This window comes from Trichosurus vulpecula, chromosome 6 (assembly GCF_011100635.1).
Source record: "Trichosurus vulpecula isolate mTriVul1 chromosome 6, mTriVul1.pri, whole genome shotgun sequence".
NCBI classification, from domain to species: Eukaryota; Metazoa; Chordata; class Mammalia; order Diprotodontia; family Phalangeridae; genus Trichosurus; species Trichosurus vulpecula.
In genome coordinates, this window is record NC_050578.1 from 53009078 (window position 1) to 53297435 (window position 288358).

The window sequence follows — 288358 nt, forward strand, 5'->3', positions numbered from 1 at the left end:
TACATAAGTTTATAAGAGCTGAGAAATAAGGAAAGATCAATTCTTTCTTTCTCTTTTGCATAGCTTCTAACCCTGGCAAGTATTTACTCAATGTTAAATACTAATTATTATCATGTTAGCTGCAGATTGAATTTAAGAACACTTCTCAGAAACATTAGTTTCCTTTGATAGTTTAAAAAGTTGATGTGCAGGAACAAATGTGCCAAGGCTGACCACATTTGTGGTGGTTCATTTAAAGAAGGAGTGGGATCAAGGAATCTGTTCATTTTATTATTTCTCTTTTTACCTACATCTAAAGTTATGAAATGCTGGGGGAGAGGGTGAAGGTATTACAAACTAACCCTCAATCCTCCTAAACTCTATTCTTAAAATAAAATCAATGACAGCAGAGTGAGTGTGGGGGGGAAGGAAGGGGGGAGAGAGAGAGAGAGAGAAGAGAGAGAGAGAGAGAGAGAGAGAGAGAGCAGGGAGGGGGAGAGAGAGAAAAGAGAAGAGAAAAATGCTTCCATGATGGATTTACCAAAAATTATTGCTCATTCATATGGCACAGAGGAATTTCTCAAATTCTTGCTCATTCCTATGATAGAAGAATTTCTTAAAGTCCTTTTCAAGAAACAAACAAAAAATTCCTCATAAAACTGTCCTGTCAAGAATATGATTCAGTTGGTCCAAGAGTCATTATGACCTCTATTCTAACCTTTTTGTTTAGGGAGATGTTTTTTATTTACTTGTAATATTTAAATGCTGAGAGTCAGCTGTGACACTACAAATGGAGTCAGAAACTTTGTTCTTTGGAATAGACAAGAAAAATCTAGAACACAAAACTGAAGAGAATTTAGTGATGGTTTACAAGGTAGGCACTTCTAAAGTACACAGCTGAGGGAAACTTAATGGTCTAGTGAGCAGAGAGGTAGCCTCCCTGTCATATCATGAATGATCAAGGTTTAAGTCTTTCCTGTGATATATAATGGTATGTGACCCCAGACCAATCACTTATCCTCTCATTACATGCCCCCCAGTCCAACCTGGGCAACTCTTTATTACCTGAAGGAGATTCTCCCTACATTTATTTATATCTCTTGTACCTGGCACATAGTAGGCACTTAAGAAACTTAGTTGAGCTACTTAGTGCTTAGTGCTTGCCAACATAAAACATAGGATCATACATTTAGAATACATTTAGAATTGGAAGAGATCATTTAGAGGTTATTAAGTCCAAAGCCCTTGCCATTTTACAGATGAATTCACAAAAAGTTTTTTAACATTTGCAATATATACACTTCGAAAAATCTTTAATATTTAAGGCAAATGCTAATTTAATTTTTCCACCAAAATTGACTTCAGTGTCACTTTAGTGATGTTTCACCCATCCCCCAAGTAAAAGTCCTTCCAAAAGTTTCCTCAATTGGTTTCTCAGGTAAATCAGTGTTAGTTGAGAGCACTTATTTCATACCAATATGTGGGAAGGTTATATTACAACACAGTCTGAGAACACAGCCAAGCAGTCTCTTTGGGAATCTTGAAGGATTTTTATACTGTAATCTGTATTCCCCAACAAAACAGAAATGGATGCCTATCACCCCTTTATATATTTTCTTTATAGATTTGGGTTAGGTCAGCAAACAATAAACAACATTTCTTTTATCTCTCAGATTCACTGACGTTCAGATGACATTTAATTCCTTTGGGGTGCTCTTTTTTCCCCTTCTTCACCTTTCCCCCTCTTCTTTGCCCATCTTTCTGCACAGATTCCTAAATCGTCTCCCTTGCTTATATTTCCTTTCTGAACTCTTTTCCTGAGTTCTCTAATATACCCCCTGCTGCATCTTTTCCTTAGGCCATTTCTTTTTTTCTTGTATTGGTGACTCATTTGTCACATGTATTCTCCCATCAATGCAGGGAAGATTAACAAATAGAACTTCCATTAGTGTTAATGAGAACTACCTATCCAAATTCTTCCATGCATGGAATAATAGAGTTGCTTCCATTGCAGAGGTAATACATGCTGGTGTTCAGCTCTGCAGTGTAGACCACTTGCAAAAATTCTCATTAATAAAATCTTATTCCTTTTTTAACAGATTTTTATTTTTTACAATCCTTCCTTTAAGTGGTTAAATAATTCAAAGTAGCCATCTAGTTTTCCTCAGCTTCACAACTCCCCCTACTTTTGTCCTAGATGTAACATTCAGTTTTATCCATCAGGGGATGAGACCTTGCTTGACAATAGTCTTTTTGCATAAAGGGATATCATGTAAATTGCATCCTGTCTTTCTTTTCCCAACCAGATCCAACTACCACCTTGCCAGAAGAACAAAATTCAAAGCTCCTTCCTCTGTATCTTACTTTGAAACACATTTATCAATGAATATTCCTTCCTGAGTTGTCTTCCTACTGTCACAATAAACCATCAACAATTCCAAAGAATGCTGCAATTAAAATCTTCAAGGAATGGTGGTTGTTATGGATACTGCTAAGTACTCTGCAAGGAAGATTGGTGGCTTACTGAGAACAAATACATCCAACGTTTATCAATCCTTGACCCTATTAAGGTCCTGGGAGGGGCAAAAAAACAGTACCTATGCAGATGTGTGGGCACATGCACATGCACATGTACATGCACACAAACACACACACACAAAATGCAGTTTCCTAGCTATGCATTTCATTCTGGGTTGCACAAACCTGGCTTTTTCTAAAATCCATTTAATGTGAGTTTATTTTCTAAAGAAATTGCTTTGTAACTGCACTCCCAGACAGGCACTTTTTGGTCATTTGCAGTGGTTGTAGAATCATTGTAGAGGATGCTGGCCTTTCCGGGAGGTGAAACTATTTCTTCCGACATGAAAAATCATGGGGCCAGAGAACTAGGGTCAAGAATAAAAGGACTGAGTAATAAAATAAGTATAATAATAAAATAATAAATGATAAAATAAGGGATACTCAGAAGCTTAATTTTCAGGGCATGCATTTCACCTAAGGGATTTTGTTATTTAACTGTTTTATGAGTAGTAGAAAATACTTGCCCCACCCCCCAAATTAGAAATTCTGAAAAATTTGTAATTTTAGGATTCTAACTTTGAGATTCTTGATAGAATGATGTTATTTCCTCCTCCATATATTTTACTAGAGGCACCATGGCTATCCATGGAGCCATCCTCAGATTCAGGAGGACCTATTTTCAAGTTCAGCCTCTGACATAATCTAGCTTCATAACCCTAGACAAGTCACTTAATTTTTGAGTTCCTCAGTGTCAAAATCATTAAGTTGAAGGATCATAGTTTGAGAGCTAGAAGGGACCTTCCAGAAATGTAGGTCCAATTGTCTTATTTCACAGATGAAGAAATTGATGCTCCAAGAGGAAATTATTTGAGCAGGGTCACCTGGCTCCAAGGTTTTCTTCATGCTAAGTCCAATGTTCTATCCACTTACTCCACATTGACTTAGTAGAGAGAGTTTCCTCATCATTAATTTTATTATGCTGTAAGGTGAAAATCAAAGATTTAGCCCTTTCTGTCTCTCCCTTCACAGAAAGTCTTCTTATGACCTGAGAACTCGTATGCTCCTAATGAAGAAAACAGGTGTATTCACCAGGAGATATGTATAGCTAAAACTTGTACAGGAGGTTGAAAAAGTCAAATGGAGAAATGTGGTCTGTATGAACTCAAACACTGGTCTTTTGTACTTTTTCATGACTAGAGGCTATGGTTATCTGGTTTGGCCATCAGATCCTGATTTCCCTGCTTTGCTAGTTTGTCTCCCTCTCATAGACATTGTATTCAATATTTATTGCTATCCCTACTCTGCTTTTCTACCTGCTGACAACTGACCTTAACTATCCCTGTTTACTTTTAGTCAGTTATACTTTCTGGTCAGCTCTGCTCCTTATTCTGTCACCAGGAAAAGTCAAGGAAAATCCTACCATCCATGCACAATGAGAAGTTTTGTAATAATCTAGAGAGATTGTAATGCATAATTGTCTGCCTAGAATTGTAGCTTGACTGAAAATTGATAAATGTACTGTGACCTTTAGGTCATAGAAGGAAAATGGTAACTGATGCCAAGAAGAAAGAAAAGGAAAGGTACTCAACTTCTGTACTGCTTTTTTCTTCTCACAAGGAACAATGAGTTGCCAGGAGGAGATAGTTCACTCATCAAGGGATATCAGGTCCAATCATGCAAGTTTATTCATTGACAAAGAGAAGTGAAAAAGGCTAGGATATGACATTCCATTTTAAAAGTTCACAATGTATGAAAAGGCTTGGTTATGATTCAATGTTTATACACTGTAAGAGGAAGACATGATAATTATCCCTTAGAAGTCCCATCATTTTAAAGGTCATTGATGAAATGAAGAGAAAACAGCTAATTGCTCTTTCCATGAAAGGTGAGCAAACACAAAGATCCTAAAGGAAGGATGTAGAAGGAGAAGGGAATGTAATATCTATTTAAAAACAAAGAATCAGAGCGATTCCAGGAAAGAAGAATTCCTAAACCTAGATAAGTGGTATGTAATTAATTTTATATCAGTAAAAATAGAATCAAGCATATAGGTCTGGGTAGGACACTGGAGGACCTAAGGTTAAAAGCAGGGATTATCTTTCCTTAAATTAAAAAAACTAAATTGCAAAAACCTAGCTTTTTGTGGTAAAAATTTTTATGTGATTTCTATGTGACAAAATTTGATGGAAGGAAAATAAACTTAACAGTTGTAATTTTAAATGTTAATGGACTAAATTTGCCCATGAATTGAAGAAAATTAAAGAATGCATTAAAAAAGAGAACACAACAATTATCACATACTTAAAACATCGTGATACAGAGGTCAATGCAGAGCTAGAATAAAATAGCATATTCTTCATCTGAGTTAAAATAGGAGTTACAATCATGATTTTAGGTAAGGCAACAGTAAAAAAAAATAAGATCAAGAAAGGAAAATAGAGAAATGATATTGTGCTTAAATGCTACACAGATTATGATTTTTGGAAAGCTGGATTAGAATCTGACTTCATTGATAGAGGAAAGTTTTGGTAAAGAAACTGTCTCTTGCCAATGCAAATCAACAACTGTTAGTCTTGGAAAAGTTGTTAGGACATCAGGAAGTAAAGTGGCTTCCCCAGATTTGACAACTCAAAGGCCAGCACTCTAATTAACACTAAGTACTTTTAACCTTGTGAATTTTTATGTTTGGTATATACCCATTTGGCAATTCACTGAAGCCTATATATATTTTTTTTAGTGAACAAAATAAAACATTACAGGGCCAGTGCTCTACTCACTGTGCCACCTAGCTGCCCCAAGAATAATTACATTTATATACTCATGCAGTTAATTCCTCTCTTCTCCTCTGGAATCTTGAAAAGACCTATAGTAAGACAAAATTTAGAGGTGACTATAAAGTACCTTTTCATACTCTCATAAATCAGAAATACAAAATAAAAGATGAACAATTCAGATCTGAATAGATCATTGGGGAAAACAGATTGAATAGACCTATTCTCATTGTTGAATGGGAATATTATTGGATAACAATTTTATTAAGTTATTGGATATTATTGAATAGTGGCATTCTTGTTTTTCAGTATCATATGATACTTTTATAAGAAATGATCATGTCCTAGGACATAAATAAAATAAATAAATGCAGAAAGGCAAAAACAATTAATGCATCCTTTATAGAGCAAAAGAAATATTAAAAGTATAACAAACAAGGGAAATATGAATAAAAGATGCAGATTTAAATAGAATCTAAATGACAGACTCTTCAATAATAAGATAATCAAAGACAAAATCATATAAATTTAAATAATTATTACAATGATAAAATATAATTGATATGTAGGATGCAAATATAACAACCCATTAGAAGAAAATTTGTTTCACTGAACACATTAACAAAATATAGAAAGAATAATTAAATGGGATTAAAAAATAGGAAACCAATAAATCAATAATCTGCGAAGGCTCAAAAGTAGATATTTTAAAATTACAAGAAAAATAAATGGAATTTAAAACAAAAAGATTATTGAGCTCATCAAGCTATGAGGTTTTTGTTTTTTCAGATCAATAAACTTTTAGCTAATTTAAAGGGAAAGAAAATGAAATTAAAAGGAAACAAAAAATAAAATTATCAGAAATAAAATAATCAGAAACCTCTGTACCCAGTTATATTACAAGACTGAAATTAACAAAAGAAAAAATATCAAACTAGTGACAGAAAAATTAAAAAATATATATTATCAGTGGGAAAAATTCTGTTACAAATGTATTTCCAAGTGTGTCATGGTAGATTGAAATTAGATTTGGATTCAGAGGACCTGGGTTCACAACTTAATTTAGGCACTTATATTAAGACCTTCACTGGTCACTTTACAAGTCTGGACCTCAATCTTCTCATCTGTAAAAGAAGGAGGCTGGAGTCCTTCAAACTCTAAGTGCATGATCCTATGATTCCATTAAATATTTGAAAAATAAATCATTCCTTTACTGTGTGTACTGTTCTAAAATAGAGAAAGCAATTACATCGTTTAACTCCTACTAAGAGACAAAGATGGTCTTGAGAACCACATGGTGGAGAGAAAGAAAAAGAGAAAGAAATATCACCAAAGTATATGGATGTAAAAATACATTATTTGACACATTTTTCATACTCATATTTCTGATGCAGAAATTTTTGATGCAGAATTTAAAAAATATAAACTAAATTCCCCCACTGTTATTAAGTGACATGAATATTAATATAAAGTATGCATTATGGATAGGTACATGTGGTTGGACTGAGGAGTGTGGAGGAAATGAAGGGGGTGGTGAGTAGACACTTGCCTTGTTCTCTGTTGTGTCAATTTATGTGCTATATGGCAGGGAAGTCTGGGACATGAACACATGTGATCAGTCATGCAGAGAAATTCTCAATATATAACAGAAAGTTTTATCAGCCACGTGCAGGCTATCATTTTTTATTTATTTATCCATTTATTTATTTATTTATTTATTTGCTTTTTGGCAGGGCAGTTGGGGTTAAGTGACTTGCCCAAGGTCACACAGCTAGTACAAGTGTCAAGTGTCTGAGGCCGGATTTGAACTCAGGTCCTCCTGACTCCAGGGCCGGTGCTCTACTCACTGCGCCACCTAGCTGCCCCTCTATCATTTGTTTAAAAAATTTTAATTCTGTTTTTATCTTTAGTACTCTACAGTTATTGGTGTGTGTCACTTAAATTGTCAACAATCTGAGGTGAGCCCATCTTCTGAAGTTTATGTCATATATTCTATTATGCTGTTTACTCCCTACAAACATTCTCATTTCTCTACCATCCTCAAAACATTCTCACTGCTCTCTCTGTCTCCAGTAGCTATCATCACATATCTATCCTCCTTTTTGTGGCTAAATTCTTTGAAAAGGCCTAAAAGTTGGTGCCTCCCTTTCCTTTCTTCTCACTCTCTTCATAAGTCTCTACAGTTTGACTTGAGACATACACCATCATTGAACTGAATCCGCTCTCTCCAAAATTACCATTGATAGCTTAAAAACCCTCAAATCTAATGCCCTTTTCTTTTATGTATATATATATATATACATATATATATACATACATATATATATATATACATACATATATATGTACATATATATATGTATATATATATATATTTTATTTTTAGTTTACAACACTTAGTTTCAAGTTTTTGAGTTCCAAATTTTCTCCCCCTCCCTCCTCCCAGAGGGCATGGAATCCAATATAGGTTCAATATATACCTTCACATTAAACTTATTTTCACAATAGTTAAGTTGTAAAGAAGAAATATGACCAATGGAGTGAGCCTTGAGAAAAAAAGAAACAAAACCAAAAAAGGAAAAAGAGAGAGAGAGAGAGAGAGAGAGAGAGCAAATAGTTTGCCTCAATCTGCATTCAGACTCCTTAATTCTTTCTCTGGATGTGGATAGCTTTTTCCCTCATGAGTCTTTTGAAGCTGTCTTAGAATCTTGCATTGCTGAGAAGAGCCAAGTCTATCGAAATTAGACATCACAGATACCATGTGTCTGTAATTGTGTATAATGTTCTCCTGGTTCTGCTCCCCTCACTTAATGTCAGATCATGTATGTCTTTCCAGGTTATTATGAAGTCTGTCTGCTCCTCAGTTTTTATAGAACAATAGTGTTCCATTACATTCATATACCACACTTTGTTTAGCCATTCCCCAATTGATGAGCATCCCCTTGGTTTCCCTTTCTTTGCCACCACAAAAAGAGCTGCTATAAATATTTTTGTACATATGGGTCCTTTTCCCACTTGTGTGATCTCTTTAGGATACAGCCCTAGAAGTGGTATTGCTGGGTTAATGCCCTTTTCTCAATACTTTAATACTTTAAAACTTTCAGACTTCTCCTTGAGATTTTCTCTTCTCTTGGTTTCTATGATTTACTTTTTCCTATTTCACTTCCTTGTCTTTCTGCACTGATCTTTCCTTCTCCTTCTCCTCTGTTGGATCTTCATCCAGGTCACACATATTAATCATGTATATCTCCAAGGTTTTGTCCTGGGCCCTCTTCTCTTCTCTGTATTCATTCTATCACTTGATGATCTCATCTGCTCCTATGGATTCAATTATCATTTCTATGCTGATAATTCTCAGATCCAATTATCTAGTCCTAATCTATCTTCTAACTTCCAGACTCTTCACCTGCCAATCAGACATCTTGAACTGGATGTTCCATAGACATCTTGAACTCACCAGGACACAAATGGAATTCATCTTTCTTTGGCAACCCTATTCTCACTGGTTTTCTTCCACTCCCTCTTACCGCCCCCCCCCATTTGTTATTCCTTCCCTAGTTCTGGAGTTGTACTCATTATTTCCTTTTTATTTCTTGCTTTTATTTAATTATTTAATTCCTTGTCTCTTCCTTCCCACCCACCCCCCCTCAGTAAAGTAGCCAAGTAAAATGACCATTTCCTTCCTTCTCTTTAGCTTCTTTTGTATATTACGTATTTTAAATTACATTTTTTGTGCTTTTTTCCAAAAAAATAATTTCCTTCCCTAATTTTCTTCATTATTTATCTTCTTTTTCTATCCGTTTTGGTCTTTTATTCTTTGATTTATGACTTCTATAACTTTTTGAGTTCTTTATTCTCTGTGTTCCTAATGGAATTAAAACTTTTGAGATATATTAGGTTTTGCATTCTTTCATCTAAATAGTTTGTTATTGCTTTGAAAATATTGCCTCATGCCTGCCTCCCCCTCCTTTTTTGCAGTGCCTCATTCCTAGGTATAGAGCACATATTGTCCCATGGTAGGTAATACCCTAATAGTGCAGTCCATTATTGGTATTTTCCTTCCCTTTAACTCATTTTTTTCACATTTACCTCAAAATTTCTTCCCTACCTCCTTGCCCTCCCACTCCTGTGAGTGTCATTTGCCTTCAGGAGCTATGATCCTCCTGAGGCAAGATGATTAGTATCTCTAATCTTTAAGTTGACAAGAGTCTTCAAAATCACTGCTCTGCATGTATGGAGATCATGCTTTCTTTTAATGTTATTACTTTTTGCTTCTCTTCTGCACAATTGCCCTTCACTTCTATGTATTTGCATGCCCAATCAGTTATGTGCTCTGTTTCTTTGGTAAGATACCACTATGATCCATTTTTCCCCTTCCCAATTATTTCTTCTGTGTAGGACACAAATTCTTTCACTCTTCTTATTTCTCTTTTAAACCACTGAGGAACATGTGGAATCCACAAGTTTCTTTGTCTCATTGGCTATTGATTCATTTTCTTTTGTCTTGATATCAGATGCCTGGCCCCTTTTATCTCTTATGTAAGCCATATTTCCTTTTGCTATTAACATCTTCACTCTGCTTATACTCAAATCTTTGAATTATCTTCCCCCTGAGATCTTTGAAAATTTTAGTTGTTTCTTTGTCCTTAACTTCTCCTATTTCTCTTTTTTTTTTGTCTCTCAAGCATTTGATGGCAGTTTCTCTGGGTCCTGGATGCCAAAAAGTCATCCTCCTCCCATGCTAGGCAATTCACAGTTCACCAGTCTCAGTATCTATCCCGAGTAATTTCTAGAATTTGCCCTAGGTAGATTCTGGGCACTTTCCCTCAGGCTTAGTTGAATGCTGCACATGTGCCCCAACCCCAATATATGTGCCCTCCCTTTGTTTCTTGTTTCTTTGGCTGAACAACACAGAGCACTGTCATGCTGCTACCGTAGCATAAGCAAATTTCTTCCATTTGGAGTTTAGATCTCCTTGACACTAAAAGAAGGTGTGTGTGTGTGTGTGTGTAGAGTTGAGTTCTGTTGCAAGTGTGTGGCTTAGTTTGTGCAGCTGTGCTACCAGAAGGATGGTGGGTGGTGAGTGAGGGGTACTGAGTGAGCACTTAGAAATTAGGGATTATTTTTGCTATTAGTTCATTTATTTTTTAACTTGTTTGGGCTCTTGAGGTCCTACAAGGGGTGGGGAATCTGCAGCCTCAAGGCCACATGTGGCCCTCTAGGTCCTCAAGTGTGGTCCTTTGCCCCAGTCCAGGTTTTACCGAACAAATCCTTTTATTGAGTTTGGATTACATTTCAAATATACTGAAGTTTGGATTCAGTCAAAGGGGTACACTTGAGGACCTAGAAGGCCACATGTGACCTCAAGGCTGCAGTTTCTCTACTCCTTTGTGAAGACAGCTGAAATCACTTTATCGCTGTCATATAATCCTCTTCTATCTGCTTTCAACATAGCCACTCTAGTGTTCATGAGGTGAGAGGTGATGAGGACATGAACTAGTGCTGTTGTGTTACAAGGGGGAGAGAAGGGATTGTATATGAGAGATGTGGAGATAGAAAGACAAAATTTGAAAACAGGCTACCAAGGTGCCACCAAAAAGAATGAAGAGTACAAGATAGTACTGAGTTTGACTGAGAATGGGAGGAGAGATATAGCATACTGCCTTGTGAGGATGGTAGGACCTAGTTAGGATTTGTTAAAAGATAGAGAGCTTATGGGGCAGCTAGGTGGCGCAGTGAGTAGAGCACTGGCCCTGGAGTCAGGAGGAGCTGAGTTCAAATCTGACCTCAGACACTTGACACACTAGCTGTGTGATCTTGGGCAAGTCACTTAACTCCAATTGCCCTGCCTTCCACCCTCAAAAAAAAAGATAAGGAGCTTAGCATATATTCTGAGATATCAAGGAAGGAACTAGCAGGAAAAAAGATAAGGAGCTTAGTATATATTCTGAGATATCAAGGAAGGAACTAGCAGGTAGAGAAAGATTTATGATTAGAGAAAGATAAGGGGTCATAATGAGAACAGTCTCCTGGAGGAAAGGGGAAGAGTTGGTATCAAATGTACATGTAGAGGGGTTGGCTTTTTTTTAGGAAAAGTACAATCTCTTTATCAGGGACTGGAGCAAAGGAATAAGTAGTGAAAGGTCTTACAAGGTTGTAAAATAAGAGGGGTCATTAGGATAAAGCCTGGACTCCTCATTGGTGCCATTATTTAAAGAGAACAAAGGGACCATGCAACAGATTATCATTTTTGCTTAATAAATATATGGAGGATTGGGGCAGCTAGGTGGCGCAGTGAGTAGAGCACTGGCCCTGGAGTCAGGAGGACCTGAGTTCAAATCCGGCCTCAGACACTTGACACATGTACTAGCTGTATGACCTTGGGCAAGTCACTTAACCCCCAATTGCCCTGCCAAAAAAAAAAAGCAAAAAAAAATAAAATAAAATAAAAAAATAAATATATGGAGGATTGCCTCTAAATTTACTGTACAGTTTTGACCATAATAATCATAATATATTATCTATCCAAAAGTAATTAATTAATTATATAATAATATTTGTTTTACCCAGTGAAGAACTACTTGTACTGAAAGCACTAAAAACTTGAAATTTGGATGAAGAAAGTGAACCTCATGATCCAGATGGTAATGGTGAGGTTCAGTATGACAAGGGGAGAGATTCAAAAAGGGTTGACTCCTCTTTTGAAGTAACTTTTTTGTTCTAAGACTGTCATTTAATAACTCAAACATACCTAAATGACTCTATTCATGATCTTAGCATCCAAAATTCAAACTGAACTTTTACCTTTTAGGAAAAAAGGATGGGATCCTTTACAAAAGGGCACCAAAATACATTCAAAACATGAAACTTCTCTTAAAAAAGCAGTGTCCAAAAAAGCATTCTTTATGTATCCATGGAGACTAGCTTAAAAGGAAAGAAAAGAAAAGGAAAGGAAAGGAAAGGAAAGGAAAGGAAAGGAAAGGAAAGAAAAGAAAAGAAAAGAAAAGAAAAGAAAAGAAAAGAAAAGAAAAGAAAAGAAAAGAAAAGAAAAGAAAAGAAAAGAAAAAAGAAAAAAGGAAAGGAAAGAAAAGGAAAGAAAAAGGAAAGAAAAGAAAAGAAAAGAAAAGAAAAAAGAAGGAAAGAAGGAAAGGAAAGGAAAGAAAGGAAAGGAAAGGAATGAAGAAAGGAAGGAAAGGAAGGAAAGGAAAGGAAAGGAAAGGAAAGGAAAGGAAAGGAAAGGAAAGGAAAGGAAAGGAAAGGAAGGAAAGGAAAGAAAAGAAAAAAGAAAAAAAGGAAAGGAAAGGAAAGGAAAGGAAAGGAAAGGAAAGGAAAGGAAAGGAAAGGAAAGGAAAGGAAAGGAAAGGAAAGGAAAGGAAAGTAAAGGAAAGGAAAGAAAGAAAAGAAAAAAGAAAAGGAAAGGAAAGGAAGGAAAGGAAAGGAAAGGAAAAAGGAAAGGAAAGAGAGAAGAAGGGGAAAGGAAAGGAAAGGAAAGGAAAGGGGAAAGGAGAGGAAAAGGAAAGGAAAGGAAAGGGAATGAAAGGAAAGGAAAGGAAAGGAAAGGAAAGGAAAGGAAAGGAAAGGAAAGGAAAGGAAGGAAAGGAAAGGAAAGGAAAAAGGGAAGGAAAGGAAAGGAAGGAAAGGAAAGAAAAGGAAAGAAAAGAAAAGAAAAGAACAGAAAAGAAAAAAGAAAAAAGGAAAGGAAGGAAAGGAAAGGAAAGGAAAGGAAAGGAAAGGAAAGGAGAGGAAAGGAAAGGAAAGGAGAGGAAAGGAAAGGAAAGGAAAGGAAAGGAAAGGAAAGGAAAGGAAAGGAAAGGAAAGGAAAGGAAAGGAAATGAAAGGAGAAAGGAAAGGAAAGGAAAGGAGAGAGGAAAGGAAAGGAAAGGAGAAAGGAAAGGAAAGGAAAGGAGAAAGGAAAGGAAAGGAAAGGAGAAAGGAAAGGAAAGGAAAGGAAAGGAAAGGAAAGGAGAAAGGAAAGGAAAGAAAAAAGAAAAAGGAAAGTAAAGGAAAGGAAAGGAAAGGAAAGGAAAGGAAAGGAAAGGAAAGGAAAGGAAAGGAAAGGAAAAGGAAAGGAAAGGAAGAAAAGAAAAAGGAAAGGAAGGAAAGGAAAGGAAAGAAAAGGAAAGGAAAGGAAGGAAAGAAAAGGAAGGAAAGGAAAGGAAAGGAAAGGAAAGGAAAGAAAGGAAAGGAAAGGAAAGGAAAGGAAAGGAAAGGAAAGGAAAGGAAAGGAAAGGAAAGGAAAGGAAAGGAAAGGAAGGAAAAGGAAGGAAAAGAAAAAAGAAAAAAGAAAAAAGGAAAGGAAAGGAAAGAAAAGAAAAAGAAAAAAGGAAAGGAACGAAAGGAAAGGAAGGAAAGGAAAAGGAAAGGAAAGGAACGGAAGGAAAGAAAAAAAGGAAAGGAAAGGAAGGAAAGAAAAAAAAAAAGGAAAGGAAAGGAAGGAGGACGGAAAGGAAAGGAAAGGAAAGGAAAGGAAAGGAAAGGAAAGGAAAGGAAAGGAAAGGAAAGGAAAGGAAAGGAAAGGAAAGGAAAGGAAAGGAAAGGAAAGGAAAGGAAAGGAAAGGAAAGGAAAGGAAAGGAAAGGAAAGGAAAGGAAAGGAAAGGAAAGGAAAGGAAAGGAAGGAAAGGAAAGGAAAGGAAAGGAAAGGAAAGGAAAGGAAAGGAAAGGAAAGGAAAGGAAAGGAAAGGAAAGGAAAGGAAAAAAGAAAAGAGGGAAAGGAAAGATAAGGAAGGGAAGGGAAAGGAAGACTAGAATTATAACTATGCTCAACCAAATACTACTGCATTATTTCTAAATGAAATACCAAAGGCAGAAAAAAATCTCTACGTGAATCAATCAATCATTAACCATTTTTAAAGCATCTTTAGTAACTGTTGCTTTCACCCAAGGGTTCCTTTCAATGTCTAATAGTCTGTACCTACTCTGCCATTAAAGTCAGATGTTCCAGCTTGTCCTCTCTCAGCACATTGGTGATGAGGGTCTCTGGATCTTCATAAAATTTTTCTTTGACCTCATCAAGGTTCATTATGGTGGGAACATATCCCCTGATGATGGTGGTGTGGCTCTTTCCAGCAAGTGGCAATTGCATTGTCATGAACCTGTCATTCATTTTTGGGGGTGAGCCATACAAGTTTGTTGACTAGATTAGACCTGATGGTGAAACCTATTTATGACACTCCCCATCACTGTGGCCACTTCAGAAAAAAAAAAAAAACAAATACAAAAACATGTATCTAGCCCTGACTTTGTAAACTGACCTTCATTTCCTATCTTTGTTTCACTCAGGGCTGCTACATGGATGTGATACTTGCTGAGTTCTCTCACAACAAGAGCTATTTGTCTTTCAGACTACTGGATTTCATGTCGTCCATAAGGATGGACACATTTCATGTACCAATGGTGAGTTGAGTCATCTTCAGAAAAGTTTTTGTACTTTTTTTGTGTGTGTTTCAACTGTAAGTTAGGATCCCTGCCTTCTGTGGTAAGCAGGCTTGGTTAGGTTAGGAGAAGGAGATGATTTTTAGGGCACCTTTTCTAGTCCTTTCCTTCTTCCCAGCAGGAGGTTGAGTAGTGTAGTCCTTAAGAAAGGTTGCTTAGACAGCCAGGGTGCTGCCCCTGACTGCTCCATTCCAAGGAGAAGATGACTTTATGGACTGGCCACCTGTGTGCAGGGTTGGGACTACAGCTCCTAGTATTTCCACACCTGCTGCTTCATCCCTTTCCTGTCACCACAGGACTTCAATGTAGGTAAAAAATACCAGTGCCTTGGCAGGAAATTTGCTTCCATCTGAATTGTCTTAGGAAGATTCTGAAGATTACCTGGCAAGTCAAGGTACTAGACACTGAATTCCTTTCTCTAGCTGAGCTGCCAAGCATTCAAACTCGACTGCAGAGAACACGACTCTGATGGGCTGGCCAGATGCCAAACATATGTTTGCTTAAAAGATTATTTTATGAAGAAATCACACAAAGCAAGTGCTCAAGTAGAGGCCCCAAGAAGCAAAAAAGGACACTCCCAAGGTCTCTCTGAAGAACTTTGGAACAGATTGTGAGAAATGGGAGACATGGACAGGACCACCCAGCATAGCATGCCCACATGAGCTAAGTAGAATCACGGTAGCACAAAGGAAAGATGAGATACACAAATCTAGAAGACATTTCTATCCCACATGTTCATATGGACTATTTGTGCCCGACCTGCGGTAGAGTCTTTCAAGTTTGTATTGGTCTGATCAGCCACAATGGGATACACTGTACACTGACCCAGATAGAATGATTTAATTTTGGTCATTTTTGATTATGAAGGACAACAACCAAACATTTTTAAAGCATCTACTATGTGCTAGACACTGTACTAAGTGCTGGTGATACAAATATGAAAAGAAAGACAGTCTCTGATCTCAGGGAGCTTAAAATCTAATAAAAGAAGACAATACACAAAATTAGACCGAAAGGTTGGGGGAGGGGAGGGAGAGGGTTATGGTAGTGAGGGCAGGGAGGAGAAGGTATTCCCCATAGGAGTGCAGTGGAGAAGTCAGAGAAATCCCAAAGCAGTATAGCCATATGAGAAATGAAATGCCTGAGCTAAGCTTCTCCTTAAATAGAGGTTTGGAGCTCATGGCTTTACCCTCTAATCAGACAGGCAGAGGGCAGTGATGAGGTGGAGTACCAAGACTGATGACGTCTTACAGACTGAAGAAGTTATTTCAGTAATGAGCTTCCTGGCACATGGTGGAGAAATCAGTCAGAAAAGTAGTATAAAGTAGTAAAGGCAGGTGAGAAATAATGGCCTTAAAGCAAATAATATATTCAATGAACAACAAAACAAAACAAAACAATAAAACCAAAAAATACTGTTATTAACATAACAGTTGGTTAGTTCTAAAAAAAGTTTTCTTACTATTATTCCACCTTAAGCGCAGTTTACTTAAATCTGTTATCAGGATGATGTATCAAAAAAGTGCATTTTTTAAATCTGAAGAATATATTTATAAACTTCAAAGGCATGGTTGAACCCAAAAGAAGAAAAAAAATAAAAAACCACAAAGGAAACTAAGATTGGCCAATATTTATTGATGTGAAAGGATAAGATTTATTTTGATGGTGTTATCCAGTGATATATAAGATCAAAGACTGGAAATTTGTAGATTTTCAAATAAGTGAACATATGAAAGAGGAACACTTTAGAGAATAGTTGACTGTAGTTGAATTTGATGCATGGAAATCATTTCTAAAAATGATTAAAAATTGGGAAAGTACAATCCAAAAAATTGTCAAGATAGTATCAATGATCTCATATACCATAAAATTATGGGAAATAACATGTCACTCCAGCTCTATTTCTTGGATTCACATTTGGATTTCTTCCTGGAAAATCTCAAAGCTATTAGATATAATAATAGCTAATAATAGCTAGCATTTTAAAGGACTTTACAAATACCACTTATTTGATCTTCACAACCACCCTGGAACATAGGTGTTATTATTCCCATTTTATAGTTCAGGAAACTGAGGCAGAAGTTAAGTGACTTGTCAAAGGTCACAGCTACAAAGTGTATGAGCAAAGTCTTTTTTGACTCTAGGTCCAGTGTTCTATGCATGTACTAGCTAAGTACAGAGAGAATAGCTCATTCAAGAAATCACCACGGAATGAAAACAGTATCAGGGCGAGTAGTATCCAATCATGCTGACTACTGGGAAAGTGCATAGGACTAAGGCCTTAGCTGTGTTATTAAATATTCAGAAATAATATTATGACAATGTCCATGTCTGAAGTTCTTGGACTCATTTGCATCAAATGCCTCATTGGTTTTTCTTGAATAGACTATAATCATTATAAAAGAGAGATTTCAATTCCCTGAAAGTAAGAGATTTAGTCTTCTTTATAGTGACCAAATCAAGAATGCAAATATCTTTAATTTGAATAAGAGCATGTCCTTGTTCACCTTTGACCTCACTGAAAAGGATATTGTTAAAGATGAAGTGTAAATACATTTAATGTATTTATGTATGTACTGGAGTCTCATCCCTCTGGTGAGGAAATTAATAATGAGTGAATGTAAAATATAAGACACTGGGTTCTGATGTGAATTTCTTAAACAGAACAATTGGTCAAGGCTCCAATTTTGAATTTGTAAAATGATCAGGGTTATAAGGATTAGAAATGGTAACTTAAAATTGTGCTAAGATTACTCTTGTAGGAGAATGGACAGAAAGCTGGTTCCTGCAAGAAGAGAAGAAGAAGAAGCCTCTGTGCTGGAGATGACTGGAACAGATACCAAGAACCAGAAGATTTGCTTAACGATGTCCTCTGCCAGACAGCTGCATACGAAAAGAACTTTTTGAATCTTAAAGAGACAATTACATTTTTATTTCTTTTTGAGTCTATGTATCTATATTCACAAAGGGGACTGCCCCCTTTGATTTGTCAATGCTTCGATCAATCTTTCCCATGTTTACTTACAAGGGGATAGTTAAAGGAAAAAATTTGGATGTACCTATAGTGGTGAGGTGTCTGCAAAAAAACAAAAAGGGGGAGTCATTGAGTGGAATACTGATTGGGCGGAATATTGATAGTTTAGCAAAACAATTACTGATTATTGATCTTTTCAAAAAATTATTGATATTTTCAAAACATTTACCCATTTTCTAATGTATTCTTGACTATTTTCCATACAGTACCTTATGTTCTTTATTTGGTCATAATAAGTTTTTGTCTACCTTGTGTCCTTGGGGTGGTGAATGCGATGTTTAAGCCTTATTTCATAATCAGAACATTATAGCAGAAATTACCCAGGTGTTACGATTGGCCACTGAGGAAGGAGGGGCAGCACATGAGAACTTACAACCTGACAGTGTTATAGACGACTTTAACGCCCAATTGGCTTAGTCATGTTTTAGAAACTGTGGCCATTGTGGGGGCCTTGCCTTTTTTGCTATGTTGTTGTACTCCTTTAGTGCTGAGGATGTTTTTTGGGGCCCTGTATACGGCCATTGAGTCAGTACCCGTTGACTCTTGGCACAAAAACAAAAAGGGGGAGTTGTTACGGGGCGAGTTAGAGCCGAGCCCTGCCCTCCTCGGACCTCCAAGTCCAGGGCCTGCTGAGATAAACTCAGGGCTCTGAGATATGGGTGGAGCCAGGAGGAGGGGTCTCGCTCTTGTTGCCTCTGTAGCAATTCTAGGTCTTTGCCCCGACCTGCTTGACCACATGGCACTTCCGGCTCTCTGTCTGGGCTTGCCAGAGCACATGGAACTTCCGGTTCTTTGCCTGGACTGCCTGACCGCAGGGAGCTTCGGGTTAGCGCGGGAAGAGAAGCGGAGGAGAGTAGGCAGAACCAGGGCGGCCCTAATGCCTAGGTAAACAAAGATATAAAAATGCTGCTTGCTGAAACAATAAACAGAGTCACTGAAAAAAAAAAGATGAAGTGTTTGATATCAGAAACTTATTTCCTCCAAGACTGATTTGGCTTTCACCTTGGTATCATTCTATTGGATCACTCAAAAGCCCTAAACTTAAACTATATATCTTGGTTTTACTTCACTGTGGACTTTAATGTACTAACGGACTAAAATGTAAGTGGTAATAAGAGAAAGAGAATTCCATTTAGGAAGGGGAAAACTTTATTTGGACCTCTTTCCAGGCAGGAACGCTCGTATGTTAATAGGTTGTCTGTGGGAGGCTTTGGCCAAAATTCAGAATTAAGAGTTTTTCTTCCACACTACTATTGAACACTGAAAAGATATTTTCCATAGGTAAAATACAAGAGAAACCATCTGTAGCCACATTTTAGATGGGTTAAATGAGCACAATTTGGTTTAGTAATTTAAAAAATACAAAACTGCGATTCCTGAGAAAATGGTAAAATTTTCGCAGATAAAAGTTAAAACCATTTTTTGAACACAAGGAAAAAAGGGAAAAGAGAACAAAAGAATTATCTAAAGTTCACCTCTATTTATAAGTGTAAAAATAAAGCTATTTTTGATGAAATTGTTCAATGACATGGTATATCCAATATTAGATTGCTTCTTGATCTCCCTGTGAAGGCTTGCCTTGTGTGAATTCTTCCTAAAAGAGTCTTTTAGGCAAACACATGTTTGGCATTCAAACAATGTGGCCAGCCCATCAGAGTTGTGCTCTGCATAGGAGTTTGAATGCTTGGCAATACAGCTTGAGAAATGAAGTCAGTTCTGGGTACCTTATTGTGCCAGGTGATCTTCAGAATTTTCCTAAGACGCTTTAATTGGAACGAGTTCAGTTTCCTTGCATGGAGCTGGTATACTGTCCAGATTTCACAGGCATACAATGAGGTCAGCACAACAGCTCTATAGACCTTCAGTTTGGTAGCCTAACACCTAATACCTCTTTCATCCCAAACTTTCCTTCAGAGCCTCCCAAACAATGAGTTAATTCCGGCAATGCATGTATCAACCTCATCATCTATTTGGGTATCTCTCCAAAGCATACTGCCAAGGTAAGTGAACTTACCCATAGCATTCAAAATTTCTCCATTTTGGTATAAACAGTGTTCCCACATATGGCTGGTGCAGTGCTGGCTGGTGGAGAATCTCTATTTTTTTCAGTGCTAATTGTCAGGTTAAAATTAGCAAAATGGCAGAGAATTGATCCATATGCCATTGCATCTCAGTCTCCTTGGCTGCCCTGAGTCACGATCATCCGTGAACCACTCACCAATTCTCCCTCCACTTTAGTCTTGGCTTGTAGCCTTTCCAAGTTAAATAATCTACCATCAATGATCTTGATGCCATTTTTGTCCTCCATGAAGGTGTCTGACAACATTGCTGAAAACGTCATGCTAAAAAGCATGGGAGAAAGCACACAGCCCTGCTTCACTCCATTAGTGACTGGGAAAGTGCAAGATCATCATCCATTATCTAGGATTTGTGCAAACATGCTGGTGTACAAAACTGATGGACTTCTCCAGGCAACCAAATTTTGCCATGATCTTCAACAAATTCTAATGACAGTATCAAAGGCGTTAGTCAGATCACTGAATGTTGTGTGCAGACCTCTGTTCTGCTCTGCTGGAATCTCTGTTGGAGTTGCCTATTAAGAAGGACTCTGGCAAGAATCTTGCCAGCAAGAGAGAGACTACCCTGTGATCATCATAGGACAACCTATTTATGTTTCCTTTATAGAGATGGAAAATGGAGGCAACTTTGAACTCCTGGGGGATAACCTTCTCTTGCCATGTAACCCAGAAGATTTCCATCAATTTTTGTGTGAGCAGTGGACCCATCTGTGTTTTAAATCTCAGCTGGAATAGAATCATCACCAGGCACTACACCACATGAGAGGAACCTAATGGTATTTAAAATCTCTTCTTAAGTTGGAAGTTTGCTAGAGAGGGATTTACTTCACCCTAAGATATATAGTCAATGACTTCAGCTTTGGTTGATGACAATATGTTGTGAACACTATGGAAGTGTTCAGCTCATTTCTCTAGGATCACATTCTTATCACTAATCAATGTGGCTCCATCAGGCTGAGTAGTTAAGAAGTACCATAGGTCTTTGGCCCAAGAATAGCCTTCAGGGCATGGTAAAAATGTTTTGGATTGTTACTATCATCATAAAACTGAATTTCATCTGCTTTCTTACTGAGTCAAGGCTCCTGCATCTCTAAGCTTCACTTTCACTTTACTTTTAATGAAGTTAAGGTCTGCCTTCTTAAAGATGGCTGAACCATCCTGCTGGTAAACTCTGTGCATTTCTCATTTTTCATTTAGCAGCTTCTGAATTTCCCCATAATTTTTGTGAAACCAGAATTGATGTTTGCGAGTGTTCTGGCCCAGATGAGTTAATGTGGTCCTGCACACCAGATCTCTGAAAGCTTCCCACTCCTTTTCTCTTCCACTGTTGCCAACTATAGGTTGGACCAGCTTTCCCTCCGAGCCAGCAACAACTCTTTACAAACAGAAAAGCACTCTAATCTCTTAACATTAAGTCTTCTGTAGTCATCCTGCCTTGGGGCTACCACTTTTATTGAATATGAATGTTTAACTTGGAGAAGATAAGTCTATGATTGGTCTAGCACTCTGCACCATAAATGTATGTCTCTCCTTGAAATGATACAGTTTATTAAATGCCAATGTTTTCTGTGATCATGTATCCATGAAGTTTTATTGCATTTAGCTAAATAGAAGGCAGTGATGATGAGAAGGTCATTAGATGCATAAATCTTCAGTATTAAGTGACCATCGCTGTTGCTGTTTCTGATGCCATTCTTCTCAAGGATTCCCTGCCATGTCTGATAATCTGTTCGTTTTCTCACTTTAAAATCACCTTGAACTATAGGCTTATCTTCTTTTGGCACATTGGCACAGGTCTTCATAAAATTTTTTCTTTGACTTCATTAGTGTTTGTCATGGTGGGAGCATAATTAATGATGATTGTGCTATGGTGCTTTCCTGCAAGGAACAAAAGCATTGTCATGAGACCATCATTCACTTCTTTTGGGAGAGTTAAAGCTTGTTTACCAGATCAATTTGGATTGCAAAACCTATGCCAGATTCACAGCCCTCCTCTTCGCTGTGGCCACTCCAAAAAAAGAGTATCCAACTGCAACTTCAGTAAGCTGTTCTTCATTTTCCAGCCTTGTTTCACCGAGGGCTAGTATTAGGATGTAATAGCTGCTGATTTCTCTCACAACAAGAGCTGTTTGTCTTTCAGCTCTACTGTACTTCATGCTGTCCGTAAGCATGTACACATTCCATGTACCAATGGCAAGTGATCATTTTTGCAAATTTTTTTGTACATTTTTTTGTGTGTTTTGCCTGTGGGGTGGGATTTCCACCTGTCACAGTAAGCAGGCAAGGGTTAGATGAAGCAGAAAATTGTTAGGGCACCATTTTTGACCCTTGCTTATGCCAGGAGGTGAGCAGTTCGGTCCTTAAAAATAGGCTGCTTAAACACTCAGCAGGCTACCGACTTCCACTGCAGCTTCAGTCCAGTGACAACATAACTTTATGGCCTGGGCCACCTACGTGCAGGGTTGTGACTATAGCTCCCATTATATCCACACCTGTTGTTTTGTCACTTGCTTGTCACCTCAGGACTTTGAGGTAGATAAAAGTGATAAATTGGTATGGGCAATGTCTTTAGACTAATAAGCCTCACTTTCTCTTTCAGAGTCATCAGAGTCCAGTGGCAAGACAAAAGTCAAGATGACTGGTTATGGCTTAGGATGCAGTGGATGACATTGGAGTCTTCGATGTCTAACCAAGCTCTAAGCATTCCACAGTGTCTGCTTCAGCCACCTTCATGGTCTGTTGAAAGAAATCATTCATATCTACCTAGTCCACCAAGGAAGTCTTCACATGCTTGGGGGCAGACATCCCCTTAACTCACCAATAGGTTTGAGGCCTGCCAATTACTTTTAACTTGGTTTAGACCATCTGACAAAATGATTTACCAGCGTGTGGCCACTGTGCATGCTACAGCTTCTTGGAGCCACAGGTTAGAGTTGGGTGGCAGGTGGACACCAAAGATGGAAAGCAGTCTGAAGGAAAGCTCAGCACGCTCATTCCAGAGGTACAAGGCTTCACTGAACACCCAAACACCCAAACACCCAGGTTTCATAAAGTAACAAGATATAAATTACATGCATTAAACAATCAGCAGGATTTATGTATATTGCTAACAAAAAGTAGGAGGAAGAGATAGGAAATGAAATTCCATTTAAAATGCATTAAATGTCTGGGAGCTAGCATACTGAGATACACAGAGTAGTTATTTAATGTAAACTAAAAACAATTTTTATAGATATTACAGAGCCCCAAATCAAGAGTGATATAATCAACGTAAATGCCTGGGCTTTACCAACATAGTAATGATAATATATTCCAAATTACTCTTTAGGTTTGGTGTGATACTAATTAAATTACCCAAGGGAATACTTTATAAAATTAGACCAAACAATTTTAAGGACTACAGTGAAGTAAAAAAAAAAAGTTCAAGAGTATCAAAGGAAATATTTTTAAAGTTAAAATTAAATGTCACCAAATTTCAAGTTTAACAAATAATTATCAGAATAATGTGATAATAGATTAAAAATAAGATTAGATTAATCAATAGTCTATAGGATGAGATAGAATCAAATATTTAGAGTTCTTATATTTAAGAAACTCAAGAACATTAACAACTGAGTAAGGTACTCTTTATCTGACAATAGAAGCCGAGAAAACTGAAAATTGCATCGTTGGAAAATAGGTTAATTTCAGCGTTTAGAGAAATAAATTCCAATAGTTAATCTGAATTCAAAAAGTCATACTATAAAAAATAGAGAAAAAGGAGGGTTCTTTTCCTTTAAGTAGGGAAATAATAACCAAACATTATAAGAGATTATGAAAGACAAAACAAAAATTCTCAATTGTGGAAAACTAAAAACATTCTTGCAACAAATATTTAACTGGAATTGGAATAAAAAATACAGAATGGGGAAACTTCTTTGCATTACACGTATCTAATAAAAAACCTGGTATTTAAAATATATAGCAAATCGACATAGATCTATAAATTAAAAGCCATTCCCTTATAAACACTGACCACAAATAGTTTTTAAATATAAAAGTAAAACATAAGTAACTATCTGAAATTTTTTTTCAGAATCAACCAATAATCAGAGAAATACAAATCAATTAAAACAATTCTGAGGCAAAGTCATGTGCCTGACAAATTAGTTAAGATTATAAATATATAGCAAAAATTAATAGTTGAAAAGGTGTGAGAAGAAAGACGTACTAATTCACTGAAACTCAATCTCTGAATTGTTCCTAGAAATATGCTCTGGAAAAAAGTTAAAATTATGAAAGACACATTATTAAAATTGTTCATATCCTTTGAGCAATAAATTTTGCTGTTAAGTTCTTACCCCAAGAAGGTTAATGATGGTAGGAAAAGATCCATATGCATTTTATACACACACATATACACACATGTGTATATGGATATGTGTATGTGTATACATACATACACATATACAGATAGAGACATATGTGTATATACACACACATAAATATATACACATTTTATAAACACACATACATATATACAAGTACATACACACACATATATATATATATATATATATACACATACATACATATATACATATGCACATGTACACACACACCTGTGTGTGTGTGTGTGTGTATATATATATATATATATATATATATATATACATACATATATATATACACATATTTGTTCTTGATCAGTCATTTCAGTCATGTCCAACTCTTTGTGACCCCATTTGGGGTTTTCTTGGCAAAGATACTTCTCCAGCTCATTTTACAGTTGAGGAAACTGAGGCAAACAGGGTTAAGTGACTTGCCCAGGGTCACACAGCTAATAAGTGTCTGAGGCTGGATTTGAACTCAAGAAGGTGAGTCTCTCTGACTCCAGGCCTGGCACTCTATCCACTTTGCCACCTATCTGCCTCCAACATACACGTCAGCATTTTTTATAACCAAAAACTTGAAATAAACTATTGCTCATTGATTAGGGAATTATCATGTAATGACATACTATGTGGTACAATGATGAATTCAGAAAAAAAAAACACATGGGAAGACAGAGTGAAGAAAGCAGAGCCAGAATACCCAATAACTATAGCAATGTAAATAAAGACTACATTCAAAAATGACAAAACTCACATTAACTATAATGGACCATGTTAGCACCAAACGATCGAAGCCCTTTCTGTTGATAATCAACAGTAAAAAAGGAAAAAGTGACGTACACTATTGTCACCATCACACTATTCTATGGTTTTGCTTGACTGATTTCAGTAATAGTGCTTTGCCTGAGGGAGGGTATATTTGGGAGACATTTGTTGGGGAGCATCTATTGTATTAAAAATAGAAATAGTGTATGATGCTGGCCTGGAAACAGGTAGGCATTGTTCCAATTTTTTTAAAGAAATGGTAGAGGGACGAGTTTTCAAAGTAAGCTGTCAGGGAGATGAAGGAAAGATTCTTATTTGGCTATGGACTGGGAAATGACCTCTGAAATCCCTTCCAACTCTGAGATTACATAACTGGCGATATTTAACCTAGAGAAAAGAATACTTAAAAGGGACATGATCTCTGTCATCAAATATTTGTAGTGTTGTCATGAATTTTACAAAAAAATAGTCTTTTCTTAGTCTAGACTGAATATGGAGAAGCTACATGGAAGCAGATTTAAATGAAGATAAGGAGGATTTTCTAAGAAGAAGAGCTATCCAGAATTAAAATAGACTGTCCTGGAAGAGTGTGTTCCATGCCACAGAGGTTTTCAAATGAAAGGTTGATTTTGTTGAGAACGTTAGAAACGGGTTTCACTCTTAAGGTAATGGGCTGTACTAGATGATATCTGAAATTCTTGTCAATGTTGAGGTTTAAACCTCCTGCATACAATTTTACATTTCTGTGAGATCTATTTCATTTCTTTATTAACTAAATTTCAGTATTTTGTTCTGAATAGGCTGTTTTTTTTAACATCCTGTCACCTTAGCTTCTGAAATATTTTGGATATCTCTCCTCCCACTATCCCACACACCCTCCTTGATTCCTTGATTCATATGTAGAATCAATTTATTTTGCATATGCAAAGAAAAGGACTGTCTTTGGGCCCGACTAAAGTAAAGGTTGACATCATTCCTATGAATGCACATGCTGTTGAATGCAAATTGCTAGGCATTGCTGCATGAATAATAAAAAAAAATTGGCTTGATTTTCCAATAAATGATTTATAATTGAGCCTTTGATATACCTTTTGTTCCCCCTAAGAAATACAATGAGACAGCCAATATGGTGGTCTTGTAGAACACAGATTCGGTAGTAGAAAACGTCATCAGCATTATTATCTCTGCTGCCATTATTAAAATTATACCATGCTTTGAGTCCACGATCATAAAAAGTTATGACAGAAAATAAATTGGTGGCCACATATGAACAACAGTCATGAATTGATATGAAGTGACTTTTATGGATTTATGTATGTGAAACTTCTCTTTCAGTCAGCCAACACCTAGCCATCTTGGTAGAAAATACAACATTTTGTTTAGAATTCTCCTCAACATGTTAAAATAGTACTGTTTGGCTTTATATCTGTAACAGGGTTTGTTATTCAAATACATTATAGTGGCTTCTCATTCTCCCTCATACAATATAGCTAATCATTTAACAAATAAATTTTCCTGCTACAAGTGTCTCTCCAGGCCAGTCCATCCTACACAATACAGCTAAAATTAACTTCTTTAAGTAGAGACCTGACCATGTGACTCCCCTCCTTCATCAACTTTGATGACTTCCTACAATCTTTATAGCAAAACACAAAATCCTCTATTTAACTTTAAAGTCTTATGCAACCTGTCCCATACTTATACTTCTAGCCTCACCAGACATTGCTCTCCCTCCCACACTCTGTGATCCATCCTACTGACCTTCTGGCCATTCCTCACTTCTCATCTCCAGGAATTTGTACTTTCTGTCTCATTTGCCTGTAATGTATTCCCTTATCTGAATCTCATAGAGTCCTTCTCTTGCTTTAAAACATAGTTCAATTTATTCAATTGTCTTTCTTTATTCCTCTTCCTCTAGTGCCTTTCCTCTTCAACTGCATTGTATTTGTCCCCTTTGTAAAAATTGGTATTTATCACCTATATGTTCTCCTTCTATTTCTATGTATTTGCTAGCTCCCTCACTAGAATGTGAGCTCCTTGAGAACAGAGATCATTTCATTCTTTGACTTGTATCCCTAAAGTCTAGTATAGTATCTGTCAAATATGAAGTTTTTGTCATGTTTATTGATTGATTGATTTGTTTATTTCTATGCACCATATGTTGGTCTGATATTTTGAGTTACCCTGACCCACAAAACAAAGAGATGAAAAGCTGAAAACCACCGAAGGGGCTAGGGTGGAAATGATGGGAGAGATGGGCCAGTGTGGACTTTTGAAGAGTCAGGATTCAAGGTCAAGAGGGAGAAGGAGTTTCTCTCCAAGTCTGACTTCTTCATAACTATTAAGATAGTCAGAGTTCTAGCTAGTACAGCCAGTGAATAGAAGCACTAAGAAGGAGCTGGAAAGTAAAATTAGAGATTGCTGCCAGCAACACTATAAGCAGAAAAGTAGTAGAATTGAGAGCTCATTCCTGAGTCCTCTAAATAACTTGACTATTACTCTCTGAGAGGTTGGGCATAGGAGACAATTAGAGGACTCTTAGTTCATTGGCAGAAAAGCTTCAGGTACTTTTGATAAATACAACATTTGGAATGCTCCCATTAGAAGCAGTTGGACTTAGGTATTTGAACTTTGTCTGGAATCTTCTGCATCTGGGATGTTCCCATAGGCTGGTTGTAGGCATCTTAGCCTGGTAGCTGCCCGGTAGCTTTTTTCAATATTTTGTTATCATCTTCTTTTTTCTTCTTGGGTAAACACCAAATATAATTAAGACATACCATGTAGTTAACTCCATTATGACATTTTTATGAGATTTGGGTTCATTTAAGAAGAGGAGACTAAGGAGGAAACTAGAGTGTTCTAGCGGATTATATAAGCCAAGATTCTAATTGGATAAAGCCATACTGACCAGACTATAAGGAGGTGAATAGCTGTCATCCACAAGCCTCTAGGGGATAGAGGTAGTACTCTTTGAGAACCATAGATAAATTGGCATTCAACCTGGGAATCTACTGGTGTTAGATGAGGTATACATCTGAGATGAGGTTACCATGGAGTGAACATGATACAGGAGAAAGGGCCTGGGAGTTGGAGAGGTGGGTTCAAATTCCACCTTCTATTAGAAGGCAAATACCCCTGGGAGAAATAACACATCAAATTTTAACTTTCATTCCATCAAATTCACATTAGCATCAATGAATTTATTAAATTATTTTTCCCTAATGATTTTTTTGGGGGGAGGAAATGTAGAAAAGATAAGGGCAATAGAAACCCAGGTGAGTGCGTGGGAGTAGGAGGGTTCCTAAGTGAAGAAAGAGCTAGAAAAGGAAGGCCAGTGATGGTACATACAAATTTTATCCGTGGTTTTGTTTTTGAATGTTGTTGCATTCAAATGGCAATCTTTGACTGACATGCTACATGTATGATGGCAGTAGCAGCAGCAGCCCCAAGATGAATTTTGACTACAGCTCCCATATACAATGCCTAGAGTTTTCTGGGCTGAGACTTCTTCCATTCATTATCTACCTTTGCTTGAAAAACCCTCCATGTCTGAGATATATAAAGGGTTGTCTGGCTGTGGTTGCTGTTTCCCCTAGAAGATCCGTAGAGCTTGTTGTTGCTGAATCCCCTATGGAGCTTCATGGCAATGGGAAAAATTGAGTGGTTCATATTTATAACCTAAAGTGAATTATGCTTTACATTACAGAAAAAAGAATCAGTTTTTTTTACAAGTTTTCTTTTAATGGAAAAGGTGATTTATAGTTCTGATACTGTTCTACAATTCTCACTGTTCGTGCCAACAGTATCACTCTTGGGTGGTTTTCAGCCTAGTGAAATTTTTAAGGGTTGATTTAGAAAAAGGAAGAAAAAACTTATTTGCAAGTCTCTATTAAAATAAATGTGAATTTCAAAATAATACCTATTCAGAATAACACTTCAACTGTAATTAAAATCCTGCTTGAGAGAGGAGCAAATCACCAGCTTATTTAAGTACTTTTTATTAATATGCTCCATTGAACTAGAAAGCAGTTCAAAGTGTGTGTTAGTGTCGTCCTTCATTTCCAAAGAGGGCATTGCAGACAGAGGACTACTTCAGGCACTTGAACAAAATGATGAAGCCGGGATGGCCTGGGATGTGCCCTTCCACCCTTGTCTCCTTCCCTGGTCCCTGTGCATTCTCATAGAACACACTGGTTTCTTCTTTTTCAAGATGTTATAGAAGCTACTGCCTGCACCATCCATTTGGACACCTGGCTGTTTTCAATTTAGTATTGTTTCTGTGTGGCTTGGAATTTGCTTTTCAGTTGTTTGATGGTCTCACTCCCCAACAAGTTTTGAAGTTCCTCGAAGTCTAAGATCATGAATGTCACCCCCTTCTTTTGTATGACAGTGCTAAGAAATAGCACTTGGAACTGAAATTGATATCAGGGTTAGAGGTCAGAAGTGGAGTGGGACTTCAGGAAAGTCACTTGATGTCCCTGGGACTTGGTTTCCTTAGCTGTAAAATGAAATTGGTCAGGCCAAATGATCTCTAAGATCCCTTCCAGCTCTAGGTCTATGAACTTATACATTCAAGCTGCTGCTTCATTTAAAAAGTGAATTATGATACTATGAAATGATATTGGGAAAACATCCCAAGGAGTTAGGTGTTTTCAGGCATGATTGAAATGAAATAAATTATTTGTAAATAACTTCTTAGACCCAAGTAGTAAGTTCCTTGCTTTTTTGTCCTCTCCCCTCCTCTCCCTTCCTCTCCCTCATTCTTCCTTCCCCTTCCCTTCTTTTCCCTTCCCTTTCCCTCCTCTCCCCTCCTCTCCCTTCCTCTCCCTCATTCTTCCTTCCCCTTCCCTTCTTTACCCTTCCCTTTCCCTATCTGTTTCTCTGTCTCTCTCTCTGTCTGCCCCTCCCTTTCTCTCCTCTCTGTCTCTGTCTCTCTTTCTGTTTCTGTCTCTCTCTCTGACTGAAAGTACAGTAGGCACTCCTAAGTCTGATCTCATTGCAAATTGCACAGAAACTTTGACTTGCTCTGTTACCGATGTAGATTACTTCTCTCTCCCTTAGGTGGCCTGGTGGTCCTCTCCTTCCAGGATGTTCACCATATTGCTGCCCAATTCAGTACAGGGACCCAATTGCCTTTAGTCCTATGACAGCTCAGAAGTCCTGAGCTGAAGAGATTAATGGGCCACAGCTTTCCTATTAGGAGGGATCACAGGCATGCACTATTGCTCCAGAATGCATTTGCTATTGTTTTTGCTTCCCTCTCTCTCCATTACCATACTCCCCTTGACTAGTATGGAGATGGCCTTATTAATTCCTTTGTTTAGGAATTAATGACCAAACAAAGATTTTCCAAAAACTTTGTTTCTGTTTTTTCAAAGGATGAACAATTCAAGTAAAATGCTTTTTCATACTGAGAGCTCAAAGTAGCCTTTCATTATACATTTGAGGTCTGTTGACTTGGTGGTCTTTATTGATTGGGAGTTCTTTGTTCTTTGATTTTTATCTCCAGCTCTCTCCTGTGAGCTTTCATTAGTTGTATACTTTTTTCAACTTGGCCTTGGGAGATTTAAGTTTAAAGTCTGGAGTTAGTATAGAAGCAACAGGGCAACCTGGCCTGGATTAGCTATTGCTGGGCAATGGGATGTTGAAAGAGAGAGCTCATTAACCTCTTTCATGCTATTCCAAGTCTATTAACAGTTCAATGGATTTTCAGAGGATAGTCACCTCCCATCTTATACTGTTAATCTTGATTGGACCAGATTGTGTAGATGGTTCTCATTTGTATGGCACTGAGGAAGGCTATTTTCTTCAAAATCCCTTTTTCTCATTCTGATGCCGCCTTCAACATGTGCCTCAAATGTGCCTCCTTCCTAAAGCCTTCCTAGTCTCCCAGGCAGAACTAGTTTCTCCCTCCTCTGAAATAGCATAGTACTTGGTAACCTATTATTACACTTTTGCATCCTCTGTGGTATATATTTATATGTTGTTATTGTTGAGTAGTTTCAGTCATGCCCAACTCTTGGTGACCCCATTTGGGCTTTTCATGGTAAAGACTTCTCCAGCTTATTTTACAGATGAAGAACTGAAGCAAATAGGGGTTAAGTGACTTGCCCAGGGTTACACAGCTACTAAGTATCTGAAGTTGATGATGTTTGAGAGGTTCCGTGACCCTTAAGGAGCAGAGTGCAGGACAGGGTCATCTGGAATGACTTCATGCACTCAAGCATCCTTTAAGTCAAGTTGGCAAAGATTTATTTTTACTCTTTTCAGTGGGCAAAAGTTCTTAAGGAACCTGCAACCTTAGAGGAGTACAGTTAAAGTGTATATAGGATAAACTATAGTAAAACATGTACCAAATATGCTAAGTAGGTGATTCAGGGTGGGATTAGGGAGTAGTTAAGGAGTGGTCAGTTTTTAAAGGAACTTGTACTTTTTGTATCCACTGAGCAGGTGTTTTACCCAGAGTTCAGCAGGAAAAGCCCAAGTTGGAGGGGGCACAGGGAGGTGCCGTTTTTAAGTCTGCTATGTCACTAAGTTAACTAGCAGTCAGAACTATCTGAGGATTGCCCAGTCTGCAACCCATCAAAGTCTTGTTTGACAAGATAGATCTAGGGAATATACATATGTCTAAAGTCTAGGATACACATAATGAGGAGTCCAGGATGCATATTAAGAGGTAGGGAGCTGGTATAGACAGTCCAGTGGGTACTGAATATCTTTATGAACCAGTAAAAAGCCAGTTCAAACTAATAATTTCTACAGGTGCAGTTTGTTATGATATCAGGAAGAGAGATAAGTGTTTTGCTGGGGCCCACTCATGAGCAATTGCTAGGCATAGTGTCCTTGGGCTACGAGAAGCTGCCAGGGATAATGTTTTGAGGTTAGAGAGAAATGTGATCTTGAAATCGGGGTCTGATCACAGGCACCGAAGCACTCCATCAAGGTGGAATTGGAACTGCAGTCCTCCTCACTCCATGGCAGGCACTCTATCCATTGTACCACCTAGCTATATATTTGTGTATCTCCATCTTAACCAGAGTTTAGCCTGTGTGTGTATGTATGTGTGTGTGTGTTTGTGTGTGTGTGTGTGTGTGTGTGTGTGTGAGAGAGAGAGAGAGAGAGAGAGAGAGAGAGAGAGAGAGAGAAAGAGAGAGATATGAATCCCATTGGCAGTCTGCCAAAGGCTAAGGCCCTCTTTAATCAATCAATCAATGTACGTTTTTAAGTGCCTACTATGTGTCAGGCATGGTGCTAAGTGCTTTCTTCTCAAAATGATGTTCTTAAACACATAAAATAAATATGTCGAATTTTAAAGGAAACTCATATTGAATGAAAGTTATCAAAATACTTTTTCCAAAAGTTCATGGACTACAGGTCATGAAGCCCTGATTTAACCTGTAAAGCTCATGAAGGGAAGTTCTGTATCCTTCTCTATTTTGTGCCCTTAAGCTTACATCCTCCGCCTAGTGCAAGCCTTGCTAACAATAGACGGTTAACATATTTATTGAGTCAAAGAATGCATATATGTAGACATTTAATAAATACATTATGAGTATTTGGAATAGAATTTTGGCTTGCTTAGAACTTATATCCCTTGTAAACTTAGGTTCTGTGATAGGCTGAACTGTCTCTATTAGATTTCCTTATGAAAAAAATCAGAACCAGCATATACCATGGTCAAATGTACTCCAAAGGCCCTTTAGTCCAGAGGTTCTTAGCCCAGCATGGAAGGGGAAGTGAAAGAAATAAGCATTGACTTTCCATGTGCCAGCTACTGTTCTAAGTGTTTTTACAGGTATTATCTCTTTTGATCTCATAACAACCCTGAGGGATAGATGCTATTATTATCCCCATTTTACAGTTGAGGACATCGAGGTTAAGTGCCTTAACCAGGATCATAAAAGTACTCAGATTTGAGTTCAAGTCTAACGGATTCTAGGCTCAGCACTCCATCCATTGTACCACCTAGCTGCCTCTGGGGTTAAGATAGGAGTCTATGAATGACTTTTAGGGGGGCAATGGATGAGAAAAAAATGCACCTTTATTTCTACTACCCTCTAATTGAAATTTAGCTTTCCCTTCATTTATGATTTAAATAAAAATAATTTTGAAGAAGGGTGAATCCATAGATATTAAACTTGACACTTGGGCACTTTGAATCTGGTTGATAAAAATGAAACAAAGTAGTAATTCTATGCCCTGGCACATCTTCGGGTGGGTACAAGGGCATGTCTGATGCATCAGACAATGGGTCTATACAATGTCAAAACCACCCATCACAGTGATTGGTTCAGCCAATAGCTTAGAAACTCTTTGGGAAGAAAAATTCACCCAGTTGATTAATTACACTTTTCTTTTGAATAGCCACTGACTTCCTTGCTGTTGCAAATGAGACCCCATTTCTCAGTTCTAGGCATTTTTCTCTCACTGTTTCCCATGCCTAGAATGTTTTCTCACCTTATCCTTGCTTACTGTAAGACCCAACTAAAATCTCATCTTCTGTAAAGTAAGCCTTTCCTAATTCTGCTTAATTCTAGTGATCTAATGCTCTTTTAGTTCTTTACTATTTATCCTATTTATAGCTTATTTGCAAATATTTGCTTGTTATCTTCTCCATTTGATTGTGAGCTCCCTGAGGGCAGGAACTATTTTTTGTTCCTTTTTGTACCCCTAATGCTTAGAACAATGTTTGGCACATACTAGGTGCTTTGTTGCTGTTTTTCAATTGTTCACTCATATCCAACTGCTTGTGACCTTGTGGACCAAAGTACACCAATGATGTTCATGGGATTTTCTTGGCAAAGATATTAGAGTGGGTTGCCTTTTCCTTTTGCAGTGGATTAAGACAAACAGAGGTTAAATGACTTGCCCAGGGTCACACAGCTAATAAATATCTGAGACTGGATCTGAACTGAGGTCTTCTTGACTCCAGGCCCAGTGCTCTATCCACTGAGCCACCTAGCTGCCTCAAAACCTAAGCTACAAAGCATCTAACCTAAAATTCCCTGTGATTACTCAAATTTAGAAGAAAAGAGGAAAAAAACACAGGAGAAGAAGGTGGTCAGCAAAGTAGGGGCTTAAAAATGTTTATTGACTGACAGACAATCAAAAGCGTACCTCGATGATTTTTTCAAATGACTTTTCAGGGTCATTTGTACAGAATGCCTTTAATTACCTTGAAAAAAAGTTGCTTCTCTCAGGAATTAGGAAAACACAAAGAAGGAATAGTACTATTGTGAGTCTTTATTCATAGGGAAAAGTGAGAAGGAAAGTTTCTTTTCTGTGTTTTTATGTATAAATGAGTACATAACACTCAAGAAATAAGGAGCCCCAAACTTCCCTGCAGATCAGAGAAAGCACCAGAGATGTACTCTCTTGGTCTGGGGGAGGGGTGAGAAGACATCTACTTTTTTTCCTTCATTCATACTTTTCTCTGGGAATTATTTCCTATAGTTCGTAGTTTCCCTTCATAACTACTATGTATAGTATATTAGGCTATCCAATATGCTATACTATGCATAATCATTACCACTGTACTTGCACCTCCAGATACAATGCTTTCTGCTCAAAGGTTATCTTGTATCTTCTTTGCATACATGGTAGCCTTTAGTGCTCCATAACTCTCCCTTCCTTCCAGGTTAGGCTTCAGTTCAAATGGGATTCCATTTCATTGGCTACTGTGGATTCTAGGGCTTCTTCGCTTTCACCTATTCAATATAAACTCCTGGAGGGTAGGAACTGTTTCACTTTTGTCTTTGTATTCCTAGAGTCTAGCACAGTGTCTGGCACATAATAGATGTCTCAAGGCAGCAAGGCTGTATAGTGGAGAAAGCATTGGACTTCGAGTAAGGAAGACCTGAGTTCAAATATTGCCTCTTTCTGGCAGTGTGACCCTTGGGGTGTCATTTAATCTTGGTCACCCTCAACTTTGTCATCTTTAAAATGAAGATAATAATAGCATCTACTACACAGGGTTGTTGCATGTAAGGGCAAGTAAAGTGGGATTTTTTCCTGTTTTTCTTTTGGAGTTAAGTTTCTGTAACACATTAAGTGCTTAATGTAAGGTTAATTTAATTAAACTTCTCAGCACTAAGGCAATCAAGTGCCTTGATTGAGTCTTGGCTTTGATCGAATTGGGTCTTTGGTGGAAAACTGTATATACTGCTTGGAAGGAGAGGTGTGGATAGAGAGAGAGAAGCAGAGCTGAAAGTGAAGAGAGAAGCAGAGCTGAGAGAGAGAAGCATGTGTGAGCAGCTAGGGGAACTTGATTGTGTGGAGGCCTAACAGAAAGAATGTTCGTGATGCTGGCACTTTGTCTTCTGGTGTGTGCTAATTTCTCAGACAGAAGTCCTGTCTGTTGGTCGGTGTTAGTTATGGTGCTGGTAATGTGTATAAATATTGTTGTAGGACTGTTAAGCTTTGCTTTTCTAGGAAAAGAAACTTCAGCCAGGAGCCCCTGGAGCCTGCTGTCAGGCAGGAGCAGGAGGAACTTGGAGTGGAGCAGTCCCTGTGAGCTGAGACAAGGAGCAGGACTGGAGTCTGCATGTGAACCCAGGCAAGAGCTGGGAGCAGTCAGCCCATGGAAGAAGAACTGTGGGAGTCAGCTTGGAGTCAAGATAAAAGAGTACTTTACTTGGACATTGTGTTGACTGAGGAGATTGTAACTTGCTGTGACCTGGGGGTGGATGGTGTTTGTATTTTCTGCTACCCCTTAAGGATGATACGTTGTGTTAGGAAGACCCTGGCCTGGGACCTCTTGTTTGTGTAAACAAGTATTTTGGGGAGTGCTATTAAAAGCAATGATATATGCTGTGTGGGTATTCTGAGAAATGCTGTAAGATATACTGAATGATATATTTTATTTAAGACTATGTGGCCACCTTAGTAATAAGTTATTATGTTATATTATTGTGAATGTTATGCTTTAGTTCCCTCAACAATGTTTAGTTCTGAATAAATAGAGAGTTCATTATGCTATGCAATTAGACCCTTAAAGTTATTCCCAGCAGCACTCCTCAGGTGTGCTGCCATGATTGGCTTTACATGGCAAAACTCAAAATAAATATCTTAAGAGTTTTATAAACCTTAAAATACTTTGTAAATATCCACTTATTATTTACTTAATAGGTGCTTGCTTGCTATCTTGAGTATTAGACCATGATTTTGTCTATGCTATTATAAAAGACAATCAACCTCTAATGAGGACTGGAACATCAGGCAGCATGGGAGTAGGGGAATTGTCACTGGATTTGATGAATGATCACTTGGGATTGGAATATAGAATCACAAAATTTCAAAGTAGAAAAGAGTTTCAGTGGCCTTGTAGTCTAAACTGTACCTAAAAAAATTCCTCTGTAACATGCATTACTATTGATCATCAAAGCCTGGATGGAAGACCTCCAATGAGGAGAGATTTGTTGTTGGCTCAAAAAACCCATGTGTTCCATTTATCCTAAATCTGGCCTCTTGAATTTTGTTTTGCCCTCTGGGGCCAAGGAGAAAAAGAAAAAAAATATCTAATCATCTACGTGATAGCCCTTCAAATATGTAAAGAGAGCTAAAAGCCATTATGCTCAAACCACCACCACCCCATCTTCAAAACATCCTCCAATCAAAATGTTCCTTTAGATGATGACATGTGGTTTACATTTTAGGGTGAAAAAGCCTAAAGATGCATAAAATATAGACAAAAATCTAAGTTCATGATAGGAAGTATCCATAAGAGTGAAAAAATATCACACTGGGATATTTTCCTTTCTGTGGGTGCATGAATTCATTGAAGAAACTGAGAGAATCATAAAATTCTAAGAACTCATAGATACCTTTTTGGCCTAATGATGGGGTTGTGGATAGAGCACTGGGCTTTCAAGAAGACCTGAGTTCAAATCCAGCCTCAGATACTTACTAGCTATGTGACCCTGGGCAAATCACTTAACCTCTAATTGCCCCAACTGTAAAATGGGGATATTAATAGCATCGACCTTGCAAGGTTGTTGTGAGCATAAAACAAAATAATAATTTTAAAATTCTTAGCACAGAATTCAGCACATAGTAGGTCCTCTATAAATGTGTGTTTCTTCCCCTTCACTCACCTTAATGGCTAGATGATGTAATCTATCCCATGAATTTTACATATGAGGAGTTCCACAGAGGTTAAATGCCTTGCCCACGGTCATATGATGAGCTAGTGTCAAAGCCAAATCTATTTCTCCGTCTGGATTTCTAATGAAGTACTCTATTCCTCTTACTGTCTCAAGCTACCTCTTTGGTCCCACAGAGCATTCACATTAAAGGTCAAAATCGGTCTCACTCTATATTTGCAGTTGCCTAAGTGGAGCAACCAGTACTACTTGGTCCCTGCCAGCCACAGCTCCTTATATCTAGATTTTACTTCAAATGGAAACCTTGGTCCAAATATTCTGGCATCAATCATGGATCCACAAATTAAGATAGTTCAAAATACATCAGAGAATAAATGCATTTTAGCACATGGTTATATATAAGAAAAACGAAGGAAACGGAGGTAGCCAGTAAGAGTCAACAACGGCAGGTATGGCCACCTGTCCAAGCACTAACCAGACCCAAATCTAGTCAAGCTTTAAAACTTAGATAAGACCAGGCCTATAGAATTTTCTATGTATATCTTCCTTAAATATTCAAGCCTTGGACCTTTAATAGCAGCTGACTTTGTCTTCATTATTTATTCATCCCAGGATGCACTTATAAATATGAAATATCATTATTTGAGTTTGTTGTACCATTAGCTTTAAAATTTTATAAACTATTGAACAGGTGACAAATTGAAGAAATTAAAGAGGGTTATTGTAGGAAAAGTGTATTAGTAGGAAACATTCAATCCTAAGCAAAGAAAACTATTTCAAAACCATTTAAAAATTTGCTAGATGAACCCAAAGAAAATTATACTTTTCAATCTTTCAAAAATACTTAAATTTTCTTTAAATACTTTCATGAAGGACAGTGTCACATAGTCCATAAAGATATGGCCTTGGCATTGGGAAGATCTGGGTTCAAGTTTTTGTTCTGACATAGCCATGTGACCAAAGGCAAGATACTTAACTTCAAATTATCATAGGCAACTATCTAAGACTGTATGTTGCTGATCAGTTAACAATATGCATCAGTGGAGAATATTTTCACACACTGGGATTTCCCTACACTGAAGAAATCCCAGGTATAGGCCAAAAATAATTAAAAAGAAAACAAATTGAGTATCCAAAAACTAGGAAAATTCTAAGTTTCAGTGTTTAGCCAAAACAATCACTACAGGTTATCAAATGAGATAATTTTAAAGCACTTTACAAACTTAAAACATTATGCACATGCTAGTTGTTTCTCTTTATTAAAATCTGTGGAAAACAAAGAAAAGGATTTTAAAGATGTAAGAAGGTGAAAGATGGGCAAATGTCACTGCAATAAAAAAACACACAATTAACAATATAGGTTCTAAAAACTAGAAATATAATGGAAAACCATTTGGAATGGAGTAGAAATCATTTATCAAGGCAGTTAGCTAATGAGATGGATAGAGTGTCAGGTGTGGAGTGAGGAAGACTTACCTTCTGGAGTTTAAATCAGGCCTCAGACACTTTCTAGATGTCTGATTCTATGCAAGTCACTTAACCTTTTTGCCTCAGTTCCCTTATATGTAAAATGAGTTAGGAAAGGAAATGGGAAATCACTCCAGTAGTTTTGCTAAGGAAACCCCAAATGGGGTCAAGAAAAGTCAGATATAACTGAAGTGACTGAACAAGAAATCACTCATCAAGCCTTTGCTGTGTGTCAGGCACTTTGATAAGTACTGGGGAATATGAAGTACAGGCAAGTAATATGACCCAAAGGAGCCTACAATTTAATTCTGTAAAATAATCCTTAGAGAGGACCTTGGTAGTGGTCATTTGTTTCTTGTTCTTAGAGCTAGGGTGGGAAGGAGCGTATGGAGAATATGCACAGAGCATAGAATAAACATAGGCAGTAGTCTGGTGGGTCTAGACCCAAGCTGCATTTGATGGAAGCTGACCAATCACAAAGAAGTCCAGGGTTTTAGAGCAGGAGCTTGTAGTGCCTAGGTGAAGATGGAGGCTGGAATGCAAGGGTGTGGCAGCATGAAGTGGAGATGAGTATTGAGATGGATCTGGGCCTAGGCTAACCATGGTAGTCTTGACATGGGTTGCCCCTCTAGAATGGATTGCTGAACAGGAGCTTTGTGAGCACTTACAAAAGAAAGGGGGTCACTAATAATTTATATGAGTACAAAATAAGTATCATACCAAAATAACTTTCTTTCCTGTCTTGATGGGAATACTTGGCTATTAGGAGATTGTCATGGGTATAGTATACCTTGACCTCATCAAAATATTTGACAAGGTCTCTCAAGATATCATTCCTCAACCTGTGCTAAGCAACTACAAAGAGTTAGGTAGTCAAGGAAACACGAAGATAAAGATGTAGTGTCTGCCCTCAAGGAGATTATAATCAAATAGATTGCTTACAAATCTTAAAGACAAGATAGACCAATAGGAATTGAATGACCACCCATCTAGGTGTGATTAAGAGCCTACTGCCATTTGCACCCTCAAACTTATCCTAAATGAACAATTAATAAATGCCAAATGAGAGGAAAGTCATTGGTGGCAGACCAAGAATGTCTGTCTCTGGTCTTGCCCTGCTCAACCTTTTTATCAGTCACCTAGTTGAAGATGTAGAAAACATAATTGTCAAATTAATGATTATACAAGGCTGAAAAGGGATAGCTTATACCTCAGACTGAATAAAAGAGGATTCACAGAAGATCATGACAGAGTGTTCTACTAGGTAGAGCCTAATGAGATGGCAGGCATTTAATAGGGATATATGTATTTAATACACTTGATTAAAAAAATCAATTGTATAAATACAGGCATGTGGGCAGGCATAGATACCTGGTCTGACAATATGTTATATGAAAATACCTTGGGGAGTTTACTTGACAACTAAGTCAATATGAATTGGTATGTTGTTGCTGTTGCTTAGTCATTTTCAGTTGTGTCTGACTTTGCGATCCCAAATGGAGTTTTCTTGGCAGAGGTGCAGGAGTGGTTTGCTATTTCTTTCTCCGGATTATTTTACAGATGAGGAAACTGAGGCAAAGAGGGTTAAGTGATTTGCTGTAACAGCAAGCACCCTAGCCCATCCAGAATGGCCTCCCAGCACAGGTTCTTCGATCTGATTTTCTTAAAGGAAAGGCAATTTTAAAGGGTCAACAATCTTACTTTAATTACATTGACTAGTTTAAGAGAAAGGTCAGTACCCTGAACATGGAGAAAATACAAGTAGGGAAATTAGCACAAAGATCAACAGACAGGGCTCCAACTGTCTGATCAAAGTAATACAACTACCTATATACACCACCAGATCGGGGGAGCACCACTACATCTGAGTAGTCGGGGGGCTCTTAACAAATGGCTATTCAGAGTCCTGCCCAGGGAATCAAAAGGTACTGCTCATGAGCGTCTTCCTGACTCCAGGCCTGGCACTCTAACCACTGTGCCACCTAGCTACCCACAAAGTGGTATTGTGGCACAGATTTAAAACAAACAAAAAGGATGATTGTTATTTTAACCTACAGTTGTAAAAGTATAACATGCAGACGTTAGATTTTGAGAATACCAAGACAAAGGTGCAAGAGTTCACACACTCAAGGAGCTTCTGATAGCAAAGAGAGAGGTGACAAACATGTGTATACACACATCTACATAGGCATGCATGTAATTATATACATATACACATGCTTAAGTATGAATATATGTGTAAATATTTATAAGCATGTATAAATATATGGGTGTATATTTGTATGTATAAATATATATTTGTATATATGTATAAATATATGGGTATATATTTGAATCTAGATGTGTGTATTTATTTTTGGTGCATCTATGCAATTTATAAGTATGTATTTATGTATCTGTACATATTTACTTTTAAATTTTTAAAATTAATTTTGTCTAATATAGATATAGAGCTATAGTACATATAGTATATACTACATAGATAAATCCACCTATTTGATAAAGGGTAATTTGTAGGAAGATGGCATTAACAACTGGAGGGGTTAAGAAAAACCTCACGTAGGATGTGGGGTTTGAGCTGGGTCATGGAGGAAACGATGGATTCTAAGAGGTACAGAGAAGGAGTGAGTACATTTTATGTATGGTAGTACAAAAGTATAGTGATGGGAGATGATTTGTGAAGGATAATTCATGTAAGAAGTCCAGTTTCGTTGGACCATAAATTATATGAAGGGGATTAATAAGTAACATGACTGGAAAGGTAAGTTGTATTTAGGTTGGAAAGAGCTTTGAATCCCAAAGAAAAGAGTTTGTGCTTGGTCCTTGAGAGGATACATGAGCCAATGTACTTCACTGAATAGGGAAGTGACGTGGTCACATCTGAACTTTTGGAAAATCGCTTTGGCAGTTGTGAGAGGGATATATTGACATATGGAAGGCTTTGAAACTGGGAAACCACTTGGGGGGGCAGACAAAAGGTAATGAGGACTTGAGCCAAGGTGGGTCACAGTAGGCATGGAGAGAAAGGAGATATGAGAAATATTAACCAAGATAGAACCAACAGGATTTGGTAAATGAATAGGGGTGTGTGTGTGTGTGTGTGTGTGTGTGTGTGTGTGTGTGTGTGTGTGAAGCAGATGGGTAAGAGAAGACAGTCCAGGCTGATTCTAAGATTTTGAGCCTAGGTAATTCGAGAACAGTGGTACCATCAAGAGAAACAGGGAAAATAGGAGAAGGAACAAGGTTAGGAGGAAGAATGATAAGTTCAAATTTGCATGCTGCGCATCATAACCATCTTCCAATATTCAAGCGGCTGAAGAATGAAGTAGACTTTTTTGTGTAGTTCCCGGGGGAAGAAATGGAATCTATGGGTGGAAGTTACAAGAAGATAGATTTAAGATCAATATAAAAGAGCTTTCTGACAATGAGTCATCCCAAAGCGGAACGGCTGCTTCATGAAGTGGTGAACACCATGTCATGAGAAGCATTCAGGCAGAAATTGAAGGGCCATCCATTAGAAATAGAAACGGTTGTAGGGTTTATGTTAGTACAGCACTTTGTCAAGCATTAAGTGCTATAGAAATGTGAGTTTTTATTATTATTTTTATACTGAGAAGAAGGCTATACTAGATAGATGACTCCTAAAATTCTTTCCATCTGGAGGATTCTATGATATTTTGCTACCATCCATCCTACCAAATTGAACAATCTATAAGAGGTGGGTTGTAGGCCAGTCTGCTTGTAACTTGTTACTTTCTATAAAAAAAATAAGCATCTAATCGAGCATATTAGAATTCTCCAAAGCATTAAGCACAGAGATGAGCACATAAATTGATATTCTACAAATAGTCAAAGGATTCATTGAATTCTGAAGCAGTATTTTAAGATATTTACCATTTTCTTTACCTCATTTATATAACATTTTAAGATATATGAAATTTCTTCATAGCTAGACTGAGTAAAACAGGGTAAATGTTATTATCCCCATTTTAGAGGTGAAGAAACAGGCCCAGAAAGGTTAAATTACTGTCCAGGGTCATGTAGTTAGCAAAGTTAAGAGACTAGATTTGAATCCAAGTTCTCTGATTCCAAAACCACTGTACTTTCTACTACTGTATGTAGCCTCAAATTGAATCACCCTATTGGTCAAACAAACTAATAGTCATTATTTATTTTAAAAAGTGTCACCCAAACATCATGTTGGAAGAGATCATCTTGTTATCTCAAATCAGAAATGTTGCTCTAGAATGGAGTACTAATCTGTATTCCACTCTGTAGAATGGAGAGCTAATGTTCTATTTCTATAATGACTCTCACAGTGATGCTCTCTTTGCTTTCCACACTACTCCCATTCTAATTGAACATTTCATTTCCAGTTGTTTGAATTATTTTACTATACTGTGCAATATCTGATCCATGAAGCCTTCCCAAACTTTCCTAGATAGAAATGATCTCTTCTACAAATTTCATAGAACCTCATTTTTGTCTCAGTAATCTATGTTATATTATACTTTAAAAAATCATATTTCTTATGAGACTGTAGACTTCTTGAGGTCAAGAACTAGGTCTTATGATTTTGGGGATGTAATTATTCTGCCCAGTGGTATAGGTAATAATCCCTCCATGATTTAGTAGACCTTCTTTGTGTGCAGCTAACATTAAAAAAATGTCCATGTAGTTGTTAACTTTCTGGTGGTGAGTTTTAGCTTGGTTAGTTGTCAGATGACATTGCTTGGCCTTACCTAAAGCCTTTCCATCTTCATGGGACCTGATTGAGCTTATTTTCTCTTGGTACTGTCTTTGAGAACCTGAGGTGACTTTCATGCTTCAATACGTCATTCAAGTAGGACTTCAATGGAGACCTTGAACAAGTTGGTACTTGATAGATTTTTATCGAAATGACAAATAGTTTAATGAATCAATCAATAATTATTTGTCAAATGTTTGCCTGCTGTGTGCTCAGCCATATGCTAGATGCTTGTTCTTTGGCAGAATGGAGATATAACCAACAAGAAGTTCAATTAAGTTCAAATTGGAATTGCTTCTCTATTGTTAGAGAAGGAGCATGATGTAGTGAATGCAGGGCTGGCCTCAGTGTTGCATCAAACCTAAGTTCAAGTTCAGCCTCTGAGACATATTGGCTGTATATTCTGGGCAAGTCACTTAATCTCTCAGTGCTTCAGCCTGATCTCTAAGAATTGCAGAATCAATGCAAATCTGCATTAGGGGAGGAATTTCATCTTTTTTTCCTTCCTTCCTTCCTTCCCTCCTTCTTTCTTTCCTTCCCTCCTTCTTTCCTTCTTTCCTTCTTTCCTTCCTTCCTTCCTTCCTTCCTTCCTTCCTTCCTTCCTTCCTTCCTTCCTTCCTTCCTTCTTTCTTTTTTCTTTATCTCTTTTTTCTTTCTTCCTTCCTTCCTTTCTTTCTTTCTTTCTTCCCTTCTTTCTTTCTTTATCTCTCTCTTTCTTCTTTCCTTCAAGTTTCCCTTATTAACTAAATCTCAGGTTATTCCATCACACAAACAAATAAACTCCCTTTTAACCAGGCCTTTACTCAATGCTAAATGCAACCTGTTTACCACTTATAATGAATTCAAAACGTGATCCAGATCCTTACCATAAAGGCTTTACAGCACACTCCACTTACTGAAAAAGACTAGTTGATAGTCTGCATACATCAACGTAAAATTATTAAAATTACCCTTTTAAGAAACAATGGCAAATACCTAAAAATATGGATCTGGCTTTGAATCAATTACTAAACTATTTAATGAGCATCTTATATTCTTGGCAGCATGCTAGGTGCTTTGAGGGGTTCAGACGGTTTCTTCCCTTAAAAACATTTACAAAGGGTTGGGTAAATAAGACTAGCACAACAAAAAAATAGTGACAAAATGCAAGACAGAACAAAATTGAGGACTCAATTGCATATTGAGTTTGGAAGTGGCAATCATTCAGAGGAGAGCAAGACTAGAGAGTCTATAAAGGGGTGACTGAAGGCCTTAAGGCAAAGGCAGGTCTTGGGCTAGGATCTTTGTAGGATAATTAGAATACTAATGGGCAGAGAAAAGAAGAGATATTATAGGTCAAGAGAGCAAGATGACTGAATTTTCAGAGGCTGGAATGGGGCAGTGGGGAAATCAATATGACTTAACTAAGGGATTTGTGTAGTAGAAACTAAAGCTGAATAGGTAAGGATAGGGCAGGTTATGGGGTCCTGGAATGCTAACCTAAGGAGTTTGAACTCGACAGAATAAGGGACCAGGAAGAATTTTTGAGGGGGAAAGTGACATGATTAAATAAACATTGAAAAAATATATGTGTGTCTGGTGGCAGTTAGTAAAGCACTGGACTCGGTCTCTCTGGTAAGCTATTGCTGTAATTGAGTTGAGAGGTGATAAAGCGTTGGCTTAGACGGGGTGGTGACAGTGGGTACTCAGCTATATTGTATGCTTCTAGGAAATATTTTGAAGGAAAAAAAGAACTATCAATGGAACTTGGTATTAGTCTTTTCATCTCTTGTCTAGATCATTGGTTGGTCACTTATATTTCTTGTGATGTTATTTATCTTTTAATGTATATGTCCTGACTCCCTAACTACATGCCTATAACTATAAGACTATAAGCCACTTGCAAGCAGGACCTTGTCATGCATTGCTTTTTCCCCACTGATGTGATTCAGTTATTCTAGCAGCATGTCTACTTATTGGCTACTAGATATGTAGATAATATTTAAAGAACAAATCAATAAAATAAAACTTAGTCTAAGAACCGTAAATCTTCACATTATTGCTCCTTTTCACTATTCTGCCATCATGCTTGTAGAACTGACAGAGGATGGAACATTGATAGAGTGGAAACAGGAGACACTATAGGACCTAGCCCTCAATTACACATTTGGTGCTTATAATTTTTACGATGCTGTGCCAGTCATTTATCTTCTTTTGACTTTGGTTTTCTCATATTGCAAAGAGCAAGGTTAGACTATATAGCCTGTGAGTTCTCTGCCTGCTCTAGAACCATGACCCTCTAAGTAGAAGTGAAGCCATAGAGTCCATTTTGGACTTGTCTTCATTTTCTTTGTACACAGTAGTACTCAATAAATATTCATTTATGATACAGGGGATAAAGAGAGGGTTCAGCCAAAGATGATTTCAAGGTATTGAGAAAATATGGCTGAATGCATAATCAGCCACTCTGTTATTTTCATAAAGTTAAAAAAGTTAATTATTTCAGTAAATGGCACCTTCAAACTCTAAATCCAAAAGTTGATGTTAATTATTGCTATAAACATCGGTGTCATCACATGCCATTGTGATAAACTTATTCAGGTGAGATTTCCTCTTATGAGGGTGGAAGAGAGAGAAAATTGCAAAGCAAAAAATATAATTGACCAAAGAGATACCTACTTAAACCAGGAAGGCTTTTTAAAGTTCATTTAAGGTCCTTTTTATTTTTTAACATTTTTTCACATTCTTTTTTTAAGTTTCATGATGTAAGTATAACATAAGGCTGTACTTTTTTTTGGTCTTAGGGTTCTAACAATATGTGCAAACAACTCAAGCCTTGCTCTTCTGGGTTATATTGTCACCAGAAACATTGTACACCTGGGTATAGTTTATTCTCTGTGTATTATATGTTATATGTTATGGATGTGTTTTTGGACTATGCATGTGATTAATATTTTAAAAGCTCAATATGCTGAGAAATGCTGAATTCATTATGAGAATCCAATAAGGATGTGAAGATGCTACATCTATTACTTATATGTGCAATCAATCGTGTTGATAGGTGCTCAATTACTTTGGGGGCAAAGCAAAATAAAATAAAAACATTGGAATAGGCCCCAAGAGTAAAACAGAAGCTACTGTGGAAATAAAGAACACATTGAGACCTGGGGTTAATTTGCTTCTCTTCTATTTTTATGTACAGAGCTCATATTTTGCTTTACATATGGAATTTAAGGTTATGTATTGATTTTGTTGTGAAGAAATTGAAAATATTGGGTGCCTGGGTTGCCAAACATATGTGATGTCTTTTGCAGCAGGGAATGTGCCTTTAAAATACAAACAGGGATCTAATTAGAAGCTCTAAAAATATTTTCTTTTTATTTAGTAGCCGTTGTAGGTTACCACTGACCTTCAAATCTAGTGACTATTGGGGGATAGAAAATGATCTCTTAGATCTTCTTTGAAGAGGAAGTGACCTCTTTTTAAGCTATCCTTGGGTAGAAAGTCTAAGGAGAAAATTCTTACAAAGTTAATCAAAATTGAGCAATTCATTTCAAATTAGCAAGTCTCTAAACTTACTGTAATCAATATTGCTCTTCCAGTCTTATAGGTAAATGTACGTCTTGAGAGCCAGAAGAAAAATTTTACACTTCTGCATTTATTAGGACTTAATTAATAGTAAAGGATTATTCTCACACAAGAATTGTGTAAGAGATTTGCAATTTGCATAAGATGTAAAGGCAAGGTTATAGAGATAATTGTGAAAATTTTTGACTTGCATATGACATAGTAACAGTAAGGACTTTGTCAAATGGTACTTAGTTTAGTTATGTGGATAACATCACTCATAAATAGCTGGTCATGATAAGTAATGAATAGAGCATCTTTTGTGTGAGCTCACATCCAACACTGTGAACATCGGTATTATGATATAGTGGTTTATTGCCCATCATAACGTAGTGGGAGAGAGACAGGATTTAATAATTTCTCAGGATTCTGGGAAGGGGCCTCATATCAGTGAATCTGGTATCACAGAATCACCTTTTCAATAGTTCCAGAGAAAGATCTGGTGAAAAAAGACCCTGTTGGTACTTGAGCAACCCAAGAAAGGTTTTAAATTCTTGCATTGTATTTCTTTTTATTCTTAACTTAAACACCAAAAAAAGAGCATTAACATATGTACAGTAGAACACATAAAATGTATATATAGCTATAAATCTCCATTTTATACCGGCTGTATTTTTAAAAATCTATCATTATTCCATACATCATATTCAAAATTGTCTTGCTTGTCTGTGCTTCCTTCTGAACATCCTTCTGTTCTCGTCTGTGCATTAAAAATGCAGCTTTTCTTTTTGGTATCATTACCTCTAACCCCCCAGCCCCCACCCCAATAAAAATGAAAAGAAATACATTTTTTAAAACCAGCATAACAAATAGATATAATCAGACAAAATGGACTCACGCAGTATCTGGATCCAAAAAGATATCTCTCTTTCTGCACCTTTGGTCCATCCCCTCTTTTCAAGAGGTAGATAACATAATTAATCATACTTCTTCTGCTGACGTTGTTGACCTTGAATTTATCAAAGTTCTTAAATCCTTCAAAGCTGTCTTTCTTTACAATGTCATCCTTATATAAATGATTGTTCTTGTATAAATCATTCTCCTTATTCTGCTCAGTTCATACCACTCAGGATGTTCTACTTGTATTTCATTAATATGAATATACTACAGGTTCTTTAGAAATTTTCCATTTGATGGGCAACTCTTAGATTCTAGCTCTTTCCCTCTCCCTCTCTTCCCCTTCCCATTATTACAATGTTAGCACAACATCATCATATAGCTACTTCCAAGTGCTCAACTAAATTTGCCATTTATATTTCTTTTGATTTTTGTGTAGGTATTAGAGTTCCTATATAGTTCTGCTCTTTTTAATCAGAAAAAAGAACTTTAAATTATTCTATTCTATTAAAGACCCATTTTCCTCCCAATTGGATTATACTAAACTGCGGTGTAAGTTATTCCTCATGGTAAGCCTGTATGGTTTGCTTTCTGGGATGATCTACTGTTCTAAATAGGATCTGTCAAGTATTGTGTTCCTGACTATTTGTGGTCCCTTTGTACTTGAAATACTTTTTTCTGTATGCTTACAATATTATTTTCTTTGATATGTCAGTTCCAGATTTTGGCTCCAGCATTTCTGGGACTCCCTCTTTGGGGTTTTCTTTCAAGAGATAATTGGCAAATTCTTTCTGGTGAATTTTTTCTAGCTTCACAATGTCATTCAGTTCTCAGATCTAGGCAGTTCTCATTTATGATTTGATGAAATATAATGTCCAGGGTCATTTTTGGATCATGGTTTTCAGGTAATTCAATGATTCTCAAATTCTATCTCCTAGGATGTTTTCCAGGTCAATTATGCTTAATATCAGATATTTTACATTCTTTTTTATGTCAGCAATATTTTGATTTTTCTTAACATTTCTTCCCTCATGGAGTCATTGATTTCTCTTTGGTTTATTCTAATTTTCAGGAAGTCTATTTTGGTGAGGTTTGCCCCCTTTTCTTCTAAACTATTCATTTATCCAATTCCTTCCTCTATAGCTTTTGCTTCATTAAAAAAAACCTCTTGCTTTATTTCTTCTACATCTATTTATGTAGTCCTTGTGGAAAATTCATTTTCCTCCTTTAAGTCAATTCTTTCAGTTGCAAAAAGTACTCCTTTTGGGGGAAAAGGGGTTTCTAGATCTGGGTGAGTTCGTGTATTCTTTGCCTCGCTCATTTTTCCAGCTTCAGTTCCTGAATTTAGGAATTGTGACAGATCCAGGCTTTGCCCAACCTGCTGTGCTTTGGGATAGGGTAGTTAGAAGTACTCAGGATCCAAGCACTTTGGAGAACAGTTTGGAACTATGCCCAATGGGCTATAGGAATGTGTGTGCCTCTTGACCCAGCAATAAATACCATTTCTGGGGCTATATCAAAGAAATCATACAAATGGGAAAAGGACCCACACATATGAAAATATTTAGAGTGGCTCTTTTTGTGGTAAGAGAGAACTGGAGATTGGGGGGATGCCCATCAATTTGGGAATGGCCAAACAAGTTGTGGTGTGTGAATGTTGTGGAATACTGTTGTGCTGCAAAAAAATAGTGAGCAGGCAGACTTCTGAAAAACTTGGAAAGACTTATCTGAATTGATGCTGGGTGAGGGAAGCAGAACCAGGAGAACATTGTGCAGTTATAGACACATTGCACAATCACTTTGATAGACTTGGCTCTTCTCAACAATGCAAGGTTCTAACACAACTCCAAAAGGCTCATGGTGGAAAATGCTATCCACACCCAGAGAAAGAACTGTTGAGTCTGAATGCAAATCAAAACGTACTATTTGCTCTCTTTTTTGTTTTTGTTTTATTTCTTCTTTCTTGTGGTTCATTCCATTGGTTATAATTCTTCTTTACAACATGATTAACGTGAAAATTTGTTTAATAGGTAAAGCCTATATCAGATTGCATGCTCTCTTGGGGAGGGGGGAGGGGAGGGATGGGGAGAAAATTTGTAACTCAAAAAGTTGTGGGATGGAATGTTGCAAACTAAAAATAAATAAACATTATTTTTAAAGAAGTACTTGGTCTTTCTCTTTCTGGTTTCCAAGAAATCCCCTAGGTTTGTGTCTGCACTGATCTCCACCTCATGAGGTTCCCATTCCTTTTCACAGTCTTTAAAGTTCAGAGCACTGGATATTCTGGCTTTTCTCTGGCATCTTAGGACTGATTGCTATGATCATGAGAAACCTTAGGCTATCTTAGACTATATTACCACGCTGCACTGTTTGTTGCTGCTCCCTGAGACAGTTAAGATCCCCACTCAGAATCTTTCTGACTATCCTGGGGCTTTCTGACCATGGTCTTCCTTTTGAGGTGGGAGAGGGGACGTTCTGCTCTTGATGGTTCCAGGCATCCATATGTTTCCAACAGGCTCCATGTTTCTGCAGCTTGTAGTTGGTGGTGCTGGGAGGTCACTGCTTCATTCATTCATTCATTTATCTATCTATCTATGTATCTATGTATCTATCTATCTATTTATTTATTTTGCCTATGTTGGCTTTGCTAGTGATCTCCTTTCCTGTTGCCTTTCCTATCAAAGGTTTCTGGTTGATGTGCTGCACACTTTGGGGATAGAACAAATTACTTATTATAGTTTCTCATTGGATTTATAGATCATTATTCAGTCTAGTGAAAATTTCAGGTTTTTGCTGTCATGGAATTGGAGATGAATGGTCTGTGTGTTCAAAGAGACTTCTTAGTTGAAAGATATCTTGGATTATTTTTGAAGTAGACACACTTTGTAAATTTTGTAACCTTGAATGTTATACCAGCAGTGTGTATATTAGATTACCATTAGAAATTCTGATTTCATATTTTCTGTGTTTTTACTCTGTAAGTTAAAATTTATAGAGTAAAAATTTTGTAAGACAACTCAGTACTTACAAAGGTGTCCTAAAGTGATCGAGTTGTAACTCTATTTCTGCTTTATAACAAGTTTGACACCAATCCACCTAAAAGCTCTAGAATGGCTTGTGAATACTTCACTCATAGAACAATTTATGCCTAAGTGAACCACAATATTGGATTTTGATACTCCAGTGTCTGATATGTTTTATGCTAAAGTGGAAATACTGTTTTAAAAGATGAAGTCAAGCAAAATGACACGTCTGTAATCTCTATGACTGGAGGAGGCTAAGGCTAGTGGATTGAGTTCAGACATTCTGAGCTGCAGTAGGGTTAAAGCTGATCAACCATTCACATCAAACCAGGCATCAGTATGGTGAACTCCCAGGAGCAGAAGAGGTGAAAAGAGAGGTGAAGTAAGATTGGAAACATAGAAGGTGCTATGCATTAATCAGCAGTAAAATTGGCCTATGTGTAGCTGGTATGCTTCCAGCCTAGGCAAGATAGGGAGATGCGGTTTAAAAAAAACAGAAGAGAGAAAAGAACAGAAGAGCAGAGGAGAGAGGAGGAGAGAAGAGGAGAAAAGAGGAGAGGAGAGGGGAAAATAAGAAGAAAAAGATGAGACCAAGAAGAGCAGCTTGACCTTAACAAAAGCATGCAGAATAAAACCATCCTGGAGGCAATCCAATTTTAAAAAGCATCTCAGATTGAATTTCGAGATAACTCAGAGGAGTAGAATCCAAAAGCTTGTGAAAAAAATGTTATTGTTACCAAAAGCAATCAGTCAAGAAGTTATTTGCAACTACTGACCCATATGCCTATTTTCTCTTCTCTATAACATCTTTATTGGAATGGTCTATCTATATATTGAGCATATTCTTAATGAATATGCAAGAAGGAAACAGACAGGCTTCCACAGATGGTTCTTTGCAGTAGACCACATCTTCAGTCACAATGCTGCCTAAGGGGTACAGAGAATGCAAGATCCTGCAGTGTCTATTATTTGATGATTTTTTTAAAAAAAATTTGACTCCAAAGAATAAAAATCAGTATCACAAGTTCTTCTCTGACTAGGTATGTTCCACCCATCTTTTAAAATTACCTATTAGGTCTCACCGTAGCTATAACTATTTTCAATAATTCTATGATTATAAATATCCAAATGAGTCCTAAAACATGGAGGCATATACTTGGTAGAGGTGCAAGTCAGTGTCATGGCAAACTTCCTAAAGAGAGTCCAAACAGAAGCCTGTAGTCTTATGGATTATGAAGGTCTCCAAGTACTCTCAGATGTAAAAGACATAGTGCTAATATGTTAATCTCCAGAAAATTACAAAGAACCATAGTCACTCAGACAAAATTGACTCATTTATCCTCACAGCACAAAGGTGAGGAAGATCACATATTGTTCAAGTAATAACATAGAATTGGAATTTCAGCCCACTGATTTAGTACATAGTTATATATAATGTGTGTATATACACACACATTCCTATAAGACACAAAACTATGTACATATGTACACACATACATACATATGTACACATATATATATATATATATATATATACTAGAATATATACTAGCATACACTCTAACGTATATATTAGTATATTTTACGTGTGCGTGTGTATGTGTGTGTGTGTGTGTGTGTTGTTGGTTAGTTATTCAGACATATCTGACTGCATGACCTCATTGGAGTTTTCTTGGCAAAGATACTGGAGTGTTTTGCATTTCCTTTTCCAGTTAATTTTACAGATAAGGAAACTGAGGGTTAAGTGACTTACCCAGAGTCACCCATCGAGTAAGTATATGAGGCCAGATTTGATCTCAGGTCTTCCTGGCTCCAGATTTAGCACTCTATCCACTGTGCCACCTAGCTGCCTATACATACATATATGTATATGTGTGTATGTGTATATATACCTACATATACATACATACATAAATACATAGATATGTGTGGTAGATAGATCAATAGCTTGATAGATAGTCAATCCTCAACTTTTGTGGGGATAACATTCCTAAAATGCTGTAAAAGTCAAAAACATGAATGTTGATACATTGAACCTATGGGAAATAGGGGGTTAGGTACCCATGACCACCAAAACTGTAATCTTTCATTAGAGATTGCTGAAAATATGCTTTCATTACTTCTGATAAGATGTACCTTTTCAAGGATCCAAGTAATAGCAAATTGTACCTGTGGAGGCTGGGTTCTGTCTCAATAAGGACCAGAATGACCCTGGTCTTTAGGATGATCCCGGAGCAAATTCATCCTCTGAGAAAGGAGGCAATTTTCTACTTCTTTGATGAGTCTGTCCTCATCTTCTTGAGCTAGGTTGTTTTTAGGCTTGTGCAAAGAAGGGAGACTGGAATTCAACATTTGAAATAAAAGGGAAAATGTGGAAAGTGCAATAATAATAGAGACTCTGTAAAGCTCAGGCCCCACTAGACTGAAGACTCAATTACAAAGAAAGTAATCTATTTGCTAAGCTGTTTATCCTAGTAAGAGGATTTTTTAAAATTCACAAGTTTGAAATCTCGCCATTCCTGGTACATAATTTGTTGAGAGGGAAGGAAAGGAAGTTGCTTCCTTCCAAAGTACTTTGCTAGAATTTAATGTAGACCAGACAGTGATTTAAAAAACTGGTTTATTCCAACCCACCAGAAGTTCTGCTCAGCTGGGCTGATTGCTTCTAAAGCTATAAAACGGAAAAGCTTGTGACATGAAAGCAAAACGTAGTCTTGCTTCTGAGCATGCCTACTGTGAGTACTGGCCCCATACACGAGCTTCAGTGTGGAGGGTGGGAGGACAGAGTGAGAGGCAGGTAAACAGTAAAGCACTTTTCTCTCTGCCTGAAGGGAGATGAAAGAAACCTTTTGGCCCTGCACCAGGAGAGCGTCTGTCTATACATGTAGATACTCCCCTATTCCATTCTGGTCGATGTCCACATGTCAGCACTGGAAGCAGCAGGAAATGAGTGACCCAAAGACCTAACACACAAAAAGGTGCAGAATGGAACATTTGCATTGTTCAATGTGTCACAGAGGGATGCATCTTGGGAGTGAAGCCTAGTACCACATTTGGTAATAATCAGCCATCATTTAGAGCAGGGATTCTTAACCTTTTTCTTGACCTTTTTTTTATATTGGCCTCTTTTGGCAGTCTAGTGAAGTCCATGAATCCCTTCTAAGAATAGCATTTTAAATGCATAAAATACGTAGGGCAACAAAGGAAACCAGTTATATTAAGATACGGTTATCAAGATAATAAAAAAAAAGTTCACAGACCCTAGGTTAAGAGCCTCTGATTTAGAGATATTTTAAAAATTTCATGCTCATTCAGTGTGGGCAAAGAAAAGCCATTTAAAAAAATCAAATGTTAATGTTACCTTTCTTTCCACAGGCTTTTTAAATTTTTCATCCTCTTTACTGTAACTCCTGAGTAGCCTTGTCCTTGAGGACTCTCTCAGGGAAAGGGCGCATGAAAGCAAATTGAAAAGAAGGAAAGGGGGGAAATGTAAGTGGAGAAGGGTGGGGTCAGGAATGTGTAGGAGAATATGACAGAGTCAAAGGGCGAAATAGGCAGAACTGGATTGACAACAATCAAAAAAATAAAAGCAGTTCACTTCCCGGATTAGACTAGGCTTTCTACTGGTCATTTTCATTTGGTCTTGAAACAGTATGAAGGATGAGACTATTCCTTGACATAAGATCATAGATTTAGAGTTAGGAAGAAACCTTAGAAATCTCCTAGTCATACCCTTTCATTATATAGATGAAAAACTGATATATTTCAGCTCTCAAAAATACTACTTTCTCTCCATATATATAGGAGATATTCTTGTTTCTGGATCAGCAACGTTTCCTGTAGAACAAACTGAGTGAACACATTCGCATGAAGTATTGTTAGAATGGCAAAAAAAAATAAGTGGATGAAGATGAACATAGGTTATAGATTCAATTGAGGTAGTTAGGCTGCATAAGTGATACAGTCAGGAAAGTAGGTGGCTCAGTGGATAGAGTCTCCAGCCTGGAGTCAGGGAGACTCATTTTCCTGAGTTCAAATCTGGCCTAAGACACTAGCTATGTGATGCTGGACAAGTCACTTCACCTTTTTTGCCTCAATTTCCTCATTTGTAAAACCACTCCAGTATCTTTGCCAATAAAATCTCAAATGGGATCATGAAGAGTTGGACATTACTGAAGCAAAAGGAAGAAGAAGAAGAAGAAGAAGAAGAAGAAGAAGAAGAAGAAGAAGAAGAAGAAGAAGAAGAAGAAGAAGAAGAAGAAGAAGAAGAAGAAGAAGAAGAAGAAGAAGAAGAAGAAGAAGAAGAAGAAGAAGAAGAAGAAGAAGAAGAAGAAGAAGAAGAAGAAGAAGAAGGAGACTCAGGGGACCTAAGTTCAAATCCTGCCTCATGTATTAACTCTGTGGCCATGGGTGAGTCACTTAACCCTCTAAGCATCAATCTTCTCCTTTGTAAAATGGGGATAATAATGACATCTGCCTCACAAGGTGGTTGAGATAAAACATATAAAGCAAATTTTATACCTTAAAATTAAATAAATGCTAGCTACTGGTATTTTCCTTTTCCTCCCTTCCCTTTTCTTCTTCATTAAAAATCAGACACTGCTGTTGGATGGATTTAGTTTATAACTTGCCATTGTTCCTGCTTTTGGCCTTTCTCCCATCCATGATACAGAAACAACTATTACTTTATTGATTCTTCTTATGTTTTCTTATAAGTCTTCTATCACCAGTTATAATTGAGTGCATCTCCACTCTGTGATAGAACCTATGTACCAGAATAGCGGGCAGGGAAGAAATGGTTCAAGCCTGTAATGTCTGCACCTGAGACCATTAGAATGCTTTTCTCAGATAGGGATTGTTTTTAAAAATAATAAGGAATTGGAAAAAAATCTGAAACTGAATGTAGTCACAAACTGAGATAATAATAATAGTCAGAAGAAGAAATCTAGGCAAGTAGGTGGCATAGTTGATATAGCACCAGATAACTCAGAGTCTGGAAAACACATTCATATCCTGCCTCAGATACTAACAGTATGAGCCTGCACGAGTTACATAGTCTCTCTTTGTCTTGATTTTCTCATACACAAAATGGGGGTATAAACAGCACCTACCTCACCATGTTTTTTTGAGGATCAAATGAAATAATGGATGCAAAGCACTTTACAAATCTTAGAATTAAATATAAATGTTAGTTAATATCTTAATTTTAATTCTACAGGTCTTCTCTACAGGGAAAATTGTGATAATTTTTATGTGAACTTATTCTGCAGATTGATTTTGAGAGCTGGTGTTTGATATTTCTAAATGACAAAATATGAATATGTCTTATCCAGACTTCTTGCGTTAATATAACTAGTTTGATGATCACTAGAAAGTTACAAAAGTTAAGACTCTTCACCTTTCTAGATGATGAAGACACCTATCCAAACTGGAAAATTACATGTGTGTCATCTTTTTTACTGATGATGTATGTCAACAAGAAAGTAGGCTTTTAATTGTATAAATGATCTGTCAGGATTTGAGATATGGAATATTAAAATCTACAAATCTAAGTAATAATCATTCAAAGTACAGGTAGATAGGTATAAGAATTATTCCCCCTGATTTGGAGAGCCAAGGTGGTAGAGAAGAAACAGCAACTCAGCTGAACTCTCCCAAACTTCCCTCCAAACAGCTTTAAAATGGTGCCTCAAATCAAATCCTGGAGTGGCAGAGCCAACCAAACACAGGGTGAGACATTTTTCCAGCCCAAAACAACCAAGGATTTCAGCAGGAGAAGTCTGCAACAATATGGTGGGACCTGGCCCAAACTGTCTGTCATAGCACCACCAGTAGTGGTCTTTGGAGCTGGCTGAAGCAGTGGCAGCAGCAGCTTTGGGAGTTCTTAGCCAAGAGATGGTAAGGGGGTCAGACAATTGGTCAGAAAAAAGGTAACAGGGGACCTTTTGCTGGCACTGAGTGCAGGATCCTTTTGAATTGCACATATGTAGTTCCAGGTTTTAGGTCTAGGGTGAAGAGGAGCACTAGCATTTGTGGCCACAGCAGAGTAGGGGCTCTGGTCACAGTTGCAGGAAAGAGAAGAGTGTTATGTTCACCTTCAAGGAAGCAGTAGCGCTTATCTCATTTGCAAGGCAGAAAACAACACTAGTACTTGTGGCCATAGAAGAGCATGGGACCTGGTAACAGTTCCAGTGCTAAGAGAAGTATTAACATATACAATTACAAGGGAACAAGGTTTCTTTTAGGTGGGTAAAGACCAAAGCACAAACTAGGAGAGCAGTGACCACACCTTTGGGTCATAGCACCTTTGAAGTACCAAAAACTTACAAAACCCTGGAAATAACTGTAAGAAAACAGCAGCACACACACGCACACACACACATAGAGAAACAAAACACTTGAAGCTTGGTGGGTCTCCTGACCCCAGGAGCAGAGACCAACTTTAACTTAAAGTTAAAGGTCAAGAAACAGTCAAAAAATGATTAAGCAACAACCACAACAACAATAAAAAGAACCAAACTATAAAAAAAAAACTACTTTGATGTTAGGGAAGATAAAGTGACAAACTTAGAAGATATCCATGTCAAAATAGCTACAAGCAAAGCTTCAAAGAAAAATTTGAATTGTACACAAGCCCAGAAAGAATTACTGAGCAGATTATTTTCATTTTGTTTGCTTGTTTTTCTTTCTCATGGTTACTCCTATTTGTTATAATTCTTCTATGCAACATAACTAATGTGAAAATATGTGTAATAGAAATGTATATGTGGAGCCTATATCAGACTGCAGGCCATCGTGAGGAGGGAGGAAGAAGGGAGGAGGAGAAAATTTAAAATTTATGGAAGTGAATGTTGAAAACTAAAAATTAATAAGTTAACTAATAAAAAAAATCTCACCAAAAATTTCAACAACAACAAACAAAAACAAAAACAAGAGCAATTCCCGGAAGAGATTACAAATGATTTAAAAAATCAGAAAAGAGATGTAGAGGAAAAATTGTGAAAAGAAATGAAAGTGATGCCAAAAAATTATGAAAAGAGAGTCGACAGCTTGGTAAAAGAGGAACAAAAAAATTAGAAGGAAATAACACCTTTAAAAAAGAATTGGGAAGTGAAGACAACATGGCAGAGAAAAGTCAGGAATTTGCTTGAGCTCTCCTCAATTTCCCTCAGAAATAAATTTACATCAAGCCTCAAAATGAATTCTAGAGGGACAGAACCCACAAAAGGATGGGGTAAAATAATTTTGCAGCCCAAGATAACTTAGAAGGACTTCAGGAAATAGCAGCAGCACAGTTGGCCAGCTATGAGGCAAACAGACCCAGAGGAGCAGGTGAGTGACTAGGCAGTTCTGGATCAGGCACGACTAGATCCAGTGACCCCAACAGGCGAGCCGCCAGCCCTGGACACCCTGGTGTACAGCAAGCCAATGTCCAGGACCCTGCCCAGGTATAAAAAGCTTGGAATGGCATCCTCTGTGCCCCAGGAGCAAGGCTTAACTTTAAAATCATGAAATAGGCTGGAAAATAAGCAAAACAAAAACAACAAAAAGCTCCAACCATAGCTACTATGGCGACAGATCAAAACACAAACTCAGAAGAGGACCACAGTGGCAAAATACCTACATGAGAAGCCTCAAAGGGAAATATGAATTGGTCACAGACCAAAAAAATTCCTCCTGAAAGATCTCAAAATTTTTTAAAAATAAACTAGGAGAAGTAGTAGAAAAATTGGGAAAAAATGAGAATAATGCAAAAGAATTATTGAAAAAGAGTCAATAGCTTGATAAAGGAAGCACAAAAAAATAAAAAAAAAGATACAAAAAATTTACTGAAGAAACCAACTCCATAAAAAATAGAATTGGTAAAAAGGAAAAGGAGAAAGAAACAAAAGCTAATTGAAGAAAATAATTCCTTAAAAATAGATTTAGGCAAGTGGAAGCTAATGACTAGAATATATCAAGAATCAATCAAACAAAATCAAAAGAATTAAAAATAGAAGAAAATGTAAAATACCTCACAGGAAAAACCACTGACCAGGAGAGAAAATTGAATAATTATTAAACTACCAGAAGGCCATGATTAAAAAAAAAAAAAAAGCATGGTGGGGCGGGGCCAAGATGGTGGCTGGAAAGCAGGAACTTGCTTAAGCTCTCCACCAAATCCCCCCCAACACCTGTAAAAATGGCTCTGAACAAATTCTAGAGCTACAGAACCCATGAAATAGCAGAGGGAAGCAAGTCTCCATCCAAAGACAGCCTAGATGGTCCCTGGGAAGGGTCTATCACACAGTGCTGAGAGTGAAGCACAGCCCAGTATGGGCCATGCCAGGACCAACCAGACCAGGAGTTGGGAGGAGCAGGCCTGAGGGCCATGAATCATGGAGTTGTGGCAGTTACAGATTCTCAACCCACAAACACCAAAGACCACTGAACAGATTAATGGGAAAACTGCTGGATAGGGGTGAGATCAGTCCCGCCCCAGTCCTGGGGGTGGCAGAGGTGGCTTGGCAGTGGTAGGGGCAGCAGCAAGAAGCCCTGCAGCTGCTTCCAAAGCTCCAGGCTCAGCTGTTTCTGGAGTCCCTGGCTCAAACAGTGAGAGGAATCAAGTGGATCAGAGCAGGAGTGCAAAAAGTACTTTGCTGGCACAGAGGCAGGTTCTCTTACTGTGCCCTGCTTGGATCTGGGTCATAATCCTGGTTGGCGGTTCTTGGGGGAGGAAGGGCACTACTGTGGCAGAGCTTGCAGTGACAGTTGAGTATAAATACCTCCTAAAACAGCAGCATAGCCCCTAAAGCTTGGTACAAAGTACTCTCTAATTTACAAGCAGTCATACCCTGACAAAAAGGTCAAAGGTCAAGTACTTGTCTGGGAACGTGAATAGGCAGTGAAAAAGGTCTCAGACTCAGACTATAGAATCTTTTTTTTTTTTTTTTGGTGACAAAGAAGATCAAAACATACAGCCAGAAAGAGTCAACAAAGTCAAAGAGCCTACATCAAAAGACTCCAAGAAAAATATGAATTCGTCTCAGGCCATGCAAGAGGTCTAAAAGGATTTGGAAAAGCAAGTAAGAGAAGTAGAGGAAAAATTGGAAAGAGAAATGAGAATGATGCAAGAATACCATGAAGAAGAAGTCAACAACTTGCTAAAGGAGACCCAAAAAATACTGAAGAAAATAACACTTTAAAAAATGACTAACCCAAATGACAAAAGAGCTCCAAAAACCCAATGAGGAGAAGAATACCTTGAAAGGCAGAATTAGCCAAAAGGAAAAGGAGGTCCAAAAGGCCGCTAAAGAAAATACCACCTTAAAATGAGAATGGAGCAAGTGAAAGCTAGTGATTTTATGAGAAATCAAGATACTATAAAACAAAACCAAAGGAATGAAAAAATGGAAGACAATGTGAAATATCTCATTGGAAAAACCAGAATAGATGTAGGAGAGATAATTTAAAAATTATTGGAGTGCCTGAAAGCCATGATCAGAAAAACAGCCTAGACATCATCTTTCAAGAAATTATCAAGGAAAACTGCCCTGATATTCTAGAAACAGAGGGTAAAATACAAATGGAAATAATTCACCGATTGCCTCTTGAAAAAGATCCCCAAAAGAAAACGCTTAGGAGTATTGTAGCCAAATTCCAGAGTTCCCAGGTCAAGGAGAAAATACTGTAAGCAGCCAGAAAAAAACAATTGGAGTATTGTGGAAACACAATCAGGATAATACAAGATCTAGCAGCTCCTACCTTAAGGAATCGAAGGGCTTGGAATATGATATTCCGGAGGTCAAAGGAGCTAAGATTAAAACCAAGAATCACCCACCCAGCAAAACTGAGTATAGTGCTCCAAAAAAGAGGACTTCCAAGTTTTCTTAATGGAAAGACCAGAGTTGAATAGAAAATTTGACTTTCAAATACAAGAATCAAGAGAAGCATGAGAAGGTAAACAAGAAAGAGAAATCATAAGGGACTTACTAAAGTTGAACAATTTGTTTATATTCCTACATGGAAAGATGGTGTGTGTAATTCATGAGACCTTTTTCAGTATTAGTGTATTTGAAGGGAATATACATACACACACACACACACACACACATATATATATATATATATATATATATATATATATATATATATAGAGAGAGAGAGAGGAGAGAGAGAGAGAGAGAGGGCACAGAGTGAGTTGAATATGAAAGGATGATATCTAAAAAAAACAAAAGCAAATTAAGGCATGAGAGAGCAATATATTGAGACAGGGAGAAAGGGAGAGATAGAATGGGGTAAGTTATCTCACATAAAAGTGGCAAGAAAAACAGTTCTGTTGGAAGGGAAGAGGGGGCAGATGAGGGGGAATTAGTGAATCTTGCTCTCATTGGATTTGACTTGAGGAAGGAATAGCATACACACTCAGTTGGGTATCTTACCCCACAGGAAAGCAGGGGGAATGGGACATAAAAGGGGGGATGATAGAAGGGAGGGCAGATAGGGGGAGGAGGTAATCAAAAGCAAACACTTTTGAAAAGGGACAGGATCAAGGGAGAAAATGGAATCAAAGGGGACAGGATAGGATGGAGGAAAATATAGTTAGTCTTTCACAACATGATTATTGTGGAAGTGTTTTATACAATGATACATGTATGGCCTATGTTGAATTGCTTGCCTTTTTAGGTAGGGTGGGCGGGAAGGGAAGAGGGGAGAGAATTTGGAACTCAAATTTTAAAAGCAGATGTTCAAAAATAGTTGTTTTTGCATGCAACTGGGAAATAAGATATATAGGCAATAGGGCATAGAAATCTATCTTGCCCTACAAGAAAGTAAGGGGAAACGGGAAGGAGGGGGGAGAGGGGTGACAGAAGGGAGGGCTGAGTGGGGAATGAGGCAATCAGAATGTGTGCCATCTTGGAGCGGGGGAGAAGGTCAATGTTGAATCAATGTTGAAAACTAAAATATTAAATAATAAAATATGAAAAAATGAAATAAAAAGAGAACAAAACACAAAATATGACAAGTTTGCAAAATAAAATTTTCTAATCCCTGTTTAAGACTAAAAACAAAAAAGCTTGGACAACACCTTTCAAAAATGATCAAGGAAAACTGCCATGTTATCCTAGAACCAAAGGGTACAATAGTAATTAAAAGAGCCAACCGATCACCTAGTGAAAGAGATCCCAAAAAGAAAACTATCAGGAATATTGCAGCCAAATTCCAGAGCTCCCAGGTCAAGGAGCAAATATTGCAAGCATCCAGAAAGGGACAATTCAAATGCCATGGAACCATAGTCAGGATCTCACAAGGATCACCTTTAGCAGCTTCCATGTTAGAGTAGAGAGTTTGAAATGTGATATTCCAGAAGTCAAAGGTACTAGGATTACAACAAATAATAATCTACCCAGCAAAACTGAATTTAATTTTTTTGAGAGAAAAAAAATGGACACTTTTAAGCATTCCTGATGAAAAGATCTGAGCTTATCAGAAAATCTGATGTTCAGATTGGCTGGGCGGAGACAAGACAGGAGCTGGAAAGCAGGGACTAGCATGAGCTCCCCACCGAATCCTTCCAAAAATCTATAAAAAATGGCTCTGAACCAATTCTAGAACTGCAGAACCCACAAAACAGCAGAGGGAAGCAGAGCTCCAGCCCAGGACAGCCTGGATGGTCTCTGGGTGAGGTCTATCCAACACAGTGCTGGGAGCAGAGAGGAGCTGAGCGGAGCAGAGCCCAGCATGAGCAGCATGGACCAACCAGACCAGGAGCCAGGTGGAGTGGGCCCTAGCACCCTGAATCAGTGAGCTGCAGCAGTTACCAGACTTCTCAACCCACAAACACCAAAGACAACAGAGAAGGTAAATGGGAAAAGCTGCAGGAGTGGAAGGAGTTCGTGGTTTGGCTACCGCCTCGGGGGCAGCAGAGGTGGGGCAGCTACAGAACTACAGCTGCAGTTGCTTCTAGCCCCAGGCCCACCTGTTGGGAGGAATTCAGTGGCAGATCAGAGCAGGAGTGCACAGCCTGCTGAAGATCTAAGTCCAGTCCAGGTTGGGGGTTCTTGGGCAAGGAGGAATGCTGGTGTGGCAGCACATCCGCCCAAGCTTGGAACATAGTTCTCTAAACTCTAAAAGCAGTCATACCCCACCGAAAAACTCAACGGTCAAGTTAGTTGGCTGTGAATATGGCCAGGCAGTGAAAACGCACCCAGACTTTGGATTCTTTCTTTGGTGACGAAGAAGACCAAGACATACAGACAGAAGAAGTCAACAAAGTCAAAGAGCCTACACCAAAAGCCTCCAAGAAAAACATGAACTGGTCCCAGGACATGGAAGAGCTCAAAAAGGATTTGAAAAAGCAAGTTAGAGAAGTAGAGGAAAAATTGGGAAGAGAAATGAGAAGGATGTGAGAAAACCATGAAAAACAAGTCAATGGCTTACTAAAGGAGACCCAAAAAAATAGTGAAAAATATACTGAAGAAAACAACACCTTAAAAAATAGACTAACTCAAATGACAAAAGAACTCCAAAAAGCCAATGAAGAGAAGAATGCCTTGAAAGGCAGAATTAGCCAAATGGAAAAGGAGGTCCAAAAGTCCACTGAAGAAAACACTACCTTAAAAATTAGATTGGAGCGAGTGGAAGCTAGTGACTTTATGAGAAATCAAGATATTATAAAACAGAACCAAAGGAATGAAAAAATGGAAGACAATGTGAAATATCTCATTGGAAAAACCACTGACCTGGAAAATAGATCCAGGAGGGATAATTCAAAAATGATTGGACTACCTGAAAGCCGTGATCAAAAAAAAGAGCCTAGATATCATCTTTCAAGAAATTATCAAGGAGAACTGCCCTGATATTCTAGAAGCAGAGGGTAAAATAGAAATTGAAAGAATCCACCAATCGCCTCCTCAAATAGATTCCAAAAAGAAATCTCTTGGGAATATTGTTGCCAAATTGCAGAGCTCCCAGATCAAGGAGAAAATATTGCAAGTAGCCAGAAAGAAACAATTTGTGTATTGTGGAAACACAATCAGAATAATCCAAGATCTGGCAGCTTCTACATTAAGAGATGGAAGGGCTTGGAATATGATATTCTGGAGGTCAATGGATCTAGGATTAAAACCTAGAATCACCTACCCAGCAAAACTGAGTATCCTGCTCCAAGGCAAAATATGGATTTTCAATAAAATAGAGGACTTTCAAGCTTTCTCAGTGAAAACACCAGAGCTGAATAGAAAATTTGACTTTCAAACACAAGAATTAAGAGAAGCATGAAAAGGTAATCAGGAAAAAGAACAAGAAAAAGAAATTGCAAGGGACTTACTAAAGTTGAACTGTTTTGTTTACATTCCTACATGGAAAGATGATGCATATGATTCCTGAGACCTCAGTATTAGGGTAGGTGAAGGGAATATGCATATACATATATATATATATACACAAATACATACATATATATGTTTATGTATATATGTATAAGTGAATGTGTATATATGTATATGTATATGTATATACATACATATATACATACATATATATGTGTGTGTGTGTGTGTGTGTGTGTGTGTGTGTGTGTGTGTATATATATATATATACAGAGAGAGAGAGGGGGAGAGCGGGCACAGGGTGAGTTGAAGATGAAGGGAAAATAACTAAAAGAAATAAAATAAAATTAAGGGAAGAGAGAGGAATATATTGAGAGAGGGACATAGGGAGAGATAGAATGGGGTAAATTATCTCCCATAGAAGCAGCAAGAAAAAGCAGTTCTGTAGGAAGAGAAGAGAAGGCAGGTGAGGAGGGAATGAGTGAGTCTTGCTCTCATCAGATTTGGCCAGAGGAGGGAATACTATACATACTCAATTAGGTATCTTACCCCACAGGAAAGAAGGAAGAAGATAAAAAGGGGGGGGGATGATAGAAGGGAGGGCAGATGGGGGTGGAGGTAATCAAAAACAAACACTTTCAAAAGGTGACAGGGTCAAGGGAGAAAATGCAATAAAGGGGGATAGGTTAGGAAGGAGCAAAATATAGTTAGTCTTTCACAACATGAGTATTGTGGAAGGGTTATACATAATGATACACATGTGGCCTATGTTGAATTGCTTGCCTTCTTAGGGAGGGTGGGTGGGAAGGGAAGAGGGGAGAGAATTTGGAACTCAAAGTTTTAAAAACAGATGTTCAAAAACAAAAAAGGAAAAAAAAAACAAAAAAAGTTTTTGCATGCAAGTAGAAAATAAGATTCACAGGCAATGGGGCGTAGAAATTTATCTTGCCCTACAAGAAAGGAAAGGAAAAGGGGATGGGAGAGGAGTGGAGTGACAGAGGGAGGACTGACCGGGGAACAGGGTAACCAGAATATATGCCGTCTTGGAGTGGGGGGGAGGGTAGCAATGGGGAGAAAATTTGTAATTCAAACTCTTTTGCAAATCAATGCTGAAAACTAAATATATTAAATAAATAAAAAAATAAAAAGTAAAAAAAAAGAAAATCTGATGTTCAAACACAAGACTGAAGAAAAGTATAAAAAGGTAAAGTTGAATTTGATGAGATAATCTCAAAAAAAATAGACGGTGAGGAAGAGGGATGCAGGGGCAGCTAGGTGGCACAGTGGATAGAATGCTGGTCCTGTATTTAGGAATTCTTATCTTCATGAGATCATATCTAACCATAGTCACTTACTAGCTGTCTGACCTAGGGGAAGTCATGTAAACCTGTTTTCCTCAGGTTCTTAATCTATAAAAATGAGGTAGAGAAGGAAATGGCAAACCTTGCCAGTATCTTTGCCAAGGAAACCCCAAAATAGGGTTACAAAGGAGCAGATATGACTGAACAACAACAAAAGAGGAATGAACTGGAACAAAGGGTAAGGTAGAAGAAGAATGAGGAAGAATATATCACATAAAAGAGGCCTCCAAGGAAGAGCTTTTCCAGTGGAGAGGAAAATAGGGACGGTGGTGGGAAACACTTGAATGTAACCATCATTGGAACTGTTTCAAAGAGAGAATGATGTAGGGAATCAGTTGGGTATATCTATCTTAACTAATAGGGGAGTAGGGATTGAAGAGATAAAAAAAAAGGGAGGAATGATAAAAGTGAGGGCACATTAAGGGAGGAAGTTGCCAGAAGCAAAATTGACTTTTTAGGGGGGATAGGATGAAAAGAGGAAAAGAAGTATAAACAGGAAAAAAATATGGTGGAGAGAAATAAATAGTAATCATAACTGTGAGTTTGAATGAGATAAGCACCCATAAAAGGGAAGCAAATAGCAGAATGGATTAGAAACCAGAATCCAACAATATGTTTTTTACAAGAAACACAGTTGAAACAAAAAGACACACACAGTGTTGTAAGGCCAATATGTAAGTGAAAGATCTTTCCTGCCCATTGAATAGGCCTCAGGCAGGGCCAACAAAGTCAGGCCTGATCAGAGGCAGGTCCACACCCTTTCACTAACTAGATGTGAGACCCCAAGCCCCACATCTTCTTGCTAAGTAGGCTCTGAGCCCTCAGGGCCTTGAACAGGGTATATAAGATCTGAGGTTGGCATTTTGTTTTGGGGCTCTCACTCCTTGGAAGGGTGTTGTGTGATTTGACCAGAAGAGACTCTGGGTAGCCACTGGAGCCCCACCCCACCTGGCTTTGAAAACCCAGATGTTGGTGCCTCTTTCTCTAGTAACTGTAATTCTTTGGTCAGACAGATAGAGGCCTGTATGCTCAACTTATTTGCTCTGTTTATATAATGTATGTTTGTAATTTCTTTTTGTATTTGCTCTGGTGTTTAGGGTGTTGGCTTTTTCCCCCTGAACTAAGTGAATGATGTATGTATACTTAATTAAAGTAAGTTTGTTAACCCCTTAAAGTTGCTTTCCTTAGAAAAACAGATCAAAGAATCTGTGCTAGCAGCCTTCTTGTGTGATTTTGTTGTTAGTCTTTCGCCCCCCCACAGCAGCTGCTAGCAACATTGTTGTTACAAGAGTAAAACATAAGGGGCTGGAGCAGAATTTGTTTTGCTTCAGCTGGAGTAAAAAAGGCAGGGATAGCAATAATGGTTTCAGACAAAGGAAAAACAAAAGTGCACCTAATTTTAAAAAATAAGCAGGGAAGCTACATATTGCTAAAAGGCACCATAGAAGATGAAGTAATGTCAATACTAAACAGTTATGCACTAAATGTCATAGCATTCAAATTCTTAAAGAAAAAGTTAAATGAATTACAGGAGGAAATAGACAGTAAAACTATACTAGTGGGGAACCTCAACTTTTCCCTATCAGAGCTAGATAAATGTAACCAAAAATAAATTAGAAAGAAGTTAAAAAGATGAATAAATTTTAGAAAAAAGTTATATATGATAGACCTCTAGAGAAAATTGAATGGGAATGGAAAGAGGTATACTTTTTTTCAGCAGTATATGACACCTTCACAAAAATTAACCATGTATTAAGGCATAAAAATCTCACAATGAAATACAGAAAAGCAGAAATCTTAAATGTATTCTTGGACACATGTAATAAAAAAGTAGAAACATAGATTAAAAATTCATTGGAAACTAATTCTAAAGAATGAGTGGGTCAAAGAACAAATCATAGAAACATCAATTATTTCATTAAAGAGAAGTACAACAATGAGACAACATACCAAAGTTTGTGGGATTCAGCCAAAGTAGTACTTAAGGGAAAATTTATATTTCTAAATGCTTACACCAATAAAATAGAGAAAGATCATATCAATGAATCAGGCATGTAACTTTAAAAAATCTAGAAAAATACCTTAAATTTCTCAATTAAACACCAAATTTTCCCTTTTGAATGATCTTGAAAATCAAAGGAGAGATTAATAAAACTGAAATATAAAACCTATTGAACTTAGAAACAAAACTAAATGCTGAATACATGAACAAAACATAAAATATATAAATCATTGCTAAATTTGATTAAAAATAAAGAATAAAATCACATTACCAGTATCAAAAATGAAAAGGGTAAATGTACCACCAATGAAGATGAAATTAAAGAAATTACTTGGAGTTATTTTGCTTAATTGTATGACAACAAATATGACAATCTAAATGAAATGGATAAATATTTAAAAAAATATAAACTGCCCAGATTAACAGAAGAAAAAAAAGTAGAATATTTAAATAACCCTTTCTTAGAAAAAGAAATTGAACAAGCTATAAATATACTCCCTAAGAAAAAAAATCCCAGCACCAGATGGATTCATATGTAAGTTCTGTCAAACTTAAAAAAAAACAACATTTAATTTAAATATTGTATAAATTATTTTGAAAAATAGGCAAAGGAGTCCTACTAAATCCCTTTTACACCACAAATATGGTGCTGATACCTAAACCAGGAAGAGCAAAAACAGAGAAACAAAACTACAGACAAATTTTCTTAATGAATAATGATGCAAAAATGTTCAAATAAAATACTAGCAAAGAGATTACAGCAAAGATTATGCACTGTGATCAAGTAGGATTCATACCTTGAATGCAGGGCTGATTTAATATAAGGATAACTATCAGCATAATTGATCACTATCAATAACAAAACCAACAAAAATCATATGATTATTTCAATATGTGCAGAAAAAGCTTTGGACAAAATACAATACTTGTTCCTAAGGGGGGGGGGGGTGGGAAATACTAGAAAGCATAGGACTAAATGTAATTTAATGGAGATAAGCTAAAAGCCTTCCCAGTAAGATCACAGGGTGAAGTGATGATGCCTGTTACCACCATTATATTCAATATTGTACTAGAAATGCTAGTTATAGCAATAAGACAAGAAAAAGAAATTGTAAGAATGAAGAAACAAAACTATGGCTCTTTGCAGCCAATATGATTGTATACTTAGAGAATCCTAGAGAATCAACTAAAAAAAGTAGTTGAAATAATGAACATCTTTAGCAAAGTTTCAGGCCATAAAATTACCCCAAATAAATAATCTACATTTCTAGATAACAAAACTCAGCAGAAAAAATGTAAAAAGATAAATTTCATTTAAAATAACTGTAGACAATATAAAATTCTTGGGATTCCATCTGCCAAGACAAACCCAGGAACTATATCAACATAATTAGAGAATACTTTTCACACAAATAAAGACAAATATAAACTTTGTTGAAATATTCATTGCTCATGGATAGGTTGAACCAATATAATAAAAATGCCAATTCTGCTTCAATTAATTTACTTATTGAGTGCCATACCAAACTATCAAAATTTTATAGAGCTAGAAAAAATAGTAGCAAAATTCATCTGGAAGAACAAAAGGTCAAGAACACTAAGGGAATTAATGAAAAAAATGTGAAGAAACCTAGTGATACCAAATTTCAAACTGTATTACAAAGCAGTAATCATGAAAACGATATGGTAATGGCTAATAAATAGAGTGGTGGATCAGTGGAATCGATTAAGTAAACAATACACAATAGTAATCCATTTTTTGATAAACCCAAAGATCCAAGCCTACCTTTTCTCCATTTGGAAATTCCTCTAGTCATCAAGTTTCCAAGGTATGGTTATTCACGTGGTCTTAGACACCCACCAACCCTGAGAGACCTAGATGCCACATGGCTAGGGCTTTTTACGCCCTTGGGTGACCAGGAAGCCACGGTAGATTAGGTCTCAGGTGAAGCTCTATCATGGTGACTGGAGTGGAGAAATGTGAAATGAGTGAAGGATGTACTAGAGAAGCTTAGGGCAATCAGGCCCCAGGGGCAGCTTCATTTTCGTTTAGATAAAGCCTCTCCATGGGAAGCTTGTGGGTTGGAGGAAAGAAGTTGCATCAAGGAAGTGCTGATCTTATCACATCTGAAATCTAGCAATCCATTCGACTTGGGGGAATCTCATATTCTCCACTCTTTTTGTATCTAGTCCATGATCTTTAAAAAAGAAGCATATGGGTAAAAAAGAAAACAGGTTAGAATTTTTCTTGTCCGTACTTGAAGGCATGAGAAGGCAATCTGGAGGAGGGCTAGGACTGAAAGTCCATGCCTTCATGCAAAAATATGGCCTATGTTTCCACATTACTCTGTGTGCAAAAAGCTATGTGATAACCATATGCTAACTCACTGGGTCTATGAATGTAGTCAGCAGTAAAGTGAGAGACTGGAATCCATTTGGGGTGGGAGTTGTTCAGAATTTTAAAGATGGTGTCTTTCATTTAGTTGGACCAACATGACTATTGAACAGAACTGTGTCTTGGACCATTAATAGTCCTAATGCTTCCCTTCTCCATCAAAATACTGAACAGTGAAATTCAACTCTTTCCAATGTCTCAATGGCAAAAGACTCTTCTATCTTACTGGTAGAGAATTTTCAAGGGTATGTCCTAAAGGGGAACTATTATTGCCTCAGAGAGGAAAATATCTTTTATTTTACTTGTACCTATTACACCAGTTTCCAGTTGACTATTTCTTGGCTCCAGCCAGTCCCAGAAAATTTCGTGGCATCAACATCTTCCAAAGTTGTGTATGGTGGTTGTGCCTCTTCATACAGCTACTCCTCTTTTTTCCTACCTACTTTCATCTCTCTTCATTCCTAGAAATCCAGACCATAAGATCACTAGAATGAAGACAGAGAAAGAAAAACAGACACTTCAAAAAACTGTCCTTGGGACCTGATTGGCCTCAGTTATAAGACTTTAAATACCCTCTACAGGATAAGTCCTTCATCCCACCGCATAACGTTAGAGATTCAGAGATATAAAGGCAAAGGGATAATGAATTTCCTATGTCAGAACTCTCAAAAATTGGTCTTCTAATCTCCTTTTCTCTGTATAAATTATCTCCATGCATTCAGGAGAAAACAATAATTCAAGGAGATGAATGGCAAGCAAGGTCACAGATTATATTAACAAATTCTAGTTCATTCTTGGTTTTTTCCCCTGACATTTCTTCCTTCTTCTAACAACTGAAACTTTGATTTCTCCTATAAACTGTACGTTCCTTGCTACATCATAGAAAAGACTTGTTCTTCTCAAGTGCTTGCTCTCCTGTGCCTTTTCCCCTGAAGGCCAGGAAGAGTAATGATGCTCCAAGGACCCCACTGCCATTTTCACATTCTTCCTCTCCCACCATCACTCAGCAACATCTCCTATAAATCATACAAACTTCTGATTATGTCAGAGGCATTGGTGGGTATTGGCTAGAGGACTAGTCTCAAAGACAGGCAGAACTGGGTTCAAGTCTTATATTCAAACTGCTTCTGACCACATATACTGGCTTCGTGTCCCTAGGGAAGTCACTTAACCTCCTGTGCTCTGGGCAACTCCTTCAGCCTATGAATTGCAAACAAGATACTGACCTGCACTGGTAGAGGGAATTTCCTCATCATAAGCTACTTCCATTGATGAAATTATAAGTCCATCCCCTATTCTTGATTATTACAACCTCTACACTTGTTATCTATTAACATGGTCCCTCTCTCTTTTTCCTTGGAATTCACAGGTTTTCTCTTTACCCTAATCCTTGCTCTAAGCTTTGAGAAGTTCAATATTTTCACATTGATAGCCCTTCCACCATCCTGGCCAGTCAGTTAATTGACCTTCTCAATTCTTTAAAAAAATTACTTACTTTATTTTTAATTTATGAGGTAAAACAAGCTTTTTCATAACAGTATAGTAAAGATGTTTTCACATAAAACTACAAATCCATTATGAACAACTTGCCATTCTTTTTAATGTTATTATGTAAATTTCTTTTTTCCCTCCCTGCTTTTTCCCTCACCCTCTCTTCTTGGAGATGGTGGCTACCATTAGATACAAATATGCATGACCTCCTCAATTATTGCAATTTCCATCATTCAGGACTATCCATGAATTGATCTTCACTACTACCTCAAACTGATACACATTTAAGACTTTTATTTCTACAATGCTTCACCCTGAAATTCTTTTCTGCTATCTTTACCTCTTATACTTCTACCCCTCCTGCATCCCTGTGTTAAGAAAGGCAGTGAACTAGGACTCAACAATCACTTTAGAGCCCCAAACACCATCACCAACTAGCTCAAGAACTTTTTGCCCTAAATATCCAATAAATAAATCAACTGGAAAGATGATAATTACACCAAAATGAAACTCTATAAAGGAAACAACGGGGTTAAATTACTGGGGGGAAATGCAAAAGGTAGCTCTGATAAAGGCTCATTTCTCAAACATATAGATAACTGAGTGAAATTCATAGAAATATAGGTCATTCCCCAATTGATAAATGGTCAAGGGATATGAACATGTAGTTTTTAGACAAAGAAATGAGAGCTATCTATCATCATATGAAAAAATGCTCTAAATAACTATTGATTACAGAAATACAAATTAAAACAACTCTGAAGTACCACCTCATACCTATCAGATTGGCTAATATGACAGAGAAGGAAAATGACCAATGTTGGAGGGGATGTGAGAAAACTGAGATAATAAATGCATTGTTGGTGGTGGTGTGAACTGATCCAACTATTCTGCAGAGCAATTTGAACTATGCCCAAAGGGCTATAAAATTGTGATCCAACAATACCACTGCTAAGTCTCTATCCCAAAGAGTTTTTTTTAAAAGAAAAGGACTTCCTTGTACAAAAAAAATATTTGTAATAGCTCTTTTGTGGCAGCAAAGAATTGGAAATTGATGGGATGCTTATCAATTGAGGAATTCCTGAACAAGCTGTGGTGTATGATTGCAAGAATCATTATGCAAGAATCTTATGCTCTAAGAAATAACAAGCAGGATGTTTTCAGAAAAAAACCTGGAAAGACTTACATGAACTGATACAAAGTGAAGTGAGCAGAATCAGGAGAATAAAATACACATTATATGCACATTATACAGCAATGTATATATATATATGCATATACATATATATAAATACATATATATACACATACATATACATATACATATATATATATACATATACATATATATATATATATATATACACATTATACACACATTAACAGCAATATTATACCACGAACAACTGTGAATGACTTAGCTCTTCTCAGCAATACTACGATTCAAGAAAATCCCAAAGGACTCATGATGAAAAATGCTATCTGCCTCCAGAGAAAGTTGTCTGAATACAGACTGAAACAGACTATCTTCAATCTTCCTTCCTTTCTTTCTTTGTTTCTTCATTTCTTTTTCTTTCTTTCTTTCTTTCTTTCTTTCTTTCTTTCTTTCTTGGTTCCTTCATTTTTCCTCTCTTTCTCTCTCTAATCTTCCTGCAAAAAATGACTAATATGGAAATGTTTTACATGATTAAACATGTATGTATAACCTATATCAGATTGCTTACTACCTCAAGGAGGGAGGAATAGAATTTGGAACTCAAAACTTAAAAAAAAGTTAAAAACTCTTTTTACATGTAATTCAGGAAAACAAAATATTATTTAAAATATGAGGGGCTTAATGGAAGTGACATTGAGATCTGTCATGGACATACTAGATTATGACATTGAGGTTGCGCAACACTCTTGTAGTCTTTCGGCAATCCATGAATTCAGTCATTTAAGGTCTGTTCCCTTTTTTTTTCTAGTAACAGCCTCATTTATTCCTGGGTCCCTGCACAGCACAGTAAACTGGGCCAAGCTGTTCCTTTGGGCACTGAGCCAAAACCAGCACCATTATTGGGGAAATGCCTATTAGAGAAGGAAGAGTTTGGATTCCTGGGAAAATACCAGGCTAACGGGGAGTTCATATGGGTCCATGAAAGGGGAAGGCTTCGATGTGGGAACCCCCAACTCTGCCAAAGACTTGCAGTGTTTTGTAGGATTTATAAGACCCAGCCATTTCATTCTCAAGCTTCTGCACCTTGATGATGTCTCTCACTATTCTGCTACAACACCACAAGGTTTTCCAGTCAACACTAGAGACAGAAAATATATTTAATAATTAAAAGAATCATTTTGCCTCAGGTCTTCTATTTTCCTAAGGGGAAAAATAGCGATAATATGGAATATATACTCCAAAAAGGTGAAGGATACCATGTGTATCAAAATATTCATAATCACATTGTTTGTGGTAGCAAAGGACCAGAAAAGATGGGGGTACCCATTATTTGTGGAATTGCTAAAAATTGTAGCATATAAATGTAACAGAATATATTATAATAATGTTGTAACAAATGAGGGATAAACATAAGGGACTTAGGGAAACTGAGGAAGATTATTATGAATTGTTACAAAATGAAGTCAGCAGAACCAGGAAAATAACATATATATATATATATATATATATATATATATATATATATATATATATATAAAATGACAATGCTAATATGAATAAAAATTTAATAAATGTTTATCAAGTTCAGTGAAAATAACAATAAAACAAAGTTGAATGATATGTAATTGTAAGGACCAATCGTGGCAATACAGAGGAATGAAATAAATGTAACTCTCTCCTTTCTTTGGAGAGGTAGGGGACCATGTATGTTGAATATTTCATTTGTGATCTGATATGGTCAGTGCTGCCAGTTGGTTTTGCTTAAAAATATAAATCATGGGGGGCGGAGCCAAGATGGCTGCATAAAGGCAGCATCTTACCTGAGCTCTCTCACAAGGTCTGTCAGATTCCTATAAAAAAGTGAATTTGAGCAGATTTGAGAGAGTCAGAAACCGCGAGCAGTCTGCGTGGGGCCAATTTCCGAGCCGGGAGAGTCTGAAAGGCTGAAGACACGAACCTGTAGGCTCGGAGAGTGCTCAGCTGCGGAGCTGCTCCAGACCAAAGTGGAAGTGGCTGGCTGGGAAATCCACGTGGGAGACAGGCTGGGAGAAAGATGGGTGCCCGAAACCGGCAGAGATCCCCAGGACTCCCAACACAGGACGGCAGTCTGTGGGAGCGAGAGAGGCAGCGCAACGCCACCGGCCAACTCCTGATGCTTGCAGCCCAGGAAATCGGCTTCTTGAACTTCCGGAAGACACAATGGCCAGGTAAATGGCTCTAATCCCTACCCTCTCACCCAAAGAATTCCTCATGGGAAAAAAAAGAAAGCTGAAACAGAGGAGAAAGATGTGGGGCCTCACAGGACAAATAGTAGAAGCTCATTAGTCCCAGAGGGGCAGAGCCGGCAGGGGTCAACACCAGGAGCCCAGACATAATCTTGCTCCACCAGGGGAAGTGCCAGACATCAGCTCAAACAACAAACAGCTGAGACCATTGCTGAAAAGCAAGTGCTGGAGAGCACCCATAGGGAGTGAGACGCCAGGGAGCCAGACCCCTCCCCACACCTCAGGAAACTGAAGGTTATAATTCTAGTCTCACAATCCCCAGATTAAGAAAGCTGGGACAGAGAGTCCTGAGCCCCATAGACAGAAACTTGTTGAAAAGCCAGGAAAAGGCAAAACAACAAACATGAAGAAGAACACAAAAAAACCGAGGACAATAGATTCTTTTTATGGAGACAGGCAGGATCAAAATACCAATACGGAAGAGGACGGTAATGACACTATAGACACGTCTGATACCTCAAAAGGTAATGTGAACTGGTCTCCAGCCCAAAAAGCATTGCTGGAAGAGTTATAGGAGGATTTTAAAAACCAAATTAGGGAGGTAAAAGAAAACATGGAAAAAATGGAAAAGTCCCTAAAGAATAAGATTGGTGAAATGGCTATGGAGATTCAGAATCTAGAGAGAGAAAATCACACCCTGAGAGGCAAAATCAACCAATTGGAAAAGGAGACTCAAAAGCAAAATGAAAACACTAACTCATTAAAAATTAGAGTTGAGCAAGTGGAAGCTAACGAATCTATGAGGCACCAAGAAGTACTAAAACAAAATGTAAAGAATGAAAAAATAGAAAATAATGCAAAATATCTGATTGGCAAAAAAAAAAAAAAAACTGACCTGGAAAATAGATCCAGGAGAGACAATTTAAGAGTTATTGGTCTACCGGAAATCCACGATGAAAAAAAGAGCCTTGACAGTATCTTCGAAGAAATTATCAAAGACAACTGCCCAGAGGTCCTAGAGCCAGAGGGCAAAATAGTCATTGAAAGAATTCACCAATCACCCCCTGAAAGAGATCCCAAACTGAAAACACCAAGAAATATTATAGCCATATTTCAGAACTATAAACTCAAGGAGATAATACTGCAAGCAGCCAAAAAGAAGCAATTCAAATATCGTGGAACTACAGTCAGGATCACGCAGGATCTCTCAGCTTCCACCTTAAAAGACAGGAGAAATTGGAATATAATATTCCGAAGGGCAAAGGAGCTGGGACTACAACCAAGGATCAGCTACCCAGCAAAACTAAGCATAATTTTTCAGGCAAGGCGATGGACATTCAATGAAATAAGGGAATTCCAGACCTTCCTGATGAAAAGGCCAGAACTCAATGGAAAATTTGATCTCCAAATACAAAACTCAAGAAAGACATAAAAAGGTAACTGGGGGGAGAAACCCCACAAACCTTATTTACCAATAAGGGCAGGTTGCTTGAATCTTTATGTGGGATTATATCATCTTATGTATGTTTTATATATATACATATATATATATATATATATATATATATATATATATATAAACATATATAAGTCAGTCTTGAGAAAGGTACAGCTATTACGACAATTAAAAGGGATATACATAGGTTGTGAATGCCTGTATAAAATAACTGATGTAAAGATATAAAATATAAGTAAGAGATATAAAGGGAGGGCTATGAGAGAAGCGGTAAGGAGGTAGTAGAAAAGGGTAAATTACACCAAATGAAGTGGCACAAAAACATATTATAGTAGAGGGCAAGAAGGAAGGGAGAAGAGCAGTATTTGAGCTTTACTGTCATCTGATCTAGCTCAAGAAGGGAATAACATACCCTGCAAAGCTTAGAAATCTAATTTGTCCTACAGGAAGTAGGAGGGGAAGGGGGGAAAAAGGGAGGGGGGTGGTCAGAAGGGAGAGGAAAAGTAACAAGTGGGAAACGGTAAGATAAGGGAGGGTAATAAAGAGGTAGGGCAAACTGAGGAAGGCGGCAGTCAAAAGCAAAACTTTGTTGAGGAGGAGAAGGGGAAAGGGAGAAATAAAAGCATAAACAGGGGGAATTAAGATGGAGAAAAAGACACAGATAGAAATCATAACTCTGAACGTGCAGGGGATAAACATTCTCATAAAACAGAAGCAGATAGCAGAATGGATTAAAAACCATCATCTTACAGTATGCTGTTTACAAGAAACACATTTGAAACAGGGGGATACACATAGGGTAAAGGTAAAAGGCTGGAGTAAAATATACTGGGCCTCAGCTAAAGTAAAAAAAGCAGGTGTAGCAATCCTAATCTCAGACAAAGCAAAAGTAAAGATAGATTTAATTAAAAGAGATAAGGAAGAACATTATGTCCTGCTAAAAGGCACCATAAACAATGAAGCAATATCATTGCTTAACATATATGCACCAAGTGGTAAGGCATACAAATTCTTAGAGGAGAGGTTAGGGAGTTACAGGAAGAAATAGACAGCAAAACTATAATATTGGGAGACCTCAACCTCCCCCTTTCTGAACTTGATAAATCTAACCTCAAAATAAATAAGAAAAAAGTTAAGGAGGTAAACAGAATTTTAGAAAAGGCACATATGATAGACCTCTGGAGAAAACTGAACGGGGATAAAAAGGAATATACTTTCTTCTCAAAAGTACATGGCACATACTCAAAAATTGACCATGTACTAGGGCATGAAAACCTCACAATCCAGTGCAGAAAAGCAGAAGTAGTCAAAGAATCCTTTTCAGATCATGATGCAATAAGAATCATTTTTAATAAAGAGCCATGGAAAAATAAGCTAAAAACTAATTGGAAACTAAATAATTTAATTCTAAAGAATGAGTGGACCAAAGAACCAATCAGAGAAACAATTAATAACTTCATTCAAGAGAATGACAATAATGAAACAACATACCAAAACTTATGGGATGCAGCAAAAGCAGTTCTTAGGGGAAGTTTTATATCTCTAAATGCCTACATGAATAAAATAGGGAAAAAGGAGATCAATGATCTGGGCATACAGCTGAAAAAGCTAGAAAAAGAGCAAATTGAAAACCCCCAATTAAATACCAAATTAGAAATACTGAAAATCAAAGGAGAGATTAATAAAATTGAAACCAAGAAAACTATTCAATTAATAAATAAAAGAAAGAGCTGGTTTTATGAAAAAACCAATAAAATTGATAAACTTTTGGCCAATTTGATTTAAAAAAAGAAAGAAGAAAATCAAATTACCACTATCAAAAATGAAAAGGGTGAGGTCACCTCTAATGAAGAGGAAATCAAAACAATAATTAGGAATTATTTTGCCCAACTGTATGCCCATTAATTTGACAACCTTAGAGATATGGATGAATATCTACAAAAACATAAACTGCCCAGGCTAACAGAAAAGGAAGTGAAATTTTTTAATAACCCCATCTCAGAAAAAGAAATTCAGCATGCCATCAATGAACTCCCTAGGAAAAAATCTCCAGGGCCAGATGGTTTTACATGTGAATTCTATCAAATATTTAAAGAACAACTAATTCCAATACTTTGTAGACTATTTGGGAAAATAGGTGAAGAAGGAGTTCTACCAAATTCTTTTTATGACACAAATATGGTACTAATACCCAAACCAGGTAGAGTCAAAACAGAGAAAGAAAATTATAGACCAATTTCTCTAATGAATATTGATGCAAAAATTTTAAATAAAATATTAGCAAAAAGATTGCAGAACTCATCACGAGAATAATACACCATGACCAGGTAGGATTTATTCCAGGAATGCAAGGCTGGTTCAATATTAGGAAAACTATTAGCATAATTGACAATATCAACAACAAAACCAGCAGAAACCATATGATCATCTCAATAGATGCAGAAAAGGCCTTTGACAAAGTACAACACCCATTCCTATTAAAAACACTAGAAAGCATAGGAATAAGTGGAACCTTCCTTAAAATTATAAATAGCATCTACCTAAAACCATCAACAAGCATTATTTGCAGTGGGGACAAGCTAGATGCATTCCCAATAAGATCAGGGGTGAAACAAGGATGTCCATTATTATTCAATTTGGTACTAGAAACGTTAGCTGTAGCAATAAGAGAAGAAAAAGAAATTGAAGGAATTAGAATAGGAAAAAAAGAAGCTAAATTATCACTTTTTGCAGATGATATGATGATTTATCTAGAGAATCCTAGAGAATCAAGTAAAAAACTACTTGAAATAATAAACAACTTTAGCAAAGTTGCAGGATATAAAATAAACCCACATAAATCCTCAGCATTCCTATACATTACTGACAAAGCCCAACAGCAAGAGATAGAAAGAGATATTCCATTCAGAGTTACTGTAGACACTATAAAATATTTGGGAGTCTATTTGCCAAGACAAACCCAGGGCCTATATGAACATAACTGCGACACACTTTTCACCCGAATAAAATCAGATCTAAATAAATGGAAAAGTATCAGTTGCTCATGGTTAGGCCGAGCTAATATAAAAAAATGACAATTTTACCTAAATTAATCTATCTATTCAGTGCCATACCAATCGAACTACCAAAAAATTATTTTACTGAGCTGGACAAAATAATAACAAAATGCATCTGGAAAAACAAGAGGTCTAGAATATCTAGAGTATTAATGAAAAGAAATGTTAGAGGAGGTGGCCTACTGATACCAGATATTGAACTGTACTACAGAGCAGCAGTCATCAAAACTGCCTGGTACTGGTTAAGAAACAGGGGTGTGAATCAGTGGAATAGGATAGGTACACAAGTAGGAGAAATCAACAAGTTTAGCATTCTACTCTTTGATAAACCCAAAGAGGCCAGCTTCTGGGCTAATAATTCATTATTTCACAAAAAAATGTTGGGAAAATTGGAAAATGGTAGGGCAGAAACTGGGCATAGAGCAATATCTTACACCACATACCAAATAAAGTCAAAATGGGTTCATGATTTAGGAGTACGGGCCGATACTATAAGTAATTTGGGAGAGCAAGGAATAGTATATTTATCAGATTTATGGAAAAGAAAAGAATTCATGACCCAACAAGAGATAGAGAGCATTACAAAATGCAAAATGGATAATTTTGATTATGTTAAATTGAAATGTTTTTGTACAAAAAAAGCCAATGCAACAAAAATTAGGAGGGAAGCAGAAAATTGGGAGAAAATCTTTGCAACTACTATCTCTGACAAAGGCCTCATTTCTAAAATATACAGGGAACTGAGCCAAATATATAGGAACACAAGCCATTCCCCAATTGAGAAATGGTCAAAGAATATGAACAGGCAATTTTCAGAGGAAGAAATTAAAGCTATCTATAGGCATATGAAAAAATGTTCTGGATCACTACTGATTAGAGAAATGCAAATCTAAACAACTCTTAGATACCACATCTTTCCTGTCAGATTGACTAAAATAACAAAACAGGAAAACGATAAATGCTGGAAAAGGATGTGGGGAAATTGGAACATTGTTATATTGCTGGTGGAGTTGTGAGCTGATCCAGCCATTTTGGAGAGAAGTTTGGAACTATGCCCAAAGGACTATAGATATGTTCATACCCTTTGACCCAGCAATACCACTTCTAGGGTTGTATCCCAAAGAAATCACACAAGCGGGAAAAGGACCCATATGTACAAGGATATTTATAGCGGCTCTTTTTGTGTTAGCCAAGAATTGGAAATCAAAGGGATGCCCATCAATTGGGGAATGGCTGAACAAGCTGTGGTATATGAAGGTGATGGAATCCTATTGTGCCATAAGAAATGGGGATGATGCAGACTTCAGTAACAACCTGGAAAAACCTACACGACATAATGCTGAGTGAGCGGAGCAGAGCCAGGAAAACGTTGTGCACAGCCACAGATATATGGATTCCATGAGGACCAACCCTGACATACTGCACTCTTCTCAGCAACCGAAGGTGCAAGGACAACTCCAGGGGACTCATGATGGAGAATGCTATCTTCATCCAGAGAAAGAACTGTGAAGTTTGAATACAGATCGAGGCGCACTACATGCTCGCCTTTTTTGCTTCTCTTTTGTTTTTGTTTTTGGGTTGTTTTTTTTTTTTGGTTCTGTTTCTTCTTTCTCATGATTCATTCCATTGGTCATAATTCTTCTCCATAACTTGACTAGTGCATAAATTAATTCAATGCGAAGTTATACATGATAGTTATATAGTTAAATTCCATGCCGTCTTGGGGAGGGAGGGAGGAGGGACGGGAGAAAATCTGGAACTCAAAACTATGTAGAACCGTGTGTGGTAAACTAAGAATAAATAAATAATTAAAAAAATATAAATCATTTCCTTCTTTGAAGGTGGTGTTGACACTATGTTTGCTTAATCATTTTTCTTTCCCATAACGGAAGGATTTTCTGGGAGTAGTGGGATTGTGATAGGAAGGAGATGTTCAGAAATGATTGCGATATAAAATAAAACTTCAAAAAAACCTTTCTTAAAAAGCAGTGGAGGAGCAGTGACATGATCATTGGCGGTAGCTTATATGAAGGGATCAATGCTCCAGGAAGTTATGATGAACCCAAGATGACTGTAGTGAGCACTTGCAGCTGCTGTGATTGGTTTTATGCATCCTATACCATCCCAACCAACTTAGTAGGGAATGAGAATTGTCTTAATTGTATTGCTAGGGTCATTATTAGCTTTGCCAGTGTCCTCTTGGGCACTCTCCTTTGGGTGTAGGGACTGGAGTGAAGCTTATCTATGTCTCTGAATGAATTTCACTGTTTGGTGTTTTGAAGGAGCAAGGAAGCCTATTATTAGGAGACTGTCAAATAAACTATAAGAAACAGTCGGATCCTACTGCTAACCACATTGCATGTTCCCCATTGGTCTATGCTAGGAGTGGAGATGTACTTATACTTGAGCCACACATACTGCCTACCTGAGGCAAAAACCCATGAGCGTAACTTCACACTCTGATGATTGCCCAGGGGAAGGAGATCTAAGGAAATTGCTAAGACCCATCACTTCCGTTGCTTACTGTACCCTTTGTACCCACTGCACTCACAACTGAAACGAAGAGCTGCCCAAACCACTGAACCTCCTTTCTATCTTGTGTTCTTCACTCTTTATCTTGCTTTATTTCCATTACCCTTTACAATATTCAACCAACAGCCTGCCTATTTCCTTAACACTGTGTACCAGGAGAACCTCTTGGAAATCTAGTGATGCCTATTGACTCTTCAGAATAATGAAATGCTAAATTTAATTTTAATCTTCTGCTCAACCCATCAGAACTCATGACTTGGAAAATTCTCTGTTTTTTAATCCAGATTTTCTACAATAATTAAAACAATAATGCTTGCAATATACTTTACATATATTATCTCAACTCACTTCAGACCATAACCTCCACATCTTCACTTTCTTTGTATCCCCAGTGCTTAGCATAGTAAGTGGCACATAAGAAACATTGTCAACTTATAGAAAATTGAGACCAATACTCATTTTACAGATTAGCACACTGAGGCCCAGAGAGCTTAAATGACTTAGCTAGGGTCACACAGGTAGTAATAAATGAAGATGAGATTTGAATTCAGTCCAAACTAAGATTCTTTTTGCTACATTATTCTAGCTTGTATCCAAAGGATAGTTAGTAGTAATCACATTTAAATAGCATCTTAAAGTTTGCAAAGCACTTTGTAATTGTTATTTCATCTTTATAACAACCCTGTGAGGTAGGTACTATTGCTACTCCAATTTTATAGGTGGGGAAATTAAGATCTAGTAACTTGACCAAAATTACACAGGAATAAGTAACAGAGGTGGGATTTGAACACAGGTCCTCTAATGTCAAATACAGCTCTTCCCATTTGATCATTATGATTTATGTTTGGTAGTGGGAATAGAACTTTTAGGTTAACATAAAGACTCATAGCATAATCATGTGGAAAGGAAGTAAGTAAGGGGGGTTTGGAGTAGGTAAATCTGAGTTTAAATCCAGCTATAGACAATTAATAGCTATGTGTCCATGAACAAGTCATTTGACCTCTGTCTGCCTGTTTCCTCAACTGAAAAATGGAGATCATAATAACACCCCCCCTACCAAGGTAGTTGTGAAGATCAAATGAGATAATTTCTGTAAAGTGCTTAGGAGATGTGGATAGTATGCATGTGATCAATATTTGCTTCCTTCATACTCACAATAGTCCTTGTTTTAAAGGAAAATGAAACAAAAGAGAAATTCCATTCTTCCACTCATCTTATTGTAAGTTCTATGAAAGTCCCTCTGAAAAACTGTAGCTAACATCCTGGGAATGGAGAAAAATGCTTATGACTCTAAGGAAGAAGAGGGAGCCTGGGTTTTTTGTCCAGAAGCAGACAATGACCCCACAATGGCTCACTCTGCCATGGCTGGACCTGTGGAGAGGAATTCTGACAGAACAGTGATTAGTACAAGCCCCAAGTGCAGTGGCCCATTGAGGGTGACCAATTTGAAAACAAGGAGTCAGCCAGTTAATTACATTGTCAGCAGTAACAGGAACAATGGGCGGCCGCTGGAACCTGATAGGGTGGTGGAAGGGAGTCAACCATCCATCTGTAATTCTCCTAGTCCCCTGCTGTACTTGTTGTGGCTGCCTAGGCATCCATGGATGGGGGCTGGGCTGGGTGGGGCTGTCAGAAGCACTGAAGGTAACCTCTCTCCCCCATGAAAAGCAAAGCACACAAGGATCGTATAAGTTTTCTTTATATTATTTCAGACAATGAGATCTTTAAATAAAATTGAATGTCTCCTGAGTGAGCCTTTTCCCTTGGGCTTCTTGGAATAAGCACCCATTTACTAAGCACAGCTCTAGCTCCTTGTATCCCTGGCGATCAATGAGCGGAGCAGGAAATCCAACATGGGAAGAGTCTAAGGTCTTGTCCACTGGGCAGTAACAACCAGGCCACGTCCCCAACACAGCTAGGGTCACACAGGTAGTAAGAGACAAAGATAAGATTTAAACTCATAACATAGCCATGGCAACTCATGTACCTGATCTCTGTACTGAAGCTTATTCCATGGTGTGATCATGAAATCATTTCATCACTAGTTTCATCACCACACATTGTGTGTGATGGGTGTTGAGGATCAAAAGGCAAAAAAAAAATGAAGCAACCCCTGCCCTCAATGACCTTAAATTTTATGAGAGGAAATAACATCCATAAAAATAAATACAAATAAACACAAAGTAATTAGAAAGTAATTCAAGTATGGAGGAAGTAGGAGGAAGAAAATGTGGTTGCTGGGAGAATCAGAGTTGACATTGAATAAGAGGTGGCCTTTGAAGGAAACTAAAGCTAGAGATTCCATGAGGCAGAGGCACAGAGGGCTAATTAAAATAACTAAATCAATGGTGTCTGCCTCCCCTTTTAGATTTTGCTTCTGTGGACATGCAGGACCTGACCTTGTGAATTAGATCCTAAGAATGAATCCTATAGGATGTACTACACAATAAAAGGAACCTGTTCCTCCTTGTAAAATGAAAGCAACAACAAAGTGTTTTTCCCCTGTAATGTTAAACCTAACATTCCCTAAATTCAAGAATAGTAGGCTTCTTGCCTAGAAACCAGATGTGACCTTTGATTTGACGTCACTTGGCCTCAGGGTCATATAGTTCTGCTTACCTCTCCTATATCCCCAAGGGTAATCTCAAAAAAGGGCAGCTAGGTGTACAGTGGCTAGAATGCCAGACCTGGAGTAAGGAGGACTCATCTTCCTGTATTCAAATCTTACTAGCTGTGTGATCCTGGGCAAATCGTTTAATTTTGTCAGCCTCAGTTTCCTCATATGTAAAATGAGCAGAAGAAGGAATGGCAAGCCATTTGAGTAATTTTGCCAAGAAAATCCCAAATGGGGTCATGGAGAATTGGACATGGCTGAAAAACAACAACTGAACAAAATCTAAAAATAAAAAAGGACAGACTCTAAACTTAGGGATAAGTGCATGTGACCATATGTGTACTGTGGTATGATCAACGAGAAATGATTACACCAAAACGCACTGATTCTCCTACATTCTCTCCATTTATCTCTCCTTTTCCTTCCGTCTGTCTCTTTTTTTATGTTTGCTACTCTCCCCTCTTTCAGCAAGTTTATGGATCTTTCTTCTCATCCCTTTTTGTCTCTGTTTCTGCTCTGCCATTTCTATTCCTTGCCTCCATTTTACTTCTTTTACTAATCCTAGCATCCCCTCTGCTTTTTCATTCTAATTTAAATGGGTCATAATAAGTGATATATAGCAGCATCTTAGGTTTTGTTATACAAGCCTTTGTCTACTCACTCATTCAATGAAGGTCAGCACCTTCTCTACAACCAGTCTTAGCGAGCTACAATATATGGCCTTTTGGGAAGTGGAGTGGGGATGATCTGTGAGTTTGTTGGTGTACGGGAGTACTAATATGGAAACTCCTTCTACCAGTGTGGATTTGCACATGTTCTGAAATTTATAGGATTAGAATTAATTGCCTGAGACACTGAGAGCTTCAGGGTCACAGAGGCAGCATGTGTAAAAGGCAGGAGTTTAATCTAGGTCTTTCTGACTTTGAGTCCAGCTCTCTGTCTACTGCAACTCATGGCCCTCTGTTATATTTAACAAAAGTTTTATATTCTCCACTTAGAATATATCAAACAGATGAGATTATAGCTTATATTTCCTCTAAAGGATAAAAACAGATGTAAACCAATTTCCTATCTCTGACCCTCAGTTGAATTTTCTATGAATCAATGGCCCTTTGCAGGAAAAAAAAAAAAAGAATCCTCAACTCTTGTTTAACCCATTGCCCTGATAGGAAAGAGGTAAAAAGAATGTAGATTTGGACAGGAACTAATTGTTTTGTTGTTGTTGTAACAAGTCCTTGACTGACCTCATTTTCTCCTCTGATTAAAAACAACAGCAGAACATTTCTTTTCAGCACTTTCCTTCATGGCCATCTTTCCTGGTCTCAGCTGAATCCCATCAAGTAAGATTAGAGACTGGAGCAAGATTGACTGTTTCTATACATATTTGGGCAGTGGGAAGCAAATGATGGTGCACAGGCATTTTGAAAGGCCCAAAGGAAGAGGGTATTGTGATTCAGGAGACTGAAGACTAAAGAGCTAAGAGAAATGTTTTAACTCCTGTAAGAGCTAGAGGGCTAAGGAACAGAAGCACTGTCAAGAAATGTGTGTGAACAGTGCACAATGCTAAGGACTGTAACTGAAATGGAAAATAAGATATTTGTGCCGATTTAAGCTCTTAAAGCTTAAATTAACTCCACTAAGACTTTTAGAATACTCTGTATTCCCTCATTACATATAAACTGTGTATAGATACACACACATACAAATATACATATATTAGCATATATTGATATGTGGGTATATTCATGTTTATGTTTATTTCCTCTATATCTATGACAGGTATTGAGTTAGATGAATAAACATACATACAGAGAGAGAGAGAGAGAGAGAGAGAGAGAGAGAGAGAGAGAGAGAGAGAGAGAGAATTAGTGGATGAGAAGGGCACGGGTGGGTCATGGAATGCATCGAGGAGGATAAGGCATGTGAGCAGAACTTTGAAGGACAATGAAACTTCCAAAAGAAGGGAAACATTTGAGTGATGTTATGGGGGTCAAATTCATGGGCCATGACAGTTGACTGAATAAGGAGAGGGAAGAGCTAAAGGTGTCTCTGAGGTCAAGAACCTAAGTGACTAGGAAGATAGTGTTAAGCTCAAGAGAAACAGGGAAGTTTGAAAAGAGATAGGTTTAGGATAGGGATGGTGATTAATTGTATTGTTGACACCTTGAGTTGTAGATGCTAACAGCGTATTTAGTTGAGACACACAATGTGCTGATGAAGCTTCTGGAGAGATATTAGGAGTGGGCTTAATATTCCAATGCATTTCAACCAACATTTATTGCCTATAATGTGCAAACCACTGGGTATGTATTGTAGGTTTGTCAGTCATCGCCAAAGCTATAGAAGGTTGGGAAATGATCTTTATAGGAGATGGGATCTTTGCTAGGACATGAAGGAAATCAGGGAAACCAAGAAACTGAGATGAGGAGGAAGAGAATTCCAGCCATAGGAGGCAGCCGAAGAAAATTAATAGAGTTGGGAGATAGTGTGTCTTGCATGAGGGACAGCAAGGGAGCTCTAGGTTAACTGAACTGAAATGTGCATGGGGAGAAGGAAAGTGAGAGACAAGAAGACTGGAAAGGTAGGAATGGGGCCAAGTTGTAAAGGGCTTTAAACACCAAACAGAAATTTTATATTTCATCATGGAGATGATAGGAGTCACTAAAGCTTACTGAATAGAAGCAGGAGGTGGTATGGTTAGAACCTAACTTTAGAAAGGTCAATTTGACAGTTGGGTGGAGGATGGGCCCTAGTGGGAAGAAACACAAATCAGGGAGACTGACCAACAGGCTATTGCCATAGTCCATATATGAAGTAATGAGGGTCTCCCCCACTGCAGTGACATTGTCAGAGGAGAGAAGGGAGCAAATGCAAGAGATATTATGAAGGTTGAATACATGGGACTTTGTGACAGATTGGATATGGAAGAGGGGTGAGAGAGACAATGAAGTAGAGGATGACATCCAAGCTGTAAGACTGGGAAATTGGTGGTGTCCTGGACAGAAATAGGAATGTTAGAAAGAGTGGAGGGCCCAGGGAAGGGGAAAGGTAGTCAGGGGTGGGGAACCTATGGCCTCGAGGCAACATATGACCCTCTAGGTCCTCAAGCATAGCCCTTTGACTGAATCCAAACTTCACAGAACAAATCCCCTTAATAAAAAGATTTGTTCTGTAAAACTTGGACCCAGTCAAAAGGCCACACCCAAGGACATAGAAGGCCACATGTGGCCTTGAGGCCATAGGTTTGACACCTCTGTCTTAGACTATCCAACTCTTCAAAAAATGAAATTTACTTAGTAATAGCATAGCAGGGAAAATATACCCAGCAAGGTTCAGTTAGACACAACCCTCTCATTTTCTTACAGAAACATGCCTCATCAGTGAAGTGTTTTTGGTTACAGAGCCATGGTAACTCACAAGGCAGTGCAATATCCATCAAGCTTCAAAGGCATTGACTTCTTATGGATTTGTCTTTTTATATCCCAAGCAGACACATCAATGAATGATTCAACCCCTAGTCTCCTAGACCAGGGTTGGAATATTATGCTACCTTGCTTACTTTTGTATAGTCCTTGAGTTAATAATGGTTTTACATTTTCCATTCTTAGCTCTTTAACTGTGCAAAAACAGGGAGTTAGCCAGATTTGGCCCTCTGGGCCATGGCTTGACAACTCCTGTCCTATAATAATTAAATCTTCTGGGCAGCTTTTGTATCCTCTAGGAGAAAACTAGGCAAGCATGTGTGTCAAGGGATTAGTAAATATTACTCCCACCATAGATGAAAATTGAATTCATAGGAACAGTAAGATCAGCAAAGGAAAGAATAAAATAGTAGAAGATGGTTGAAACAAAAGTCTCTATGTTGAAAAATGGTTAGATTTGAGACAAGTAAAAGGGAGTGGAGAAGTGATACCAGGAACGGAGAGCAAGGTAAGCAAAAAATGCTAGGGCAGGAGTACATGTGACATGTTCAGCACAATAGAGATGAGGAAATTGATAGATAAAATTCCCAAAGTCATAAAGGTAGCAAAGAGTAGAATAAATATTTCAACTTAGACCTAACCCCACTCCTGCTGTCCCTTCCACTCCAAAACACTGCCTTGGTAGTCTTCTTGCTTCCAGCTTTGTAAGAGTTAAGTGAACTTAAAATTCCTTAGCTTTATCTTAGGGTTCACCTAGATATCACAATCAAACACTAGAATTCTAATCTGGCAGATATTATTGGATCAGTGGATAGTGCTGCTGGCCCAATAGCTGTTTGTTTTCATTTATTGAAAAGACCCTCCTTTTGCTTGACTTTACTGCTTCCCCAACAAAATCTTCCATTCAGCCTCCATCCCTAGGCAAGAGGCTGTTAAAGTATGTCAATATTCTATCCAGTTGATAATATAGTTCATCATTTTCCATTTTCATTTAGTTTTCCTAGAGCTAAGCAACTATTCTTTAAAGCATTGTAGCCTTGGCTTCTATGTAGCAGTTTCTTAGGAGAGTATTCTTCTAGCCAATTTATTCTGGAGTTTTGCAAAAACTACTACCTGGGTGTGGCGGGGTTGGACATCCTGGTTGGGGCAATGCAACGTGAAAGGGTCATTTAGGAAACCAGCAATGGAAGCTCCAAAAAGAGCACTTATTTATTCATTCAGCAAACATTAGCTGAGTGTTCATTTGGTATGTCTTGCTGTAATACGCACCCAGGGGGTTTAAGTAACCTGGAAAAGATATTCTCAAGACATTTGCAGTAAAAAGAACCCATAGCCAGATGATCGGGTCTGGCCATCCAACTAGGAAGAGTAGTTCCATTTACCTCATCAAAATTAATTAGTTTGTAGAAAAGTTAGGGTGTTCTCCAAAGGAGAAAATGTGTATGCTAACCCCCCAACAACTGGTGGATTCTCTAATAAGGTAGCATAGTGGAATTCTACTATGGTTGTCAGCATATTCAGTTCAAATTTTACCTTTGCATGGAATCTCCAGGAGGAGGTTAGGTCTCATTGGGTCAGCAGTGATGGGCTTGCATACAGAGAAGGGTTTTTTCCATCGTTGTGTCCAGATGTATAATTGGTATATCTTGATATATCAGATACATATAAATATAGACAGATGTAGGCACATATATTTATATCTATATCTATAGATAGATAGATAGATAGATAGATAGATAGATAGATAGGTAGATAGATAGATAGAGATAGGTAAAGGTAATGGATAGATACAGGTAAAAGATAAACCAAGATGTGTTCATAGGAGCAGCATTTTCTTTCTGTAGGATGCCTTGGTGGCTATCATAACCAAACCTCCTGCTCTTTTCCCTTCTTTCCTTTCATTCAATTTTTAGCCCTTTTGCTCAAAGGAAACCAATCTTGGTAGAAGCAATCGTAGAATCATAGGATTTAGAAATAAAAGGAGAAATGCTAGACTAGGCAAATGTAGTGACTTGTCCAAGTTAAGAAAAGGAATAAATAATAAGGACTTCAACCCTGGTTATCTTATTACAAATCCAATGCCATTTATACTATTCCATGTTACTCTGTCTACTTTGTGCTCTGGTACAGAAGGGAAGGAGGAGAGAACCAGCAAAGGCATGGAGGGATTCTTAAGTTGTGGGGAAGGGGAAATGAGTGTGTTCACAGCAGATGGAGGAAGTGTGTTCATTGACTGATCAAGGAGAGGAACAGACATGAAAGTGGGGACTTGAGGAAAGAGGGATAGTTTTGGAACAGACTCTATGGGGTGTCAATGAGAGATATCTACAAGACTCCCATGCATTTGTGAGATCACAGAGAGTTTGAATTTTGACTCTCTCTTCAGCATAGTTTTGTGACTGCCTCCAACATAAGGTACCTATTTGGAAATGGGAACAAATGATGGACCTAACTAAACCAGAGTTAGGGATTAGCCATGCAGAACAACAAAAGGAAAAGGGGATGTTGTATTTGACTATAGAGATCACTGGCATGTCAAAACCACTGGAGTAGATCAAAAAGGGGAGTAGGGGTAATAAGACCAGATCTAGGCTTCAGGAAAAATTACTTTGGTGGCTGCATATGTAGGATGTTTTGAATTGAGCAGGGTCTCGAGACAAAGAGGAAGCTGTTGCAATAGTCCTGGGGAGAGATCATAAAAATCATGAAATATGAGCCGATTGTGGCCCAAGTATAGTATAGATAAATCATATTATTTGGGATCCATCCCTCTCTACTTCCAACTTGGAATGTGCCTTTACGAAAAACAGGAAGAAGGATGTTACTGAGTTCTTGCCTTCCCTTCCCTTGCTTATTTCAAAGAAGGACATTGAGCTAGAATGATATCTACCTATCACAGCCCAAATATTGGTATTGTAAGGATACAGTATTTTGGGATCTGGAATAAATGCTGCTTTCCTTTATCACTCTTAAAGGGAGGGTAACAACTAGCTTACTATTGCCAGTATATCTCCATACCGCTAAGTGTTGGTTATGCAAAATGATATATAGTCTAGCAGTTAAAATAAGGCAAATTGAGACACAAAGTTTTGAGCATGATCAACTTATTAGTAAAGCACAAATTTACCAATAAATAGGACCTCAGCTCCCCTAGCAAAGCTAAGACCCATATAGTTTTGGGGAGTACAGAACAAAGAACAGGACTTCATAGGTGAGGAGCAAGTTATTATTATTGGTTAAAAGAGCTTGACATCATAAATGGATAAGTTAAGATGGTTGGTTACAGGGCTGAGGCATGGGGGACAATATGACTCATTGAAAATTGGGAATGAAGGGCTAGCAACAGTCCCCACTCCCTTTTTCCACCCTGACTAGTAAATGTTTATTGTTCAAGTCTCCCTGCGAGGTTTGAGATAGCAGACCAGACTTCTTTAGATGGCAAATCAGACATCCTTGAAGGATAGCTTGATGTAAAGATATTAGACCAGACCCCCTGGTGTCTACCACACATCCCCAAGGATAACAGATTTCCTTTAGGCAAGAATAGAACAGTGATCAGTAGCAGAACTGGATTTCTAAACTTAACTCATAGTAGACCAGCTGAATTTTTGCACTAAGTTCAAAGACAAAGAAGCATGCCTTAGGTAGTTACAAGAAAAAATCAATTAATTGTAAATAAGTCCATCAAAAGGATAAAGAATCAATCTAATATTTCAATAGTACAACTTTTTATCAAAGTAAAACTAAATAGAAATCATGGAAATTATATGGACTAGAATAGATCAAAGCAATTCTTCAGGAATGAGATAAGATCTCAGCTCCCAAGGAGGAGAATGATGTTACCAAGGAGGGTCCAGTCTTAGTATTCTTTAGCTTGACTGGAAATCAAGCAACATGTTGGTAGTTACCTATTCATATGTCTGCAACTCCAAGAAGATCTTTTGTTTGCTATTCAAAAAGTCCAACTTTGTCTCTCTTAACCACCTATCTCAGAGTCCTCTAACAACCTAAAAAAAGTGTCCTTCAGCTCATAAAAGTATGCATCAGTGCCAGTCCAATATCTACTCAAAAAACATCAGGCATTATGTCTTCCTCCACACATTCACCATGGTCAGAGACTATCTTCATGGGCACCATCCAACCTGATTGGGCAGAGATGTTAAGTATATATCCTTATTAACTCTCTTATTACCATGTAAGCTCCTTGAGTACAGAACCATCTGAATCTTCAGGCAACGGTGCCTGACACATAATAAGCACTTAAGAAATGATTGTTGATTGGCTAACTGATTGCTGTCACGTCTCCAGGCTTGGTATTCTCAAACCAATAAACGTATACTCCGAATCTTGGAACTAGGGATGGTCCATGATGAATGATGCTGTTCACAATCCCTGTTGACTCTGACTCCTAGGTTGGCCCCCATTCACATAGGGAGTCCATAGAAGAGCAGTAGGCAAGAATAGAGTAGTCTGGATTTTTTTTTCTCCCCTGTTTTGGCAGAGGTTTTGGTCTCAGTTCAGAGAAATATTGACAGAATATCCTCATTCTCAAAGTCATGAGACTTCATCTGATTCTTGATCCAGATCCTTCTTGCATAAGCTCTGAGTGGGAATCAACTGTCCATCTATAACAATATAGATACAAGCTAATTTGGGGGTATGTAAAAACAATAAAATTTTCAAAAGCCTCATCAACAGAATGGCTGTTTATTTGAGCTTTAAAGGAAACTAAGGAGAAAAGGAATAGGTGAAGAAGTGGATTGTTCATGCTTAAAACTGATCTCTGTATATAGTCCAAGAACTTATCAGTAAAAGCCAACTTCCAAGCCAAGAACACCAATTTATTGATGGCTTCAATACCAATGAGTCCCATGCTGACAAATGCAGTGACTTCTGGTGGCCATTAGGCTCTAGGTACAAAATCCATCTAATTCTTCTACTCTGGTGTACTGTTGGATATATGAGGCAGGTTTTTAAGTGACTGTCTTTAACATGCCTCTTCACATTTGTGGTCCCAACTATCACCATATGGTTTCAGAGTGTTTGGGATAGATTGTGCCCTTTTGCCTCCAAAGGCAAAAAAAAAACCGTTCAAACGTTTGGTTCTTTTCATCCACAAAGGCATATGGGAGATGGCTAAGAGACTTTACAATAATGACATAATTCCTCAAAACAGCTCTGATATTACCCATTAAAGTTTAGGAAAAAAACTTCAACTTTTGATAGCTCTTTGGATGTTGTAGATTATAGATGTTTTTATTTTACCTGGAGATAGTGTGGCATAATGGATAGAATGCTAAACTTGGAAGAAAGAAAACCTTGGTTTGAATCCTGCTTTGGACTCATCACCTGTGTGATCACGGGCAAGTCACTTTATATCACTGAGCCTTACTTTCTTCATCTATAAAAAGGAGATAACGATACCTGTAATACTTACTTGTACAGGGTCAATGTCATGATCAAATGAAATATTTAATATAAATGGTGAAAATATTGTTTCTCTGGTTAGTGCTCATTTCTCCATGAAACATTGTAACCCATGTATTTGTCAGGGACTCTATATACTTGCTGAATGATAGCTTAAAAGCAAAGTTGTCTAGCAATTTAAAAGTTCAGTAATCTTTCCTTCATGAACTTTTTAATATGAGATCGTCCTGATAAACCAACACTTGAATTCCTTCAGATCATTAACCATTTTTCCATGTGCTTCTGAGAAGTGGAAAGGATCCTAGAATCACCTGGGATGTGTGCCCGAATTGGTAGAATCTTTAATGAAGCACAAGGCTGTCTTTTCCTTATCCCCTCTTCCACAGTGATGTAAAAATATTCACTAGTCATGTCCAACACTCAAAACCTTTGTCTGCTCAGTCCAGGGTAGTTTCAACTTATAGCATGGTAAACTGATCCATTCTGATGCTTTCAAAACTATCTATGTAAATCCAAGTCTTCCTAGTCATTCCATACCACAGCTATATATGATACTGGGAATTATGGATCTTGATGGTGTTTTGCTCCTTAGACATGGTTTACCTCACAGCCATGTAATGAGGACATGCCAACTCTTATGCTGAGCTTCTTCCTCAGGAAATACCTCCATTCCTAAGTCACCAGAGTATCATACAAGTTGAACTTCTCTCCATCCATCCTTCTGATGGAAGGTTCAGGGCTTCTTTCATATTCTCTGCTGGCACCATTCTCTATCTTTCCATTCACATAATCTGCTATGATGTTTATATACCAAACCTCAACTGGCTGCTTGGTGGTACCTTGAATAATCTGAGTATGTTCTAATAAGGGCCACAATTCCACCAAGTTGTTTAAGGATGGGTGAACTACTTATGTTGAAAATGGAAAAGATCACAGCTCCCATGTTAATCAGTAGTACTACTGGGCCAATAAATATCCACCACATTTACAACCGGGGCAAGATAGGGAGACCTAGTATTAAAAAAATCCCCTAGTGGATCCATCAGGTGTTCTCATTTTGCCCCCCCCCCCATTTATAAAGAGATTGGAACTGCAACTAAATTGGTATGTAGAGAACATTCCAATGTAGAAATTCCCACTGCCAATCCAGATTGACAACTTCTTTACAACTTAAAGACTTAAAGAACTGTCCAAGGCTACTGAGAATTAAATGCTTTGTTCAGGCTCATGCAATTAATATGTGAGAGGTAAAACTTGAACCCAGGTCTTCCTGACTCCCAGGCAAGCTCAAAGTTTATTAAGCTGCAATGCTTCTTAATTTGTCTGTAATTTTAACATAATACAACACATTCAATTGAGTTAAAATTGATTGTTGTTATACACGAAATGAGTTGCCCAGACCTCTTGTGCTAATACCCTTGGTCCTTCTAGAGCATGTGGTTCTGTGTGTTAGCTCATCTTCCACCAAGCATGGCTTGTGATTTGTGATGAGATCTAGCTGGACTGGACCAGGCTCTCTTTTGGTTTCTATTTCCGCTATCTAAGAATATGTCTTGGACGTGACTTAAAAAAATCTCTATCCATCATTACCCTCTATAATAATATTTATAGCTTTTTCAATATTAAGTAACTAGAAGACTGTTCTTGGTGCACATGCATTGGGAGCAATGATAGCTTCCATTCCTATTAGTATTGGGATTGGGACCCTTAGTGGCCATTGAACTTCCATTCTGGGTAAGATAGGGAGGCTTAGAGTTAAAAATATAAAGTTATTACTATAATATTTTATGTAGGGATCAAGGGGGCAAATTTGCCTTGGTCCCTATGATCCATAAGCACCACTCTTATGATTATTGCTCTCTGAAATACAAGTCTTACCACTTATCAGTTGTAGTAAGCATGACTCTTAACTTGCGAGGTGAATTTCAGTGCTAGTCAGATCACATCTTCATTGCTGGCATTTTCTTTGCTATATTGGATTAAGTAACAGATACAAAAATTATTTAGAGCAGAAAATACACAAAACCTAATTGTAGCATATTATTCAAGGGGAAAATGCTGACAAAAGTAGGACTTAAAATTGACTGAAGTATTCTGGAAGAGAAAAGGTTAAGAGAGGGCCTGAATGCTGTGCTTCTTGTAAAGGGGTGATACAAATGAATGCCATTCACACTAAGATAATGAGAAAAGGCAGAAAGAATTCTAAATTACACTTTTATTAGGGCTGGGAACTGAAAGGGTAGAAAAGATGGAGAGATATGACAATGGTAGTAAAATCAAGGTTTTGAGACTATACAGGGTAATAGAAGAGGGGAAGAAGAAGGAAAAGAGATAAAGGAAGAGGATATTCTACGTGAAGAAACTAGGGTAAGATTAGTATAAAATGGGGGGAGTGATATCCACAGATACTAATTGCTGGTATAAAAGGTGAAAGGAAAATACTATAAAAGAATTTGATGGAAGAAAAATAAATAACAGTCAGACTACAACAAAATACAAACAGATTAAGCTCTTCAAATCAACAAAAGAGAATGGAAAAATGGATAAGGAGATAAAAATAGTAGGGGAAGGGATACACGATGACAGGCACAGTGATACAATGTTGGTAGAACTGCAAATTGGCCTAATTTTTCTGGAAGTCAATGTCTGTTTATACAGGGAATATTTCTAAACCCAAAATAGCATTTTATATATGATCAAATCATAATAAAATTAAAGTTAAATATCAATAGTAGCAAGAAAAATAAATCTCAATAATAACAAAAAAGTCCCATAAATGCCAAAATATTCATCATAATACTATATGCATTTGCTATAACTGGAAACAATGTAAGTGCCCAATAACCAGGTAATGACAACAACTTGTATTATATAAATGGAATAGAATGCCATCGTATCTTAAGGAATGACCAATATGAGGAATTCAGAAAAAAAAAACCTAACTGATGTAGAAAGGCTTGTATGAACTGATGCAAATCAAAGAAAATAGAAATGGAAGAACACTCAGCACAATCAGTGCAAAAGATAACACTAGATGACAACAAATATAATGATAAATATTAATTTCAGATGACTGATTTAATATGTTTCTTTCCTCTTTAAAGCAAGGTGATTGAATGCACGTATCGTGTACTATATACTCTTATGTGACTACTTCTGATCAATATCTTTAGTTGCAGTTGTTTTTAGAAAGGGTACTCCTAGAAGATAAAGGGAAAAAGATGATTTTAATGTAAGCAACACTTTTCCTTGACACACATAAATAACTAGTAACTAAATTGTATCATTTACCCCTGTGAGATGTCCCTTTTTCAACTATTCTCATCTCAGGTCAGAGCATCAACATTTCATATCTGGATTTCTGAAACAGCTGCAAAAAATTGAAAATCTGCTTCTAATCCATGCTGTTGGCTAAGCTTAGCTATCCCTTTCATTGTGTCTGTTCCTTGCTCTAAAATCTTCTCTAACACAGTTTTAACACCATGTGGTATTGCTGTCTTGTATTGTTTGCATCTCTTTCACAGGTATTTTTCTTTTCTTCCCAACTTGGCTTAACATTACTTGAACATAGGTACCATATTAGAATTTTGTATCCCTTATGGTGCCCTTCATAATGTTCAGTACATTTTAGATACCAAACTCATAATTATTGGTTGATTGCCTGGCAGTAATTTATCTGATTGGAAGGACTACATTTACTCTAAGGCTTCACACCTCAAGGACGGGCACAGGACTCATTAGAATTCCAGTAAAGTACCTGGGCAAGGTAAAATTTGCCACAGGGTTAGAAAATAGAGAAACAACTGAGTCTGTTGCCCAGAGAATCTTTGTGTGTCTCTGATTTTCCAAACATGGAACTTTAAACAGTAGCAGAATGAAATAAGGAAACACGAGTTAGTTAGCTGCTTACATTGAAGGCTACACTCACTTTTGGGGGGGGGGGGGTTGGTTCTGGAGAAAGGAAAAAAATGAATGCTCAAAAGTCCAATTCTTATGTGAAGAGATAAGTTTCCTGGTGTTAGAGTGATTTGGATGGCTCTATACCTTTCCTTCTGGTTAATGGGACTAAGTAAAGGAGAGCAGAGAAAGGTAATATCTCCCTCTGTTATTGAAGCAGTAAAAAGTAAGAGATGCTTCAGGGAAAATCTTCCCAACCTTTAGTTCAAGAACACAAGATAGACCCTGTAACTCGCTCTTAACTTCAGAGCAAGACATCTCAGAGTTTTCCAGTAACTTGTCCCTTCTAACCCTGAGTGGACTATGGTTGTTTACCTGTTTCTTATTTTTGTGTGTGTCCAAATGTTGCAATCATAAAATTAATGTTCCTTGTTCCAATCTAACACTGAGACTGTATGACTGCATTTAGATGATATTGAAGTTTCCCAGTGTATGTGCAATGGAGGCTGCTGGCAACAAACACACACACACACACGCATATATGTATATACATACACATTGTAGGCATGTATGTATATGTGTATGTATATGTAATATTACATGGCAGGGGAGTAGTTCATGACCATACAAGGGATAGGAATACTCACAGACATATATACATATTTAAGAAATACACCAATATATAATATATAGTACATAAATATATTTTAAATATAATATACAATATAACAAATATGTATATTCATAAATATATGTGTATGTGCATATTTGTGTGTGTATTTTCTTTCCTATTGGGAGTTGGATAAGGAAGTAAGAGAGGATAGATATTCAAAGATTATGGTCAGTTGGTCAAGGTGACCTGTTTGATGTGATGGCTATTAGAGAGGATAGAATGAAAATCCTTGACCAGGTGTCAGACTTCCGAATGATATGTATAACACTAAAGAAGCAGATTCTGAAGGTTTATGAGGAACAGTTGTGATCAACCAATTCTACAAGGATAGAACTAGGATTGGATTAAAATCAAAGTCCAAATTCAATTCAATCCAAGAAACATTAAGTACTTTCTTTGGGTAAGGAATTAGGGATACAAAGAATTGATATCAAACTATAAGAAGATTTGTAAACCATTAACTATTAAATTTTTCTTGCCTCACCCATAGTGTGTCTTATGTGTTTTCCTTTAGTGTTTCCTAGAAATTTTTTTTAGAAAACAATTTTAAATTTGTGCTCTTATCAGATATTTGATGAGAGGAATGTAACCAAATGAAACCCCTCTATTTTTTCCTTTGAAAGGAATATGAGATTTAGGGAATCCCAGAAAACTAGGGAAATTGGTGGCAGCTTAAAACCAGAAGGGCACCATTGTGAAGGGACTTGTTTTTGATGATGGAAAAAAATGATATTAGGTATGAGTTGAAGGAGTTCTACTATGCTGTATGTCACCATGATCAGTTTAGACATCATAAGCCCTGTTCAGATTTCAAAGGGTTGTACAGATACAGTGTGGACAAATAAAGTGAAGAAGAAGGAGGAGAAAAAGGAGGAGGAAGGAGAGGGGAAGGAAGAGGGGGAGGAGGAGGACGAGGAGGAGGGGGAGGAGGAGGAGAGAGAATATCACTTTAAATCCATCAGAATGAAGCCCAGGAACTATCGAACATTTCACATCACTTAGCTCTGGGTAATCTTGATTGGTCACATGATTGTAAAACCCAAAGTTATTGCCTACACAGAATGACAGTTACAGAATATCTTGAGTGCAATATGGAAATTGATTCCAGTTGTGGTACACCAATAATCATTAAAAATGTCTTCCACGATATCGTCTTAGAAAGCAAAAATTGCTGAGGTTACCATTCATTCTTCAAGATTGCACTGATCACCCAGTGTATGTTGCAGGAAGCTGCATTGCCAATCTAATTAGTACATTTACTTCATGAAGAAACACTTTCACTCATCCTTTTTAATGAGTGATATAAAGGGCAACTAGAAAGGAATCTGTTTCTACCACTAGCTATCAGAGTCCAAAGCCTTCATTCTATGTGGATGGCTTGACTATAAGGAATTGTCATCATATTTCCTGGGGTGTTCACTAAGGAAATGAAGGTTTCAGAGGGGGAGCGAGGAACATTTCAGCTGGATAAAGCCATTGTACTTGGGGACCTGGGTTCTGATTGTTATTATTTTTTTTTCTTTTTTACCATATCTTTCCTAGAACCAGGCCTCCATGTTGCTTCTAGACCACTTCCAAACCATGCTAATACATACAATTTGCCTTCCTCCAACCCCCATTTCTACATGTCAATGATGTGTTGTCTTCTATCATTAAAATGCAACCTCCTTTAAGTCAAGGTCTGTCTTATTTGGTTACATTTGTAACCCCAGACCATACCCCAATACCTGGCAAATTGTAAATGATTTATCATTCATCTTCATTCATTCATTCATTCATTCATTCATAATTAAAGTATGGGTATGTGGAAGTTTTGTTGTTGTTATTGTTGTAAATGGAAAAAAAAGTGGAAAGAAATTTTAAGCATCTAATCAAACCAGCTACATATCTACATTGGGCTGTACCAATTATACCAATACTAAAACCATATAGTCAAGGGAGACTTTGAGATCAGTAAAATTGCACTATTAGGAAGCCATTTAAGTAGTTGCCATTTGGAGTCATCAACTACTTGCTGACCTTGTTGAATAAGATCTTTAAAAATCTCAACTTGAGCCAAGTTTTCAACATTTGATTGTTTATGATGCTTACCAGGGCAATATTCTACTTTACTTATTGAGGTGCATTCCAAATTAAGCACCTTCAGTTTGGTAATCCTCCAAATTTTTCAGTGCTTCCCTAAGGTCCTACTTTTTATATGTTCAGATGCTAGACTTAGAATTAAGAACACTTGTTATTGTAATCCTATTTTTGATATGTGCTAACTTTCTTAGTCACTGAAACTCTAGGCCTTAGACAACTTTCTAAGATGTATCTGCTAAGATACATAGATTGCAATCTACAATCCAAGGGTTAGGCTCCCACTGATGAATTAACACATCGTTGATAGAGCTTGATAATTGAATCAGCAGAAGAAAAAGCCATCAGCAACCTTTGCTTGTTGTTCAGTTGTTTTCAGCAGTGTCTGACATTCTAGGAGGCCAGATTTGAACTCAGGAAGTTGACTCTTCCTGACTCCAGGGCTGTCACTCTATCCACTGCATCCCCTAGCTGCCCAACTTTTGACTAACCAATGTGGCATGCTTCTTGCTCTTTTCCTCTAATAACTTTGATTCAACTTTAAATAGTTTTATTGGTTAAAACAGTGTTTTACATATTTTATTTTATTCCTGCAATAATCCTATTTTAACCTACATTATCTAGAAGATTTGATGCCAGAAGATTGCCATGACTCACTTCTTCAAACTGATTAATTCATGCAGGATAAAGGATTGCCATGTGTCTGAAATGGGGTGGTGGTGGTAAAGGAGAAATTGTTAGAGGAATGTGTCATTCACAAAGCATTAATCTGAGTTATCTATCCATAAAGGATATTCTAATGAGAGAAATCATGTTGTTATTGCAGAAAGTGGTTGTCACATTCTTCTGGTCACACTAATTTAGGTAGTATTTAAATGAAAGTGTTGACAAGAACTTGTGCCTGATGTTCTGGAATGCAGAAGAATGAATATCAAAAACAATCCTTGCATTTGATTTCTCGACTTAGATGGCTTTTGAGGAGAAAATATCAAGACTAGTGACTAGCGAAATGATTTCAAAGAATTAACTTTGTATTTCAATTAGCCAAGCTATCCAGGTCTCTTATTAATGGTTGGTTTCTTCTTATAACAGCTAACTGAAAGTTGGCCTTAAAATTTTATAGAAGTGCTGCTATTGCTATTGTAAAACTTTCAGTATTTTAAAAAAAACATTTTTCCCGAACAAAATTTTGCTCATTTAGCTCACATTAAAAATAGCTACTGCTGATTTCCTAATGTTTTTCACCTGTGGAATATACAGGGGTATGCTGGAACAATCTTATACTAATTTGGCTTGAGAGCTGATTGTTAAATTTTGAGTGTGAGTATTTATATCTGGGAAATCAACAAATGCTACAAATTGAAGCTTGATTTATTGTTTCATTGATTGTTAAGATTTAAGAAAGTGATGGAGATGGAGTTAATTACACATGGTACTTAAAAGTTTGTCATGTGCATATTTTCTTTCATAGAATCAGTTGTTAAACATTTACCAGCACACTACTAGGATTATCCCTCTTCAGCATCCAACTTTAGATAGCCAGCAGGGATGCACTTCATTTGTTGTGCTATTATATTTAAAAGGAGATGGTTTCTTTTTTTTAAAAAAAAAAACAAAACATTCTTATCTTTTTCAATTTTGAGTTCCAAATTCTCTTCCCTCTCCCACCCTTTACTCACCCACAGAGAGGACAAGTAATATGATATTAAATAGAGACATGAAATCATGCAATACATGAAAATCTGCAATACATGGAAATATGCAATACATATTTCCATATTAGCAATACTGCAGGAAAAAAGTAAAAAAAAGAAAATGAGAAAATTGTATTTCAAATTGCACTCAGAGTTCACTAGTTCTCTCTCTGTCTCTCTCTGTGTCTCTCTCTGTCTCTCTGTCTCTTTGTCTGTCTGTCCATCTGTCTGTCTCTCTCTCTCTCTCTGTCTGTGTCTGTCTCTCTCTGGATGGAATTTTTTCATCACAAGTCCTTTGCAATTGTCTTCAATCTTTGTATTGTTTAGAGCAGCCAAGTCATTCAAAGTTGATCATCATTACAACATTACGGTTACATGAACAATGATCTCCTGGTTCTTCTCACTTCACTTTGCATCAGTTCATATATATATATATGTATATATATGTATATGTGTATATGTATGCATATATGTATGTATATACACACATACACGTATACATATATATGTATGTATATATATGTATTTATGTATGTATATTGCCATGTTTTTTCTGAAACCACACCCACAATTATTTCTTATGACCCAATTGTACTCCAGCACAGTCATATGAACATAGCTTGTCCAGCCATTCCCCAACTGACGGGCATTCCCTCAATTTCCAATTCTTTGCCACCACAAAAAGAACTACTATAAATAGTTTTTTTTTTATATATGTGCCTTTTTTCTTTTTCTTTGTTCTCTTTTGGGTACAGATCTAGTAGTAGTACCCCTGGGTCAAAAGGTATGCACGGTTTTGTAGCTCTTTGGGCATGGTTCCAAACTATTCTCTGGAATGGTTGGAGGAGTTCACAGCTCCGTCCAACAGTTTATTATTAGTCTACCTATTTTCCATCATCCCCTCAAGCCCTTGTCATTTCTGATAGGTGTGATAAGGTACCTCAGAGTTGTTTTAATTTGCATTTCTCTAATCAGTCATGATTTAGAATATTTTTATATGACTATTGATAGCTGAGGTTTAAGCTTTAGTTGGAACTGGTGGCAAATTTAAAAAAAAAAGACATAAAATACATGCCCTCTGAAAAGGGAACTAAAAAAAGTACTGAGCTCTTTTTGTTGAAAGCGGGAAGCATATGTTGGACAAATGGATATGTCTATATCTTCAGGACCAGTCTAAGTTTAAAGAGGCCTATCACCAGGCCATGGCCCATGAGGTCATACGTATTGACCTCTAATTTGCTAAATCTCATCACCTTCTCATCAGGTCCAGGGACAGGTGTGGTCCCTGATCTTCTGGTCTGTCCTATGGTCTTTACCCAAGAAGTGCCCCTGCTCTCCTGTAGCCACTAGCACTGGTACTCCTCTCTGTCTTGGAGCTGCCATTGGGGCCCATGCTCCCTTGTGACTGACCACAAGTACTCCTCCCTGTTCTGGAACTGTGACTCAGAAGTGTGACTGGACAATAGAGTTGTCAATCAACGCCAGCTAGTGCCAGGGTCATCTGTAATCTCTTTCTGACAAGTTGTCTGACCCACTTACCATCTGTGGGCTGAATGTTCCTGGAGCTACTGCTGCTGATGCTATTACAACTGCATCCAAAGCCCACTGCTGATGTTGCTCCATGTACGCTCCTGGCTGGCTACTACCAGTGTCACGGACACTCTCCTGGCAACCTCCTAGGTTGTATTATGCTGGGAAAATGTCTCACTCTGATCTTTTCGTGGCTCTGCCTCATCTGAGGCTTTATTTTAAAGTTATTTGGAGGGAAATGTTGAGAGAGTTCAGCTGGGTTCTTTCCAGTACTCTACCATCTATCTTGGCTTCACCTCTCCTGATGTTGATATCTTGACGGACATGTTCACTCTGCCCATAACTGACCACACCTAGGCTCTCTGGGAAGAAGGGGAGATTTGAATATAAGAAATGGATCTTGAATTACATGTTGCATCCTATAATTTTAAAGGCTTTCAGAAGATCATTGAAAATTACTCAGTAAATTCCAACTTGTATTTTCTCATAAAGCTTTTTGTCACTTTTAAAAACTGTTTCCATTCAGCTCCTTTTCCATTCAGTTTTTTTTTTCAAAATGCTTTTCATTCAGGACTTCCTTAACTAAAATCCTTGATTTTAGGATTTTTGGGGAGAAATTTATCCCACACTGGTTAGATCCTTTAATTTGACAACATTTTTATTTACACCATTATCAATGTGTAGTAGTAGTAAGAAAACTTCTCTTTTTTTATCCCCGTTAAATAAATGGTTGCAGTTTTCTTTACTCAAATAAGTTCTTTCCTTTGATGTAACTTTTTAATGTTAGTAGATTTTTTCTGTTTTTATTGTTCCAATCACAACTAAAGTGGCAGTATTTTGTATACATAAGCTCTAATCCTAGAAGAGAATCTACTTACAGATCTCCATGAAAATGTCAAGAATCTGTGATAGTTAATGCTTCTCAAGAGAGTTTTCATGTTGTAAGCTTATTTTGACATACTTTCAAAAAAAATCCCATCCCAAGTTTGGTTGTGACTAAGGTCACTTAGGTCTACTTGTTTTGTGTGCAAGTCAATGAGGCTGGTCTTTATTAAACATTTATTAAACACGTACTATGTGGCTTGCACTTCAACAAGCCATGAGGACACAAAGAAGGGCAAAAGTAGTCCCTGCTCTCAAGAATCCTATAGTCTAACAGGGGACATTAGCATGCAAACAACAATGTACAAGTAATTAGGGATGAAAAATTAGGCATGATCTTATAGAAATTATTAAATGAGAGTTTGAAAATGGAAAGCTTACTTTAGATGAAGGATCTCTGTCATTGTGCTCCATGACTTGTCACATTGAGGCTCCTCTTCACTCAAATTCTTCATTTCTGGTGGTTTGGTTATAAGTATACTTCCTTGTATAAATAAAATAGGACTTATTACAGATGGCCTATTTGTTTATTGCATGGGACTCTTAGAATGGGAGATAACTTCTGATATATGAGGTAAGCAGTAATAGCAACTTGTTGAATGTTCTTTTTGTTTCCTACAAGTCACAAGAAAAATTAATGACCCAGATAAGAAATGAGTTGAATACAAGTGAAAAAGCACATGTGGTCATCCCAATTTTTTTTCCTGATGATATAATTCACGACCAAAATAGAATCCATAGAGTTCTTAAAATTTATCTCAACATATACAGTCAAAAGTGTTCAGAGATGATACATAAGGTTACTGAGAATATAAGTATTGGGCATAAATACCTAAAAAGTATGAAACTGTTTAGAAGATAGAATCAGAAATAGTAATGTTGTTTACCAATGATGTCCTGAGGGGCCAGAGCAGTTTGCCATGAACTATTATGAGTTTGACTGCATGAAAGAACACCTATGGACCTTTCCAGCCATACAGCACAACAATCAAAATTAAGAAGCATTTATTAATTGTCTACTATGTGTCAGGCATTTTTAGGTGCTGGAGAAACAGATATAAATGGGATAGAGTCTCTGCCATTGAGGAGCTTATATTCTACTAGAGGGATAAACCTGTTCACAAATGGATAATTACAGGACATATAGAAAATAAATACACATATATACAACACTAATGACTGGAAGAATTAAGAGAAGCCTTTTGAAGGAAACTTTCATGGCTTTGAAAAGAGCTGCAGAATCAAAGATGGAAAAGGAGAGTGTTATGAGGTGGGGATAGCCTGGGCAAAGACAAAGAGGAAAGAAATGGATTTTTGTGTAAGGGGAATAGCAATTAGGCCAGTTCAGCTCATATGTAGAGTACATTATAGAGAGTATGTGTAATCAAACTGGATAGATAGACTGTGAAAGATTTTAATCTGCATGGAGAAGAAATTGCATGTTTTCCTAAAGTCAATGTGGTACCAATAAAAGTTTTTGAACTGACAGGAATATTATGCTTTAGTATTATGAATTTTACAGCTGCATAAAGGATGGATTGGAGAAGAGAAAGGTGAGTCAGGGTGACCAAGAGGTGAGGAAGGCCTGATATAGAGTCTTCGTGCTTTGAGAAAAGAGAAAGGGATAGATGTGAGAGATGTTGTGGAGAAGACATCGATAAGAATTGTCAAATGATTAGAGTCAAAAGGTAAAAATGACTCCTAGGTCAAGAAGCTGTGTATTTAGAACTATGGTGGTGCCATCATCAAGAATTATAAAAAGGCATTAATTAATCCAGAAAGATGAGGTCTGATTTGAATATGTTGATTTTGAGCTTCCTATTGGGCATCTGATTGAAGAAATTCACTCAATATTTAGAGACCTAGGACTGGAATTCAGGACAGAAATGTCAACTGTACATGTAGATTTAAAAGTTGTGTAAATAGAGATTAAAGTAGGTCCATAGGGTATATGAGATGTTCCGGGAGAATTAGCACCATCAGCATGAGGGCTTGCCAAGTCCTTTTCAGGGCTGCTCATCCACCCTTAGTGTCCACTTTCACTTAAATTTCACCTGTGGCTCTAAGAAGCTGTAGCATGTGCAGTGGCCATATTCTGATAAAAACTTTCTTGGCACATAAGCTAAACCAGGTTAAGGCTAACCAACAGGCCTCAGACCCATAGGTGAGCAGGGTGATGTCCAGTCCAAGCATGTGAAGACTCCCCTCAGGAGAATGAGCAGATGAGAACAGTTTGTTCTAATGGCCATGAAAATGGCTAAAGCAGGCACTGTGGAGAACTTAGAGTTTGGGCAGACACCAAAGATGCCTCAGTCATCCACTGCCATCACCAGTCATCCTGACTTTTGGAGTTTGATGATTCTCCAAGAGAGAGTGAGGCTGATGACTTCTGTCTCTTTAAATCCAATTCATGGGCAATTCAAGACAACACCCATGATACCATTGGTTATCTTCAAAAACAAAAGATGAGCAAAAGAGTAAAGGTCACTAAGTCAAGGTGTAGGGAATTAAAGAAGAAATGAGAATAACTCTGACTGAGCTTCATCTAGAATATGCCTACCAAGATAAGCTGTCTGTAACTGTAGCATTCTCATGCAGTCATGTGAGAAAATATCCTGGATAAGCCAAGCTCCCAGAGTCCCAAACTATTTATCCCAGGATTGTTATTGTTTTATTTTGCTTTGTTTTGTAATTTGACATTAAAATAGAAATAGATGTGATAAGCAAGAAACATGTCTACTTCCCCAGCCAATCAAGTGTATGTGTATCAGTGGCAGTTAAGTAGGGAAGCATGAGGAAAAAATGCATTTAACTTTGAAAAGGCTGTCCAGGACAGGTACACCAGGAAGAGAACCAGACTTTGTGACTTCAGGAAATGAAAGTATTATACAAAAAAGGATCCTATTATAAGAATAATAGGAATATATAGGAATATGTATCAGAGGAATTATAGGAATAATTGGAAAAGCTGTTTATTTTTCTATTTTAATTTTTCTTTTTTACTAGTTTATTTATTTTTAGTTCTCAACATTCACTTCCATAAGTTTTAAATCTTCTCTCCTTCCCTCCATACTCCTTTCCCAAGATGGTTTGCAATCTGATACAGGCTCTACATATGCATTCCTATTAAACATATTTTCATATTAGTCATGTTGTGTAGAAGAATTAGAATAAATGGGAGAAGCCATGAGAAAGGAAAACAAAACAAAACAAAACAAAAAAAGAAAATAGTCTGCTTCACTCTGCATTCAGATTCCATATTTCTTTCTTTAGATGTGGGTGGCATTTTCCATAATGAGTCCTTGGTAATTGTTTTAGGTCCTTGCACTGCTGAGAAGTCTATCAAAATTAGTCATCACACACTGTGGCTGTTACTGTGAACAGTGTTCTCCTGGTTCTGCTCATTATTTCTTATAGCACAATGATATTCCATTACATTCATGTACCACAACTTGTTCAGCTATTCCTCAATTGATGGGCATCCTCTCAATTTCCAGTTCTTGGCCACCACAAAGAGAGGTATAAATATTTTTTTACATGCAGGTCCTTTCCCCATTTTTACGATCTCTTTGGGATATAGCCCTAGAAGTGGTATTGCTGGGTCAAAGGGTATACACATAAGACTTTTGGGCGTAGTTCCAAATTGTTCTCCAGAATGTTTGGATCAGTTCACAGCTCCACCAACAATGAATTAGTGTTCCAACTTTCCCACATCTTCTCCAATATTTGTCATTTTCCTGTTTTGTCATATTAGCCTATTAGCCAATCTGATAGGTGTAATGTGGTACATCAGAGTTGTTTTGATTGCATCTTTCTAATCAATACTGATTTAGAGCATTTTCTCATATGGCTATAGATAGCTTTAATTTCTTCCTCTGGAAACTGCCTATTGATATTCTTTTACCATTTATCAAATAGGGAATGAAAAGCTATTTATTAAGAATAGAATGAACATTATGTAGAGCAAGATGGAAAAGGAGGATAGATTTGGATATGAACAAGATCTGACCTCAATGGCTATATCCTCTAGATAAGAATTTGGACTTCATGCGAAATGCAATAAATCAAATGGTTACTTCTCATCTATAGTCTTCTTACTTCTCCATCTTCCCCTGCCAAATCATACTTTACTACTACTTCATATTGCATCCTTCATATCAAAATTCAGATGTCACTTAGTAGTGGTGATAAGGAAATTCTTTTTGCATTTTTAAATTTAAGGTAAAATTTAGGGTAAAATGTATATAAAATTAAATTTAGGTTAAAAATACATAGAAAATATCCATAAATTTCAATGTGACAGAATGATGAACAGTATAAAATGAGTTTTTGCTAAATGATATGTGATTTCACACTACCTATGATTCCACACTATAAAATTCAATGATTTTTATGATTATCAGACAGTGAGTCATAGCATCTCAAGTTGTATAACATACATCAATGGTTCTAAACCTAAATTCAACTGCAGTTAGGGAAAAAAAAAACTACTTCACTGCGGACAACTAAAATTCTGTAAGGATATGTTATATTGATTTAATTTTTCATTACTTTGATGCTTCAAGGATTTTTTATATCATGTGCATGGTTACTTCTTCCACTAATGGATAGAATACAATCCCTTTGTACCATGGTAGTTGCCATTTCAATTAATTCAACAAACATCAATTAAGCACAAGGCTTACATTTGTTCTATGGTAGAAATTGAAGGTGTGCTAGATACAATACATACATAGTTAAATAAAAACAAGGTGATTTGAAGAGAAAAACAATAGATATAATAATGGAGGGGGGAGGGAAATCAGAAAAAGTCTTTGATTAGTGGCACCAGAGTTGAGGTTTGAAGGGAACTAAAGACTCTGAGATGAAGATGAAGTCTATTATTAACATATGACTATACAAAAATACAGAAACAAAAAAATGGAATATTAAGGTCATGGAACCACCATGAGGGTGTCAGTTTAAAAAGAAGAGCTGAAGGCAATAATATAAAATAAGTCATTTCTGAATTTAGATTATATTTCTTTTAAAATATGTTTATTTTGCATATATAACTTGTTTTTAATTGTCTATATCTCCTTCAAGGATAACACGCATTTGTTGTTTATCTCTGTTGATATTGCACATTTAATAACTTATTGTTATGATTTTTTGTCTAATGGCATAGTTGAAATGCCTGCTTTTGGGGGGGAATTCACCTAGTATGAATAAATTTCATCACACCTCATTTGGATACTGCATGTGTCTTTGCTATTGTACACTAAAGATAGTGGGGGGAGAGAGAGAGAGAGAGAGAGAGAGAGAGAGAGAGAGAGAGAGAGAGAGAGAGAGAGAGAGAGAGAGAGAGAGAGAGAGAGAGAAATAGTAGGAGGTTTTAATATTCCTCTTTTGGAGCTGGACATTTTTCACAGAATGTGAGGACAAAAGAAAAACTGTAGAACTAAACAAACTGCTAAAAATTTAGAGCTGACTTATGGCATCCTCTAAAGTAAACATGTAAGAGTATGCATATATCTAAGCATCACATGGCACCGTTAAAAACATATATGAAACATTAGAATGTAGAGAAATAATTATAAATGAATATGAAATAAAAGGAGAAATACTAAAGTTATCTTTTGCAGACCACAATGCAATAAAAATAGTAACTATCACAGACATTAAGAAGAAGACATAAACTTAAGTGGATATTTAATAACCATATTGAACAACAAATGGGTCAGAAAACAGAACACAGAAACAATTAGTAGCTGTGTGTAAGACAATGATAATGCTATGACAACATGCTTAAATTTGTGTGATGCAAGAAAGGAATATCTTAGAAGAAAATTTATGTTTCTAAGAACATAAATGAACAAAATAGAAAAAAAATAATTATAGGCCTCATATGCAATTCAAAAATTAGAGACCTAACAAATAAGCATAAACTAAGCTCATAGAGGACAAATTTAAAAATAAATTAAAAAGAGGAAAAATATGAAAAAATTGGTGAACAAAAAGACAATAAAATCATTAAACAAAACTAACAGCCGATTCTTTGGAAAGACTAACAAAATGGATAATACTTTATCCAAACTGATAAAAATAAGATGGAGGAAAACAAAATTAACAAAATAAAAACAAATTGACAAGATGAAATCAAAACAAGCAGAGAGCAGTTAAAATGACAACTACAGGGAGATCAATTAAGATAAGATCTTAGAAAAGGTGATGAGATTTAGCAAGTCACAGGTTATTGACCATGTTCTGGTAGACCATAGCTAGTACTGGGCCTCTTTAAACTTAATTAGGTTGATCCTGAAAAAAATATAGACATATCCATATGCCCAGGCTATACTTCCTGATTTCAACAAATAGAGCATTTAAAAAAATTAATGTCCACTTCATTCATCACTGAAATGAAATGCATACTGACATAAATTTTGTTTAAGCATAGATACATATTTTCTACATAAAAAACACATAAAAATTTCATAAATTGGAAACAGCCAGGACAGTTTTTCTCACTTACAATATTTTCCTTCTCTTTGTGGTCAAAGATGTGTCTGCAAGATACAGAATGGTGTCTGTCGTGAAAGCCACAAATATTGCTTCACATATGTATATAGCCCAAAGTGACTTTCTTAGAGTCACACAGGTAAGGGATGAAGGCCATATTTGAACTCAGCTCTTCCTGACTCCAGAACTAGTGATCTATCTACTGTACCACCTAGATGCCCATAAATAAATTAAATAAAATCTTCTCTTTGAAGATGCAAGAGACTACTTCCAAAGTTTCATAAATGATAGGCATGACGCTCCCAATATTCAACTCTAAGCCTGAGAATACCGAAAATGAAAGAAGGATTTTGCTTCTATTCTCTTTTGTGTGTTTAAACCAATTTTTTTCAATTTATTTTAAATGCATCTGTTTAATTCCACAAGTTGAAGACTGTGATAGTGCCTTGGAGACACAATTTTAATTCATTTATAATTAATATATATTGTATAAGCAAGCTTTACAACTCATCCTTTGTAATGAAGATGTTTCACCCAATCAGAATTCCTTTGACTTAAAAAAAAGTTTCAATTTTATGTCAAAAAGTCATACAAGTTTTTCTCACCTCTCATTGGCTTTTTGTAGAAAGGAATAAGAGCCCAGACTTTTTTCTTTTTGATGAATTGTAAATATTCATGAATTCAATAAATTTTTAATACATTGATATTTAAAATAACTTTTTGAGAACTTCATTTAAATATAGACAATATTTTGGGTGCTAAATGTTCATATTGGATAAAAAAGTGTGTAAATACGAAATGTGAAAGTAATATTTCTGAAAACTACCTGTTCATATCCTTTGATCATTACAAATTGGAGAATAACTTGTATTCTTGTAAATTTGACGTAGTTCTTTAAATATTTGAGAAATGAGGTCTCTATCAGAGAAACAAGCTACAAAAGTTTTCCTCAGTTTTCTGTTTTCCTTTTAATCTTGGATGCATTGGTTTTGTTTGTACAACCCTTTTTAATTTAAAGTAATCAAATTGGTTTTAGGGTTACCAGAAGAAATATCAGCAATCTCAGATAGGCATATGATAGCACTCTGATGGCAGAAAGTGAAGAGGAACTAAGAAGCTTCTTGATGAAGGGGTAAGAAGACAGTGTAATAGCCAGCTTGGAGCTTGATGAAGAAAAACAAAACAACCTAAGATCTTGGCAAATGATTCCATCGGTTTCTGACAAATAGAGGGAGAAGAAATGGAAGCGGTGTCAGATTTTATATTCCTGGGCTCAAAGATCACTACAGATATAGACTGCAACCACAAGGAAACCTATAGCAAGTCTGGAGAGTATGCTGAAAAGCAGAATCATCACCTTTCTGGTAAAGGTCTGTATAGTGAAAGCTATAGCTGTTCCAGTATCAATGCATGACTGTGCGATTTAGACTGTAAGGAAAGCTGGGTGCCACAAAATCAACACTTTTGCATTGTATTACTAGAGAATGCTTTTGTGGGCCGCTTTGACAGCAAGGAGACCAAATACGTCCAAACTTAGAGAAATTAATTCAGGTTATTCAGTAGAAGGTCAAATACTGAAGCTGAGGTTTAAATATTTTGGCCACATAATGAGAAGACCGTAGTCATTGGAAAAGACCCTAATGTTGGGAAAGATTGAAAACAACAGGAATGGTGGGGGGTGATAGAGGATGCAATGCAAAGACAGTATCATAGAAACAATGAACATGTACTTGGACAGACTGTGAGAGATAATAAAGGATAAAAGGGACTATAGCGCTATGGTCTCTGGGGTCACGAAGGCTTAGACCTGACTGGACAACAACAAAAATCCTGTAATGCTCCTTATCTCTTGTTTGGTTGTAAATTCTTGGCTTATCTATAGAACTGACAGGTAAATTGTGCCATGCTATGCTAATTTGCTTATGGTATCACCCTTTTTGTTTAAATCACATCATTTCTTTCTAACCAACATCTTAAACCTCAGATTTCCTTCAGTGAAAAACCATAGAGTTTTGGTGTCTCATTCTATCCATTTTCTAATAACAAGGGGCTTACTATGGATAACACAGTATTGGGAATATAGTATAGAGGGAGAAGACATAGCAAAAGGTGACAATGAATAGTTTTCAAGTTATAAACATTCTTTTAGTTTAATCTTAGTCATCTATGAGAGATGTTTGCCTACCCTCATGAGTTTTTCTCTTACCTAGAAACCTTACTTTTGGTGTGGGCATTGACATAAACAGTTCTAGTTAAATTGCCAAAGAATTCATTGGCCAGAGGTCCCCTTCACGCAGACCTCCATAACATGCTTTCTAGACCTAAATGTTCCTTGAGTAATGTTCTAACAGCATGCTAGATGAACCATCTTAGAATCTCTTCTCATATTGACCATGATCTGGGAAAGCTTATGTTGATCATCAAAAATTTATAGTGAGAAAGGAATCTTCCCTATTTGGGAAGCAAAGTTATCCCAGCCCTTATTTCAGACCCTGATGTGTCCTACATCCTGTATTAGAGATTTCACTCATCCCTTGCTCTTACGACAAGCCATGTACTCCTAAATATGGGTCTCCTTATACTATGGCTTACACCTTCAAAATCCTTTATTCCTTAGTTTTGAACCTAGTCTTCAAGGCAGATTCACTACTAACTCTTCACTACTGACTTATTATTGTATACCTAAAGATCTTTTCTTTTTTTCTTTTTATTTGGAGGGGGGAAGGCAAGGCAATTGGGGTTAAGTGACTTGCCCAATGTCACACAGCTAGCGAATGTATCAAGTGTCTGAGGCCAGATTTGAACTCAGGTCCTCCTGACTCCAGGACCGGTGCACTACTCACTGTGCCACCTAGCTGCCCCTCTAAATATCTTTTCACTTACTTATAGCTGAGTCAAAGTCAGAATCACAGAACTTTTGAGCTGAAAGGGACTTCAGGAGGTGGGGCCAAAATTGTGGAGGAGAGGCACCCAACCAGCTGAACTCTCTTAATATTTCCCTCCAAACAGCTTTAAAATTATGCCTCAAATCAAATTTGGGAGATATAGAGTCAACACAAGGTCAGGGTGAGACATGTTTCCAGCCTAAGACAACTTAGGGAATTGGTAGGAGGGGGTCTGTGACACCAGGGTGTGCACTGGCCTAGAGCATGTCAGTACTAGCAGCGGGTCTTGGAGGAGGCTGTAGGAACAGCAACAGGTGCTTTTGGAGGCCTGAGAGGGTAAGGGTGTTAGACAACTGGTCAGGAAGAAATTACAGGGAATGATTTCCTGGCATTGGATGCAGCTGGTGCTTTTTGACATCTCTATAGCCCATCTATAGTTCTGAGCCATGCTTCTGGGTGGCAGTTCAGAGGCAGAGAAGAGCGTTTTTAGTTGGTCACAAAAGAGCAGGCATCCTGGTCACAATTCCAAGGTAGAGATGAGTACTAGCATTCATAGCTGCATGAGAGTAGGGGAACTGGGTCACAGTTCCAGGGGCAAGAGGACTCCTAGTTCCTGTGACTTCAGGGGAGCATGGCCACTTCCTGGGTAAAGACCATAGCACAGATCAGAAGAGAAGTGACCATGCCACTCCACAGATCATAACACCCTGGAAACACTGAAAATTTGTAGACCATCAAAGCTAGCTCTGAAAATAGCAGCTTGAAAAAGCCTGAAGCTTGGAAGTGTGCCACACCACTCCAAGGTGAGCAGAGCCCAACGTTAACATATAGTCAAGATATAGGCTAGAAAAAATGAGCAAACAACTAAAAAAGAACTTCAAAATAAAAAGTTACTACAGTAGCAGGGAAATCTAAGTTACAAACTTGGAAGAGGACAACAATGTGAAAACAACTAAAACCAAAGCCTCAAAGGAAAAATGTATTATTTTTTATTTTTCTAATTATATTTAAAAGTAATTTTTAACATTCATTTTTAAAAATTTTAAGTTTTAAATTTGCTCCCACTCTCCTCACTCCCCTCCCTTGAGAAAGCAAACAATTTGATATAGATTTTACATACGCAGTTATGCAAAACATATTTCCATATTAGACATGTTGTGAAAGAAAACAAGAAAAATAAAGGAAGTAAAATAAAAAAAAGTACGCTTTGAACTGCATTGACTCGATCAGTGTTTTCGCTGGAGGTGGGTAGCGTTTCCTTTCATAAGTTTCAGAAGTGTCTTAGATTGTTGTATTCCTCAGCTCCTGAATCCTAAAGGTTCAGCTAAGCCATTCAAAGTTAATGATTGCACATTATTGCTTTTACTATGTACAAAGTTATTTTGGTTCTGCCTACTTCACTTTGCATCAGTTCATGGTCAAAGTGTATGCACAGTTTTCTCCATGGAAAAACTTGGTTATACAGTAGTCTACCCTCCCCTATGCTTATCATTTGTATGCAGGATTCTTGCTCTTAATTTGGATACAATAGGGAAATGCACATAAGCTTTCAGAGAAACTGGGTTCAGATCTTGCCTTTGATGCTTATTACTTGTGTGATCACAGCCTCATCATTTAGCTTCCCTAGGCCTTAGTTTTCTTAACTCTAACATAAGAATTGGGGGTTAGAAGACCTCTAAGGTTTCCTCTAGTGCTATGACCTCGATGTTACAAATGTACACCTTATCTCCATGAATGAACAAGAAGAATGAATTAAGTGCCTATTGTGTACTAGCCACTGGGAATACAAACATTAGACAGTCCCTTATCTCAAGAAGGTTACATTGTATTAGGAGACAGGACATTTTAGGGCAACATTTTTGTTTGTTTGAGGAGAGACAAAAATGGTAAGTTGTCATGCCAATCAATTAATCAATAAGAAATAATTAAATATTTACTGTGCTGTAGGTTCTGAACTATGCACCAGGGATACAAAGACAAAAGCCAGATCACATTTGTCTTCAAGGAACTTATGTCATAACAGGAGAGACAGAATGTATTATTTATAGACCTATACAAGGCACATAGAAAGTAGATGCAAGAAACTATAGAGGACTTAGTAGCCAAGAGGAAGCATAATCCCGCCCCCTCCCCCCTCCATAAAGTAGTCATTATGCTGAGTCTTAAAGGAAACAAGGGATTTCAAGAGGCAGAAGGGAATATGAACAACATTCCAGGCATGGGGGTCAGCCAGTATGACAGCACAGGGACAGTAGGCATAGCTTCATATTGGGGAACAACAAATAGGCCAGTTTTCCTGGAAAAATAGTTTGGATGAAGGGGAATAATGAATATAGTGATTAGAAAATCAGAAAGAGGTCCAGTTATAAAGTGCTTTGAATGCCAAACAACAATTTATACCTTTGTGTATAGGTCTTAGTGAAATTTTGAATTTTTCATAACATCTATTTTTATTCATTGAAAATAGGAGGCTATGATTTGCCAAGGCTCTGAACTCAATTAAAGCACCGAACCATAAAATTGTAGAGCTCTTAGGGGCCTTACAGTTCATCTAGTCATAATTCCTATTCTGAGAAGTCTCTTTTTACATCATCTTGCCAAAATGGCTATCTATCTTCTGTTTAAATACCTTCATTGATGATATCTCCAATAGTTGCTGATGGTTGAGCTATTGGACAGAAATTTCTTGCTCACATTGGGCCAAAATCTGTCTCTTTGATACATACAGTGGTGCTAAACTGACCTCCTAGAGTCAAATAGAATAATTAGGTCCCTCTTCTATATCATGGTGCATCAAGTATTTGAAGACATCTGTTATGTCTACAATTAGTCTTTTCTTCTGTGATGAGATTAGAAGCTATCACCAACTTTCCTAGTAACATGATGTTTGCTTTGTTTCAATCAGGCCTGACATCTATATAGTTCAAAACGGTGGTTATGCAGAACGTTGAAACAGATCACAATCTGCCCCTCAAATGGGCCACAGAAAATGTTCCTCACAGACGAATGAGAGAACCAGATTTCTTAAGTACAGTTGTTTAACAAGGATCCTTTGGAAGACATGTCTGATGCCAATAGCCCTGGTAATCCCAGTTTCAATAGGGTATATTAAAGTTTCTTTAATAGGCAATTCATGCTGTGCTGTTTGAGGTAAAATTCTTAGACTGGTGCAAGATGAACCAGAGTGAAAGTATTTATCAAGAATGTATTAATTAATCTAGAATGAAAGTTGGAGGTATGAAGATGGTCCATTTTGCATTGTAGTCCAACCCTAATTCGTGCTGATTATCTGGTAACAGAGAGCTTCAATGAAACCAATGTCTTTGGGTTTGGATCCTTAAGGGTGTTGCTTGACACATTCCTCTTGTCTTTAGAAGGAATCTTTCATTTAAATTAGTTCTTTTTATAGCATATAGAACAATTGAAACCTGCATAGCTCAAAATGGTGGTTATGTGGAAGGCTAGGAATGAATACTTAAAAAAAAAACCCTCAGAATTAGTTTTGAAGAAATAGTTTAAAATCTGGCCCTCTCTGCCCACAGAAGGATGGTAGAACTGAATTCCTTCAATATGGTTCAAAATAAGATGAATGTGTAAGCTCATAGGAAAAGAACAATGAACAATCTGACAAATACAGAAGAAAATAATTCACATTAATTATGATGCACTATACTTCAAAAGTTATAAAAGGATCAAGTGTACATTTTCCAAGCATATACTAATTAATTTACAAATGCAGTAAATAATTTTGTCTTTTATAACAAAGCTCAATTTATAAGTGTTAGATTAGAGCCTTTCAGTCTTGTAAATTACCTTAGTAAGCTGAGTGTATAGCTGTAGTTAGTTGTCCTCATTAATGAGTGAATTACTTTGAAGTACTTGAATTATTTGTATGTAGGGGTCACAGATGAATATAAACTTACAACATATGTCATGGTAATTCAGAAAATCTTTAAATTTCCCTCATTGATTAAAAAATTGAGCAACACAACAGAAAAACATAGTATAAGACCTGTAAAGAAAAGTCCAAAAGTTATGACTTTTCCTTTTTAGCTTTTTTGTTACCCTAAATTGTTATAAACAAATCACATGTATTAAGATAGATGAGGCTAACCCTGATCATTTATAGATAGATGTGTGCATACATACATACATACGTGCATACATATATACATGTATCTGTGTATATTTATATATCTACATATGTGTATATCCCAAATAAAATCATATAATTTTCCCAACCTTACTCTTTTAAAGGCTAGAGCAAAATATGTTATTACTAATAGAATTGATAAAAAGAATATCACCTGAAGTTTGTCATTAACTATCAGATAAGGCCTTCAACATTAATTGGACTTCGTGTACAAATATAATAATCCAACATGAAAAAAAATCTACAGACAAGGAATGGAGTTTCATTGAAACATGTTAGGTTTAAGTGTCTTCTTTTCACCTTTTAACTTTATTTTCATTTAACATTGATTTTGTCCTTTGCTTTAACCAGTCAATCATCCAAATGCACACAGACAGCTGATTCTGAAATGACCATAGTGAAAACCAGTCATGTCCAATCTGTTAAGATATAATCAATTTTATTTTATTTTATTTTTCAATTCTGTTTGGTCTTGACAATATCTAACATCTTCTTACTCCGTACTTAAATAAATATTTGTGATGGGGAGGACTTAGGTGTCTGAACATCTTTGTTTTCTTTCATTTCAGAATCCTGACAGCATTTTCTGGCATATTTTTTGCCAGATTCTGTACTAATGTTTAAATTGAAGTCACCCAATTTTTTGGCAGTTGAATAAGGTTTAAATCCTTTGTCTGCCTTTTAAGGCCCTTCTGGTACCACCCTACCATTCCAGGTCCATGTCATATTACTTCCTTCCGTATATACTAATGCTCTAGCCAAATGTTCCTATTATCTACATCCCTCCAAATTCCATGAACTTCCCTACCTCTTTGCCTTTGCTCACAATGTTCAATAAATAAGGGCATTCTGGGAAGAGAGAGTAGATCAGAAATTTCCACGTTTCCTACACAAACAGAAAATTACCATGATATTAAAGATCCAGAAGAAACATAAGGAAAACATTAAACATTAACTATAAGGCACTTATGAGGGTCAAATTGTTTATTTTATATACATATATGTATGTATATATACATATATGTGTAGGTTCATGTGTGTATATATATGTATGTATGTATACATATATGAAAATATTATCAGTATTCTCAAAATGGTCATCATTACCAAGATAGTTTGAAAGAAAAATTGGCACTGAGTTGTGTATGAGGGGTGATTCTAAAAAAACAAAATTGGGTAGGAAAAGTTAAAAAAGAAGCAACTGTATTATAAAATGGTGTCTGAAAGGAAGAATAATAGAGAAAGCAAGTAGGGGTGGAGGGCTGGTAATGTTTGAATTTTTCTCACATTTGGGTTGAAGAGGAAACAACATGTACATCTGGAAGGGTGTAGAAGCTTTCTGGACTTCTAGAGAGGGGAGAAAACTTGGGGGGGACTTTTTAGAGGGGTATATGGATTGGGATTTGGGGAGTTGGGGAAAGGATGGGAGAACTCTTGGAGGGGTAGATGAACTGGGGCAGATGATAAGGTAACAGGTATAGGATAAACAGATTGGTTGAGAGAAAGGAGTAAGTAAAAACAAAATGGAGGGAAATTCATAAATAGTAATTATATCTTTAAATGTGAATGGAATGTTTATACTATCTCTCTTTGTAGTGGCAAAGAAATGGAAATTGCAAAGATCCACATCAATTGGGGAATGGTTGAATAGGTTGTGGTGTATGGTTGTGATGGAATATTATTGTGCTATAAGAAATATTGAGCTCTATGATCTTAGAAGGGCATGGAAAGACTTGCATGAAATGATGAAAAATAAGGTAAGTAGAGCACTGTATACATTAACAGCAATACTGTTTTAAGAATGACTTTGAGCAATTAAATCATTCTGTCTATTATAAATACACAAATTAAAAATAAAGGACATATAAAGAAAGACACTGCATCTAGAGAAGGAACTGACAAATAAAAGTATATAGAAAGTGATGAGATCATTTAGTAATGGTCAGAGAAAGGAGGGGAGAAGAGTGTTAGTTGGTGCCTTTCTGCTGCTTAAGAATAAAAACAAATGGCTATTTGTTCTATTTGCTGAACTATTGAACATGTCTTCAAGATGTTATAGTGAACCTCCAAATGTATCAAAATGGATGAATACTCCCTTCATCTAGTGAGTGATTCATGTGGGAAGAAATGATACTGCCAGAAGGAACCCCAAAAGTATTGCCAAAGATTATGAAGTATTGAGCATACACTGTTTTCTTCACTATTGCCCATTGAAGACAAGAGATGCAGAAGAAAAAAAATGATTTCAAAAGAAAATATTGGCTGAAGAAAGTAATTTTTAAGTTTCTATCCCAGAGGACAGAACCAGAAGCAATGGGTTGAGGTTATAAAGAGGTACATTTAAGCTTGGTGTTATGAAAAACTTCATAACAATTAGAGCTATCCATAAGTAGAATTACATGTTCCGAATGGTGGTTAATTCTTTCTCTTTGGAAGTTGTTGAGTAGTGGCTTGATAACCACTTATTGGGTATGTTATAAGAAGGATTCCTTTCATGTACAGGTGAGACTGAACTGGACAAAAGGCTCCTTCTAACTCTCAGAAACTATGATTCCCCAAAAGAGCCAGGTGTGGTGGTGCATGAGCATAATTCCTGTAACTGGGAGATCACTTAAGTTCAGGAGTTTTGAGCTGAGGTAGGTCTAAAGTTGATCATGTCCACACTAATTCTGGCACCAATGTGGTGAATTCCTGGGAGCAGAGGACCACTTGTGGCCCAAGGAAAGGTGAAACAGAAAATGTTAAAGACATGGAGTAGGCTAAAGTTTCTTTGCTGATCAGTATTGGGATTGGGCATATTATTTAAACTGAGCTCATGAGAAGCAACTGCTCTTCCATTCTGGGCCGGATAGAGAGAACCAATAATAAGAACAACATATTCATGCATCTATGTATGTGTATATACAAACATACACATATGTACACATATACATACATATATGCACACATACATATATGTGTATGCATATATGTACATATACATATATACACATGTATGTATATATATTTGTATGTATATGTGTCTGTGTGTGTATGTATGTATGTATGTATGTATATTACAAGAAGTTCCCCAAATGTGTTTTGTTGTCTTTTGTATCTGAGGTCACAAAGACAAATGAAAGGAGAACCAGGAAACTAAATACCAAACAACAAATCAGCCAACTGCAATTCCTCAAGCTCAACACTTTGCTTTTAGTTGGGATAGGTATTACTGAGATCATTCTGATTTGTCTAGGCAAATGTTCCTTTCATGGGTTTTAGCTTCTTATAGAGATCCTCAGGGTATCACCATTTAACTTCTAAATCTCTAAGTAAGAAAACTTTCCAAATGCTACCCTGCAAAAGAATCAAGGTCTTCTGACCTCCAGACTCTTAAAAGCAGATTGGACATGTGGCTGACCATATGTGTCCATGTTTTAATCAATTCTGAAGAATCAGGAGAAAATAATAAGTCTTATGAATAAGTGATCAAGACATTTATAACATCAAGACAATTAATGATAATCTACCGTATTGAACCAAAGTCACTCTTTCAAGGTAAGTATGTACCTTGACAGAAAAAAAAACTAGAAAGAAATTGCTACTATGCATTAAATGCTAGGAGAGAACTGCATTCTGAAGCATCCAAATATTGTTCCTGAAAATGGTTTCTTCCCTATCCCTGCCACGAACAAATATTTATTGTACACCTATTAGGTTCAATATATTATGCCAGTACAATTCATTCCTATATAACTTTCTCTCCAAATCTGAAACACCTGATTCATCTTTGCAGAGGAAAGCAGTCATTTCTATTCCTTCCTAAAGCTAGGGAATCTGAGGCACAGATGGGTTGTAATTGACTTGCCTCATCATAAAGCACTATACAAGAGGGCCAAGCCTAGAGAAGCCTAGAGCAATCTTTTGACCTCCAGTCCAATGGTCTCACTTCTAAGTGATAAATATCTGTTGACTGATTGATGTATGATGACTTTTCATAGTCTTTTTATCTCTGTGAGGGTTTAACAGTTAAAAGTTGTTATCAGTTTCTATGTCCTTGGTCAGCTATCCATTGCCAGTGGGCAGGAAAAATCAATCAATACATAGTTTACATTTAGATTTTATTATATGGTTAGGAAAAAAGATACACAGATTGTCTCATTTTATTCTTGTTCATAGAGAATGATGAAGTAGCTACAGAACTGCCCTTGGAGAAGGGAAGACCCGATTTCAAGTCTGGCCTCTGACATACAGGGGGTGTGTGACAATGAGCAAGTCACTTAACACATCAGGATTCCAGACAAGCATCTCTGACTATAAATTGGAGAGCAGATATTGATGTTGGTAGAGGAAGTTTTTCTTTCTGTGAGTTTGCTAAATCAATGAAATCGCACATCTATCTCGACAGAAGAAAGAAGGGGGCAAGGAGAGAAGAGGAAAGGAAGAAATAGAGGGAGGGAAGGAGAGATCAAAGGATGATGGAAAGGAGGAAGAGAAAAAAGGAGCAAAAAAGGGGGGAGGGAGGAAGGGAAGGAGGAATAAAAAACCACCCTGAGGGAAGTAATCCAGTGATAATCCAGTCACTCTCTTTCTTGCACTGTTCCACATTCCTATTCCAGTATTATCTATTGTTGGAATAATTTCTTATTTCTTGGCCTAGCTAAAATGCTTCTTCCTCTTGGATGAATCCTAATCAACTCCCTCTTCTCCACCCCCCCCCCAATTGTGTGTTGTAAATATCTAACTGGCTATCTATGGGGAAAATATATACCCAAGATATCTTTTAAAAAAAAGATTTGTTTTCATTATTAACATTTTGTCCATCGCTTTCTTAAGTCTAGACAATAAATCAAACATTAAATGCCTTGATTTATAGTGATTTCCAACTTCTGGGATGCAAATGTTTACACTGAAAATTTAAAAATTGGCTTTCTGAACTAGGTTAGATGGGCTCCAGCACACCCCTGACCCTACCCCAAGTTATAAGTAATACCTACTTTCTCAAATTGTTTGTAACTCTACTTGCATCTCTTCTACATAAATGAAAACTGGGTCTTTGCATCCCTAGCATGCAGCAATGTGCATTACGCCCCTGTATACACCTAGTAGACACTTAGTAAATGTCTTCTTGAATTAAATTGAATACCCATTTTATAGATAAAGGTACTGAGGTTCAGAGAAGTTAAGATCTTTTCTCAAGGACATTCAAATAAGAAATTATAGGAAGCAAGATGTTGATCCAGGTGTGATAACTATTGGTCTGATATTTGCTCTTCCTCTAGATTCTGTGGCTAGTGTATCCTCTGTCCACCTAACCTCTATCAGATATCCTAAATTATACAAGAGATATATTATATTCTGTGCACAGGGAATTTACATTTTCAAAACTCTCAAATTGTCCAGTCTCAGCCTTGATGATTGGTACTATATGAAACATATGAAAGACTCCTTATGGAGGATCAGCCTTATGGATGGGTGACTTTGTAGCTGGTTATATTTATGTGGTAAGATTTATGTACCCCAGAAACAGTCTTTCCTCTCACCACCTAATTATACCTCTTTCCTTGTGTATCAATTTTTCTTAACCTGAGAAAAAGATTATTATTCAACAGTTAGAGAATAGGTCTAAACATTTAAATAACATTGGGAGAGGAAGCACTTTGACTCAAATTTGTTAATGCTGAAGTGCAAATGACCATCTAATTTTTTCTTGAGAGTAGATATTGATGGGGAGTGGGATAGGATAGAACATGGAATCAAGGACATCAGTGTCCAAAGAAAGGGGAATGGTTCAGGCAAAGGGTGATGCAGGAAGAAAAGAATGGGAACCTGAAGAAAAAAATTCACTTTTCTGTCTTTGTCTGAAATTAGGCCTCTGTATTAACATTTGCAAATTTTTAAGGAATGTCTCTAAAGTTTCATTGTGACTCTGATGAGTACAGGAATTCTTGAAGTCAAGAGAAGTAAGAGAATTTACAAATGAGAACCTACCTTCCAAGAAAATGTGCCCAATAATTTTGGGCATGATAGTGGTCCAGTCTCCAAATATTGTGTATGGTAGCTTTGTGTAAATATTTAGGTCATCAGTTTAACTTTGGAAATAAAGGTGGGACATCTGAATATATTACTAAAAATGTTCCATAAAGTACAAGTGAAATTTTTTTCACTGACCTTCATGTGACCACTCAGTTGTCTTTACCCTGGTCCATATTTGCAATTATATGTGCTTTTTCTTCTGTTTAATTATACTTAGTCTTCAGTTACATTCTCATCTAAAATAAAGATGTCTTCTTGTATCTGTGAGTCTATTCTAATCAGCCATTTAAATGTTTCTATCTTTGTGCACCATGTTTTTTAATATGTAAGTGATAGAAACTACATTTTTGAATCCTACCTCCTCCTGGTCATTTGCATAAAGGTTAAAGAAAAGTGGAGTGGGGGGGGGGGGCGGAGCCAAGATGGCTATGTGAAAACAACATCTTACCAGAGCTGTCTCAAAAGTTCTGTTAGATACTTCTAAAAAAGTGAATCTGAGTAGATTTGAGAGAGTTAGACACCACTAGTAGACTGAGTGGGGCAAATTTCCAAGCCAGGAGAGTTCTCAGGGTCAATACGATGCATCTGCAGGCTGGGAGAGCACCCATTGTATGAAGCTGCACCAGACCACACCACAAAGGAAGCAGCTGCGGAAACCAGCCAGCCATGCAGGCTGGGAGAAAGCTGAGTGCATGAAAGTGGAGATCCCCAGGCTTCCCAGCATAGGACAGGTGTCTGTTGAAGTGACGGGAGGGAGCAGCACAGTGCCTGTAGCCACAAAACATCTATTCCTGAGGCTTGCAGCCTGAAGGTTTGAAACTTGCCTTCTGGAATTTCTGGGAGACATAATGGCCAGGTAAATGACTCTCATCCCTCCCTCCCCGACCCAGAGAGAATACCTAGGGAAAAGCCCTGGGTTAGAGGAGACAGAAGTGGGAAATTCCCAAACAGTGGAATTCCTGAGTCACAGAAGTGTAGACCAGCAAGGGTCAAGACCACAAACCCAGACGTGCCTTTGCACAGCCAGGGGAAGTGACAGATACCAGCACAGACAACGGCTGAGACCGCTGGTGCTTGAGAGCAGCCCCAGAGGAAGAGGAGACTTCCTGCAACCAGACAACCCCTCCCTCACACCTCAGGAAGCTGCAGGCCATAACACACAAAGCCAGTAATGAGGCCCACAATTCCCAGAACAAGAAACCTGGCACAGAGCTCCCTGAGCCCCAAAAGCAGAAATCCACTGTAAAGCCAGGAAAAAGCTAACCAACATGAAGAAGAACATGAAAAAAACAAGGACCATTGATTCTGTTTATGGAGACAGGAAGGATCAAAATACCAACTCAGAAGAGGACATCATTGACACTATTCCCACATCTGATAGCTCAAAAGGGAATGTGAACTGGTCTCAAGCCCAAAAAGCATTCCTGGAAGAGGTAAAGGAGGATTTTAAAAACCAAATTAGGGAGGTAAAAGAAAAAAATGGAAAAAAATCACTGATGAGATCAAATCATTAAAAAGCAAAATTGGCAAAGTGGCTAAGGAGATTCAAAATCTAAATAGAGACAATGACACCCTGAAAGCTAAAATCAACCAATTGGAAAAGAAATCTCAAAAGCAAAGTGAAGACAACAATTCATTAAAAATTAGAATTGAGCAAGTGGAAGCTAATGACTATATGAGGAATCAAGAAGTAGTAAATCAAAATGTAAAGAATGAAAAAATAGAAGAAAACATGAAATATCTGATTGGAAAAACAACTGACCTGGAAAACAGATTCAGGAGAGACAATTTAAGAATTATGGGTCTACCAGTAAGCCATGATGAAAAAAGAGCCTGGACAGTATCTTCCAAAAAATTACTAAGATGACTGCCTGAAAGTCCTAATGGGAAAATAGTCATCGAAAGAATCCACTGATCACCCCCTGAAAGAGATCTCAAATTGAAAACAACAAGAAATATTATAGCCAAATTTCAGAATTATCAGATCAAGGAGAAAATACTGCAAGCAGCCAAAAAGAAACAATTCTAATATCATGGTAAATGACAGGAGAAATTGGAATATGATATTCCAAAGGGCAAAGGAGCTTGGACTACAACCAAGGATCAATGACCCAGCAAAACTGAGCATAACTGTTGAAGCAAGGATATGGAAATTCAACAAAATAAGGGAATTCCAGACCTTCCTGATGAAAAGGTCAGAACTCAATGGAAAATTTGATCTTCAAATACAAAACTCAAGAGAGACATAAAAAGGTAAAAAGGGGGGAAAACCCACAAACCTTGTTAATCAACAGGGACAAATTGTCTACATCCTTATATAGGACTATATTGTCTTATGTATGTTTTATACTACATGTATATATGCATACATATGTCAATATTGAAAATAGTACAGTTATTATGACAATTGAAAGGGATACACATAGACTGTGGGTGTCAGTATAAAACAACTGATATAATGATAAAAACATAATTAAGAGATGTAAATGGAGGGTTCTGGGAAAAGAGGTAAGGAAGTGGTAGAAAAGGGTAAATTACATCACATGAAGAGGCACATAAACATATAGTAGAGGGAAAGAAGGGAGGAAGAAGAGGAGTATACGAGCTTTACTCTCATCGGATTGGTTCAAGAAGAGAATGACATACTCTGATAAATATAGAAATTAAACTTATCTTACAGGCAGTAGGAGGGGAAAGGGGAAAGAAAAGGGGGTTGGGCAGAAGGGAGGGAAGAATTAGCAAGGGGAAAAGGGTAAGATAAGGGAGAGTAATAAAGAGGGAGGGAAAATTGAGGAAGGCAGTGGTCAAAAGCAAGACTCCTTTAAGGATTGAAAGGGAGGAGGGAGAAATAAAAGCATAAATGGGGGAAGAGAACATGATGGAGAAAAAGACACAGCTTTAATCATAACTGTGAATGCGAATGGGATGAACTCTCCCATGAAACAGAGGCACATAGCAAAATGGATTAAAAACCATAATCCTACAATATGTTCTTGACAAGAAACACATTGGAAATACGGGGATACACATAGAGTAAAGGTAAAAGGCTGAAGTAGAATATATTGTGCTTCAGTTAAAGTAAACAAAGCAGGAGTAGCAATCCTAATCTCAGAAGCAAAGATAGCTCTAACTAAAAGAGATAAGGAAGGACACTGTATCCTGCTAAAAGGCACCATAAACAGTGAAGCAATATCATTATTTAGCATATATGTAGTGGTATAGCATGCAAATTCTTAGAGGAGAAGTTAAGGAAGTTACTAGAAGAAATAGACAGCAAAACCATACTATTGGGGGACCTCAACCTCCTCCTCTCTGAACTTGATAAATCTAACCTCAACATGAAAAAGAAGTTGAGGAGGTGAATAGAATTTTAGAAAAGGCTGGTATGACAGACCTCTGGAGAAAACTGGATGGAGATAAAAAGGAATACACTTTTTTGTCAATGGTATATGGCACATACTCAAAAATTGACCATGTACTAGGGCATAAAAACCTCACAGTCCAGTGGGGAAAGGCAGAAATAATCAATGCATCCTTCTCAGATCAAGATGCAACAAAAATTATTTGTAATAAAGGACCATGGAGAGATAAACTAAAAATTAATTGAAAACTAAATAATCTAATCCTAAAGAATGAGTGGGCCAATGAACAAATCACAGAAGCAATTAATAACTTCATTCAAGAGAATGACAATAATGAGTCAACATACCAAAACTTATGGGATGCAGCAAAAGCAGTTCTTAAGGGAAGTTTTATATCTCTAAATGCTTACATCAATAAAATAGAGAAAAAGGAGAGCAATGAATTGGGCATGCAACTGAAAAAGCTAGAAAAAGAGCAAATTGAAAATCCCCAATTAAATATCAAATAAGAAATACTGAAAATCAAAGGAGAGATCAATAAAATTTAAATCAAGAAAACTATTAAATTAATAAATAAAACCAAGAGCTGGTTTTATGAAAAAAAAAACCAATAAAATTGAAAACCTCTTGGTCAATTTGATTAAAAAAAAGAAAACCAAATTACCAGTATCAAAAATGAAAAGGGTGAATTCACCTCCAATGAAGAGGAAATTAAAACAATAATTAGGAATTATTTTGCTAAATTGTATCCCCATAAATTTGATAACCTTAGGGAAACAGATGAATATTTACAAAAACACAAATTGCCCAGGTAAGAGGAGGTAAATTACCTAAATAACCCCATCCCAGAAAAATAAATTGAGCAAGCCATCAATTAACTCACTAGGAAAAAATCTGCAGGGCCAGATGGTTTTACATGTGAATTCTATCAAACATTTAAAGAAAAATTAATTCACATACTTTACAGACTATTTGGGAAAATGGGTGAAGAAGGTATCCTACCAAATTCTTTTTATGACACAAATATGGTACTAATGCCTAAACCAGGAAGGGTGAAAACAGAAAAAGAAAATTATAGACCAATTTCCCTAATGAATATTGATGCAAACGTTTTAAATAAAATATTAGTAAAAAGATTGCAGCAACTTATCACAAAAATAATACATTGTGACCAGGTAGGATTTATGCCAGGAATGCAAGGCTGGTTCCATCTTAGGAAAACTATGAGCATAATCGAACATATCAGCAACAAAACCAGCAGAAACCATATGATTATATCAATAGATGCAGAGAAAGCCTTTGACAAAATACAACACCCATTCTTGTTAAAAACACCAGAAAGCGTGGGAATAAATGGAGCCTTCCTTAAAATTATAAATAGCATCTACCTAAAACCACCAGGAAGCATTATATGTAAAGGGGATAACCTAGATGCATTCCCAATAAGATCAGGGGTGAAACAAGGATGTCCATTATCACCCCTATTATTCGATTTGGTACTAGAAACGTTAGCTTTAGCATTAAGAGAAGAAAAAGAAATTGAAGGAATTAGAATAGGCAAGGAAGAAACTAAATTATCACTTTTTGCAGATGACATGATTATTCACTTAGAGAATCCTAGAGATTCAAGTAAAAAACTACTTGAAACAATAAACAACTTTAGCAAAGTTGCAGTATATTAAAAAAAAACACGTGAATCCTCACATTTCTATACATTACTAACAAAGCCCAACAGCAAGAGATAGAAAGAGAAATTCTATTCAAAGTTACTGTAGACACTACAAAATATTTGGGAGTCTACCTGCCCTGACAAACCTAGGGCTCATACGAACAAAATTATGAAACATTTCTCACACAAATAAAATCAGATCTAAATAAATGGCCTAACATCAGTTGCTCATGCTTAGGCTGAGCTAATATAACAAAAATGACAATTTTGCCTAAATTAACTTACTTATTCAGTGCCATACAAATCGAACTACCAAAAAATTATTTTACAGAGCTGGATAAAATAATAACAAAATTCATCTGAAAGAACAAAAAGTCCAGAATATAAAGGGAATTAATGAAAAGAAATGCTAGGGAAGGTGGGCTAGCCATACCAGATATTTAACAGTACTATAAAGCAGTAGTCATCAAAACTACCTGGTACTGGCTAAGAAACAGAGTGGTAGATCAGTGGAATAGTCATTGACTTCTGCAAGCTACTCTTTGATAAATCCAAAGAATCCAGCTTCTGGGCTAAGAATTCACTATTCCACAAAAACTGCTGAGAAGTTTGGAAAATAGTAGGGCAGAAACTGGACATGGACCAATATCTTACACTCTATACCAAAATAAAGTCAAAATGGGTTCATGATCTATGCATAAAGATTGATACTATAAGTAGTTTGGGAGAGCAGGGAATAGTTTACCTATCAGATTTATGGGAAAGGGAAGAATTCATGATCTAACAAGAGATAGAGAGCATTACAAAATGCAAAATGGATAATTTTAATTATGTTAAATGTAAAAATTTTTGTATAAGCAAAGCCAATGCAACAAAGATTAGGAGGGGAGCAGAAAATTGGGAAAAAAACTTTTACAACCAATTTCTCTTATAAAGGCCTCATATCTAAAATATACAGGTAACTGAGTCAAATATATAGGAATAAAAACCATTCTCAAATTGAGAAATGGTCAAAGGACATGAATAGGCAGTTTTCAGTGGAAGAAATCAAAGATATATATATGAAAAAGTGCTCTAAATCACTATTGATTAGAGAAATGCAGATCAAAACAATTCCTAGGTACTACATCTCTCTGATCAGATTGGCTAACATGACTAAAAGGAAAATGACAAATGCTGGAGAGGATGTGGGCAAATTGGAACATTATTACATTATTGGTGGAGTTGTGAACAGATCTAGCCATTTTGGAGAGCAATTTGGAACTATGCCCAAAGGGCTATAAAAATGTGCATACACTTTGACCCAGCAATACCACTTTTAGGGGTGTATCTGAAAGAGATCACACAAGTGGGTAAAGGACCTATATCTATGAAAATATTTATAGCTGCTCTTTTTGTGGTGGCAAAGAACTGGAAATCAAGGGGATGTCCATAATTGTTGTATATCAATATAATGGAATACTACTCTTCAAGAAATGGGGAAGATATGGACTTCATAATAACCTGGAAAGACCTACATGATATGATGCTCAGTAAGAGGAGCATAACCAGGAGAACATTGTACACAACCACAGACATATTGATTCTGTGGACTAACTTTGATAGACTTGGCTCTCCTCAGCTATACAAGGCTTAGAAACAGCTCCAAAGGACTCAAGATAGAAAAAGCTAGCTACATCCAGAGAAAGAACTATGGAGCCTGAATGCAGATTGAGGCTATTTGCTCTATCTCTCCCTTTATTTCTCTTCTTTTTCGGTTTTGTTTCTTTTCTCTCATGATTCATTCCATTGGTCATAATTCTTCTTTGCAACCTGAGTATTGTGTAAATAAGTTTAATGCAAAGGTTTATGTAGAATCTATATTGGACTGCATGCCCTCTTTGGGGGGAGGGGGAAGGGAGGGAAAGGAAGAAAATTTGAAACTCAACAACATGTAAAACTAAGTGTTGTAAACTAAAAATAAAAAAAATCTAATTAAAAAAAGAAAAGTGGAGCACATTCTGATATTTTATTCTGCTGCTTTGCCAAGCTAATCAACTTTCTTCTCATTTTTCTGTTTTTCCTTTTCTTTTACTTTTATCCACTCTACCCTTTCACTGCTTTCTCTTTTCTTAATTAATAGCTCACATTTATTTTTACCTTATTTGGTTCTTAGGACAGCACTATAAAGTAGGAAAAAGAAATATTACTATTCCCATTCTACAGATGAGCAACCTGAGACTCAAAAGGGTTGAATAGGGCATAGCCAAGGTAACTGCTGGAAAGCAGGGACTCATATAAGCTCTCCCCCAAATCCCTTCAAACACCTGTAAAAATGTCTCTGAGCAAATTCTAAAGCTACAGAACCTATGAAATAACAGAGGTAAACAAGTCTTCAGCCCAAGATGGCTTGTATGGTCTGTGCAAAGGGTCTATGGCATTGTGCAGGGAGCAGAGCACAGCCCACTGTGGGCTGCACCAGGACTGACCAGATGGGGAGTCGGGTGGAGCAAGCCTTAGGGCCCTGAATCACTGAGCTGTGGCAATTACCAGACTTCTCAGCCCACAAATGCTAAAGACACTGGAGCAGGTTAGTGGGAAAACTGCTGGATCTGGGTGAGAGAAGTGTGCATTCTGGCCCCAGTTCCAGAAGCAGTGGAGGTGGTGTGGGGCAGCAGCAGGAAGTTCCTGCAGCTTCTTCCAGAGCTGTAGCAGAGGCTGCTTCTGTTGTCCCTGGACCACATGGTGGAAAGAATCAAGCAGCCTATCAGAGCGGGAGTGCAGGAATTTCTTTGTTGGTGCAGAGACAGGGTTCTCTTGCTTTGCCCTGCTTGGATCTGGGTCAGGGTATTGGTTGGTGGTTCATGGGGGAAGAAGAGTGCTGCTGAAGCAGAGCTTGTAGTGAACGTGGAGTAGAAGTAGCTCTGAAAACAGCAGCACAAGGCCCCTAAAGCTTGGGACAAAGTACTCTCTACTCCACAAGCATTCATACCATGGCAAAAAGCTCAAGGTCAAGTAGTTGGCTGGGAACATGAACAGGCAGCATAAAAGGACTCAGCCTATAGAATCCTTTTTGGTGACAATGAAGATCAAAACATATAGCAAGAAGAAGTCAACAAAGTCAAAGAGCCTACATCAAGAGCCTCCAAAAAAATATGAATCAGTCTCAGGGCATGGAAGAGCTCAAAAAGGATTTGGAAAATCAAGTAAGAGAAGTAGAGGAAAAATTGGGAAGAGAAATGAAAGTGATGCAAACAAACCATGAAAAACAAGACAACAGCTTGCAAAAAGAGACCCCAAAAATACTGAAGAAAATAACACCTTAAGAAATAGACTAAGCCAAATGGCAAAAGAGCTCCAAAAAGCCCATGAGGGAAAGAATGCCTTAAAAGGCAGAATTAGCCAAAAGGAAAAGGAGGTCCACAAGTCCACTAAAGAAAATATTACCTTAAAAATTAGATTGGAGCAAGTGGAAGCTAGTGACTTTATGAGATATCAAGAAATTATAAAACAGAATCAAAAGAATAAAAAAAATGGAAGACAATGTGAAATATCTCATTGGAAAAGCCACTGACCTGGAGAATAGATTCAGGAGAGATAATTTAAAAATTATTGTACTACCTGAAAGCCATGATCAAAAAAAAGGGCCTAGACATCATCTTTCAAGAAACTATTGAGGAAAACTGCCCTGATATTCTAGAACCAGAGAGTAAAATAGAAACTGAAAGAATCCATCAATCACCTCTTGGAAAAGATCCCAAAAATAAAACTCCTAGGAACATTGTAGCCAAATTCTGGAGTTCCCAGGTCAAGAAGAAAATATTGCAAGCAGCCAGAAAGAAACAATTTGAGTGTTGTGGAAACACAATCAGGATAACACCAGATCTAGAAGCTTCTACATTAAGGGATTGAAGGACTTGGAATATGATATTCTGGAGGTCAAAGGAGCAGGGATTAAAACCAAGAATCACCTATCCCGCAAAACTGAGTATAATGCTCCAAGGCAAAACATGGATTTTCAATAAAATAGAGGACTTTCAAGCTTTCTCAATGAAAAGACCAGAGCTGAGTAGAAAATTTCACTTTCAAATACAAGAATCAAAAGAAGCATGAAAAGGTAAACAGGAAAGAGAAATCATAATGGACTTACTGAAGTTGAATCATATTGTTTACATTTCTACATGGAAAGGTGATATTTGTAATTCATGAGACCATAAAAGTGGCAAGAAAAAGCAGTTCTGTCGGAAGGGAAGAGGGGGCAGGTGAGAGGGAATGAGTGAATCTTGATCTCATCGGATTTGACTTGAGGAGAGAATAACATACACCCTCAATTGGGTATCTTACCCCACAGGAAAATAGGGAGAAGGGGATAAGAGAGGGGTAAGATAGAAGGGAGGGCAGATTGGAGGAGGAGGTAATCAAAAGCAAATACTTTTGAAAAGGGATATGGTCAAGGGAGAAAACTGAATAAAGGGGGACAGGATAGGGTAGAGGGAAATATAATCTTTCACAACATGACTATTATGGAAGTGTTTTGCATAATTGGGGAGGGAAGAGGGGAGAGAATTTGGAACTCAAAGTTCTAAAAACAGATGCTCAAAATAAGTTGTTTTTATGTGCAACTGGGAAATGAGATATACATTCAATGTGGTATAGAAATCTATCTTGCCCTACAAGAAAGTAAGGGGAAAGGGGATGGAGGGTCAGCATTGTGACAGAAAGAAGGGCAGACTGGGGAACAAGGCAATCAGAATATATGCAACCTTGGAGTGGGGGGAGGGTAGAAATGTGGAGAAAATCTGTGACTCAAAATCTTGTGTAAATCAATGTTGAAAACTAAAAATATAAAATAAAAAAAATATTGAAAAAGGGTTAAGTAACTTGCCCACAGTTACTCACTAGTAAGTGCTGGAGGCAGGACTCCAGCTCAGGTCTACAATGTGTTCCTAAAATCTGGACACATAGGCAAAAATGCATATTTTCAAGAAATGAAATGAATGAAATTTTCTACAAAATTTTATTTAATTGGAATATTAACAAATAACATCTTTAATGTGATTTCCATCATTTGTGATTCAAAGGTTGATGCACTTTGCAAGATTCACATCATTCACGTGAACTCGATGCAGTAACTCCACATTGCCATTAATTTTAGCACATTCATTCTTTATGCGTTCAATCAAGTGTGTTGCATCTATGATTTTCATTGAGTACACCCTCACCTTTAGCGTGCTCCAGAAAAAGAAGTTGCTGAACAACACAGAGTCTTCTGTGAAACCATTAATGAGATGTTAATGAGATTTTGTATGTGACCAGACTTTAGGGATGCCCTGTATATTGACTTGAAGTCATGATGTAGTAGAGAAAGTATTAGATTTAGAGTCAGATCACTACTTCTTTGTCCTTGGGTATATCACTTAAGCTTTTCTGAGTTTTAGCTTTGTCATCTGTAAAATATTGGGGTCGAACTAGACCTTCTGACAATAAACCACTCTATTACTCTGCCTCTATTACACCCAAAGAACAGAGTGGAAGAAAATAGGGAGAAGGAAGAATAGAATCTGGGAGTACAATTTTCTTGGCATTGGGAAAATGCCTCCCTGTTCATATTGGTCATCATTCATCTAGAGTGAAAGCCAATTGAAGGCAGCAATAATATATAGTTATTGGTACACTGGGTACGCTCACTGCTCACCAACTAGAAGATGATGATGATGATGATGATGATGATGATGTCTTAGATTTGAAATTGCATAGCATCATACAACGTGCCAGGCTCATTAGTACTAATTAGTACAGCACCATGCCTAATATAATGTCATGCCTTAAAAATGTTATCAAACCACTCTCACATTCTCTATTTCAGAGATATATTTAATTATTACTACCTGGAATGATGATGGTGGTAACAGAGGTGACAGCAATCCCGAGACTCTCTTCCTATCTACCGTATGTATTTTCTTGTCTTTGTTCTTAGAACTACAAAGAATTAACTGTTTTTACTCTTTCTACTATTACCAGTCTTGCAGAACAATTTGGAGAGGTTCAATACTAAAATTTTGTGGAGCTTAGGTATATGATTCAGCTTCAGTTCATTCATGTACATGGAAATGCAAAACTTCACAGAACACAAGCCCATATGACATTGACCTTCACTGGACTGCATATTTCTCCAGATTGTCAAAATCAATATGTCACTATTTCTTTTGTAACCACACTTAAGTATATTGGTGGGACAGGATGGGATCTCAAGCATCATCTGGTCCAGCTCCACTATTTTACCCATGAAAAAATTAAGTTTAAGTGACTTGCCCATAATCACTCAGGTAGGAGACATAAGAGGGAGGATTTGAGTCCAGGGCCTCTGACTACAGGGCCAGGGATGCCTTTCACTCTTCCACACCTCCTGCCTCTGTGTTCAATGGCTTCTGCATTATGCATCTCAACCTGGAAGAGGTCCCAGCTCTGACTGTGCCCCATCCTCCCAAGAGAACAATTGAGAGTTAGTACTTGAAGGAATTTCCTCTTTACTTCTTACCTTCCCTCAGACTCCTGCCCAATATTTAATCTGAGTCTTGTACCTTGTCAACTTTTAATAGTTCTAATTGCCTATCTCTACTCCCATGATCATAAAAAGCCTTTTAACAGTTCGCTATCCCCCCTTAAGAAAATGCATCTATCCACCATTTCCAGGATGTAACCTTCAGTTTCTTTTGTAAATACATAGGCAAGGAATTCATCTGGGCTATTGGCAGCAACAGCTGAATCTAGCAGTCATGCCCTTTCTCCCCTCAATGCTTTCATGGCCCCACCATTGCCTTCCTAGCCAGGTGCTTTTTAATGTTACAAAGGAATTTTTACTCCATTTCAGTCATTGCCCTGCTGGGTGGATTTCTTTTTCCCTCGGGTCCATTTTAGAGTTTGTTTTTTTTTCCTTTCTAACTCTCTGTAGCATTTTTAAACTACAGAATTAAAAAAATCCATCCAGTCTTTTCCTGTACTTGTGCATCCTATGAACATACCTTATCCCTCATTTTTAAAAATTCCAATCAAACTTATTACTTAGCAGTATAACTAGCACTATGGGGCATTTTAGAAACCAAAGAAAGCCCACTTTGGGGTGGCTTTCCTGTTGTTTCCCTTGCACTTAGTCCAGTGGCTGGCCTCCTGAGTCCATGATTCCATGCACTGCTTTACCTCCTGCCCTCCTAAATTTCCTTCATTGTCTCTAAACACCTCTAGCTTCCATTTGGGCTTAAATCATAAGGCTAATGAGATTGTAATCACTGCTTCCCATATTCTCTCCTTCCTTTATGCCCTAAATCATTTGCTCTGTATTACTTAATACTAACTCTGGCATCCTTCCCTTCCTTTTCGGCTGATGTACACATTAAATTAGAAAGCAGCCCTGCACCAGATTCAGCCTCGCTTCCTCCACTTGATGTAATCCCGTCCTATGCTGAGGTAATTAAAATCTTCCACTATTACCACCCTGGCCTTTACTTGCCTTTTTTTCATCAGTGCAATATTTCATAGTTCATTTCTGCTCAGACTATAACATTACTGCTATCACATTTCCAACCAATTTGTAATCCATAATATCTCCTTCATAGTCTAGTCCAAAATCCTGTCTTTTAAGATTTCTGAATTTCTCCTAACAAATAAAGGTTGTATTTTTAATTCTGTGTTGTATTTTTTCAAGTAAAAATAATATTCTTTAATATACAGCAGTCATTTTAAAAGGAAAAAAAGACTTGCAAAAGCTTCAGTATTGATGCATGGATGTGAACAGGATTGTGTTAAACAATAGTTGAACATTTTACATAGCAATTATTCTTGGTGGGTCTGAAATTAGAATAAGATATATATGCAAGCTTCTCTGGCGTGTTGTTGACCTTATAAAATGGCTGCGTATTTTAAAAAGAAACACAACCCTGCATAGAAGGGAAATTTTGAAAATCTAGGAGCAGTCCTTAGATTGTTTGCTGCCACTGCTTCTAGGCAACAGGGAAGAGATGTTTACAGTCTGGGCTTTCCCCTGCCCCCACCTCCAAAGGCTTTGCTGCTGCTGTTCCTGCTGCTGTGGCTGCCTCTGCTGATTCAAAAATGAACAGATGCAGCAACACCATAGCACCTCCCCACCTGCTCCTCTACTGCTAGGAGAGGGAATGTTTGGCCTTGTCTACTTCATCACCTCTTTCTTTTCTGCTTCATTTATGGGAAGTCTGGTCATTTTTAGGGGGCAGACTTGTGCTCTCCAAAGCACCAGCAGTGAAGAACAATTTAGAGAGGGGTTCAATGACAAATAAAGTGCATGAGTGTTTTTATTTAGGGGTCCCTTTTCATCTCTAGGTGAAAAATAGCAATGAGATTCCTGCTTCTCTCTGATCTTTAGTGTTTTGTGATAGTAGTTCTTTATTCTGCTGCTTTGGATATGCCCTAGTGAAAAGAGACAAGATGAACTAGAATTAAAGTTCTATATGACATAAGAAATTAGCGCAAAGATTTCTAGCCTTAGCATCCCTAATCTATCATCACCATCATCATCATCATCCCCATTATCACCATCATCATCATCATCATTACTGTTATCATCACTTGTTATCATGTTCTCTTTCTTGAGGGGGTTCACACAAAAATTGGTCCAAGGACAAGTTCCTACCCTGCTATTATTCTTATATATTTATCGTTTCATGGACTATTGAGCAATGTGATAAAGCGAAACATTTTTTTTTTGCTCTAGTTGAACGTAGCTAACTTTTGTAGTTAAATTTAAAATGCACAAAACTTCTGAGGATGTGCTGTTGTAGAACGTAAGTGTATTTTCTGTAGATTCACTGAAAGTATCTTTGGGACGACTCCCAAAGTAGACTGGGTAACAGGTATGAGAGTATATGCCACATCCTATACCTATGTAGTTTTAATTTTTTCCACTTGGTTTCTATATTCTGAAAGCTTTTTATTTAATTTACTTCAGAGATTATGAATTTTTGGCATAGATATATCTATTAAAGACAATATTCTTAAATGTTTATGGATCAATGTTATATCAGATGTGAGCAACAATTCATTATGTAATGATGCCCTGGTTCCTATATAGTTGATATGCTAACTTTTCTAATGTATTTTGGGTTTGGTATTTGAAGCACAAGGAATTTGTCATCTGTTAGTTTATAAAGGATATATAGCTTCTTTCCATGAAAATGTTAAGGAAAACATATAGGGATTTTTTTCAAGGTATGTTCAGAGCAAGAAGAATGATAAGGAAGGAATGAGTTCTCTCCTTGGGGTGAGAAAATAAATATAAGGGAGAAAGGGACACTACATGATTCCTATTTTGCTTCTGTTTTCCCTATCAAGCAGAATGATTTTCGGATTGGAAAGTATTAAACAAATATGGTTGTGAAGGTAAATATATACAGGAAAATAAGAGAAATAGCCCATGGGTGGGGAACCTGTGGCCTCAAGGTCGCATGTGGCCCTCTAGGTCTTCAAATGCAGCCCTTGACTGACATCAAATTAGATAGATTCAGTCAAAGGGCTGCACTTGAGGACCTAGAGGGCCACATGTGGCCTTGAGGTCGCAGGTTTCCCACCCCTGGAATAGCCTAAAGGAGTTTGATCTCCTGGACTGGATGAATTACACAAGTGATTTGCATGTTTACTGCTCTGCTTCTGGTAATCCTTGGTATATAACAGAGAATGGGAAAGATGGATGAAGATTGGAGACAAGCATTTGAAGTCCCAGTTTTTAAGATTTTGAGCTGGTAACATTTTAGAACAGATAATAAATTGTATATATTTGGAAAAAGAAGCAGTTATCACTGGAAGTAAATGTGGTTTCACTTAGAACAACCTATGCCAACATCATATTCCTTTTTTGAGGGTTACCAGGTTGCTAGGCTAGGGAAATGCTCTAGACATAGACTGATTGAACATTTATAGAATAGGATTTTTCAGAAAATCTTGACTTCATGTGATTCCTCATCATTTTCGCCATCACAAAAGTTTTTTGTCAAACATAAAAGGGTTGGGTACTTAATATTACCCCTGCTCCATAAATGTGGCAGAACTGGGAATTCAGAAGACTTGGAATCAAGAAGACGTCTGACAATAGCCATGTGACCTTGGATAATATTTCTAGCCTCTATGAATCTCAAATTCCTTATAATTAAAATGTGGTACCTATCTCATAGGGCTATTGTTTGGTTAAAATGTATTGAAAGCCTTTTATAGCCCTTAAATGCCACATAAATTACAGTTATGGATAATTATTATTACCTCACCCTTTATCTCCTGAGTTTCATGACTTCCTTTAAGTTCCTGGTAAAATCTTACCTGAAGCCTTACCTTGATAATAGTATTTTGTCTTCTGAGACTATTTTTCCTAGTTTTACTGCATATATCTTGCTTGCATGTATTTGAAGGTTTTATCTTCCATTAGAATTTGAGATCCTTGAAAGCAGAGACAGTCTTTTTTGCTTGTTTTTGCATTACTTTGTATTTCTAGAATTTGAGATGGTGCCTGTCATGGAACAATTGCTTAGTAGATATTTGCTTGACTTCTTTTGACATGATTTGCTAAATATGGAATGGGAGAAATCCCTAAGATATTAGACAGAGACAACTGACCTTATAGGGGGCCTTTGCATTCTCAAGTGGTTCTGGTCATCTTTTCTACCTATTTGTCTTTAGATCAGGTTTTTTCCCCATGTTCCACCCCTGTTACTTCCTGGCTGTGTGACTTTGGGGAAGTCACTTAACTTCTTAGTGTTCCCAAATCCCTAAGGTTACAGAAAAGAATCCCACCTTCATTTACATGGAGAGTTTCCTCACCCAGGAAATTCCCATATCAATGAAATCACAAGTCTAGTCCATATTGCTATCCCTATCCATGTAAGGAAGCAGCCTTTGATCTTCCAATCTTTGAAGCTTAATTAAACACAGAGGGAGAAAGAGAGGGAGGAAGACATACAGAAAGTAAGCAAAAATATGTTTGCACACAACTTATCAGTAACTTATCTTACTCCCCATCATGTCAAAGAACATATTACTGAAAAGAAAGCCAATACAGTTTCATAGTTTTTCAGCAGGGATGTTTCACAGCCCATGCCAAGATAAATGGGGGAAAGTCACTGCATTGGCTCACAACCCTAACCTACTAGGCCCAAATCCAAACAGAAGTACACTTACTTGAAGTGTCCCCCAGACTGTCTGTCTGAATTAGTCTTATGTTTCAACTGTTTTCTTACACAATAACCAACGATTTATTTTCCCATTCTGGCCAAGACCAAGTAAAAGCTGCCTTAACTCTTTTCAAGTAGAGTATTAAGAATAGACCCTTTTGGATTTTGGCCATTGGTCATAAACTTGTAACCCCTGTACTGCAGAGCCTACTCAGTTTCTCCCCTCACTTTAATTTAAGCTATTGGCTTTAATTCATAAAACTTCATTTGATTTGGACCCTCATTGCCTTGTAAATCATATCTTTTTCTTCTATCTCTCTTAGCACTAAAAGTAGCTAGGGAGCTCTCAGATCTAATGTATTCTTGTCCAGGTACTGGAGAAAGATTTTTTTGGTGTGTGTGTGTGTGTGTGTGTGTGTGTGTGTGTGTGTGTATAAGTGACCACCTATTTTCCTTCCCCTTCCTATTCTAGTACATTCCTCATTTGATTTCCTATAAGCAGCCTCTGTACCTTTATCTTTCTAAGGGGTGTTATAAATGATCAGAATAATAGAGTGGATTTAGAGCATTGTGATATAAAACTTAGGAATAGGGCTCTGTTTTCTCCAGGCCTGAATCACATCCTGACAAGAGATGATTTTTGTAAATGGTTATTTTTCAGGTACGCTGCAGTAGTTCATTGATAGGAATTAGAAGCCCTGGAAATAACAGCATACTCTAAACCACCCCTTCCTGCCTCCAACCAGCCCTCAAAGCTAACACCCAGGGAAGCAACTCTACTGGAGAGGGGGCCAAACATTCCTACCTAATATAAAAGAAGAGTCACACACACACAGACACACATGGTAGGCAAGTTAACCTCATTAAAGCAACAGAACACCCTGAGGGAGAGACTGGAGGAAGCATGTGCCAAATAAGTCATGACACCACTAGCACTTTGGCCACCATCTCCCTTGAGATCCTAATCGGGATAGGCCAAGACCCTGAATCCAAGAGTCTAGGGAATAGCAGTTTTTCCCACACTGCCAGCTATGTTTTCAGCCCAATTTCAATGGCCATCATTGAGGGGAGACCTCATTATGGAGAAGGGGTCTACCAACCTCCTCAGTGTCAAGAACAACTGATGTCTAAATGCTACCAATAATCAGATAAGCAAAGAGACTCTGTAAGTGGCAGTCCCCCCCCCATACTACCACTATTGATTCTATCCCAAACAAAGAGCCACCGTCTCCACCAAGTGCCACCGAACTGCATATACAGGGCAAGCAAATTAGCCTAGATGAAGCAACAAGGCACCCTGAAGGAGCGACCCATGGCAGCCACGTCAGGCTACCAAAACCTTCTTTACCATAATATCCTCTCAGACTCTGAGTGGAAAAGCCCAGATCCCTGAACCCAAGATCCCTGAGAATAATGCTATTAAATAATGACATTAAAGAGGCAGCATTAACATCTGCTCTCCCATTGAACCCTAAGGATCATAGGATTTCTCTATGTGACTTGTAACTGAAATATGCATAGTCTCTCTCATTAACATGGGAGCTTCTTGAGAACAGGGACTGTTTTACTTTTCCATTTGTAACCACAGCACTCAGCACATACTGCTTTGCACATAGTAAATGCTTAATAAATGATATATTCATTCATTTATTCATGTTCTACCCCTTCCAAGGACTAAGGACACCCAGGAGAGTCAACCCCAATCTCACATTTTCAACCACCTTTCAGACATCTTGAACTGGTTTTCTAGTAGGTATCTTAAAGTCAATATGCCCCAAATGAAACTCAATATATTTTTCTTAACCATCCCTACATTCCTAACTTCCCTGGTAACATCCAGGGCAACATCATGCTCTCAGTCTCTTAGGCTCTCAACTTAGGGGTCCTCCTGAACTCTTCACTCTCTCACACTTCATGTCTAAGCTGTCGCTAATACCTGCCAAGTTCACCATTGCAACATCTCTCAAATAAGTCCCCTTCTCTCCGCTGTCATGGCCACCACCCTGGTGCAGGCCTCTCTTCACCTCATGCCTGGACTATTGCAATACCCTGCTGGTGGGTCTGCCTGTCTCAAGTCTCTCCAGTCCCCAAGTCCAATCCATCTTCCTATCAGCCACTAAAGTGATTTTCCCAAAGATCAATTTTGATCATGCCATAGAGCCCTAGGACTAGAATCAACAAGATCTGATTTCAAATCTGGTTGCGCACACTTACAGACTTTTTAATCCTGGGCAAGTCACTTAACCTTGTTTGCCTCTGTTGCCACATCTGTAAAATGAGCTGGAGAAGTAAATGTCAAACCTCTTCAGGAACTTTGTGAAGGAAAGCCCAAATGGGGGCATGAAAAGTTGGATATGACTGAAACAATTTAACAACAACAAAGCTCCCAATTGTCTTTAGGACCAAATACAAATTCTCTATTTGGCTTCCAAAGCCCTTTATAACCTAGAGCCCTCCTTCCTTTCCAGTTTTCTTACACCTTACTCCTCACCTCGTAGCCTTTGATTCTGTAACACTGCTGTTCCATTAACGAGACATTCCATCTCTTACATCTGGTCATTTTGTCTGGCTATCTCTCATGCCTGGAATCCTTCTTCTCATATACACCTTCTGCCTTCATTGTCTTCCTTTAAGTTAAAAAATAAATTCCCACCATATAAGGAAGCTTTTCCTGACCCCTCTTAATTCTAACATCTTTCCTCTCTTCCTTCTTTCCTATTCATCCTGTATATAGCTTGTTTGTACATTATTTGCTTCTTTGTTGTCTTTCCCATTAGATTGTGAGCTGTCATTTGTCTCTTGAAGGCAGGGGCTGTCATTTGTCTCTTGCACATAGTAAGTACTTAATAAATGTGTATTGACTAACTGAGCTACTGAAAGAGGTCAAAGAATCTAGCCCATAACAAGTTGTGTCATTTTTAACTTTAACTCCATCCCAATATACAGCATGATGCAGTATAATAAACCATACTTCCTATAAAGAGTTGAAATAGCATCTCAAACCTTGTTGTTGTTTTTCTGCCTTCATTTTTCAAGACCAATGACATCATCGGTTGATATCTTGACTTTCACATGAATTGGATGTAAAGGAGGCAAAATCGCACAAAGTCATCAGCCTTGCTCTCTCTTTCTGAGTCATCAAAGTCCAGTGGCAGGACAAAAGCCAAGAGACTGGTGATGACCCACCCAGGATGCAGTGGATGATGTTGCCATCTTTCACGTCTGACCAAGCTCTGAATGCTCCACAGCATCCTGTGTGGCTGTTGGAGCAAATTGTTCTCATCTACACATTCTGATGGGGACCTATTTGGGGTAGACAACCCCCTAACTTGCCAATGGGTTTGAGGCCCTTTGGTTAGCCTCAGCCTGGTTTAGCCTATCTGGTTTTACTGTGGTGTGTCTGCTGAACATGCTAAAGCATCTTGGGGCCACAGAGAAGAGTTGGGTGAATCAGGTGGACATGAAAGGTGGATTAGCAGCCCAGAAAAGCACCTCACTGGTGCTAACATCTCAAACAAAGATATGTAATGAGGGACTGGCCAATGAAATCCCAGTCCTTATGCGTATGCTCTACTCTGCCTGATGGAATTCTCTTCTCCATGGCTTGTAGAATAGCTGTTGATCTGCAGTAGTAAGGGAGCTTCATAATGAACTCACAAGTATTGTTCTCCAGTAAAAATGTAGATGTTATTAGGATTAACTAAAATAAATAGAAATTCTGTTAAAAGCATTCATAAGAGTTTTAAATCATCATGCATTTTTCATTAAAAAAAATAATAGTAGAAGGCCCTCAATCATGTAGGAATTAAGACAGGGTTCTTTACTCAGAAAAGTTCAGAAGCACTGCCTGCCCTTGTGGTTTGAAATAATTCATGTTCATCACAAAGTACACAACTCTGAAGAAGAAAAGGTTAAGAGAAGTAAAGTAATTCAGGAGAAATGGTAAGGGTGAATTTCACTGAATGAATGAGTCAAAAAATTCTCTCAGAGGTTTGCTGAGATTGGGAGTTCTGAAGGAGGAGTTGGCCATCTAACTAGAAACCCCAGTGTAGAAATTATGAGTACACAGGCCCAAAGCCTGGAAAGCCCATAGAGTGGGTTCATAGCTTGGAAAAATGTGAGGTCAAACTTGGATATATAATAAAAAGAGAAATTCAAAACAAAAGGAGGGGAGGGGAGGAATTATCCTTTGCCTTATCCCCCTTTAACTCTCATCTGAATGGGACACCAGGAATACTCTACATTGAAGAAAAAGTACCTGGAGAACCTCAGACACAAGGAGGCTTTGATGGATTATTAAAATGCAGCTTCTAAGATATCTTCAAATATGTGCAGTATATCTACTAGCATTAAGAGGGAAATCCAAGAGTTTTCTAGATTAAAAAGTATGTAGAGAGCTGTGCTAGCCTTGGTGAGAAGAAATTTGGGGCTAAAAATAGACATAACCTACAAGGACTACTTAAGCTGGCTGACAGGTTAGTGTTATGTAAGTTTAATTAATTCAGGACTCTCAAGCATTTTTGTATCATAGAGCTGGAATACTGTAATATTTTTAAATGCATAAAACAAAACAATAAGGTTTATAAAAGAAACTATATTAAAATACATTTCTATCTGTCTGTCTATCCATCCATCTATCTATCTATCTATCTATCTATCTATCTATCTATCTATATCTCATGGACCACAGGTTAACCAACCCTGGTCTAATGGGATAAAGAATCTTTTGAAGAGGAAATGCCTATTATGGCCAAGATCTCTGATCTAAGAGATCTGATAGACCCTCCAAGTTGCCAAAGGCTTTTATTTACTCAGCTGACTGGGTGTGAGGATTCTGTCTTTCTAAAAAGAGCTGTAGCTTAAACCTCTGGGCTTTAAACTACAAAAGAGATGGCTGAGCTCTTTCTTCTTTTTGTGGGTAAAACGTTGATGCTCAGCCAGCATCAACCATGGGACTAGAATCAAACAAGGGAAATAGATATCAACTAGAAATTCTGCTCAGGAAAGACCATGTGAGATGAGTGGGGAGCAGGCTCAGCGGCATCAGAATGATGTCGTCACTGGAACACGTCATCATCTGTAAAACCTTGGAGACATAAATTGTCCCTTTCTATGTTTTTCTCAGTCATGTGTGTTCCTTATATGTTATCCTTTTATATGTTTGCTATTTGTTTGCCCCTCCATGTGCTAATCTTGTCCATACATATTTCCTATATGCATGACCATTAATGTATGTGCACCAGCTACCTGTGTTCTTTATGAGTGTGTCCCTCTATCCCTCCACATGTGTGCCCAGGCCATTCCTTGTGTGTGCCACTCCACATGTGTTCTTTATGTAATTTCTGTCCACTCTTTCCAATATTTGCATTTGTCATGGTGGAAAGGTTTGTCTCAAGTTTATGGGGAAAATATTTTATTGTTATATGTTTAATATACTGTTTCATTAAATGATTTTGCTTTGAATTATTTATGTCCTTTGATTGAATAAGAAAAAATAAACACAATGATGGGGGTTTCTGAGCTTTAGTTTTGAGTAGACATGGAAACATACATGAAATAAAAGTGTGAGGTATAGAATGTCCCAATGTGCTATATTAGATGGAGAGAGTTTTAGAGTAGGTTCCATAGAGATACAATTATCTGTACTGATGAACAAAATTAAAAGAAATGGTAAAACCATATTAACTATGTCTGCTACAAGTTTATGCTAGTTTCAACTGAGATATCACAACAGTAAAGTAATACTACTGCTCCTTTCTGAATGAATCTAGCCCACTCAGCTCAGCAGCTGTTCCAAACAATTTCTTTTCTCCTCAACTTTTAAATAAAATATTAGCAAAAAGATTGCAGCAACTTATCACAAGAATAATACACTGTGACCAGGTAGGATTTATCCCAGGAATGCAAGGCTGGTTCAATATCAGGAAAACTATCAGCATAATTGAACATATCAACAACACAACTAGCAGAAATCATATGATCACCTCAATAGACACAGAAAAAGCCTTTGACAAAATACAACACCCATTCCTGTTAAAAACACCAGAAAGCAGAGGAATAAATGGAGCCTTCCTTAAAATTATAAACAGCATTCACCTAAAACTGTCAGCAAGCATAATTTGTAATGGGAATAAGCTAGGTGTATTCCCAATAAGATCAGGGGTGAAACAAGGATGTCCATTGTATTATTCAATTTGGTACTAGAAATGTTAGCTGTAAGCAATAAGAGAAGAAAAAGAAATTGAAGGAAGTAGAATAGGCAAAGAAGAAGCTAAATTATCACTTTTTGCAGATGATATGATTATTCACTTAGAGAATCCTAGAGAATCAAGTAAAAAACTACTTGAAACAATAAACAACTTTAGCAAAGTTGCAGGGTATAAAATAAACCCACATAAATCCTTGGCATTCTATACATTACTAACAAAGCCCAACAGCAAGAAATAGAAAGGGAAATTCCATTTAAAGTTAATGTAGACACTATAAAATATTTGGGAGTCTATCTGCCAAGACAAACCCAGGGCCTATATGAACATAATTATGGAACACTTTCACACGAATAAAGTCAGATGTAAATAAATGGAAAAAAAATCAGTTGCTCATGGTTAGGCCAAGCTAATATAATATAAATGACAATTTGACATAAATTAATTCATTTATTCAGCACCATACCAATCAAACTATCAAAAATTATTTTGTAGAGCTGAATAAAATGATAACAAAATTCAACTGGAAGAACAAGAGGTGTAGAACATCTAGGGTATTAATGAAAAGAAATGCTATGGAAGGTGGCCTAGCCATACCAGGTATTAAACTGTAGTATAAAGCAGCAGTTCTCAAAACTATCTGGTACTGGCTAAGAAACAGAGTGGTGGATCAGTGGAATAGGTTAGGTACATAAGACGCAGTAGTCAATGACTATAGCAATCTACTCTTTGATAAACCCAAAGAATCCAGCTTCTGGTCTAAGAATTCACTATTTCACAAAAACTGCTGGGAAAATTGGAAAACGGTAGGGCAGAAACAGGGCATAGACAAATATCTTACACCATATACCAAAATAAAGTCAAAATGGGTTCATGATTTAGGAATAAAGGCTGATATTAGAAACAATTTGGGAGAGCAAGTGATAGTTTACCTATCAGATTTATGGAAAAGCAAAGAATTCATGACACAACAAGAAATAGAGAGCATTACAAAATGCAAAATGAATAATTTTGATTATATTAAATTGAAATGCTTTTGTATAAAAAAAGCCAATGCAACAAAGATTAGGAGGGAAGCAGAAAATTAGGAGAAAATCTTTACAAGTAGTGTCTCTGATAAAGGCCTCTTTTCTAAAATATACAGGGAAATGAGCCAAATTTATAGGAATACAAGTCATTCCCCAATTGAGAAATGGTCAAAGGAAATGAACAGTTAGTTTTCAGAGGAAAAAATCAAAGATATCTATAGGCATATGAAAGAATGCTCTAAATCACTATTGATTTGAGAAATGCAAATCAAAACAACTCTTAGGTACCACATCTCTCCTGTCAGATTGACTAAAAAGACAAAACAGGAAAGTGATAAATGTTGAAGAGGATGTGGGAAAATTGGAACATTGTTACATTGCTGGTGGAGTTGTGAACTGATCCAGCCATTCTGGAGAGCAATTTGGAACTATGCCCAAAGGGCTATAAAAATGTTCATACCTTTTGACCCAGCAATACCACTTCTAGGTTTGTATCCCAAGGAGATCACAGAAGTGGGAAAAGGACCCATATATACAAAAAATATATATAGAAGCTCCTTTTGGAGTAGCAAAGAATTGGAAATGATGGGGATGTTCACCAATTGGGGAATTGCTGAACAAGTTGTGGTATATGAATGTAGTGGAATACAATTGTGCTATAAGAAATGGGGAAGATGCAGACTTCATAATAACCTGGAAAAACCTACACAATATAATGCTGAGTGAGTGGACAGAAGCAGGAGAACATTATACACAACCACAGATATATGGATTCTGTGATGACTAACCCTTATAGACTTTGCTCTTCTCAGAAATACAAGGTGCAAGTCCAAAGGACTCATGATGTAGAGAGCTATCTACATCCAGAGAAAGAACTATGGAGTCTGAATGCAGATTGAGGCACACTATATTCTCTCCTTTTCTCTCCTTTCTTTTTTTTTCTTTTTTGTTTTGTTTGTGGTTTTTTTTTGGTCTTGTTTCTCCTTTCTCCTGATTCATTCCATTGGTCATAATTCTTCTTTACAACTTGAGTATTGTGCAAATAAGTTCAATGCCAAGGTATATGTAGAATATATATTGGATTCCATGCCACCTTGGGGAGGGAGGAGGGAAGGGGGGAAGAAATTCTGGAGCTCAAAATCATGTGGAAATGAGTGTTGTAAACTAAAAATAAAAAAGAAATCTCTGTTAAAAAAGATTCTTGCCCTGTATTTTATTAAAAATGAAACCACCCACTGAGAACTTGTTTTTCCCCTTCCCTTTACTTCAGTTACTATGACATCATTTTCCCCTATTTCCCCCTACACCTGAGGAGCTGATGTTGAAATGGCTCTTTTTGTGAAGGCATGGCTCTTTACATGTGTGCTTGATGTTGTCCTGTCCTGTATTTTCTAGTGGATTGCTCCCACCATCATCTTCATCCTAACTTACTCCTTTTCCAAGTCCAATCCATCCTCCATGTAGGTACCTTAGTACTTTTCATAAAACAGCACCGTTTTTCTCTCTCAATAAATTCCTCATTTCCTGGCTCCCTTACTACCTCCAGGATCAAATATAATAGATTTTGTTTGGCTTTTAAAGCTTTTTGCCTCCTGCCCCCTTCCTACCTTTTCAATTTTCTTACATTTTACTCCTCTCCATGAAATGTGTGATAAAACAATATGCTATTGCTATTCTGCAAACAGGACACTCCATCACCAATCTTCTTGTCTTTGCATTTACTGTTTCCCGTTCTGTGGATATTTTTCTTCCCACCTCCAAGCTTGGAATACCTTAATTTCTTTAAGACAGCTCAAGCACCATCTCATTCAGAAGGACTTTTCTGATTCTCCAACATTCTAGTGCCATCCATTCTAAAGGTAACTTCCTTCTTCTCTGTATTCACCTCTTCTGCAGTCTTCTTTTCCATTATAATGTGAGCTCCTTGAGAACAGGGGCTGTTACTACTTTTTCTTTATATCCCTAGTGCTTAATATAATGATGCTTGGGACAATGGAAGTGCTTAATAAATAATATTAATTAGTTGTTAATGTGTAAAAGAAGCGATCAGGAAACTGGCATCTACAAAGGTTTAGGAGTATGTTAGAGGATAGATTTGGTTATATATGCCTTGGAAGGTGTGAGTAAATGGCAAATGCAATGAAAATCAATATGAGATAGTTCCAAATAATTTTATGAATACACAACATTTATATTATTTCATAAAACATATGCCCTGTTCTATTTTTCCTGAAAATAAAAATGGAAAATGAGGATGAAGGTGAAAATTTAGACATAAACGTCTAGATCTCTCTTCTACATTGTGACTTTCCGCATCTCAGTGTGAATACATCATGGGGTATAGGAAATTAAATGGAAATTTTGGGAGAGTTTTGCAGAAGCCAGAGATGACACATGAAGTCCAGCAGATGATACAAAGACTATGAACAAATATTTAACCCAAATTTTACAATAAGGTACTGTAAACACCTCATAAAAGAAAAAAAGAAAAAAACAAATTATACTTCTCTGGTACAAATGAAGGGCTAATTTTTTTTACATGGGCTTTCCAGATCATGGGGCACCATGCCCCTAATTCCTACTATGTTGAAGGATAACTATGTCTTTGATAAAGTTTTCACTTAATTTTTGGATTTTTGCTCCATGCCAAAAGTTTAAGAACAGTTCAGAACTAAATAATAACAGCCTTAACCTATACATTTGCAAAAATCAGAAATCTGAGTAGGAATGTCTATCAGTGAGCAGGAGTAAGCAGCAGGAAAATGTATAGTGGGTTGGAGAAATAAGATTTAAAGTTAGGAGTAAAAACAGTTATCTATAGAGCTTTATTTAGTGGAATTTAGAGAAAGCAATGCACTCTCTTAAAATCTAACTAAACTACTTTCCTTTAAATCTAATATTCAATTAATTTTAATTCAAAAAGCATTTTTGAAAGCACTTACTATGTCAGGCAGAGTGTTAGGTACTGGAAATACAAAAACAAATAAAGGTCCATACCCTCAAGGAGCTTACATCGTGTTTGGGAGAAACAACATATGCATAGAAAAATAAGTATAAAATGCACATAAAGCAATTTGCAGAAGGAAGACACAGATCTAAGGTGGAGAGTAAAAATTTAAATGTTCTTGGCAGCTCAAAAACAATAGAACAGTGATTTTGGAGTGGGAAAGAGACACAGGAGGGATGGGACTGATAAGGATGAGTATAAAAGACTGGTGAGTGGAGGCCAGAGAAGGGTGTTCACCATATTGTTGCCTGACATAGAGAGGACATCTAATAGCCTTCAAACCCTTTGCAGCCAAGAACTCCTAAGGTCATGTGATCTGCCAGCCTCAGCCTCCCCAGGAGCAGGGATTATAGGAATGTACCACCTATCCTAAAATGCTTATTGATTGTTACTGATGTGCCAGCCCTACAAGGTGGCCATTCAATTGCCTATCTTATTCTAGAAAATATAAATTTTTCACTGACTTTTTTTTTACTCTCTACTTGAAGACATTCCAAATATTCAGTAACTGTAGATCTCATTTAGGAAATTATTCAGTTTTGCAAGGCTGAATACAACTAGCAAAATAGCATCCATAAATAGGAGGCTCTGAAGTTCTTTACTATGAATAAGAATCCTTTTGCCTCTAGAATGCATGCTAATCTATCATAACACTTATCAGGAAAAAAAATAAATTTGTTGACTCTTGTACCAGTTAATGAGTATTTATTAAGTATATTCTGTTAACATATGATATGTAAATATATAGATATATAAATATGTAGATTAGATATAGATTGCAGATCTAGAAGTAGATGCAGGTGCAAATATTTATTTTGCAGAACCTAGAGCTATCTCCATGGCATGAAAGGCATCATAACAGGACAATAAATTACAAGAAAATCAGGTATCTATCTCTGTAACCACATATATAAAAGTAAGAACAAAATATATTGACATACCGACTACAGTTATGAAGAGAAGAAAAAAAATATCTTACCTGCTCAATAGATGGAAGAAATTCTAGGAGACAAAAGGATTTTATTTTATAAATGTAGCTTTCTTCCAAGAAAAAGGGAGTATTTAAGTTATCTTAAAATAAGAAACAAGTTGGAGAAACTTTGTGTTACCAATAGTTGATTAAAAAATCTGACATCCACAGTATGTGGGAACTGACACAAGTTTTTGGTATTAAGACATTACACAATAGGTAAGTGGTTAAAGATATGAATAGGCAATTCTCAAAGGAAAACAAATACAACTAAAAATAAATACCTGAAATATCATTGAAATATTGTAATAAATAAGGAAATGCAAATTAAAAGGACTTTAAGATATCATCTTAAGCTAGTGGATTTTCAAAAATGCCTAAAATGATACCATTCCATGTTATAAGAGCTGTTGAGAAATAGGAAGCTCTATGCCACCATTGAGCAAGTTTTCTACCATTTTAGATGGTAAGGAGTCAATAAACAAGTTACAAAATTATTTTCTCTTTCCAAATGGTCCTTCAAGGAACACAACCCCCCTGTAGAGTTTTAATGGTAGTCATGGCAGGACTTTTTTTTACTGTTTTCTCTTTTGGACCACTTACGTAATCAAGTGGCTTTGATGAGTCTGGCCTTTATTTCTTTGATTAAATCTGGAGTCTTTGATGACCTGCTTAAGTCAAGGGAAAGCCTAGTTCACATAGGTTTGAGTTGCATGACTGATGCCTGAAGAAGTGTCACATGTTTTTGAGTCACATGATTGTGATGCCTCTTGACCCTGAACAGGTCATATAAACTCAGAGGTGAGCACTGGGGTTCTCACTCACTGGAAGAGTGGTGTGTGATTTGACCAGATGAGACTCTGGGTAGCTGTTGTTATGGAGCCCTCAGCTTGAAAATCCAGATGTTAGTGCTTCCCTGGTAACTATGTACTGAGATGTTGGATAGAAAGGTAGAAGCCTGTCTACTGCTTTGTGTTATTTGATCTGTTGATATTTTCTGTTTGTAATTTCTGTTTGTATTTACTCTGAAGTTCAGGGTGCTGGCTCTTCCCCCTGAACTAAGTGAATGGTATATGTATGTTTGATTAAAGTGAGATTTTAACCCCTTAAAGTTGCTTTCCTTAGAAAATCAGATCAAAGGACGTGTGTTGGCCGCCCTTCTGTGTGCTGGTGTTTTTGGTCCTATACAGCCATAGTAGTGACAAACAGCATTGTTGTTGCAGGAGTTTATTCCTCTTCTGAACTTCCCTGTTTCTGTTGAGGGCACTTCCAGTCATCCCAGTTCTCAAACTCAGAGTCATTGTCAACTTCACACTCTCTGTCACCTTCTAGATCTAATCAGTTGACAAGTCTTGTTGATTTTACCTCGTATCTCTAGTGCTCATTCTCTCCCTTCCCCTTGGACAACTGCCATCAAAATTCAGATCCTATTACCTTTGCCTAGACCAGTGTTCTTTGAACTGTTTTTATCACACAACCCATCAGTAAAGCATGTTTAAGCATATGTTCAACATATGTAAAATTTTTTATGCATATACTGTATAAAATGTACTATTGTATATTATAGCATATTCCATACACTATAACACATAAATAGAAATAGAAATTAAAAGCATGAGATGATGATGGAATAAGGATTTTTGTAATGGTACAAAATATTTTGCTCTGAACAATACTATTTTAATGAGAGCAATGTGATTGGATTGGATATGCTGTGTTATTTTTTAAAAAAAAAACAATCTTTAACACTTTGTGATACAGATTTTTTAACATGGCTTAAGTTCATTTCATTTTGATATTTTGTTATGATGAATGTCACAGCTACAAAAAGTTACAACCCAGAGATTCAAGTAGAAGAAGTGTGTTGTTGGCTGAGCTTACTAAACCATGATACTCATTTTTTTCAATATGATCCACCAATTATATCAAGGTTTTAATTGAAATTTGGCTAGTATATCTTCCAGTTTCCGTGCCACTGATAATTTTTTTTCTGTCAAGTGAATCTGAAGGTACTGTATTTTTATATTTTTAGCTATGCTAAAAATAAAACTTAACTTGTAAGACTTTTAACAGGCTAGAAAATTTTCCAATTAAAAAAAAAGTACAGATATAAAAATTTTCGTAAGTGACACATAATTTTGGTAACAAAAGTTTAGTTTTTAAATGTTTTGCTAATTGTTATTAGTTGCTAATATTCATAGGATGATATACACTTAGGGAAAGTTAATGATAATACATATAAACCTATATTTTAAATAATCTTGATAATGTGGAAATTTTTTTGGTTCTTGTAATATCTAATGATACTGCCTTACCCCAGAATTTAGCAAACATCTCCTATCAAGAGTAGAAGTGACCAAACTGTTTTTCTTACTGTTCATGTGGACTCATATTTTTAGTATCTTATTAATCCATAGGTTCTTTGCAGGAATCTTTTAAAATTCCATGTCTCTTTTGAGAGTGTCAGTTTAGGTAAAAAATAACAAAAAAACCCCTAAATTTGCTTAACTTAGAATATTTGTTCTAATATGTTGCAGGACATAGAATGTCTATCACAATGTTTGGCACATAGTGACATCTATATGGTTTCTATAAACAGGTGGTTACAAAATGCTTGTAGATTGATTGACAAAGATCTTATTAAAAGAACATTTGGACCCATTTGTACAAAAATATTCATTTAAGTTTTATTGATAATAGCAAAGGACTAGAACTAACCCACATGCCCAATAATTAAGGATTTGCTGAACTATTTGTGGTATGCTGATGTAACAACAAAGAAGAAAAATAAATATGGCAAGACATATGACGTCATGTGGAGTGAAGAAAACAGAATGAGAATAATATGCATATCTATAACTCTGTAAAAAAGAATAATAATTAATCAAAATAAAGAATGCAAATGAGAAAGATCTCAATGGCTTTAGGTCAAACAGGAAATATTTGTAGTTATATTTTTAAAAAATTAATTGCATATCTTAAACACATTATAAACACAGTATTATACATTTTCTGCCTTCCAATTTTTCACATTTTTATTTAAAGTTTTGAGTTCCAAATTCTATCCCTCTCTTCCTCTATCATCTCCCCCTTGCCTGAGACAGTAAACAACCAGGTTATGTATTTGCAATTATTATTTTTAAATAGTATTTTATTTTTCTCTAGTTCCATGACAAGAAAATTATCAGCATTCATTTTTATAAGATTTTGAACTTCAAATTCTTGTCCTTCCTTCCTTCTCCTTCCCTCTTCTGAAAATGGTGGGCACTTTTATTTAGTTTATACATATGTTATCATGTAAAAATATTTCCATATAAGTCAGTTTTGAAAGAAGGAACATATCAAAAAGAAAAAAAAAATGAGAAAAATAAAGTAAGTGAAAAAATACGCCCCAATCTGCACTGAGTACATCAGTTCTTTATCTGTATATGGATAGTATTTTCCTTCATGAGTCTTTTGTACTTGTCTTGGATCATTTTGTTGCTGAGAAGAGCTCAGTCATTCATAGCTGATCATTGTGCAATGTTGCTGATACTGTGTACAATGTTTTCCTGGCTCTGCTCCTTTCACTGTGCCTCAGTTCATAAAAGTCTTCCCAAATTTTTCTGAAAACATCCTCCTCATCATTTCTTATTGCACAATAGTACTCCATTATGTTTATAAACCACTGCTTGTTCAGCCATTCACCATCTGATGGGCATTCCCTCAATTTCCAATTCTTTGTCACCACATAAAGAGCTGCTAGAAAAATTTTTATATATGTGGGTCCTTATCCCTTTTTTGTGATCTCCTTGAGATATAGACCTAGTAATGCTGTTGCTGGATCAAATAGTATGCACAGTTAGGTTGCCCTTTGGGCATGCTTCCAAATTGCTCTCCATAATGGTTGGATAAGTTCACAAAACCACCAACAGGGTATTAGTGTAAGCATAAATGGTTTTCCAAGATCCATGGTCATAACAATCTCTTGTTCCCAGGTGTGAAATAAGAGTTCTATGGTTCTTTGGTTCACCACGACATCTGTAGATTGTAAGGGCCAGGTGTCAACTGTTTATATTGTAATGGTCAGGATCCTGGAGGGATGGAGAGTAAGTATAAAGCAGGTGGGCACTGATCAGTGAGTGAGGAACCTTTAGGATTGAAATGCACAAACTAGGATGCTGTGTGTGCCTTTATTGGCCCCCATCAAGATTGGGGGGAATCTGTGTTTGCCTCAACTGGTCCCCATTGAGACTTGAGGGGATATAGGGGAATGCACAAGTTGTACCTGACTTGATTGGTCCCATTGGAACATGAGGGGAGTTGCCCCCTGTAACTGCAAGCACCCTGGCACACTCAAGATGGCCTGCTAGCACAGGTTCTTTATCTGCTTTTAAAGGAAAGAAAGCTTGTAAAGGGGTTAACAGTCTTCTTTTAATTACATTCACTAGTTCAGGGAAAAGGTCAACTCCATGAATGTGGAGAAAATACAAGCAGAGAAATTAGCATAGAAATTCAATAGACAGGGCTCCAACTGCCTGAACAAAGTAATACAACCACCTACATATACCACCAGTAGCACCACTACATCTGAGTAGTCAGGAACCTTATAACAAATGGCTACTCAGAGTCATTCGGCTAATAGACTTAGAGCCAGAAGGCATCAAAACCTTTGTGACTCAGTGCCTAATTAGTTTAGAACCAAAATGTGTGAAAGACTTCCTACAATCAAGCCTCCCCATAAGCAGGTTCCTCCTTAGCCACATTCCTCCCCCAATGGGCTCTATGTGTCTCAGAATGTAATTGAACACATGTGGTCACATAGGCCTATTAATGGACAGGGAAGATCTTCCTATTCCATTAACATTATACCCCCTACCCAGTTCTTGCCAGCCTCTGTGGGAAGGGTGATTATGTAATGCTGTAGGAGTTGGTGCTCAGCAACCCATGTGAGAAGGAAGGTTAGATAGAAGAAAGTCCGCACTGTTTAATTGTTAGTCCCTTTGAAACTGCCTTTCCTTTATAAAAACAGATCAAAAAACCTATGCTATCAGGACATCCTGGGTGTGCTAGGGTGCTTGCTAATACACCACTTCATAATAAAGTTTGAGATTTGACATGGCTAGACCACCTACTTTCACATTTTTTCCATCGGTTTTCTTGATATCCTTGAACATTGGTTATTCCAGATGAATGTTGTTATTATTTTTCTAGGTCTATATAATAATTTTTATAATCTGATTGCCATGGCACTGAATAAATCGGTTAACTTAGTTAGAATTGTAATTTTTATTATATTGGCTCACATCTTGGCTCATTTATTATATTGGCTATATATGTTAGCTCCTAACAATTGTCTTAATTTCCTCTTTATTGGTGGTGAACTCACCCCTTACATTATTGGTACTAGTAATTTGGTTTTCTTCTTTCCTTTTTAAAAAATCAAATTAATCAATGACTTATATAGTTTATTGTTTTTTTTCATAAAATCAGTTTCTATTGTTTTATTAGTTCAATGGTTTTCTTACTTTCAATTCTATTAATCTCCCTTTGAGTTTTAGGATTTCAAATTTGGTGTTTAATTGGTCATTGTGAACTCATTTTTTTCCTAACTTTTTTTTTAGTTGCGTGTCTAATTCACTGTTCTCTTTTTCTCCATTTTATTGATATAAGGAAATAGAGATATAAATTTCCCCCTATGTACCGCTTTGACTGCATACCATAAATTTTGGTATATTGTTTCATTGTTGTGCTTCTGTTTAATGAAATCATCAGGCAGAACCAAGATGGAGGCATGAAAACACGGGCTTACTTGAGCTCTCCCCCAAATCCCTACAAGCATCTGTAAAAAAAATGACTCTAAACAAATTCTAGAGCTACAGAAACCACTAAAAGACAGAGTGAAACAAATCTCCAGCCCAAGATGGCCTGGATGGTCATTGGGAAGGGTCTATTGCACCTTGCTGGGAGATGAGTGCAGCCCAGCATGGGCCATGCCAGAAGAGACCAGGCCAGAGGAGACTGAGAGGAGCAGGCCTCAGGGCCCTAAATCACTGAGCTGTGGCAGTTCCCACACTTCTCAACCCAAAATATCAAAGACAATGGAGCAGGTCAGTGGGAAAACTGTTGGACCTGGGTGAGAGAAGTGCACAGTTTGGCCCCAGCCCGGGGGTGACAGAGGTGGCTGCAGCAGCAGTGGCTACTTCCAGAGCTCCAGACCCACAGACAGTGGGAGCAATCAAGTGGCTGATTAGAGTAGGAGTGCAGGGATCTCTTTGCTGGCACTAAGGCAGGGTATTCTTGCTTTGCACTGCTTGCCTCTGGGTCACAGTCCTGGTTGGTGGTACTTGGGGGAGGAGGAGCACTGGTGGAGGAGCAGAGCTTGTGGTGGCTGTGGAGAGGGAGTCCTCCTGATAGTTACAGGGCAAAAAGGAGTACTTGCACTCACAGACCAGAGCACAGACCATGGAGGGAGTATCAGACCATCTCAGAATAGAAAGATCTTTGAAAACAGCAGCGCAAAAACCCTGAAGCTTCAGAAAGAGCACTCTCTACTCTGAAAGCAGTCATACCCTGACAAAGAGTTCAAAAGTCAAGTAACTGGCTGGGAAAATGAGCAGAAAATGTAAAAGTATTCAGACTATAGAATCTTTCTTTCATGACAAAGAAGATGAAAACATACAGCCAGAAGAACTCAATAAATTCAAAGATCCTACATCAAAAGCCTCCAAGAAAAAAAAATGAATGGGTCTCAGGCCATGGAAGAGCTCAAAAAGGATTTGGAAAATCAAGTAAGAGAAGAAGAGGAAAAATTGGGATGAGAAGTGAGAGTGATGCAAGAAAATCATGAAAAACAGGTCAGCGATTTGGTAAAGGAGACCCCCCCCCAAATACTGAAGAAAATAACACCTTAAAAATAGACTAACCCAAATGGCAAAAGAGGTCTAAAAGCAAATGAGGGGAAGAATGACTTGAAAGAATTAGCCAAATGGAAAAGGAGGTCCAAAAAACCACAGAAGAAAATAATGCCTTAAAAATTAGAATAGAGGAAGGGGAAGTTAGTGACTTTAGAGAAATCAAGAAATTATTAAAAAGAACCAAAAGAATGAAAAAAAACCAGAAGACAATGTGGTATATCACATTGGACAAAACACTGACCTGGGGAATAGATCTGGGAGAGATCATTTAAGAATTTTTGGACTACCTGAAAGCCATGATCAAAAAAGAGCCTAGACATCATTTTTCAAGAAATTATCAAGGGAAACTGCCTTGATATTCTAGAACTAGAGGGTAAAATAGAAATTGAAAGAATCCACTGATTGCCTCTTGAAAAAGATCCCCAAAAGAAAACTACTAGAAATATTGTGACCAAATTCCAGAGTTCCCAGGTCAAGAAGAAAATATTGCAAGCAGTCAGAAAAAAACAACTCAAGTATTGTGGATTGTGGAAACACAATCAAGATAGCAGCTTTTACATTAAGGGATTGGAGGGCTTGGAATATGATCTTCTGGAGGTCAAAGGAACTAGGATTAAAACCAAGAATCAGCTACCCAGCAAAACTGAGTATAATACTTCAGGGCAGAATATGGATTTTCAATGAAATAGAGGACTTTAAAGCTTTCTCAGTGGAAAGACCAGAACTGAATGGAAAATTTGACTTTCAAATACAAGAATCAAGAGAAGCATTAAAAGGTAAACAAGAAAGAGAAATCATAAGGGACTTGCCAAAGTTAAACTGTTTTGTTTACAATCCTATATGGAAAGATGATATTTGTAACTCATGAGACCTTTCCCATTATTAGGGTAGTTGAAGAGAATATACATCCATCCATCCATCATTATCCATCCACATATATATATATATATATATATATATATATGTGTGTATATATATATATATGTGTGTGTGTGTGTGTGTGTGTATGTATATATATATATACACACACACATATATACACACATTTATATACAGAGGGCACAGGGTGAGTTGAATATGAAGGGATCATATCTAAAAAAATAAAATTAAGGGATAAGAGAGGAATATTTTGGGAGAAGGAGAAAGGTAGACATAGGATGGGGTAAATTATCTGACATAAAAGTGGCAACAAAAAGCTGTTGTAATGGAGGTGAAGAAGGGGTAAGTGAAAGGGAATGAGTGAATCTTGCTCTCATCAGATTTGGCTTAAGGAGGGAATAGCATACACACTCAATTGGGTATCTTACCCTACAGGAAAGTAGGGGGGAAGGGGATAAGAGGAGGGAGATGATAGAAGAGAGGGCAGATTGGGGGAGGAGGTAGTCAAGAGCAAACACTTTCGAAAAGGGACAAGGTTGAAGGAGAAAATTGCATAAAGGGGAGCAGGATAGAATGGAGGGAAATGTAGTTAGTCTTTCACAACATGACTATTATGTAAGTGTTTTGCATAACAATACATGTATAACCTATATTGAATTGCTTGCCTTCTTAAGGATGGTGTGTGGGGATGGAAGAAGGGAGAGAATTTGGAACTCAAAATTCTAAAAACAAATGTTCAAAAAACAGTTGTTTTTTACATGCAACTGGGAAATAAGATATGCAGGCAATGGGGTATAGAAATCTATCTTGCCCTACAAGAAGGTAAGGGGAAGGAGGATAAGGGGGGGGGGAAGTGGGGTGATCTGAGGGAGGGTAGATTGGAGAAAGGGGCAATCAGAATACATGCCATCCTGGGATGGGGGGATGGTAGAGATGGGATGGAAATTTGTAACTCAAAAGTTTGTGGAAATGAATGTTAAGAACTAAAAATAAATTAACAAAAAAGAATGAAAGAGCCTTGAAAAAAGGAAATCATAAATTGTTTCTATGATTTCTTCTTGGACCTACTTGTTTTTTTTAGGATTAGATCATTTAATTTCCAATTAATATTTATTCTTTATTTCCAGTGGCCATTATTGAATGTAATTTAAATTGCATTATGATCTGAAAAGGGTACATTTACTATTTCTGCTTTTCTGCATTTGATTGTGAGGATTCCTTTCTGTTCCAATTCAAGTTTCTCCAGAGATCTATCATATCTAACTATTTTCAAAATTTTATTCAGCTCTTTAACTTCTTTCTTCTTTATTTTTTGATTATATTTATCCAGTTTTGAGAAGGGGAAGGTCCCCTACTAATATAGTTTTATTCTCTATTTCATCCTTTAAGTCATTAAATTTCTTCTTTAAAACTTCAGATGCTACATCATTTGGTCCATATATGTTTAGTATTGGTATTGCTTCATTGTCCATGGTACCTTTCAGCAAGATCTCTTTTAATTAGATCTCTTTTTCCTTTGTCTGAAACCATGATTGCTATACCTGCTTTCTTTGCTTTAACTGAATCCTAATAGATTCTGCTGCAGCCCCTTCCCTTTACCCTATGTTTTTCTCTGTTTCAGATGGGTTTCTTCTAAACAACATAATGTAGGAGTCAGGTTTTTGATCCATTCTGTTATCCACTTCCATTTATGAGTGAGTTCATCCAGTTCACATTAATAGTTTTGATACATCACTGTTTATTTCCCTCCATACTATTTTTTTGGTTGTTTATGCCCTACACTCTCCCTCCTCACAAGTGTTTTACTTCTGATCATCACTTCCCCCAATAAACCCTGCCCTTTATCACTCCCCTCTCCCCTTTCTACTGTCCCGTTTCCTTTTTTGATTTCTTATAGCTAAGATAGATTTCTATATCCAACTAAGAGTGTGTGTAATTCCTTCTTTGAGCCAATTTTATGAGAGTAATATTTAAGCATTGCCTGCCACCAGGGCCCCTACTACCTTCCCCTCCATTATGATAGCTCTTTCATGTCGTTAATATATAGGGCAATTTACTCCATTCAATCTCCCTTCTTCTTCCAGGTTAGTTTTCTTTCTCATCCCTTTATTTTGTTTGTTCGGGTATCATCCTGTCAAATTTACCTTATATCCACACCTTCTGTCTAGATACACTCCTTCTAATTGCTCTTATAGTAATAAAGTTTTTGAGTTAAAATATTATCTTTTCATATAGAAATATTAACAGTTTAACCTTATTGAATTTCTTATGTTTTCTCTTTCTTGTTTTTTTTTAATCTTTTTATGTTTCTTTTGAGTCATGTATTGGGGGGGGGGTAATTTTTTTATTCAGCTCTGTTCTTTTAATTAGAAATGTTTGAAAGTCTTTCATTTTGTTAAATATCCGTTTTCCCCTGAAAGAGTTTATTCAGTTTTGCTGGGTAGGTGATTCCTGGATGTAATCCTAAATCCTTTGCTTTCTGGTATGTCATATTCCAAACCCTCCAGTTCTTTACTGTAGAAGCTGCCAAATCCTGTTTAATCCCGACTGTAGCTCCATGATACTCAAATTGTTTCTTTTTGGCTGCTTGCAATACTTTCTCCTTGCTCTGTGAGCTCAGGGATTTGACTATGATGTTCCTGGGAGTTTTCATTTTGGGATCTCTTTCAGGTAGTGATTAGGGGATTCTTTATTTTTCTATTCTTCTCCCTGGTTGTAATATATCAGGGCAGGTTTCTTTGATGATTTATTGAAATATGTTGTCCAGGCAGACTTTTTTTTTGTTATGGCTTTCAGGTAGCCCAATAATTCTTACATTATCCCTCCTGAATCTATTTTCTAGGTCAATTGTTTTTCCAATGAGAAATTTCACATTTTCTTCTTTTTTTACTTCTTTGATTTTGTTTGATCAAAACTTGATGTCTTGTAGAGTCATTAGTCTCCACTTGCTCAATTCTAATTTTTAAGGAATTATTTACTTCAGTGAGCTTTTGTATATCTTTTCCTATTCTACTGTCTCTTTTTTCATGCTTCTCTTGCTTCTCTATTTCCCTAATTTTTCTTCTATTTATCTAATTTGCTTTTAAAAATCCTTTTTTAGGCTCTTCCAGGAATTCTTTTTGGAGCTGAGACCAAATTAAGTTTCTCTTTGAGGCTTCACATGTAGCCATTTTGACACTACTGTCCTCTTCTAAGTTCATGCCTTGATCCTTCCTATCATCATAGTAACTTTCTATAGTCAAAATCTATTTTAAAATTTTTGCTCATTTTTTTCTTCATTTTTTGTGTCTTGGTTGTTATGTGAGAGTTGGACTCTGGTCTTGCACCACCTCAAGCTTTTTGTGCTAGGGTTCTGGGTCTTACTGCTGTCTTTCACTGGGCTTCAGGGCTTAGCTGCTTACTTTGTCTGGAGGGCAGGTTTCCCTTTAAGCTTGAACTGGGGGTGGGGCTTCACTGTTGGTGTCTTTGGGGGTGGGGTTTAGCTGCTGGCCTACTTCAGGGGTGCGGCTCTGCTTCTGGGTTGCTATGAAAACAAGGTCTCTCTGTGGGTAAGTACCAGGGGTTGGGTCTCAACATTGGCCTCCTTGAGGTGGGACTTCACTACTGGTCAGCAATGAGGTCAAGGCCCAGCTGGTGGCTTGTGCTGGGGGTGGGGTCACTAGTCTGGGGTGTTCCTGTGCTACACAGACTTCTCATTTGCTTAGGGACTGCTGGTTTGCAGGAGAGTGAGGCCTTGTTTGACCATTGCCTCAGTCTAGGAACCTTGCTGCAGGACTCATGCTATGAGGCTCCCTAATGCTGCTGTTCTTACACCTTGCTCCCCTCCCATCCCTGTGAGACAGACATTTCCTGCCATGCTGATAAGCTGCTTCCCTGATTCTAGATAAATTCTGAGACAGTTTTCTAGTTGTTTGGGAGAGAATTTTGGAGAGCTTCAGAGGGTTCCTTCCTCATTCTCCTGTCTTTGCACTGGAAGTGAGTAGTATAGAGTTTCATGTGAAGTCCTTTTTCTTCAAATGTTTTGTTACTGGTTACTAAATTTGGGAACAAAATACAGTCAAGAAAAGCAAAACAGTTGAGAAGTTTGTGTGATAGCATCCTTGAAACTACTTAGTATTTTCTAGTTTTTTAGACCCTTTCAATTTTGCTTCAAAACTGTGTTTAGCAACAATGATTTCAAAGGTCTCCAATCTCTTTCAAGAAATAAATACATCAGGTTAAGTATTTAAACTGATTTTCTTAAAACTCCCAGCTCCATTAGTATTGATCTTAGCCCTGAATGCTGTGGAATATAAGCATTATGGAGCACCCAATCTTTTCTTCTATGTGTAGCCTATTTTCAATAGTGGAAGAATGGATGAAGCTGAGCTTCCCTTACCTATTCTTTGGTATTGAGATAAAGTATTATTTTCCCCTAAAACCTTGAGACAAGGATTCAGATGCTAGACATTTATAATATCTTTTTCTAAGATTCCATTGAATTTTCAAAGCTCCTGATGTGATATTTTTGTCATTTGTTAATAGTGACTTTCTTTAAATTTAAACAAAAATTATGGAAGTAGTTTTTAACAACCTAAACACTAAATCATTTTTGTAGCAAAGAAATATGTTTGACTTTAAGAAAAATCAGTGTAGTAAATCATCATACAAAGATTTGCCAAACAACAGTAAAGACAAAGCAAAACTCAATAGAATGATGTACTTGTATTATTCCATGGCAAGTTAACCATCTTTACGTGATTCCTCTATGAGCAATGATTAAATAACTTGGTAAAAGAGCAGAAGGCATGATAAAAATAATCAGATGCTTTTCTTTGAGTATTCTCATATATAAGTACATCCAATGTTCAAAATTGTGAACGATGAAATGCTTATGTAGCTTTATTTATGCAGAAATCAATATAATTCTAAGATTTAATTTACTATTGCTAGTACTATTTTGGTATGAATTAAACTGATGCACTCAGTAGGAAGAGTCTTTCTTTGTCTTATTGACAGATCCGTAGAAGATAAACTATGTTTCATAGGCAATCAGCCTTATCTGAGATCCTTTGGAAAAGAAAACTCTGGAAGGAAAAGAGAATTCTTGAAGAGATTTGAGCCCCCAGCATATATATGCCTGTGTATTTCTGGCACCATTAACTAATTGGGAGATATTTTAAGCATGTTCATATATTTCACATTTGTGATTTCCAGAAGATTTTATAACACATTAATAAGAATTTAATGAGATAGAGCAAAATAGATTTTGGAAAGATGTTTTAAAGTCCACAAGCAAAATTAATTTATGTATTTTACATATTAACATGTGGATGCACAAAAGCCTGTTTTTATTTTTGTCCTTTAGAAAAAAGGTTTTTTTTTTTACTGACTTCAAAATAATTATTTTACTCCTTTAGAAAATGTATCATACTAGTTATTGAGCTTATAAATATAGACACTGCTAAAATACCTAAAAGCACTAGTAGACTTCAGCCATGTGTTTGGGGGTCAGAAATTTAAGTTCCTCATTATGAGTAATTAACATCAGATTCCCTAGTGAATTCTGCTCTCAACTAACAGAGAGATGTGTCAATATGCATTATCAATGGAAATCCAGTCATCCTCAACACTGTATGTGTCTGAAAGAGAGGCTGGAAATGTGACCATGTTACCACATGGAGCCTGGACAGGGCTCTGCTGAAATGCAGGGATTCTTTTAAGAAAAGTAGCCAAAATCCCCTCGGGGTATTCTTGGGAAATGTAAATTCCCTGATTTAGAGACCTCAGCATAAACTCCCTTCATTCACTTTGTGACAGTTTAACACTATCCTTACCTGGAGAAAGGGAGAAAGAAAGATGAAATCTAATGGGTTATATAGTAAATAAAAGCAGGATTTTAGAAAGTTAGAATTTATTTCAAGATTTGCTGGTAACTGCTTCTTGGAAGAAATATAAAAGTACTTCATTCCACTATGATAAAAGAGAACCCACACATACAAATAAATTGATCAGCCAGTCATTATTAAGTACCTACTAAGAACAGGCGCTGAATGGAAGGTGGGGGTGGGGATAAGCATTTGTTAACCATCTACTATGTGCCAGCCACTGTGCTAAGAGTTTTACAAATATTATCTCATTTGATCTTCACAAAAACTCTGAGTTACCCCATTTTACAGTTGAGGTAGACAGACATTAAGTGATCAGGCTCAAGAGCTGGTAAGTGTGAGGCCAAATTTGAACTCAGGTCTTCTTGACTCTGAGGAAAATTAGGGAAATTGTTCTACAGTTTCCTATCTAGGTTTTGGCTCTCCCTTGTTTGGGTATCAAAACTATTCATGTCATTGAAGAAATTTGGTAGGATTCCTTCTTTATTTTTTTCAAACAGTTTGTAATATTGAAATTACTTGTTCTTTAAAAGTTTGGTAGAAGAGTCACTTATAAATCCAACTGACCCATTTTTTTGTTTCTTTGATTTGTTTTGTTTTTCCCTTAGTGAGCTCATTTATGGGTTGTTCAATTTATTTTTACTAAGATTTTGTAAGTAGTATATTTCCTGTTCTGTTAATCTAGGCAGTGTCATGTTCTCTTAATCTGGACAATGCATTTTTGTAAACATCCATTTCATTTAGATTGTCAATTTTACTAGCATATAGATGGACAAAGGAGGTCCTTATTGTTTTTATTTCATCTTTATTTGTTGCAAATTCACTCTTTAATTTTTTTTTATTTTGGTAATTTTTAAAAATGAAATTGGCTAATAGTTCATTGATTTAATAAGTTTTTTTTAAAGCTCCAAGTAGGCCTCAGGTCCTCCTTCGTGTTATTTTCTGAATTCTGTCTGGGGGCTCAACCCCAAAGACTCTTCTCCTCTCCTAAGCCACAGTTAGGGCACCCAGCCATGCTGTCTCCAAAAATGTTCTTTTTCCCCCATGGGTACTGTAGGGATCAAATGTATGTTTTTTCCTTCTTGCCCACAGCCACAGGACCTAAGGCAACATTACCCCCAACTCAGGATTAAGATCTGATTACAATAATAAGCTGCTAAAAGTAAAACAAAATGAAAATGAATAAGGGGGAAATTGGGGAAAAATTGGGACCATAGATAGCTACTTTGGTGTAAAAGAAAATCTGGGTTCATATTCAGAGAAAGATAGTGAGGTAAAAAATAAGCCCCTCCTACTCCAAGGAATAACAATGGTCACAAGCCCAAAAAGAGTTCTTGGAAGAACTTAAAAGTCATTCAAAAATTAAATAAGGGAAGTTGAGGAAAAATTAGGGAAAAATAAAAGCAATCCAATAAAATTATGAAAAGTAAACCCCTTGGAAAAAAGAGATACAAGACCTTAAGAAAGGAAATAACTCATTGAAAACTATAATTGGGCAAGAGAAATTGAAGGACTCTATAAGAAACAAAGAAATAATATAGCTAGAAAAATAGAATAGAATCTGAAACATCTCATTAGAAAAATAAACAACGGATCTGGAGACAGAATGAAGAGGAACAATATATAAAACTGTCAGACTACATGAAAGTTATGATCAAAAAAAGAATCTGGAAACAATTTTACAAGTATTCATTAAAGAAAATTTCCTTGAGGTTCTAGAACAGGAGAGTAAAGTAGAAATAGAAAAAAAAAAATCTACTGCTCGCCACCTGAAAGAGATCCCAGGAGGAAGACTTACAGAAATATCATAACCAAGTTTCAAAGCATCTAGGTTAAGGAGAAAATATTGCAAGTAACAAGAAAAAATACATACATATATACATATACATATATATATATATATATATATATATATATATATATATATATATATATATATACTGCAGAAATACAGTCAGGATTTCATGAGATCTAGCAGCTTCTACTCCAAAAGACCATAGGTCTTAGAACAGCATATTTCAAAGAGCAATGGAGTGGAGGTTTTGTCCAAGAATAACTTACTCAGTAAAGTTGAGTATAACCTTGAATGTAAAAAAGGCATACTTGATGAATTGAAAGACTTTTGGATATTGCTAAGAAAAATACTAGAACTCAGTGGAAAGTTAAATATAAAAGATCCAGAATAAATATAAGAAAAAAACATTAAAGACTAATTATAAGGCACTAATTAAGGTCAAACTGTTTACTTATTCTATCTATTTATATGTCTATCTATCTGTCTATCTATCTATCTATGTGTGTGTGTATGTATAAAAATGTTTACATTATTCTTAAAACTATCATCATTACTAAGATAGTTTGAAAGGAAGGTTGAGATTAAGTTGTATATGATGGGATGATTCTTAAAAAACAAAATTTGCCAGGAAAATGTAAAACAGTAAAATTATATTATAAAAAATAGGACATGAAATGAAGAACTAATACTGAGGAAGCAGGTAGAGGTGGAGGGCTGGCAATGTTGGAACCTTACTCTCATATAGGTTAAAGAGGAAAAAAAATGTATGTATCTGGAAGTGCGTAGAAGTCTTCTGAAGATGTAGAGATGTGAGAAAACCAGGGGACAAGGTGAGGAACGAACTTTTAGAAGGTTGTGTAGATTCAGATTGGGAGGGTGGGGGTAGGATTCTTGGAGTGGTGGGATGGTGAGTGGGAGGGTAGGGGGAGAAGATAAGGTGATAGGGATAGGGTAAACAGGCTGAGAAAGAAAACGGAATAAAAATAAGATGGAGGGAAATTCACAAATAGTAATTATAACTTTGAATGTAAAAGGGATGTTTATAGTGTCTCCCTTTGTGGTGACAAAAAACTGGAAAATACAGAGAAACCATTAATTGGGGAATGGCTGAACAAGTTGTGGTGTGTGGTTGTGATGGAATGCTACTGTGCTATAAGAAATGATGAGCTCAATGATCTTAGAAAGGCATGTAAAGACTTGGACAAAATCATGAAGAGTGAAGTGAGCAGAACCAAGAAGACATTGTGGACAGTAACAGGAATATTATTTTAAGAATGACTTTGAGCAACTAAGTCATTTGAACTATTATAAATACACAAATTAAAAATCATGGACATATGAAGAAAAATGTTATCTGCATCCAGAGAAAGAACTCATAAATCAATATATAGAATAATTCTTCATATATATTCTTGTTTGTATCTAATGGTAGCCATCTCTAGGGAAGGGTGGATGAGAGAGAAGAGAGAAAGAGAAAAAAATATATTTACATAATAACTTTTTATTTGTTTAAAAGGAATAGCAAATTGTATATAATAGATTTATAGTTTCATGTGCAATTATCTTTTTTATTGTATTAAGTATGGAAATGCTTGTTTTATTCTATAAATTAAAAATAAAATAAATTTTAAGAACCTCCAAGTACTATTTATTACTTGAATGTTATTTTTTCTTTTAATTTTGTCAATCTCTCCTTTGTTTTTCTGGATTTCTACTTTTGTGCTTAATTAGGGTTAATTTTTTTCAAGATATTTTGTTTTATTTTCATTTCATTCCCAATTTGTTAATCTATTCTTTCTTTGTTTTATGGATGTAAGTATTTAGAGTTATACATTTTCCCCTAAATATTACTTTGGGTAGATTTAACATTTAAATTTTGATATGTTGTCTCATCATCATAATTATCTTTAATGAAGATATTAATTGTTTGTATCATTTGTTCTTTGACCCACTCCTTATTCTTAGAATTATATTAGTTTCCAATTAATTTAATCCATGCTTCAAAGACACTTTATTGAATGTAATTTTTATTGCAGTATGATCAGAAAAAGATGCATTTGATATTTCTGCTTTTATGTATTTGTTTGTGAGGTTTTATGCCCCAATATGTGCTATTTTTTTTTCAAGGTGTTATAAATAGCTAAGCAGAGGCATATTCCTTTATATTCCCATTCAATATTCTCTAGAAGATCATTATTTCTAACTCTTCTAAAATTCTACTCATCTTCTCTACTTCTTTCTTGTCTATTTTATGATTATGTTTAGGTCTTTCAGAGGGTAAATTGGGGTCTCCTACTATTATAACTCTACAGTCTATTTCCTCCTATAACTCATTTAACTTTATTTTGAGAATTTGGAAACTATGCTATTTTGTGCATATATGTTCAGCATTGATATTACTTCATGGTAACTTTTAAAAAAATGCAGTTTTCTTCATTATTCTTTTATTTAGGTTTATTTTTGCTTCTCCTTTGTCTGAGATCATGGTTACTACCTCTGTCTTTTTTACTTCAATTGAAGCATGATAGATTCTGTTCCAGCTTCTTATTTTAACTGTGCATTTTTCTATTTCAAGTGTGGTTCTTGTAAACAACATATTGTTGGATCCTGGTTTCTAATCCTTTCTGTTCTCTTCTTTTCATTGTGTGGACGAGTTCATTCTGTTCACATTCACAATTGTGATTGCTAAATGTTTATTTTCCCCTATCCTATTTTCTTATGCTTACCCTTCTCTTTTTTTATCCTATCCTTCCTTAAAAATACATTTTAGTTCCTACCACTGCCTTCTTTAATCTATCCTTCCTCTTATTCCCCTCACCTTTCTTTTGACTCTTTTTATTCCTTCTTCCCGCTTGAGTGTGTATACACACAATTGTGTGTATGTGTGTGTGTGTGTGTGTGTGTGTGTGTTTGTGGGTGGGTGGGTGGGTGGGTGTGGGAGTGTGTATGTTCTTTCCTCCTTGAATAAGTTCAGATGAGAGTGGTGTTTAAGTTTGGCCCTCCCCACACTCCTTGCACATCTCATTTTTGCAAGATTATTTCTCCCATTAATCCCCTCTCCCTTTCCTTCTCCCAGTGCATACACCTTTTTAACACTTCCATTTTTTTGAAATCATCCCAATAAAATAGAATCATACCCCTCTAACTCTGAAAGAATTACTTAAAGAAGTGGGAGAAATAGTAGCAAAATTCCTTTGAAAAATGTCAAGGATATCAAGGGAATCAATGAAAAACCAAGTTGGAAGGAAGGCGCCTAAAAGTATCTCAAACTTTACTACAAAGCTATTTGGTACTAGAAAAGAAAGAGTAATTTACCAATAAACATATAGAAGACACAGAAGCAAACGAGCACAGCAACCTAGTGTTTTATAACAATAAACCCAAAGATTATAGCTATTGGGGAAAGAATTGGCTATTTGAATAAAACTATTTGGAAAACTGGAAAGTAATCTGTTTGTTAAATCCATTTTGATTTCTTTGGAAATCACGTGGAAGTGGGGGGCAGAGCCAAGATGGCGGCTGGAAAGCAGGCACTTGGGTGAGCTCCCCTGCCCAGGTCCCTCCAAACACCTATAAATATGGCTCTGAACAAATTCTAGACCTGAAGAACCCATGAAATAGCAGAGGGACACAGGGCTCCAGCCCAGGACAGCCTGGATGGTTGCGGGGCAAGGTCTATCCCACGGAACTGGGAGCTGAGCTCAGCAGAGCCCAGTGGGAGCTGTGCCTGGACCAACTGGACTGGGAGCCAGGCGGAACAGGCCCTAGCACCATGAATCAGTGAGCTGTGGCAGTTACAAGACTTCTCAACCCAAAATCAGCAGAGACAACAGAGAAGGTTAGTGGGAAAACCTTCTGGGACAGAGTGAAAGGAGTTTGCAGTTCGGCCACTGCCCTGGGGGCAGGGGAGGTGATGCAGCTCTGAGGCTGTTTACAGAGCTACAGCTGCAGTTGTTTACAGACCCAGGGCCACCTAGTGGGAGGAAATAAGTGGCAGATCTGAGTGGGAGTGCAGAGCCAGGTTAGATCTGAGTCCCCTCAGGTTGGCAGTTCTTGGGGGAGGAGTAACGCTGGTTAGGCAGAGCTTGCTGTGTAGAAATAGCTCTGAAAACAACAGCACAGACCTTCAAGCTTGGGACAAAGTACTCTATACTCTACAAGTGGTCATACCCCAATGAAAAACTCAGGAGTCAAGTAAGTTGGCTGGGAACATGGCCAGGCAGTGAAAATGGACCCAGATTCCGATTCAGACTTTGGAATATTTCTTTAGTGACAAAAAAGACCAAAACATACAGCCAGAAGAAGTCAACAAAGTCAAAGAGCCTACATCAAAAGCCTCCAAGAAAAACATGAACTGGTCTCAGGCCATGGAAGAGCTCAAAAAGGATTTGGAAAAGCAAGTTAGAGAAGTAGAGGAAAAATTGGGAAGTGAAATGAGAGTGATGTGAGAAAACCATGAAAAAAAATGTCATTGACTGGCTAAAGGAGACCCAAAAATTTGAGGAAAATACCACCTTAAAAATAGATTAACTCAAAGGGAAAAAGAACTTCAAAAAGCCAGTGAAGAGAAGAATGCCTTGAAAGGTAGAATTACTAAAATGGAAAAGGAGATCCAAAAGACCACTTAAGAAAATACTACCTTAAAAATTAGATTGGAGCAAGTGGAAGCTAATGACTTTATGAGAAATCAAGATATTATAAAACAGAACCAAAGGAAGAAAAAGTGGAAGACAATGTCAAATCTCTCATTAGAAAAACCACTCACCTGGAAAATAGATCCAGGAGAGACAATTTAAAAATTATTGGACTACCTGAAAGCCATGATCAAAAAAAGCCTAGATATCATCTTTCAAGAAGTTATCAAGGAGAACTGCTCTGATATTCTAGAACCAGAGGATAAAGTAGAATTGAAAGAATCCACCAATCGCCTCCTCAAATAGATCCCAAAAAGAAAACCTCCTAGAAATATTGTCGCCAAATTCCAGAGGCTCCCAGGTCAAGGAGAAAATATTGCAAGCAGCCAGAAAGAAACAATTTGAGTATTGTGGAAAAACAATCAGGATAATACAAGATCTAGCAGCTTCCTCATTAAGGGGTCAAAGGCCTTGGAATATGATATTCTGGAGGTCAATGGAGCTAGGATTAAAACCAAGAATCACGTACCCAGCAAAACTGAGTATCATGCTCCAAGGAAAAATATGGAATTTCAATAAAATAGAAGACTTTCAAGCTTTCTGAGTGAAAAGACCAGAGCTGAATAGAAAATTTGACTTTTTTAATCTCTCCTTTGATTTTCAGTATTTCTAATTTGGTATTTAATTGGGGGTTTTCAATTTACTCTTTTTCTAGCTTTTTCAGCTGTATGCCCAGATCATTGATCTCCTTTTCCCCTATTTTATTCATGTAGGCATTTAGGGATATAAAACTTCCCCTAAGAACTGCTTTTGCTGCATCCCATAAGCTTTGGTATGTTGTTTCATTATTGTCATTCTCTTGAATGAAGTTATTAATTGTTTCTCTGATTTGTTCTTTGGCCCACTCATTCTTTAGAATTAAATTATTTAGTTTAAAATTAGTTTTTAGCTTATTTTTCCATGGTTCTTTATTAAAAATGATTCTTATTGCATCATGATCTGAAAAGGATGCTTTGACTACTTCTGTTTTTCTGCACTGGATTGTGAGGGTTTTATACCCTAGTACATGGTCAATTTTTGAGTATGTACCATGTACTTTTGAGAAGAAAGTATATTCCTTTTTTCCCCATTCAGTTTTCTCCAGAGGTCTATCATATGTGCCTTTTCTAAAATTCTGTTTACCTCCTTAACTTTTTTCTTATTTATTTTGAGGTTAGATTTATCAAGTTCAGAAAGGGGGAGGTTGAGGTCTCCCAATATTATAGTTTTGCTGTCTATTTCTTCCTGTAACTCCCTTAACCTCTCCTCTAAGAATCTGTATGCCTTACCACTTGGTGCATATATGTTAAGCAATGATATTGCTTCATTGTTTATGGTGCCTTTTAGCAGGATGTAATGTCCTTCCTTATCTCTTTTAATTAAATCTATCTTTACTTTTGCTTTGTCTGAGATTAGGATTGCTACACCTGCTTTTTTTTACTTTAGCTGAGGACACAATATATTTTACTCCTAGCCTTTTACCTTTACCCTATGTGTATCCCCCTATTTCAAATGTGTTTCTTGTAAACAGCATATTGTAGGATTATGGTTTTTAATCCATTCTGCTATCTGCTTCTGTTTTTTGAGAATGTTCATCCCCTGCACATTCAGGGTTATGATTTCTATCTGTGTCTTTTTATCCATCCTAATTCCCCCTGTTTATGCTTTTATTTCTTGCCTTTCCCCTTCTCCTCCTCAACAAAGTTTTGCTTTTGAACCGCCGCTTTCCTCAGTTAACCCTCCAGTCTTTATTCCCCTCCCTTATCTTACCGTTACCCACTTGCTACTTCTCCTTTCCCTTCTGACCACCCCCCTCCCTTTTTCCCCCCTTCCCCTCCTACTTCCTGTAGGACAAGTTAGATTTCTAAACTTATCAGGGTATGTTATTCCCTTCTTGAACTAGATCAGATGACAGTAAAGCTCAAATGCTGCTCTTCTCCCTCCCTTCTTTCCCTCTACTATGATATGTTTTGGTGCTACTTCATTTGGTGTAATTTACCCTTTTCTACTACCTCCTTACCACTTCCCTCATAGCCCTCCCTTTATACCTCTTATTTATATTTTATATCTTTACATCAGTTAATTTATACAGGCATTCACAACCTATGTATATCCCTTTCTATTGTCATAATAGCTCTACCATTCTCAAGAATGACTTATATATGTATATATATATATATATATATATATATATATATATATATATATATATAACATACATAAGATGATATAATCCCACATAAAGATGTAAACAACCTGCCCTTATTGGTTAATAAGGTTAGTGGGGTTTTTCCCACTGGTTACCTTTTTATGTCTCTTTTGCGTTTTGTATTTGGAGATCAAATTTTCCTTTGAGTTCTGGCCTTTTCATCAGGAAGGTCTGGAATTCCCTTATTTCATTGAATGTCCATTGCCTTGCATGGAAAATTATGCTTCGTTTTGCTGGGTAGTTGATCCTTGGTTGTAGTCCCAGCTCCTTTGCCCTTCAGAATATCATATTCCAATTTCCCCTGTCTTTTAATGTGGAAGCTGAGAGATCCTGCGTGATCCTGACTGTAGTTCCATGATATTTGAATTTCTTCTTTTTGGCTGCTTGCAGTATTTTCTCCTTGAGTTTATAGCTCTGAAATTTGGACATAATATTTCTTGCTGTTTTCAGTTTGGGATCTCTTTCAGGGGGTGATCGGTGAATTCTTTCAACGACTATCTTGTCCTCTGGTTCTAGGACATCTGGGCAGTTGTTTTTGATAATTTATTCGAAGATACTCTCAAAGCTCTTTTTTTCATTGTGGATTTCCAAGAAAACTATTGAATTAATAAATAAAACAAAGAGCTGGTTTTATGAAAAAACCAATAAAATTGATAAACCTCTGGCCAATCTGATTAAAAAAAAAGAAAGAAGAAAATCAAATTACCAGTATCAAAAATGAAAAGGGTGAGGTCACCTCTAATGAAGAGGAAATCAAAACAATAATTAGGAATTATTTTGCCCAACTGTATGCCCATAAATTTGACAATCTTAGAGATATGGATGAATATCTACAAAAACATAAACTGCCCAGGCTAACAGAAAAGGAAGTGAAATTTCTTAACAACCCCATCTCAGAAAAAGAAATTGAGCATGCCATCAATGAACTCCCTAGGAAAAAATCTCCAGGGCCAGATTGTTTTACATGTGAATTCTATCAAACATTTAAAGAACAACTAATTCCAATACTTTGTAGACTATTTGGGAAAATAGGTGAAGAAGGAGTCCTACCAAATTCTTTTTATGACACAAATATGGTACTAATACCCAAACCAGGTAGAGTTAAAACAGAGAAAGAAAATTATAGACCAATTTCTCTAATGAATATTGATGCAAAAATTTTAAATAAAATATCACCAAAAAGATTGCAGCAACTCATCACGAGAATAATACACTATGACCAGGTAGTATTTATTCCAGGAATGCAAGGCTGGTTCAATATTAGGAAAACTATTAACATAATTGACCATATCAACAACAAAACTAGCAGAAACCATATGATCATCTCAATAGATGCAGAAAAAGCTTTTGACTAAGTACAACACCCATTCCTATTAAAAACACTAGAAAGCATAGGAATAAGTGGAACCTTTCTCAAAATTATAAATAGCATCTACCTAAAACCATCAACAAGCATTATTTGTAATGGGGATAAACTAGATGCATTCCCAATAAGATCAGGGGTGAAACAAGGATATCCATTATCACCCCTATTATTCAATTTGGTACTAGAAACATTAGCTGTAGTAATAAGAGAAGAAAAAGAAATTGAAGGAATTAGAATAGGAAAAGAAGCAACTAAATTATCACTTTTTGCAGATGATATGATGATTTATCTAGAGAATCCTAGAGAATCAAGTAAAAACTACTTGAAATAATAAACAATTTTAGCAAAGTTGCAGGATATAAAATAAACCCACATAAATCCTCAGCATTCCTATACATTACTGACAAAGCCCAACAGCAAGAGATAGAAAGAGAAATTCCATTCATAGTTACTGAAGGCACTATAAAATATTTGGGAGTCTATTTGCAAGACGAACCCAGGGCCTATAGGAACATAACTATGAAACACTTTTCACTGCGAATAAAATCAGATCTAAATAAATGGAAAAAATATCAGTTGCTCAAGGTTAGGCCTGAGATAATATAATAAAAATGACAATTCTACCTAAATTAATCTATCTATTCAGTGGCCATACCAATCGAACTACCAAAAAATTATTTTACTGAGCTGGACAAAATAATAACAAAATTCATCTGGAAAAACAGGAGGTCTAGAGTATCTAGGGTATTAATGAAAAGACATGCTAGAGAAGGTGAATTAGCCACACCAGATATTAAACTGTACTACACAGCAGCAGTCATCAAAACTGCCTGGTACTGGTTAAGAAACAGGGGTGTGGATCAGTGGAATAGGATAGGTACACAAGTAGGAGAAATCAACAAGTTTAGCAATCTACTCTTTGATAAACCTAAAGAGGCCAGCTTCTGGGCTAATAATTCACTATTTCACAAAAACTGTTGGGAAAATTGGAAAATGGTAGGGCAAAAACTGGGCATAGACCAATATCTTACACCATATACCAAAATAAAGTCAAAATGGGTTCATGATTTAGGAGTAAAAGCTGATACTATAAGTAATTTGGGAAAGCAAGGAATAGTTTACTTATCAGATTTATGGAAAAGTAAAGAATTCATGACCCAACAAGAGATAGAGAGCATTACAAAATGCAAAATGGATAATTTTGATTATGTCAAATTGAAATGTTTTTGTACAAAAAAAAGCCAATGCAACAAGAATTAGGAGGGAAGCAGAAAATTGGGAGAAAATCTTTGCAACTATTATCTCTGATAAAGGCCTCATTTCTAAAATATACAGGGAACTGAGCCAAATATATAGGAACACAAGCCATTCCCCAACTGAGAAATGGTCAAAGGATATGAACAGGCTGTTTTCAGAGGAAGAAATTAAAGCTATCTATAGGCATATGAAAAAATGCTCTGGATCTCTACTGATTAGAGAAATGCAAATCAAAACAACTCTTAGATACCACATCTATCCTGTCAGATTGGCTAAATATCAAAAAAGGAAAATGATAAATGCTGGAAAGGATGTGGGGAAATTGGAACATTGTTGCATTGTTGGTGGAGTTGTGAGCTGATCCAGCTATTTTGGAGAGCAGTTTGGAACTATGCCCAAAGGGCTATAAAAATGTTGATACTGCTTTGACCCAGCAATACCACTTCTAGGGTTGTATCCCAAAGAAATCACACAAGCGGGAAAAGGACCCATATGTACAAGGATATTTATAGCGGCTCTTTTTGTGGTAGCCAAGAATTGGAAATCAAAGGGCTGCCCATCAATTGGGGAATGGCTGAACAAGCTGTGGTATATGAAGTTGATGGAATACTGTTGTGCCATAAGAAATGGGGATGATGCAGACTTCGTGACAACCTGGAAAAACCTACACGACATAATGCTGAGTGAGCGGAGCAGAGCCAGGAAAACGTTGTGCACAGCCACAGATATATGGATTCCGTGAGGACCAACCCTGACATACTGCGCTCTTCTCACCAACCTAAGGTGCAAGGACAACTCCAGGGGACTCACGATGGAGAATGCTATCTGCATCCAGAGAAAGAACTGTGAAGTTTGAATACAGATCGAGGCGCACTACATGCTCGCCTTTTTTGCTTCTCTTTTGTTTTTGTTTTTGGGTTTTTTTTTTTTGTTCTGTTTCTTCTTTCTCATGATTCATTCCATTGGTCATAATTCTTCTCCACAACTTGACTAGTGCATACATTAATTCAATGCAAAGTTATACATGATAGTTATATGAGATTCCATGCCGTCTTGGGGAGGGAGGGGGGAGGGAGGGGAGAAAATCTGGAACTCAAAACTATGTAGAACTGTGTGTGGTAAACTAAAAATAAATAAATAAATTAGAATTTAAAAAAAAAAAAGAAAATTTGACTTTCAAACACAAAAATCAAGAGAAGCCTGAAAAGGTAAACAAGAAAGAGAAATCATAAGGGATTTACTAAAGTTGAACTGTTTTGTTTACATTTTTACATTGAAAGATGATGTGTATAATTCATGAGACCTTGATATTAGGATAGCTGAAGGGAATATGCATATATATATATATATATATATATATATATATATATATATATATATATATATGTATATATAGACATAGGGCAAAGGGTGAGTTGAATATGAAGGGATGATATGAAAAATAAAATCAAATTAAGGGATGAGAGAGGAATATATTGAGAGAGGGAGAAAGGGAGAGACAGAATGAGGTAAATTATCTTGCATAAAAGTGGTAAGAAAAAGCAGTTCTGTAGGAAGGGAAGAGGGGGTATGTGAGGGGGAATGAATGAATCTTGCTCTTATGAAATTTGACCTGAGGAAGGAATAACATACACACTCAATTGGGTATCTTATCCCACAGGAAAGAAGGAGGAAGGAGATAAAAAGTGGGGGACAATAGAAGGGAGGGCAGATGTTGGGAGGAGGTAATCAAAAGCAAACAATTTTTGTGTTTGGGTGAAGGGAGAAAATTGAATAAAGAGAGATAGGATAGGAAGGAGCAAAATATAATTAGTCTCTCACAACATGAGTATTGTGGAAAGGTTTTACACAATGATACGCATGTGGCCTATGTTGAATTGCTTGCCTTCTTAGGGAGAGTGGGTGGGGAGGGAAGAGGGGAGAAAATTTGGAACTCAAAGCTTTAAAAACATGTTCAAAGAAATTTTTTGCATGCAACTAGGAAATAAGATATACAGACAATGCGGCATAGAAATTTATCTTGCCCTACAAGAAAGTAAGGGGAAAGGGGATCGGGGTGAATGGGGTGACAGAAGGTAGGTCTGACTGGGGAATGGGGAAACCAGAATATATGCCATCTTGGAATGAAGCAGAGGGTAGAAATAAGGAGAAAATTTGTAATTCAAACTCTTGTGAAAATCAATGCTGAAAACTAAAAATATTAAATAAATTAAATAAATTTAAAAAAAAGAAATCACTCTGAAGTTATTTTTACATAAATGTCTTATAAATCTTGATGATGCAATACCAACTTATTTTTTGTTATTATAAAGGGTATTTCTCATCTTATCAGTTTTTCTTGATTCTTGATGTTAGTGGATAGAAATGCCAGTGATTCTTGTGGGTTTATCTTGTATATTGATATTGAAGAAATCATTTATTATCTCCACTAATTTCTTTGTGTTGACTGACTTGGATTTTCTAGGTATAATATTGTGCCATCTGTGGATACACATCCTTTTTTAATTTTGCTTATTTCTTAGGTTTCTTTTTCATATCTTATGGTTAAGATTTCTAAAAGCTGCTAATTAAATAACTAGCAAGAATATATATTTTACAAAAGAAAGAACAAACAAACAAATGTATATATTTAGCCATAGGATTTCCTTTGATTTTCAATCTAACATTATCTGTTGCTGATTAGATATTTCAAAAAGTATCCTGGAGACATCTCAAACTCAACATACCCAAAACCGATCTCATAATCTTTCCCTACAAATGTTCCTCTCTTCTAAAGTTATCTCTCTCTTTCTAAGGCACCATCAGCCTTCCAGTCTCCCAGGTTTATATCCTTGTCATTATACTAATTTTCCTCTTCTTCTTCACTCCACATATTTAAATCAATTTTCAAATCTTGTCCTTTCTACTTCTCTTTTGCTCACGTCTAATACCTTCTCTCTTCTTATAATGCTACTTTGATTCATGTCCTCATTCCCTTTCACCTAGATTACTACAACCGTCTTTTAATTTTCCCTCTTGAAGCCTCAAAAAAGTCATGATTCTCTCCACTCAAGACTATCCTACACATTTCTTACTGCCAAAGGGATTTTACTTAAATGGAGATACAACCATGTCACTTCTTTATTCAACCATCTCCAGTGTCTTCCAATTTCTTCTAGGACAAAATATAAACTCCTCTACTTAGAGTTTAAATCCTTTTGCAACCTTGCCCCAAACTAACATTTTTAGCCTCACAGACTCATTGTATATTTCTCCCATCTCATACTCTTCAATCCAGGTGAACTAGACTTCTCTTTGTTTTTTACACACAGTACCCCATCTCCAATCTTTGTACCTATATTTATGCTGGTCTTCCCCCACACTTGTACTGTCCTACTGCCTCAATGCCACTTCACTCTCTTCTTTTAATACTCCACTGAAGCACTACCTTCTACACCAAACCCTTTCTGATTCACACAATCCTCTTTCTCCCAAAATGCCTTGTATTTAATTATTTTGTAGTTGTTTGCATTTATTAAGAATATTTTGTATCTTTAATTGTCATACTCTACCCTTGCCCCATTAGAATGTAAGTTTTTGGAAGCAGAAGTCATTTCATCCTTCATACTTGTATTTCTAGTCCTTGGTAGAGTATCTGCATATAGTGGGAGCATCATAAATGCTTGTTGATTAAATGATGATTTACATCTAGGCAACTGAAATGGGAAGCTATGAGAAAGGAAATAAAACCTAATTTTAAGCGATAGCTTACTTGAGAATATTTTGAATTATTGTCTCAGCAATTTTGTTTTGATATTGTATTCTGCAAATACTCCCAAATAACTTAGTAAGAATAAGATGACAGCCCTCCTCATCCTGGAGCAAAGTCTGATTGAGTATATTTTCTGGGACACCTAGTCACACCAAAAGATATGAAAAATAAGAACTTCATAGGCCATCCCTGAGAAAGTTTCATCTAAATTTTGCAACCTTTGATCTTTTGTTTTGTTTTGTTTCCATTATGTTTATAATAAATTGGCTGGTAGGTGGCACAGTGGAGTCAGAAAGACCTATGTTCATCATCCTGTCTTAGACACTTCCTAGTTACATGACCCTAGGCAAGTCACTTAACTATTATTAGCCTCATTTTCTTCATCTGTAAAATGGGGGTAATAATAACATCTATCTCACAGGTCTGAGGATCAAATAAGAACATATATAATGCATTTTGAAATCTGCAGGGCATTGTATAAGTGCCTAGCTATAATCATTATTGTATTTCCTACTTGTAGAAATGTTAATTAATTAATTAATTTGATGTCCCACCATTTTCTTCAAGCTCAGGATGCTTGGAACTTAGCTTACATTTCTTCTCTTTCCCATTTAATTCATTTGGAATTGGCTCTGATTATTTGTATTAATAGGGCTGCAATTTTCCTATTCACTCAGGCTTCCAACCTCAGTCACTCTTGACTAGTTTTCACCTTGACCTTCTTATACAGTCACCAAGATGAATAGTTCAACTACTTCACCAGTATACAGAAGCCATTTAAAGAATGAGAAGGTTCTCAGTGCATTGACAGCTAGGTGTCACAGTACATAGAGCACAGAACTTGTATGAGTTCAAATCCAGCCTCAGACACTTACTAGTTGTGTCATATTGGGAAAATCACTTCATCACTCTCTTTATCTGTTAAATGAAGTTCATTTTAGCACCTACCTCTTAGAGTTGCTGTGAGAATCAAATGGAATAATATTTGTAAGTGCCTTGAAAATCTTAAAATACTACATGAATGCCAGCTATTATTATTGTTATTAATTAATTTATTGTTATTTTCCACTATGCAAGAGTGACAGAGAGTGAAGGATTCCTGAAGGCAGATAATTTAGGGCAAACCCATATGGATAAAATAGTGGATCCATAGAAGGATCATGGTATAATATCTCTATTCTGTCATTCCTAGTGCCACTAGGGTCAACCAGGGTCCCATCATGTCAGATCTAAATTTTTGAAACAACTTCCCAACTATTATCCTCACTCCCAGTCTCTTCTTACAAATCCATCCTGCCACAGAACTACCAGCTTGATTTTCTGAGATACTGCTTTCGTCATTTGATGTTGTTACTCAACAACATTGAATGATTGCTCATAGAATAAACCACAAATACTTAAGCTCCAGCAGACTGACCCCAACTAAGAATGAGAATTTTACAGCTAGAAGAGACCTCTGATACCATCAAGACCTATGATTCAGGAGCAGAGTACTAGAGCTAGAAGAAATCTCCAAAGCCATCCCTTCCCAACTCATCATCTTAGGGATAAGGACCCTGAGCTCCAGGCAAGTTAAGTGACTTGCCTTGGTCATACATCTAGTGGGTAAAAACCATCTACTCAGGCTCCAAAACCATCATTCTTTCTGCTCCACTAGCTTCCAGTTTGAAAATCTTCATTTTATTAGTGAGGTTCACAGTGCTTGGGGCCACTAGGTGGCACCATGGATAGATTTCTGGGCATGAAGTCAGAAAGTCTCATTTTTCTGAGTTCAAATCTGGCTTCAGACACATACTAGCTATGTGATTCTAGGCAAGTAATTTAACCATATTTGCCTCAGTTTCTTCATCTGTAAAATGAGCTGGAGAAGGAAAAGTAAAACCACCCTGGTACATATTTTTTTGCCAGGAAACCCCAAATTAAGGTCACAAAGAGTCAGACATGAATGAAAGAACTGAATATAGGGAGGCTTAGTGATCATGTCTAATGATTTATGGCTAATTAGTGGAACAAGAAAGAGTAGAATCCGTGTGTCATGATACCTAGTACAGCAGCCCTGGGTGCTGTTCTCTTTATTAATCCCTCACCAGATATGTCAGTTCTTAAAGAGCCCGTTATGTGCTCACTTCACTTCCAGCTGAACTCACTCTCTGGATCTCTCCACCTCCTTGCCTCCCTGTGGTCTTTCCCCTTCCCTATTATAGTTTATTGTCCCCTAGTGTTATGTAAGCTCCAGGACAGCAGAGACTGTCTTGTTTGCTTATTTTTGCATCCTTAGCTCTTAGTGTATGTGCCATACAGTCAATAAATGCTCCATTTAGCTATTTCTCTAGGGATTTGGATCCCTTTATTTTGCCTTGCTTTGCAATTTTTTTTCTTGTCTCCAACAAACACCTCCCTTTCACTTAATCTAAGTTATTAAATGGGTAAGTATTGGCAAAATTGTCTTATTTCATTCTCCTTTACTAATTTGCAATGACTTCTCTAGAATAGTCTCTTTTCTCCCTCTCTCATCCTTCTTTTCTATCCAGATTCTTATAGTTCTTCCAGGTCCACACTCAAAGTTTTATTTCTCTCAGGAAAATTTCCATTAGCCCTCCAACAAATTCTATGGTGATTGGTCCCTCTGGACTCCTGTATCACTTTTCATGAACACTTGACATTAATCTTTTACCTAAAACTATTATTTAGCTTTTGATATATATTTGTTGTTCCCTACATTTATCTTAATAGTTCATTAAGGCCAAGGGCTGTGTCTTATGCTTTTTTCTCTCACTTTAAGGACTTAGACTAGTATATAGCAGGCAATCTTTAAATATTTGGTTAATTACTTGGATGATCAAAAAATTAATTAATCCAAAGTTCAATTCCCAAAAGTAAGATCAAACATTTTTACTAAATTTGGATTTTAGATGACTCAAATGCGACATACACACCCAAATACACACATACATATACACATATATAATATGCATATGTATGTAGACTTTCTACTTTCAGATGTTCATTGATTATTACATTTGAAAACACAATTGTTAATTTTCTATCTATTTATCATTTACAATGTTCACTGACTACCTCCTAATTATTATCACAAATAGGAAGATATTTGTGTTGTTTTTGTGGTTCAAAGGTATACTCATGGCTATTGAAATATTCAATTTCCATACAGTATAAGCACAATGAGGGCAAGGATTATCTCTGTTTTTGTATTCATATATCTCTAGTGCCCAGCATAATAATTTGCACATAAGTGCTTAATAAGTTAATGAATTAAATTACCTTGTCTCTGTATGTGATACACAGACATTTTGCTAAATATTTCCTTTGATGACATAATTTCTTCAAATAAAAAAAATAGTGGCCTGAGAATACTTGCAAGAAATTGTAAAAAGTTTTGAATCTTTTAAACATTTTTGTATAAATACAACTACTAGACAATTATCACTTAATCAAAGCCTTGATTACAATTTAGAAGTTCACAGGTATGTCTATGAATGAGTCTCAGAGATATTCATAAACACTGAGTATAAAGTCATGCATGTTTCTATCTTGCTTCTGCTACCGACACAGATTAATTGCATCTTTCTTTTTTCCTTGTCTCAGCTGCTCCATTTTTGGAGTGAGGACGCAAGAATTTACTATGCAAAGAGTATTAGTTTACCTCAAAGTTCTCTTTTAACCTCAACATTCTTTGACTGTGAATTTTATCAGAATAATTTGGATTCTCTTCCCATTTGCTCAAACCACTTTGTGGAGAATAATACAAGGAGACCTGTGAGGTATACATGTGTTGAAAATTCATTAGGTATTCATAATGCAATATTTTAAATAGAAATTAAACACTGATATGTGTCATATATCCCCCAACGTAGTTCAGTTTAATTCAGTTCAACAATCATTTAGGAAATGTCTACTATGGGCTAGGCATTCCAGATAGAAAGACAAAAAGCAATGGAATCAAAAAGAACATAGGAAATGACCCCTACCCTTAAGAGGCTTACATTCTACTAAGGTGATATGCTGTGTATACAAATAAAGAATGATGGGGTGTTTTGAGGAGAGAAAGATATTTAGCAACTGGGTGAGATGCGGAATCAGGAAAGACTTCTCAGAGGGAGTAGCAGTGTCTGATCTGAACCTTGAAGTAAGCTAAGGATTCCAAGAAGCAGAAAATGGGAGGCTATCCCTTTCAACATAGAGAACAACCTCTGAAAAGACTAAAGAGACCAATAGAGATAGCAGATAAGGTCTGGAATTGGGAACACCATGTAGGTCAGTTTGGCTGGGACATAATATCTGTGAAGGGGAGTAATGGAAAATAACAAGCATTTGCACATGTCTAAATAATGGGAAAATGTGTCTTCTTAAGATAGTTCAGGAATTATAAACTTCCTCTACAAATGTGATTTGGGCAAATAATATAAAGGGACAGAGATTTAAGGCCTATTGCAAAGGTTCCTGGTTGGACCCTCTGCTCCAGTTTCTCCCTGTTCAAATTCATTCTCCACTGAGAAGCCAAAATGCCCTTTCTAAAATTCAGGTCTGACTATGTCACTCCCTTATTAAATAAACTGCAGTGGGATCCTGTTACCTCCAGGATCAAATATAAAATTCTCTGTTTGGCATCTAAAGTCCTTCACATCCTGGCCCCTTTCTAATTTCCCAGTCTTTTTAAACTTTTCTCCACTCCACATGTGCCTTACAACACAGCAACACTGGCTTTCTTCTTGTTTCTCCCACATGACACTCCATTTTCTAACTCCATGCTTGTTACTTGCTGCCCTCTGTACCTGGAATTCTGTCCCTGTTCATCTCTGCCTCCAGATTTCCCTGACTTTCTTCAAGATATAACACGAAATTGACCATCTAAAAGAGGTCTTTCCCAGTCCTCCCCACTGTTAATGCCTTCCCTCTGGGATCTATCTATGGCACATCTATGTATGTATATGTGTACATGCATATGTGTATACCATATATGTATGTATACATACACATATATAAACACACACATATACACATGTAAAACACTTTAAATATTAGAGACTTTTATATTTGATAATGGAGGTTATATCTATGTCTACATATCTATATATGACAATATGTCTATATGTGTGCATATTGGTATCCGCATGCGTGCATATTGGTATCCATAGGCACACACATGTGTATATGTGTGTATACACATGTGTGTGTATGTATACGTGCCACTGGTTTTCCATTCCTCCTCTTGGAAAATTGCAAAAAGTCTGAGTTATTTAGTAGATTTCATAATAAGTAATCAATTAATAAAACATGAGGATATGGCTATGTATGGCGATGGTTTCCAAACCTACAGTTTCCCATAGTCTGTTTTGAATACCTCTTTGGTGCACAATTAAATGGAAGAAAAATAAGCATTCTAGGCTATGTTATACCACATTGTTAAAGGATGGACAACTTCAAAGTAGGCATCCCAAAGTCGCGCAAAAGACCAGCTAGATCTTATTTGCTGTTGCCTAGAGTGTCAAACAACTACTTGTCTTCTGGGCTTTTCTAGTGTTGCATGACCTGCCTACCCATGCCTACATTGGTGAGAGGAGAGGACTCAGAAAGAGTGAGGTAGAAGAAACCACTGTGTTTTTGCAGATAGCTACAGCATTGTCCTTTACCAGGTAAATGTAGACCAACAGGGCAAAAAACTCTGAGGTGGGGGAGAATGAACAATAGACCCTGAGGTCTGATGACTGAAACTGATCGCAGCGATCCTATTCCCTTCTTCTATTCACGCGGTGATCCTATTCCCTACTTCCTTTCTACAATCCTCCAATGTCACTGCAAATCACTGGGATAAACTGTTTCACTTCTTTCCTAGGTTTTATGGACATATATGCTCTGACCCTAGGAGAGAACTCCTAAAGTCTCTTTGGTCAACTTAAGAGAGTGTTGGGAATGTTCCTATAGCAATTCTCTTGTTAAACAATTACTACCCCCAAATTGTCCGGATGAGTGTTAGGCAATTTCCTAACACACTTTAAACAACATAGCAAACAATCTTTTTTGGTGGAAAACTTTTAATACAGAAGAATGCACTGTTTTAAAAGAATTATTATCTATTATATATTGAATTCTTTTTCCAAAATTCAACAAATAAACAAATATTTAATAAGAGTCTCCTACACCTCTGGCAATGTTTTAGATATTGGAGGTACAAAGATCAAAACAGTCCTTGCCATCAAAGAGTTCACATTCTATCATGGGAGAGAACATGTATGTATAGAAATTTACACAAGATATGTAAAAAATAAATACAAAGTATTTGGGGTGGGAGTGCCCTAGAAGTTGGGGTGCATTAACTGAGAGATGAAGGGGAGATGAGAGGCCTATCATGGCCCAAGCAAAGAAAAGATGCAGATATAAGATTTCTTAAGGATGAAAAGAGTTATTGGGAGAAGATATTTGGAATATACTTGTAGAGCAAGATCTAGTAGTTTGATGGGAAAAATTGACCATTTATTAAAAGAACCTTTATAAATATGTTGCTTTCCATATATGCTAAAGGCGATAATGATAGTTGTTTTTTGGTCCTGTACAACTCTTCATTGTGGAACGTAGCATGGCAATGCTGTCCGTGGGATTTTCTTGACAAAGATACTCAAGTGGTTTGCCTTCATTTTCTCCAATGGATTATGGCAAACAGAGGTTAAGTGACTTGCCCAAGGTCACACAGCTAGCAAGTGTCTGAGGCTGGATTTGAACTTAGGTCTTTCTGACTCCAGGTCCAATGCTCTATCCACTTGGCCACCTAGCTGCCTTGAATACAAAGATTAGGCAGCCCTAAGCTCCTGCCCCAATTAGAATTTAAAGTCTAGTTGAATAATAAGATGCAGACAGAAATAACTATAATATGAATTATTGCATGATAAATTCATTGGGCCTTCAAAAAGTACTGTTCCAGGGCCCCATAGTGTCATGAAAGTAATCTTGATTTCTTGATGCTGGAAGTCTAGCAGTACTAAGATGGAAAGTCTACATATATGTGCCCAGTGACAAACTCTAAGCTGAGTATGATGAGACTCATTGTCAGTAAGTGGATCACTAATGAATTCCTTTTTCATGGAAAACACAACATGAGACTCAGTTTTGTGCAAAAGCATTGTACTTCTGGAGGAAACTCGATGTCGTAATACAGGGCTGTCCAAAGTACAACCTGCGGGCCACGTGTGGCCCACAGTGCGATTTTATGCCACCCACCTGTGTTTACTTCAGGCGTAGAAATTTGCATAAATGCTTTAACTAAAGCATTTGTGTCGATTTCTGTGCTTGTGGTGGACACAAGCAGGCCATGTGGGGGTGCCTGGCCCGTGTTTTGGACAGCCCTGTTGTAGTAGATAGGCCACTGGGACTTGGGAATCAGGAAGATCTGAGTTCAAATCCTGCCTTAGAAATGTACTCATTATATGACCTTGGGGAAGTCACTTAAACACTGGCTGCCTCAGCTTCATCATCTGTAAAATGGGAATAGTATCATAGCATCATGAGAATACAATGAATTAATTTTTATATAGTGCTCTGTAAAACAAAAAGTGTTTTTTATCAATACTAATTATTATTATTATTTGATAGTATTCTGATCCTTCAGTAACAATGGCAAAGTAGTAAAAAAAAAAAACAGAAGCAGTGAATATTATGAAACACACAGTTTTTAGATCATATTTTGGCTGTTCGCATTCTAAATATCAGATTCATGTTTAGGGCCAATGAGTTGACATGATACTAGAAGAAATGATAGATATTCAGATTGGTATTTCATTATAAATTAAGAGATAGGGACTGAACCTGTGATTTCAGTGATATAGGGAATTCCCAGACAAGAAAACTTACTCTATTAATACAGATTAGCAGATTCTTTGCAATGTCTAGTATTAGGGAATTGGCTAGACCTCTTAGAGATTAATCGATTTGCCCAGGATCATGTAGCACTTGTGTCAGAGGTACAATGCCTATATGACTGAGACTGGCTATCCACCCACTATATCACACTGCCTCTCACCACGAATGTATGCCAGAAGAAAAAGAGAAGTCATGATAAATTGAATGGTTCATGGGTTGTCCTGAGAAATGCAAATAAAAATGGGAATATTTCATTAGGCATCACCAGGCAAAGAGAAACAGAATCATAAGCCAAACTCTGGAAGGGGCTTTAGAGGTCAAAAGGTTTGACATCCCTCATTGTAGAGATAAGGAAAATGAGGCACAGAAAAGTTAATTTACTTGTCACAGACACAGCCAGTATCTTCTAGATTCAAACCCAGGCCTTATTCACTTCAAGTGTAATGCCCTATGCTCTACATCACAGGTGCCCTAACTTATGTGGCCTACTGCCCTCTTTAAAAAAATTACTCAGCGCTTTCCTGGAAATATACTTTCTTTAACCCTTTAACATTTTTTTTGAAATTTGTGTCATTTCAAAACAATATATATATACATCTTAAATTTAATAATTTATTGTAAATTTGTAGGGGTTTTCCCCTGCATTGAAGTTTTGATGATGCAATATTGAGTCATGTAATGATATTGAGTAATACTGTAAACAAGTCATCACACACACATGTATCCCTGCTGTTGCATGCTGGCCTTCCCAACAATGCACTACACACTCACCTGCCAATACTTCCTTATTAAGATCTATTGGCAGACTTGACCAATGATCAGTTTTAACTTTCATTTTGTGTGTTTATTTGGAAAATAATGTAATTGCTACAACTTTAACTCTGTTATACAACAGATGAAACTTATATGAGCAATTTTTCAAAATTCTCATCTTATCTTTTTTCATTGTGCTTCTACCACCCACTTACTTTTATTCAATGCCCCCTAATTGCATCAGAGGTTACTACTGCCCCCTGGATCATTCCAGCACCCCCCAGGGGACCTATGCTCTACATCATGCTGCCTCTCTCCAACCATGTCATGGAATGCCTGGTCATCCTGACTAGCAATGTCCATGAGAAAGATAACCACCGTGGAAAAAGTTTCAGCTTCTTTACCCTCAAATATTGCAGAGAATAAAATAGAAAAGGAAAAAGAAACAATTTAAAAATATACATAATGCCTTTGACAAGATCTGTTTGTGGCCCTGTGCTATTTAATATTTTTATTAGTCACTTCAATGAAAGTATAGATGACATATTTATCAAATTTGCAGACAAAGAAAGCTAGAAGGGATAGCTAAAATGTTGCATAGGAATTAAGTATCTGAAAAATCTCAGCAGGCCAGAACATTAGACCAAATCTAACAGGATAAAACTTATTTGGGATAAATAGGAAGTCCTACACTTGGATTGTTCAAAAATCTCTTTGGTAGCACATTATCTGAAAAACATCTGGGGATTTCAGTAGATTGCAAACTCAATGTGTCAAAGATGGCAGACAGTGGCTCCAAAAGCTAAGTGATCCTGGGGTATATTAAAGAATAGGGCATAGTCTTACTTAACCTAAATCAAACTCTTAGAATACTGCATTTGTTTCTGGATGCCAAATTTTAAGGATAAAATTGATAAGCTGGGATAGAGTCTGACAGCTTACATGTTTACATGTATGCACACATGTATATTTCACATATATACATGTAAACAGGTCTGTATGTGTGTATAAATGTAAAAGGTTGCAAAGGCTGGAGTGGAACCAAAATGGTGAAGGACTTCAGAACCATACCATGAAAAGACTGATGGGAGGCTATTTTGCCTGGGGAAGACAAATTCAGGAGGGGAAAAAAAAAACTATCTTCAAGTATTTGAAGTATTATCTTGTCTTATGGAAACAGGGATGAGATTTATTCCATTTGTCCACAAAGGGCAAGATTAGGAATGATGCAAGGAAGTTGAAGAGATGAAAAACTAAGCTCATTTTGAGGGGGAAAAATAATTCCTAAGAGTTCAATAGGCCACAAGAGGGCTTAGGGGTTGTTAAGCTGAGGTTCGATGCTCGTTTTGGGGGACATTGTACAGAGGATTCTTCGTTTGGCATAGCTGCCGTTAGATGGCCCTTAATGACTAAGATTCTGTGATTCTACAAACCTGCCCTCAAGGAGATTCAAAGTAAATATAATACGTAAACAGATTTTTCAAAAGTGATAAATTTTGAAGAGAGAGAGAAAAAACCACTGGAGTGGGGTGGAAAGGGAGGAACAGTTTCTGGAGGAGGTAATACATGAGCTGAGCTCTGAAGGAAACTAAGTATTCTAAGATGCAAAGCTGAGGAAAAAGAGAATTCCTTGAAATGGGGAAATAGACTTTGCAAAGATGGAAGAGAGTGGGATGCCTGAAAAGTCTGGGGAATGGTAATCAGACATTTCACTTCACTCTTTCACGTACTTTCACATAGATTGTAAAACACACACACACACACACACACACACACAAACACTCACACACACACACGCAGCCGAATTTTAAAAAATCAGAGCCATTACCCAACTGATAATGGTCAAAGGATATTAATAGGCAGTTTTCAGATGAAGAAATTGGAGTTATAAATAGTCATGTGAAAAAGTATTCTAAATCACTACTGATTAGAAAAATGCAAATTAAAACAACTCTGAGATACTCTTTTACACCTATCAGATTAGTTAATATGACAGAAAAAGGAAATGACAAATGCGAGAAGGGATGTGGGGAAAAAAAAAGGACACGAATGCACTATTGGTGGAGCCGTGAACTAATTCATCCATTCTGGAGAGCAACTTAGAACTTTGCCCAAAGAACTATAAAACTGTGCATACATTTTGACCCAGTAATACTACTACTAAGTCTGCATCCCAAAAAGATCGAAGAAAAAGTGAAAGGACCAACATGTACAAAAATATTTATAGCAGCTCTTTTTGTGGTGGCAAAGAATTGGAAATTGAAAGGATGTACATCAACTGTGTAGTACCTGAACAAATTATAAGGTGTGATTTAATGGAATATTATTGTGCTATAAGAAATGGCAAGCAGGATTTTTTCAGAAAACCTTGGGAAGACTTATATAAACACATGTAAAGTGAAGTGAGCAGAACCAGGAGAGCTTCGTACATAGTAACAGCAATATTTTATCAATGATTCACCGTGAAAGACTTAGCTATTCTAATCAATACTATTATCCAAGGCAATTCAAAAGAACCCATGACGAAAAATTTTATGTACATCTAGAGACGTAGAACTGTTGAACTCTGAGTACAATTTGTAGTATGTTTTTTTCACTTTCTTTTTTTGCGACATGGTCAATAAGGAAATGTGTTTTTTCTTGATTTCACATGTATGATTAATATTATATTGCTTGCCTTCTCAATGAGTGAGAGAGAGATTATAGGGAGGGAGAAAATTTTGAACTCAAAATTTAAAAAAGAAGAGTGTTCAAATAGAAAGACAAATTAATTCTTTTTTGATAGAAGAAAATAGGAGAGTGTTGGTACCGATCAATACAAAAAGAAATGAAATTGACCATATCTTAACATAAAGGATATAACTGGATGCTGATTAGAAGTCTTTTTTAAAATTAAATTTATATGGCCAATCAGATCATCAGTTAGAGCAAATGTAAAATCAAAACATAATCAGGCCACAGATGAGTAGACACTGAAAGCATGTAGTACCCTTCACAGTGGTAGCCTTTCTCCTAGGCACTGTAGGGCAAGATTCTTAGTTTTATGCTTTGTGCTAAGAGAAGTCCCAAGTCCAGTTTCAAATTCTTTACCTAATGAGCAACTCTTCTGGATGAGTGACTCAAATATTGGTTCCAGACTTTACTATGATGTCTATAAACTTTTGCCTGTCAACAAGAGACAGGAATGGAAAGCACTAAATAAACTGAACTGTGTTTGTGTATCGTCTGGGTACTACCCAGGCATAGGCATGTATTTGGCAGATATTGCATTGTATGTTGTTTTTTTTCTGCTTACCTTGGGGTTCTGATGCAAGAGTAAACATTTTATGCCATCAAGCACGGTTTGTGTATGCATATGTTGAGTCAACTTGATTGTGTCAAGCACATGTGACTATTGCACACCGGAATATAGTAACTTGTGAAAAGAAGATGGATTTGTGCACAGTCAAGCTCAAGGATTTATTGTTATTTGGCAAATAAACAATAGTCCACATCACCTATAAAGGGATTTGGCATTGTCTTGCAGAAATAGGGAATGTTTAGGGACAGAAGATCACTGGCTTTGTGAACCATAATGAGTTCTATACTTCCTCAGCACTTCCATCCAGCATTTTGAATGCACATTTTCAACAAGGTGAACATACAAACACCCAACTTCAGGGCCTAGCTCCACTGGTGTGGCTAGGGGGGAATTAGAGGTGTAACTGATGAGATTGAGTATCTTGAGAAAATTGGAGAGTAGGGCATTTAACAGGGCATAAACACATATGTAAAAATTCCTTAATATGGGGGTAGAAATTTTGGTGGAAAAAGTGAGCCAGGCACTAAACTCACTATAGAAGGAACACAAACATCCTAGGGGTCTATAGGTAGATAACACACACACACACACACACACACACACACACACACACACACACACACACACACACACACACACACACTGCTCCATGGACTTGGTTTGGTTGATCAAATTGAACTGATTGAACTTTAAAAGAAAATCTGGAGTAAGGAATATTTTAATATGTTGCTTTTCTCCTTCTAGATTGCCCTTCACTTAAATATAATTAGTATTACAAAATGTCATTCTCATTTTTGCTTCTTTGGAAAGACTCACCACCATGGATCCAAGTTTTTCCATTCTGATCATTTTAATGCCTTGAAGACCATAGTTTTTTTCCTTTTACTTCCCTTCCTGCTTTTCTAAAGTTTATATTTTCTCTGTTAAATTTCCTGCTGCAGTTTCAGATTCTCTTGGGAATTTATAGCTTTCTGTGAATTATCAGGTGTTAGTTCAGTTTCCTTTGTATCACAATATTTATTTAGAAGGTTTTTGATGTCTTGGGTATTTTAATAGTCATCTTCTTTTTTATTTTAGTATTTTCTCTGCTGATTGATCTGCTTATGTTCTAAATTTTTAACTGAATTTTCTTTCTCCTGAGACCTTTGTTAGTTTTAGCCTTTTTCCCCTGGCACTCACTCTCTGATTTATATACCTTTAATGAAAGATTTACTTTGAGGCTTAGATTTAAAAACTTTCTCAGCTTTCTCCCACACTAGGGAATTTACTTTTTCCCCCTAGGCTTTGTCTCTGTCCCAAGTAGCTTCTGGGGGGGGGGGGGCAGGATAGGCTCCAGTTCAATTCTAACCTTCAAATCTGATTCAGCCCCTTATTCCAGTTCTCTCTGATTTCTAGTTCTCTAATTAGGTAAAATCAGGATATGCCCCTTTTATCAGGTTGTGTGAAAAAGCTGTTGTCCTTAGAAAATTTTATTTTTTAAATGTTTTTTTTAATTGACTTTTTTACATCATCAAAATTTCCCCCAGTATTTCTCACTTCCCTCTCTCAGAAAACCATATAACAAATAATATTTTAAATACAACAAAAGGGGAAAAATCAGTAAAACAGACAAACACAGAAAATAGTTTTAAAATATTCACAATGAATCATAGCATGGACTATGGACCTATGCAAAAGGGATGGTTTTGGGCTGGTATCTTCATGACTCCTTTCTAGCTTGTTCTTTGGAATTCTGTAATATTCACTTTTGAGTTGTTGTTGCTGTTGTGTGTGTGGTGTTCTTTCTGTCAACATTATTTAGTCTCTGAGTCTTCTCGGCACTGCTTACTTTAATCTGCATCAGTTTGTATAGATAGTCCTATACTTCTCTACAATAATACTATATATCATTTCTTATGATACAGCAGTATTGCAATACATTCACGTCATGATGTGTTCAGCCATTTCATAAGTAAATAGACATCTAGTTCGTTTCTGATTCTTTGGCATTACAAAAAAAAAATGCTGCTGTCAATATTTTGGTTTATATGGGGCTTTCTTCTTATTAGTGACCTCCTTAAGGTATAAGCTACTACTAAGTGGACCCTCCAGATAACTGGATATTTTTAGTCTTTTTAAAAACATGATTCCAAATTGCTTTCCAAGTGGTAGTACTGTTTTACAGCTCCACCAAAAAGCCACCGCTCAAACATCTTTTGCCATTCTTGCCAATTTTCAGGCTGTAAGGTAAAACTTTGGAGTTGTTTTGATTTGTATTTCTCTTATTAGTGATTTGGAGCATTCTTTCAACATTTTCTTTGAGCATATCTTTTGACTATTTATCTTCTGAAGAAAGTCTTTTGGTTATGTCTTAGATACCAATCCCTTGTCAAAGAAATTTAATATTAATGATCATTTCCCCATTCATCTACTTACCTTCTTATCTTTGATGGAGCAATTTGTTTTTGGAGAAACTTTTCAATTTCATATAAGTGAAGTTATTTAATTCATCCTTTATAATTGCCTTTAATCTTTCTTTGGTTAAAAATAAACTTATCCAAATCTGTGAAAAGTGTAAGATATACTTAATATTTTAAGGGTATGATTTTTAATATAACGGTCACATGTACATTTAGAATTAAGAGTTCTTTCCTAAGTAATTTATATTCTCTGGTTTATCAGAGTGTCTGAGATCCACTTCATCCAATTCTCCAATGTTCCATTGATCTACCTCTCTATCTTTTAAGAAATATTAGATAAGTTTTATGACTTCTGGTTTATAATGTAGTTTGAAACCTGGAAGTCATATCCTTCCTTTGTCTCTATGTTCCTTCATTATTTACCCTAATATTCTAGATTCCTTGTTTTTCCAAATGAATTTTATTATTATTTATTGAGTTTTACAAAATATCCCTTTGATGATTTAAAAAGAAAACACTCTTTTCTAATGTATCAGATTATACCTTAACCAAAACTTTTCAACATTCATGCACTTTAAAAAAAATTTTGCTTTGTTTCTTCTTTCTCATGGTTCATCCCTTTGGTTCTAATTCTTCTGTACAGTATGACTTACATGAAACTATGTTTAATATGAATGTATATGTAGAACCTATTTCAGATGGCATGCTGTCTTGGGGAGGGGAAAGGGGAGAGAGGCATAAAAAATTTAAAACTTAGAAGCTTGTGGAACTGAATGTTGAAAACTAAAAATAAATAAATTGAAGAATAACTTAAAAATATTCATGCAAATTACATTTCAATACAGTATAATATATAAGGAGAGTTAACAGGGCCTTGCTTCTGGACTAATGTAAGATTTTCATGCCATTTTGCACAACATTTTGCTATTTTAATTTGAATTATTGATCATCAATTTGTGACTAAGTAGATGTGCTAGTATTGTCATTGTTAGTTATGATGTTATAGATGAACTGAAAGTACTGATTATTCTCCCAGATATTCAAAGTTTTTTTTTTATTTTTAAATTCATTAAGGAACATTTTGACATTGAATCTATACAAGTATTTTATGTGCTTTTATAAATGGATCCCTACTATTTTACTCATTTGACAATTGTGTGAATGGCATATCTCTTTCTGTTATTGTCTTATGAATTTTGTTATTATAAAGAAATGCTGTTGATTTTTGAAGTTTTATTTTTATAATATGAGACTTGGCTAAAGTTTTTGAATGTCAGTAACTTTACTGATTCTCTAGTATTTTAAAAATAAAATCACATCATCAAATAAGAATAATTTTAAGAAATCTATTTGGTTTTTGTTTGTTTGTTTTAATGGGCACTTTATATTTTTGTTCTTATAATCCTTTTTATTTCATTTGGTTGTGTTACATTTTCACCTTCTCCATTTGCTATTTGGAGGATTTGATTTTCTTCCTTGTTCTTTGTACTCAGAATAATTGAAGGATTGCCAAGGTTTTTAGTCTTTTCAAAGAACTAGATTTTAGTTTTATTTATCATTTTTGTAGATTTTATTCCAGGTTATGTATTTTTCCTCTAATTTAAATATCACATTTTTATTTATTTAAGTTTTGTTTATTTGTTCTCTTTCTAGTTCTTAAATGCATATACAATTCAATAATCCTTTTCTGCTACACTAATGTTTACTTTTAAGGATATGATTTCCTCCCTGATAACTGATTTAATAAAATCTCAGGAAACTTTGTATTTTGTCCTTTCATTATTATTTTCTTTCATATTATTGTTGTTTTTTTCTATGATTTGTTCTTTTACTCACACATTACTTATTATTTGTTTTTTAACTCTCTATTTGAGTCTGTATCTTAAATTTGTCCTCTCTGAATTGATTATTTTTTTCATTGCATAATGTTCTGTATAAAATTGGCTTATGAGTTCTGATTTTTGGCAGTTGTTTGAAATATCTCTCTGCCCTAACATATGGTTAATTTTTATAAAAGTTTCATGTGGTCCTGAGAAATGTGTGTATTCTTCATCACTGCCATTTAGAAGGTGTCATAAACCTTTTAGCTCTAGTTTTTGTAACAGTTTTCTTTTGTGATTGATACAGTCTCCTTTTTTATCTCTATTAATTTTTTTTCAAAAGTTGAGGGAGCAACATTAAAAGGTACCTGCCATGATTATATTATTGTCTTTAACTCTGTATAATTGAGTTATTTTTTCCCTTATGGATTTAGATACTAAGTCATCCAAACTATAACTAAGGGCCACATCCAGACCACTACTTTTTTATACAGCCCATGACTTTAACTGAAGTTTAATAGTGATGTGGATTTGCTATTTATCAACATTTGCAGCATAATATAGTTTTCTAGTTTATCTCTCTTTACTTTGTGAATGTTTGTTTTTGCTTTATTTGATGTAATGACTACTATTCCTGCTTATTTGGATATACCTCATACATAATAAATTTTGTTTCATACCTTCATTTTTATTCTTTGTAAATCTTTACTTTTGAAGTGTTTTTATAGGTAATAGATTGTAGGTTTGTGGTCTAACCCAGTCTTTCACTTTTTAAATTTTTATTAGATTGTTTAATCTGTTCATATTTAAATTTATGAGAAATAGGTTTATATTTTGCTCTCTTTGTCTATTTTTTTCCCAGATTAGAACCTTCACCCTTTTACTCTGAAAAGAAAGCACTATGCTTTGTTTCTTTAGTGATTTTTAGCTTAATCTATTTTAATGTAGCCCTATTCTCACTAGGTCTCTTCCCCTCACCCTGAAGTTTTCCCTCTCATTTATTACTCCTTTCACTAGTTTGGAGCTATATTTATTAATTCTTTTGTGTAGTTATCTCATCCTTCCTTTTTTTTTCTCTTTTAAATAGTCAAGCAAAATCCTCCTTCCTCTCCTCTCCTTCAACTTGTTTTATTTGTAAGTTTTAAAATTTCATTTTTGGTACCTTATTCTAAAAAGGCTTACTTTCCCTCCTCTTCATTATTTATCTTCTGTTTCTGCAGGTCCCAGACATTTTTTCTTTGATTCATGGATCTTTTATTTATTCATTCTTTAGTCTCAGTATTCCTCAGTGAATGAAAGCTTCTAATGTTTCTATTTTGCATTCTATCTTCTAAACAGTTTCTATGTTATTGCCTTGTATAACATGTTCTCTACCCCCTTTTTTGGTTATTCCTCACTTTTAAAAATGCCAGTTCTTTCCTGTGATGGAGAGGATGGAAGTATTCTCCCATAGTAGGAACATTCTCTGTCTGATCGTTCTGTACATTACTCCCCTTAGCCCTTCCTATGAACAAATACAATTCCCCATTTGACTTTAAATCTACTCGCTGGGTCTAGTTTTCATTGTCCTTCTTCTAAGGAAGGATGAGTGATTTCTCTAAGCACCAAATCCCTACTAGATTATAACCATTGTAATGTTCCATTTTCCTTTGAAAAATATCTTACTCTTCCCATAGGAGTGATCTTTACTGGGACCCTCTCCAAACACTGAAACAAGACTTACTTTTCTTTCCTTTTGTTTCAATTCTTTAATTTTCCTCCTTACCCATTCTCCTATATCTTTCTTCTTGATGAACTAAATGAGTTATTTTCCCTTCACTGTTAACCTTTGAGTTGATTAGGATACCTCACATATTCTCTTTTGTCTTCTTCCTTACATTTTCACTTCTTTGTTTCCTCTAATTCTGCAATTTAATCCCTTAAAAAGCACTGATTCACCAGTAGGCAGGGTGTTGTGAGGTTTAGTTTATGGTTTTTTCAAGGCTGTACCTCCACTACTCCTTTTATTTAATTTCTGCATCCTTATAATTACTTAGAAAAAGAAATATCTTAATGGTCTCTCTGTTATTATTTTGTTGTTGTGTTTGCTGCTGCTGCTGTTTCTATTATTGTTCTTAACTCCATAGGTTTCCCTCTATTTTTAATTTCCTTATGTTTTTATTTTATAATTCATTTTATTATGTGTATCTTCTTGGTAACTATTTTCTTTGCCCTTCTTATATGCCTGTACTCTTCTGTGTTCATAAAGCAAATAATCTACTCAAGAATGGTTTTCATTGTAGGAATGCTTCATATGACTTTTTTGTTGTTGAACATCTATATCTTTTCACTAATGGTTAAGCTTAGATTTGCAGGGTATATTACATTGGGTGATATCCTGAGTTCCTTGCTTTTTGGAAGATGTTATTCCATTTCTTTCTTTGCTTCTTGGTAGGTAAAGAATACTGTTGTCTTATTTTAATTATTACTTTTTTCTATTTTAAAGTATTTCTCCAAGCCACTTGTATAATTTGTCATTTATCATTGAAATTCTTAAATTTAACAACCTTTTCCTTTTAAAATTATTTATTTATTTTTAAGTACTCTTTTCTTTTTAAACTTCAAGTCCCAAATTATTTCCTCCCTCCCACTCCCTCCTCCACCCACTGAGAAGGCAAGCACTACAATATCAATTATGCATGTGAAATCATGCAAAACATGTTTCCATATTAGGTATATTTCAGAAAAAGCAAGAAAAACTAAAGTAACAAAATTATATTTCAATTTCCACTAAGAGTTCATCAACTATCTCTCTGGAAATGGATAGCATTTTTTATCAGGATTCCTTTGGAATTGTCTTGGATTATTGTATTAAGCAGAGTAGCCCAGTATTTCACAATTGATCCTGATTACAATATTTCTGTTACTGTGCACAATGAATTCCTGGTTCTTCTCACTGCACTTTGTTTCAATTCATACAGGTCTTGCTATGGTTTTTTCTGAATCCAACCACCTTATCATTTTCCAACACACAACACTAATTTTAATCATTTGTAATCAAACTCTTTGAGTTTTCATCACAAAGGTTTTTGTTTTTGTCTCTTTTTTTCCTTTGTTGAGGTGATTTGTGGAATCATTTGATTGGTACTTTATTTTCTATATGCAGAAGTTCTGGGAAGTTTTCTTGTATTATTCCTGGCATTAAGGATTTCAATTTTCTTTGACATGTGTTCTTTTGAAAGATTTATAGTCTTTAACTTTTCTCAACATATCCTGTTTTTGAGGTCAATATACTTTGCTTGTAGGGAGATCATGTTTTCTTTTTATGTTATTTCTTTTTGCTTCTCTTCCACATTATTCTTTGCTTCTGTGCTTGCATTCCCAATCAGCTGTTCTTTTTTTTTTTGCTTTTGTTTTTTGGTGAGGTTTGCATTATAGATTCAAGTTTTTCTGTTCTAATTACTTCTGCTATGCAGGGCATAAATTCTGTTTTCACATTTTTAAAAATTTCTCTTTTAAACTACTAAGATATATCCTTCTATGGTTCTATGCTCTTTTGCGAATACACAGGATTTTATAACTTATTACATTTCAATTTATTTTCATCTGAAAACCTTTTTTTATAGATGTCTGAACTCTTTTAACTATTCTGGAAATCACATTCCTCTCTGTTATAATATCTTCCCTATTTGGTTTATCTATGTATGCTCAATGTCTATAGTTCACTTTTTTTCCTCCTGAGATCTTTGGTAATTTCTGTCTTTTCTTCTTATGTTTCCCCTTTTCTCACTTTCTGACTCCTTCCATTTTGATAGAGGATTCCCCAGGTAATAGAACTCAAATTTCTCTCAGCTTTTTCCTATGTTGTATATTTACATTTTTCAACATCAGTCCCTGCTCCAAATGACTTCTTGTGAGACAGAAGTAACTACAGCTAGATGTGTACTAGCATCCATTAAACTAATAGAACACCACACACACACACACACACACACACACACACACACACACACACTTCTTGTCCCACTTCCTTCTCTTCCTCTATACTCTGACTGTTCTCTGTTGCTGCACAGGGTATTACTGTATTATTTTCCAAGCAAGAGCAAGGTTCTGGCTTTTGGCTTTTCTAAGTCACAGGGAGGTGTTAGAGTAGAGTTAATTTTTTTGAAAATTTGTTGGTCATCTTATGCAGCCCTGACTAGTTATATGGGGAGGAATGATAAGTGAGCATATGTCATTAGATGTTATCCTGACTTACCGCAACTTCATTAGGTTGTCATCTTATTGCAATTATTGGTAGAGTTACATGGAGGCAGTTGAAATTACTTTATCTCTCATACATAGTTCTTGTTTTCATAAGGTTTGGGATGTCATAAGGATCAGAGAATGTGTCTAGTCTTCTATTTTGTGGGTCACTTTGGGCAGGTGTTTTTTTTTTCCTTTTTGGAGTTCCCTAAATTAAGAGCTAGGCCAGGCATAAAGAAAACTGAATTTCTTCTCCTTTCCCTGTTATAACTCCCCATCAGTGCCTTAGTAGATTTGATGTCTGCTATTTATTGCAATAGGGCAATGAGGACAAGGCAGGGGTGAGATGTATGATCAGAGATTGCACCAAGAATGAAATTACTGAATGAATCCCAAAGTACATGCCTTGAGTTTTGTTTTTCTCTTTTTTGTTTGTTGTCTTGCTTGGCCATGGGGGCTGGTGGTGAAGGGGTATAAAGATTTGTAATTTCATGCTCTAAATCACTATTGATTAGAGAAATGCAAATTGAAGCAACTCTAAGGTGCCATCCCTCCTCTCAGATTGGCCAACATGACAAAACAGGAATATCATAAATGCTGGAGAGGACGTGGGAAAATTGGAACACTGTTACATTGTTGGAGTTGTGAACTGATCCGGCCATTCTTGAGAGTAATTTGGGACTATGCCCAAAGGTCTATAAAGATGTGCATACACTTTGACCCAGCAATATCTCTTCTAGGGTTGTATCCCAAAGAGATCATAGAAGTGGGAAAGGGACCCATATGTACAAAAATATTTATAGCAACTCTTTTTGTGGTGGCAAGGAATTAGAAATCAAAGGGATGCCCATCAATTGGGGAATGGCTAAATAATGTGTGGTATATGAATGTAATGGAATACTATTATGCTATAAAAAATGGGGAACAGACAAACTTCATAACTACCTGGAGAGACCTACACGACCAGATGCTGTGTGAGGGGAGCAGAACCGGGAGAATGTTATACAAGATAACATACACATGGTATCTGTGATGACTAACTTTGATAGATGGCTCTTCTCAGCAATTGAAGGTTCAAAGACAGCTCCAAAAGACTCATGATGGAAAAAGGTATCCACATCCAGAGAAAGAATTACAGAGTCTGAAAGCAGATTGAGGCAAATTATTTGCTCTCTCTCTCTTTTTTCTTCTTTTGTGGTTTTGTTTCTTCTTTCTCGTGATTCATTCCATTGGTTATAATTCTTCTTTACAACTTGACTTGTGTAAATAAATTTAATGTGACATTGTATGAAGAACCTACATTGGATTACATGCCATCTTGGGGAGAGTGGGGAGGACAGGGAGGGGGAGAAAATTTGGAACTCAAAAACTTGTGAAATTGAGTGTTGTAAACAAAAAAAAATTAAAAAAAATATTTGGCATTTCCACTGTTCATTCATAAAGTAGTTATCCGATAGGTTGATATCTTGACCTGTGGAAACATGTGTAACTGTTTGATTTGTTTTTCCTCTCTGGAACATAATTCTTCTTAGAGATGTTGGTGGTGGTAAGAGATAGTAGAAACTGAAGAAAATGTCTAATCTTTCATCTTTCTATGATGTGATCTGGAACCACTTAGGATTTCTTGATCATTATTCCATATGATTACCTTTTAAAATTATTGCAGGAATATATTTTGGAGAGCCAGGATACTCTACAACTTTTAATGCTTCCATCTTAACTGGAAGGCCATTTTAAGATTTTATTTCATAAATGTAACCATAAAGATAGTCTAATTAATGATCCTCTACTGCTGTTGATTAAGAAATAAAATAAAGACATCTGCTTGCAAAAGGTGTTTTGAGGATGTGTTATTCAGAGTCTAATTACATGAGCCAATCTGTGTAGATCATGGGTTTCTCCTGTTAATTTGTTCCTATTTGTAATGGCAAACTTTTCATTAAGTCACATCAAATCCTTGAATACCAACCACTAGACTTTTTAATATGAACCATGGGCACTCAAAATAATTAGCATAGCAATAACCAATGGAAAAAACAAGTGGATGAAGAAAGCCTATCGCTGAAATCATATCATGCAATTGAATGGGCATCCCATTGATTGAGTCTTTTATTGTTTATCTTAGACAGGAAGTAAGATAGACCATGATCTGTGTCATGAATTGAATAAGAGTAAGAGACTAGATAATATTTTGGAAATTTTTTTACATTGATTTCAGTGACCTCAAAATGTTCTCTGCTGCCAAAACATTCATCTTCTGTGATGCTATAGGTCTATAAATCACAGAACATGAATATCTCATAGAAATCAAAAATATACATGAAATAAAGTGAAATGGGAAAATGGATGGTGGGTGCACTCATCCTATGGTATTTTAACAACTTTGGATGCCATACACTTAAAAAGCAGTAGAAAATAAACTATTGATTGTGTATAATTTAATTGATAAAGTTTGCTGATGGTCCTTCATTCTCAAAGAAGACCATGACATCAGGAAAGTAATGCCACGACTTGCAAATTAATTGGAGTTAAGTAAGGAATGTCTGTGTGAAGTCACCAGCCTCACTTTCTCTTCAAGAGCCATCTGGGTCCAGTGTTGAGATATAGATCAGGATGACTGGATGCCCCAGATGCAGTGGGAGACCATGACAGAGAATAACTTCATCGATGAGATCACAGACATATAAAGCTAATTAAGTAAGTAAACTAGAAAGGTACTTACTAGATCATTTAAAAAAAATAGTGATTTCTGAGAAATTATGTTTACACTTTTATTTCCAGTAACTAGGGTTACAATTCATTAAGTTGCTGAGAAAACTAAAATTTTTCATTTGAATAATATTTCTTGTATGAACCATTCATTCATTTAAGATATGTATAAACTTTTAAAAAGATGTTACATGGAACTCTATGTGGCCAAGAATGGCAATAGCCATTGGCTCTAATCTATTGCAGGCCTATAATAGATGGATTAATTACCATGAGATATCCCTTTGACAGTTTTCATAAAATGAGTTTTTAGTCTCTGTCCAATTGTAGTAAATACATGATCATAAGTTCCTTCAGAATTAACACTTGAATTTTACTTACAGTGTCATTATGAAGTACAAAGCTTATGTGAAGAAGAAGTACCCCTCATTTATGATGAGGTTCCATGTGTGTGGCTCAAAGGGAAGCAGAATAGACATTCCCAGTGTCTTCTTTCCCCACAATTCTCAAAGAAGAGTTTTCATTCCTGCCAGGATGGGAAGCAAGAAGTTGTAGCCAAAGCCACTCTCCTCTCCTAAGAAAGAGGGAGTACAAGACAAGAATTATATTTATCTTTTCTATTAAATATTATTAGTCTAGAGGATATTACTGGGTTCTTTATAACTTCTGATTGCTTTGTCATTTTCTGGGTAGGGAATAGGACCCTTAGCTCTATATCCAAGGCTTGACCTCTTTCCTACCACTTCTATAATGAACATGCAAAGTATAAAGCAAAGAAGCCCATTTATCTATATCATAGCCAAGCAGAAATCAAAGAAGGTATACAAAGGAGAATATATACCAGATGATAAGAGTGAAGGAGCTTTCCCATTGGGAGTGAGGTTAACCCAAACAAGAGAATATCCTAGATTTAAACCAAGGAGAAACTCTCTGAAGTCTCTAGACTTCCATCTTCTCTCTTGAATGTAGAAGTCAGGAGTGCCCAAAGTGTATTCCTTGCTGGAAGAAGACTTGGAGCACGAGCAATCACAAACCCAGAAAAATCCTGAAAGGAGATTAACACTGGAAGAGTCCCAAAATGGAAATGGCCATGAAGAATCCCAAGAGGGATTCAAAGGGATTTTTGCTTGAAGAGTATGGAAAAAAGATTGGTCCTGAGAATCCTGAAGGTACTGTTCCTGAGGAATATTGAAGAGAGAACTATGAGGGCTGAAGCTCTCCTCCCTACCCCTCATGCACTGATAAGGAGAGAGTTTTATACCAATGGGATTAGGGGACAAGGGGTTAGACTTAAGTAAGTGTTCAATGTTGTGGTTTTTTTCTCCCAATTAACATAACTTATTGACATAGAAAACTTGGTTGGAAGTATTAACATTGGCTGCTCAAATTGGCTGTGGCCAAATCAACCACAAACATTTAGTAAAAGGTGAGTAATTATAGCTAGGTGTATTTGAAAGACTAAATATCTAATTTGAAATGAAGCTATCAAACTTGGCATTTAAAGACATTGATTTGTCATGGTAAAAAAATCACCAGCAAATATCAGAAAATAATTATAAGTTTTTGTTAATAAATATTCATTCATTTTCAAGTAACTTGATATCATAGTTGGGAAATTATGGAAGATGAGTGTGAGGTTATTTGCATATAGCTGACTATTTTTTTTACAGGAACCAACAGATTTATAGGATTTTAGTTTCTAGTTGAAACCTTTTCCAAGTGATTTATAAACTTGTTTCTCTCTAAAAAATACCTAATTTGACTGAAACAAACAGGGGGGAGATATTCAAGGGATATTCATGTGAGAAGGGACTTAGGGATCACTAGGTAAAGACTTTTATTTTATAAATGAGAGGAAACTGAGGCACAGAGAGGCTAAATGATTGCCCAAAATGCTACAGTTAGATAGCTATAAAATCGAATCCAGTATTATAGGATTGTAGACTTTGGAGTTGGAACCGATCTCAGAAGTCATCTTAACCAATGTCATCATTTTACAGGCATTTTAGGAGGCAGCTAGGTGGCTTAGTGGATGGAATGTTAGACTTGGTATGAGAAAGAGCCAAATTTAAACCCTGCCTCTCACACTTCCTAGCTGTGTGATTGTTAACCTCCCAGTCTGTGTTGCCTCATCTATGAAATGGCGATAATAATAGCATCTCCTCCCAAAGTTGCTGTGAGGATAAGATGATATAATATTTATAAAGCACCATGTAAATGATACTTACCATTATGTAGATGAGAAACCAAGGCCAGAGAATGTAACTTTCTCCAGCTCACACAAGTGAACAAGATTTAGAACCCAAGTCCTCTAACACCCAATGCAGCTCCACCCTTTCCACTGTGCCAATCCAGTTGTCTGAGTGGGAGTCTAGTAATCTTTCTTCTATACTACACTGAATATCCTAAGTAATTCAAGAAATAATCTAGAAAATAAATTTTGCTAAAACATGTTTCCAGTATGAAAATGCATGAATGCATGACTTGCTTTTGAAACGCGTAAAAGATGAAATGTTTGAGAGGAATATAAATAGTAATATTAAACACATACATGCTGATTTTTCCAAGGAGAGGTAGACAGTTCCAAAGTAATAGGATTTAGGAAGACCATACCAGAGACCACAATCTATCTGAAGTCATAAATGTATTGTGGAAGTCCATTTGCAGTGTCCATTCTTTCTCAGAATCAAGTGACAGGGAAGCTTTAAGCATTCAGCTGATATAACCTAGCTTGATATTAGTGGCATCTGAAATTTTAATTTGAGTTGACTTTCATATGAAGGCTGTTGCTGTGAGAAAGGAAATTTGACAGAAAGACTATAAACCCAAGGCAATGACAAATTGCAATATCTTAAGGTGGAGCTAATATCAAGGGTGGAGGAGGTGCTGCTGGAGGCACTGGTGTTAGGTCTAGTCATGTTTAATATCTACATTAATCACCTGCAAGTAGGAGTAAACAATATGGTAATGAAATTTTCAGATGAAACTGAATTGAAGGTGCTGCAAGCTTGGATAATGACAAAGTATGTAAAGAATTTTATAGAGATTATATCTATTATATCTAGGCATGAATAGTAAAATAAAATTAAAGTTGGAAAATAATCCACAAAACAGTATTTTGGTTTAATCTAGGACAATTCACCAAAGCATTGACTAAATTCCATCCGCATGCAGGATTCTGTGCTCAGTCATTGGAGGATACAAAGACAAAACAGTAAAGACAAAGAAAAGGAAAATATTCCATGATGGTAAACCACAGGAACAGCCAAATAGTAGGAAATAGATGAGACAATGGAGAAAAAACAGAATTGGGAGCCTGAAAACATTCATTCTAGTACTAGTTATGGCATTAGCTTTCTTTTGTGATCATGGGCAAGTAATTTCACATATCTAAGAAGCCAACAGGGTGAACTAATGATCTCTAAATTCTCTTCCTCTTCTAAGATACACTAAATTTCTGTCTAATACAGCATAGATGTACTGTAGGGTTTTGCTCTAAGGTTTTTGCATTACTATGTTAAGAAACCTCTATCCATCAATGCAGTTCCAGAGATACCAAAATTTAAATATCGAATAAAGTTTTGAATATATCATTGTATGTATGTATATGTGCATGAAGACACCCATGTATTTACGTGCACATATACATAAATATGTTTATATATGCATGCACAAATAATTGTAAATGTATAAATGTACACATCTACATATAGGCAAAATGGATTAAGTAGTTCTGAGATGGGCAATAAAATATGATTAAGGAGTTTGTGTGATGAACTTCTGAGGAAAGATTAAAATAATTAATCTAGTAACTTGGTAAAGCATAAACAAAGGAAACACAAGGGACAATGTCTAATAACTCTTCACTAAGGAAAAACAAAGTTAAACCTCTTTCATACAGAATATAAAGGGCCAGAGGGAAAATAATTTTATATAATCCATACCGAGATTATCTACTAATTTTATTAAACAACAATGAACTTCCCGATTCAATAAAAAATAAGTGATATAATATTTTGAATTAACTGTATCCATATAACATTGAACAGGGAATGCATGTACACATATATACCTATATACATATACACATATATATGTGTGTATATATATATATATACATATATATATACATGTACACACACACACATATATATACATCATTGTTCATTTGATTTGCCTTTTCCCTACTATTATTGACTTGAAGCATTTTTCATGTATATGTACATACATACATACATACACATATGTACACACATGTGTAGATAAATAGAATGTAGGGTTCTTATTGGGAAAAAGCCATAAAATACGGTAATAAGTGAATACCCACAAAACTTAATCTCTGTGAAAGGTAGAAACCCAAACATAGTAACCTGTTAACAATCATAACTTAGATACTAAATCTTAACTTAGACTCTGAGTCATAATTTATGACACTATGACCTATGAAAATCAAAATATGAATATTGTGACCTCTATGTGATTGGAACATGATCAAGACACAACCTTAAGTTTGGGCATAAAACTGGCTTAAAATCCAAGCTCATTACTAAGTAGAAAACCAAAAATATCCAGCAATCAGAAGTGATGCACTCTCTAGCTCCTCCTCCCTTTTTAATATTATTTTATAAATTTTTTATAATTACCACAGGGACTTTTGAGGTTCTCTAGCAGAGATTCACTGATTGGTCTGGTCAATCTGACCCAGACTGAGGATGATTAATATCTTGACCAGGATCCATCATACTAATGTCAGTAACCTAATTGATTGAACTACTGCCTATACTACATCTGGAAATACTTGTCCTCTTCCTTTGATATCAAAAAAAGCACCACATGTTTATGGGGATGCATAGGGTTCCCCAGCCAGGGGAATTCCACACCTGATAGACAGACAGACAGACAGACAGATAGATAGATAGATGGATAGATAAAGTTAGTAAATTAATTTAGATGATTATTTTATTTTATTGGCATGGCCATGAGATGTTTCTCTGTATCTGTCTCTCAGTCTCTGTCACTGTCTGTTTCTGTCTCTGTCTCTATTTCTCTTGATTTGTCTGTCTTTATTTTTGTAAAGAGTATTTTTGTAAAGAGTATTTGACAGTCATGTACAATATAACTTCTGTGTACCTGCAAAGATGGACTGCAAAATATTTAATAAATTATGTAGTTATTTTGAATGTAATATCTCTTTCTATCTATTCCTGCTGGCTTTTGTAAATAAAAGAATGAACTGAATATAATTTTAGTGGGTTTATTTTACATCCTGCTACTTTGCTAAAGTTACCAATTGTTTAATTAGCTTTTTCTTTAATTTTCAGAATCCTCTAAGTAAACTGTCATATCAACCACAAAAAATGATAGTTTTATTTCTTCTTTGCCTAGGTCTATTCCCTCAAATTATTTTCCTTGTCTTATTGTTACAGCTAATATTTCTAGAACTATATAAAAAAGTGGTAGCAATGGAAACATTTCCCTTATGCTTCATCTTATGGGAAAGGTATCTAGAATTTCTCTGTTACAGATAATATTTCTTGGTTTTAGGTATGTACTTAAGGAATGTTCCATTTATTCCTATGATTTTTAATTTTTTTAAATGAAAGAAATATATTTTGTTCAAAATGTTTTTCTGTCTATATTGGCATAATATGATTTTTAATACTCTTGCTTTATGCATGATTTATTATATTTGTAATTCTCTTAATATTGAACTCACTCTGCATTCCTGATATAAATTCAATCTGGTCATAGTAAGGAATATTTTTTGTATTTTGCTATAGCTTCTTTGAAAATATTTTGTTCTTTTATATATATATATATATGTATATCTATCTCTATATATGTCTATATGCTTTATTTCTGCTGATTTTATTTATCAACACCATATTGGTTGCATAGAGGCCCCCTTTTTTACAGTTTTTGAAAACAATTCATGTAATATTAAAATTATTATTTTTGAATGTTTGATAAAATTTACTTTTAAATCCTTCTGATTCTTGGTTTATTCTTTGGGGGAGATTATTGCTTATTCAATTTCAGAGATGAAGTTATTTAAATTATCTATTGCTTCTTCTGTTAACCTGAGTATTTATATTTTTGTAAATGTTTATCAATTTCATTTATTAGGGGGTTTTGGTGAATAATTGAGCAAAATAGTTTGTACTAATTTTCTTCATTTCTTTCCCACCCAAACTCTGGTACATCCCTTGGCAGAGTACTATAAGATTCTACTCCCTCTGAAACATTGCAAATCACAGTATTGTAGGCTTTAAATCCTGTTTTGCATGCCCACAAGTTTCTATTCCATTGACCTAGACCAAGAGATTCAAGATAGGCCTTCGTGAATAAGTGGAGAAAATTTGGGAAGGCATGAAAGGCTAGAGAGAAGAATTGCAAATTGCAAAGAGGTGATGTGAGGGACAAAGGAGAGTAGTTATGTTTAAGGCATAATCAACAGCAGAGATATAACTAGGGCAAGTGACTGGGGTTTTGGCTACATGCTGCTCTTGCTCTAGAACTCCCACGAGCAAGTATTTGCTGTCGTCTCTGGTTCCTCTGCCTTAAGGCGAAAGTAAAGTATTGCTGTTCTAGTGGATCTGTCTTTGGTCATGAGGATCTTGTCACTCAATGGTCTCACTGCACCCTCTATATCTGTCACCTCCTCACACACTGCACCTCCTTCCCAGAGTGCCCAGTATATCAGCACTCACACAGTCCTTTCTGAATGACCTATTTTCCTTCCTTCACCTTTTCTTGGGGTTGATGAATATGACTTCATCACTTGGGTGTTGACCCTTGCTTCCTTATTCAGAGTGTTGTCTAGCAAGACTACATCTGCATGGATCAAAGTGTCTTCTAAATACTTCCTTTCTCTCTTCTTGGGCACTGCCCCATTTGATAGCAGAACCAGGATAGAATTTCCTTTGCACATCCTCCTTATCTGTACCCCCTCACAGCTCAATTTGCCCAGGACACCAGACTTCCTAGTTATAACTCTGATAAGTAGCCCAATTTGGCAGTAGAAAAGGGTTTGTGTAGGAGATAAGTTGGAGATGCAGCTGGAAAGGCAGATTGAGACCATATTGTGGATTATAGAGGATATGGAATGAGAACAGCAGAGAGCTAAACTCTGCACCTTGGGAAATGTGGGCCTATATTTAGTAGGTTAGAGCAGCAAATGGAGCCAAAAGTTTAGGGTAAGTTAAAAGCTTTTTTTTCTATTTTGACTTGGAAGAATACCAGAATTAAACAACGATAAAAAACTGTTCAGCTATACCTAGGTATTCCTTTAATTTTTCCCCTCTAAACTATATATTATGCCTTTTACAATTAGAAACTTGAGTTTAATGGATAAGTGTGTTATTCTTTTTGGGAATGAATGAAACATGGAAAGTATTTATGACTATGTACCATATCCTGGGGTAAGCACTAGGAAATCCAATAAGAAAGCAAGAAAATGACTTGAAGAGCTTAAAAGTGGAATGGTGACTAGGAAAGGGTATTTAGGTCTGGGAAGTCATTGGGAGAGAAGGCAGAGTAGGGCAATTAATTGGAATTTCCTTTGTAGATAGCATTGAATTAATTACTATTCACACAAGAGGTGAAATGCAGGAGGAGGTAGGAGACATGTATAGTTGTGGAGGAATGCAAAATATTATTTGGGTTGACTGGTTGGATGAGAAGTGAAGCATGCCCATATCTGGGGTTTGTGAGCTGTTCAAGTTCACTCACTTACTAATCAGGGTGCCCCAGTGGCAAGGCTGATGTTTGAGTGGTGAATTGATGACCTCTCTAGGGCAAAGTCTCTGGAGGTGGGCACAATGGCCTTTCATTCCTCATCCTTCTTGACATTTCTGTGGTCTTTCTTCACTCTCTTTTCCTTGATTCTCTCTTCTCTCTAGGCTTCCATGACACTCTTTGCTCCTCATTCTACTCTTACCTCAAAACCCAGCTTTCCCTATTTCCTTTGCTCAGTCTTCATCCAGCTCACTCCTACTAACTATTGGTATGCCACAAGGCTATGTCTGGGTCTTCTTCCATTCTCCCTCTATACTGTTTCATTTGGTGATTTCAGAAAAGCCCTTGAACTCAATAAATCAATAAACAATCAATAACATTTTTTGAGCATACTATGTGCCAGGTGCCGTTTTAAGTGCTGAGATAGAAAAAGAGGCAAAAGAAACTCCCTGGCCTCAAGGAGCTTGTAATCTAATAGGGGAGGAAGTAATTTAATTATCTCATCTACTCAGATAATTCTTAAATCTATTTGTCCAACCCTAACCTATGTCCTGATTATCCCATATCTAGCTGGCTATTGGATAGTTGATAAATTACAGGGACAATATACAGCAGAAATAACTAGTTTATATTTGTAACCTTAAAATCCCCAATTTCTAAAATTATGTCAAACCACAGAATGTATGGGATCACAGAATACACTGGAACATTAGAGGAAGAAACATGTTAGTTTGGAAGCATTGTTGGATGTAGGGTGAAAGATCTGGATTCAAATCATGGCTCTATCACCTACTCCCTGGGTAACCTTGACCAAGTTACTTGACTTCTCTGAGGTTCAGTTTTTTCAACTGTCAAATGAGGAAGTTGGATTAGCCAGTGTCAAAGTTCTCTTCTAGCTCTATGATTACAACCACCTATAAATATGCCCCTACTGGATCACTACCTCCACTCCTGGATTGCTGCCTCCCCACCTGGAATACTGCCTTGTTGTGGCAGAGGGCTTGCACAGTTCAATAAAACTATGAGCTATGCCACGTAGGGTTACCCAAGAAAGACAGGTCATAGCGAAGAGTTCAGATCCACTGAAGGTGATCCACTGAAGAAGTAAATGGCAAGCTACCCTAGTATCTTTGACAGGAAACCCTCATGGACAGTATTACAATGATAAATGTTGTGACACCAGAAGATGAGCCTCTCAGAAAGGAAGGTATCCAACACAACACTGGGAAGAGTAGAAGACAACCACGAGTACTCCAGAAAGAATGATATGGCTGGGCCAAAGCTGAAAGTAAAATTAGCTGTGCATGTGTCTAGTGACAAAAGGAAAGTCCACTACTAAAAAGGTCAAGATTACATAGTAATATGTAAGGTAGGTAAGGTAGATGTGGTCAAACAGGAGATGCAAAGTTTAAACAACATCTTGCATGCCAGTGAACTTAAATGGACAAGAAGGGGCGAACTTAATTAAGGAGATCATTACATATTCTACTGTGGGCAAAAATCTATTAGAAAAAATGCAGTAGCCATCATAGTCAATAAAAGGGTGAGAAAAGCAATACTAGGGTATAATTTCAAAAATGACAGAACATCTGTTCAAATTGAAAGAAATCATTCAGCAACACTGATGCCAAAGATAACAAAGTTGCTCAATTCTGTGAAGATCTATATCTTCTAGAAATTACTCCCCCCAAAATATTATATTCATCATAGAGGATTAGAATGCTCAAGTAGGAAATCAAAGATAGAATAACAGGCAAGTTTGGCTTTGGAGTGTAAAATGAAGCAGGGCAGAGACTAACATTTTGTCAAGATAACACTCTGGTCATAGTAAATGCTGTTTTCAACGATGTAAAAGATGACTCTACATATGGACATCACCAGATGGTCAATATCAAAATCAGGTTGATTATAAACTTTGCAACCAAAGGTGGAGAAGCTCTATACAGTTATTCAGAACAAATCCTGGTGCTGGCTATGGCTCATATTATGAGTTTTTTTATTGCAAAATTCAGACTTAAATTGAAGAAGGTAGGGAAATCCACCAGACCATATAGATATGACCTAAATAACACCCATTATATATATGAATTGGAAGTGATCAATAGATTTTAAGGATTAGATCTGGCAGATAGAGTGCCAAAAGAACTATGGACAGAGGTTTGTAATGTTTTAAAGGAGCCAGCAACCACCACAACAAAAACACATCTCAAAGAAAAAGAGAAAGAAAGCAAAATGGATGTCTGATGAGGTTTTACAAATAGCCGAGGAAAGAAGGAAAATGAAAGGTAAATATGAAAGGAAAATATATATCCAACTGAATGCAGAATTTTACATAACAGCAAGGAGAAATAAGGTTTTCTTAAATTAGCAATGCAACATAATAGAAGAAAACAAGAGAATTGGAAAGATGAGATCTTTTAAAAAATTAGAGATATCAAAGGAATATTTCTTTCAAAATTGCAAATGATAAAAGACAAAAATAAGGACTTAACAATAGTAAAAGAGATTAAGAATTGGTGGCAAGAATATACAGAGGAACTATAAAAGAAATGTCATAACATCGCTGATCATCACAACAGTGGGCTTACTGATCTAGAGACAGACATAATGGAGAATGAAGTCAAGTGGGCCTTAGGAAGCATTATTATAGCTAGCATTTCTAACACAATACTGACAAATACTAACACAAATACTGATAAATGCTTCACACCAGATCTTATTGAGAAGGCAGCAAGTTCACCCCCATTAGAGGTATTGTAAAGATGCTTGCTATTGGTTTTAGTTAGATGCTACTCACTCGTTTTAAGAAAGGTCCCATTTATTCCTGTGTTTTCTAGTGTTTTTAATAGAAATAGCTTGTATATTTTGTCAAAGGCTTTTTCTGTGTGTATTGATATAATTATATGCTTTTTGTTGTTTTTGTTATTAAGTTGGTCAATTACACTGATGATTTTTCTAATATTGAACCAATCCTGCATTCCTGGTACACATTCCATTTAATCATACTGTATAATCTTTGTGATATGTTGTTGTAATCTTTTTGCTAGTATTTTATGCAATTTTTTGCATTGATATGCATTAGGGAAATTGATCTAGTGTTTTTGTTCTCTCTTTTCCATTTTCCTGATTTAGGTGCCAAAACCATATATGTTTCATAAAAATATTTTGGAAAGATTCCTACTTTACTTGTTTTCTTTTCCCCTTTGGGCAAAGCAATCAGGGTTAAGTGACTTGCCCAGGCTCACACACACAGCTAATAAGTGTCAAGTGTCTGAGGCGGGATTTGAACTCAGATCCTCTTGACTGCAGGGCTGGTGCTCTGCTTACTGTGCCACCTAGCTGCCTCTTTGCTTTTTTTCCGCATAGTTTTCATAGTATTGAGATTAATTTTTCCTTAAATGTTTTGTAGAATTCACTTGTAAATCTATTTGGTCATAGGGAATTTTCTTTGGGAGCTCATTGGCTTGTTCAATTTCTTTTTCTAAGATAATTTCAAGTATTATATTTCCTTTTCTGTTGATCTCATCAGTCTTTATTTTTGTAAATATGAATCAATTTAACTTAGTCATTTTTACTGTTATATCATAATAATTTCTCTAATTGTATCTTCATTGGTGGTACATTTGTCCTTTTCATTTTTGATACTAGTGATTTGGCTTTCTTTATTTTTTTAAATCAATTTGACCAAATTATTTGTCTGTTTTATTGTTTTGTTTTTCATAAAACTTACTCCTAGTTTTATTCTTTAATTTCTAACATTTTTAATTAATTATACACATTACACTATTTGTTATGTTCAATTTTTAGCCTCCAATTTTTATTAATCTCTCCTTTGATTTTCAGGATTTCCATTTTGGTATTCAATTGGAATTTTTAATTTATTCTTTACCTAGGTTGTTTTTAGTGGCATGCCCAATTCATTGATTTGTTCTTTCACACATTTACTGTGTTTACATTTTTAGAGATATAAAATTTTCTCCAAGTCCTTATTTAGCTACATTCTAAAAATTTTGGAATGTTGTCTCATTTTTGTCATTTTCTTTAATGAAATTGATTATTTCTATGATTTGTTCTTTGACACACTCCTTCTTTAGAAACAAATTTAATTTCCAATTAATTTTTAATCTATGCTTCTATGGCCCTTTGTTAAATTTAAATTTTTATTGCATTATGGTCTGATAAGGGAGTTTTTCTGCATTTGCTTGTGAGGTTTTTATGTCCTAATAAATGGTCAATTTTTGTGAAGGTGCCGTATACAACTGAGTGAAAGGCATAATCCTTTCTGTCCCCATTCAGTTTTTTCCAGAGGTCTATAATATCTAAACTTTCCAAGATTCTTTTTATCTCTTTAACTTTTTTTTCTTATTTATTTTATTGTTAGATTTAGCTAGTCCTGGGGTGGGGGGGGAGAGTTAATGTCTACCACTAGTAGTTTTAATATTTCTTCCTATAATTGCTTTGACTTTTTTTTCCTTAAAGAATTTGGATGCTATGCCTTTTAATGCATATATGTTTTGTATTAAAATTACTTCACTGTCCATGATTCCTTTCATTCCCTTTGTATCTCCTTTAATTAGGTCTACTTTTGCTTTTCTGAGATCATGATTGCTACCTTTACCCATTTTATGCAGCTGGAACATAATGGATTCTGCTCTGGCCCATTATTTTAATTATATGTGTGTGTGTGTGTGTGTGTGTGTGTGTCTGTTTAAAATGCCTTTCTCATTAAAAACAACAGCAACAACAACAACAACATATTGTTAGATTCTGGTTTCCAATCCATTCTGCTCTATGCTTCTCTTTTGTGGGTGAATTCATCCCATTCACATTCACAGTTATAATTAGTAATTGTGCATTCCCCTCCATCCTATTTTCTTCTGCCTATTCTCTTCTCACTTTTTATCTAGTTTCTTTCCTAAAGTCTGTTTTGCTTCTGACCACTGCTTATTTTATCTTCCTTCCCTTTTATCATTCTTCTACCTTTTCCTTAATGCCTTGCCCTCTTACTTCCCTACTGTATAAGAAAAATTTCTATTACCAATTGAGTGTATGCGTGTGTGTGTGTGTGTGTGTGTGTGTTGTGTATGTGTATTCCTTCTGTAAACTAATTTAAATGTGACATTCAAGCATTACCCACCCCTCTCACCATTTTCCCCTTCACTGTAAAAGTGATTTTTGTGCACCTCTTTTATGTAAGTTCATTCCCATTCTTCCTTTCCCTTCCCCCTTCTTCCAGGATATTTTTTCTTGCCTATCCTTTTTATTTTCTTCATCATCCCAAAATAATCAACTCAATCTTATCCATTCTCTCTATGTAGGTCTTTCTAATTGCCTTGATAGTGATAAAGTTCTTAGAAGTTCCATATCTTCCCATACAGAAAGGTAAACAGTTTAACCTCATAGAGTCCCTTATGATTTCTCTTTCCTCTTTACCTTTTTAACTTTCCCTTGAGTCTTGTATTTGAAAGTCATGTTTTCAATTCAGTTTTGTTATTTTCATCAGCAATACTTGAAAGGCTTCTATTTCACTAAATATCTATTTTTCCCTGATAGATTTACACTCCATTTTGTTGGGTAAGTTATTCTTGGTTGCAATTTTAATGTATTCTTGGTTGCCTTAAAAAAAACTATATAATAAGTACTACTCATCATTTTCAAAGCTACTCTGCTTTCTATGCTTCCTTCTACATTTTCTTTTATTCTCTGCTGTGCATTTTTTATATTTTTTCCTCCACCCCCTCCATAGTTACCATTAGACACAGATGTGTGTATTTGTGTGTACATACACACACAAATATATATATATGTATATATATATATATGTATATGTTATATGTATATATTCACACATATATGTAAAGCTTTACTATATGTGCATCTATTTATCAGTTCTTTCTCTGGAAGCAGATAGTGTCTTCCTTCATAGGTCCTTTGCAGTTAATTTGGGTATTTAAAGCACTCAAAGGATTTAGTCACTTAAAGACTTTCTTAAAACAATATTGCTGTAATTGTACACAGTGTTCTCTTTGTTCTGCTCATATTGCTATTCATTATTTCTGGCAAGTCTTTCCATGATTTTCTAAAATCATTGAGCTCATCATTTCTTATAGCAAAGTATCATTCCATCACAATCCTATATCAAAACTTGCTTAGGCACTCTCTAATTTCCGGTTCTTTGTCACCACGAAGAGAGCTGCTATAGCTATTTTAGAATATATAAGTTCTTTTCCTTTTTCCCTAAATAGCCCTCATAGTTGTATTGCTTGGTCAGCATTTGGATCCTGTTCTTATGAGAAGTCATAGGATCTGGATTTGAATTCTGGTTTTGCCACTTCCTACCTATGTGTACTTGGGAAAGAAAATTCACCTCTCTGTGAGTTAATTTACTAATCTATAAAATGGAGGGGTTGGACTAAATGATTTCCAAGGTCTCTTTTACCTCCAAATCATATGGCTCTGTGATCCTACTCTAAAATTCTTTCAACTGTACTTGCAAACCTCCTTGTAAGAAAGCGTACTGAGAAAAAGAACTGTCCTCTTTTTCTTTAGGTCCATCCATTCTGTTACCTATTACGTTGAGTTTAACATGGGTGCTTGATAATATTATAGTCTTGATACATTGTAAGCACCACAAGGGCAGAACATATGTCTCACAATTTATCTCCAGTGCCTAACATGTGGTAGGCTTCAGTCAACAAAAAGATTAAGTAATTTGTCAAAGAACAAAGATAAGTTGAACTATGAAAAGTATTGATGCTCATAATAAATAAATACTTGATAAATGAATGAAAGCTTCCCTTGGTTAATTAGTGTTTAATTATAAACCATCAAAACAGTTGGCCATCCTGGGTTTTCACTCTTCCTTTTATCTTGGGATGTCTACCTTTACACATTAGCAGATGGAATAAGTGATGCCTGACTGACAACTGTCAACTATCATTGGGGTATGATATAGCAATGATGAGTGAGTCCCTTGAGTACCAGTGTATTTATGAGCTCCATCCATGGAACTGATTTTCTTTTTATAAAATCTGCTATCGATTATAGATCTTGAGTAGCAAAGGGCTTTTCCAGTGGCCACAAAGAAGTTTAAAGGTGTAACGATGAGAGAGAGGATCCAAGAGTCTGGGAGTTGGAATGGTGGGTTTTATCAGCAAGTTTTATGTTATAAAATAGTGCAAGCACACCATTTTCTTATTTGCTGCCTTGCTCCAATGAAAAGGCATTATTAATATGAATATTACTGTTAATCAGCTAGTGTTGATTGCAACTGCTTACTGACTATTGACCATCTGCCCTATATTGTGCTAAGTGATATAAGAAAAGTATAATACATGATACCTCAAGCAACTTATGCAATCTTGCTATGAAGGAAAAAAAAAAACAACTATATGTGAAACAATTAACGAAAACTTATTTACCAAACAGGGCTCCTCAGTGAAAGTTTATCCTAGAGTGATAAAATGCTTCCTGGAATAGGAAACGACCAGATCCTTGAAAAATTTATAATATTTGGGATGAAGAAAAGAAGAGAAGATGATCTAGACTTTAGAAACTGCATGAGAAAAATCAGAAATCTATTTACTGTCCTATAGGGATCAGTTCTGAGCTTTCCCACAGACGCAATATTTATATAGAGAGTTTGCTGGACCTGGAGGCAGAAAGACTTGGGTTCAAATCTGGTGTTCAAATACTTGCTGGTTGTGGGATTCTGGTCAAATCATTTAATACCTCTGAGTTTCTTCATTTGCAAAATAAGGACAATACCTCTAACAACTACCTCATAAAATTGTTGTGAAGGTCAAATGAGATCATGGGTGTTAAAGTCATTCAAAAGCTACATATATGTCAGTGATTTTAATTATCAAACAGATTAATGTGAAGATGAATCTGAGAGGAGGGTTGCAACTAGGAGGTGCAATATATAGAGCACCTACCCTGGAGTCAGGAGGCCCTGAGTTCAAATCCAGCCTCAGACACTTAATACCTTTGTAACCCTGAGAAGTCATATAACCCTGTTTGCCTCAGTTTCCTGATGTGTTGAATGAGCTGGAGAGAGAATTGGTAAAAGACTCCAGTATCTTTGCTAAGAAAACCTCAAATTGGATCACAAAGAGTCAAACATGACTGAAAAATGATTGAGTCAAGAAAAGTGAATTTTGGGGCTCAGGAATGATTTTCATTAGATGTGCCGTGTTTAATTCTTGGGTCCATGAACCATTTCATTTTTAATAGCAACATTTTCCCAGTAATGTTACATGATTGATTGCCATGATTTCATAGGTATTGCTGTGGTGGGTGACCCACAGGTAAATGGAAGGCTACACCATGGGTATAAGAAAACTGAAGTATATTAACAGTAATGATGAGGTAGAAAAATCACCATCAACATCATGATCGACTGAAAAATGTGGTGGTCCAAGCATATGGTTACAATGAAAGATTAACAAGCTGAAAAGTCTGCCAATCAACAAAATGACACTCAGCTTAGATGCATCTTCAGATCATATATGATGAAGGAATACAATAAGGGAAAGACAAGAGATCTGCTTCTGGGAGAATTCATTTGGTGATCCACCCATGCAGGTGGGAACATCCTCTTTCCATTGGGAAAAACCAGCTACATCTTGAAATCTACTTCATCAAGACACAATCCCACTCTCTTTCTCAGTGTTCCCCAGAGTGAAGGTCTCATTCAACCACAGCATGTCCACCATTCACTAAGCTGAGAACAGGAGGAAGGGCCACTTTCCCCTTTGGCCCTCTGGTCCCAAGAAAAGGACTTGGGGTTTGAGTTTTGTTTCATTTATCCTTTTCAGTTCTAAGTGTATGCAATATAATGTCCCTAGATCTAAGAGCTTAAGCCGTGGAAACCTTGGAGCCAGGATTCTTGGCCAAATGTTATTGACAGTTCAGTAGCAAAATCTTGAATAGCCAGGGTTTTTGGACACAGCCCAGGAGCTCTTTACTTTAGACCTGGAACTTGGTGTGGGAATGGAATCAAGCTCAGAAATTAATCCCTGTCTTAGGGATAACATTCATATTTTTTTCTTTCTTCGTATAACTTTGAAGTAAACATTCCTTTGTAAAAGCTAATCTGACTATTGAAGTGGTTAACTAGGGTACTTAGATCACTGAAACTGAAGGAAAACAGTCAATGGAAAAGTAAGCCAATGAAAGAGACCAGACAGACTTCAACCTACGTAAGAATATTGGAGAATTCTGATTAGGAGGGCTGAAATGTAACACATTTAGTATTCAGGAAGTATGTAACAGAATAATCACTTTTACACAAATGCATGCACAAAATCAATATTAAATACCTATGTTTAGTGGCATAAAAACTAACTTTAGTTTTTCTTTTGCTTTTGCTTTTATTATATATTTTTTTCAATTAATAAGCCTTCATTTTATTTTCCTTTCCCTCATTCCTCCCCACCGAACAAGTCACAACAACAAAAATAAAACCCTTTTAACAAATGTGCATAGCCAAGTTAAGCAAATGTCCAAAAGTGTGTCTCAAAAATTTCAAGTTCATCACCTGCCCGTGAGGTGGTGGAGAGTAAGGTTCTTATTCAACCGTTCAATTTTGATTGGTTATTATATACATCAGAGTTCTAATGCGTTTTGAAATTATTTTCCTTATTATATTTTTGGAATTATACAAATTATTTTGGTTTGGCTCACTTCACTCTGCTTTTGATAAAAAGACTTTCCAGTGTTCTCTGAAACTGTTAAATTCTTCATTTTAATAAAAATAATATTTCATTACATGCATGTGGTCATATATGTGTGCAGACATGGATATCTATGCATACACATGCATGTACATATATATGTCTGTGTTTATACATATGTGTATATAAATACACACACACACACACATGCACGCACAAACCCCTCATAGGGAAATTAGGTGGTACAGTGAATAAAGTGCCAGGTCTGGAGTCAGGAAGACCTGAGTTCAGATCTGGTCTCAGATACTTACTAGCTGTGTGACCATGGAAAAGTCACATAATCTTGTTTGCCTCAGTTTCCTCATCTGTGAAATGACCTAGAGAAGGAAATGGCAATACATATCAACATCTTTGTCAAAAAAAACCACAAATGAAGTCATGAAGAGATGGACACGACTAAAATAACTAAACAACAACCTTCATATTCTGTGATTTATCTGGAAACTCTCCAACTAGTGAGCACTGCTTTAGTTTCCAGATTTTTGCTATGAAAAAGAACTAATATGAAAATTTGTGCACATATAAGTCTTTCCCCTCTTTCTTCAATCTCTTTTTTTCCCTTGTACTGATATCTCTAAAGTATACAAAATTTAGTGATTTAGTTATGTTAGTGAATTTTGATGCATCGTTCCAAACTGAATTCTAAATTGACTAGAACAATTCATAGTTCTACCACTAGTGAATTTGTGAGCCTGTTTTCCCACAACTCGCTTTTAATTTCATTTTCCTTTTTATCATCTTTATAAATCTAGTTGGGAAGTAGAACCTGTTATTTTAATTTGCATTTGTCCATTCATTAGTGTTCTGGAACAATTTTTAAGATGGCTATAAATATCTTGTATATCTTCCTTTGAAAACTATCTGTTCACTTCTTTGAACATTTATCATTAGATAAATGGCTCTTATCTGAATAAATTTCTATTAGTTCTTTGGATAACTTGGATAACAGAACTTTATCAGAGAAACTTGCCCAAAGATTTTTCCCCATTATCAAATGAGATAACAACATGTGTAAATTCCCTGAAAACTGTAAAGATGTTGTGTAAATACCATTATTGTTATTAATTTTATATAATTAATCTTATAACATTTTATCACTTACATGAAATAATCTTATTATTGATAATAATGATAACACATTTCACTTCTAATTTTTATTAGAATTGTTTGAATTTTGCATAAAATTTTATGTAGTCAAAATTGTCTTCAGTGATGAATTCTCTAATTTTTGAATCTTTTAACATGAGATTTATTATTTTTTCTGAAATTTTAAATTTTTTTCATATCTTGTAACAACAGCATTTGTATCTATAGACTAGAAAGGTAATTTTTTTTCCTTGCTTTTCTAATGTGCCTTTGATGTCACCCTCTCCATCTAAGTCATGTATATATTTGGAACATTTCTTGGCATATAGTATGAATTATGGATCTATACCTCATCTCTACCAATTTGGTTTTTTTTCTTTATTGCGAATTGTTTTGGGGGGGGGGTAAATAGTGAGCTCTTTAATAACTGAGATACTTTAGTTTACCTATCATTAAGTTAATGTGCTTGGATTTTTTTTGGTACATTGTGTATCTAATCTGTTTCATTGATCGACCTCTTTCTCAATCAGTATGTAACATTTTGATGATTATTGCTTTGTAGTATTTTTGTTTGTATGGTTTGAGATCTGGTTTTAATAGACCTCTTCCTTCCCATTTCCCCCCATATATATGCTTTTTTTTTCCTGACTCTCAAAAGTAATTTTTGGATAGTTTGGTGTGGCATTGGATAAATAAGTCAATGTAGGTAATATTGTCATTTTATTATATTGTCATTATTTACTTATGAGTAATTAATGTTTATCTAATTATTTATGTCTGCCTTTATTTGCGTAAAGTGCGTCTTGTAGAGGGGCAGAGACAAGATGGCTGAGTAGAAGCAGGGATCTAATTGAGTTCTCTCCCCAAACCCCTCAAAATACCTGTAAAAATTACTCTAAACAAATTTTAGAGCAGCAGAAGCCACAAAATGACAGGGTGAAGCAGATTTCCAGTCCAAGACAATCTGGAAGGCAGACAGGAAGAGTCTATTGCACCATGCTTGCAGTCCAGCTGGCACCGATGGGATGGAAGCAGGCCTCAGATCACTGAATCACTGGCAGCTGTGGTGATTTCCAAACTTCTCAACCCACAAATGCCAAATACAGCTTCAGAGGTCAGTGGGAAAGCTCTCTCATCCAGGTGAGAGAAGAATGTGATCTGGCCCTAACTCAAGCCCCAGCCCCAGGGTCATGGCAGCCACTGTCACAGCTGTGGCTGCTTCTGGAGCTCTTGGCCTACAGACAGTGGGAGAACCAAGTGGCTGATTTGGGTTGCAGTCCTGGGTATCAGTCTTGGGGTGAGGAGAAGCACTGGCATGGCAGAGCTAGTGGTGGCTGTGGAGATGGCCCCCTCCTCACAGTTCCAGGGTAGAAAAGAGTGCTTGTGGTTGCTCATGGACCAGAACGCAAGCCAGGAGAGGAGTAAACACTTCTCTTTTTATCATACTACTTTGGAGGAATTGAAAATTTACAGTTCCCTCCACTTAACAAAGAGCTCAAAAGTCAAATAATTGTCTGGGAAAATAAGCAAGCAGGGGAAAAAGAATACGACTATAGAAGCTTACTTCCTTGGTGAAAAGATGTTTTCTTACACATTTACTGACAAGGAAGATCAAGGCATGCAGTCAGAGGAAGACAGCAAGGTCAAGGCTCCTACATCCAAAGCCTCCAAGAAAAGTATGAAATGGTCTTAGGCCATGGAAGAGCTCAAAAAGGATTTGGAAAATCAAGTAAGAGAAGTGGAAGAATAATTGGGAAAAGTAATGAGAGTGAAGCAAGAAAATCATGAAAAACAAGACAACAGCTTGTAAAAGGAGACCTAAAAATGCTGAATAAAATAACACCTTTAAAAGAGACTCACCCAAATAACAAAAGAGGTCCAAAAAGCCAATGAGAAAAAGAATGCCTTGAAAAGCAGAACTGACCAAATGGAAAAGGAGGTCCAAAAGGTCACTGAAGAAAATAATTCCTTAAAAAATAGAATGGAGCAAATGGAAGCTAATGACTTTATGAGAAATCAATAAATTATAAAACAACACCAAAAGAATGAAAAAATAGAAGACAATGTGAAATATCTCATTGGAAAAAAAAACACTGATCTGGAGAATAGATCCAGGAGGGATAATTTAAAAATTATTGGACTACCTGAAAACCATTATAAAAAAGCCTAGACATCATCTTTCAAGAAATTATCAAGGAAAACTGCCCTGATATTCTAGAATCATAGGGTAAAATAGAAATTGAAAGAATCCACTGATCACCTCCTGAAGGAGATCCCAAAAAGAAAAGTCCTAGGAATATTGTAGCCAAATTCCAGAGTTCCCAGGCCCAGAAGAAAATATTACAAGCACCTAGAAAGAAACAATTGAAGTATTATGGAAACACAATCAGGATAACACAATCTAGCAGCTTCTACATTAAGGGATTGAAGGTCTTGGAATATGATATTCCAGAGGTCAAAGGAGATAGGATTAAAACCAAGAATTACCTACCCAGCAAAACTGAGTATAATATTGGGGGGGGGGGGATGGAATTTCAATGAAATAGAAGACTTCCAAGCATTCTTGTTGAAAAGGCCAGAGTTGAATAGAAAACTTGACTTTCAAATACAGGAATCAAGAGAAACATGAAAAGGTAAATGGGAAAAAAAGCCATAAGGGACTTATTAAAGCTGAACTGTTTCCATTCCTACATAGAAATATGATATTTAAAACTCAAGAGATCTTTCTCAGTATTAGGGTGGTTAGCAGGAATATGTCCATGTATATATGCATGTATGTGTATGCATGTATGTGTATGTAAGCATGCATATATGTGTATGTATATGGGTGTATATGTGTGTATGTGTACGTAGGCATATATGTGTACATGTGTGCATATGCACACATACATGTATGCATATGTATACATGTACATATATACATGTACACATATATATGCATGTATGTATATGTGTGTATATATATACACACATATGTGTGTGTTTGTGTATATGTGTATTTGTGTGGTCAGATGAATATGAAGGGATGATACCTAAAAAATAAATTTAATTGTTGAGAGGAATGTACTGGAAAAAAGAGAAAGGGAGAGGTAGAATGTAGTAAATCTTCCTATATAAAAGAGTCAAGAAAGAGCTTTTACAATGGGGGGGGCAGGATGTGAGAGGGAATAAGTGAGCCTTACTCTCATCAGATCTGGTTTAAAGAGGCAATAACATACACACTCAATTGGGTATGGAATTCTGTCTTACCCTACAGGGAAGCAGGGGGAAAAGGGATAAGAGAGGGGAGATAATAGAAGGGATGGCAGATTGGGGGAAAGGGAAATCAAAAGCAAACACTTTTGTGGAGGGACAGGTCAAAGAAGAGAATAGAATAAATGGAGGGTGGGACAGGATAGAGGGTAATATAGTTAGTCTTTCACAACATCACTGTTATGGAAGTATTTTGCATGACTACACATGTATAACCTATACTGAATTGCTTGTGCTTTCAATGACGGTGGGTGGTGAGGGAGGAAGGGAGAGAATGTGGAATGCAAGACTTTAAAAATGAATTTTGAAAATTGTTTTACCTATCTTGCCCTACAGGAAAATAGAAGGGAAGGGGATAAGAGAAGGGGGTGAGGGGTAGTATAAGGAAGGCAGATTTAAGGAAGGGGTAATCCAAATGCATGCTGTCCTGGGGTGGGGGAGGAGACAGATGGGGAGAAAATTTAGAATTCAGAATTCAGAATTTTGTTGTTGAATTAATATAGAATCTGGATTTGTTACCATTTTAAACATTATTATATGTTTAATTGAAACTCTTATCATATGATTTAAACCACTGGTATAATCTTAAAACATTTCAAAATCATTATGAAAGCCTTATCAGAATTTCAAAGCTATTTAGATTGTTTTTAATTTGAGTTACTTTTAAAATTTGAGTAGCTTTGTCACAAAAAGCAAGTTTTGTTTTACTATGAAGTTAACTTTGTAATAATTATTTTAAGTGGAATTTGTCTTTCTACTGATTAGCTTTTCTGTAATGAATAGGGTTGCTGATAATGCATGTAGATTTATTGTTTATACTGAAACTTTTTCAATTACTTTTTGGTTGACTAGGGTTCTCTAGCTATGTCATCATATCATCTATTGTAAGTTATGGATTTATTTCTTCTTTGCCATTTTTATTTAATTTCCTTTCTTGTCATGACTATAATGAACATTTCTAGAACTATATTAAATAATAGTGTCTTTTCTTTGAATTCCATATTTTATTATTTAATATTTTTTAGTCTTCAGCATTGATTTCCACAAGATTATGAGTTACAAATTTTTCCCAATTCCTACCCTCCCCCAACTCCAAAATGGCATATATTTTGATTGCCCCTTTCTCAGTCACCCCTCCCTTCTGTCACCCCACTCCCCCCCATCCAATTCCCCCTAACTTTCTTGCAGGGCAAGATATATTTCTATGCCCCATTGCCTGTGTATCTTATTTCCCAGTTGCATGCAAAAATAGGTTTTTTTGAGCATCTGCTTTTCAAATTTTGAGTTCCAAATTCTCTCCCCTCTTCCCTCCCCACCCACTCTCCCTAAGAAAGCAATCAATTCAACATAGGGTACACAAGTATCATGATGTAAAACACTTTCACAATACTCATGTTGTGAAAGACTAATTATATTTCCCTTCATGCTATCCTGTCCCCCTTTATTCAATTTTCTCCTTTGATCCTCTTCCTTTTCCAAAGGGTTGGCATTTGATTACTTCTTCTCCCATCTGCCCTCCCTTCTATCATCCCCCCTTTTTTATCCCCTTCTCCCTACTTTCATGTGGGGTAAGATACCCAATTGAGTATGTATGTTTTTCCCTGCTCAAGTCAAATTTGATGAGAGCAAGATTCCCTCATTCCCCCTCAGCTGCCCCCTCTTCCCTTCCTACAGAACTGCTTTTTCTTGCCACTTTTATGCAAGATAATTTACCCCATTCTATCTCTCCCTTTCTCCCTCTCTCAATATATTCCTCTCTCATCCCTGAGAAAGGTCTGATGAATTACACACATCATCTTTCCATGTAGGAATGTAAGCAAAACAGTTTCACTTTAGTAAGTCCCTTATGATTTCTCTTTCTTGTTTACCTTTTTATGCTTCTCTTGATTCTTGTGTTTGAAAGTCAAATGTTCTACTCAGTTCTGGTCTTTTCATTAAAAAAGCTTGAAAGTGAAGATGGCGGCTGGAAAGCAGGGACCAGCCTGAGCTCCCTGCCGAGCCCCTCCAAAAACCTGTAAAAAATGGCTCTGAACCAATTCTAGAACGGCAGAACCCACAGAACAGCAGAGGGAAGCAGGGCTCCAGCCCAGGACAGCCTGGATGGTCTCTGCGTGAGGTCTATCCCCCACGGAGCTGGGAGCTGGGAACGGAGTGGAGCAGAGCCCAGCCTGAGCGACTTGGACCAGACAGACCAGAAGCCGGGCGGAGGGGGCCCTAGCGCCCTGATTCAGTGAGCTGCGGCAGTTACCAGACTTCTCAACTCACAAACACCAAAGACTGCTGAGAAGGTTAGTGGGAAAAGCTGCGGGAGTGGAAGGAGTTCGCGGTTGGGCTTCCAGCCCCGGGGGCAGCGGAGGTGGGGCAGCTACGGCTGCTGCTGCTTCCTGCTCCAGGCCCACCTGGTGGGAGGAATTAAGTGGCGGATCAGAGCAGGGGTGCACAGCCTGCCAAAGATCTGAGCCCAGTTTGGGTTGGGGGTCCTTGGGGAAGGAGCAGTGCTGGTGCGGCAGAGCTTGCACCTCCTCCCCAAACGTGGAACATAGAACTCTGTAGTCTACAAGCAGTCATACCCCACTGAAAAACTCAAAGGTCAAGTTAGTTGGCTGGGATTATGGCCAGGCAGCGAAAACGCACCGAGATTCAGTCTCAGACTCTGCATTCTTTCTTTGCTGACAAAGAAGACCAAAACATACAGACAGAAGAAATTAATAAAGTCAAAGAGCCTACAACAGAAACCTCCAAGAAAAACATGAACTGGTCCCAGGCCATGGAAGAGCTCAAAAAGGATTTGGAAAAGCAAGTTAGAGAAGTAGAGGAAAAATTGGGAAGAAAAATGAGAAGCATGCGAGAAAACCATGAAAAACAGGTCAATGACTTGCTAAAGGAGACCCAAAAAAATACTGAAAAATACACTGAAGAAAACAACACCTTAAAAAACAGATTAACTCAAATGGCAAAAGAGCTCCAAAAAGCCAATGAGGAGAAGAATGCCTTGAAAGGCAGAATTAGCCAAATGGAAAAGGAGGTCCAAACGACCACTGAAGAAAATACTACTTTAAAAATTAGATTGGAGCAAGTGGAAGCTAGTGACTTTATGAGAAACCAGGATATTATAAAACAGAACCAGAGGAATGAAAAAATGGAAGATAATGTGAAATATCTCCTTGGAAAAACCACTGACCTGGAAAATAGATCCAGGAGAGATAATTTAAAAATAATTGGACTACCTGAAAGCCATGATCAAAAAAAGAGCCTAGATATCATCTTTCAAGAAATTATGAAGGAGAACTGCCCTGATATTCTAGAGCCACGGGGCAAAATAGAAATTGAAAGAATCCATCGATCACCTCCTCAAATAGATCCAAAAAAGAAATCTCCTAGGAATATTGTCGCCAAATTCCAGAGCTCCCAGATCAAGGAGAAAATACTGCAAGCAGCCAGAAAGAAACAATTTGAGTATTGTGGAAACCCAATCAGAATAACCCAGGATCTGGCAGCTTCTACATTAAGAGATCGAAGGGCTTGGAATGCGATATTCCGGAGGTCAATGGAGCTAGGATTAAAACCTAGAATCACCTACCCAGCAAAACTGAGTATCATGGTCCAAGGCCAAATATGGATTTTCAATAAAATAGAGGACTTTCAAGCTTTCTCAGTGAAAAGACCAGAACTGAATAGAAAATTTGACTTTCAAACATAAGAATCAAGAGAAGCATGAAAAGGTAATCAAGAAACAGAAATTGCAAGGGACTTACTAAAGTTGAACTGTTTTGTTTACATTCCTACATGGAAAGAGGACATGGATGATTCATGAGACCTCAGTATTAGGGTAGCTGAAGGGAATATGCATATATATATGTATATATATATGTTTATGTATATATATAAGTGAATGTGTATGTATGTATATATCTATGTGTATATATATGTGTGACACAGGATGAGTTGAAGATGAAGGGAAGATATCTAAAAGAAATAAAATGAAATTAAGGGATGAGAGAGCATCATACTGAGAGAGGGAGATAGGGAGAGACAGAATGGGGTGGATTATCTCACATAAAGGTGGCAAGAGGAAGCAGTTCTGTGGGAGGAGGGGAGAGGGCAGGTGAGGGGGGAATGAGTGAACCTTGCTCTCATCAGATTTGGCCTGAGGAGGGAATACCATACATACTCAGTTGTGTATCTTACCCCACAGGAAAGAAGAGGGAGGAAGAAAAAAAAAATAAAAGGGGGGGGGATGAGGGTGAAAAGGAGGGCAGATGGGGGTGAAGGTAATCAAAAACAAACACTTTGGAAAGGGGACAGGGTCGAGGGAGAAAATTCAATAAAGCAGGATGGGTTGGGAAGGAGCAAAATGTAGTTAGTCTTTCACAACATGAGTATTATGGAAGGGTTATACATAATGATACACATGTGGCCTAGGTTGAATTGCTCGACTTCTTAGGGAGGGTGGGTGGGAAGGGAAGAGGGGAGAGAATTTGGAACTCAAAGTTTTAAAATCAGATGTTCAAAAACAAACAAAAAAAAGTTTTTGCATGCAATTAAAAAATAAGATACACAGGCAATAAGCGTAGAAATTTATCTTGCCCTACAAGAAAGGAAGGGAAAAGGAGATGAGAGGGGAGGGGGGTGATAGAGGGGAGGGCTGACTGGGGAACAGGGCAACCAGAATATACGCCATCTTGGAGGGGGGGAGGGTAGAAATGGGGAGAAAATTTGTAATTCAAACTATTGTGAAAATCAATGCTGAAAACTAAATATGTCAAATAAATAAATTTAAATTTAAAAAAAAAAAGCTTGAAAGTCCTCTATTTTATTGAAAATCCATATTTTGCCTTGGAGCATGATAGTCAGTTTTGCTGGGTAGGTGATTCTTGGTTTTAATCCTATCTTCTTTGACCTCTGGAATATCATATTCCAAGACTTTCAATCCCTTAATGTAGAAGCTGCTAGATTGTGTTATCTTGATTGTGTTTCCACAATACTCAAACTGATTCTTTCTGGATGCTTGCAGTGTTTTCTCTTTGACTTGGAAACTCTGGAATTTGGTGACAATATTCCTAGGAGTTTTCTTTTTGGGATCTTTTTCAAGAGGTGATTGGTGGATTCTTTCATTTTCTATTTTACCCTCTAGCTCTAGAATATCAGGGCAGTTCTCCTTGATAATTTCTTGAAAGTTGATGTCTAGGCCCTTTTTTGACTATGGCTTCCAAGTAGTCCAATAATATTTAAATTATCTCTCCTGGATCTATTTTCCAAGTCAGTGGTTTTTCCAAAGAGATGTATCATATTATCTTCCATTTTTTATTCCTTTGGTTCTGTTTTATAATATCTTGATTGCTCATAAAGTTACTAGCTTCCACTTGCTCCAATCTGATTTTTAAGATGGTAATTTCTTCAGTGGTCTTTTGGACCTCCTTTTCCATTTGGCTAATTCTGCCTTTCAAGGCATTCTTCTCCTCATTGGCTTTTTGGAGCTCTTTTGCCATTTGAGTTAGTCTATTTTTAAGGTGTTATTTTCTTCAGCATTTTTTGGGTCTCTTCTAGGAAGTCATTGACTTGTTTTTCATGATTTTCTTGCATCACTCACATTTCTCTTCCCAATTTTGCCTCTACTTCTCTTACTTGCTTTTCCAAATCCTTTTTGAGCTCTTTCATGGCCTAAGACCAATTCGTATTTGTCTTGGAGGCTTTTGATGTAGGCTCTTTGACTTTGTTGACTTCTTCTGACTGTATGTTCTGATCTTCTTTGTTACCAAAACAGATTCTAAAGTCTGAGTCTGTTTTCACTGCCTGTTCATGTTCCCAGTCAACTACTTGTCCCTTCAGCCTTTTATCAGGGTATGACTGCTTGTAGAATATGGAGTCCTTTGTCCCAAGCTTTAGGGGCTGCGCTGTTGTTTTCAGAGTTCTGTACAGCAAGCTCTGCCACAGAAGTGCTCCTTCTCCCCCAAGAACCACCAACCAGGTTCAGGACCCAGATCCAAGCAGGCTCTGCATTCCTGCTCTAATAGTAGTGGTTTTAATAAGCCTTCTTTCTTTACCCCTGAACTGATTGTAAAGGTCTCTAATTTTTCTCCATTATATATAATGTTCATTCTTGGTTTACATAGAAATAATTTATTTTAAGAAAAATTTCATTTCCTATATTTTGGTGTCACTAGCAGAAATGAATATTGGATTCATCAAAAAATTTTTTCTTTATATATGGATAAAAAACTTTATTATTAATGATAGTCATATGATTTATTATGTTTATAGCCTTTCTTCTATTAAGTATATTTATTATAAATCCAGGTTAGTCATAGTGTATTTCTTATATGTATGTTATATAGTCTGTTATCTAATATTTATTTAATATTCTGTGTCAATATTGTTTAAATATATTATTCTGTACTTTTCTTCCTTTGCTTTGTCTCTCCTAGTTTAGGTATCAAGATTATATTTATATAATATAGAGAAATGAAAGGTTTCTCATTTTATTTTTACAATAGCTCATATAATATGATAATTAATTATTCCTTCAATATTTCATTAATTTCACTTTTAAATCTATCTGCTCTTTTGGCAGTTCAATATCTAATAATTCAATAATTCAATATTTTTTTCTGATATTCGGCCATTTAAATAATTTCTTTGTATTTTTGTTTATCTGAGTATTTTATATTTTTGAAGTATTCATCCATTTCCTTTGTTATCCACTTTACTATTATATAATTGGGCAAAATATTTCCTAAGAGTTAATTTGTTCAATTTTTACTTTTCTTTTTCATTATTTATGAATAATATGGTTCATCTCTTCCTTTAAAACATATCCATACATGTATATACACAAATTCCCCAGAATTTCCATAAGTTTTATTATGTTGTCTCAGTTTTGTCATTCTCTTCAATGAAATCTATTATTTCTATGATTTGTTCTTTGACCTACCAAGTATTTTGGATATAGTTACTTAGTCTCTATTTAATTTAAATGTTTTTAAAGGATTTTGTTGACTATATAATTAAATCATTCTCAGAAAATGATTGATTTAGCATTCCATATTTTCTCTTTATTAAGTGAGGTTTATAGATTCCAATACATTGTGAATTTTTCAGTGACATGCACTTTTGAAAAATACATACACTTCTTTGTATCCTCATTCAATATTCACCAGAGATCTATTATTTCTATTTTTTTTAACTTCTATTCAGGTCCTAAATTCTTTCTTGTTTATCTTTTGTTTTTCTAGGTATGAAAAATGTTACATTGGAATCTCTCACTATTACTGTTTTATTCTATTTCTCTCTGTATTTTAATTAACTCTTTCTCCATGAGGCAACTAGAGTTAGGAAGAGTTGAGGTCAAATCTGTCTTCAGACACTCACTAGCTTTATAGCCCTGAGCAAGGACAGTTAATCTCTAATTGCTTCAGTTTTTTCAGCTATAAAATGGAGATAATTATAACATGTATCGTATAAGGTTAATGTGGGGATGAAATGATGTAATATATCTAAAAGCTCATAGTATGTTGCCTGGCATATATTAGATGCTGTATAAATGATTATTGCCCTTCCCTTTAAGGTTTTATATGCTGCACTATATGGTATAACATTCATGTGTGTGTGTGTGTATTTGTGTATATGTATGTATGTGTGTGTGAAGTAAATTAAAATCAATGATTTCTATTTATTTACACACACATGTGTATGTATATATATATACACATGTGTATATATATATACATATATACATACACATATTGCTACACATGTATGTTTAAAGAGTATCATTATTGATGGTTTCATTATCTGTTTTCCTAATGCCTTACATATTTTCCCTGCTTATCTTTTTATCAGATAGATAGATAGATGGTAGCCTTAGTTGACATCATGATTTCTACTGCCCCCCCATTTTAGTTCACTTGATATATAACAGATTCCACTGCTGCACCTCATTTTAACACCATATGAATATGTATGTTTCAAGTATAGTTCATGTAAACTACATATTGTTGGATTGTACTTTCTAATCTATTTTGCTATCTAATTGCACTTTGTGGGTGAGTTGATCCAATTCACTTTGATAATTATGATGATTAATTATTTATTTTCCTCTGTCTTCTTTTGTGCTTTTTTCTACCTTTCCTTCCACCCTTCTCTTTAAATATATGAAGGTTATAAAGAAGAGAAAATTTACTGAATATTTGTGAAATATAAATGAAATTAGTACATTTTCATTCCATTGCCTCTCATTTCTTCCGTATCTCTTTGTTGAATTAAATGCATTTCTATACCATAATTTGCATGTAAGTGGGCATCAGGATGATAAACTACACCCAATCTGACTAAAACACAGTAGGCTTTCTTCATCTGCACATCCTAAACAATGAGACAGAGCTCATCAAATATTATAGACTTAAATTGCAGAATCATCTGCTAATAATTAACTGATGAACCCAATTTTCATTCAATATGCAAAATCACAAGTCAATCAGTAAGCATTTATTAAGTGCCTACTATGTATCAGGCATAATCCTAAGCACTGGGAATTCAAGAAAAGGCGAAAGACAGTCCCTGCACACAAGGGGCTTATGATCTAATGAGGAAGACAACATGCAAACAAATATATGCAAAGCAAACTCTCTCTCTCCATACACACACACACACACACACACATATACATACATATGTGTATATGTATATGTGTGTATGAATGTTTATATGTATGTATATGTGTGTGTATACACACATATGACACATATGACAAATAGGAATAACTGATAGAAGAAAAGTACTAGAATTTCAAGGGATTAGAGAAGGCTTCCTTGGATTTTAGTTCACAAAAGATGCCATTGACCCATTATACTTCTTTGTATTTAACACATTATAGTTTCGAAGGGCCTCTTTTATGGAAACAGCTTGTAATAGGTAAAGCTATAAAGCAATGAATCAATTCAGAAAGGCTTGCAAAATGGAAATCTGAACAAAATTATTCAGCTAATCTTTAGCTGGTTTGTATCATGCCTTAAGGACATGAGCTTCTAGTCTATACAAGAATACTTTAAATTTGTGGACAATTATAGCTACCACTATCTAAGCTGAGTAGGTCCTTCAGTGTACAGGTTTCTTGTTCAAATTATGGGTCAATGTCAGCAATTATCAAGTCTAGGGGTGTTTATAATAAAGTTATTCTCTTCTGCTACTCTTTTTTTGTCAAAGTAAAGGTGGAACTAAATACATCACCAAAAAGAGGACTTTTTTTTCTTGTCTTAACTGGGGAAATTGTTACAGCATTTTCTATACACATCTTCACATTGTTATTTAAATAGATTGAAAATGCTCTGGACAACTTCTTAGTACAACCAGAGATATAGAAACCTTTTCACTCCTGTCATCTTAGTAAGTTGTGAAGTGGAATTTGAAAGACTTTCTGAACGATAAGGTCCACCGTATAAAGAGCAAAGATGAACCTAAATGTATTTAGTTCTTGTGTAAGGGCCACCAACTTTTATTGTTAGCACTAGTAAGATAAGTTGATTGGATAATCTCTTGTAAAAACAAATCTACTCAATTGTTTTACTGATTTTAGAGATGCCGTTGTTTCTCCTGCAATTCCATCTTGTGTTTGACAATGATATCAAAGACTTCAGCTTCTGTATAACTTCTTCTGTAAATCTTCTGTATAACTTCAGGTTTCAAAAAATTCTTCTCTATGAAAGCATAGCAGTTTGAATAACCCCCCCCCCCCCCCGCCCAAAGCAAAGACAGTTTTGTTTCCTTTATGAAGCACATTGATCTACTAGGTCGGATAAAGTTTAAACAATGTACATAAAAATGTATCTAGAGCATTTCTTTACATTTTACTGCAACTTCTACATTTAGACATTGTAGATGCATGAACAAAATACATACACATTACTGACGAACCAATTTTAAGAATTCCAAGGATGTCATTTAACTAGTTAAAAACAGTCTCTGCATAATCAAAAAAAAATTCAACTAGTTGTTTTCCACTGTTTGAAGATGCAATTTTAAACAAAAAATATGCAAGTACAACATACAAGGCAACAATTAAATCATTTGGGATGAGGTTAATGAAATTGCTAGCATTTAAAGGAGATTGTTAAACATGCTTTGCCATTACAGGATTGCATTTCCGGAGCATAGTGACAAGATTTAGAAGTAAGCCTTTCACAAATCTGTCAGCTTTTTCCTTGAGACCCTCATTTTTGCCAAACAAAAAAAAATCAATCAATCTGTCCATCATGCTTTGGTTATGGTGTCATTTTTCTTGTTTAGACAAAGTCTGCTTGCTGTTGTTTGACAACATATTAATAGATTTCCTTTCATTAATACTTGACCATGAAGAAAAACTCAACAAATGAGATTTTTACAATTAGTAGGCTTTTATAACATTCATTACTTTTATGACAGTTTCTGAGTCCTTTATTGCTGGATGAGTGTGACCTTTGCTGAATTCTTACAAGTGAAGAAATAGCAATACAAGCAAAATGCTTGGTTGGGTTATATTCTAATAATCTTGACTAGACATTTGTAAGCTGAAGAGCCTCCAGAGGACAGAAACCAGAATGATGGATGATTATGAATACATGAACTATGACATTCAGTTGAAGAAGCTGGGAATGTTTAGACTGGAGAAGAGAAGACACAGGGATATGACAGCAGTTTTAGGTATTTTTTTCTTTCTTTTATATTTTTTTTTATTTTGAAATTAAATACAAAATAAGAAGATAAAAAACATTGCCTTGTACACAACAGAACATAGGACAGAATTCAATATAAAATAATAAATTTCCATTTCAAGAAAGCCTGTATACTAAATGCTACTGTTTGTATTCAAAGCTGTCCATCTTTTCTTTACTTTCTTGTATCCTTTCTTTTCTTCTCTTCTGTGTACTTCTTACTTTATTTTTCTCCCCCACCCTCCACCAAAGAAGGCTACAATTAAGCATGGATACATACATACAGATAGATAGAGATATAGATACATACACACACACACATATATAATGTGGCTATATACACATATACACACATATATAAATATGTACACTTACATATACATGTGTACACACATACACAAACTTGCACATACATATATTCACACATGCATAGATATTTATAATCATTGGATACATTACATACACATATATGTTAATCCATACCATGCTTATTTCCACCTGTCATCTGTTTCTCTGTAGATGCACAGCATCCTCCTTCACATGTCCAAATCTTCCCATGCTTTTCTAATTCAACCAGCTTATCCTTTTCTGGACCACACCAATATTCCAACCCAATCGCATTCTATCTGAGAAGTTGTCTCAGCAATGCTCTCACTTTATAATATGGTTTAAGATCTGATACTACTGAATCTGTTTCCTTTATATCTTTCTTCTCCTGGTCTCTTTGTAGTTTCTGACCCTTTATTCTTCAAAACAAAACTGTGTTATTTTTTGACTCAGTGAAATAATTTTTAATAATTTAATTGGGATGGCATTATATAAATAGATTAGTTAGGTACAATTATCATTTATATTGATTTTACCTATACATAAATAGTAATACTACTTCAATTATTTAGATCTTACTTTATTTGTATGAAAAGTGTTTTACATTTAAGTTCATATAGTTCCTGTGTCTGTTTTGGCACTTATACTCAGGTATTTTATACTGTCTGGTTATTTTAAATTTTCTAAAACAATATTGAACAGTATGAATGACATATATTGTAGTTTCCAAGTTTTTCTCTTTTGAGTAAATCTATTTTGTCTTTAACTTTGTCTGAGATCATGATTACTACCCCTGCTCTTTTTATATAATAAATTCTACACTTGACACTTTTTTAATGTTTGTGTGTATCTCTTATTTTTTATAGCATTTCCTGAAGGAATGTATTGTTGAATTCAAATGTTTAATCCGCTACCAGTTTCTTACAGGTAAATTCTTCTCATTGACATTCTAAACTATAATTGTTTTATATTTCTCTCCTTCCTATGTTCCTTCACTTGTCCTTCTCACCCTATTCCAATCCCTGCTCTCTCCTCTACTTTACTTCTATCTATTGCCTTGACCTCCTATTCCTTTACCTATTCACTCCTCCAAGAATCCCTTCCTTATCCTCTCTCCCCACTCTATCCCCTCACCCTCTTGTTTTTTTCTGAGTTTAGAAGACTTTTATGCCCATATATACATAGTTCCCTCTTTAACCCATTTCCAGTGAGAGTAGGGTTACAGAACTACCTGCCCTTCTTCCTACTAGCTCCTTCTACATCTTTTCCCCATTTTTTGACTGATTTGTATAAGATAATTGCTCCTTTTTTATCTCTCCCTACATAATTTTTTTAGACTCACATCATCACACTCAGCTCAGCCGCAGCCTTTCTTTCAGACTACCCAAATACAAAATTTCAGTCATAAAAGAACTTATAATATTTTGGTATATACCATCCGTTCCCTTCCTTTCCTTTATTGATTTTTTTAATTAGGAAAAAGGAGCCATTTCTTGGCTCATTTCTTAACCAGCCTTAATCACTGAATGGGTGTTGCCTCAGTCAAAGTGAGAACTCAGAAAGACCTTAGACTAAAATGGTCTCTTCCTGTATCCAGGGCCATATCCAATTGTCTTGATCTATATCTTGCCACCAGATCCAGATGGCTCCAGAGGAGAAAGTGAGGCTGGTGACTTTGCACTGCCCTCCCTCACTTAAATCCAATTCCCTTGCAAGTCATGGAATCATCCTGCTGATGTGAGATTCTCTTCAAAAGTGAAGAACAAACAACAACACTGTGTATGAGAGATTAGATTTCTTCTTTTTGATCCCAGAGGGCAGAATCAGAAACAATGAATGAAAGTAGTAAGGCAACCAAATTAAGCTATATGGCACAGGAAGCTTTGAAAAAAAAGAGACTTACAAAAGCAAAGTGGGTTGTCTTTTGAAGGTCTTTAAGCAGAGGCTTCTCAGGCATGTTGTAGTGAGGATTTGTTTCATGTATAAGTTGGACTAAATGTTCACTGGTATCCCTTCTGGCTCTTAAATTCCTTGATTCTGGTGAAAGCATTGATTGTCTTTGTGCAAATTCTTAACTGAGGAGTCCAAAATGTTTGCATTACTATCAGCACAGTCCTTATAATTAAGGTGGCCTTCCCCTCTTCTTACCAATGAATGAATTAGAGGCGGAACTAAGATGTCAGAAAACAGGCAGCAATCCAGGTGAACTCTCCCAATATTGCCCTCTAAACAACTTCAAATGACTCTACAAATGAAATTTTGGAGCAGTGGAGCAAAGAAAAGGTAAGAGTGAGATGTTTTTTCCAGCCTAAGATGTTATAGGAGATCTGTGACACCAGGGTTGGGGCTGGCCCAGAGCTTGACAGGAGAACCTGGGTCTTGGAGGAGAAGTGGGTCTTGGAGGCAGTTGCAACAATGACAGCAACAGCTTTGGGAGCTCAGAGCTCAAAGACAGTAAAGGAACTCATGAGAAAGGGATCATAGGGGAGCCTTTGCTGGCACTGGGTGCAGTTGATGCTGATTGCAACTGATTGCCCATAAGCAGTTCTGGGACACACCTATATGTACAAAAAATATTTATAGCAGCTCTTTTTATGATGGCGAAGAATTGGAAATTGATAGGATGATCATCAATTAGGGATTACTTGAACAAGCTATGGCATATACATGTGATATAATACTCTTATGCTATAAGAAATAAGAAGTGGTGGTTTCAGGGGAGAAAAACATAATGAGATATATGAACTGATGCAAAGTGAAGTGAGAAGAAATGGGAGATCATTAGACACTTTAATAGAAATATTGTATTGATGACCAACTGCGAAAGACTTGGCTACTCTGATCAATACAATGATCCAAGTCATTTTCAAAGAACTCATGATGAAAAACTGCTGTTCACCTCCAGAGAGAGAACTGTTGAATTTTGGGTCCAAACTGAAGCATAAATTTCTCTTTTTCTTTGTTTCTTTGTTTCTTTCTTTCTCTCTCTCTCTCTCTCTCTCTCTCTCTCTCTCTTTCTTCCTTCCTCCCACCCTCTCTTCCTTCCTTCCTTTATTTCTCTCTCCTTCCCTCCCTTCCTTCCTTTCTTTCCTTCCTTTCTTCCTTCCTTTTGATTTTTTGTGATATGACTAATGTGGAAATACATTTTGGAACTCAAAATTTAAAAAAATAATACAAAAAATAAATAGATAATGAAATTTAAAAAACAATGAATGACTTCAAACTCTAAAAATAAAAGTGAGCATCTTACAATTGAACTAAAAAATGCATCCAAGGACTTGATATGCAATTTCAGGAGTCCATACAATTCAAAAATTACACAGCACTAATCATATAACATAGTCACTTATCAAGTTATTAGCATGTGAAATTAGAGCTCTAGAGTTGAAAGAAACTTCAAAGGCCATTTGGTCCACACTACTCAGTTTACAGGTGGGAAAACAAAGGCCTAAGGATGCCAGCACCTTGCCCAAGGTCATATAACTAGTAAGTAGCAGAGTCAGGGTTTGAACCAGTATACAGTGACTATGTAGCCAGCCCTTTTTCATACGGCATTGCTGCCACCCCAATTTTCCAGAATAATAGCCAGAAAGGAACAGGAGAGCCAATAGTAGTATGATGCCACAGTAGCAAGCAGGCATGTTTAGAAGGAATGTGGACTTTTTATTTATTGCTAAAATATCTATATTATATAATTTGAAACTTGTTGTGTATGCTATGCCACATTTCCTCTGGTTTGATCATCAATTGTTCAATGTTTTATACCACAAAAAGCTTATTGAAACTGAAAAATTTACATTATAATTATAAATTTCTCAAAACCTTAAAAAGTACATGAATTATGAAAGGGGTTGAGTGTTAGATAACCATTGAAAAGAAGATTCTTCCCAGATTTCCTAGGACACTTGAAAAAATTACTTGACCCTTATAATTAACCTGTCACCACAAAAACATATGGAGAGGTTCTAAATATAATAGTCTATCTATTAAATATACACCTGGGAACTATCCATTTGCCTTTTTTGTTGTCACCTTTTTCAGGTATTTATGATTTTGAAAGTCATTTTTTCCCATTTTGTCAGGCTTTATTTTTTTCTATACTGTCAAATTTATGAAGTATGAAACCATGGGTTCTGTATAACTGAATATTGGTGAAGATGGAGAAGTAGGTTTGAGTGCCACTAAGCAAAGACTCTGGCCTCAGTGTAGCTCAGCTGAGCTCCTTTGACAATGGCAACATAATTTCATTTAGGGGACTATAACTCTTGCAGCAAACTGGTTACCCTTGTTGTTATTATTTTATCTATGTTTATTAATTATTAAGTTCACAATAAAAACAACATTTAAATTTTATGAACTGCTATGCAAATACAAATGAAGGAAAATTCCTAAATGAAGTATCAGTGAAGGCTTCGGCTAGTATCTGGACCTAAGAGAATGAGTCAAATATTGTCAAAAGTTGGAGATGAGTGAACATAAGGCTCTACAGATATTAGAGAAGCAAAATCCCAGAGGAAAGAAATTTTGGTCCTAGAGAAGGGCTCAAGACCTGGGTAGCAAAAACAGTGCAGAACAATATTAGGGGTGCCAGGTTTGGGGTTTGTCAGCTGCTCCTAATCCAGGATCAATTGTTGGGTCTTAATGTATCAGGGTCATAATAAGGTGGCAGAGACAGCTGATTGGGAAAAAGGGAATTGACTGTGGTAAATCATCCACCTCTCTGGCCGTCTGTTTTCTCATCTTTCAAATGAAATGTTTTGATTCAACTATACATAAAATCCCTTTGATATTTCAATAAAAACCTTAGCTGTATCTTTTTTTTCTGTTTGATATTGAAAATACTTAGTCTTTGTCTCAGGAGAGCAATACGGTTTGTTTCAATGAGAGTTGAATGAGGCAGAGGCCCTGAAGTATGTCCCTGTTTCTGCCACTGACTTGCTGTATTACAACCTATGTAAATTTAATCTAACTTCCGTGACCAAGGATGTGTTGGAGCCAGCTTGAAGCAGCTTGCTAACTGTTGTTGTTCAGTTGTTTCTGTTGTGTCTGACTTCTCATGACCACATTTGGAGTTTTCTTTGCAAAGATACTGGAACCTTCTCCAGTTCATTTTACAGATGAGAAAACCGAGGCAAACAGGGTTAAGTGAGTTGCCCAGGATTGTATAGCTAGTAAATGTCCAAGGCTAGGCCTGGCACTCTGTACACTGTATCATCTTGCTTCCAAGCTTATTAAGTTGATTATTACATTTTCTATGTGAGTATTTACAAGTCAGAAATGAGAAAATGCTCCAGAAATCAGGACAAAAGTGTGATAAAGTTAGGATTTGAACCTGGGTATTCAGACTCCAAACCTAGCTTTCTCCCCTGTGTAATACTGTCTTTTCTTTATGAATAGCTATTTTAATTTTTTAAAATTCTCTTTTTATTTAATAATTGAGGTGAAAAAATGTTTCATTTTTTCTCAGTTAATTATCCTTAAATGGACATTGGTTTTGACTACAAGATCATTACCTAGGGAACAATATCTACCTGATAGCAATGATGTATCTATAAGGAAATACTCTCCTGACTTTTTAAAAGTCCTAAACTGAAAAGTGAGGATAAACACGACAACCATTAGAAATCATAGAATATGGGAACTGAAAGAATCTTTGGAAGACATTTAAAATCAGGTGGGGATATTAGAATGATGAAGAAGAATTATATATAAAGTGGGGAACAGGAAATATCCATGCTCTTTTTGATACAGAATTTTTAAAGAATTTTGAGGACATTAAATGATGAAGCATTAACTGATTTAATTACTTTTTCTAAGTCTATTACTTCTAACCTAGCTTCACTTGCCTCCTACCAGTCTTGACCCTCTCTTTGGCAGTTTCAATAATGCACATTCACTGTTTAATACATTCTCTAAATTGCTGAATTAAATTGATTCATTTGCTACCTTGCCATTGTCTTCTCAATAAGATCATTATCTGCCCTGGGTCACACACCGATCCAACATTCAATCCATGTGCCAGGTATTGTTATAGATGCTGGTAATACAAAGAGGAAAATGAGGCAGTCTTTGGCCTCAAAATATCACACTCTATTGGAGGGGAGGAGCAGGACAAAATACAGGTACACATATAAGCAAATGTAAAACATATGCAAAGAATATTGCACATATTTTGAGGTAGTTTATAAAGGTGAGAATGGGGGGAGGGAATCAGGAAGGGTCTTGTATAGAATGTGATGCTTGAGTTGAGTTTTGAACGAAGTAGGTATTCTAAGAGGTAGAAATAAAGAAGGAGTATCTAAATTCAGAGATGGGGTACTAAATGTTCTGGGCAGAAAAATTAGGCCAGTTTGGCTGGACCAAAGTCAATAGTTAATACACGTTTGGTGAGCATTTACTGTGTGCCAACACACTGAGCTAAGTGCTAGAGGTACAAATAAAGGTATAAGATAGTCTCTGCCCTCATAAAGTTCACAATGCAATGGGGGAAGGAAACACATAAAAATAGTCAAAAGAAAGGAATGAAGAATGGTCAGAATGAGAGGATGATGAAGTCCTGCAGGTAGGGTTGGAAATGATCCGAGGAAGCATCAATTTCAGAGTTGATTTAATATTGCAGAATGATAAATTTCTGGAGATCATGAAACACAGGAGGTCACCCAGGTGGGAAATGATAAGGTGAAATTCTTAAATGTTAGAGGATCCAATGTCTAACCTCCTCCCTCTCCAGTCAGAGGGAGGGAGAATGCCAGGACGAGGGGGCACAGAGTTCATGAAGGTGAGTAATGTGAAATAAGTATGAAAAGTAAGTTGGGCCCAAATTTGAAACGGCTTTAAATGTCAAATGGAGGAATCTCTAATTCTAGAAACAATATGGGGTTGCTGGAGATTCTTGAGTGTGGAAGTAACACGGTCAATACCTGCTCTGCAAGTATTTTACTTTAGCAGCTGGATGGACTGTGGAAGATGTGGAGAAAATACAGTATGAAAAGTGGAGAATATCAAGTATGCAGAGGGGGATCATTGGAGAGAGAACACTTAGGAGGCAATAGCCTTCTAATATTAGAATAGACCAGGTGAGAGGGAATAAACTGAAGTTGAGTGGTGGCCACATGAATGTGGAGGATAGTATAGTGGTAGAACTGACAAGATGTGAAAACTGTTATTTCCCAGATCTACATGCGCAGCCCTCATCTCTCTTCTGAGCTCTTGTCTTGTATACCAAATCGCACAGAGACAGCTACCATTGTCCAAACAGAAAAGAGGGCAGCCCTTCCCTCACAGGACATGCAGAGGAAACTCAAGGTAGTCCTGCAAAAAAAGCAAGAGAGTGAGGAAAGGTGAATTATACCTTTTGTAGATCCACTGAGTTCCCATTCATAAAAGCCAAAATCATCATTTTTTTCAGGCTCCATAGCCAATTGGAGTCACAAAGTACTAGCTCCTCAGTCATGAATGACTGGAAATAGGCTTCTGCCAAATTTCCAAGTTGTCACTTGGACTGAAACCAGGCAGGGAATACCTGCTTATGCTCCATGGACTACCACCCTCCTACTCCCTCCCAATCTATTCCCCTAGGCAAGTCTATCCATAATAATAACAGCTAAGGTTTATATAAAACATTTCACACAGGTCATCTCATTTCAACCTCAGAACAAATCTATGAAATAGGCAGTATTTTTTCTCTTTTTCAGATAAGCAAGTTAGTGCCCATACAGGTTAATTGATATACCTCCTGATTATGCCACTAATAAGTGTCAGGAACAGAATTTGAACCTAGTTCTCTCTGTGCCCTCTGCACCATGCTCTGTGCCCCATTCCATTTGACTTTTTTAAACTATATATGTTTATATAATGTTGAAACACATTCCTCACAATAATTTGGTGAAGTATATATTATAAATATATTAATCCCAATTTTTCAGATGAGGAAAATTGATGCTCAGAGAGATTATGTGATTTGCCCTAGTCTCTTGTGAGTACAAGCCTAGCACTTTTATTGCCTGCTAGACCACATTGTCTAACCTTAACTGGTCCTTGACAATAAGCTTCCCTTCACTCATCTGAGTGAAGCCATATTATAACCTCTATCGCTGATATCTCAAATTTCTCACTTCTGAAGCTAACAGTTCTACCCTATTCTCGGTAGATGGCTTCATTTCCTATTTCACTGGGAAGATGGAGAATGCTAGTTGTGAACTCCTTCACCTCCCTTTATCCACATCTAAAATCCTTTATATCTTTGTAGTTCTACAGTTTCATGACTATATATGTTTTGGCAAACCCAAGTTAGAATTTTTTCTAGTCCGCTGTGAATAATTCTCTAATTAGGTCCTCATATGCAGTGCCCCAAGGCTTTTTTAGGATGTTCTAGGGTGCCAATTAATAAGATGTTTGTATTTCTTGTTTTCCCTCCACTGCCACCTCCATACGTAGCATATTCTTAATGTTGTCTTGCATTTAAGTTTTTTTTTGTTTTAGTTCTTTTTCTGCTTAGGTTTGTAATCATTTTTTAATATAAATTACAGTGTTTTGATTTTGATTTTGGTTAATTATATTTTGAAGTCTTGGATACTTAACTGTTTTCCCCCAGTTTTTCTTCATACATTATGTGTGTGCATTTCTTTAATATCTGATATATGTATCCTCGTGTTTTCCTTTGGCTCTTTTCTCATGCTATTCATTGATGCTTCAAATTGGATTTCCAGAGGAATTCTGCCCCGTATACCTCTTTGTTTTCTTTATACAAGTGCAAAGTTTTAAACATTCCTACTGATTTTGTTTCAGGATTGAGAGTATTAAGGATGTCCTAGATTTGGAGATGTTGTACCTGACTGGAGGTTTTGATTGAGGCAAAAAGTATTTATTAAGTATTTATTATTAATCAGACTATGTTAAGCACTGGAGATACAAATGCCCACAAGAGTGGGAGGGAGAGAGGGAGTAAGTAGTTGACTAAAGGAGATTACATTGGAAAAGGGGAAGTCAGTGTATAAAGGGGAATAGTGACTTGAGATGAATGTTTTTGTCTGAGAAGTCATAACAATGAACTTAGGGAGAAATCAATGGATACATCTATTCTAGGAATAGTGGTGCTGATATGCTTACAGTTTTCAGAGCAATAAATGGAAGGTGGAGACAGGGGTAGGTAGGAGAAGAGAGGGGGAAAGCACACCAGCACAGTTTGGATTGTCTCTTGGTAAGGCTGGAGTTGATTGGATATGGTGAACTCTCACCAGTCAGAAGAGAAGGAGCCAGAGCATGGGATGGAGTAGCTATCAACTTTGGTCCAGGTTAAAAGTAAAGGAGGGGTAGCATGTACATTGTGTACTATTTGGTAGAAGGAAGGTAAGAAAGTTGAGAGAGAAGAAGAACCATTCCCTCAACTTAAGAGAGGATCAGAGAAGGGGGGCATTTTTGAGAAATTGGCAGGGAGGAACTCATCCAGAGTTCCAGCAAAGGAGGATCTCAATCCATTGCTGCTCCCTGGGAATATGTGGTCAGACCTCAGCTTCCAGAACTCACCTCAACTATGGAGCTAGAGTACAAGGAAGTACCATATTCTGCCCCAGGTCAAGGAGGGTTAATTTGTACTAGGTGGTGCAGTGGATAGATTGCTGGCCTTGGAGAGAGGAAAACTTGAGTATAAATCTAACCTTAGATAATTACTAGCTGTGTGATCTTGGGCAAATCATATAACCTCTATCTGCCATAATTTCTTAAACCACAAAATAGGCATAATAACACATATCTCCCAGCACTGTGAGGATCAAATAAAATATTTGTAGTGTTTAACACGGTGTTTGGCACATGGTAGCCACTAAATAAATGCTTATTCAATTTCCTTTTCCTTCCCCTGCCGTCTTACTTTTGTCCCCACCACTCTCTTCAAGGTCAACCAAATGTCAGATGCAATAACTTTTATTTCTTATCTTCCTTAACTTTTCTGCAACATTTGACCAGACTCTCATTGATATTCTCTTTTTCTTTTGTTTCTGTTGACCTTTCTCTCTTTTGGTTCCTCATAGGGCCTTCTTGGAAGAATAAATGTATTAAATAGATTTTTTCTGAAGAATAGCTCGAGATCATCAAAAGAGTTATAATTTCTCAAATATATTGCCCCCATCTGGGTCCTACTCATTGATCATTTATATTCCGTGTCAACAAAATATGTTCTCATGGGCTAGCTCAATAAAATCTCTATCCAACTGCATATCAGAATCTGGACAATAGAAATTTTGAATTTACCTGGCTTTGAATAAGCACGTGGTTAGGCTGATCCCTTTATAGCCTGGTTGAGGAGGCCTTTTAGTATTTGAGAGCTTGATACAATTAGAACAGCAATATCTGTAAACAGCAGCTACAGGAGGACTTCACCATTTAGAGTTAATTTCTGTTACATTGGGGATGGCATTGGATAATGATAGTGAAAACATCTTTGGTGAACATCACACTTTATGGCTTGCTTCATAAAAACCAGAGGATCATTGAATAGTTATGTGATGATAAATCTGTCAAGGAATCTAAACATATACTAAGAGATATCTTCTTGGAGAGAAATTAACAATACTTTTGGCCTATTGAGTTAAATATTTTAAAAAGTAAACAACAAACAATAAACACAATGAGGTCCTCTATTCTCATCACCTTTTCCATCATTTGTGGCACTGTTAATGTGTAGATTTGTGTAGAAAATTCTTTGTGAAAGCCAACTTGTTCTCTTTTTATATTTTCATCAAGGATCCCATTAATATGGGTGTATGTCATCTTCATAAAGATTTTTATAGAGATTAAAACATTGGCATTTGTGTCAGTAGATTTCCTTTCAATTTCACCTTTTCAGAAGTAATGCTATTAGTTGTTTCTTGCAGTTGTTGAATGCCTTCTCCCTTTTCAGATATCTTCAGACTTAATCCCTCATTGTCCTTAAATTTGTGTTGTAACCAGCATAGATTTCCTCTTTATATAATTGTTATGGCCCAGTTGCTATTCCCATTTTTGTCTTCTTTAGTGCCATTTCCACTTCCTCATGTAGCAGGCAAAGGACTAAAATATTAGATTCTAAATGTGGTTGTTATAAAAATGCTGGCACATGTGTTCCATTTATGTTCAGTTATTCTTCTAGATTCATCTTTAAATGCTCTTGGGATGATCTGGCTTAATTAGAGCTCAAGTGCAATTTTTCTTTTCTCTTCTTTTTAAAGTTTTATTGATGTCTTTTTTGTTATACTAAATATTTCCCAAGATCCAATTTTCTCCCTCTGCTAAAGTACCGCCCTTTGTCACAAAGAAAACCGGTTACGTGAAACCACATAATTTTATAGCATTTGACGCTGTTGACTTCTTCCTGTGGGATATTTTCTTCAGTCTTAGATGTTATGACACTTTTTTTCCTCCTCTTACCTCTCTGATCATTCCTTAGCACTTTCCCTTGTTTCATCATTCCCTTGCCATCATCTCTCTCTTGAACTCTAATCTTACATCACCAAATACCTACTAGACATCTCCACTTGGATGTCAAAAAGTTATCTCAAATTCATTGTATCAAAACAGAACTGGTCATCACTCCTCAAACTCATCCCTTTTTTGTGACTTCCTATTTCTTTCCAGGTACCATCATCTTTCTTGTTGTCACCTAGACGTCACTTCAGAGTGCTTGATTCCTCATATCTCTCCTCAGCTAACTTCCAATTAGTTATCACACATTATCAGTTCTATTTCCAGCATTTCTCAAGTACATTCCCTTTTTCTACTCATACCACAACCACCATCATTTGAGGCCTTATCACCTCTTGCTGGGACTGTTGCAACAACCACCTAATTACACTCCTGGCTTCCAATCTCTAACCTGCTAGTCTATCCTAAACATGGCTACTAAATTGATATTCCTAAAGCATAGGCTTGACAATGGAACTTCTCTGCTTCAGAAAATTAGGTGGGTCCACATTGTCATCAGGATAAAAGGCAAATAAATATTTAGGTCATGATTTGAAACGCCTTCACAATCTGCCTCTAGACTATCTTTCTAAAGTTATTTTTTTATTTGTTTTTAGTTTGAATGCTAAATTTTCTCCCCCTCCTTCTACTCCTCTCTCCCCAAGATGGTATGCAATCTGACATAGGCTATACATGTACAATCATATGAAACATATTTCCATATTAGTCATATTGTAAAGAAGACTAAGAACCAAAAGAAAAAAAAAGGAAGAGAAAGAAGAAACAAAAAGAGAGGGGAGAGAAAGAGACAGAGAAAGAGAGAAATTCAGAGAGAGAGAGAGAGAGAGAGAGAGACAGAGACAGAGAGAGACAGAGACAGAGACAGAGAGACAGAGATGGAGAGCAACCAAAGGGGAAATTTCTTCCATTTCTTTGAATATTTAGCTCCTATCAAGGCTCAATTCACTTGCTATGTGGGATCTTCCCCATCTACAAATTTCAACCCCAACCCATGTTCATAGCAATCTTTTTGTTACCTCGAATTACTCAATCATCTGATCCATGCCTCCTTGCCCAGAGTTTGACACTTCTCCAGCATTCTTGCTTCTGATTCTAACAACCTATATGATCTTGGGCAAATCACTTAGCCTGTACCTCAGTTTCCTTATCTGTAAAATGGAGGATGCTTCTGAGCACCCTTTCAGATTTAGTTTTAGATTCTGTCTTGCCAGAAACTATTCCTTTCAGATCAATAGAGTCAGGTTTGCAGTCAGCAAAACCATCTAAATTTGCACACAATGAAACTTAAGAAACATTCACATAATCACCCCTAGAAAGCACATTCCCTGAAAACAGTTGAGAAAATCTGCATAATAGTAGAATTACTTTTCACCAATAAAAATAGCTAAGATTTATAGAGGCTTGCAAAGTGTTCTGTGTGTTATCACATTTGGTACATGATTATTGCATTATACTCACCAATACACTACTCTTGTTCATCTTTCATTTGCTAAGACCAATGAAGTCTTGACTTGAGCATGAATTCGATTTAAGTGAGACAGAGTTGTACAGTCATCAGTCTTACTCTCTCTTCCTGAGACATTGAAGTCCAGTGGCAAAGTACAAGGCAAGACAACTAGCAGTGACCTAGGATACAGCGGGTGACCTTGGCATCTTCGATGTTTCACCAGTCTCTAAGCACTCCATAGCACCTATTTCAACCACTTTCATGGTCATTGGAGCAAGTTGTTCTTGTGCAACCATTCTACTGGGGGAAGTCTTCACATGCTTGGGATTGACATCCCCCTAACTTCCTGATGGATTGGAGGTCTAGTGGTTAAGCCCAACCTCCTTTAGCTCATCTGCCAAGACGGTTTTATGTTGTATAGTAATGTTGCACACATGCGCATACAATACTTTGTTCAGGCATTTTCCAATTGTTGTGCACATTTTTTTTGGCCAGGTTTTGGATTTTTGAGCAAAATATAATGCTACTATAAATATATTTGCATGCACGAGTCATTGATACCATAGATACCATTAATACTGGCTGGCTGTATCAGTGCTACAATATTGGTCAAGCAGAAGAATTCAGTGACTTCTCTTGCATTATTACAAACAGTTTCAAAGAATGTTTGACTGTATCCCTCTCTCTAGCAGTAGTGAAATGGCAAGCCTGTCTCTCCATGGCTCTACTAATGATGAGTTTTCCCTTTCCCCTGATATTTTCCAATTTGAAGTATTTCAGGAAATACTTTGAAATGTTTTTATTAGCATTTCTCTGATTATTAGTGATTTTGAGCACTTTCACATGGTTGTGACTATCTCATAATCCTCCTTTTGAAAAGTGTTCATAAACTTTAAAACTTGGCAACTAAATTATGGTTCTTAATCTCAAAGGTTTACAACAATTCTTCAGATTTTTATTAAAAGTATTATATTCATGCAATTTTTTCTTAATTAGTATATTTTTCCTTCTGATTTAAGTTTCATTTATTTTAGTTGTATAAAACTTGAAGTTTTACACAAATGACAGTATTCTGTGTTTTAAAATTAATGTTTTCTATCATTTGTCTGGGGACAAATTGGTTATAATTGTCTGATGATAAAATCCTTCCTAATCCATAGTTACAAAAGATATAACTTTCTATTTGCCTTTTTTCTTTTTCTCTTCTCTTTTAATCTCATAATTTTTCATATTTAGAAAATTTATAAATTTCAAATATGTACACATATTAATACACTTGAAACATTTAAAATTTTAAATATATATACATTTGAAATATACCTTTGAAATTCTATAACATGTCAAATGCTTGTCTAAACATATTAAAAATCATATTGATTGTTAATTTTTCTCAATAGTCCTTGTTAAATAAAGATTCTGTTTATTGGTGGTTCTTAGATTAATTGAACACTTGATTGGTAGGCAAGTTTATGTCCAAAACTTGCTTAACTAGTCTAGTCCATTGGTCTACTTTCTTACTTTTAAAAATCCAATATCATGTACTTTTTATAATTTTTACTTTTTAATGCTGTTTCAGATCTGGTAGCACCAAGACTCTCCTCCCCACTTCCTTTTTTCATTACATATGGCATTCTTGTCTTTTTAATTCTTCCACATAAATTGTATTATCATTTTGTCTGAATTTTCATCTCTCTCTCTCTCTTTGGTTATTTAAACACCATAGCCTCTAAATCTATAGAGTACTTTGGGTAGTATCTTAATTTTTGCTATACTGCTGTGCCCTAACCAAGAATACTAAATGTTCCACCAAGTGTATGAGTCTTCTTTTATTTCTATAACAATTGTTTTGTTGTAGTATTGGTATATTTGTATATCTTGTTAGATGAGCTTCTAGATATTTAATGCATTTCATTGTTCTCTTAAAGGTAATTCATCATCCTTTCTCTTACTCCTGGATTTTATTAATCAAAAATGGGAGAGCTAATCATTTTTGAGCATTTATTTTGTACTTCACTACTTCACTGAAACTATTATCTCTTTTGGGGGCTAATTCTCTAGAGTTTTTGAAGTAAACAATGAAATCCTGTTATATTATCTGTTCCAAAAAAGAGAGAAGGAAATAATCATAACTTCTCTGAAATTTATTTATTCTTTGATCATTCTTATCCCACTTTCATCTCTTACCATTTCCTTTCTACCCAAATCACTGGATCATTTTTCTGCTCCTCTCTCTCTCTCTCTTTCTCTCTCTGTCTCTGTCTCTCTGTATCTCTGTCTCTCTCTCTCTATCTCTGTCTGTCTCTCTGTCTTTCTCCCTCCCTCTCTCCCCATCGCTATATATGAGAGTAAACATGCATGCATATGTGTGTATATATGTATATATGTATGTATTTGTGTGTATGTATATGTATATGCTTACTATTCCAATCTTAGCTACTCATGTGGTTCATAACTCCATGATTCCCCACAATGTTTCTTTCTCTGAAATCAAATTCTCTGATTTAAAAAAATACTAAGCACCTACTTTCTCCTCCTTTTCTCTTTCTCTAAGCTAATTTTCTCAAAGCACCCAAATCATAAGGCTGTCTTTTGTTTCTGCAATGACTCTTAGCCTAAGTTAGAATCCCAAACTTTTGGGGCTTGGCACATGACTCATGTAGGTCAGTGCTATGGCTGAGGAGCCCAAGAGCAGGGAGATGGAGAACTGAGCTGCTGAGTCCTCCTGAATTTCCTGCCTCCATCGTCTCTCTCTCTCTCTCTCTCTCTCTCTCTCTCTCTCTCTCTCTCTCTCTCTCTCTCTCTCTCTTCTTGCCGGCACCTCTGTATCGATACTATTTTGGAAAAATTCCTTGATAAGCATGAGTGAGGTCTGGCTTATATCAGCTCCTGGGGAGAAAACATGCCAGCAAACATGGGAGAAATTACGTGAGGCAATAACAAAAAGTAATGACCTTTCCATTAATTTAAAGTTCAACAGTCTTGACTTAAAGTTTGGCACATTGGATATTTTAGTTGGATTATCAGACAAAATGGCCAAACTGGATTCATTTCTGGAAGGAGTTGTTAAGAAAGTGGCCCAATGTATGGCTAATGTGCTAGAAGATAGTAGAAATAAAGTTCAAGAAAACCTGTTGGCCAACGGAGTTGACTTGGTTACATACATAACAAGACTCCAATGGGATATGGCTAAGTATCCAATCAAGCAGTCACTGAAAAATATTTTTGAAATAATTGCCAAGGGAGTAAATCAAACTGACAATGACTTGAAAGTCCGAGCACCTGTATATAATAACAAGAGAGGCAGTCTTCAGAATTTGGAAAAAAAGAATGTGGGAAGTTTATTAACTAGAAGCCTAGAGGAAATTTAAAGAAAGATGACTTTGTCCTTGATTCAGAGTATCTCATCACATTATTGGCAGTAGTTCCAAAATTAAACCACAATGACTGGGTAAAGAAGTATGAAGTATTGGCTGAGATGGTAGTCCCAAGGTCTAGCAAAGTTCTTTTAGAGGGCCAAGATAGTTACCCATGCAATGTCCCCTTGTTTAGAAAGGCGGTGGATGACTTCAGACACAAAGCCAGAAAAAAACAAGTTCATTGTCCATGATTTTCAGTATAATGAAGAGGAAATGAAAACAAAGAGATGACCAGACTCTCCACTGACAAGAAAAAGCAGTTTGGACAACTAGTTCAGTGCTGAAAGTGAATTTCAGTGAAGTTTTCATAGCATGGATTCATGTGAAAGCATTAAGAGTTTTTGTTGAGTCTGTTTTATGTTATGGATTGGAAGTGAAATTCCAGGCAATGCTACTTCAGCCTAATAAGAAAACCATGAAGAAACTGAGGGAAGTACTGTATGATTTATACAAACACCTGGACAATAGTGCAGCAGCTATTATTCGTGCTTCCATGGATATTCCAGGCTTAAATCTCAGTCAACAGGAATATTATTCCTATGTGTACTCCAAAATTGATTGCAATCTATTGGAAATCAAATAAAAATGGTTCCCAGTACTGACAATTCTACCCTAGTGTTGGTGTATATGAACAGAAATGAGGTTGAAACATGCCTATACTTTTAACTCTCTGTTAATCCCATGCTTGCTTCTTATTCCCTTGCCTTAGGTGAATTTTTCCATAGTGGTCCATCTCTTGATATTTTCTTTTCAAAGAAGAGTATATGTATTGTTGCTTTTTATTCATCAGGTCTGTAAATGTGTACTGAAAAAAGAAAAGAGTTTATTTATAAATAGATTAGTATATTTAAAAAAAGTTTTTTCTTCATTGTTTTAGTGTTATGCCTTCAGTAAACTCATTACTATTGTTCACAAAGACCTTGTTCATGTGGAAAAAGTGTAAACATTTGTACCATTTGTACCATTGTTCCCTGTATTTAGTAACTATAACTGTTAAATGGTTATTGAATTGTGATGTAAAAAATGTGACAACATTCAGGTATGTGTATTCTGAATTTTTCCAACAACAATCTATGAGCACTGTCAACACCCACAGTGAGAAGAAAATTACCTGTGCAAAAAAAAATCTCAAACTACTTTAGTCATAAAGGGGAGACGTCCTTATGGCATTTAAACGCTGGACTGCTAACTTTTCCAATCTATTTTCTTGAACCTAAATACAAATACCTTTCTTAAGTATTACTTTTATTCACTGTGTTTTTGCATCTTAATGATGGTTTACATCTGATTTACTCAAAAATTGAAAATAATACATTTTATTAAAGTATTATTTTACCCTTATAAGTGTCCTATTTGAATTTAAAGGATATATTCAGGTAGAAGCTTTTTATTTTTGCTTTTTCTAAATCATATTTTAATAATTCCTTTTATTTCTTTTTGATGAGTAGTCATGAGCACTTTGAATTGGAGTTCTTTGCTATGTATCCTCTGTTTCTGGCTGTTTGAAAGATTTCCTCTTCAACCAGAAAGATGAGGAGTTTGAAAATTATGTTTCTGATTGTGCTGAATCTCTACTCCTCTTCATTCTCTTATTACTGATATCCTATGGCTACTGTCAATGCACACTTTTTCTAGTTCCAAAATTTAGGAGTAATTTTCTTGGATGATTCTTTGTGCATCATTTTTTTTTTAATGTGAGACTGAGACTGCTGATTCTTAGATTATCTGACTAAGCTTTATCTTCAAGTTGTTGTATTGGCTTATAGGTACATTCTTTGAACTTTTTAAAATATCTATAAAATGAGTCTTTTTCCATCACTGTTTTTTTAAAGTCCTATCTCCTACATTCTCTTTTTCATTACACAAACTACTTCATTAAAAATCACTAGTATTGATAGAGCCAAAACGGTGGCTGGAAAGGAGGGACTTGCATGAGCTCCCTGCCAAGTCCCTCCAAAAACCTATAAAAAATGTCTCTGAACAAATTCTAGAACTGCTGAACCCACACAATTGCAGAGGGAAGCAGGGCTCCAGCCCAGGACAGCCTGGATGGTCTCTGGGTAAAGTCTATTGCACACGGAGCTGGGAGCGGAGCGGGGCAGAGCCCAGCTGGGATGGCGGCAGGGACAACCAGACTGGGAGCCCGGCGGCTTGGGCCCTAGCACCCTGAATCAGTGAGCTGTGGCAGTGACCAGACTTCTCAACCCACAAACACCAAAGACAACAAAGAAGAATTGCAGAACCCATGAAATAGCGGAGGGAAGCAGGGCTCCACCCTGGGACAGCCTGGATGGTCTCTGGGTAAGGTCTATCATGCAAGAAGCTGGGAGTGGAGCAGAGCAGAGCCCAGCATGGGCGGCGGCAGGACCAACCAGACCAGGAGCTGGGCAGCGAGGGCCCTAGTGCCCTGAATCAGTGAGCTGTGGCAGTTACCAGACTTCTCAACCCACACACACCAAAGACAACGGAGAAGGTTAGAGGGAAAAGCTGCGGGAGTGGAAGGAGTTTGCAGTTCAGCCACTACCCCAGGGGGCAGTGGAGGTGGGGCAACTACAGAACTACAGCTGCAGTTGCTTCTGGACCCAGGTCCACCTGGTGGGAGGAATTAAGTGCCTGATCAGAGCAGGAGTGCAGTCCAGGTTGGGGGTTCTTGGGGAAGGAGGAGTACTGGTGTGGCAGAACTGGCTGTAATAACTCTGAAAGCAACAGCACATTCCCTCAAGCTTGGAACAAAGTACTCTTTACCCTACAAGCAGTCATACCCTGCTGAAAAACTCAAGGTTCAAGTAGGTTGGCTGGGACTGTGGCCAGGCAGCGAAAATGCTCTCAGATTCAGTCTCAGACTTTGGAATCTTTCTTTGGTGACAAAAAAGACCAAAACATACAGCCAGAAGAAGTCAACAAAATCAAAGAGCCTACAACAAAAGCCTCCAAGAAAAACATGAACTGGTCTCAGGCCATGGAAGAGCTCAAAAAGTATTTGGAAAAGCAAGTTAGAGAAGTAGAGGAAAAATTGGGAAGATAAATGAGAAGGATGCAAGAAAACCATGAAAAACAAGTCAATGACTTGCTAAAGGAGACCCCCCCAAAATTGAAAAAAATATTGAAGAAAACAACACATCAAAAAATAGACTAACCCAAATGGCAAAAGAGCTCCAAGAAGCCAATTAGGAGAAGAATGCCTTGAAAGGCAGAATTAGCCAAATGGAAAAGGAAGTCCAAAAGACCACTGAAGAAAATACTACCTTAAAAATTAGATTGGAGCAAGTGGAAGCTAATGACTTTATGAGAAACCAAAATATTATAAAACAGAACCAAGGGAATGAAAAAGTGGAAGACAATGTGAAATATCTCATTGGAAAAACCACTGACCTGGAAAATAGATCCAGGAGACATAATTTAAAAATCATTGGACTACCTGAAAGCCATGATCAAAAAAAAGAGCCTAGATATCATCTTTCAAGAAATTATTAAGGAGAACTGCCCTGATATTCTAGAGTCACAGGGCAAAATAGAAATTGAAAGAATCCACAGATCATCTCCTCAAATAGATCCCCAAAAGAAACCTCCTAGGAATATGGTCGACAAATTCCAGAGCTCCCAGATCAAGGAGAAAATACTGCAAGCAGCCAGAAAGAAACAATTTGAGTGTTGTGGAAATACAATCAGAATAACACAAGATCTAGCAGCTTCTACATTAAGAGACTGAAGGGCTTGGAATATGCTATTCTGGAGGTCGATGGAGCTAGGATTAAAACTAAGAATCACCTACCCAGCAAAACTGAGTACCATGCTCCAAGGCAAAATATGGATTTTCAGTAAAATGGAGGACTTTCAAGCTTTCTCAGTGAAAAGACTAGAGCTGAATAGAAAATTTGACTTTCAAACACAAGAATCAAGAAAAGCATGAAAAAGTACTCAAGAAAAAGAACAAGAAAAAGAAATTGCAAGGGACTTACTAAAGGTGAACTGTTTTGTTGACATTCCTACATGGAAAGATGATGTGTATGATTCATGAGACCTTAGTATTAGGGTAGCTTAGGGGAATATGCATGTGTATATAAATGTATATATATATATATAGATAGATAGATAGATATATACACACATATATGTGTGTGTATATGTATATGTGTGTGTATATATATATATACATACATACACACATATATACATGTGTATGTGTGTGTGTGTGTGTATATATATCCATACATATAGACTGAGGGCACAGGGTGAGTTGAGTATGAAGGGATGATATCTAAAAAAATATCAAATTAAGTGATGAGAGAGGAATATATTGAGAGAGTGAGAAAGGGAGAGACAGAATGGGGTAAATTATCTCACATAAAAGTGGCAAGAAAAAGCAGTTCTGTAGGAAGGGAAGTGGAGGCAGGTGAGGGGGAATGAGTGAATCTTGCTCTCATCAGATTTGACCTGAGGAGGGAATACCATACACACTCAATTGGGTATCTTATCCCACAGGAAAGAAGGAGGAAGAAGATAAAAAAGGAGGGATGATAGAAGGGAGGGCAGATGGGGGAGGAGGTAATCAAAAACAAACACTTTTGAAAAGCGACAGGTCAAGGGAGAAAATTGGATAAAGGGGGATAGGTTAGGAATTAGCAAAATTTAGTTAGTCTTTCACAACATGAGTATTGTGGAAGGGTTTTACGTAATGATACACATGTGGCCTAGATTGAATTTCTTGACTTCTTAGAGAGAGTGGGTGGGAAAGGAAGAGGGGAGAGAATCTGGAATTCAAAGTGTTAAAAACAGATGTTCAAAAACAAAAAAAAAATTAGTTTTTGCATGCAAATAGAAAATAAGATACACAGGCAATGGGGAGTAGAAATTTATCTTGCCCTACAAGAAAGGAAGGGAAAAGGATATGGGAGGGGAGTGGGGTGACAGAAGGGACGGCTGACTGGGGAATGGGGCAACCAGAATATATGCCATCTTGGAGTGTGGGGGGTAGAAATGAGGAGAAATTTTGTGATTCAAACTCTTGTGAAAATCAATGCTGAAAACTAAATATATTAAATAAATTTAAAAAAGAAAAAAAACAGCATGATATATGTAGTAGGCACAGATTTGGAGTCAGGAATATCTGAGTTCTTATCCTCATAAAAAAATATCACTAGTATCTATTATAAACCATTGATTCCCCCCTTCAAGATTTTCTTTAAGAGTTTTAACTTTGACTACCTCAATTCATTTATTTGCCACTTCAGCAACCTAGGTGTTCTTGTGACCATTTCAGTCTCTTTCAAAGTTCTTTGGTTTTTGGCAGTTATTCTCTTCTTCTGGAAATGTTTTCATTCATTATTGTCCCCCTAGTATTTCTATACTATATTAGGAGATTTTGATTTCTTAATAATGATAAAATGGCTGACTTTATATAGAATTTGCTATGTGTCAGGCACTGTGCTTAGTGTTTTACAATTATTATGTCATTTGATCCACACAACAACCCTGGGAGGTAGGTGGTATTATTATCACCATTTTTCAGATGAGAAAACTGAGGCAAATGGAAGTTGAGTGACTTGCCCAGGAACACAGAGCTAGTATATGAGGTCATGTTTTAAGTAAGGTCTTCCTGACTCCAAGCCCGGATATATACTTCATCTGTCACCTAATGTCAGCTGATTTTCCCATGAACATATCTTTTTTTGGTAATTTCTTTCTTTTTCTTTCCTTTCTTTTTCATGGACTTTGGTGGGATTCTTACTGGTTTCAAATTAAGAGGGCTTAGATATGACCTCTCATTTAGTCATAAGTAGAGAAGTCCTATTGCTGACATACTACAATCCTCCTCCAAAATTTTGCAAAGAAGTTTTATTATTGAAACCATTATTCCTCTTGATGGCCATATCTCTCAACTTTAAAAGGAAATCAAGTGCTAGATGGATGACACTGTGGATCAATGACTATTTCCTTTTACATTAATAAACTAGTAGGAAATGGTAAAAGTCCAGGTTAATATGTTTTCCTTTATCTATGCATCTTTTTAAAAATCAAAAAGTCCCTTAAATAGGTCAGATTAAAGATGTTTTGATTGCACACTTATCTTTAGTTACTTTTTTATTATTATTTGCCTTTGAGTTTTATCCTTATGAAAACAAACAAATGTTTTTATCATACAAAGACAGCTGATTTTTAAATGACTTCCATATCAGTAACCAGTCCTTTATTGTCAGTTAAACTATAATCACTGAGGACAGAGCCAAGATGGTGTAGAAAAGGCAGAGACTTGGCTTAGCTCTCCCCAAAACCGTTCTGAACAACTTTACATAATGCCTCTAAACAAATTCTCTAGTGGTAGAATCTACAAAAGGGTGAAGTGAAACAACCTTTCAGCCTAAGGCAACTTAGAAGGTTGGCAGGAAAGGTCTGTCACACTCGAGTGAGGGTCGAGCTCAGCACAATGCAGACTATGCTGGAGTAGGCCTTGGGAGTGACTGAATCAGCAGCAACAGCAGAGGCTACTATAAGAACTCTCAGCCCACAGACTGGAAGGGGGTGAGACAACTGGTCAGAAGGACATTACAGGGGTCTCCTGGCTGGCAGTGGGGGCAGGAATTTGTTACATTTCCCATACTTGGATCCAGGTTACAGTTCTAGGTGATAATCTAGGGCAAGCAGGAGCACTAGCATGCCAGAGCTTGTGGCCATAGAGGAGCAGTGACCCTCATCACAGTTCCAGGGCAGGTAAAAGTAGTTTTTCTCACAGAACAGAGGACAGACCAGGAGAGTAACAAACATACCTATCCTTAGGCCATATCACTTTGGAAACACTGAAAACTTATAGGTTCATAGAAGTATCTCTGAAAATAGTTGCACAAAACCCCTGAAGCTTGAGACAGTGCTCCCTCCACCCTGAAAGGAGAGTCCCATTTTAGCAAAGACTTAAAAGGCAAGTAATAGGTTGAAAAATTAGCAAGTAAAATTCTGACTATAGAAAAATTTCTGACTATAGAAGGCCACTATGGTGATAAGGAAAATCAAAACACACTTTCAGAAGAAGAAAACAAAAGCAAACCTCCTACTTCCAAAGCCTCAAAGAAAAATATAAATTGATCTCAGGCAATGGAAAAACTCAAAAAGGATTTGAAAAATCAAGTAAGAGAGTTAGAGGGAAAAAATGGGGAGAGAAGTGAGAACGATTCAAGAAAAGCATGGAAAAAAGATTCAACAGCTTGGTAAAGGAGGCACCAAAAAATACTGAAGAAAATAACACCTTTAAAAAAACACAATAGGCCAAATGGTAAAAAGAGATACAGAAATCCAGTAAGGAGAATCTTTGAAAAGCAGAATTGGGCAAAGGGAAGAAGATAAGCAAAAATTGACTGAAGAGAACTCCTTAAAAGCAGAATGGGCCAAATGGGGAAAAGTGGCACACACAAAAAAAAAAATTCACTGAAGAAAATAATTCCTTAAAAATTAGAATTAAGCAAGAGTAAACTAATGAATTTATGAGACATGAAGCATCAATAAAACAAAACCAAAAACTGAAAAAAATAGAAGATATTGTGAAATATCTGATTGGGAAAACAACTGACCTGGAAAATAGATCCAGGAGAAATAACTTAAAAATTATTGGATTAGATGGCCACATGAAGGCAGCATCTTACTGGAGCTCTCTCACAAGGTCTGTCAGATTCCTATAAAAAAGTGAATTTGAGCAGATTTGAGAGAGTCAGAAACTGCAGCAGTCTGTGTGGGGCAAATTTCTGAGCCAGGAGAGTCTGAAAGGCCGAAGGCACGAATCTGTAGGCTCGGAGAGGGCTCGGCGTGGGGAGCTGCTCCAGACCAAAGCGGAAGTGGTCGGCCAGGAAATCCATGTGGGAGACAGGCTGGGAGAAAGCTGGGCGCCCAAAACCAGCAGAGATCCCCAAGCCTCCCAACACAGGACGGCAGTCTGTGGAAGCGACGAGAGGCAGTGAAACGCCACCAACCGGGAAAACACCAACGCCTGAGGCTTGCAGCCTGAAGGAATGAAACACGGAGTCTGGGAGACATAATGGCCAGGCAAACGGCTCCAATCCTTCCCCCCCTCACCCAGAGAATTCCTCGGGGGAAAAAAAAAGAACGCTGGAACAGAGGAGAAAGAAGTGGGGCTTCAGTGGTCAAATAGTATAAGTTCATTAGTCCCAGAGGGGCAGAGTCGACGGGGGTCAACACCAGGAGCCCAGACGTAATCTTGCTCCCCCAGGGGAAGTGCCAGACATCAGCTCAAACAACAAACAGCTGAGACCATTGCTGAAAAGCAACTGTGCTGGAGAGCACCCATAGGGAGTGAGAAGTCAGGGAACCAGACCCCTGCCCCACACCTCAGAATAAGAAAGCTGGGACAGAGAGCCCTGAGCCCCAAAGGCAGAAATTTGTTGTAAAGCCAGGAAAAGGCAAACCAACAAACATGAAGAAGAACACACACACACACACACACACACAAAAAAAAAAAACCGAGGACAATAGATTCTTTTTATGGAGACAGGCAGGATCAAAATACCAATACGGAAGAGTTCAGTAATGATACTATAGACGTGTCTGATACCTCAAAAGGTAATGTGAACTGGTCTCCAGCCCAAAAAGCATTGCTGGAAGAGCTAAAGGAGGATTTTAAAAACCAAATTAGGGAGGTAAAAGAAAACATGGAAAAACTGGAAAAGTCCCTAAAGAATAAGATTGGCAAAATGGCCACGGAGATTCAGAATCTAAATAGAGAAAATGACACCCTGAGAGGTAAAATCAACCAATTGGAAAAGGAGCCTCAAAAGCAAAATGAAAACACTAACTCATTAAAAATTAGAGTTCAGCAAGTGGAAGCTAATGAATCTATTAAGCACCAAAAAGTTTTAAAGCAAAATGTTAAGAATGAAAAAATAGAAAAAAATGTGAAATATCTGATTGGGAAAAGAACTGACCTGGAAAATAGATCCAGGAGAGACAATATAAGAGTTGTTGGTCTACCGGAAATCCACGATGAAAAAAGGAGCCTTGACAGTACCTTCGAAGAAATTATCAAAGACAACTGCCCAGAGGTCCTAGAACCAGAGGGCAAAATAGTCATTGAAAGAATTCACCGATCACCCCCTGAAAGAGATCCCAAACTGAAAACACCAAGAAACATTATAGCCAAATTTCAGGACTATAAACTCAAGGAGAAAATACTGCAAGCAGCCAAAAAAAAGAAATTCACATATCGTGGAACTACAGTCAGGATCACGCAGGATCTCTCAGCTTCCACATTAAAAGACAGGAGAAATTGGAATATGATATTCCAAAGGGCAAAGGAGCTGGGACTACAACCAAGGATCAACTAACCAGCAAAACTAAGCATAATTTTTCAGGCAAGGCAATGGACATTCAATGAAATAAGGGAATTCCAGACTTTCCTGATGAAAAGGCCAGAACTCAATGGAAAATTTGATTTCCAAATACAAAAGTCAAGAGAGACATAAAAAGGTAACCAGGGGGAAAAAACCCACAAAACTTATTAACCAATAAGGGCAGGTTGTTTGCATCTTTATGTGGGATTATATCATCTTATGTATGTTTTATATATATACATATGTAGGTCAGTCTTGAGAATGGTACAGTTATTATGACAATTGAAAGGGATACACATAGATTGTGAATGCCTGTATAAATTAACTGATGTAAAGATAAAAAATATAAGTAAGAGATATAAAGGGAGGGCTATGAGAAAAGAGGTAAGGAGGTAGTAGAAAAGGGTAAATTACACCAAATGAGGTGGCACAAAAACATAGTAGAGGGAAAGAAGGGAGGGAGAAGAGCAGTATTTGAGCTTTACTGTCATCTGATCTGGTTCAAGAAGGGAATAATGTACCCTGATAAGTTTAGAAATCTAACTTTTCCTACAGGAAGTAGGAGGGGAAGGGGGGGAAAAGGGAGGGGAGTGGTCAGAAGGGAGGGGAGAAGTAGCAAGTGGGAAACGGTAAGATAAGGGAGGAGAATAAAGAGGGAGGGTAAACCGAGGAAGGTGGTGGTCAAAAGCAAAACTTTGTTGAGGAGGAGAAGGGGAAAGGGAGAAATAAAAGCATGAACAGGGGGAAATAGGATGGAGAAAAAGACACAGATAGAAATCATAACTCTGAACGTGAATGGGATGAACACTCTCATAAAACAGAAGTGAATAGCAGAATGGATTAAAAACCATAATCCTACAATATGCTGTTTACAAGAAACACATTTGAAACAGGGGGATACACACAGGGTAAAGGTAAAAGGTTGGAGTAAAATATATTGTGCCTCAACTAAAGTAAAAAAAGCAGGTGTAGCAATCCTAATCTCAGACAAAGCAAAAGTAAAGATAGGTTTAATTAAAACAGATAAGGAAGGACATTATATCCTGCTAAAAGGCACCATAAACAATGAAGCAATATCATTGCTTAACATATAGGCACCAAGTGGTAAGGCATACAAATTCTTAGAGGAGAGGTTAAGGGAGTTACAGGAAGAAATAGACAGCAAAACTATAATATTGGGAGACCTCAACCTCCCCCTTTCTGAACTTGATAAATCTAACCTCAAAATAAATAAGAAAGAAGTTAAGGAGGTAAACAGAATTTTAGAAAAGGCACGTATGATAGACCTCTGGAGAAAACTGAATGGGGATAAAAAGGAAGATACTTTCTTCTCAGCAGTACATGGCACATACTCAAAAATTGACCATGTACTAGGGCATAAAACCCTCACAATCCAGTGCAGAAAGGCAGAAGTAGTCACAGAGCACTTTTCAGATCATGATGCAATAAGAATTATTTGTAACAAAGAACCAATGAAAAATAAGCTAAAAACTAATTGGAAACTAAATAATTTAATTCTAAAGAATGAGTGGGCCAAAGAACAAATCAGAGAAACAATTAATAACTTCATTCAAAAGAATGACAATAATGAAACAACATATCAAAACTTACGGGATGCAGCAAAAGCAGTTCTTAGGGGAAGTTTTATATCCCTAAATGCTTCCATGAATAAAATAGGGAAAAAGGAGATCAATGCTCTGGGCATACAGCTGAAACAGCTAGAAAAAGAGCAAATTGAAAACCCCCAATTAAATACCAAATTAGAAATACTGAAAATCAAAGGAGAGATTAATAAAATTGAAACCAAGAAAACTATTGAATTAACAAATAAAACAAAGAGCTGGTTTTATGAAAAAACCAACAAAATTGATAAACCTTTGGCCAACTTGATTAAAAAAAAGAAGAAAATCAAATTACCAGTATCAAAAATGAAAAGGGTGAGTTCACCTCTAATGAAGAGGAAATCAAAACAATAATTAGGAATTATTTTGCCCAATTGTATGCCCATAAATTTGACAACCTTAGAGATATGGATGAATATCGACAAAAACATAAACTGCCCAGGTTAACAGAAAAGGAAGTAAAATTTCTAAAGAACCTCATCTCAGAAAAAGAAATTGAGCATGCCATCAATGAACTCCCTAGGCAAAATTCCCCAGGGCCAGATGGTTTTACATGTGAATTTTATCAAACATTTAAAAAACAACTTATTCCAATACTTTGTAGACTATTTGGGAAAATAGGTGAAGAAGGAGTCCTACCAAATTCTTTTTATGACACAAATATGGTACTAATACCCAAACCAGGTAGAGTCAAAACAGAGAAAGAAAATTATAGACCAATTTCTCTAATGAATATTGATGCAAAAATTTTAAATAAAATATTAGCAAAAAGATTGCAGCAACTCATCACGAGAATAATACACTGTGACCATGTAGGATTTATTCCAGGAATGCAAGACTGGTTCAATATTAGGAAAACTATTAGCATAATTGACCATATCAACAACAAAGCTAGCAGAAACCACATGATCATGTCAATAGACGCAGAAAATGTCTTTGACAAAATACAACACCCATTCCTATTAAAAACGCTAGAAAGCATAGGAATAAATGGAACCTTCCTTAAAACTATAAATAGCATCTACCTGAAACCATCAACAAGCATTATTTGTAATGGGGATAAGCTAGATGCATTCCCAATAACATCAAGGGTGAAACAAGGATGTCCATTATCACCCCTACTATTCAATTTGGTACTTGAAACATTAGCTGTAGCAATAAGAGAAGAAAAAGAAATTGAAGGAATTAGAATAGGAAAAGAAGCAACTAAATTATCACTTTTTGCAGATGATATTATGATTTATTTAGAGAATCCTAGTGAATCAAGTAAAAAAAACTACTTCACATAATAAACAACTTTAGCAAAGTTGCAGGATATAAAATAAACCCACATAAATCCTCAGCATTCCTATACATTACTGACAAAGCCCAACAGCAAGAGATAGAAAGAGAAATTCCATTCAAAGTTACTGTAGACACTATAAAATATTTGAGAGTTGATTTGCCAAGACAAACCCATGGCCTATATGAACATAACTATGAAACAATTTTCAGATGTAAATAAATGGAAAAATATCAGTTGCTCATGGTTAGGCCAAGCTAATATAATAAAAATGACAATTTTACCTAAATTAATCTATCTATTCAGTGCCATACTAATCGAACTACCAAAAATTATTTTACTGAGCTGGACAAAATAATAACAAAATTCATCTGGAAAAACAAGAGGTCTAGAATATCTAGGGTATTAATGAAAAGAAATGCTAGAGAAGGTTGCCTAGCCATACCAGATATTAAACTTTACTACAGAGCAGCAGTCATCAAAACTACCTGGTACTGGCTAAGAAACAGAGATGTGGATCAGTGGAATAGGACAGGAACACAAGATGGAGAAGTCAACAACTATAGCAATCTACTCTTTGATAAATGTAAGGAGGCCAGCTTCTGGGATAATAATTCACTATTTCACAAAAACTGTTGGGAAAATTGGAAAATGGTAGGGCAGAAACTGGGCATAGCCCAATATCTTACACCGTATACCAGAATAAAGTCAAAATGGGTTCATGATTTAGGAGCAAAAGCTGATACTATAAGTAATTTAGGAGAGCAAGGAATTATCAGATTTATGGAAAAGAAAAGAATTCATGACCCAACAAGAGATAGAGAGCATTACAAAATGCAAAATGGATAATTTTGATTATGTTAAATTGAAATGTTTTTGTACAAAAAAAGCCAATGCAACAAAAATTAGGAGGGAAGCAGAAAATTGGGAGAAAATCTTTACAACTAGTATCTCTGATAAAGGCCTTATTTCTAAAATATACAGGAAACTGAGCCAAATATATAGGAATACAAGCCATTCCCCAATTGAGAAATGGTCAAAGGATATGAACAGGCAGTTTTCAGAGGAAGAAATTAAAGCTATCTATAGGCATATGAAAAATGCTCTGGATCACTACTGATTAGAGAAATGCAAATCAAAACAACTCTTAGATACCACATCTCTCCTGTCAGATTGGCTAAAATAACAAAGCAGGAGGATGATAAATGTTGGAGAGGATGTGGGGAAAATTGGAACATTGTTACATTGCTGGTGGAGTTGTGAGATGATCCAGCCATTTTGGAGAGTAATTTGGAACTACACCCAAAGGGCCATAGGAATGTTCATACCTTTTGACCCAGCAATACCACTTCTAGGGTTGTATCCCAAAGAAATCACACAAGAGGGAAAGGGACCCATATGTACAAAGATATTTATTGCATCTCTTTTTGTGGTAGCCAAAAATTGGAAATCAAAGGGATGCCCATCAACTGGGGAATGGCTGAACAAGCTGTGGTATATGAAGGTAATGGAATACTATTGTGCCATAAGAAATGGGGATTATACGGACTTCGTAACAACCTGGAAAAACCTAAACGACATTATGCTGAGTGAGCAGAGCAGAGCCAGGAGAATATTGTACACAACCACAGATATATGGATTCCGTGACGACCAACCCTGACAGACTTCGCTCTTCTCAGCAACACAAGGTACAAGGACAACTCCAAGGGACTCACGTTGGAGAATGCTATCTACATCCAGAGAAAGAACTGTGAAGTTTGAATACAGATTGAGGTACACTACATGCTCGCCTTTTTTTCTTCTCTTTTGTTTTTGTTTTGGGTTTTTTTTTTTTGGTTCTGTTTCTTATTTCTCATGATTTACTCCATTGGTCATAATTCTTCTCCACAACTTGACCAGTGCATAAATTAATTCAATTTGAAGTTATACATGGCAGTTATATGAGATTCCATGCCATCTTGGGGAGGGAGGGGGGAGGGAGGGGAGAAAATATGGAACTCACAATTATGTAGAACCGTGTATTGTAAACTAAAAATAAAAAAAAATGGACTAGCTGAAAGTCATGATAAACAAAGTCTAGACATCATCTCTCAAGAAATTATCAAGGAAACCTGCCCCTATAACAAGAGAGTAAAATAGAAGTTGAAAAAAAAAACACCAATCACCAAAAGAGAACCTAAAACAAATACTCCCAAGAATATTATAGCCAAATTCCAACTCTCTCGGGTCAAGGAAAAATATTATAAGTAGCCAGAAAGAAAGAATTCAAATATCATCAAGCCACAGTCAGGATAACACAAGATTTAGCAGTTTCTATATTATAGGATCTACATTAATGGTTTGAAATATGATATTCTAGAAGGCAAAGGAGCTAGGATCACAACCAAGAATCATCTCTCCAGAAAAACTGAGTAAAAATCTTTTTTATAAATTTATTTTTATTTTTAGTTTACAACACTCAGTTCCACAAGTTTTTGAGTTCCAAATTTTCTCCCCCTTCCTCTCTTTCCCCCTCTCCCCCAAGACAGCATGTAATCTGATATAAGTTCTACATATACTTTCATATCAAACTTATTTACACAATAATCAAGTTGTAAAGAAGAAGAATAACGAAATGAATCATGAGAAAGAAGTAACAAAACCAAAAAAGAAGGGGAAAAAGAGAGAGAGAGAAAATAGTTTGCCTCAATCTGCATTCAGACTCTATAATACTTTGTCTGGTTGTGGATAGCTTTTTCTATCATGAATATTTTATAGCTGTCTTTGAGTCTTGTATTGCTGAGAAGAGGCAAGTCTATCAAAATTAGTCATCACAGATACTGTGCATATGTAATCTTGTATAATGTTCTCCTGGTTCTGCTCCCCTCACTCAGCATCAGTTCATATAAGTCTTTCCAGGTTTTTCTGAAGTCTGTCTGCTTTTCATTTCTTATAACACAATGAAAGTCCATTGCATTCATATATCACAACTTCACAACTTGTTTAGCCATTCCCCAATTGATGGGCATCCCCTTGATTTCCAATTCTTTGCCACCACAAAAAGAGCTGCTATAAATATTTTTGTACGTTCCGGTACCTTTCCCACTTGTGTGATCTTTTTGGGATACAGCCCTAGGAGTGGTATTGCTGGGTCAAAGGGTATGCACATTTTTTTATAGCCCTTTGGACATAGTTCCAAATTGCTCTCCACAATGGCTGGATCAGTTCACAACTGCACCAAAAATGTAATAGTGTTCCTATTTTCCCACATCTCCAGCATTTATCATTTTCCTGTTTTGTCATGTTAGCCAATCTGACAGGAGAGAGGTGGTATCTAAGAGTTGTTTTGATTTGCATTTCTCTAATCAATAGTGATTTAGAACATTTTTTCATTTGACTATAGATAACTTTAATTTCTTCCTCTGAAAATTGCCTGTTCATATCCTTTGACCAGCAACTAGGATTCTTAATAGCTAGCTTTTTAGTAGTTAGCATTTTTATAAGCACTTTAAGATTTGCACATCAGTGTTGCCTAATAATTACTTGTTGAATTGGGCATATCTAATCAAGAAAGGTGGTTATGTTGACTCTTTTCTTTTTTATTTTGTTTTTGGACAAGACTTGTGATGATTTTTGTTTATATATATATAATTCCCTATAACAATGCAAAGGGAACTGTCTCCAAAATCTACAGGCTTAGATAACACTGCCTGTGGGTTATCGGAATTTAAGTGACTAATATAGGGCCACCCAGACAGCATATGTGGGAGGGACTCTATCCCAGGTCTTCCTGATTCCCATGGCCAGCACTATACTTACTATAATATATTTATTGGTTCTTGCAATTCAGCCATTTCACTTATATATTTCTAATTTTGTCAGTATTCATTTCTTAGTGGCCTGTGGAAGGTGGCATTATATTAAGTGGAGATTCCCAGAAGTATAAATGTGCTTTACCTAATAGAAAAAATAATCTGTGTTAACCGAAAGCAGAAACTTGAAAAAGGCTAAAGTTTGGAAAGCTTTCTGAATAATTAGTAGTAATGAATGCTAAGCCAAGCACTATATTCTTAGTTGTATGGTCTGTAGAAATTGAGAAAGCAGGAAACAGATGGAAGTTGAGGTATAGACTCAATATTCCTGGGAATGTCAGAACAAAAATTATTTTGGGAAGTGTAAAGATGAATCTTGATGTGTGGGAGGAGTTCGAGAGCTAGGCTATGAATCTTGGGTGATTATAGAAAAAAAGAAGGAAAGAATTAGCCTTGGGTGGCAAGTGGGGCTTATACTCCTTGAGAATAAGTTATCTGATATTTCTATAAGTACCAATTACACATGATTTTAACAGCCTATTTCTCCTGAATTTTTAACAGGTCAAGTGCAAACCCAGTTAATTTATAGTCATTATGGAACATGAGCAGCAAGTTTCTATATGGGTCTATTTCATTTTATTTTTCAACAGCTATTCTTTTTCCTGCTTTCCTCTCTACAGTGGCATTCTAGAGATATCATATTTAGTCTAGATTTAATTGTGATGAGAGTTTTGAGCCCTTGGAGAACACAAAGTTGATGGAACAGCAAGACCTGGGAGGGGGAAATAATGGAAGGATTTACTAGACTTTATGTCTAGTGGAAGAGAGGTGACTAAAGGAAAGCGGCTTGTCTGCATGCTTGACAAGACTTGTGGGGCCCATTCAATCTTGTGTAGGAACAAAGGGCTGGCAGGTGAAAGGGGACTAGTAAACAGGAGTAGGCCAGGTGTTCAGCATTTAAGCCCGGCTGCACTCAGGGATCCCAGATGGTTTGAAAGAGAGGCTCAGATGAAATGACCCAAAGAAGTCAGGAGATAGGAAGCCAAGGCAATAAGCTATATTGGGGAGACTGCTGATTGGTGGGTATAAATCCCTTGGAAACTGAGCAGTTCTGGGGGAAATTTGCAATTTGCCCAGTGACATGAAATGTGGGCAGACTAATTTATTTCTGAAGGAGCAATTCACCCACTCCCACCCACTCTTTTAAAAGATACTTCATCACCCCACCCCACACTGTAACCAGAATTTACTCTACTGATGTTTTTAAGAAGAATAAGAAATGTAAGGATTTAACAAGGATACATATGTGATAATTATATGAATAAGAGCTAAATATGTGAATGAAAAGGAACATTTGTAGACTTCCAGGTTTAAGAGCTTAGATAAAATGTATATGAAAGAAAGAATTGACATCCACACTAACATCATACAAACATCATAAAATAAGACTTCCCTAAAATTATTTTTCTTGATAATAATAGTGGCAGATCTATATAAAACTTTAAAGTTTATTAAGTATTAAAATATATGCTATACCTCATTTGAGTCAAAGAATAGTAAAATGATAACAATTAACTAAATCATATAGGAAAAAATGTGAGAAGCTAACACTTATTATATGGGAATTTTGACTTCAACTTAACAAATCATAATCCAAACATATTATTCAAGGAACAGGCAGAACAACAATGGTTTCTATGTGTATTTATTATAAATTAAAAAGTCAAAAATCACAAAAAGTCTACATTCAGAGCACATGACCTTTATTTCACTTAGTGCCTAGTGTCTTTAGATAAATACACATATAAATAAATATACACACATATGTATATATATATACGGATGTAACTATGTATTATTTATGTATGTCTGTATTATATGTATATAATGCATATATCTGTATTATCTCTGTTTATACACATACCTGCATCTATATATGCACATGTATGCACATATGTACATACATATGTACACATATGCAGTTGTGTTTGTACATATGTATGTATACAATACATGCATGTATATGTATCTGCATACACACATATTGGTATGACAGATATTGGCATATTTTTAGTCTTCAGAAAAAGGCCAAAATTGTTAGAGTCAGAAGCAAAATCAAAATGTAGACAGCAATTAACTACAATAATTTTTTAAACAAGTAGTGAATACTTCATATATCCATTCCTTGTTTGTTTTTAACAGTTGAAAAACAGAGTCAAGGTCTTTAAACATAATCAGAAAACATATTCATCAGAAAATACTAAATATTTAGAAAGAAAAGCAAAGATAGTTTTTCCAACTGATATTGGAACAAATGGGATGCCATATTGTATAGTGGTTAGAAAGCTGGCATTGAAGTCATGATGACCAGGGTTCATGTCCTACCTCTAGCATACATTAGCTGTAGGATCAAGGGTAAGTCACATGACTTCTTAATGCCACAGGCAACTATCCAGAATCATAAGTTTGCTGATACATCTTTGATGAGGGAATTAGTAGACTCTAACTTCCCTACAGCAATGAACTCATAGGTACAGACCAAAGGGAGAAAATTAGAATAAATAACTTTTCATGTTTTTGTTAAGGCTGACAAATTATTTTTTCATAAGACTAAAGTAATTATATACTTTAGTGCATCAAGGGCAATACTCCCTCTTCTGGTGCAGATGACAACTCCCTAGATATCTTCTATTCCTGTGGGATTCTTGTTCATGTCTTTATGCAAAGCCTCCAACCTGCCTTTTATTCATGAATATTTTGGAGATAATCAAAGTAAAATTCCCAGGTAGTAATTATTCTGTTCTTGGCGTCTGCCTCCATTTTGAATTATCCACCAGGAGAAACCATCATTCTGTCGTCAGGGGACTTGGATTCAAAATTTCTTTTTGAGTTTTATGCATTCCACCTGTGTTACCTTAGGGATGTCACCTAATTTCCCTTGCATTCAGATTCCTCCTTTCAAAATGAAAGGGTTAGATTAGATGACATTTGATATCCCTTCTATTTCTAGATCTTTGATCTATGCCTTTTGTGGTACACAAATGAATGCTGCCAATATTCTGTAGCCAATATACATCAATCATATGCCTTCTCATTTTCCTTCCATGACATTCAATGGTGTGTAGTCATATATAGCCTCACCGGAAGAATATGCTCTTTAAAAAGTAGAATTTTGAGACACTGAGTAACAACATGGTGTCCACGAATGTGCTTCACAATCTCCCAACTGCAATCTAGCCCTGTCTCCTTTTATTCAGTTTTGGGACCAGTTCATTGCTCCACCACAAGGTCTGCCCAAGATCTAAATATTGCTGGATTAGCTCAATGAATTCCCAGTCCAACCTATGCTATATTATGATAATAATATGTTATATGTAATATGCTATATCATAGTAAGTATCTGTTCTTCATCTGCTTAAATTTTGCATTTCACGTGGCTAGCATGAGAAGAACATGGAGAGACATGAACTGATGCTGAGTGAGGAAAGAAAAATCAAGTAAATAATGTATATAATAATATAAATGGGGACATAACTAAAGGAAATCAGAACTTAGCTCCAGCATAGTGCCCAATATGTTATTTCCATAGGACTGATGCTAGAACATGTCTTTCATTCTTTTGGAAAGGTTATTGATTATGCAAATCAAAAAATATTCTGTAAGTCATAGTTGTGGTATTATAAGGTTTTGCTTAATTTAACACAGGAAATATGAATTAATGATGAGAATCATGAAATTTTGTTATTTATAAAAGAATGTTAACAAAAAGAAAATAATTGTGAGACTGGCATTGAGACCATTTTAAAACTAGAAGGTACCCTAGTGGACATCTAATTTAATTCTCTCATTTTACGGATGAGGACACCTCAGCTACAGCTCTCTTTTCAGCTAAAGTTCTTTCAAGTCAAACTTTATTTTCAAAAATATCTAAATGTGAAACATGTATGTATGCATGTATGTGTATGTATTCGGAGTGGAAGGGTTAGAATGGATTGTGATTTCATTTGTTTGGGGAACTCCCAAGTAATCAAACTGCATCTATCAATGAAGATTAGCCCTTGCTATATAATTTCACATCTTAGAGAATTGTCTGGGGCATTGAGAGATGAAGTGATTTGCTCAGTGTCAGACTGGCGGTAAGCATCAGGGGCGAGACTTGAGCCCAGATCTCCCTCCCTACCACATGCTTCTTCTCAATGTGTGGAATTTATTTTTGAACAATGCAAGTTTTCTTCAGGAGTGGCTCGCAAGTTCAGTTACATATGTGTAGGTAACTATAAGAATAGCATATGAACATAAGTCTATTTCAGTATCTAGGATGAAACTTGAAGAAATCTGGAGACAGGTCCCACAAAGTTCTCTGCAGCTACTTATATTGAGGCTTGAGCATTTTTCCACTGCTACCACCCAAAGCATAAAAGAAGTGAGGTGAATTTGTGTTAAAAGAACTTGCTCATGATGTTCATAGTCCTTCCTCATCTTCTCTTCTTTAACACACAATCTAAGGGAGGAATAAAGAGTGAGATTCTTCAATATGACCTATGCGGGGATTTATTTTCCTTGACTATGCATGTCATTGCTCCATGACAAGGTCTGTCCAAGATCTAAATATTGCTGGATTAGCTCAATAGATTCCCAGTCCAACCTATGCTATATTATGATAATAATATGTTGTATGTAATATGCTGTATTATAGTAAGTATCTGTTCTTCATCTACTTAATTGGGAAGGGGAGAAGTGTAATAGAATGGGAGAAAAAATATTTGTTCACTTAAAAATTAAGAAAAAAAAATAACCTGAGGGAATCACAGGGTAAAATCCACACAGACAAGTCATATCTTTATATCTAGTTACATTCCTAGAAAAGGCTGCTTACACATTAAGAGGAACTAGATGGAATCTAGCTTATTGTTTAATGATGTTAAAACAGGGATAATATATCTAATCATCAGCTAATGCACAACTTTCTTTAGAAATAACCATAAATATTATAATTCAATGAACTATAAAGTATAAATATTATACCTATATGCTACACTCCATGAAACTTTTCAGGTTTATTTAGAAACAAAAAGGAAATTTCAGGAACCAACCCCATCAAACATATCCAAAATACAGAAATAATACCAATCAAGAATCACCCATCTTGAAAACTTCTTGTCTTCTTCACAATTACCCCCTTTTTTGAGTTCCGCAAATCAGGAAGGGACAAAACGTCCTCATTAGGATTTTTGAATTAATAATGACTTCTTTTGGGAGACTCTGACAGGCATCTTTTGGGTACTACTAGGAATACTTAGAGATATCTGATTACATTTTGAGAAGCTGATCTAAATGACTTCATTTATTCATTAAAATTTGTTATATAACTCAGAGCATTAAGGATCAAATTGCTATTACTTCAGCATTTGGAATTGGTATCTCAGCGAAGGAGGAGCAATATCTAGTTATCTCCACACAACCTACTAAAAGAATTCTAATAATGGAAGGTAGGGAGAGAGACAGAAAGAGAAAGAGAGAGAGGGAAGGAGGGAGGGAGGGAGGGAGAGAGAGAGAGAGAGAGAGAGAGAGAGAGAGAGAGAGAATTAAAAACCCTCCTCCCACATGATATTTATTTAGCTTGGCACAGTGTAGAATCATTAGAGAATCTTTTAAAGGCTTTCATTGATTTCACTGTCCTTTTATGTTAGTTCATCCTCTTCTTTACCTATTTATAGGCATAATTGTTAGTGTTTTTGCTGGTGCCTGAAATAACTAGTTATTTATCCTGGATATATGCATACATACATATGCATGTATATGTGTGTATGTGTATGTAGGCACATTATATATAATGTGTGTATATATGTATCCAGGATAAATAATGGATATGTGAGCATATGTATATATGTGTGTGTATTCATACTAGGTGTGTGTGTGTGTGCGTGTGTATGTATTTATTTCCTTATCTCTGTTTGGGCCATTTTTCAGAGTAGAATGCAGGTTCCTTGATGCAGAGACTATTTTCATTTTTGTCTTTGTGTCCTCGGTGCCTAGCACGATGACTTACATACAAATGGAGTTAAATAAATGCATATTTGATAGGCCTGGATTTATCCCTGGGACCCAAGCTAAATGTTTCTCTTGACTCCCTGGGATCCCAGAGATCCACTCTGATCTGGGTTTAGACCTATGATCCCTAACCACACATTCACAATAGTTCCTTACAAGCATTTGAATTGCTGACTCATTGATGCCCCCTTTGTTTTACCCACAGGACTTCACTGAAGAGCCTAGCAAATTAGTTTGAGACATTCAGAGCCATACTCACTTGACTGGACCAGAACGTTCCATTTCAATTAGCACTTCCAAATTATTGCTCCACTCTTTCTTCCTTGTACTCCCCTCCCCTACTTCTTATTTTAAAACTTAATGTAAGCAAAGCTGTAGCTTAGGATCTAGTTGTAACAAAACAAAGATAAACCCAACTCTCAAGAATCCTACATTCTACAGATAGAATCATAATAGGTAACATTATAGATATATGCATACATATATATACATACATATATAACACAGACTATATATGTATACACACATGCATATGTCTATATGTATATGTGTGTGTAAAACCTCATTTTATCCACACAAGAAACCTTTAAGGTAAGAAGGGGTTTACCCCTTTTCCAGATGAGGAAATCAAGGCTGAGAGAGACTAAGTGATTTTGACTCAGATTTTCCCTGCTCTAAGCTTGGAATGCCCTCTACCATGCCACCAGCTACTTGATGTATACAAACAAGTATGTACAAATAACTTTAGAAAGAGAAGTGGAGGGAAATCTAGACAGATTTCAGAGAGGAGATGACACCTGAATCTAGCCTTAAGAAAAGTATCCTGATGAGGAGGGAGGGCATTTCAGGCATGAAATAAATATTGAGTTTAGGGAATAGCTGGTAAGCCAACTTGGCTGGGATAGAGAAAGTGAGATAAGCCTAGAAAGGTCAGTCTGAACCCTGTGGGTATCTTAATTTCAATATGTCCAAAGCAGAATTCATTATTTTTCCTTGGCCTCCTCCCCTCTTGAACTTATTTATTACTCTCAGAGGCAACACCATTCTACCAATCACACATGTTTCCAAGATCAGTGTCACATTTGACTCATCACACATAGCCAAACAGTTGCCCAATTTTGTCTTGGATAACCCCAAAATATCATTCAGATATGTCCCCATATATGTTCTAGAGCTCTCCCCTAGCACAGAGTTGTTACCAAATCCAGGAAGAGGAGAGAGAGAGAGAGAGAGAGAGAGAGAGAGAGAGAAAGAGAGAGAGAGAGAGAGAGAGAGAGAGAGAGAGAGAAAGAGAGAGGCACTTATTGCCCCAGGCACTGAATTCCTGAGAGTTAGGTAATCACATTTCTACAAGGTTAAATACCAAGGACTATTCCATTCCCTCACTGCCCCTGCTCATTCCAGAAATTAAAAAAAAGTAATTATCTCCCACTCAGTCACAAGGATACTAGAACCTTTGACTTCAGAGACATCCCTACTACCTTCCCAAAGTCTTGCACTTTAGGAAAATCTCTTTGGCAGCTAAATGGAAGATAGATTGGAGTAGGGAGACACTTGAAATAGGAGACTATTACTATGATGCAGGTGAGAGGTGATTAGCGAGCATGGCATTGGCTCTGTTAGGGAGCAGATTTTGACATATACATTTGACTTATACATTATCCCCCTCCCCACTCTCTATGGTCTAGTCATATTGGAATATGCTCCATTTCCTTTCTCCATGCCTAGAATAAACTCCTTTTTCACTTCTTCAGGAGAGAGACCTTTCCTTTTCCCTCAGCTGCTAGCACTTTCCATCCATCCATTGGCTCATTTCTTTAAAAGACCTATTCACTGAATAGGTGTTACCTCACTCAGTGAAAATCTGAAAAGGCCTTAGCCTAAAAGGGCCAGGGTCTCCCATTGTATCCTGGGCCATCTCCAGTCCTCCTGGTGAATATAAAGTCACTACACTCAGGTGGTTCTGGAGGAGAAAGTGAGGCTAGTGACCTTGCACAGCCCTCCCTCACTTAAATCAAAGTCAAATGCAAATCATGTCGTCATTTTCCTGATGTCACGGTCCTCTTTGAAAACAAAGGACAAAAACAACCTGTGAGTAGTCCAAGCTACCTGAATGAGGGCCCAGTCAGTTGGGTAACTCAACTGGACCTCTCCCTCTCCTCCTTTCTAAAGGAAGGTAAATTTTGATTGCTGGAAGCCCCTCAGTTAACTTGGAATTTACTAGCCTGATTCTTTCTTTCTTTCTTTCTTTCTTTCTTTCTTTCTTTCTTTCTTTCTTTCTTTCTTTCTTTCTTTCTTTCTTTTTTTCTTTTTCTACCATTTCATTCTGAAGCTCAAAGATTGGACCACAAATGTTCCCTGCTCAAACTCCACTTAATGGCTACATTTTGGGCCCTCCTGGCTCAGAATAATGGTAACTGTTTCTCTTTTGACTAGCAACCCTGAAGGTCTTCCCCTCCAGTTTGATTTTTTTTCTTTTTTCCAATTAAAGGGGCCATCCCTTGACTCACTTCTTAAAGAGGCCTATTAACCAAATAGGTGTTACCTCACTCACAGTGAGAACTTGAAAAGGCCTTAGCCTAAGGGCCAAGGTCTCCCAGTGCAACCTGGGTCATCTCCAGTCATCCTGAAGAATATCAGGCCACTGGACCCAGATGGCTCTGGAGGAGAAAGTGAGGCTGATGACCTTGCACAGACCTCCTTCCCTCAAATCAAAGTCAGCTGCAAGTTATGTCATCATTCTCCTTATGTCATGGTCCTCCTTGAAAATGAAAGACAAACACAGCACTTTCCCTCCTTAGATTACCTTGTATTACTTTGAATGTACATAATGTATTTACCAGGGGTGGGGAAAGTGTGGCCTTGAGGCCACATGTAGCCTTTTAGGTCCTTGGGTGTGGCCTTTTGACTAAGTCCAAGTTTTACAAAACAAATACTTTTATTAAGGGGATTTGTTCTGTGAAGTTTGTATTCAGTCAAAGCCCCACACTTCATGACCTACAGGGCCACATGTGGCCTTAAGGCTGTAGGTTCCCCACCCCTGGTATATTCCTTATGGGAATATAAATTCCCTCTTGGTAGTGACTGGTTTGGCCTTCTTTTGTAATCCCACTGCTTGGCCCAATGCCTAACACATAGTAAGTGCTTAATAAATGCTTGTTGATTAATTAGTTGTTTAATTGTTGATAGCTGGTCAAAAACACTGGTCACTGGTGGCAAGTGCTTTCCAAACCTTTAAAGCATTACAAAAATTCTTGTTGTTACCCTTATCATTAGCCATATTTTGTCCTAGAGACAATAAGGAATAGCTCAAGATTGTTGAACAATGGAACGGCATACTCAATTTTATTGTTTAGGCAGATGATTTTGGTAACTGTGTAGAGGGTAGATTTGAAAGAGGAAAGATTGAAAATAGTGATTTCCATGAGAAAGCTAGTACAACAGGCCAGGCAAGTGATGATGAGAACATAGCAGTTCGGTTACCTGGAAAGGCCAAAGAAGAGGATGCTGATGTAAATTAGAGTTCAGGAGTGAAATGAGGGCCAGGCATAGAGGTCCGGATGATATTTGAATAGAAATGATCATTGAATCCATGGAAAATAATGAGATTATCATTGTTACTGTTCATCCTTCACTCTAGAACAGGACAAATTACATCAGGAGGGTGATTTCTTGACTCGCAAGTGAATGGGATATAAGTGAGGTGGAGCTGTGTCATCAGCCTCACTCTCTCCTCCAGAGTCATCAGAGTCTAGTGGCAAGAAATGAGTCAAGACGACTGGCGATTGCCTATGCAGGGATACAGATACAAATATACATTATAGCTAATTAACACAGTCATTTGATTTCTAAGCTCCAAAGAGATCTGAAAAGGGAAATTAGAATCAACCATTGAGATACAGGTTAACTTCCCATTCAAAGAAAAACTGTCATTTTGGTAAACAGTTGTGTCTATTGAGATACCGTCAATGTGTTGTTTTGTTTTTGTTTTCGTTTTTTTTTTTTTATCCCTCAGAAAGCAGAACAGATTAAAATGAGACCTCAACTTGCCACCTCACAAGGGAACTATTGTATGAAACTGAAAAATGTCCCTGACATATATTCACAACAAAATCAATTAAAAGTCATATAAAACCAGTAGTAGTTAAAGGGGTGTTTAAAGCTGAAATGGACCTTGTCAGAGTCCCAACACTGCTTGCTTGTCTGTCCTGTCTCAGGGTTCTCTTCAGGCCAGCCTTCCCTTTTAATGTTTTTGCTCTTAACCTGGATCTCCAACTTAGCCCTTTGGTACCTTCTGAGCAAAATTTGTGCTGAGATACCTACAAAGGGGTGATAAGACATTTCTATTTCTATGGATTTTTTAAAACTTTAAAAAAAATCTCTGTGCCTGTTTATGTCTGCCCTCCCAAAAAGTTTTCTGAAACTTAATATATATATATATAATGTATATAATATATAATGTAACATATTGAGACCTTTGGATAAAGCCACTAGAATATCTTCATTATTACTGATATCTATCTATTCAATTCTATTCATTCCATCTTTATAGACTATACCAAAGGAATATTTACTATACTGCTAAAACTTATTATTTACTGCTAGTTAAGCATCCTGGTTTTGTGATGGATTTGCAGAAGTAATGCCTTGTGAATTCATGTATAATGTTCAATGGATTCTCTGTTGCAATGGGTAATTTCTATATCTGGAGGACACTTGAACACCAAAATGTTTTATGTTTCTGTTCCCTCCAATTGTATATTTGCTTCATTTTCACCACCATATTCACACAATGTTTTCTATTCATTGTGAATACTCTTCTGGTGTTTCTGCTTATTGAAACAGCAAAACCAATGGGCACCTTGATTTTATGAACTTTACCCAACAATGCATACTCACTGATTTCTTAGCACTAATTTGTAAATTTGTTATAATGACTCTTTATCAATGCATCTTGTTATTTTCCTACATAATTGTTTATTACATGTATTTAATAAACCAATAATCATTTATTAATCATCTATGTGCCAGAGATATAAAGACATATGAAATGGTCCCTCCCCTTGAAAAGTTTGCATTCTATTTAATATTACATGCATGTATTACCTCTTATCTGAGGAATAATTCTATATACAATCTTAGAAATATCAGAAATGTTTCTATGACAAATGGCATAACTAACAGCAATCCAAGTATCATATACCTTTCACATATCTGTGTCATTATCTCACCACCTACCTGACACATTCTACATTATGATACACTTGCTTGCAATAAGGTGCAGTTCCAATCACCATATCCTGAACTAGTACAATGAACCATCTCATCTCAATGAGCAACATCTAGTTTTAACTGTCATTCGGACATTTTTTTTTCTTCACAATTTTAACCAAATTGATCTGGATCAGTACCATTAAGCTCTGATAATGTATGAGTATGAATTGCTAGTAAATTATTCATAGATTTCCTGATGTATTATATTCTACACTTCCAAATTCTTGTAATATAAAGTTTTAATGGTCTCAGTTTTATAGGTTACAGTGGCTTGATATAAAGTCTTGACTTTTTTGTCTTATTCTTTTTATGACTTTTGGAAATTCTGACATCTACCCTTCTCTCTGACCTCCCAAATTCCCTATTCTTACTTGGTTAATTTGTACTTAACATACTATCTTATTAACATAGATCAGTCCTCTTTCACATTCAGAACCATTCTTGGTCATGACTTGGGATTGACTTTTGCCCCAGCAAGAAATATATAATAGGTTCTTGAACCTAGGCTGAGACAGAACCCTATGAGTTGACCAAGAGGAGCTGGCTAATCTACATAGTCACATCTTTAGATAATGCCAGGAGTTCTGTCCTGGATGGAAAGAGAAGATGCTGATTATCTCTACAATGGAAGGGGGATCAGAGATGATATTCTGAAACTCATATCAAGGAAGTCCATACACTGGGAACCAATTCCAAGGAGAATTATGGGGCCATGTTAAAGTGTCCTATGTAAGCGAATAGAGTACAAGACAAAAACTGAGAAATGAAACTATGGGAATTTCACTTAGAGTTCAGCATGTTCTTGTATGGCTGGTATTCAATTTATATGTCCAGAAATATATTCCTCGAAATCCAAGCTTTTATTTTTAAAGTAGAAGCATCATTCTAACACCCCTATCTCTTAAATTGTCCATATGCATTAACATGGAGATTTGGATTATAGGCTTCCTGCCTAAAGTAGGAGCTGCCACCTTTTAAAGATCTCTTTATAACTGGTACCCTGTATGTTATGGCTACAATAGCAATAACTAGGTCCTACTCTCCAGTAGTTCACAATCCAATGGGAAAGACAGTATGCAAACCACCAAGGTTTCTATACGGTCTATGTAGTGACTTGTACATTGTCTTCCCCATTAGACTGAGAGCTCCTGGTGATTGGGGCCTGTAAATTTATTTAGTTTTCTTTTTCCTTTCTTTATCTTTCTTTCTTTCTTTCTTTCTTTCTTTCTTTCTTTCTTTCTTTCTTTCTTTCTTTCTTTCTTTCCTTCCTGCTTTCTTTTCCTTCTTTCTTTCTTTCTTTCTTTCTTTCTTTCTTTCTCTCTTTCTCTCTTCCTTCCTTCCTTCCTTTCTTTCTCTCTCTCTCTCTCTCTCTCTCTCTCTCTCTCTCTCTCTCTCTCTCTCTCTCTCTCTCTCTCTCCTTCTCTCTTTCTCTTTCTTTCTTTCCTTCCTTCTTTCCTTTTCTTGGGCATCTCCAGCTCTCACCTGGTAAATATTAGGTACTTAATGAATGCTTGTTGACTGATTGCTGACTTGTTAACGAAAAATTATTGAAGAATTGTGAATTGTCATTGGCTAATGGATAATACTTGATAATATTCATCATATAGTTAAGATGAATACAAAAAGAATTGTATACCCCACTTCTCATTTCAGAACCTACAGAACCCCTTTCCCCACTATTCCCTCATTAACCCTCAAACCTACATGTATCTCTCTTCCATACTGTGGGTTTCTTTCACTATGATATTATATCTTTCATCCCCTTCCCTTTGCTATCCCACTTTTTTACCTCTGATTGTCTGTTCTCTCTTCCTTTCTTCTCTAGCTTTCTATATCTCTCTTCTTTTCAATCACTCAATCAACAAGCATATATTAGGTACTTACCATGTGTCAGCCATAGAAAGTGTTGGGATACACACAAAGGCAAGCACATGCACATGCTCATGCGCACACACACATAAAGACACACACAGAGTTCCTGACTTTCTTTTCTATTTCTTCTTTCTTATTTAGTTGTTCATAATATGGAATTGAATGCTAATTGTTGCATTTATTAAAGAATAAAATTATATTCCCTGATTTTAATTTAGATCATTTTGTTAATCAACTTTGTTTTCATACTCTTTAGATCTCTTTATTTTCAAAGAAGGAGAAGGAAAAGTAAGGAAAAGAGGAGAAAAGCAAATTCTATGAAATTGACAACTCAGTTAGACTGAGTTGGTATTTATTGATGTCTGGTTCCCAGCTGAATTCACCATGGCTTGTAACATTAACAAAAAATTTCCCTACTTCTGCCATATTATTAGACAGTAAAATGGATAGAATACTGGAAATGGAGTTAGAAAGATGAGTTCAAATCCAGAATCAAACTGTGAGCTATATCATCCTGGACAGGCCACATGACCTCATTCTGTCTCAGTTTCCTCATTTGTAACTACTTTCCAGGGTTGTTGTGAGAATAAAATTAGATAATACTTATAAAGCACTTTGTGAACCTTATATCATTATCATTATTATTATCTTTGACAATTAAGGCTTTTGTGTTATCTTTAATGGTCTCACTGGGTCTTTAAATTAATACTTTAATAGAAATGCTTGCATTGAATTAAGGTTATGACATATTCAACATGGTATGAAGGTTTTCTTCAACTCTTTTTTAAAAAAAATACTTAACTCATATATTTCATTTGCAAGAAGTCCAGGTTTTCTAAGCTTCTCTTTGCATTAAATCTCAATTACTTGACCTTTCCTGAGCATGAACTTGCCTATTTATATATCATGTGCTCTTTTAGTACTTAATACTCATTTACATTTATCTATCCCAAGCCCTACCTGTGTATCATCACTGAAGTTCTTTAGTCACGTTAAGCAGCTTATGAAGTATTTATGAATTCATAGGATTTTTGCTCTCTGTTTCCATCTAAAAATATACTAAGTCATTAGTAATGTTCAGTTAGGTATCCATTGAATACGGGTGAGGGCTGGACATTATCTGGTGAATTCGGACTATGTTGAAAGTCAAACTGGGGTCCATAGGTATCCTAAATAATTTATGGATCGTGTTGAATATCATTTTTGTAGAACCTTCCTTCTTCAGACTTTGCCACCATAACTCAGCCAACTTCTCCCTCTGCTCCTAAGACTACCTTCTCCCATTAGTGAGTTCTTTCAAGAACCTCCATTTTAAGGACAGGCCCAGATTAATAATTTTTCATGCTCTGGCCTTCACTACCATGTCTGTGAATTAGTATTTTCCCCACCCATTTCAGCTACCATTAAAGTATCATCTTCCCCCATTAGACTGTATGCTCCTTGAGAGCAGGGACTATTTTCTTTCTTTCTTTGTGTCCTTTATAGGATAAGTAAGAACTTAACTTAGGACCAGTCCAGAATTACCTGCTATACCTTGGCGTGTGGCTAATCCCCTGTGTTCTTCCATTTTCCTCATCAAATATATTCTATTATTTCGTCTTACAATACAATCTCTCTGATGCATGACTCCTCCCTGCAACCCTTTTTCCTGAAGTAGCCCTGCCTCCAGCTCTCTTATAACGCCCCTGTTACCTATTGAGGGTCCAATGAGGCTGCCATAGAAGTCTTTTGGAAAGAGTACTGGATTTGGAGTCAGAAGATTGGGTTTAAATCCCCGGGCTGCCACTGTATGATCTTGGCCCAGGGACTTGGCCTCTCTGGGCCTTAATTTCCTTAGCAATAAAATGAAGATGTTGGACAAGATGATCTTTAAAGGAGCTTCCATCTCTAAAATTCTTTGACACACCCTCAACTTCCATTGCTTCCTCTCTTAATTCTACCATTCTTAACCCTGCCAGCCTCTGCCCTCACCTCTGCTTCCCATCTAGATTTTTGCAGGTCTTTCCAATTCCCCTATAGCACCAGCAAAGTGTTTTATATCCGTTATTTCATTTGATCCTCATAACTCCGGGAGGGAGTTACTCTAGGTATCCCCCCTTTATTTCCCTTAGATAAAGAACTTAGCTCAGAGAAGTTAAAAGACTAGCCTTCTGTGTGACTTTGGGCAAGTCACTTAACCCAAATTGCCCTGCCAAAAACAACAACAAAAAAGACTAGCCTAATAACACTTAGATTTTATGCAGTATGGCAGAATTCAAACCTGACTCCAAGACCAGTGCTCTTTCCACCAAACCAAAGTGCCTCTCAAGATGAAATGAGGCAGAAATGAATCTTTTTAAGGATTAATAAGTCAAGTCAAGTCGTGTCAATAAGTATTTGTTAAACACTTACCATGAGCCAGGCATTGTACTAAGGTTAAATATTCTTTTAGATGCATCCTGTACATGTATTATTTGATATGATCCTCACAAAAACAATCCTGGGAGGTAGGTGCTATTCTTATCATAATCTTACAGAAGAGGAAAATGATCCTGAAAGAGATTATGTGACTTGTTCAGGATGACATAACTGGCAAGTATCTGAAGCAGGATTCATTGACTCTCTGTCTTTTGAATATACACTATTCCCTACTGCCTTTCCACCACTACTCATTACGTTTCCTATGTCTTGAATGCCTAGAATGCCCTCCCTTTCTTCTTCTGAGTTCCTGCCCATTCTTTTAATCCAAAGACAAATGCCACCTTCTCCATGGAGCCTTCTCTGATGCTTTCTATTAATAAAAACTGTTCCTTTTAGATGTCACATAATACCTTGTTTAGAAGCACTGTAATGCACTATAAATATTTTATTGTAAATTATACTTCTCTCTGTGCATATCTGGCCACCATAATAGATTGGAAGCTCCAAGAGGTCAGGAATGATTCTTAGATAAAATTTGCAGTATTTCCAAGGTCTAACATTATACTCTGAACAGAGTAAGTACTTGATATTTTTGTTGAATAGCTATTGAAAGAATTAGGGGGATAAAACCTATAAAAGACCAGTTAGGAGACCAGGACAATAGTACAGATAAGACATGATAAGGGCCTGAATTAAGTTCTGTGTAGCCATTTATATGATGTCTTTCTCTGTATTTGGGATCACAAAAATAGCACAACTGAACTTCAGTGTAATGACTTTCTATGGAGCATATTGTCCATTTCACCACTCAATATCATAATTAGATTATTGGCCTGTGTGCTATCAAATCTTATTTTGTTTCTGCATAACTTTGCATTCCAGGGATTAACAGTTGAAAGGACCTTTATATTTTGTTATATGTACAAAACAATGAGGGAAACACCCAGACTTTAAACTATTGTTTCAGAAAACAACCAAAAAGTTAGAAGAAATGCTGAAGGGCACTTGGCAATACAAAATTAAATATGATTACAACTCAAATGAAAAAGCAGTTTTGATATAAATACTTTAGGAAGTAAAGATTAAATGACTCCCTCGGTTGGGTTGATCCAAGTAGTAGGCAACAAAAATGTGACTGTCTATAAAAGTCCACTGGCACCTTGAAGTTAGAGCAGCATAGAATATCTAGGCAATTAACTAAAAATTGTACCTCATCTTAACTGTGCCCCATTACCAATATTTTAAAGAGAATAGTCTACTCAGCTTGAAATTTTCAGTGCTCCCTTGATAAAAAGCACAATGAGAAACTTGAACAACATTAAAAGAAAGCATTTCTATTTCTCCTGAAGCTTTCTTTCTTCTTAGAGAATCTTAGAAGTGTAGAGTTGAAAGAACTCCAGAGGTCATTGACTCCCACCTCTACTCAAAGCATGAATTCCCACTATAACATCCCTAAGAAGTTCCCATCTACCTTACCCTTGAAGACTTCCAAAGATGGAGAGGTCACAATCCACTGAGGAAACCCATTCAATTTTTGTATAGTTTTAATTGTTAAGAAGATATTCCACATTTTGAGACAAAATCTGCCATTTTGAGCTTCAGGCTCTTGGTCCTAGTTATTCCCTCTGTGGACAGGTACCATTTGTGCAAACTCTCTTCCAACCCTTCAAAGTGGTGAAGAGAGCAGATTCTGCTGAGTATTTTCAACTCCTTGCTTAGCATCCTTACTTTCTTCCACCAATCCTCCTATAGAATGGTATCCCTTCTAAGGATGAATCCTCTCATCATTCTTGTTGTCCTCCTCTGGATGTGATAATCAACAGACTTCAGTGGATTTAAAATTTCATTGATGTATTTTCACCAAAACAAATTATAGACAATCCACTGCTTCTTATCCTGTGAAACATCCACGTCCTCCATACATCCTCCAGAAAGGTTCAATTCAGCGTAGTAAAGGCCTTTCTCTAGAGTAGGTCTTTTGTTGTTCTGTGTAGACCACTATTGTGCTCTGGGTACCAATTAATTATCCTTTCCTCTTGCTATGTGGTCAGCTTAATTCCTTTCTCAATAAAATACGTGATAGTAGCTTTTGTGACACTCCTATGCCCAAGCCATCATTGGTGGCACAATGAGGACAATTTATGCCATCATTTGTCTCTTCTTTGTCCTTTAGGTAACCTGGAAATTTAACTATTTGGAGACTGATATTCCATAATTCACAACCATATAGCATCATGGAAATTATGTTCATGTTAAAATCATCTGGGATTTTATTTTGTCATGGAATAAGTTGGCATAGTTTAAAGTGATATAGAAGTTTCAAAATTCAATCTGGTCACTCTTTTTCCTATTCAATTCAGAGTCCAGTTCATTATCAATTTTGAGAATCTATCCAATATATTTATGTATTTAATGGTGTTTTAAAATATGGTTAGATATTTAAAGATAAGTTAGTTAAGGGAGGGCATTCAATGCAAAAGCATGAGCAAAGACATGGCAGCAGAATAAAACAGATTATGGTCAAATGACAGAAAGAAATGAAAGTCTAGGAAAGATGGGATATAGAATATATACTCAGTAATAATACATAATGGGTCTGAAAAATTGATAGCTACAGATTTTAGATAGTTCTGAATGCAAACAAAAAGTTTGACCTTTTCTTGATAGGCAATAGAGACCTACAGGAAATTTTTGAGCAGAGGAATGCCATGACAACAGGGAAGACTTTCATGGTAGTAATATGAAGGATGCATTGTGTAAGGATGTCAAGGTGGGAGCCAACTAAGAAACTATTGCAGTAGTCCAGGCATAATATGGGATTTGTAGAAATAAGAAGTATAGGAGATAAATATAAGAGTTGTCACAGCAGTAGATATGAGAGACATAATAGGTCTTGGTGACTCATAAAATGTAGGCTGCATACTGTGTGAATGGTGATGCCACTGATGAAAAAAGTGAAATCAGAAGGAAAAACAAGTTTACTGGAAAAGCAACCAACTCAGTTTTGAATTTGTTGAGTCTCAGGTATGGGTGGAGTAGAAGGGTCTAGCAGACTGTCTTGATAATCAAATCCTAGAACTTAGAACTGTATCTGAGCTAGAGACAAATGTAGGAACCAACTCCATCAATATGTTTGTTAGTTATAGCCAGGTGAGTGAATAAGATCACTAAGAGAAGAAGCACAGAGAAAAACTTAAGAACACTCACATTGAAGAGATTAGAAAAACATGGGAATTCAGCAAGGGAGGCAACAAAAGAGCATTTAAAAAACTCAGAGGAGACTAAGATGAATATGGTCTCTCTGAAGTCCAAGGAGAAGAGAGTATCCAGGAGAAAGAGATGTTTGATTTGAATTAAACAGTTCTTAAAACTTATGGACTTGATCAACTATATTAATGCTTTCTCTTCAGTCTTGAATAGGCTCTCATGGCTATATGGTAATCTTTTTTAATCTATCTATCTATCTATCAATGTATCTATCATCATGCTCCCCACATAAGCTATTTCAAAGCTTCTTCTTTTTCTTACATTCCCTGATGCAGTTCCCATCTTCATTTGTCTTAGCAGATAATTTCCTATTTTATTGATAAAATTGAGGCTATTCATGATAAATTTTCTCATCTCTCCTCCTCCAAAGCCAAGACTTCTTCATCTACATCCATTCTGTAATTTTTTCTATGGTTTCAGAGGATGAGAGTGACTTTCCTCCCTTCCCTGACTAATCCATCCATCTGTGGCCTTGATGCCATTTCCTTGGGAATTTTGCTTTATAATAGTCTCACTCTTTCTTCTTCAATTTCTCCTCCTATTTGTCCTTTCCACCATGCTTAGAAAAATGTTCTGCTTTTACCTATCATGAGTAAGCTTACAAAAGCAAAACAATTTTTGTTAAAAAGCACCTTTCATTCTTTCTACTACTTTTTTGTGTTGAACTTCTAGATAGTAGTCTGCCATCACTGTCTCCACTTTCTCAGCAATCCTCATTCCCTTGACACAAAAAATTCAGCTTCTTTCCCTACTGCTTTGCTGTAGGTGCTCTCTTAAAACTCACCAATGACCTCCCAAGTGCTTAATTCAGTTAGCTTTCATAGAATCATGAAATGTTGGAGTTATAAGACACCTTAGAGACCATCTAGTACAACCTCCTCCCCTTTATAGATTGGGGAAAAGGCATAGAGAAATAAAGCAATTTGCCCATTATTATACAAAGTGGCAGAGCTAAGAATTAAAACCATCTATTTTAAGACTAAATCATAATCATCCTTCTATCACACCATACTATTTTCCAATAAGGTCCACTCAGTATTCCTGATATGTCTAGAATATCTCTAGAATCTAACATATCTCCAGAGTGAATTTTTCTTAATACAAAAAGCATTCTGTAACATTTTGGGAATCTAAACTTAAAGTAGATATGAAGTTTTAATGTCTAACAGGAAATTTACAAAAAATCTGCCTTTGATCCTGCTGTATCTCATTCTTCCTTATCTGACCTCTGTGCATTTGTACAAACTGACTTCCTTCTTTGTAATGAACTCACTTCACATCTCAAACTCTCTGACTCTTTCCTTTAAAACCAAATCAAGTGCCATCTTCCTACCTGGAAGAGATAAATCAAGTCCAGTTTCTTTTCTCATTCCAATTTTTATTATGTTTCTGCACGAGGTATTTCATTTCACAACTAAATTTCAAACTCTTTGAGGATGAGGATGGTGCTATTTCATACCAGTGTGACCCCAGTACTAGGCAGAGTGCCTTGCCTGTAAGAGAACTTCAATAGATTCTTGTCTCTTTTCTAATATTACTCTCTCCCTTGGCTATTTCATTGGTTCCCATGATTTGAATGACCATATCTATGCAAATAATTGAAAGATCTTTTTGTCCAGACCTAGTCTTTCCAAAATTACTAGTTCTGCATATTCAATGGT

The 288358-nt window shown here is 36.5% G+C and overlaps 1 pseudogene; it reads left to right on the forward strand.

Annotated features, from left to right (window-relative positions):
- The first annotated feature begins 251250 nt into the window (after positions 1-251250).
- Positions 251251-252391, forward strand: LOC118855539 (annotated as a pseudogene).
- The last annotated feature ends 35967 nt before the right edge of the window (positions 252392-288358 follow it).